We start from the raw sequence: 251,261 nt of genomic DNA on the forward strand, positions 1-251,261 counted from the left end.
CAAAGGAAAACACTTAGCAGATTGCACATAATCACTTGACTATGGATAATGGCAAAACAAAATATGTTGTGAAATGGCCAGGCAATGAACAATCCATTTAATGTTTATTTTCACTCCGAAACACCAAATGTCTTTGGTTTTAGAGAGTTAAATGGTAAGAATTATCAATCGTCAGAGGATCGCAATCCCTCTTCTTCTGCAAGGCTTGTTGTTCTGAAAGTACAAGTCAGACCTCGGTTTGTGACTGCTCCGGTTTCCGACCACCGTGGACCCGGAAGTGTTTACATCTGGGTTCCGCGGCACTCGGATGTGCAGAAGCGATCTGCGCAGCGTGTGTGTGTGCAGAAGCGCTCTATCGGTGCTTCGCGCACGCGCAGAAGCGTACCTTTGGTGAGTGACCGCCTCCGCGGAACGGATTGCGGTCGCAAACCGAGGTACCACTGTATCTATTTATTGGAATAAGCCAGCGGTAGCAAACCTTTTTGGACTAGTAGGCACATTTTGAATTTTGAGAGAGTGCTGGAGTGCTAGTCACAAAATGGCTGCCATAGAGGAGGTTTAACGCAGGATGACTTCAGTCAGGCGTAGCATTACACAAAATGGCTGTCATATGAAAAGTGATATAACACAAAGTTGGAGAGACAACTATCCCTGACAATCTTATGCTCACAATAGGAAGTCAGATATGTCCTGCTAGTCTTAATTATAGAGAGAGATGCTACTGTTGCTGTCTAATAATAGGGAGCATTCCTCAGTACCAATGAAAAATATCTGCCCTGTATTTTGATCTGCTACTCCTATTTTATCCCAACTGTGCAGATTTTGAAACAATTGTATTCAATCTAACTAAACGAGGCCTCCCCAAACTGCGGCCCTCCAGATGTTTTGGCCTACAATTCCCATGATCCCTAGCTAACAGGACCAGTGGTCGGGGAAGATGGGAATTGTAGTCCAAAACATCTTAAGGGCCGAAATCTGGGGATGCCTGAACTAAATTATCTGTTGACATAGTGCATCTTGTGGATAACCCTCTTCTGCCTTCCTGTTGTTCAATATTTGCCAAAAATTGGAAAAACGAGTCAGTATCAACAAAAAAAGAATGACAAGAAAAAAATATTTGATTACCTTGAGTTGGCTAGAATGACAGATGCAATTAGGGGTCAGCCTAAACAAAAAATTCAAAAGGAATGGGGGAAATATAGAGATTATCTTAAAAAGCAGTGCCCTCAAATTAATACCTGGACTTGTTTTGATTAACTTTTGCAAAACAAATTAAGGTGTAAAAGTCTAAAATAGAAAGAAAAGGAGGGGGGAAACGAAATGAGAAGGAACCAGTTTATTAAATATGAAAGTAGACCCACGTTGGGGATGAAGGAAGTCAATTAGAATCGGAGATTAAAAACAAGCAAACAAGCACCTTATTTTGCAATTAAACCAAAGAAGCTGCCGGCAGCAAGGTACGTCGGTTAAGAGAAAGAAATGTGATTCCATGTTATCTGGGGAGACTTAACCTTGCCTGCTTTGGGTAACTTGGCAAATGAACTTCTAAACTGCGAAAGCTTAAAAACCGGATTGGAACTGCCTGGAACCGCTTGAAAGCAGAAGCAGCATGAACAAGCGGAAGCCTCTCAAGGATTGCCTGGCAACAGGGAGGTTGGGAACATACACTTCAGATTTGTGTCCCAGCCCTTTCTGAACAGGTGGCCGTAAATATGACAAGAGAAGAGAGAACTTCTCTCTGCCTGAGGCAAAAGCTCAGCTCATCCACAGGTAAAGTTCAGATTTCAAACAGAGAAGAGAAAAGAAGAGAAGCGGGAAAGAGAAGAGAAAGAAGCAAGAAAAGGAGCAAAACAGGTTCAGGAATGCAAACGCCCCTGGGTTCTTTAGCACAGGGATTCCCAAACAGTGGTCCATGGACCACCAGTGGTCTGTGTGAGCATCATTCAGGTGGTCCGCAGCATCTCTGTGGATTTGTGGTTGAAGCTGGGAGACGACACACCCAGAGCACTGAATTTCCATATTGATTTTTAAGTGTCTTTTATCATTTCTTGTACAGTATTCTATTGCAATACAGTTTGAATCCTGTGGAATTACGACTGACTGGTACAGCAAACAGGAAAACCATTAAGTGGTCTGCTGAGTTGCTTCTAATTAGAGACGTTTAAGCCCCATTTCCTGACTATAATTTTTTTAAGCATGGCAGGTGCAAAGTCTGTTGTCACCAACATCTCCCTCAATCTCTGCCTGCTTCCTTTCTAAGGGCTAGGGAGGAGCACGTCTGCAGGAACTAGCAAGCCAGTTTCTTGGCAGGAACGACCTGCTCATGTGAGCTGATTAAAATGAGAGGGAAAATAATGGCAGTGATAGAAGCAGCTCAGTGGGGCAGCTCAGTCAACCTTGTGCAACCACTGATACCCCAATAGTTGTCCTAAGCATAGCTGCCAAGTCTCCCGTATTCCCCGGGAAACCCCCGTTTTTCCAGCTGTTCCCAGCCGAAAAAACGGATTTTTTTTGTTTTTTCCCGGTTTATTCTGGCGCGGTGGCCATTTTGGAACTGGGCGGAGCATGCTCAGAAGCGACTTTTGATGCTGCTTGGCCCAGTTCCAAAATGGCTGCAGCGCGACTTCTGGTGTGGCGGCCATTTTGGAACAGGGCAGAGCAGCATCAAAAGTAGCTTCTGAGCATGCTCCGCCCAGTTCCAAAATGACGGCAGCGCTACTTCCGGTCTGCTACTTCCAGTCCAGTCCCTTATTTCTCAGGCCGGAACTTGGCAGCTATGGTCCTAAGGGGCAGTGCCGGATTGATGTATAAGCTAAACAAGCTGTACCTTAGGGCCCCACTCTCTTGGCCCCCCCCCAAAAAACTGTTTCTTTCCCACTCTTCATCATGAGGTCACAGGTCAGGTTACAAGAATTTAAAAATATAATATTAAAACAGTTAAAGCAGATTGCACTCCAGAGAATAGAATGGTTCAGGAAATATGTACCTTAGGTGTCAAAGTTCAGAATAAATGGGTGCATATTCAGCATTTGATGAAACTACACCATAAAACAGTTAAATTTGAATAAATGCTGCATATGTGCCATTGGTGCATTGCTGCATATAACCACTGGTCCCATCACCTCCTGGCAAATAGAAGGGGAAGAAATGGAGGCAGTGAGAGATTTTACTTTCTTGGGCTCCTTGATCACGGCAGATGGTGACAGCAGTCACGAAATTAAAAGACGCCTGCTTCTTGGGAGAAAAGCAATGACAAACCTAGACAGCATCTTAAAAAGCAGAGACATCACCTTGCCGACAAAGGTCCGTATAGTTAAAGCTATGGTTTTCCCGGTAGTGATGTATGGAAGTGAGAGCTGGACCATAAAGAAGGCTGATCGCCGAAGAATTGATGCTTTTGAATTATGGTGCTGGAGGAGACTCTTGAGAGTCCCATGGACTGCTAGAAGATCAAACCTATCCATTCTGAAGGAAATCAGCCCTGAGTGCTCACTGGAAGGACAGATCGTGAAGCTGAGACTCCAATACTTTAGCCACCTCATGAGGAGAGAAGAATCCTTGGAAAAGACCCTGATGTTGGGAAAAATTGAGGGCACTAGGAGAAGGGGACGACAGAGGACGAGATGGTTGGACAGTGTTCTCGAAGCTACCAACATGAGTCTGACCAAACTGCGGGAGGCAGTGCAAGACAGGAGTGCCTGGCGTGCTCTGGTCCATGGAGTCACGAAGAGTCGGACACAACTAAACGACTAAACAACAACAACATGTGCCATTGGTGGCCAGAGTCAACAGCTGTGGCTTGGACATCAGTCAGTTCTAGCACACAGGTGAAGCTGAAATACTACCTGTAGCTAGGCGAAAAGGCCTCAGGCAAATAGCTACAATGGACGCCGCCCTACCCAAAAATATGTAAGGTGTGTGATAATGGTAAAACAGGACCTTTGCTGTGAGATTACAGACTATCAGATAACAGAAGATGGAAAACAAAGCAGAATAAAGATAAAAAGAAGCCTCCAGTCATTGGAAGCCTGCAGGCCACCAATTGTGTCAACAGAGAAACGATAACTGTCTGATGGTCCCTCTTACCAGCAGTCTCCGTACACCAGATTCATTGCTTAGTACTGTGATGGGATAACGTTTGGCTCCCAGTGAGTGTCCAGACCAGCAGTGAGTTTTCCATTGTTGGCTGAGTGAGACGCAGCTGCTCAAACCTACTTCCTTGCCTTGGGACAACACTCAGAACTAGTGGTCTTCATCATCCCACCTGATACATTGGGACTTGCTGGTCTACTGTTTACTATATTCCTAATAATACAACTTACCATTTATACAGTGCTTTTTAAGGGTTCAAAGCCTTAAACATACATTATCTCATAATCTGCACAACAGTGCTGCAAAGTAGGTCACTATCATTATTGACGGAGGCAGTGAGGGCGAGAGAGTGACTTGAGTTTAGAGCAGAGGCAATATCTGAAGGAAGAGTTTTCTGGTTTGCAGCTCAGTTTCATAGCTACTACATACCGGTAGTAGTGGCATTCTTCTTCTTCTTCTTCCTCTTCCTCTTCTTCTTCTTCTTCTTCTTCTTCTTCTTCTTCTTCTTCTTCTTCTTCTTCTTCTTCTTCTTCTTCTCCTCCTCCTCCTCCTCCTCCTCCTCCTCCTCCTCCTCCTCCTGTTGGGAGCCACCCAGAGTGGCTGGGAAAACCCAGCCAGATGGGCTGGGTATACCGGTAAATAATTTATTATTATTATTATTATTATTATTATTATTATTATTATTATTATTATCATTATTATCATTATTATCATTATTATCATTATTATCCTCTCAGCTGCCTCATGCTAACCCTCAGTAACCCTCATGGGTAAGCAAGGCCCTTCTGCCCTATTCTGTCTCACTACGACAACTGCACAAAATTTCATTGAAACTCTATATTTCCAGGCTTACTAAAACACACATTCCTCCCTCCTAATTGCTTTTGTTGCAATTATAAAATCAGCCGCAACATTTAAATGAGAAGGCAAAAATTATCTTTAGCCATTTGATTAGCCAAAGAAGTTTTGGTCTTTCTGCTGTGCATCAATAATATCCCTCTAGTGACAGAGTGACGTGCTCTTGCTCTGCTATCCATGTGAATGATGTTACGAAAACTACCTTAGGTCACATTTCTTCAGCTTATGTGAAAACGGAATAGTGCAGATGGAATGTGCTTCTCAAGACCCTTCAGAGGGTCATGTTATAAGAATTTAAGGTCTCAAATATATAAATTAAATGTACAAGGCAAGCATATACATGAATATATACACCACATGTCTGCAACAGTACAGGAAGGCAGTGCTGAAACCATTTTGACTCTCCCAAATTGACCAAAGGTTTCTCTGCAAGGAGGGAGGAAATGAAAAAACCTCCCCATTGTCTCTGTGCTCACAAATCCTGCCTTAAGGGCACATTTAAGATAGGGTGAGCCTGTGACCTGTGACCTGGATTCTGGAATTAAGTAGTTATAATACTTTTGAATTATGGTGCTGGAGGAGACTCTTGAGATTCCCATGGACTGCAAGAAGATCAAACCTATCCATTCTGAAGGAAATCAGCCCTGAGTGCTCACTGGAAGGACAGATCCTGAAGCTGAGGCTCCAATACTTTGGCCATCTCATGAGAAGAGAAGACTCCCTGGAAAAGACCCTGATGTTGGGAAAGATGGAGGGCACAAGGAGAAGGGGACAATAGAGGACGAGATGGTTGGACAGTGTTTTCGAAGCTACCAACATGAGTTTGACCAAACTGCGGGAAGCAGTGGAAGACAGGAGTGTCTGGCGTGCTCTGGTCCATGGGGTCATGAAGAGTCAGACACGACTAAACAACAACAACAACAACAACAACAACAACAACAACAACAGAGTGGCCCAAACCCAGATAATGCAATCAGGTAACCTGGTTACGTGGGTATAGGGTATGGTTATAGGGACGCAGGTGGCGCTGTAGTCTAAACCACTGAGCCTCTTGGGCTTGCTGATCAGAAGGTCAGCAGTCTGAATCCCCACGATGGGATGAGCTCCCGTTGCTCTGTTCCAGGTCCTGCCAACCTAGCAGTTTGAAAGCATGCCAAAAAGTGCAAGTAGATAAATAGGTACTGCTCCGCTGGGATGGTAAACAGTGTTTCCGTGCGCTGCTCTGGTTTCACCAGAAGCAGCTTAGTCATGCTGGCCACAGAAAAACTGTCCGTGGACAAACGCCGGCTCCCTCGGCCTGTAAAGCAAGACAAGCGCTGCAACCCCAGAGTCTGCGACTGGACTTAACTGTCAGGCAGGCCCGGCTCTGGGGTAGTCTCGGTGGTGCGGGGCTGGCAGGAGGGCGTTGTGCGGCGAAGCCACGCGGAAGCCGTGCTGCGCGCTGTGCCCGCCCACCAGGGCGGGGGCGCCGGAGCGATCTCCGTGCCACAGCGCCAGGGCGCCCGACCGGCTTGAGATGGCCCTGCTGTCAGGGGTCCTTTACCTTTACCTTTAACATGGCAGACAGGAGATAAACAACACACTCAGGATTCTGTTTTAGACCGCCCTGTGTGATGTATTTCTGTTGGAGACCACCTCTTTCTGTGATGTATGTATGATGTTTCTGGGGGTGGCCTTGAGTTTGAGGGTGGGCAATTTCAAAAGTCTACATAAGGGCTGGCACACCTTGGTTCTGGGTCCTCCTCCTCTCTCCTGTGTGTGTGGGGAGCACCCTGTTGCAACAGCTCTAATAAAGATCAGGCTTACTAGCTATTTTGCTTCTCAATATTCTCTGGTTCGCCTCTGTTATTTTCTCCTACCGATGGGGAACCCACTTAAGGGACTCTATACGGCTCTTGGATACCCCATAAAGGAAAAAGGGCCGGTTTTGTTTACAACAGTCATCTGATCCAAGCCCCTAAAATGCAGGAATCTTTTTGCCCAATGTGTGACTTGAACCCATGATCCCCTGAAATTGTGTCTCATGCTCTACTATCTGAGCATGTGACTTCACAAAGTGACTATCCTTGCAATAGCTATTGATTGTTCTGCCACCTATACTAGGAAAACAAAGCAACTGCTTCTTCTCTATACAATCTGAATCTCCACCCCCCTGCATGTGGGAAAATGACTGCTGGTGCCTGGTGTGTGTGTTGTATCGTTATTTTAATAAATCCCAGCTCAAGGCTATGATTACAGTGGCACATTCATCATAACATCACACACACACACCCCATTCCAGGAATGATCTCACTTTATTTTCATGAGCTACTAGCACTCACATCCCATGTGAGGAAGGACTGAGAATCTCACTGCTCAACTGCTTCTGCCTGCAGATTTGAAATAGCATATTGCCTTACGCTGAGACTGGGCTTTAGCTAAAATGACAGAGGACTTTGGCTTGTGGTCATATTTGAAAAGAATGGGACGGTAAGACTCAGTTTTGTAACATCCCTTCCTTCCCCCAAGAACATTTTTCTTAAAACATCCCAACACCCTCTTCCCATATAATGTGGCGATTTTGTATTTCAAACTGGCACAGGGCAAAATGAGTAAGATGCAAGTACTGTGGAATCATGAACTGTTGCTATTTGCATTACAGATGCATCTAGATCAGAATGGTATGCAAATATTCAATAGTACAGGTACTAACAAAGTCCCCCCTTTGAATTACAAATGCCCGAGTCGTGTTTTCCAAACACTGCTTCTTTAAGGCATAGAAGAAAAGTGTGATATGCAGATGCAAGCAGTACTAGATGGTTCTGCTTGTTTTGCATGTTGAGACCCAGAACCCCCCCCCCTAAATAAATTCACACGTAACTCAAATTTTGGTTTGGTTTTTGGCAGAATTTAGGCCACAACTTTATTGATTACAGCAAGTGAGTGGTTGCATAGGCTCTGGTTTGACTAGCTCCCTGCACCTAGTACATAATATATAAATACCGGTACATAACTAAGAAAAGGTACAGCAATACTGTACAATTGTTCCTTTCTCCTCTCTTTTAACAATGTGTGTTTGCTTTACAAAACAACAATTTAAACTGACACCGACTCTACAAGTTAGAGTTCTGCTATACCCACAGGTCACAAAATTCATCCAGTGGGTGAGATAAGCACTACGATTGCTGCCTAACTATGGATTCTTTGGCTTGCTAGATCATGCTGCCTCCCCTTCATTCAGAAAGTAATTCCAGGTAATTTTATCATCTACTTTAATATCCTTCTTACCAATGGTTGATTAAATTAAATGCGTCAAGTCACGAGGCCTCTGTTTTCTTGCGACAATACACGTTTCCGTGGCAGCTGGTCACTTCCAGTGACACAAGCCTTATTTCTGTGCAGTAAAACCTCGGATCCTGTTTCGGCTCCCGAATGCCAAAAACCTGGAAGTAAATGCTCCGGTTTTCAGATGTTTTTCAGAAGCTGAACATCCGACACCGCTTCCGCTGAGTGCAGGAAGCTCCTGGAACCAAGCGGAAGCCGTGGCTCGGTTACTGAACATTTCAGAAACTGAACGGGCTTCCAGAACGGATTACGTTTGACAGCCGAGGTCTGACTGTATAGCAAATGCATTATTTGAAGTGCAAGAGTGAATTGTGCCTTGTTTGAATTTGTGCATGGGGAGCAGGCTTCAACTCCATGAAGCTTGGGAAATGTTAGATTAGGACAACGGTGGAAGATAATGAGCGTTCAGTTTTAAAACACTTCTTTCTAAGTGATCTATGGAGTACAATAATTTAGCAAATTTAAGTGCTGTTGGCACCTTGAGTCTATGATTCAGCACAGGACACTAGGATTTTACTTAATTAGAGAGGATCAAGACAGAATTTATTACTGCTGAGTCAGAGGCTATTATGCGCTACAATAAACCGTAATGCAGAATAAACCTAATTCATAAACCCCAGCAGGAGCAATGGATTTGTTTCAGCCGTGCACCTGCACTGCCATGAGCTCACTGCCACTCTTGCTCCATCCTGGTAAATGGCAGTGACACCGCTGCTGCCAGGAGGCTGGGTGCCCCAGGAGCCGCTCGTGCCGTGAGAGCCAGGCTGACAACAATCGTTTTAGAAAAAGGACAAGGGCAATCGTGGCCAGCAGGAGCAGGACACTTGCTGCTCAAGGCAAGAGCAGCTATTGGGGTGCCACTATGAGGCCAGCCTCCTAGAGGTGGCATCACTTCTGCTTACCAGGGCAGGGCAAGAGTTCGCTTCAGGTTAAGTACGCTTCAGGTTAAGTACAGACTTCCAGAACCAATTACAGTGGTGCCTCGCTTAACGAATGCCCTGCTTAACGAAATTTCCGCTTAACGAAAGGATTTTTCGAGCGGAGGTTGCCTCGCTAGACGAATTCGATTTACAAAAAATTCGTCTAGCGAATCGCGGTTTCCCATAGGAATGCATTGAAATTCAATTAATGTGTTCCTATGGGCAAAAAAATTTCAATGCATTCCTATGGGATTCGCTAGGCGAATTCTTCGTTATAAGAAAAGACCTGTGGAACGAATTAAATTCGTCTAGCGAGGCACCACTGTACACTCATACTTCGGGTTAAGTATGCTTCAGGTTGAGTACTCCGCGGACCCGTCTGGAACGGATTAATCCACTTTCCATTACTTTCAATGGGAAAGTTCGCTTCAGGTTAAGTACAGACTTTCGGAACCAATTGTGTACTTAAACCAAGGTACCACTGTATTTTAAAGGTCTAACAGGCTGTATTTCCACACTCAGGGCCGGCTCTAGGTATAGTCCTGGTGGCGCGGGGCCGGTAGGCAGGGCGCTACGCGGCAAAGCCGCGCAGAAGCCGTGCTGCGCACTGCGAGGGCGGGGGCGCCGGAAGCGATCTCCGCGCCTCAGCGCCAGGCCGCTCGACCTGCTCGGGACTGCCCTGTCCACACTTGTGTTTTGTGATTCCACACTACCTGTTTTGTGATTTTAAATCTCTACTGGGTCTCTCACCAAAGAGTCTTTGCCCCGAACCTGGATCTAGGCATCCTGGAAATTCTTCTTTTATTCTTTAACGAAACACTTAAAACAACAACCCCACACTGTTAAAGGTCCAGAAGCAGGAAAGACTGATTTGTGTTTTGTTTGTTTGTTAAGCCAGGTAGCAACTCTTGCTTTCACCTGAGGCAGCTCCAACACTCCTTAAGACCAAGGGACTCCTTAACACCAAGGGCTCGTCCACACTTCTATGTTTGTTTCTGGTCCTGCTTACTTCTTTTTCTGAAATAATTGTAGCCAGCAGGACTCTAATGAAAAAGAGTGGCCCTCTGTCAGGCTCAGGGAAATCAGATCACTCCCACGATGGCAGCCCAGAATCAGAGTAACAATAAAACTTGTTATCAAGCAATTTATTCAATAATTTACAGAGAACAACGAAGGAATACAGCCTTCTGTTTCAGTGTATCTGAAGAAGTGTGCATGCACATGAAAGCTTATACCCAGAACAAACTTAGTGCTCTAAGCACTAACGTGCTACTGGACAATTTTTTTAATTTTTTTTTTCATTTCGACTTAGAAATAGTGGAATGTTATTTCCTGGGACTCAATGCCTGTCTATTTGTATTTACCCACTTCCACTACTGCATATTTCTTTCTTTTGCTTTCCTTGGTGGTTTCACATTGCTTTGAAACAGTATGACAAAATAGTTTCCCTTTAATGGAATCAGAGGCTCCTTTCTTCCGGTGATCTCATTAAAACCACAAAACAAGCCAGCAGAGGGTGTGAGAGCCATAATTAACAGCTGGAAGGTCAATGGCAATCCAGTTACACATAATCACTTTTTTGTTTTCTGTGTCTTCCATAAATAAATTACCCTTTGAGAAACACAAATATTTTTTATTGCCTTTGAACCTAATTCATATAGATTATTCATTGGATCTCATTTCAGCTTCAGAACTGCCTGACTTTGGTGCAACATAGGTTTTTTAATAACAGGAGGTCTTCAAACGAATGGTGAAGCAACAGGAAGGAAACAAAAGTAGTATTTCTGGACTGTACTCATTATTTTTCTAGTTTATTGGGAGCTTCAAACTCTGATGGCCAATGTGACCTAAAAGAACAGACAATAGAGATTGAGGCAATATATGTATATCAGAGTCCCACACACCAGTTAATTTCCTCATCTGATTAACAGATTTCCTTTATTGTCTTCCATGAAGCCTCCTGGTATTTATTTCCTTTTTTATTTCTTCAATATATTTATATTCTGTTTTTCTATATAAAATATTAAAAAGCAGTCTGCTTTTACATATATATTTAACTCTAACAGGTTTTATGCTTTGTACTTAATTTGCTAAATCAACGGCGCTGTGGGTAAACCACTGAGCCTAGGGCTTGCTGATCAGAAGGTCAGCGGTTCAAATCCCTGTGACGGGGTGAGCTCCCGTTGCTTGGTCCCAGCTCCTGCCAACCTAGCAGTTCAAAAGCACGTCAAAGTGCAAGTAGATAAATAGGTACCGCTACAGCGGGAAGGTAAACGGGCATTTCCATGTGCTGCTCTGGTTTGCCAGAAGCGGCTTTGTCATGCTGGCCAAATGACCTGGAAGCTATATGCCGGCTCCCTCGGCCAATAATGCGAGATGAGCGCGCAACCTCAGAGTCGGTCACGACTGGACCTAATGGTCAGGGTCCCTTTACCTTTACTTTACTTGATTTGCTAAATCAACCTGATTTAACAAAACGAGTATAAACATTATTTTGAAAAACATTATCACCATTATTTATTAAATTTATATACCACCCTTCATCTGAAGAGCTGGCAGGGCCGTTCAAAAAACATGCACTGCCCTCCCTGCTTATAATTTGCCCGTGTCTAATCCCTGCCCTGCCATTAGAATCTAGTCCACAAAAAGCTTAAGCCAGAACATATGTCTTAAGTCTTTTAATGTGGCACAAGACTCTTTGTTCTTGCTGCAACCTGGCTACACCTCTGTAAAAAGATTCTTGTGTAGGTTTTTGGAGTAAATAATAATGTCAGGTAGATGTGCCTTGGCATCTCGGTGAGAAAAGGCAACGCCCAAATAGTGGTTATTAAAAGGATGTCCCTTTAAGCCCCGCTGCAGACGACTGTCGTGCCTGGAGACAGGCAGTCAAGTTGTGTATCTACAGCAGTGACCAGAGGAGGAAGGCGCAGGGAGAAGAAACACCATCTGGATCAGCACAACCAGATGCCTGCACCTGCCGCAGCTGCAACAAAACATATCTCAATCCTATTGGTCTCTACAGCCACAGCAGGCGCTGTAATTCCCCAACGGTTTGACTTCACCCCTGAAGGCGCACCCTTCCATTCTTTCCCAAGACAGACAGATGCCAACCAAATTCCAGATAGGGAAGGAAATGCCAAAACCACATATCTACATTCTGTTGCCCACTAACCCTCTTCTGTTTCAGCCTGTTCAGTTTGAAGGTGGTTTCGTCTACCTTAGCTGGGACCTTGGTGTTCTTGGCAGGGATTGGCTGCATCTACAACAGGTAACTCACCTTTCGCGAGATCCACACATCCTGGTACTCAGGCCCAGGGCCAGATTTAGGTTTGATGAGGCCCTAAGCTACTGAAGGTAATGGGGCCCTTTATATGTCCAGCTGCCCTTTGTCAACAACAAATTGTTGCTTTTTTTTGTGTTGGATATATGCTATATGGTAATTTATGGACCAAATAGGTATCTAAAGCCATTTGCACATAACAAAATGTGTATTTTATCAAAGTAATTGTTGAATTGAAATACGTACAATTAAGAATATTAATAGTGAAATACAATTAAGTAGTATATTGATAGTGAAATAATTATTAAGCTCTAACTTAAAATGATTTTTTTATCCATAACAAACTTAATAATGCAAACACATTGGCATTTGGCAATAACAAAAGCTCCTTTAGAAACACAATTGACAAAGACTCATAATCTAGTCTCTAGAAACTTCCTATAACATGAAATAATAATAGCAAACCAGTGATATTTTAGGGAGGAAGCTAGCAGGCAGGGCCTATTACATCATAGGAGCCTACACAACACAAAACACTGTTGCTGTATGCCAGTTTTATTTTATTTGTTTTTTTAATCTTATATTTTGGAAATGTGCATCCAGATTTTTTTCTTTTAAATTTTTTGGGGGCCCCCAAAAGAGTGGGGCCCTAAGCTATAGCTTGTTTAGCTCAGGGGGTCCCCAGACTTACCGGCGTTTGGGCCGGTTCCCACCGCGCTGATTGCGCGGCGGGCCAGAGGGCGGGGGAGTACGCGCCTGTGCGGGCCGGCGGGCGGGGGAGTGCGCGCCCGTGCACATGCGCACGGGCGCTTACTGGCACGGCGGCGCGCTTCCAGGGTGGGAAAAGCGCCGAAAATCCGTTGTGCGCATGCGCGTGGGCCTCCCCCGACCCGGAAGTGCACCAGAAATGACTTCTTCCGGGTCGGGAGAGGCCCATACGCATGCGCACAAAGGATTTTCGGCGCTTTTTTCCCCAACCCGGAAGAGCGCTGCCGTGCTGCGCGCCGTAAGAGCGGGCGGCGGTGGCGGGCGGTGGGGGTCGTCGCGGGCCGGATTGGCAGGCTAATTGGGCCACATCCGGCCCGGGGGCCGTAGTTTGGGGACCCCTGGTTTAGCTTATACGTAAATCTGGCACTGCTCAGGCCACCAGGCCTCTCACAAAATGGGAAGCTATCATTCTGAATATACTGTAGGTTCATTGAGGAAAGGGCTGGTAACAGAAATATAAAGCCAACTGTTGACTACTAATGTGGGACCATTCACAGGGCTGAAATCTGTGTGGGAAGAGCTGCAGGATACCCGGAGGATAAGGAATAGGAAAAATACAGTGAGATAAACAGATGAAATCTATTTCTGCTCATGTCAGGGAAACCACACTAAAAATTTTTTGCCATAGATCATGGGCGTAGCCAGGATTTTTGCAAGGGGAGGCAAGCTTTTGTTGGGGGTGGGGTGGGAGGAGAACCTTGACTTTTATTGATTTAGGGGGGAGCAGCTGCCCCCCTGGCCCCCCTTGGCTATGCCCATGCCATAGATGGAACAGAACAGCAGTTCAAATCTCTTGTATTCATATCTAATGTGAACTCTGATCACTGGCGCAGTTGTGCACATGCCAACAAACACCACTTGCAACAACTTTCAGCAGCTCCCCTTGAAATATGGAACTCTTGATCTGTCTATGACCTAGCTCATGGGTAGGCAAACTAAGGGCCGGGGGCCAGATCTGGCCTAATCGCCTTCTAAATCCGGCCCATGGACGGTCTGGGAATCAGCGTGTTTTTACATGAGTAGAATGTGTCCTTTTATTTAAAATGCATCTCTGGGTTATTTGTGGGGCATGGGAATTCATTCATTATTTCGAAATCTAGTCCGCCCCCCCCCCCCGAAGGTCTGAGGGACAGTGAACCGGCCCCCTGCTGAAAAAGTTTGCTGACCCCTGATCTATTTTGATGTAATCTCTCTTCCCTACTGTTGTGTTTTGATTTCTTTTACCTGTATCACCTGTATTTACCTGTTTTCTCCTTTTTTGTATTTTATTTCTTTATTGCAATTTGATTGGTACAATATTAGAATCTTACTGTCCTCTCTTGAGATTATGATCAATATGCTCCACACTTAGTTCAATACATGTTTATTAAGTTGCTTTCATTGCACCATGATTTCACTTAATGTTCTCCAAACCCTTGGAGTCATAGTAGCGATTTACTCCAGACACCCGCTTGTCTCTCTCCAACAGGTACCACTGATAGGTGTTCCGAGCAATTCTCTTCTCCTTGCCCCCGCTGGTGTACCTGTGGATGTAGGCGGTGCTCACACCAGGGATGACCAAGCACACGTACATGAGGCCCAAGCCAGGCAAGATTTCGTACCACATCCTGACGGCTGCGCGGCTTTTTCTCTCCCCAACCCTGGTGACCTCTCAGTGACCAGAGCTGCCATACGACTTCGCCCTCAAAGCAGAGTTCGCCTGTTTTGATTCTCTGTGTTCTGAAAATCCAGTTTAAAAAATGATATATTTTTTAAAAGAAAAATCTTAAACTGGAGGGGTTGTGATCGTATAATGTATACGGGTTTAGTTTTTAAAGAAAATCTGCCGAATTTCATGATCCATCTCAGGATGGGGGGGTCGGCAGACTACGTCTCACATATTATCTCTGTAACCATTACATCAATGTTTTTTTATTATTATCTTTATCACTTGTCCAATGGTCCAAGTGTAGTGAATATATAATGGAGCCCATTGTTCTTTTTCAAATATTATTCCAGGGGGACAGGCTAAAGATGAGACAGTGTCTTATCAAATCTCTGGAATGTGGCCTATTGTTGTGAGAGACTGCAGGGATCGTAAAACACAAGAGTGCAGATCATCGAACTGAGCCCAAACCACATGCTACTACAACAGAAATCTCCCTCTGCCCCCCTCCCCACAACCCCTCCCCTTTTGTTCACATACATGCATCCTTTCCCAACTTTCATACAGTACCACATGCATACACAACAACACTATTCCAGTTCCACACAGGCAACAACAGCACCCCTCTCATGTACAGACAACCTGCAAACTGATGCTTCCTTTTGGTTTCCACTGATGCAGCCCTGCTCATCCTGGAAATTTACCTGTATCTTTTGCGTAACAGACTCCATTCTGAAAGATTAAATTTGTTTATCAAACCTAGGTAAAGGTAAAGGTAAAGGGACCCCTGACCATTAGGTCCAGTCGTGACCGACTCTGGGGTTGCGCGCTCATCTCGCATTATTGGCCGAGGGAGCCGGCGTATAGCTTCCAGGTCATGTGGCCAGCATGACAAAGCCGCTTCTGGCAAACCAGAGCAGCACATGGAAACGCCATTTACCTTCCCGCTGTAGCGGTTCCTATTTATCTACTTGCATTTTGATGTGCTTTCGAACTGCTAGGTGGGCAGGAGCTGGGACCGAGCAACGGAAGCTCACCCCGTTGCAGGGATTCGAACCGTCGACCTTCTGATCAGCAAGCCCTAGGCTCAGTGGTTTAACCACAGCGCCACCTGGGTCCCTTATCAAACCTAGGGTTGCCCTATTTCAAACAGGGAAAATCTGGACAGAAAACTTGTTGAGCGTTTTTGGGCAAAGTTGTTCAGTTGTATGTGTGTGTTTTTTGTTTTTTGTTTACTTTTGCCCAAAGTTGCTGAGCACACAAAGAGAGTTTTAAAGGAAAGTTGCCAAATACGACACTGCTGATATGTGTTGCCATATACACCTGGATTTTCCTGGACATTTTAGCTATTTCCACCCGGACACTGCTTCCGACTACAGCATTCCGAATATGTTTGGGAAATTCCGGACATATGGCAACCCTAATCAAACCTGTGCTGCATTTGACAGCACTTCTCTCCAAATTTATTCCAAAATACTTTCTTGATATACATTGCATAGCTTTCTCTTTGAACCATTTCCTGCGCGCGCGGGGGGGGGGTGTTAACAAAGTCCAGAGGGATAGGAAGTGGACCATAGCCCCCTGAAAACTTAAGCTATAATAAATTATTTGTCACGGATTATGCGTTTCAGACCTATCTTCTAACAGATTGATTTATTTGTCAATTTAATACTAACAGAAAGATATGCGATACTGTTGACTCTAAACCAAATTTTTAATTCCTAAATTAAAAACATTTAATTTGGGAATTAAAAATGACCGCGGCCAGGGTACTAGTGGCAAGAAAGTGGAAGAGTGAGATCTTACCCACTATATTGGAGTGGCAAACACTTATGCTAGAATACGTACAACTGGCTAAACTCACTGACTCAGTAAGAGAATCATCAACACAAAAAGTATCCAAAGAGTGGAAGGTCTACAAAAAATACCTAAAAATGTATTATCCTAATAATTCCATATTGGCAGATATAGAATAACGTTTGTAATATAAAAATGAGATTAAGGGAAAATAGGGAAGAAAGGAAGAAAGTTATAACGAAGACCCGTAGAAAACAAAGAATTTGAAATTGTAATATTGGAAGGACGGGAAGTTTTTAAGAAGGAAGAAATAGGATTTAACATAAAGATAATATATGGTTCACATTGCGAAGAAGAATTTATTTTGAATTATGTATTTAGTTCTTCTGTATTTATCTATTTTTCTTTTGTATGAGATACGACGAGGAGAAAATCATCGTTGTATTCATATCATGCATATGTTCTACTCTGTATTATTTTAAACAATAAAGTCTTTTTTTTTTTAAAGAATATTAGGGGGTGGGCCGGGGAAAAAAAACACATTTTACACAGAATCTACCTTGGCTGTGGTGAATGCCAGTCATAAGGTCTGAAACCAGTCAGATTTTTTTGTTTTTGTTAATGCTTGTTAAAGATAAATATATTACAAAACAGATCATTCTTTAGACACAAACTGGAGTCTTTCAAAGGTCTTAGCCAAAATGGTCAATACCATTTCCATGGGAAAGGTCTTCAACTTTCCTGTATTGACACTCAGCAAAGAACAGCCCACACTCTGGCCAGTGGCCGAAATAAATTGATTCATTCAACAACAGTCCAAGAAGCGAACTTCACTTGTCCTTGGACATAACCATGTCCTCACTCTGCTCTAAGTGCTCAAGGATCACTCAGGTGTGTTCATTGCAATTTGGAAGGAAAGCGCTGCAAGAATGGCCATTTTAATAACAAGGAATAGTTCAGTTGCATATGTCATAGTGACGGGTGTATTTCTTTGGTATATATATTTTTGCCCACAACTCATACCAAGGAACAGATTCACCCTGTAAATTTTTAGAAACCAACAAATACTGTGATTTTTAAATGGATAGTGTCATTTGTGAGTTTGGACCCATGGCACCAAATACCAGGTGAATTCCTGCCAAAGTCATGTTTTGGTCCTCCATCTTGATCCACAATGGCATCTAGCATGCAAGCGGATGAAACTACACCCCCCTCGATATCCAGGTTTTCCTGCTGTTCAAGTTGTACAGTAAGGGTAGCTGCCTCATTATTTTCTCATGCTTTGCCCCTACCTGTAGCTGGATATTTTCCTTTTCTTTTGAGGCAGGTACATTGCTTGCAGGATGTCTGGTGAAGCAGTTTGTTTTCAGTGTGTGTTTGGGGCTCACTAGCTGTCTTCTGCTTTTTGAAGCAGTCGCAGATGCCCGCAGCTAATCAAAAACAGCTGTGCTTCTTTGTTTTTTCTGTCTAAACAACCTCGTATAGAAAACCCTTGTGCCTTTATTCCAATCTTCAACCAGCCAAGAAAAGGATTTTTGCTGCTCATTTCCTGAGAATCTTGTGAGCAATTTCATCTTCTCTCCTGCAGGTTACTTTGGGTTTCTGTTTTTGCCCAGCAATTCCACCTATCCCCTCAAGAAGCAAGGCCAGTTCCAGCGGCATCCCCAATCTCCTCACCTGATCACTAAAAGGCATCACAAGTGCCATGCTCATATTATCACAGCATTTCTAGGATTAGGGTGTATGGGGTGATTGGGGAGGGACACTACCTCTGATGGAAGAAACGTCATGCTCCATCTGGGGTAGGTTGTCCACCTTTGGTCCCCACCCTGCACTCAGCTCTCACCTGTGGCTCCTAAAAACTGTCCGCATGCAACAGCAGCCACACCCTGGGAAACAGCTTTGACTGACCTGCTAAACCAGATGAGGGTAGTTGATGGGTCTCAAACCCTCGGTGAGTTAGGGACTTCCCCTGCATGTGAAAGCAGGCTCTGGTGGATTGAGCGGCCGAGACCAATAATGGGTTCAACAGTCAATAACATGGGTTTCTGCACGCGCTGTAGAGGGAAATGGGGGACAAATGGGGCTCATCAACCTGGGAAGGTAGCCCATGTAGGAGAAGGAAAACTCTGATCCTGAACCTCTGCTGCCTGGAACCTTTGGGAGAAGAAAAGGTTGAGTAAACCAAACACAAATCTGGAGTGGAGTCCCTAAGACAGTTGGATGGTGCCTTCTATGCTTCCATCTGGCAACTCCTGCAGCCAAGCTGGTGCAAAACATATTGCTGTGCTTTCCTTTGGACCACATCAGTGAGGCCAAGTGGGGCGGGTCTTGTTGTCTGGGCAGCCCAGGGCCTCCATACACACTGCCCATGCTTGGGCATCAGAGAGGTCACTTCGGTGCAGCTAATGCAGAGGTTTGACTTCACCCACAACAATTTATAGGGTTCCTCAATCTTGTAACATTTGTGCGAGCAGAATCATTAGATCAGAACCACCAACATTTTCATCTGAGCTACCTGCTGGCCCAGTTAGGCTCTCTTCCAGAAAAGTGAACTGTCTTTGAGCCTGGCAGCCACTCCCAAACCTCTTTGGGACTGGCTGGATGTGTCTGCGTACATCCAAATAACTACGGTATATTTAGGATTGAGGGCGAGGGAGGTTAAATAACTACAGTATATGTAGGATTGGGGGTGGACCCCCGTCGCACGCGCAATTCAGGAGCAAGTTGCACGAAAGCGCAACAAGATGCCAAGGCAAAATAGCACAATCTGCAGTCAGAAACCGACGGCGGCTGCAGATGAAGAACTGCGGGCACAAAGAAGCCTCTTGCCCACAGGTGAAGGTTCCCCCCCCCCCGCTTAGCCGATTCTGTAGGGAGCTCAGTCCCCGCCCGAAAGAGCGTGCGCAAGCAGCGCCGGCCAGCCCCTCTCTTTCCGCGGTTGCGAGCCGCTCCCCTCCGCCCCTTCCAGGGACGAGGCGGAGCCAGCCTTGCTCGAGGGCGGAGCGGCTGGGGCGACTCGGTTTAGGCAGCGCGAAAGAGGGCCGGGTCGCCCATTCTGACTAAGCTCGGCTGGCGCTCGGGAGAGCTTCGTCGGCGAGCAGAAGGGGCGGCCCCAAAGAGCGCACCGCAGCCGGCCTTTGCGCTTTGCTTGTGAGCGCACACGTGGCAGCCGCTCCGTCGCACAGACCGAGGCCAGCTCCTCCGAGGACCGTGGCACAATGGGCAAGGGGGTAAGGAACCGGTGGGGCGAGAGAGGGAAGCCCCCCCCCCGGCGCGGCCCGCCAGGAGAAGGGGGTCCCCGGCGCCGCCTCCCCGCTTTAGGCTGCCCGCGCTTTGAGCCTACCGGCTGCAGAGCAAAGCTCCTTCCGCCTCCAGCCGCCCCGACGCCGAAGCGTTTCTGCTTTTCTGGGTGGGTCCTTCTCTCCAAAAGCCGACGGGGAGGCGCCTCTGTTAGGGCTCCTTCCTCGGCCACCTGGGAATGGGAAGGGAGCAGCTCCGGGCGCAAGGCGCGCGCCGCTGGAACCTGGACCCGGGCGCTTTGCCTGCCCGCGGGGGAAGGGGAAGTGGCGGAGGCGGAACCAGGGCGCGCCGCGAGGCGGGCAATTTTTTCCCCGCGCGGGTCGCGAGCGCCCTGGGGCAGGAAGCGCCGTCGTCAGTGGGGAGTGGGCGATGATGGCACATGATGGAGGCTTCGCTCGGGTTCGCCAGAGGTAGTTGGCAGAACTGGTGGTCGGATTCAGGATAGCAGACGGGTGCGGGTGTCATTTTTTTTTCAAGCGGAAAAACAAAAACTTAACACCCAGCATGTGATGAAACTAGTACTAAAAGAGGTTTATCGTGGTAGCTCTTTCCCCCAAGCATTCAGAATATGATCCCAAAATAGGAACACTTCAGAATTCTGCTGTCTTGTTTTTTTATTCTTGAATAACTTTTTGTTGGGTTTTTATAAGCAAGGGTCATAAATGATACAAATAAGTGGACCGAATCTTATGTCATTGGTATGTCACAAAAACAGCGCGCTACATTTGCAGTAATACCTGTGGCGTGTGGTTCCTGCTCTCCAGTTTTTTTGTAGGTTAGCTCGGCTTTGGTCATCTGATAATGCTTTGGAGATATTTATCTGGGAATATTCCTCTGAGGTGAGGTAAGCCCTGCCGTGTTTTTAACAGGAAGTCTGCTCGGTCCTCTCCTCAACCCAGTTTACCGGCCTGTGGTTTTGATTTCTGTATTCTGTGCTGGGAAGTGCTGTTTTCAGGAGATTTAGAAGCAGGCATCATAAGTAATGGTTTCAGTCGAAAACCCAACTGTTGCATGCAGACACAGGAGCAAGATTTTTGAATCTGCAGAGTTGGTCACCTGCTTTTCAGAGGGAAGCTTCTCCCCAAAGATAATAAAAGGCCACTTATTTCCACGTACTCCTGTGCTGGCTGCCTTTAGGGAGAAGGGAGCCATTTTCTTAGCAATTGCAGAGTTACAAAATGGGTTATCAGCGCTTAAGGTGAAGACGACTGATATGAGGGCTGGTGCAGACATGATGTTATCTTTATGTTTTCCTGTAGCTTGTACGTGCCTGTTCCTACACCAGCTTAGACTAGATTCTAGAAAGGGAAGGGAATTGCCGGCATGAATTTAAAAATGGTACAGGGCTACAGCTGACTGGGTTTTTAAATATTGGGCAACAACTTCAGGGCATGATGTCCAGTCATGTGAGAGGCTGTCGACATTACAGAAAGTGCTACCAGCAGAATGTGGAAGTTGCCGATAGGTCCCTCCAGCTTGTTGGTTCTCTGCGGCACTCCCCACACTAGGTGGAAATAATGTTTACCTTCCCAGTACAGTACCCACTAACGGCAGTGCCTCCAAGCATATCAGGGCCAGATCTCCACCGGAGCTCATGTCTTTCTTCCATTTGACTTGTTTATCATGAGTCTGGCTGCTTTCTTGAAAGATCACACCTCCATAAGTGCTTGCTAGGCCCAGGGATTCTGTCCCATTGCCCGGCTGCAGGTGAGAGGGGTCCTTCCCAGTATTGTAGTGCTTTCCCGTTAATATCTACTAAAAAGCTTTACAAAGTCTGGGTGGTTTTTCTTTTTAGAGGCCATGCCTAGAAAAACAGCTAGAAATGGAAGATGGGGTGGGGAGTTATCCTATCTTAAAAGTGATGATGAGCCCTGCTCTATTTATGCCTGAAAGTCTCCAGTTTGATTATGTATGTATTATATATAATGCTTATTCTGCCTTTTCTCCAAGGATTTAAGTTCTCCCCTTGTTGCCATTTTTACCCTTGGCCTGCAAGGCAGGTTAGGAAAAAAGGTGGGATTTGCCCCACATCACCCATTTAGCCTTAATGGCTGAATAAGGGTCTTGAACAGGGACCACTCAAGTTGAAATACCTTTCATGTGCTCAGTTTGAAAGCAGAGTAGTTTTCCTTAACTGTACTTCTGTAGTGGCCTCAGGGTCCAAGTTTTGCAGGATGGTTAATTAAAATGGCTAATTAAGCGGGCGGGACAAGTGGAAACAGGAGAGGCTGTTGCCTAATTGTGGAAATATCTGAGTGACAAGATCCTACAGTTTGATGCAGTGGGGCAATAAAGTTTGCATTGCTCTCAGTAGGCTGTAACATTATCACAAAGTGTGTAGTATCTTGTTGCCTTTGGGTAGCTTTAGTTTAGTGCCCCAGACAGCCATGCCATTCATTAAGTTGAACTCTTCCCTAGTAACTTCCCTTTTCTTGCATGATCACATCACTTGGCTTCGCACTGGCCTTTTTTTCGTAGATGGGGAATATTTTTTGTTGCTTTTCATTGAATTGTAGAGTTGGAAAGGGTCCTGAGGGTCATCTTGTGCACGTGCAACCCCCCCCCCCAATGCAGGAATCCTATAACTGCAATTTATAGCCTGTTTGCTTGAGGCTTCAGCCTTCTTGCCCTTTCCAGTACAACCCTGAACAAATTTTAATTCCAGAAGCAAACCTTAGATTTCATTGGGGTGTACTGCCTTGTAAGTGAGATTGCTGCCTCCCCCCCCTTCTGTGCCCTACAGCTGGTACTGCTCTCTTGAAAGTACCATATGTTAACTGCAATGGTTGACGTAGTGAGCACACCTGATGGTTCTCCTGTTTTCTTGCAGCAAAGGTATCTGAAGGTAAACGACTAGGGAGATCACAGTGCAGAGGTTTGTCTGTGAAATTCTTAGCAGAGTCACAAGCTGTTCTGCGGCTCGCTCTACAGTCCTGGATGTATGTTGGCTGTCTCCCAACACAAACTAGTTTTAAGATGGGGGTGCTGGTGGCAAGCTTCGGTCTGAACTGGCTTTTACCAGTAATGACTAGTTCAGCTCAGTGCCATTTGCAGCCATGGAGTTGCAACCTTAATTGCAAAAAAACAGAAAGAAAAAAGCTTTGATTGAGCGCTGTCTGTTTTTTTGCCTTCACTATGTTAAAGCAAACAAAGCTTGAGATTCTGCAGTCTGGGAATTCTCCTTGTTAGCACTGGCTTCATTAAGCAAACCACAGAGGAATCTCAGATTCAGAAGAGTCGCTCTGATCCTGAGGTAAAAAAACAAAACACCCTTCCACACCATTTACAGTGACTCTGATATTTCAACACAAGAAAAATGGAAAATTACTTGAACCTGTTTTGTTACTTTTTTGAGCAGGGTAGACCTTTGGATTTGGTGTTTATGTAACCGGAGATTCTAGTATGGCTTCAAGATTTAACTTGCTTACACTCTAGACTGAGTATTACTGTGGATGTTAACAGGGGCTCTCTATTCCAATTGTAGTTGTGCCTGTACACATTTTATTCTTCTGGACGCCATTTTCAGTTTAAGAACTGCATGAAGTTGGAATGTTTTGACTCCTTCCCAGGTCGGCCGTTGCTTCTCCATTGCTGGATGTATGTAGAGATGAACTATCCATTACCAGGGTAACTGCAGTTGCTTTTACTAATATGTCCCTTTATCCACACCAAACATGGATATCCTGAAGTGATCTGAGTTTTTTTGTTTGTTTGTGTGGCATTTATGCATGAAACAGAAAAAAATATTTTAAAAAAGAGTCTGATAGCATTCACATTTTAAGATCCCGTTTAATCCTTCAAATTTATGTGTATGGAGCAAAATTCAGAGTACAATAGTGATTAAAGAGTTTTGCCAATATCCACAGTGTGTGTTTCCTTTTAATTTCCAGAACTTTAGGGCTCTCCTAAAGCCTTCTGTACTATCCGAGCTACGGATCTAGAAGGGGGAGAGGGCAAATTTTTCCATTGCCCCATCAAGGTCTGCTGACTTCTTCTGAGAATTTTTATTGTCTCAAAAGGCTTTGGACTTGTATTGTTTTTTACCAGTAGTGCTATCTGAGATTAAAGCTGGGGTGTTAAGCAGTCCAGAACGCCCTCCCCCCAAAAAAACCCTGCAGCCCCCGGAGCAATGAGGCTAGTTATCACTTCCATAATTGTGTGGATGTTGCAAGCATTTTTATGGGATTCATGACATGCCAGTGTGGAAAATTACTGTACTGCTACCGTTTTCCTTCCCCACATACCAGGAACTCACAAAATTACTATTTTCCCCTTTCCAATGCTGACCTTCAAAAACTATGCACAGTCTGGCGGTTGGGTTCCCTTCCACAACTGAATGCATTTTGGCTCTAACCAGAGCTGCGATAGCAAAAGAATGGGAGCAATAATTTGAACACCCACAATAATTGATTTCCTTGTGATCCTAGATCATTTTGGATTCTGAGTGTAGGCAGTTGTGGATTTGGAGTTTGTGTTCTCGGCCCATTTCGGACTTGTTTTACTTTCAGGAACCTGAATAGGTAGGAGCAAAATGTGTGTATGTTTATTTAAAAATTTTAATGAAGTGAAAATGCTTGGAATAAGTAAATATAGATTTCATATACTTGCTATAGACTGAGGGATAGTTCAGTAGGTATAGCATGAGGCTCTTAATCTCAAGGTCACGGGTTCAAGGCCCATGGTGGGCAAAAGATTCCTGCATTGCAGGGGGTTGGACTAGATGATCCTCATGGTCCATTCCAACTCTACAATTCTATGACCTTACTCTGAAAGCAGTTAATTGTTCCCTTGTGTAGCAACATGCAGGTTGTTTTCCATTTCTGCACAACAGTTGCTGGGGTGTGCCACCAGTTGCAACGAAAGCTTGCTGTGCACAGAGGCTTATGGCCAGTGACTATGATCTGCTAAATATGCCGTTTCGGCTCCTTTGGGAGGAATGACAGGATAGAAATGTAATAAATAAACATGACTGTGACTCACTCCAGAACCCATCTTGAATTGGCTTTATTAGCCAGTCTGTAAGATGGGCACCGATGACTCCTAACTTCCCCCAAGGGCACTGTGCATGCAAGAGGACAGGAAGAAGATGTCTTTCATCATGCTGAAATTTGGAATAGGCAAAAGCAGCAAGTCTCTTGCACAGCTCCTGTATGCCCCAAAGTTCAGAATGGTAAGACTAGTGAGGAGGGGGGGAGGTTCTCACTCAGGATGGGCTTCTGAGAGCAGGTGAGCTAGTGAGTTGACTTGAGAAAACCTGTGCATGAAAAAGCTTCCAGCTGAAATAAACGGCATGACTGATACATAAGAAATGGTGTGTACAGTCAAACCTCAGTTTACGACTACCTCGGTGAGCAACCGCTTCAGCGAGTGACCGCTGCGGTCCCGGAAGTGTTTACATCCGGGTTCCACGGCGTTGGATGCGCAGACGCGATCTGCGCAGCTCGCGCATGCAGAGAAGCGATCTGCATAGCAGCGCTCTATTGGTGCTTCGCGCGCGCGCAGAAGCGTGCCTTTGGCGAGCAACTGCCTCTGTGGAATGGAAATAACTACTTGAAATATACCAGACTGAAGACTTGGTGGTTTAGTTAGGGATGGAAAATCCCAGGAAAAGGAAAGTAGTCATGCCACGCACATGTGGTTGGCCTCATGCTTTCCAGGGTGAGGGAACAAGCAAGACAGTGGTTGGGGAAGGCACAGATGGTGGTATAGCTGTCAATCAGGGCATAATTATTTTATCCTCATGCCCCAGTATTCCATTCAGATCAAGCCAGCCTCTTGTTAGCTATGTATGCTCCTTGGAGAAGTCCATCCCGTGCCTTGGAAATAGTACATTGGCTTGGTTCATACCAGCAATATTGCCTGTTCTGTGGCCCCATATAAGGAATGCAAGACTTGAAGCGAGAGAGCAGCTTCCTTGACTAGCCAGTCTTTCCCTGAAATGGTCAAGTGAGAGAGGTAGTTGCTGTCCGATTGTTTTTCCGGAATCCAGTTCTGGAACTCCTTGAATGAATTTACAGAAACAAGAGTTGTAGTTCTGCATTTATACTACTGGCCTTGCTGCTGCCAACACCCTCATGCCTGAAAATGCCATAAAGGCAAACACTGCATAGAGATGGGTGCAAACAGAGCAGTATTGGGACCAACTGAAATGTATATATAAATAGGGAGCTATTCTTTGAGTTTCACAGTTTCCAATGGCTGAACGGTAAAAGAGAAAAAAAGGGGTTTGGCTCAAGTCCTGTGTACAGTAAATGGCAGCCCTGAAGTTCAGGAAGCTCATTGTAGACTGACTATGCTTGTGCCTAGCACAATAGATCTTGAGTTTTCCCAAAAGGATATGGAAACAAAGATGGGATGACAGCTCTGTGAAATACAAAAGCCAGCATTTATTCAGATCTATTTCTAGCACTAATGGAGATTATGATCCCCTACAAGGTAGAGATCTAAAGCAAAGCAAAATATGGTTAGTCTTTTTTTAAAAAAGTAAAGTTGGAGATCAATTTTAAGTGTGGACTAGGCATAGTAGCCAAATTGGGTAGGATGGTCTAGTGGTCGGAGGATATACTGCTGCTTCCACAGGTAAATTGTATGTTCATTTAAGGTTTATATTACTGATTTTCAGGGGGGACCTCACAAAGTGGTTAATGTAAGATCATTACACCAATAAGCCCTGTTTAAATAAATAAAAATATGGATAAGAGAACTTGTTGGGGTTTTGTTCTTTTTAGAAGAAGCTGTTTCTGCTGCTTCTCACTCCCCTCAGGGCAATTTGGTCCTTCAGAGGCCCCTGTTGTGGCAGTAGGGAGAAGGGGGGACCACTGGTGAACTTTCCATTGCTGGATGATAATAATAAAATAATAATAATAATAATAATAATATTTTTATTTATACCCCGCCCTCCCCAGTCAAAACCGGGCTCAGGGCGGCTAACACCAATAAAATTACAATAAAACATAAAAAGCAATTAATTAAAATATAGATTAAAATACAATATTAAAATTTAAAATGCAGCCTCATTTTAAGTAGGCCATAAATCCAAGCCATGAGGGAGGAAAACACAGGGGTCAGACTAAGTCCAACCCAAAGGCCAGGCGGAACAGCTCTGTCTTGCAGGCCCTGCGGAAAGATGACAAATCCCGCAGGGCCCTGGCCTCCTGTGAAAGAGCGTTCCACCAGGTTGGCGCCAATACTGAAAAGGCCCTGGCCCTAGTAGAGGCCAATCTAGCCACCTTATGGCTCAGGATCTCCAGAATATTGTTGTTTGTCGACCTTAAGGTCCTCCGCGGGGATACCAGGAGAGGCGGTCCCGTAGGTGCGAGAGTCCTCGTACCTACGGGATAAGGCATCTTGATCCAGTTTGAACGCTCCCTTTGCTGGTTGACTAAAACATTAAGGTGGGTTGACATAGGTTCCTCAGAAGGCAGCTGCTGGCCCGTTCATAGAGTTCTAGCCTCAGTGCAGATGTTCAATCCACTTTCAAACTGATTAAAACAAGTGTGTAGCAACATTGCCTTCATATTGGCCGAACCCTGGCAAATGTTTCTTTGTTTTTCCTTGAATTTTCCCGCCACACTTGCCATCCTCTCCTGCCCACACCCTTTGAGAACCACTTCCTTAAGCTCACTCCTCTCGAAAAAGGCTTTCTAAGTGATAAAAGTAGGTAGCCCTAGAGTGCCATGATGAGAACTGGGTCTCCCTTATGCTGAATAAATACCGTAGCTGTCTCCTTTGACATACCTTGCCTTTATACCTGGGTGGGTAGCAAATACAGTGGTACCTCGGTTTACAAACTTAATCCGTTCCGGAAGTCCGTTCTTAAACCGAAACCGTTCTTAAACCAAGGCACGCTTTCTCTAAAGTGGCCTCCCGCCGCCGGTGCCCTTCCACCGTTCGGATAACCGAGGTAAAGTTCACAAACCGGGACACTACTTCCGGTTTTGCAGCGTTCGTAACCAAATAGTTTGTAAACAGGGCTGTTGTTAAACCGAGGGACCACTGTAATTGTTTGTGTGTCGAGTGGGTGATTTATCTTGATGTTTTTAAAGATACTGAGTGGTACACAGGGTCCCTTTTTCTTCACGGATTCCCAGTATCCAGTTGTTTCTTTGACTCCCTTCAATTGCCACTCTCAAGCAATAAAAGATCAGAAATTGGGGTGCCGGCTGGTTGCCTTAGCCAGTTTTGGCTTTCCAGAGTCAAAACTTCCCTTGTAGGGAAGGGAACATTGATTATCCCAGATGGCGAATGTTGGTGGTTGAGGAGAGTTGCCTTAGGAAGATAACCATTGTTCTGTTACTGCAGCCACAGAAACAGTAGCAAGCTCCGGCTGTCCTTGAGATGCTGTTTTAATGATGTCACTATAATAGCAGAGCAGATTCCCAGGGAATTTGTTTTATGTACTCTGGCTTTTATCTTGTCCAGATTGAAAAGAGCAGCGCTCCTACTTGTCTAATCCTGAGCTTTGTCTTACATTTGGGATATGGCACAAGCAGTTCTAGTTGCACAAGGCTCCGAAATATGGAGAAGCTCTTGGCATTTTTTATAAAAGACAGCCCAGAAGGGAGGGAGGGAGGAGGAGAAATGTTGCTTTCTGAAGGCAGCACCAGTATCCTCGTTTTTCACTGAATAATTCTTCTTGCACCAACCTGCTAAAATAGGTCAGTTTTATCCCTGTACTGCAGATGAGAGACTGAGGCTGAGAACTCTTGGCTTAAGGCATAGCATCTTCACTGTGGTGCTCCTCAAATCTAAGCATAATGTTCTTCATTATATCTTTCATCTTCTGGCCACAGATTTACAATGTAATCCTGTACTCTGAAGTAATCCCATTGAATTAATGGCGGCTTGCAGTCAGCTAAGTACGTATAAGACTGCAACATTTGAACATTGGGCGTTTCGACAATATTTAGCTTTTTAAAGTGCAAACAGTTTAGCATTGCTTTAAACAACACAAGTTATTAGCATAGTCTTTGACAGAGAACTATTTTTACTTTGTGCAGAAAGAATATTTCAGTTGACTTCACAGATCAACTATGACTAAGTGCATCCTTCAGTATCTGTGGGCTTAAATCATCCCTGTTGAAATGCTGATTGTGCCGAGAGACGGGGAATTTTACAATTTTGCTCACTTGATTGTTCACACTGCTTGGAAAGAAGCTTTGGAAAGATGTTCAGGGGTCAGCAAACTTTTTTCAGCAGGGGGCCAGTCCACTGTCCCTCAGACCTTGTGGGGAGCTAGACTATATTTTGGGGAAAAAAATATGAACGAATTCCTATGCCCCACAAATAACCCAGAGATGCATTTTAAATAAAAGGACACATTCTACTAATGCAAGAACTCCAGGCAGGCCCCACAAATAACCCAGAGATGCAGAGGGCACATTCTACTCAGAGTGGCTGGGGGAACCCGGCCAGATGGGCGGGGTATAAATAATAAATTATTATTATTATTCATTTAAAAACATGCCGATTTCTGGACCATCCGCGAGCCGGATTGAGAAGGCGATTGGGCCGCATCCGGCCCCCGAGCCTTAGATACCCTTGCTGTAGTTATTTGCATCATAAATGGAAACATTATTAGCCTTGTGACTTTGTTTTCCCTGTGTATCTGAATAACACCAGTGGATGATACTTGTTTTGTATTGGCTCCATCTCCCTTTCTCACCTGCATTCATAGTTAACTGATCTCATTTTCTCTAGCGCCCATAGGGATGCACAGCCCCTCTGCCTGATGTGTTACAACATCCTGGCCTCTCTTTTCTGCTCAGGTTTGCACTTCTGTATATTTACCAGAACCAAGTGGATTTCTGAGGCCTTAACCTTGTCGATTCATTATATCTCATTGTGCCCAATACTCCGACCTGTTGTGGACCAGAGTGGATGGTGAGAGGAAGCAAGTTGGTGTTGTCCAAATTCTGACATCACCATGCTACACACACACACACACACACACACACACACACCCCACACCAAAAGTAGGAAGTATGTGTTTTCTGCTCTTTCTGATCTCTGCCTCCAGGAGAGGCTGACAGAATGAATTGGCTGGCCCTGGCATGTAATCTGCAGAACACTTAAGTCCACTTCAGCAATTCACAAAGAAATGGGGTGGGTGGACGGGGGATTCCAGAATTTTCCAGGCATGTGAACTGGATTGCAGGGGGGGGGGGCGCAAGCCACTTTTGAAATGAGGGCATGGAAATAATAAAGCCGGGCTTGTGTGTTCAGTACCCTCTTTATGATTTTTATAAGCTGTACTTCCTTTCGAGCTGGAAACGGAAGGGGCAGTGAAAGCCAGCCTGTGTCAAGCAGCCTCTGGTATGGCTTATCTGGTGTTAATCTAAGATTTCTTGCATTTTAATGCTATTTAAAGCAAAGAGACTGGAAGAGCTGAAGTGGGTGTTGTTTTCCCCCCTGACAATGGTACTACAGGTTTTTTTTTCTTCTTCCTTCCTAAGTGACTTCACTGTTTCCACCTCCCCCGTTTTTAAAAAAAGAGAAGGGAAAACATGAAGGCTGTTGAGCATTTTCAGCTCAGCTACATCTTCTGCACAGATAAAGCTCCATTGCATTTATTAAAAACAGCCTGTAGTTTTATAACAGAGCCCTGAGTGCACTGTAAAAGTATGAGGAAAATACTCTTTGATTCTTTAATTACATAGGATTTTAGGTAAAGTACTTTGAGAGAATGAACATGTGGAGCTCATAATTCTCTCAGTAGCCTTATGGCCTCTGCTTGCCTTTAGCTATACAGTGGAACCTCGGTTTATGAACACCTCGGTTTACAAATTTTCGGTTTACGAACACCGCGGACCCATCTGGAACGGATTAATTCACTTTCCATTACTTTCAATGGGAAAGTTTGCTTCAGTTTATGAACGCTTCAGTTTATGAACAGACTTCCAGAACCAATTACACCCATGCTTCAGGTTAAGTACGCTTCAGGTTGAGTATGTGGACCCGTCTGGAATGGATTAATCCACTTTCCATTACTTTCAATGGGAAAGTGCGCTTCAGTTTATGAACGCTTCAGTTTATGAACAGACTTCCGGAACCAATTGTGTTCATAAACCAAGGTACCACTGTATTGCCAATTGTATGAACTCTAAAGGTGCTGTGGTAAAAACATAAAACTTTCACTGTTAACATCAACAGGTAATCATTGTTCATTCTTGTCAGCTTTATTGAAAAGCTTGGCCTAGTTTATCCAGTCAGACAAGACAGCCAGTACAGCATACAGATGTATTTATTTATATTTACCACCTTATAAATGTGCACGGTTAATACAGGGTGGCTTAAAACAATTAAAATTGCAATAGTATTCAAAATTGACATTGCAGGCCTATACATGTATGCTCAGAAGGAAGCCCCATTGAGTTCATAAGGATTTACTCCCAGGCAAATGTTCACAAGAGCACAGCTTGAATCTCTGTTACAAACTTCCAGCTTCTAAGGGTTCCCCTTTGAATTGCTTGCTTAGAACTGGAACCATTAATTGAATCTCTCGTGTTTGTATAATGAGATTCTCCATGTGCACATCCTAGGATCCCAAAGTGGATGGAAGATTTGGGGGGAGGGGTCTTCACTGTCGGACATTAGGCAAAGTAGTTGAAATGACCCTTTGCATCACCAAATTTTCCCCATACATTAAAAAGGTGTTTCTGTGCAAAAGTTCCCCATGCAGGCTTCATTATACTGGTGAGGAATATTTTGAGCACAAAGGCACTGGAGTTGAGGGGAATTGTATTAGCTTCCCACTTAACTAAGTTAAGAAGCCTCCATCCTTTGGGGTTGACATTTAGCATGTTGTCTCTGAACCTAGCCAGTGGCCCTCTTGCGGGACAAAAGCAGAAGGCTGTTTTGTTGTGGTTTTTTCTCTCTCCTTACTTTATCCAGAGTTTGTCAGCTTACAAACCCTGGCTTGATCACTGGAACCATTCCTGTTTCGATTTGCCCTTTGTGTGAAGGAAGGAGTAGTGTGGGAGCAAACAGGCTGTACACACTTGCACACTCCTTGTTCCCGTTATGGTTTAAGCAAGCCATAATTCCTCAAGCAAGGAATCCTGGCTCATTGTTATTTCCAAACATGGTCAGATTGTTTATCCATTCCATAAATCGTTGGAAAAAAAGCTTTCTAAGTGTTCCATGATGTAGCAGCATGAAATGGATGGATTGTGCTAAACTTGTGACAAGTCTTGTATGGGATGTTCTTAGAAACAACCATGCTCTTAACAGAATTAGTCGGGGTGCAGAATGTCGTGTTTCTAAGGAGTGTTTCTGGTTTCCTCTCGGTGTGATTGACAATGCAAGTGCACATATCTTACAGAGGGCTTGCTGCAAAAAGAATCCTGCTCACTTTGGCTCAACTCAGGCACCATATTTAAACTATGGTTTGTACTAACCATAGTTCAGAACATAAATAATGGTTTGAGCTTCCAGACGGACAGCTGCCACCTGAGCTGAAACAAATGGTCTTGGAGGTTGCCTGCTTTTATTTTCCATCCTTGCAACAGTTAACTTTATGAATTCATTCCCATATCAAAGATGCAGCAGCTCCTGGAAGCAGATGGATGGACATAACTATGGCCTTTCAGTTCTGACATAAACCATATCAGGCTTAGTGCAAATCCATTTTGAACCTCTAAAACATGAGCCATTATGCTTTTACTCAGCCTCTGGTAATTTCTAAATGGAAGAGGGTTTTTTTTTAGTTTGCAGTGAGTCCCTGTGAGCGTGATGCATTGACCAGGAGTTCACTCAGTATATTTGTTAAATAATATCTGCCATGAGAGATGTGCTTGTCACACTTTTAAAATTCAGTTAGATTGGGTTTTTATGTGGAACCTTAGGCTTTTATTCATTGCCCATGCCATTTAAAATTTGCACATGGCTTTTTATTGTACCTAATTGTAAACCTCTCAAAGTGCACCACAAACAGCCGGTGCAAATCATCGTTGTAATCCTGGCCCCTCTGATGGTTGCTTTTGTGTTGCCTGCAGCGCAATTTGGTTCACTCAGAAGTAAATCTAGCTATGTTCAATAGGCTTTAGCGCTTGGGAGAATTCAAGTGTCCCCAAAATGATTGCTTCTAATATTCTTACAGACAGGTCTGAATTTGTCTTTGATGGAGATACCTATAACTGAAAGGTAGAGGAAACAAAATAAAAAAATTCCTTCCAGCAGCACCTTAGAGACCAACAAAGTTTGTCATTGGTACGAGCTTTTGTGTGCATGCATACTTCTTCAGATACTGGAAAGCTCATACCAATGAAAAACTTAGTTGGTCTCTAAGGTGCTGCTGGAAGGAATTTTATTTTGTTTTGACTATGTCAGACCATACAGCTACCTACCTGTAACTAGAACTATGAAAGGTAGAGAGCATTTTGTATCTGTCAGGTTCAGGGTGGATTTGATTTAAATCAAATTGATTTAAATCACTATTTAAATCACTAGTCAGTAAGACTTGATTTAAATCGGGGGGGGGGGGGGTTAACAGAAAGACTCATTCTTCCTGGTATAATCTTAATATTTACAACCAGATAAAGGTTTCATTTTTGGAATAATAAATTTTCAGAGTACTTTATACAGTTACATCAAAAATTACTGATTTGGTTATACTATTAGAAATACATTGACCGATAATTATGAAATCATTATGAGGTTTAATGAGTTAACTGTTTATATTTGGGCAACTTTTCTGCTGTACTTTATTGGAAGGAGGAAAATAATCATTTCCTTAATAACCATTTAAACAATTTATTTAATTAAAACAATTTGTACATTATAGCATATGTATCCATGTTTGTTAACTGTTGTGGTTAAAAAAAAACACCTTAGAGTGAGTTTTAGCACACATGAAAAACTTAAAACTAGCCCTTATTTCCTGATGGATAGCCTTTGGACTATAATGTAACTTAAATAGGAAACTATCTTTAGAAACATTTCTTCCTTCAAAAGCATTTTATTTTAAAAATCCAATTTAAATTAAAAAAAATACAATTTAAATTTTTAAAAAATCTGATTTTTTTATTATTATTTTTTAAATCATTGATTTTTTATCCACCCTGGTCAGGTTCTACATTTAATTCCTGCATATTATTTCACCAGTTCAGGTATGCCTTGCAGCAGAGTTGTGAAGTTTGCTCAAGGCACTGGGGAGCAGGTGCGGGTCAGAATTTGAGATGACTAAGCTGGATGGACTGTTTCATTGCAAAGCAAATGATTTCCTTTTTTTTTTACAGACTGGACGTGACAAGTATGAGCCTGCGGCTACATCTGAGCATGGAGCCAAGAAGAAAAAGGGGAAGAAGGAAAGGGATATGGATGAACTGAAAAAGGAAGTTTCACTGGTAAGGACCACTTTTGACATGCAGAGGTGGGGGTGACTCAGCTCATGAAGCAAGAGTTGACCTTTCAGACTTTCCAAAGATTATTTCCTAAATTTCAGTTATGTGCCCTGCTTCCTGCTCTGAACTTATCTATAAGATTCATGCTAGCTTCATTCACGTTCCTGGGCTTTATTGGCTAGCTGTCATATTTTTCTTAGACTGTTTGAATCATTGGGAACAAACTGCGCTTTTCCTAGTTGCTATGGTGCCATAACCTTCTATAAGTTGTCCTCTTGCCTAAAATTTCAGCCTCTCATTCCTCTTACAGTTGCCCTCTTCTTCCCACAACCCTCTTTTAATTTTTTTTTATAAATCTGGTAGTTCTGCTGGAATCAAAATAGCGCCTCTTTCTCTTGTATATTGTAAATTATAATATATATTTTAATATACGCAAGTGGTGCTGTGGTCTAAACCACTGAGCCTATTGGGCTTGCTGATCAAAAGGTCGGCAGTTCGAATCCCCACGACGGGGTGAGCTCCCGTTGTTCTGTCTCAGCTTGTGCCAACCTAGCAGTTCAAAAGCACGCCAGTGCAAGTAGATAAGTAGGTACCGCTGAGGCCAGAAGGTAATCGGTGTCTGTGGACAAACGCCAGCTCCCTCGGCCTGAAAGATGAGTGCCGCAAGCCCATAGTCGCCTTTGACTGAACTTAACTGTCCAGGGGTCCTTTACCTTTTTTTTACCTTTTCAAATACAGTCATACCTCGGTTTAAGTACGCCTCGGTTTGAGTACTTTAAGTACTCCACGGATCCGTCTGTAACGGATTAATCCACTTTCAATTACTTTCAATGGGAAAGTTCGCTTCAGGTTAAGTACGCTTCAGGTTAAGTACAGACTTCCGGAACCAATTGTGTACTTAAACCGAGGTACCACTGTATAAATATAAGGGAAGCACACTCTGGTCTCTGGGAGGCTGCCTCCCTAGAATAACATCATGGCAAGGAAAATATCTCCCTGGCCCCATCCATCTAACCAAGAGGGAGCAGCTGCAGTGAGCTTGCTTTCCCCTCCTATGTGAGTAAGAACATTTGGCAATTGGCATTTGGAGTTCCAGGGCTGCAGAGCTAAAGGGGAAGCACTTTGACCTCATACATCAGCTAGCGTACTAAGGGTTGGTGTGAGTGAGTGAGAGAGAGAGAATGAGTTTGGGGTTCTCTGTATCACAGCGTGTCGCCTTTGAGAATCCTTTGACTGAAATAAACAAATGCAGTTAAGTACTATGGCGAACTTATTTATTTGAGATCTTTCTGTATTGCCCTTTGCCAAAATTGGTCCCAGTACAGTCTAAACAATTAATGTCAAAACAGTAAAAACAAAACAAAAAACACCCCATAATAAAGCAACTGGCGGGGATGAGGGGGGAGGGGGGAGGGGGAGGTCAAACCCAGCCTTATAATGGACCCCTTTGATTCTCAACACCAGCGGGTGCCACTGGTGGCAGAAGTGGACTCGTGGGTGGGGGGTATTTGAAGGGACAGAACATATACTGCATTTTTATTTTTGTTAATTTTTTTCTTTTCTGTAATGTTTCTTTTGTCTTTTGTCTTTTTTGTGCTTTTTTTCCTTTTGTACTTCGGAAAACTTTAATAAAAAATATCTAAAATAAATAAATAAAGCAACTGGCGAATAAAACAACAGCCATCAGGAAAATGGAACCATTTGCATTTTTTCTTATTAAGGTTTCAAAAAAGAAGGCGTTTTCTCCAGGCCCGCGGGGCGGGGCGGGGAATCTCTGGATACTAAACAAGTCGCCCTAGAGAGGGCATTCCATAAACTGGGTGCCACAAGTGAAAAGGTACTTGATTGTCACATGCTTCATGTCTCAGCTGACAATCTAACAGAGCAGGTGGGGTGGTATAGAAGAGAAGAAGAAGAAGGGTTTGGATTTGATATCCCGCTTTATCACTACTCGAAGGAGTCTCAAAGTGGCTAACATTCTCCTTTCCCTTCCTCCCCCACAACAGACACCCTGTGAGGTGGGTGGGGCTGAGAGACTTCAAAGAAGTATGACTAGCCCAAGGTCACCAGATTAGGAGTCTACCACTCTTAACCACTACACCACACTGACTCTTAGTGTGAGAGAAAGTGTTCCTTCACATTCCTTGGTCCCACAGAGGATTAGATTACCGTCTTTCTCCCAACAAAGATCTTGTTAGGAGAACCAAAGAGGTTTCTGTGCCATAACCAAGTCTGGAACCAGACTGAAATGTGGTTTAGTAATATGAGTTGCCCAAGTGATCCCATCTTTGGTACATCTATTCAAGCACCGAGCCCCAAAAGAGGCTATTAGTGACTAGACAACTGTTACCGTAGTTGTCCGAGGCCTAAGAAGGTTTTTTTAAGGAGATGTGCTGCTGTTGCCTCCTTAAAGGCTGCTGGGGCGGCTCCCTTTTTTGTGTAGACATTAATTATCTCCTGGATCCAGAGTCAGTCCTCTTCTCCTAGGTTTAGTCAGCCATAGAAAAGGGCTGAGTACACGAACAGTAAACGACTCCTCCCAAGTAATTTATCCTTAAGCAACAGCAGTTGAAACATATCTCCCCCCCAAAAAAATTAGACACAATGCTTTAATGACATCCCCAGATGCCTGTTAGAAAGTAGGACTTGAGATCTGATCAATAGGAGTGATTTTATCTTTGAAATGTCTGGCAAAGTTGTGCCAGCAGGCCTCCCAAGGGGGCTCGGATTGCTCCCTGTGGGCCTAAGCTGGAGCAAGCGAAGCTACTCAGAAAAGCTTTGTTGGACAGCTTCCTAAAGATTCAGTGGTGGTGAAGTATTGCTTTTTTTGTCACCTTCATCACCACAGATTGGGTCCCTCTTTGTGTTTGATTGTATTCTCCCCTAGCCTTTCACTCTAAGAACGTTTTGGGAAACCAGGATGTTGCATAGCTGGATTCTCAAGTGGATTTAACTGGATAGTCCTATGCAGTCCTTTGCATGCATTCTTGAGAGTATATCTCAACTGAACTCACTGGTACTTACCTCTAAGTAACCGTACAAGGTTTCAGCCTGTAAAACAAATTGGTTGTTAGCAAAGGCGTTTTAAATAGCTGCAATGCAACCTTAGCTTAGCTTGTTATTAGAAAGGCAAACATAAAAGGGGCTGTTTCTTGTTCTGTCCTTCTAAAGCAGTGTTTCCCACCTTTGGGTCCCCAGCTGTTGTTGGACTACAACTCCCATCATCCCTACGTAGCAGGACCCCAGTGGTCAGGGATGATGGGAGTTGTAGTCCAACAACAGCTGGGGACTCAAGTTTGAGAAGCACTGTTCTGATTTTTTTAACCTGCTGTTTTCATTAGGAACCCCAGAGAGAGAGAGAGAGAGAGAGAGAGAGAGAGAGAGAGATCTAGTCACATCTAGTATTACTATTTTGCTTCTCTCTCAGTTTAGACTAGCAGTTTGGAAGCTACAGCCCACCATGACCTCCTTGCCTTCCTCTGCCATTTTTTCCAGCTTGGAATGTCTGCTTGTACTGTTTAGCAAAGACTTAACACTTATAAGCCCCAATCAATATGAAACTAAGCTAGAAACAGTCGCCACCATTTTGGGGGTAATGTGTTTTGCATAAATTAATTGCATTGCATAGAATTTCTTGGGTGAAATGAAATCACCACCTACGCCTTCATGCCTTGCTAATATTTACTTTGCTCTGCAGGATGATCACAAACTCAGCCTAGATGAACTTCATCGGAAATACGGAACAGACCTCAGCCGGGTAAGGTGGCCAACTATGAAGTGCTCCCCCCCCTCTCTCCCCCCCCCATTCTGGTTTGCGATAACAGAGAACCTTCTAAAGAGCCCTCCTGTTGAATAAGAAATTTCTCCATGCTTAATGTTTTAGCCTCAATTTGAATACACCTAGCCTTTCCCCACTGCACTGTCCCACTCAAAAGCTGTTAACTCCCCATTTCCTGATTGGTTTCTGAGATTTAGCAGTTTTTTGCCTCACTGCCATTTACAGTCTGTTATAATTTTTTTACAGAGCCCATGGGCTTTCTTGAATGATGCTAGAAAATTGTGCTGGGGCTGTTGCATGCTTAATGCAGGCTTGATTAAAGGGCTGCAGTCTTTAATCTCTTTAATTTCACTTTTTAAAAAACCACCTTCAATTAAACGGGGCTCATCCTTTCATTTTTTGAAAGTTGTGTCGTATTTTTCTGTGTATAAGACGCCCCTATGTATAAGACACCCCCTATTTTGGGGGACTCCAAATTAAGAAAACACCTCTCAGCACTACCTGTGTATAAGACGAGCCCCAATTTTAAACCTTTTTTGTTTGTTTGTAAAAAGCCTAGTCTTATACACGGGGAAAATACGGTAATAGTGTTAGAATGTATCGGGCTATGTTATACTGGTGACAACCATTTCATGCAGGGGTTGCTTTCCTGGCCCACCCAAGCAGAGCGGCGGAGCACGTGGAAGTGTGCCCCATCTCGTTACACACACCCCATTCCACCTTCTTCCTGGTCCAAAAGAACCCACTTGTCAGCAATAGCGCATCAGTTGGACATGCCAAAAATGGTTGCCACCTGTACTTGTAGTAGGCCATTGAAATCAGTGAACTTAAGGTAGTCATGACTGATTTTAGTCCATTGATAGCAGTGAGTCTACTCTTTGAGTATGATGTAGCTGCATACAACCCTTCTAGGGTCAGTAATTATTGGAAAAACAAAAAACTGCTGGTGACTGGCGCCATCTTGGCAATGGCATTTCCCTTTCACTCCCACAAGAATGTCTGTTTTAAGATGGCACCCGCAGATACCAGGGTTGCCAACACTGCCTTCCAATAGTTGTATTGTCACCAGCTCCAGACAGCATGGCTAATGGTCTGGGTTGTTGGAAGCCATAGTACTTTTGCTGGTCCGTGTTAGCTGCTCATGAAAATATACACAAACCATTTAAAGGCAAACTATGCTCTGCTTCCTTTAGTTGTTTTGTCCTTTGCAAACGTAGGAAGTGTCAATTGATTAGATGACAGCTCTACTTGGAAGCCTCTCAAAGTGGAGCAAATCCATCTCTAATAAGGGAACAAGCTAGCTAGCTTTTTAGGAAAGGCCAGCAAGAGAGAACTCTCCTATTGGCGGCGGTGGTGATTGCATTTCAGAAACAATCAGTACTTGGAATGGAAAGCATGCTTTGATGTTCCTTAGGGGAAATGCTGTAATATGTCTCTTCTTCTTCTTCCACCACCTCTGTGTTTAGGGTCTGACTCCTGCACGGGTCCAAGAGATCTTGGCTCGTGATGGTCCCAACTCTCTCACTCCGCCTCCCACGACCCCAGAATGGGTTAAATTCTGCCGGCAGCTGTTTGGGGGCTTCTCCCTTCTGCTGTGGATTGGAGCTATTCTTTGTTTTCTGGCATATGGTATTCAAGCGGCGACAGAGGAAGAACCAAATAATGACAATGTGAGTTAATAAGAGTGTGTGTGTGAGAGAGAGAGAGAGAGAGAGGGAGGGAGAGAGAAAGAGAAAATGAATTGGGGAGGCTTCGCTATGGCATTAAGCTGCGTGGGAGGTTTGACTTGACTGTGTGATCCAATTCAGACATAACTGGAAGTATTGATTCCCACCATGTGAATGAGCTTAAATTCTTGGTTTGTGTTCATTAGCGTGTTTTCCCATCATGCCTGATCCAGTATCTGCCTTTCATAGTTCCATTGTTTTCTAACAATGTTGTTTCTAACGCCTTAGCTGGTGTTACGGCCTACTTTGTTTCAAACACTTCTGCTAAAGTGATCTACCAGTGGCCATCGGCATCATGTTGCTGGTCTCTTTTTTCCCCCTGTGATCTGGAAAATGCTTTGTTCTTCCTTCCTCATTTTTCCTTTTTCCTTTTTGGTTATTCCTCCACCACCTTATTCTCCAGGTTATGGGGCAGGGGGAGACATACTGCTGGCAAAGTGACTGACTTGCCCCCATGCTGAATGCAACTAATGCTATGACCCCCAGGCCCACTGTTTGGGAATTGAAGAATTTGTCACTCAAAACATTGCTTAAAACTAATGCAATGTGTGTATCTCTTTGCAGTTGTACCTTGGTGTTGTGCTTTCTGCTGTCGTCATCATAACTGGCTGCTTCTCTTACTACCAAGAAGCCAAGAGTTCAAAGATCATGGAGTCCTTCAAAAACATGGTGCCTCAGGTACGCAAGTGCTGCTTGTTGAGCTTTTTGTTGTTGTTCATAGCATCTGTCTCGAGACACAGGTAGGCAAAGGGGCTGGTCCAACACAGGGGTGTTGGCAGGTGTAAAGTTGAACGTTGTGTTTCTTCTTCTTCTCCTTGCAGCAAGCTCTAGTGATCCGAAATGGGGAGAAGATGAGCATCAATGCTGAAGGGGTGGTTGTTGGCGACCTAGTGGAGGTGAAGGGAGGTGACAGAGTCCCAGCTGATCTGAGGATTATTTCAGCTCATGGTTGTAAGGTACGTATGTGCATGCAGTGAGACTTAAGGGACCGAGATGCAGCCTGCAGAGTAACCAGGCCTGCCACAATGGCACAATTTCTCATGCATTTTCCCAACAACATGCTTCCTCGCACAGGTGGACAACTCATCCCTCACAGGTGAATCGGAGCCCCAGACCAGATCTCCAGACTTCACAAATGAGAATCCACTGGAGACTAGGAATATCGCTTTCTTCTCTACCAACTGTGTTGAAGGTACTGACCATTTTGGAATTTATGATCAAATGAACCAGTAGAGCATTGAAGTGTGAGGAGTTCTAGAAGTGATGGGTACTTCAGAGCAAGGGAAGCTCTTGGTTAGCGGCCTTTCCTGTTAGCCCTTGGTGCTGGCAGATGATGATTTGTGCGGCCAAAAACCTCAACACAGTTGCTTGCGTTTGTGTTCTCTCAGAACAGTAATCACATTCAGACAAAGGGAAGCCCGATTCCAGCCATATCTCAGCCAGAATTGGAGAATGATCACATTTCTGCCCAAGCTGCTCCCAATATTTTCGTAGCCACACTTGTTTTGTCATCAGCTTGTCAATGTGCAGCATCTTGCCCTTTGGGGAGTAGGGGGTAGGCGAAGGTGACATGGGTGAGTGTCTGGAGGCGGTTGGAGGATGGATGGCGGCTAACAGAATGAGGTTGAATCCTGATAAGACAGAAGTACTGTTGGGGGGGGCCTCTCTGGTCCTGAGTGGGGTAACTGTGCCCCTGAAGGACCAGGCACGCAGCCTGGGCGTCATTTTGGAGTCACAGCTGTCCATGGAGGCACAGGTCAATTCTGTATCCAGGGCAGCTGTCTACCAGCTCCATCTGATACGCAGGCTGAGACCCTTTCTGCCCACGGACTGTCTCGCCAGAGTGGTGCGTACTCTAGTTTCTCCTGCTTGGACTACTGCAATGCGCTCTACATGGGGCTACCTTTGAAGGTGACTCAGAAACTACAATTAATCCAGAATGCGGCAGCTAAATGGGGACTGGGCGTGGCTGCCGAGACCACATAACACCAGTCCTGAAAGACCTATATTGGCTCCCAGTACATTTCTGAGCACAATTCAAAGTGTTTGTGCTGACTTTTAAAAGTCCTAAACGGCCTTGACCCAGTATACCTGAAGGAGCGTCTCCACCCCCATCGTTCAGCTGGGACACTGAGGTCCAGCTCCAAGGGCCTTCCGGTGGTCCCCTCACTGCAAGAACTGAGGTTACAAGGAACCAGGCAAAGGGCCTTCTCAGTTGTGGCACCTGCCCTGTGGAACACCCTCCCATCAGATGTCAAGGAAATAAACCACTATCTGACTTTTAAAAGACATCTGAAGGCAACCCTGTATCGGAATTTTTTATGTCTAATGTTTTACGATAGTTTATGTGCTGTAAGCCGCCCAGAGTGGCTGGAAAAACCCAGCCAGATGGGCGGGGTAGTAATAATAATATTATTTTTTATTGTGGGTGGTAGCTGCCAGCTGCTTTATGAAGCAGTGTGCAGTAAAGCCTCTCAAACAGGGTCTTTTCTAAGAAAGTTTACTTGGTAAAGTTCCTCTTGTGTAAACCCATATGCCACCATTCTTGATGAGAGTGCGAGTATCTAGTTTGCTTACATCAAACTTACAATGCCACCTTAACATGCAGAACGTGGTTTACACAGAGTGAGCAAATGCATGTTGCTGTTTTTCCCACGCCCGCAGACCTGGCTGCTAAAACTTTGTCACTGTTTTCCAGGCACAGCCCGTGGTGTAGTCATTAACACTGGCGATCGTACGGTCATGGGCCGCATTGCTTCATTGGCTTCCGGACTGGAAGGGGGGCAGACTCCCATTTCTATTGAGATCGAGCACTTCATCCGCCTAATCACTGGTGTGGCCGTCTTCCTTGGCGTTTCCTTCTTCATCCTTTCACTGATCCTTGAGTACACTTGGCTGGAGGCGGTTATCTTTCTCATTGGCATCATAGTGGCTAACGTCCCCGAGGGTCTGCTCGCTACAGTCACAGTAAGTCGGTGCTTATAACCGTATGTGTGAGCTGTTGCAGGGACGGGCGGGCGCATGCCTTCCAGAGCCAGATCGCCCCTATTCCTTGGTACAGTGGTACCTCGCAAGACGAATTTAATTCGTTCCACAAGTCAATTCATTTTGCGAAAAATCGCGGTTTCCCATCGGAATGCATTGAAATTTCTTTTTTTTGCCCATAGGAACGCATTAATTAAATTTCAGTGCATTCCTATGGGAAACCGCGATTCGCAAGACAAATTTTTCACAAAATGAATTCGTCTTGCGAATCACCCATAGAATTGCAAGATGCATTCGTCTTGCGAGTTTGTCGTAGCGTGAGGCATTCGTCTTGCGAGTTACCACTGTAGTTGAATGCAAGCATTTCCCTTTGTCATTCTCCAGGTTTGTCTGACACTAACTGCCAAGCGCATGGCCCGTAAGAATTGTTTGGTGAAAAACCTGGAAGCCGTGGAAACTCTGGGCTCCACCTCGACGATCTGCTCTGACAAAACTGGCACCTTGACTCAGAACCGCATGACGGTTGCTCACATGTGGTTTGATAACCAAATCCATGAGGCAGACACCACAGAAAACCAAAGCGGTAAGCTGGCTGCTCTCTCCATCAAATAAATAAGCACTGTGGTAGGGCTGCCTCTTGCTGATAGTCAAAACACTTAAAATCAGCATCCCCCCCCAAAAAAAAGTGTTAATAAGGCTCCACCGCAAAAGCTTTTACCATTGCATGAAATCGTTTCTGTGTTCCCAGTGTAGCAAAGGATAAACACATTCAAAGCCTGACTGAAGGAGCATTCTTGGCTGTGTAATCACAAGAAAGCTAGATTCTAGATTAATTTACTGTATTTAGAAAGCCCATGCTGCCTTTGAAAATTTTTATAAAAACCAGTCGTTATTAAACACACTCAGTCTATAATATACCCAGAAGTTCTGAGATTAGCGCTTCTGTTAGTGGTATCTGCCAGGCTTGGCCCTAAGCTGCTACTTCAGTACCATCCATAACTTCCAACATGCACAGGAGGTTTGCACAGTTTTTGTGTGCACGAATTCATACTTAGTGACAAATGGGGCTGGGGGAATGGGACAAAGCCCAAGAAATCTGGTTTTGTGCCTGACAACATACCTACGTGGCATTTCCCTGCTGCTTCCCACCTCCACAGGTGCCTCTTTCGACAAGACATCTCCCACTTGGACGGCTTTATCCAAGGTTGCTGGACTCTGCAACCGGGCTGTGTTTCAGGCCGGCCAAGAAAACGTTCCCATTCTGAAGGTGAGTTCATCCCCTGGCTTAACCACAGTGGCTGTTCACTGCTTCGACTTGACCGTCAGTGCGAAAGCATCACAGAAGAGGATGCAGTCTGGGGAGTAACAGGCTTCTGCCAGCGGCAGAGGCAGCACCTCCAGTGCCAGAATGGCAACCTTTCTTCATTCTCAAGTGGACATTTCTGTGGATTCTTCTTTGCTGTAACAAAAAAAAGTAAACTGAAGGAGGCCTACGCTAACTCAGGAATAGAAGAAACGTAAAAGTGCAGAAGTGTGGTTTAAATAATCCTGTACAACCTGTAAACCACAGAGCCTAGGGCTTGCCGATCAGAAGGTCGGCGGTTCGAATCCCCGCGACAGGGTGAGCTCCCGTTGCTCGGTCCCAGCTCCTGCCAACCTAGCAGTTCGAAAGCATGTCAAAGTGCAAGTAGATAAATAGGTACCGCTCCAGCGGGAAGGAAAATGGCATTTCCGTGCGCTGCTCTGGTTCGCCAGAAGCGGCTTTGTCATGCTGGCCACATGACCCGGAAGCTGTCTGCGGAAAAACGCCGGCTCCCTCGGCCTATAGAGCGAGATGAGCGCCGCAACCCCAGAGTCGTCCGCGATTGGACCTAACGGTCAGGGGTACCTTTACCTTTACAACCTGTGCTTGCCATACTGATCACAGTCTGTGAGGCATTTGACAACACCCTCACCTTTTTTCTTCTTCTTTTGCAATTCTGGGCAAGCAGCAAGGCCAGGAAATTATTATTATCATCATTGTCAAGCTGCTGGTCTGTGTTAACCTTGCTTATGCAGGCCTGGATTTTGGTACAGGTGTTCTTTTTACCAGCAGAGCAAATTTAACTTACTTCTGAGTACCTCCAGTTTATTTCCCTGATGGGCAGCAGCTGTGCTCAATATCTTGTGTTGTGTCATCATTTCGGAAGTAGTCCCACTGAAAAAGGTTGTTTCCCTATTGAAGAGAAACCTGGTGAGAGGCCTGTACCTCAGTGGTATAGCGTGTGCTTTGCATACTCCCAAGTTCAATCCCCAGGGCTCGGGAAAGTCTTCTGTCTGACTCCCCAATGCTTTCAATGTAGATAATACTGAGCCAGATGGACCAAAGTGCTGACCATGTGTAAAGCAACTTCCTCTGTTTCGGCCACTGGGTTACCTTAAAGAATGGGGAAATCTGAAAGGAGGGACGTTCATCTTCAAGGGTTTCATCTACTCACTGTGAACCACTGTCTTGTTTCTTAGAGAGCAGTGGCAGGGGATGCCTCTGAATCTGCGCTGCTCAAATGCATTGAACTGTGCTGTGGGTCAGTCAGGGAACTGCGAGAGAAAAACCCCAAGGTGGTGGAGATACCGTTCAACTCGACCAACAAATACCAGGTAAGAACGTGGTATTCACAAAACGCCCACCACATTTCACGTAAACTGTAGCTGTTCTATCAAATGTAGCAACTTTTCACGTTGGGCTAATGTCACGAACTGGTTAGATGCAGAGGAGTGGGGGGAGGGGAGCACCAGCTGGGGAACCCCCAAGGGAAGAAGGCCCCAGGGTATGGGTGGGTGGGATGATGAGTGGTCAGACTGGGAAGGTGTTGGAAGCTGAAGAGGCCACAGAATGTAGTGAGCAGGAAGAGGCTGTGACAGAGAGCAGCCCAGAATCAGAGGCAGAAGCGGCAGAGGAAGGGGGCCAAGAGGCAGAGGTGAGGCAGGCTGAAAAAGCCAGGGGGTCTCCCCCTCCTGCTGTGTCCAAGTCCTCACCTCCCTGGTCTCCCAGAACCCACAGAGGTATGAAGAAGGCAGAGCAGAGACAGACAAGGCATCAGAGTCTCAGATTGCTCGGGAAGGATGTGGGGGGGAGGCCTGAGTTGTTTTGTTTCTTTGAATGAAGAGTTAACTTCACTCCTGCCTTGTGAGTTACTGCTCCCAACACCTGTCCTGACAGCTAGGTTAGTTCTGTATTTAACACCGGTGCGGTTTCGTTCCATGCCCGTCAGATTGCTGCTTTGTTCAGAGCTTTGTAGATATTTGAGGCTGCGTACAACTTTGTAGTGAGTGCATTCCAAGCCACTCTCATGGATGAAATGCTACCCCCAAAATATAATTTCTAACGCTGTTCAAAAATGCAGCTGTCGATCCACAATAATGCGAACACATCAGAATCGAGGTACCTGCTTGTGATGAAAGGAGCCCCAGAGCGAATCCTGGACCGTTGCAGCACCATCCTGATCCATGGGAAAGAGCAGCCCTTGGATGAAGAAGCCAAGGATGCGTTTCAGAATGCCTACCTTGAGTTAGGAGGCCTGGGGGAGAGAGTGCTAGGTAAGGTGTTTTTTCCAGGTCTGCCTTAGAATAATGTACTTGCTTTACTACAGTCAAGAAATCACTCTTGCAAATCGTTTGAGCGAAACAGAGCAATGCATGCTGGGCTCTGTAGCTTTGTATAGATTGTAACTTGAAACGTCGGTCAGGTTTTGTTTCTTGTAAGCTTGCAATGCTTGCTGCAGCCTCGCATAGAAGGAGAGAATCCGGTTCTCTCTGAATAATACTTTCCACTTGCTTCCCCAAGAGCCCAAACGCCAGATTCCACAAGGGTTTCTCAAATGTTGTTGGGCATCTTAGCAATCAAAATAGCCAGGCTCGGCACCTGCTCCCTAATAAGCTGGCATGTGAAATCGTTTCAATTGGATTTGTTGGCAGGCTTTTGCCACCTGGCTCTTCCCGATGAGCAGTTCCCAGAAGGCTTCCAGTTCGACACGGATGAAGTCAACTTCCCCGTAGAGAATCTCTGCTTTGTAGGGTTGATTTCGATGATCGACCCTCCTCGTGCTGCTGTGCCTGATGCTGTGGGCAAATGCAGAAGTGCTGGAATAAAGGTAAGCAACTTCTCCCCATCACTCTAAAAGAGTAAATCCACAACACCCAAGAACACAGAAAAGGGGGTTTATTTGGGTGCAGAAAAGCTGTCAACTGCTTTTCCATCTCAAAAGCAAGTGTGAAAACACGGTTGCTGGTGGTGATCCTACCTCTTGAATAAACTGCTGCAACACTAGCCTCTCTGCTCAGGGGCAAGTGGCATTTTTGATGAGATGGGTTTCCATCTAGTTTCTAGCTGCCACAGACTGATGTTGCCCTGTTTTGCCTTCCAGGTTATTATGGTGACAGGAGACCATCCAATCACAGCTAAAGCTATTGCCAAGGGTGTTGGCATAATCTCCGAAGGCAATGAGACTGTGGAAGATATTGCTCTCCGCCTCAACATCCCAGTCAGCCAGGTCAACCCCAGGTATTGAGAAGCGGTCTGGCCGGAAATGAACCATAGAGCTTGTCTCAGGGAGGGTGCGGGGTGCCTGCCAGTTGCCTTGTAAATTCCAGAATTTTAACAGCAAGTATCTGTGTTAAGAGATTGGTGAAGAAAACTGGTAAACAGTATGTTGGGTAAGCTGGGTTGCTGCTTCATCTCTCAATTGAGCTGACTTCATCCTTTTATTTTAAATAAAATAATAATTATATACTACTCAGCTACAGTCGTCTCGCAAGTGGTGTGTAAGAAATACAATACAGAAAACATAAAATTCAGTTAAAATTGTAAAATCAAGCTTTGGTTAAAATGCCTTCTGGAACAGTGTTTCCCAACCTTGGGTCGCCAGCTGTTTTTGGACTACAACTCCCATCCTCCCTAGCTAGCAAGACGAGTGGTCAGGAATGATGGGAACTGTAGTCCAAAAACAGCTGGAGACCCAAGGTTGGGAAACACTGTTCTGGAAGAATACAGTCGTACCTCGGCTCCCGAACGATCGAAAACTGGAAGTGATTGTTCAGGTTTTCGAACATTCTTTTGGAAGTTGAACGTCCTGCTGGGCTTCTGTGGCTTCCGATGGGCTGCAAGAGCTTCCTGCAGCCCATCGGAAGCCATGCCTTGGAAGTTGAATGGACTTCCAAGGTACATCTGTAATAATAAGTCTTCAGAAGGCACTGGAAGTTCAACAGGGAGGAGCCCTGCTGAAGTCAGCCAAAAGTTGAGCCCATAATACTGAACACGTAGTTCCTGGTGGATGTGAATCTCAGCCATGGAGGACTACCAACATTGACTCTCCTGAAGACTTCAATGTTCAGGCAGGGATATACAAGGGATTAGGCAGTCCTTGAGGTATAATGCGCCCAGAGTGTTAAGGCACCTTGTAGGTTTATACTAGAATATTATATTTTGCCACTTTGGTCTTCCAATTGGACTCTTCACTAAAACCATGAACATTATCAGCATCCCAATCTGGTTGAGAGTCTGTCTGGAAGTAAAGCAGGCCCACATTGGAGAGGGAAGGGGCAGGATTTGGAGTAAAATTTAGGAGTTCTCAACATGTCTTCTTTTAAATCCCAGGGATGCCAAAGCCTGTGTCATTCATGGCACTGATTTGAAGGACATGACCAGTGAGCAGCTGGATGATATCCTGAGACACCATACAGAAATAGTCTTTGCCAGAACTTCTCCTCAACAGAAGCTTATCATTGTGGAAGGCTGCCAGCGCCAGGTAAGCAGAGGGGGGGGGACCCCTAATTTCTGGAGGTGGACATAACCATTCAAGCTAATGGTGGTAAACTGGGGTGGGGCGTGAAGCCTATTGGGGGAAGAAGCTATTCCAGCTGAATCTAATGTGCGCAGGTTAGATCTGGGAACTGAAGGTCCTTTTTCTTCCTCTCTTCTCCTTCCAGGGTGCCATTGTAGCTGTCACAGGAGACGGTGTGAATGACTCCCCTGCTTTGAAGAAGGCAGACATTGGTGTCGCTATGGGTATCGCCGGGTCTGATGTCTCTAAGCAAGCAGCTGACATGATTCTGCTTGATGACAACTTTGCCTCCATTGTTACTGGGGTCGAAGAAGGTGAGTTCCTCATTCCTATGGGTGCTTTGGTGTTCTGAATGCCAGGAGCAGAACACTTCTGTAGAATAGTGGGTAAGAAGGATGAAGACACAGCTCTCAAAACAACCAGCTCTTTATCCTAGCTCTGAGTCCAGACTGAACAGCAGCTCAGCCAACTGGCTTATATAGTACTCAATAATAACTTGCAACAGTAACAAACTTCCCCTAGCTACCCAATCCGTGAACAGCACTCTCAATCCTTCATTTGCATGTTGTGGACCTGAATGAGAACTGCAGCCACAGTGGGCAGGGTAAGAACTGCAGCCATGGGGGCCAGAAGGAATACTGCAGTTAACTTAATACAATAACAACTTCCATTTCCTTCCTCCCATCCCGTGTAAAATTCCAGGTGTCCAGGTGCTCCATCCCGTGTAAAATTCCAGGTGTCCAATAACTTTCAGTGGGGCTCCGCATTTGTGTGTGTGCGCGCGCGCATGTGGAAGCTTCCTTGGACTTGAATGCTGGCCAGCAAAGTGGAACCAGCTCCTGCTTCTCAGCACTAGATTATTTTTTGCTTTCAGTTAAGTTTGGTCTGCCAAGGTGATTTCTTTCCTATCTACATCAGTGTGGAATGAAACCTGTTGTCTATGTGGCTTGTGTGGAAGTTCGTCCTGGGTACCTTGTGCAGGCAGTCCTTTTATTCCCCTTTCCTTTGTCTCAGGCCGCCTGATTTTTGATAACCTGAAGAAGTCAATTGCTTACACCTTGACCAGTAACATCCCTGAAATTACGCCTTTCCTCATCTTCATCATTGCAAACATTCCCCTGCCTCTGGGTACAGTCACCATCCTGTGTATTGACTTGGGTACTGATATGGTTAGTAAATCATCTTTTTATTTATTTCTGACATAAATAAGGTTTTGGTTCTGACCTGTAAAGCCCTAAACAACTTGAAGCCAAGTTACTTGAAGGAACATACTCCTCCCTATTGCTCTAGTTGATCATTACTATCAACTAACCACAGAACTGTAGAGTTGGAAAGGACCATGACAATCTTCTAGTCCAACCCCCTGCAATGCAGATTTTTTTTTCACCCAACGTGGGACTTGAACCCATGGCCCTGACATTAACAGCCTCATATCCTGCCTGTCCCAGATGAGGCTGTCTTAGTGCTGCAGCCTGTGGAGATTTGGCAGTGCAGAGCAGGGGCCTTAGCTGTACTGAGTCTAATGTGGATGTTCTATTTCTAAAATGCATTGTTCACTGCCTTGAGACGGACATGGCAGGCGGTGTAGTTTATTACTTGTTAAAACTTTTGTAGCACATGCACCCAATAGCCTAGATCCTTCCTGAGGCATTTATTCATATTGCACAGGTCTTCTAAAATGCTTGCTTAGTTAGGAAGACTGGGTTTTCCCCTCTCCCCAAACCCCTTGTAGTTTTATCATTATTTTGGCATGGGCAATACAGGTTCATGCAGGAAATGAAACTTGTGTGAAGTTATATCTAATACTCTCTCTCTCCAAAGGTTCCTGCCATCTCTCTGGCATATGAGCAGGCAGAAAGTGACATCATGAAGAGACAACCCAGAAACCCCAAGACAGACAAACTGGTGAATGAAAGGTTGATCAGCATGGCTTACGGTCAGATCGGTAAGGAAGCTTGCAGTTGGCTGGAGCAGAAGTTGACTAATTGCAGTGCACATACTGTGGAATTTTGGCCCTTCCGTATTGTTGGAAGTTTGGGTTTTTTTGGAGGGTCTGTATAGTAGAGGCACATGAAGTGTTCCTACATGTGGGAGATGTGCAAGACCCAACTTTTGGCACGGTACAATGGAGGGCTTTGGATGTGGACCCGCAGTGTGTGCCGTTTCTGGCAGTGTGTGGACGATCGCTGTATCCTGAGCAAGGGAGGAAAGGGGACAGAGGAGGGCATAGTCAAAACTGGAAAGAGGTTGTTTCAGTGGGGAGGGACCTTCACACACGGCCTGCTACTGTTAGGTGGATGCTTTGTGTAATCTTACTTTAGCCAATTAGGAGCTTAAAATATAGTCGTGCCTTGGTTGTCAAACAGAATCTGTTCTGGAAGTCCGTTCGACTTCCGAAAACATTCAGCAACCAAGGCGGGGCTTCCGATTGGCTGCACACAATCGGAAGCAGCATCAGACGTTCAGCTTCCAAAGAATGTTCACAAACTCCCGGGTTTGCGACATTCGGGAGCCAAAGCATTTGACTCCCAAGGCGTTTGGCTTCTGAAGTATGACTGTACAATGTGTGGGGTGGGAGGAGGGAGGGTGGAATGACAGAGCTTCAAACTTCCTGGTAGTCTTATCTTACACAGTTCAGAAGTGTTCATTTAGAAGCAGCTGGTTCCTCTACAGCAGGTCCTGAAGTGCAGTGGATGATGAAAGTAGGCATGGGCCAGGCACAGTGAAGCCTCAGTTCAGAATGGGGGGTAGCTGACGTGCCCTTCGTGTGCTCTGCTTACAAGGAGATCCTCAGAACAGTAGCTCAGTGCAAATGCAACTGGAGCTTTTGTAGCACAGGCCATGGCTTCGCCCTCTTACCTTGAAGATTGGCTGAAAGGAGGCCTCTTGCATCTGTGTCCCAGGTGTTTCTTAATTCATAGAGTTGTTTTCTAGCCGTTGCCCATGGTGAACTAATTCCCCTTCTTCCTGCTACCCTTGCATAGGAATGATCCAGGCCTTGGGAGGCTTCTTCACCTACTTCGTGATCCTTGCAGAGAACGGCTTCTTGCCGTCCACCTTGCTGGGGATTAGAGTGTCGTGGGATGATCGATGGATTAATGATGTGGAGGATAGTTACGGTCAGCAGTGGGTGAGTTTTCAGAGAGCTTAAGAGGACTGTTAAAAAGTTATGTTAGCTGCATTATGGATGGCCACGAGTAGGGAGGACGAAGTTTGAAAACAGTCTCTCTTCTGTTTTAATCCCTCAGACTTACGAGCAAAGGAAAATTGTGGAATTCACTTGCCACACGGCTTTCTTCGTTAGCATCGTGGTGGTGCAGTGGGCAGACTTGGTTATCTGCAAGACCAGAAGGAATTCTGTTTTCCAGCAAGGAATGAAGTAAGTCGTGGGTTGCCAACCCCACTTCCTCAGCAGCTGGTTTTTGTGTGTTGGCTTTTGAGCCTTTCGGGAGAGACAAAAATAGATTGAAATTAAAATGGGAATAGCTCTGTGCTGCCGATGCTGAATGCAATGTGTGCCAGATTTCATGTGAAATGGAAACCTGCTTGCCAAACAGAGCCAGTGTTGTAGTGGTTGGTCTAGGACCTGAGAGACCAGGGTTCAAATCCCTGTGCAGCTATGTTTCCCTGGGTAACATTGGGTCAGAGTCACTGACTTTCAGCCTTATCAGGTAGTACACCTGGTTCTGCCCTTCTTTTTTTCCAATCACAACAAATCCCGCAGGGCAGGCTTACCTTAGAGCAGTGTTTCCCAAACTTTGATCGCCAGCTGGTTTTGGACTACAATTCCCATCATCCCTGACCACTGGGTCAGGGATGATGGGAATTGTAGTCCCAAAAGAAGAAGAAGAAGAAAGCTGGAGACCAAACACTGAGAGGAAAGGGTGAAAAAGTAAGCGTAAAGTGTAAATCTAAAAAAGAAATAATAAAACCACCAAGGGGGGAAACTGTTTAAAAACTTGAGCCCTGTAGTTTGTGCTCATTTCCACTCAGAAACCAGGGTTGTGAAGAAAGGTTACCTCTTCGAGGGCTAACTTTCCTTAAAACTTCCACAGGAACAAGATCTTGATATTTGGTCTATTTGAAGAAACTGCCCTGGCTGCTTTCCTCTCTTACTGCCCTGGAATGGATGTTGCTTTGAGGATGTATCCTCTCAAGTAAGTAGTAAATGGCCTGAAGCTGATAATTATTGAAGCTTTCCCTCCGTTGCTGTGGTTGGTCTTGCCATAATTTCTACCACTCTTAATTCTTTAACTGAGTCATCTTTGTTTTTAAAAGGCCTGGGATTATCCTAAATTGTACGTTAGCGCTTGTTTTTGAAGACTTCATCTAAACGTCATACAAGTATGTATTAAAACTGGAATTCTTATATTGCAGACCAACGTGGTGGTTCTGTGCCTTCCCCTACTCTCTCCTCATCTTTGTGTATGATGAAGTGAGAAAACTCATCATCAGACGCAGCCCTGGAGGTAAGAGTCTGCATGGTGTGCATACATTGCGTATGGTGGTGGTCTGGCAACATGAGGGGGGCTGTTACATGAGGCAGTTGAAGTAATTTAGCATTAACCAGTAAGAAGTACAGTGGTACCTCGACTTACGAAGATGATCCGTTCCGCGGCCGTCTTCGTAAGTCGAAGTCTTCGGTTGTCGAAGCTCCGCTTGTGCAACCGCGCCGACCGTGCGTGCGGCGAAAAGACTTCTGGGGTTGTCGACTTCAGAAGTCGAAACCTTCAGAGGTTGAAGCGTTCGGTTGTCGAGGTACCACTGTACAGTCCATGAATGGATGCTGCAAGCATTTTTACAATTTTAGAGGGGTTCGTTGGGTGGATTAAATGTGGATTCTGCTGCCTTATTTCATAGCTCTGCCAAGATGGAGAAAAAGCGCTCAAGGTGATGTTCTGGGGCTTGGATTGTAGTCATAATAGTTCACAACTATTAACATCAGCCAGAGGCATTATACAGAAGAATAGGTTAACTTGTTGCATCTGATGTTGAGGACTTGCAGCTAACTTAAGAAAAAACCCAACCTGATGTGTATTTTCCCCTCCCCTTCTTTCTCTGTAGGCTGGGTGGAAAAGGAAAGCTACTACTAGAATACTACTGGGCCAGATTTGGTTGCACTCTGACATTTCTCCACGGTGTGAGCTTCTGGAATGCAGGAAGATGGAACCCTTGTAGAGGATGGAAGCAATTGGCCGAGGGCTAGAAGAAGCATGGAATGGGGGAGGGATGGGAGTGCCCACCATAGTCCAGGGGTGAGAGTGGAAGGCGGGAGTAGTTTTTAAATGTGCCTTTTTGTTTTTGTAAGAAACAATGGGATTTTATATCTGGACTTTTACAAATAAAGATGGATCACAAGAGGAGGTTCGTGTCTTTGCTCCTGGTAATTGTGCAAGTGTGCAAAACGGGGGCTGCGGCAGCCAACATGGGGACACATTTGTTAAGCAGCTGAGGCTTCGGGCAGTAGTGTGCAAAACCACTGAAAGGGGTGGCCCCAAACTGTGGAACACATTGCCTGCTTTGGTGCCGTCATCTGCATAACAGTACGTGCATTTTGGAAACAAGTGACCCTGACCATATTCAGTCGGACCTTGATTGTCGAACGTAATCGGTTCCAGAAGCCCTGTTCGGCTTCCAAAATGTTCGACAACCGAGGCACGGCTTCCAAGTGGTTGCAGAAGATTCCTGCACTCAAGCGGAAGCCGTGTCGGACATTCGGCTTCCAAAAAGGGTTCCAAAACCGGAACGTTCACTTCTGGGTTTTCGGCGTTCGGGAGTTTAAACGTTCCAAAACTGAGGCGTTCGGGAGCCAAGGTTTGACTGTAATCAAATTCATGCCTGTCTAGGTACAGTCTGTCACCTGTTTAGCCATTCTTTTTGCCTGGAGGTGTTCCTTGAGCTGCTGCTGCTGCTGCCGCTGCCATCGCCATCCTGTTCTCTTGAAAATCCTGGTGAGGTTAGCTCTTCTGCCTTCCATGTCCCCTGTTCCTCATTGACAGGGCACATCAAAATGATCCAGGAGAAAAAGCAGGGATTGGGAAGAATGTAAACTGATGGGAAGAGTGCAGATTGGCCCACGAACATGAGATTTCCCTTACTCACCTGCTCAGATAGGGATCAGTGGCTCACTCGTGCCAAACTTGGGTGCTGGTTTGGAATGAAACCAGGGCACTCAAAAAAGAAGACAGTGGGAAACTGTCTAGCATAGCTGGGAAACTGGGCAGCAGTAGATTAGTTTGTAAAATTAAAGCAGAAAAGAGTACTGCAAAATGGCCCAACAGATCTGTGAGTTCACAGGACATTGGAAAGGGGGGAAACAGTTGTGCTGCAATTCCTAATGGATTAATTAGGGGAGGTTTGGTGTGGCAGGGGGAAGAATGAGTGCCACGAAGTTGCACCTCTTCTTCCTCCGGTGTAGAGCATTTGGAAGTTTTATTTCCATGTATGGCATGGGTAAAGAAAATCTCTTCATCCTGAGAACCGCAATGCACGCTGATTGTGAGAGGGCCAGAGCCAAAAGAAGCAGGCGGTGCAATGGATTTGACTTTCCCCTTTTTACAGTAGGCTGCATTCTATCTGGGCAAACTTCCAGAGATTCCTCCAGCCCCTTCATCCTTATCTCTCCATCGTGCATCCTGGCCAGCGAGAGGTATTATCACAGTTCAGTCAGGGAAAGGCACTTGAAGAGGGCGCAGCCTAGCTGGAGTGCAAAGGTCCCCTGAGTATGAGGTTTCCATCCCAGCTGTGTGGGGTTTTTTTGGGGGGGGGAAGGTATGCGGCTCTCAAGGAAGGGTCTCCCAGGCTGCTACATGGCTCTTACTGCAGGCTGGTTAGAGCCTTAAACAGGAGTTCCTGAACCGTGTGTTCCTCAAAGCATAGACAATCATATCTTGGAAGTCAAGCGGAATCCGTTCTGGAAGTCCGCTCGACTTCCAAAACGTTTGGAAACCAAAGCATAGTTTCTGATTGGCTGCAGGAAATTGGAAACCCCGGGAGTCCCGTTGGACGTTCGGCTTCCAAAACTAGTTCACAAACCGGAACAGCCACTTCCGGGTTTGCGGCGTTTGGGAGCCAAAATGTTTGAGAACTAAGCTGATTGAAAACCAAGGCTGTATGTTTTTAACTGATTGTCAAGTATAACAAAACCAAGAAATCAACAATAACAATATTTCCAACCCACTGCTCTCCCCAAAGTACGGAAACAGGAGGGGGAAAAAAAACATTGGAATCGAGGCTTTGAAAGCAACGTCATGCAACGAAAATAGAGCAGAGTTGTTCCACAGGGTCCTGTGAGAAGCTGGTGGATGGAAGCAGTGTGCAGTAGATGCATATTCAGTAAAGCTGGACCATGCAGTAGAACGTTTCATAGAATTGTAGAGTTGGAAGGGACCTTAAGGATCATCTAGTCCAACCCCCCTGCAATGCAGGAATATGAAACTGTCCCATATGGGGATCGAACCTGCAACCTTGGCGTTATAAGCACTGCACTCTAACCAGCTGAGCTTTCCATTTTCTGGTTCAGTCGTCTTACTGCGCAGGAGGGTTAGTATCAGCAAGAGTTCCTCCACCTTTAGAACGCAAAGCATCGCAGCCGGGCAGAAAAGAGCAGGCAGAAAAAGTGTGTAGGGTTTGGGTGGTTTTGTCCCCAAGAACAGCCTTTCATCTGCCCCTGGGGGAAAAGGGGAGGCAATGCCAGGACCAGCCAAAGACACTCTGGCAAGTGAGGCAAAGTGCAAAATGGCACCCGCCCCAGCCAGAGAAGGAAGGGGTGAGTGGGAACAAGCAGGAATGGGGGGGGGAATCGAATCAACTTTACCTGGTGGTTCAAGTGGGAATCAAAGGTCATTTGGGGGGTGGGGGGGATAGCCCTGCTCTGAATCGCATCAGGTGGCTGCAGAGCTTAGGAGACCCCAGAGGGCAGCCCCAGCCATTTCATCCCTGGAGATGGGAGGCAACTGGCAGTGCCTTCTATTTGCCAAGAGGCTGCTGCAGAGGTGGCATGGAAGCAGCAGATATGCCACAGCAGTTGTTTGTCACCACAGCAACAGCCTCTTGGAGGCTGGAACTGCTGCCCCTGCAGATCCTGCTGCCTGAGGCAGTTTCCTCACCTTGCCTCCTGGGTGGGCCGGCCCTGGCCAGTGAAGGTAGCAGCATGCTGATGTAAGGAAGCTCATCAGCAGGAGGTGGGCTTCTCCATTCTACATCACACCACTTTCCATGTCTCGGCACACATTTGGCCCCTTGGCAGGTGACAACTGCTATAGATGAATTCCTCCTACACAGACCGAAGGGTCCTTTTTTTTTCCTTTTTTCAAAATAAAAAATAAAAAAATTATTAAAGTTTTCTTGGTTTACAAAGGTATGTGCAATGTCTCTTTTTTCAAGTTGCATTTTCCATAGGTCAGTTTCATTTGTTGAGACATTAGGGTTACATTAGGAAGAAAAGGGGGAAGAGGTGGAGGGGGCCATGGGGGGGTGGCGGGGCGATGTTTCTATTTTGCTTAATGTATGTGTGTGTGGGGGGTCCGAACGGTCCTTTGAGGTAAGGAGGGGTGAGCTCAGGCAGGCCCTGCTATTAGCAAAGTGCTATCTAATTCAAGGTTAAGTGCAAACAAACCTTCCTGTCCTTTTGGACTTTATAAGGTAGTTGCCTGCTTACAGTAGGCCGATCTCTCTCCCCCCTCCCCCCCCCCACATCTTGGAATCTGACCCCTTCTGTTGCATCCAATAGCTATCTTGAATTACTAAGCAATTTAGGGCTGGATTTCGAAGCTGTCGAGTTCTCTTCCACCTTCCTTTCGCAGATTTTTAAAAGGTTATGTTTTATGCCTGTTTTTATATGAAATTGTGCTTTTGAAATTGTTTATTGCCCTGAATAGCATGTAAATCAGAAGGGTGAGTCAGAAACCTCTAAATAAATGGTGAGGGGGTTTTTCTTTTGCGAGCACCAATACCTTTCAATGGCTATATTCGCTTGCTAACTGGTTAGAGCAGGCATCCCCAGACTTCGGCCCTCCAGATGTTTTGGACTACAATTCCCATCATCCCTGACCACTGGTCCTGTTAGCTAGGGATCATGGGAGTTGCAGGCCAAAACATCTGGAGGGCGGCAGTTTGGGGATGCCTGGGTTAGAGAGTTACGACTGACCGGGGGGGGGGAGTGGTGTGGGCCTCATTTTGCCTCCATGTGCATGGCATTTACATACATATAGCATCTACAGATCTATGGGAGAAGCTGTAACTTAGAAGAAACCTAGGGATGACTGTCAAAAGAAATTTTCCAAATAGCATTCCCAATATCTTCCCAAAGGCTATAAATTAAGATGTGGGAAAAAGTGAGGAGAAGCTCAAAGGAATCACAGAATCACGAGAAGACACTTTCTGTATACAGTGGTACCTTGGTTCTCAAACGAAATCCGTTCTGGAAGCCCGTTCGGGTTCCAAAACGTTCGAAAACCGAGGCGTGGCTTCCCATTGGTTGCAAGAGCTTCTTCCACCCAGCGGAAGCTGCGTCGCATGTTCGGGTTCCGGAAAACGTTTGAAAACGGAAGCATTTACTTCCGGGTCTTTGGCGTTTGAGAACTGAAACGTACGACAACGGAGGCTTTCGGAAACCAAGGGAAATCTGCCGATGCATCTCTGAGACCCTCGGCTGCCACATCCCCGGAGCATTTTGGAATCCTTCCGTCCTTTTGCCTTGAATAATTGCAAAGCAGGAAGCCAAGGCCAGCTGATCTCTGCTGGGTCAGACTCCCGCCCACCAGCTCATAGGCAGCCCTTTGTTCCTGCTAGGTGGACAAAGGGCTCTGTTCTCTCCTTACCTCCGTCAAGCTGTTCATTGACATGCCGCAAGAGTACATTTTGGAAGAATAAATCAATTATGGATCAGATGACTTGGCCTCCTGCTCCACGCCACCTCCTTCCTGCATGCTCTCCCCCGCCCAACCCCAGCTTGGCCCTGGATGTGCACTGAGCTGGCAAGTAACGGATACCATGACTGACCTCCGCAGAGGAACACAAAGCCCAAGGCCTATCTAGGCTTGTTATCATCCAGCAGGCTGCTGCTGCCGCCTGCTCAAAGCTGCAACCGGAGGCAGGTGACAAGCGCTGAGCTGATACTAGATTCAAGGTATCGCGGTTCCTTCCAGGGGATCGTGTGCCGAACTCCGAGCACTTGAAATGTTAATCCGAGCAAAGGAAACTGCTTAACTTCGGTATTGAGTTTCTTCCCAATCTCAGCAGACAAACAGGGAACCCGAGTGCACAGTATCTGGGCAATTGATGTCTCATTGCTTTATATGTATTGTATAAGGCGGCTGCAGGCTGAAATGAATGTGGAGACATCCCCGAGTCCTAGTGATTTCTACACAGCACCAGCGCGAGATTTCAGGTTTGCTCACACCGTAGATTCATGCGAACGCATTATGATACCCACAGTTTTATTTTCCTTTCCTAAGAGGGAATTCAACTTCTGCCATAGCTGCTCACAGGATCAAGATCAATCACTATGACCCCAAGGTCTCATTTCTGGTCACTCACTGCCAGTTCAGACCCCCATTAGGGCAGTGTTTCTCAACCAGTGTGCCTCCAGATGTTTTGGGACTACAACTCCCATCATTCCTGACCACTGGTCTTGCTAGCTAGGGATGATGGGAGTTGTAGTCCCAAAACATCTGGAGGCACACTGGTTGAGAAACACTGCATTAGGGTAAAGGTAAAGGGGCCCCTGACCATCAGGTCCAGTCGTGTCTGACTCTGGGGTTGCGGCGCTCATCTCGCTCTATAGGCCGAGGGAGCCGGCGTTTGTCCGCAGACAGCTTCCGGGTCATGTGGTCAGCATGACAAAGCTGCTTCTGGCGAACCAGAGCAGCGCACGGAAACACCGTTTACCTTCCCGCCGGAGCGGTCCCTATTTATCTACTTGCACTTTGATGTGCTTTCGAACTGCTAGGTGGGCAGGAGCTGGGACCGAGCAACGGGAGCTCACCCCGTTGCAGGGATTCGAACCGCCGATCTTCTGATCAGCAAGCCCAAGGCTCTGTGGTTTAACTCACAGCGCCACCTGGGTTGCCAATAGGGTTGCCATATTCCCCAAAGTGAAAATCAGGACAAAGTTGTTGAGCTAATGTTTGGGGGGAACATCTCCCCCACCCACCCCAAAAAACCCTGTTTTTGGACCAGACCCTAGCATAGGTGAAATTGACGATTTTATGTATATATATATAAAGTGGTACCTTTGTTGTTGAAAGGCTTGGTTGTCGAAAGGCTTGACTCCCGAACAAATTGGCTCCCGAACGCTGCAAACCCGGAAGTGAGTGTTCCGGTTTGCGGATGTTTTTTGGCAGCAGAACAGCGGTTCCAGTGGTTGAACAGACTCCCAGAATGGATTAAATTTGAGAACCAAGGTCTCTCTCTCTCTCTCTCTCTCTCTCTCTCTCTCTCTCTCTCTCTCTCTCTCTGTGTGTGTGTGTGTGTGTGTCCTGATGTGCATCACTTTACACTTGTTTACGTTGAATTGCATTCATTCATTCCCTATATGTTTACAAAGGTGTGTCTATACTTCTAAATCGCAAAACATCAAAGCAATTTACAACATTAAAAAATGAAGCCATACAAGGAGAGCACAAAAATAATAATTAATAAAAAAAACAAGCACCACTAAACCGTTGTGGGAGATATGCTCTTAATTCCCTGCACAGGCCTGGTTTTCAGCAGGCATTTAAAAGTTAGCGCAGAAGGCGCTAACTCTGGACCTCTGTTAGCAGAGTATTTCACAGGAATGGGCTGATGACACTAAAGCAGAATTTCCCAAACTTTGGGTCTCCAGCTGTTTTTTGGACTACAGTTCCCATCATCCCTGACCACTGACCCTGCTAGCTAGGGATGATGGGAGTTGTAGTCTGGAAAACAGCTGAAGACACAAGTTTGGGAAACGCTGCATTAAAGGAGGCTCAATTTCTCGCTTTTACATAAGACAGCGATGGTTACCAACCTAGGTGGCTTTAAAAGAGTATTGGACAATTTCATGAAGGAAAGGGCTATTGATGTCTCCTAGCCGTGATGGCTATGCTTTGCCTTCGCAGTCAGAGGCAGCAATGCTTTTGAACATCAGTTGCTGGAAATCACAAGGGGGGAGGGTGCTCTTGTGCTCTGATCTTGCTTGTGGGTCTCCCACAGACATCTGGTTGGCCGCTGTGAAAGCAGGATGCCGGATTAGATGGGCCATTGGCCTGATCCAGCAGGCGCTTCTTAGGTTCTTATGTGATTATGCCTCTTGCTTAACTGAATGGAAGATGGGGGGGGGTGCAGACTCCTCTGACTTTTGCATGCCGAAAATGTAGCCAACTGTACAAAGATATCTTGCTCCAACCCACCATCGGTATGACCCCCCTGTAAGATTTCCTATGAAGGAATGTGGTCTTAAAAAAAAAAGTTCCTCACCCTGATCTAATCACTTACAACATAATTCAAGTGAGCAGATAATTGTAAACTCAATCCCAGAATCCTGTCCTTAATTGACTTTAAAATTGTATTTCTAATCCTTCTGAAATCAGTGGTGGAAGTCTCACTGAAGCTCATGATTCACACACACACACACACACACACACACACACACAGCAAAAAGGGCTTCCCAAACACCATAGATATTCTCCACACTGTCCTCTTTGCTTTCTTGCAAGGCAGACACTTTCCAACCTGCTGGGCAGAGAAAGTATCCGTAACCAAGCAGAGATGAGAAGGAAGGGGAGGTGTTGTACAAGTTAGCCTTGGAAATCCAAAGGCTTCCTCATAAACAGTCAGTAATATACCTGTTGATAAGTAAATTGCTCTATACCCAGAATCGCATCCACTTGGTTTCCCCAGTCGGTTGCTCTTTATGAGAGTCTAATCTGGTTACTCAATCAAGCAGAAGGAGTGGCAAAAGTACAAAGAGTCCCAGAGCAAATAAAATGCTGAGCAGAGATGGAAAAAATGATGGTTCTCACATCCTCCTGAACACATTTTCCCCAGTGCTACCCGATGACCAAATATGAAGGAGATAATGAGTGCCGTAATTGAGCTTCCCTGTCAATGATTGCCGCTAGAAAACTTCATTCAGAGGGGCTCTGGTTCGCCAGAAGTGGCTTTGTCATGCTGGCCACATGACCTGGAAGTTGTACGCTGCCTCCCTCGGCCAATAACGCGAGATGAGAGCGCAAGCCCAGAGTCGGTCACAACTGGACCTAATGGTCAGGGGTCCCTTTACCTTTACCTTTTATTTTATATTTGGGACCTTAGAATTCTTGTAACATTTCAGTGAATGAATGAATGTGTGCCTGCCCAGATAAACAAACGCCTGCCCGCCTGCCCACAACCCACCTCACGTTTCCTGAGTTGGGGTAATTCACACATTAATTATTATTATTTTTACTGCAGTTTTGTGCAAATCTGAGATATCTGGAAACTCATATGTAATAAACAAACAAACAAACAAACAAATAAAATGCACCCTTTCATAAAACACTTTACTGATAACACTGAAGAATGGCAACTACCGAAATCACAGATTGGACTTGGGCAAACTTAACTCGATTGATCCGTCCTGGTGTGGGGAAGGGGGGACGAGTTGGGATTTTGTTTTTGTATCTTTGTCTCCTTTTTGTAATTGTTATATCTTGGAAATCAATAAAACCATTTAAAAGAAAACAGAAAAGGTGTGCGCGCGCACACTGCAAACAAATACCTATGCTCATACTCACAAAAGACCTTGGGTTCCCCTAAATTATGGTGGGTGGGGAGGTATTCCTTGAGGGGAGGGGACAACAGGACACAACATGAATACATCCCCATCAAGCACGATGCCACGCTGAGATAGATTTCAGTGGTATAAAATCGAAAGCACTCCGGTTTGGGCAATGCACACACAGGAACACATAGACACAGCCCCAGGAAGGAATAAACCCAGACTCTGCCAAAGGGAGGGACCCGGGTGGCGCTGTGGTCTAAACCACTGAGCCTCTTGGGCTTGCTGATCGGAAGGTCGGTGGTTCGAATCCCCGCAACAGGGTGAGCTCCCGTTGCTCGGTCCCAGCTCCTGCCAACCTAGCAGTTCAAAAGCACGTCAAAGTGCAAGTAGATAAATAGGTACCGCTGCGGCAGGAAGGTAAACAGCGTTTCTGTGCGCTGCTCTGGTTTTGTCTGCGGACAAATGTCGGCTCCCTCGGATAGTAAAGCGAGATGAGCGCCGCAACCCCAGAGTCGTTCGCAACTGGACTTAATTGTCAGGGGTCCTTTACCTTTTTACCTGCCAAAGGGCTTCTTCTTGTTTTTAGTTGTGCTACTCAGTTCTGGCCATTACGATGAAACTTCATTTGTTCACCAGGAGCAAAGACAGCCTGCGAAAGAGGACTCTGGGAAGGCATTACAGTTTTGTTGCTAAAAGGACTCCAAATCCTGGATTAGGCCCATGTTTCCCCTGCTAGCAACCCAACCCGTGAGTGACCTCTTTGTCAGCCAAAGCCCACTTTCATTCCAACCGCCCTCCCCCAGTTAGTCACCGTTCCCCTTTCTTTTGTTTCCGTGTGTGTGATAAAGTCTGTGAAATCTCTGTCGCCCTGGAAGGAATGCGTGGCTGCAACCTCCACCTCCTGGGTGATGACAGGCTATTTTCTTCCTCAGCGTCATGGAATTTTGATGCTGTTGCAAATGCTGAAATGTTCCACAGATATCAGGGCAACAGAAGCACCAAGAATTCGCCTCCTAACACATTGAAGCAACTCAGCTGCTGCAAACTCTGTCTTTTATGTACAGCATAGTTGCTGTTCCATCTTTCTGTTTAAAACCATTGTCTCCATTGTTTTGGCATTCCTCTTCCCCTCCCCAAAATCACATTCAAACTGCTTTCCTAAACCTTCCGCCTCATTCCAGTAAGTGTCTGACTCTTAACACACCACAATCACAGGGCTCATGAGTTACAGATATGCCAGCACAATTCTTTATATTTATCCATTTCCAAATCCACTTTATTCAATTGATTTATTGCTTTTATTGATGACACCAAAGTCTGTGAGAAGCTTTGGCTTTCTGCAGGCTAAGGCCTGGTCAGTGTTCCAAGGGACCGACAGCATCAAAGCAGGCTAAGCAAACCACTCTGGTTTGGGTTTTCTCAGAATCATAGCATTGTTGAGTTGGAAGGGACCCAAAGGGTAATCTAGTCTAAACCCCTTATTTCAGTATGCCTCTTAATGCAAACATTCTCAGGCCCTTCAACTGTCCCTATTTTCCAGGGACGGTCCTGGATTTACGGTTTCTGATTTGATCCTGGAATGTCCCGCTTTCCCTTAGGCCAGGGAATCCCAATTTTCATCAGAGAAATGTTGGAGAGTATAGAATTTTCTGACCCCTGAGCCACCTGAAAGCAGCCCTGTCTAGGGAATTTTTTTAAGTTTTAATGTTTTATTACCTTTCCTATATAATAAAGTGCAAGTGTCTCTGCGTTCAGATTCCCTGTGTCCCTGTGTCCATGCTACTGCGCATATGCCCCACGGACACAGGGATTGGATGCAGAGACTGCACACACACACACACACACACTCTCCCCACCCCCCCACCTACCGTTTCCCTGCGGCTGCCAACCGCTGCTCCCAGCCAGACTGAGCGTTGGCGGCGGGGGGGGGGGAGAGAGCTTGCGTGTGTGCGTCCAGCAAGGACAGGTCCCTGGGTTCGGAGAAGCGCTGCGCAAGCGCTTCTCCGAACCCCGGGAAGTCTCCTTCCTATCGGCGGCTGGGGGAGAGGAAGGAAGGAGGAGAAAGGGCTGCTTTCTCCTCCTTCGTTCCTGTCCCCCTGCTGCCGACAACAAGGACAGGTCCCGGGGTTCAGAGAAGCGCTGCGCAAGCGCTTCTCCGAACCCCGGGATGTTCAAGCGCCCGTTTACTCAACGGGCTGAATTACACTAGTGTTTTATATATGTTGGAAGCCACCCAGAATGGTTGGGACAACCCAGTTAGATGGGTGTGGTACAGATAGATGATGATGATGATGATGATTATTATTATTATTATTATACCCCCCCAGCTGCAGCTCCCAACAGAATATTAAAACACGATAAAACATCAAACATTAAAAACTTCCCTAAACAGGGCTGCCTTCAGATGTCTTCTAAAAGTCAGACAGTTGTTTATTTCCTTGGCATCTGACGGGAGGCATTTCACAGGGCAGGCGCCACCTCCGAGAAGGCCCTCTGCCTGGTTCCCTATAACCTCACTTCTCACAGTGAGGGAACCGCCAGAAGGCCCTCGGAGCTGGACTTCAGTGTCCGGGCTGAACAATGGGGGTGGAGACACTCCTTCAGGTATACTGGGCCAAGGCCGTTTAGGGCTTCAAAGGTCAGCACTTTGAATTGTGCTTGGAAACGTACTTATTATTATTTAATACAAAGTCCAAATTTTCACTGAAGAAATGTTGGAAGGCATGCATTCTGCATGTTTCACTGCTTGTCATCTGCAGGTTTTCACTACTGGTCCTTAAAAGGCTTAAACAGAGTTGCTACGGATGCAGCAGCTACACACTTCCTTGGAATCCTAAAGTATTGTAGAGAGAGTTCTCTACACACAGATTCTTCTGAAGCTAGGAATAGCTGCCAATGTGGAATGCAGCACTTTCTGTTCCTTCACAGTGTACTTTGGCCTTGTGAGCGGCAGGGTTTGACTTCTCACCCAACAAGGCAGGCAAGAGTTACGAGTCAGCTAGTGGGATCCTAGGGCAATGCAGACAATAGTCTATAGGGCTATTTTTACTTTTCAGCAAGAAAGGGGAAAGTTCATTTCAAACAGGGAGGTTACACACCTCTCTGAACTTTTTGTTCTCCGTGTCGCATCATCAGGTGGGTAAATGTTTAACTGCTGCAGGAACATTACCTTTCAGAGGCTGAAGCGGCCAGGTTAATCAGTTTCCAGAAGTCATTAAAAAAAAGTCACAGGTGCCAGGAAGTGCCATAAAGCTTTGAACCTTTGGAGGCACCCAGAGCCTCTCTTAGCTTTGGAAAGGGGCAATGGCTCCTCAGCTGAGTCGTTAGGAGAAGTTACTTGATTACCATTTAATTGATTACGATTTACAGTATCTGTTTCAAGTCATGATTTCCAAACTGGAAAGGAGGAGCTAGGCAGGCTATTGTACATAACAGTAGTAAAGGTAAAGGTAAAGGGACCCCTGACCATTAGGTCCAGTCATGACCGACTCTGGGGTTGCGCGCTCATCTCACATTATTGGCCGAGGGAGCCGGCGTATAGCTTCCAGGTCATGTGGCCAGCATGACAAAGCCGCTTCTGGCAAACCAGAGCAGCACATGGAAACGCCGTTTACCTTCCCGCTGTAGCGGTTCCTATTGATCTACTTCCATTTTGACGTGCTTTCGAACTGCTAGGTTGGCAGGAGCTGGGACCAAGCAACGGGAGCTCACCCCGTCACAGGGATTCGAACCGCTGACCTTCTGATCAGCAAGCCCTAGGCTCAGTGGTTTAACCACAGCGCCACCCGGGTCCCTTACATAACAGTAGTACTGCGCTGAAATTCTTCAGTAGCCAGTGTTCAGTAGGGTCTTTTGAAAGCATCTTTGATTATATCCTTTTGCTTGTTTTAAAGTTCGAAAACATTTCTCCAGTGAAAATAGGGGCGTCCTAAGGGGATCATTCCGGGATCAAATCAGAAACTGGGATGACTTCTGTAAATCCAGGACTGTCCCTGGGAAATAGGGACATAGGGAGGGTCTGCACTCAGAAGCATATTGGCGCCTGAGGCAAACCCCAAAATGGTGCTCCCCGCACCAGGAAAGAAACGCTGAGTGAAAATCTACATCAGAAATAAGCGGGGAATAAAGGTTGACATCTGCTACCAATATAGATCCTGCCCCCTAGTGATCTCCTCACCCAAAATAATAAATGAAGTTGATCCAAAATAATAAATGAAGAGAGCCTGTCCCTTCAAAAAACATGCACAGTGATGTGAAAAATTTGGGCCCCTCCTGACATGCCTTTTGAAATAGTGGGGGAAGGAGAGCTGAAAAATATTTCACATCTGTCAACCAATGCCCCCCTTTGGTTTCAGACAGCACATGGGTAGATGAGTCTCAAAAGCCCGGGACGTAAATATTCATGTCCCTCTAGCGGCTATGGTGGCGCGTTTACCAGAAGTAATGTATTTAGTGTTAACTCTGGAAGTGGATACTCGATTCGGACCAAATGAGGCCTTCTGATGTGTTCTAGGAGGCTTAGTTTGGTCAGAACAAAATGTGCAAGGGCCAATCACTACAGGGCCTTTAGTTTGAGGATGTGAGATAGGTCATATCCACACCGCACATTTATAGCACATTTAAAACGCATGGCTCCCTCCGTGAATTATCTTGGGAGCTGTACTTTGTTAAGAATGCTGGGAATGGCTGCTCTGGGAGGAGTAACTTAAAGTTCCCAGGATTCTTGGGGAAAGCCATGTGCTTTAAATCTGGGTTAAAAGTGCTTTCAACGTGTGGTGTGGATGTGACGCTAGTATAAAGGCCCAGCACTTGTGGTCCACATTCTGTGGTGTGTCTCCATAAAGGAGGGGCAGGAAAACAGATACATCCTGCATCAATAGGCAGGGCCATGATAGGGCTGGCAGGAGGATGGCATTCCAGAGAGTGCCTACCTGTATGATATATTTTCTCTTGCACAGGTGAAACCAGCATCACCGGTCTTTGCTTGTCATAGCCACTACAGTTCCGAGGGCCTTCTGGCGGTTCCCTCCCTGCGAGATGTGACATTACAGGGAACCAGGCAGAGGGCCTGGTAGTGGCACCTGCCCTGTGGAACGCCCTCCCATCAGATGTCAAGGAAATAAACAACTATCTGACTTTTAGAAGACATCTGAAGGCAGCCCTGTTTAGGGAAGTTTTTAACGTTTCATGTTTTACCATGTTTTTAAAATTCTGTTGGGAGCCGCCCAGAGTGGCTGGGGAAACCCAGTCAGATGGGTGGGGTAAAAATAATAAATTATAATAATAATATTATTATTACTACAGTCGTACCTTGGAAGTCGAAGGGAATCCATTCCGGAAGTCCATTCGACTTCAAAAACCAAATTATGGCTTCCAATTGGCTGCAGGAAGCTCCTGCAGCCAATCGGAAGCCGCGGAAGCCCCGTCGGACATTCGGGTTCCAAAAGAACATTTGCAAACCAGAACAATCACTTCCGGGTTTGCAGCGTTCGGGAGCCAAAATGTTTGAGTTCCAGGGTGTTTGGGATCCAAGGTATGACTGTATTCTTTCAACTATGAGTAAATCAGCTCTTAGTGCGTGTTCCCTTCTGCTTTCTGCTAGTGTGTAGTTTGTCCACCTTTGGTCCAAATCCTGCACTCAGCTCCCACCTGTGGTTCCTAGAAGCTGCCAGCATGTGGCTGCGGCCATACCCTGGGAAACAGCTTTGACTGGCTTGCTAAGCCAGGCAAGGGAGTTAGGAACATCCCCTGCATGTGAAGACAGACTCCAGTGGATTGAGCCGACAAGACCAATTGTGGGTCCAATGGTCTAGAACAGGGGTCGGCAAAGTTTTTGTGGCTTGTGCCAGTTCACGGTCCCACAGATGCCGCAGTGGGCCAGAGTGTGCGCGTGCGCGTGCAAGCACGCATGTGCAAACACTATTTCCAGCGCTCCTTCTGGCGCGGAGGAGGCGTGCACAGCTTCCCATTGGCTGCAGGCCGCTTGTGGCCCATGGGCCTTAGGTTGCCGACCCCTGGTCTAGAAAGTGGTTTCTGCACGTGCTGTAGAGGGAAGTGATGGGGCTCATCAACCTGGGAAGGTAGCCCATCTAGGAGAAGGGAAACTCTGATCTCTGCTGCCTTGAGGGACATCTTTGGGAGAAGTAAAGGCTAAGGAGTAAATCCCACACAAATCTGGAGTGGAGTTCTTAAGACGGTTGGATGGTGTCTTGTACGCCTCCTTCTGACAACTCCTGCAGCCAAGCTGGTGCCAAATGTATCACTCTGCTTTCCTTTGGTCTGCATCAGAGAGGCTGGGGGGTGGGTCTTGTCGTTTGGGCAGCCCAGGACCTCCATACACACTGCCCAGGCTTGCACCCCAGGGAGGTCACTTCAGTGCAGCGGTTTGACTTCACCCCTGGAGGTGCACTCCATTTTCTCTTGAGGCAGATGGATGCTGTCAGGGATGTAGTGACTACTCTTGAGTAACGACCTTCCACATGCTTGTCTTTCAGACGTTTTTATTAGTGCACATTATTTACAGTGTAACGAACTACTGATTCCATGTCTACCCGCTCGAGTCAGATTCCTGCACTGCCCCCCTCCGCGTTCTGGACCAACATAAAAGCCTCGGAGCTGAGAAGCGCCTTCCTTTCCTCCTCCGCCTCCTCCTCAATTCCGGCGTCGGGGGGACGGGTCTTCTGTCTGACCGATTCCTGTCCTCTCTGTCCGCCTCCCTTTCTCCCTGCCTATGGAGCAGGGGCTCTTGGATGCTGCCAGAGCCCTGGCCCTCCCTCTCCGTTCCCTGACTCCCTCCATCAGACCCCTCGCTCTCATGACTGCTGGGAGACGGGCTGCTTCGGATGAAGGGGGGGTTCTCTATAAGCCCTCCCCCTTACAGATGCCAACCACAATATGAACAGGATTGTGCATATGAATTTCAGGGGGGAAGGGCTGATGCAAGCAACAGGGGCAGAAGAAGGATCTGGTAGGGAAACTTCTGGTGTCTCCTGGCCTTGGTTCAAACCCTATCAGCAGACCTCACCTTGAGCCTTACATCCTCCCTCACCCGTCTAATAATACAAGTCTAAGCCACAGATGGTGAACTTCAAGAAGATTAAACCTTGTTGGCAAATACACAATGGCAGCAACAACTAGGGAAGCGGGGGAGAGAGGCAGCCACTCTTTTTGTGCACACTGCGGCTCGGAGCAAAGGGCACGTGACTGGAGCCGGGCTCCGGCTCAGCTGCTAATCTGGGAGGACAGAGGAGGCATTGTTGCTGTTCAAAGACTTTGACATGATTAGGCTGGTTGATGTCTGACTGCAGCAAAGGGCTCCTCCCCAATTTGGGTTGGAAACGTCACACAAAGGCGAGGAGTCCAGCTGCAGTGACACTGGATATTTAAGGCCTATGGTTCATAGCATCATCCAGAGGAGTAGCCACCTATTGCTGAAGAACATCAAAGAGTCTTGGGGCACATTAGAGACTGAACAGATTTATTGTGGCATAACTTCTGTGACCTAGAGCCCACTTCATCAAATGCATGCAGTGTTATCCATAGCTGGCAGATATATACGAATTAGAATGGATCCTTAAGATTGATTCCAATCATTTGTACCTCAAGGCAAGAAGAAGAAGAAGAAGAAGAAGAAGAAGAAGAAGAAGAAGAAGAAGAAGAAGAAGAAGAAGAAGAAGAAGTGGTGTGCCCTGCTGCCGCAGCTTCCAACATATACAAAAACATAATAAAACATAACACATTAAAAGGCTTCCTATAAAGGGTTGCCTTCAGATGTCTTCTAAAGGTTGCATAGTTACTTATCTCCTTGACATCTGACGGGAGGGCATTCCACAGGGTGGGTGCCACTTGTCGGGTCAGCCGGGGGCAGGAATGATCCACAGGCATATTGCAGGAACGAATCCAGCCCGTCTCTCCCATCAGCGTGCAGCGTGCAGCTCTAGGGAGTTCCGACAGCCCTTCCCGACGATTTATTATGACCCATGTCTTGGAGACACTGAGCACATATTCAGAGTCCAGCAGAGATAAAATGCAGACGGAGGCAGGCTGAGGTTGTGTACTAAAAGCTACATTATTAAGCGTAAGTCAGAACAAAAGAAAAACATGTCTCCTCTCGCTGAGAGAAGTCCGAAGAAGGAAAAAACACAAACGGAAACAGAATACAGCAAACATCCGCTCCCGTGATTCCAACGATCTTTGCTGGAATACATAACACAGTGTTATAAGAATTTTGAGGTCATATCTATATATATATAATAATTGTTCATAAAACATGTACATGAATGTACAGGCACATGTCTGAAGCAGCACAGGAAGACAGGCCTTTCTGACACCATTTTGACTCTCTCTCTGACCAGGTGTTCCTCTGCAAGGAAGAAGTGGGGTGGGGGGAACCTTCTCATTGTCTCAGGAATTAAAGTGATAATCCCTGGCATCCTGATACCTGACTGCCAGACAAAAGGGTGTGATTAACTTGGCTGGGAAACAGGGAAATGTAAATATCTCTCAATTTTGTTGATTAGGTTTTGGGGGGCAGGGGGCAGGGTCCAGACTGCTCAGATTACTGCCACCAGACCTCCCCTTTCATGATGTACCTATGATGAATCTAGGGAGGGGGGTCTTGGGCTACACCCCTTCTGTGACATATGGATGATGCTTCTGGGGGGTGGGCTGAAACCAATTTCAAATTTCTTTTTAAGGGCAAGACATCTTTGTTTGGGGTTCCTTCCTTGTTCTCCTGTGTGAGAGGAAGGACCCTGTTGCAACAGCAAAAATAAAAGTGCCTTGCTTCGCACGTCCTGGTTTGGTCTCTGTTATTTGGTGGGCAGGAGACGCTTAAACTTTGTCTGCTTGCCAGGATACCTGGACTCTTCCTGGGTCAAGGATCCACTTAATTCTAGGGCCGTGTAGCTCTGCAAAAATTTTACAACAGTTTGGCGACCACTTCGGGGACCCAGTTTTGCCTTGAGCTCCGGGTTCACTGAGGAAGGGGAGCCCAGCGCGCCCTTGCCTCTTTTGCAGGGGGGTAAACCAACCTCAGGACCCGAGGCACTTGGTAGTAATTGAGAGTCCAAGCGGGACCCCCAGGACGAAGCAACGTTTAAAGGGACAAGGCTGTTTTTTTTTCAGGAACCAGTTGGAAGCTGGAGACAACGGGATTCGACTGAAAGGATCGGTCGTGAGTATTAAAAGGGGACACCTTGGGTGAGCTAAGAACCACAGCAACTAAAAATCTATTTCTCCACTTGGACTATCCTTTTCTACTCTCCTCTTTGGACCTTAGTTGCAGCAAGGCTGCCAGGCACAGTTACAAGGTAGAACTGAGGTCCAGGGCAACAGTCTTTACGTTAAACGCAGAGCTCAGAAAGACTGTCCCAGCTCCCTTCTGCCAAACTGAGCAGAAGTCTGAGCAAACTGTCGCTTTTCTACCAATCTGGGAATCTGGCTATCCCAGCTCTGTTTCCTATTCCTCTGCTCTTAATCTTCGGGTGAAGACGCCCCCCTGCCATGGCGACCTTTGTTAGGTATGACCCATGACCAGAGATTGCAAGTGCGCCCGTTCCTTTCCTACTACTCTGTATCTCTGTATTCCTCAGTTCCGACCTGACATTGCGTAGGCAAGCGTTCAGTAGGATATGAGTCTAGTGTGTAAGAGGCAGGGAAGTTGCTGTGGAACCCTCAGGCAATTGATGACCAGTGGGAGGGTTCCAATAGGGTTTTAGCTGCACCAGGCCGCCTAGTAGTTAGTGCACGCGAACGGCAGGCAGGAACACCACTAGGACGTGGGGGTGAGTCATAGACTCGGGAAGTTAAGAGTGTCCAGGAACAGGGTCGGGGACCCGAACTGCAGTATAAAAAGGCTTAAGTAAAATGGGTGCAACCCACTCTAAGGAATTCCTTTCCCAGACTCCCAACCGAGGCAAAGCACAACTGAGGCTTGGCTCCGGTAAGGACTTTGAGGATGAAAGTCCACTCCAATTCGTTCTCTTAAATTGGCACGAAATCCCCGGGGCGGACAAGCTTGAAGGGAACCAATTGCAAAAACTTTGTAAGAAAAAAACACTGGGTCCGCTTTACTATGGACCACCCAGATGAGGGGAAATGGCTACCAGGAGGTTCCTTTAACATACAGTGAATCTCCGCTTTAAAATTAACCCTGGTGAACTCTGAATGAGAAAAGTTTTGTGAGGAATCCTACAAAGTATGTTATGGTATAAAATTATATATGTTTGCATGTTACATGTTGTCTGTGTTGTCTGTGAAGTGTATGTGCGTCTGATCCTTGTGTCTGCTATAGTTCATTGTTCCCCTTAAAGTAAATGAGAGATATAATCCAGGTTTAGGAAATTAGGGGTTTGTGTAAAATTTGGCCATGACACCCACAGACTGCCTTTTTTAAAGCATGCATAGTTTAAAATAATATAATAATAAGGCAAGCTTGCTTAAATAATCTTATGTAAGGGCTTGATCAACCCAAAAACATGGCAAATATTTAAAAGAGTGGAGGTAGTGTGTAAAGGTTTGTTTTAAAGAGGCTGTAGAAGGCCATTGTTTCCTCTCCAAAAGTAAAAAGAGGGGGCAGGATGAAGGAAAATAACGAGCTGTAAGTTTAAAAATGCTTGCTCAATGCTTTGAAAATATTTTAAACTTGAAAATGTTCATAAACTCCAGCTATAAGTGGATAAGAGATGTACTCAAGGTTTAGAATGTTATGGGGTGTGTTTAAATTGGCTACAACATCCATAGACTGCCTTCTTAAGTGTGCATAGTTAAAACTGCCAACTTGTTTAAATTTCTAGTATAGAAACAATGTTGAACCGATCAATCTTAAACATTATAAATATGAGAATGAGGTGTGCAAATGTTTGTTATTGAGAGAGGCTCCAAAGGGGAGTCTTTCTCCAAGTGACTAGATGAATATTGACTAAAGGAAAATTGAACAGCTATTCCTATAAAGGTGAATTGTTTGTCAAAAGTAGAGCTTCCTTAGCCAGGAATTGTCTATCTGAGTCTAGTTTTAACTTCAATTGTGTTGGGCTCCTGATATCACCTCTTAAGGAAAAAAAACTCATCTGCTAAAGGGTTCTGTATAAAGTTGGTATTTTCATTCAAATCTTGTGAATCCTGTATCTTAGAGGGTTAGACTAAATGACCTCAGGGTCCCTTCTAACCCCCATTTTAGAGCTATGTGAAAGGCAATGTGTCTGATGTGGTGATGGGTTGAAATTCAGCCCAGCTCTGCTTTCTGGCAAGGAAAGATTATTGGTTTTCAGAGTTGGAACAAGAGTGTAATTGTTGTTTTTATGGAGTGATTATATAAGTTTTTATCACTTTCTCTATTAAGGTTTAAAGTTTAAGCACATATGAAAGTCTTCAACATTTCCCAATCTGTTTGTGAACTCACAATATTTAAGGTCTGTGTCACAAGGGAGCCATGTGCTCTGTATGTAATGTTTCACCATGTGACTATGGAATATGGTGTTCCTTCTAGGGAAATGTTATTAAAAGTAGAGGCTCCATAGCCAGCAAATGTCTATCTGAGTCACTTTAACCTTGATTCAAATGGACAGAATGGTTTTAGTAAGGAAGTAAATTCCCTCTTAAACTGTTTATCCAATCTTAAGGTTTGCTAAAGGCTTCTATATAACGTTGGTACTTTTAATCTTCCCCTTCCTTATTTTTCCCTTAGTACACACATGTGCTTCCGTGATAGGGCATAGCCTGTGTTTCCTTCCCAGTCAGGCGTCTGTACTCAAATGTATGTGTATCCTAAGGGCAGTGATAGTGTTGAGATCCCCATATTTCAGAAGGGGTGGACTAGATTACTCAAGATCCCTTCCAACCCTTTCCAAACTTGCAAAAAGGAGGGAGAGAAAATGTGTTTGTAAGCACTGAAAAGTGAGTTTCTGTGTAAAATCTAACCCTATTTTAAAATCTACTCTTTCCCCTTCCCTTCCTTTATTCAGATGGTAATTTTGTCAAGAGGTGCAGCACTTTAAAAAATGGTACAATAGTCTGCCGAATCATGAACTCTGTACATGCACAGAGGCTATGTCAGCTTGAAGAGGAAAATAGAGGAGAAAAATGAGGTTTTAACTAAGGGGCGAAAAGGTTATAATCTGCTCATGAAATATTATTCAAATTTCTTAATGTAAAGCTTTGAACCACTGAGGGAAAACAACCTCATGTGTGTTACTGGTCCATCAAGGTTAAGTGGTTGCCAAGTTCCAAAAATCTTAACATGCCAGATTCTTTCCACAGGTATAAATACCGTGTTTCCCCCTTTTTAAGACGTAGCCATAATATAAGACATAGCAGGATTTCTAAGCAGTTGCGCGATATAAGCCATAACCCGAAAATAATACATAGTGATAGACCCTTCCCCCCTCCCGCCAGCCAACTCTCCCCCATAAAAATCTCTCCCCATTTTACTGTTGCTCCAAAGACACGTATTTCTTTTAAAAGCTTGTAAAAATGCACCGTAGAGCCGTTCCTGCAGCCTCGTGATTCCCCCTCCTGTTTCTGTAAGCATTTTTTAAAATACCTGTAAAAGGATTCCAAAATATTTTTTTTTTAGCTAGGCTGTGTGAGCTCTGCTTGCTTGGTGAAGAGGAGAAAAGTGGCATTTGCGGTGGGGAGAAGATGAAAGCACGAGGGAAAAAAGAGGGGCGATTGAAGACGCTGCCTTCCCCTTTAGGGAGAGACTCTGTGTGCGCGTCTCTCTCTCCCCCCCCCTCTCTCTCTCACACACACACAGCCCACCTCTCGCTTCCCCCCACCTTTCCCCCTTTTAATAGCCTTTTAAAAAGTGAGGATTCTTTTTTCTTTCCATTGCTTGTCTGTAGAGCTTCCCCTTTAAGGATTTGTACCGGTACCGGGATCGCTGCCGGTGGCGCAGTCCTTGCCTTGGGGATTAAGGACTTTCCCCTTCTCGATGTTTAGGAGCTGCTAAACACTGCCCTACACCCTACACAAAAGTTAACATTTTGTGGGTAAGAGAAACACGGACGGGTTGTTAGGACCAGCAGATTATCTCACCCCGCTTTCTGCTGGCTCAATTGCTACTTAATTGCTACCATTTACCATCTTAATTGCTGCTCAGCTGGCTTCTTTGTTTTGTACAGTATCTCAGCCGGTAGCCTCTTTGCTATCAGTGCTACAAAGTGCTACATTGTTGGAACTTTCGCTCTTAAGTCTTGGGCAGTTGGCTGGCTGGTAGAGATCCTTATTTGCTTTAGTATAGGCTACTGCTACGACTGCATCACACAGATAGATTCCATTATACAGTACTGGTTTAAATTTAAGAAGCTCCAGTGTAGCAGATTGCTATTAAGTGAGTCCCCACCTGGGAGGGGAGAGAGAGAGAGCAGCCCTTCGGAGGAGCTCCTTCCCTCCCTCACGAACATCCCAGGGCCGGGGAGAGAGGGCTGGGCCAGCGATGCACACACCTCCCTTCCCTCAGACTCCCTCTCATGGAGCTTGGTGGTGGCTGTTGCCCGTCATTTTCTTTCAGTCAAGAGTCCTGCCCCGCAGGGAGACAGGGAGAAAGAGGGACACTGCTCCTGATGTAATAAAAATACCGGTAAGACATTCCCTGAAAATAAGCCACCCAGTGTTTTTTTGAGGAAAAAAAGTGATAAGACGGTGTCTTAAAATGTGGGAAAGACGGTAGCAGAGTACTACTATAAGTCTGTCTCTTGAGTAGTTTATAAATTAATTAAGAGGTTCAAGGTTATGCTTTGCACATGAAACTTAAATTTAAATTTCCTTATGTAAAAATAAATAGATAAAGAACCATTGAGAACCATCAACTGTTTAGAAGCTGCCAATTCCAGTTCAACATGCAAAACTCTGTACATTTTAGGAACATTTCCTGACTGATTTTCACATGAAATAATTTTCCCTTTCCAGCAGAATACTGAGATTCAGGGTGTGGAGAAATTCTTTCAGAACCTTAATGCAAAATTATCTCCCAATGGGGGGGGGGACGCCACCTAAACAAGCCCCTCCACACTTGGAAATTCATAGAAAATTGCTGTCTACCAGTTGACAGACTATGCAAACAAAAGGCTCCATTTCTTTCCTAGCAGGTACTCAGGATGGATACTTATCTCTCATTTGCATTTCACCCCGAAGCATTACCCTATGTTAATATAACCCTCCCTTTTCTAATGTAGCAATGATTGAGTGTTTTGCCAATTCTTTTCTTCCACAGCAAAAAAAAAAAAAAAAAAAAGTGAGGAGTGAGGAGATACAAACAGTAATTTCATTTCTCTTTGGCGCTTCTCTTTAGCTTATAAATAATCTGCTTCCATTTATTATATCAGTTTTTCCATTATGTCTATGAAATTATTCTAACAATAACCAGGTAAAAATTGTTGTGTGAGTGGTAATCTAAATTTTATTTTGTTTTATTTTTGTATCTTTTTTTTTTGTATTTCTACTTTTTCTTTCTGTACATACAAATGTAGCATCTAAGTCATTCTTTCCTGTAAATAATAATAATAATAATCCCTTTCAAACAAGATACATGAACCTCAAAGAGAATTCAGAACCACATAAGGAAAATGTTAATAACTTATCGATTGTGTCCTAATTAACAAAATTTTTGTCCTTTGTTTCCTCCACAGCCAAACTAGGTGAAGTAAATTAAACTGACTGAGTAGACAATAACAGCAGTAATTAAATAACTATGATCTTATATTATTTGCAGCTCCCCAAGAAGAAATTTCTAGAATATTCTCCCCTTTCTTGACTATTTATCACTATTATTTTTTAACTAATTATATCTTCAGGCCCCAACCCCCTGCAGGCCTATTTTCAAAAGGATGTTTTACAGGAAACCAAATTGACATTTTATCTCTTTGATCACAACCTAAGAAGGAGGACCTAGAAAGCTATAACGTTTCAGCAAGGTTTAGAAGTGCTGTTATAGAAGTACTGTTAACTTCCTCCCAGTGACTCGAAGGCAGACAAGAAAACCCCCTTGTTGGAGATACATGCAAAAGCAGCAAGAATTATCTCAAGTTCACCTGATTGCCTCAAGATATACAAATGGCGTATAATTAATAATTTGAAGGTTTTGTGCATTATGTGTTATATAGGAATACTGAAATGTGTCAAATGACTTTGGGACAAAGGGGGAAAGTGAATTGCAAGGACATTCTCTCTCCTTGACCTCAAGACTCTGTGCCCTAGGATTTAAAAGCAGCCGGAATTGTCTCAAGATCATGATGGCCTCAAGACATACAACTGATATATAATTATTAGGTCTTATGTTGCGTGATATTCGACAGAAACATTGAACTATGTCTGACAGTATGTTATTTCCACAAGGAGGGGGAGGTGAACCAATTTTGTGTTTAATTGTTGGGTTTTTTTTTTTTAAAAAAAAATGTATAGTGTCCCAATGTTTTTTTTTTGTATTATTGCCATGCATTGTATGCCTTTTAAAGGATCAGGATATTGCATAGTTCAGTATTTAGATTAGATCAACTTATGACCACATTTTCTTGTCCCACCTGGCACTCTGCAGTGTGCCAACCTTCTCTACACATTTTTTAAATTTGTTTTTACTCATTTTACCAAGAATAAGCTCCAAGATCCATGAAACACCAGATAAATGAAGGTATTTATGTCTTGATTTAACAGGAATGATCCCTTTTAGAGTTAAATTTGACTAATTTGGACATGTTTTATGGGGCTGTATAAATTTTAATTTGGCTTCAGTTCTAATTGGGCAAGTGTATCCAAGGTGCAAGTAGCTTTCTTCCTTTAAGAGCAACTGGGCAACTCCCTACAGTGCAAGGCCAGAGCCTATAATAAAGGCCCATAGAAAGCCCAAGGCAAAGGCATCTCTCTCATGACATGTCCAAACCTGTGGCAGCTATGGTGAGTGCCAGGCGACATGGTCAATATGAAAGCCCTAAGGGGATTCACCAGGGATTGTTGCTGTTGTGCCACGTTGGAGGTGTGCAACCAGAGGAGAGCTAGCTTTTGACACCTGAGAACACACAAAAGGGTAAACAAGCAAACTGCACTTTCCAGTCAATATTGGTGGACCATCCTGTTAAGTGTAATACATAGACCATTTTTGAGAAATGCTTCTCCCAAAGTACTAAAACAACACATCTGGTTATTCTTTTGTGGGGCAACAATTTTTAAGAAAAATTATAGCCCCAAATGGGGAATTGTTATAAGAATTTTGAGGTCATATCTATATATATATAATAATTGTTCATAAAACATGTACATGAATGTACAGGCACATGTCTGAAGCAGCACAGGAAGACAGGCCTTTCTGACACCATTTTGACTCTCTCTCTGACCAGGTGTTCCTCTGCAAGGAAGAAGTGGGGTGGGGGGAACCTTCTCATTGTCTCAGGAATTAAAGTGATAATCCCTGGCATCCTGATACCTGACTGCCAGACAAAAGGGTGTGATTAACTTGGCTGGGAAACAGGGAAATGTAAATATCTCTCAATTTTGTTGATTAGGTTTTGGGGGGCAGGGGGCAGGGTCCAGACTGCTCAGATTACTGCCACCAGACCTCCCCTTTCATGATGTACCTATGATGAATCTAGGGAGGGGGGTCTTGGGCTACACCCCTTCTGTGACATATGGATGATGCTTCTGGGGGGTGGGCTGAAACCAATTTCAAATTTCTTTTTAAGGGCAAGACATCTTTGTTTGGGGTTCCTTCCTTGTTCTCCTGTGTGAGAGGAAGGACCCTGTTGCAACAGCAAAAATAAAAGTGCCTTGCTTCGCACGTCCTGGTTTGGTCTCTGTTATTTGGTGGGCAGGAGACGCTTAAACTTTGTCTGCTTGCCAGGATACCTGGACTCTTCCTGGGTCAAGGATCCACTTAATTCTAGGGCCGTGTAGCTCTGCAAAAATTTTACAACAACAGGCATGTGACCTGCACAGTGAGAGGAATAGAAACCGCTAGCGAGAAGGCCCTCTGCCTGGTTCCCTGTAGCTTCACTTCTCCCAGTGAAGGAACCACCAGAAGGCCCTGGTTACTAGAACTCAGATTCTGGGCGGAACAATGGGGGTGCCATTACATGTGCTAGATTAATATAGGTAAAAAGGTAAAGGCAAGAGACCCCTGGATGGTTAAGTCCAGTCAAAGGCGACTATGGGGTGCTGTGCTCACATCACTTTCAGGCCAAAGGAACTGGCATTGGTCCACAGACAGCTTTCCAGGTCATGTGGCCAACGTGAGTAAACCACCACAACAGAACACTGTGATGGAAACCAGAGCACACAGAAACGCCATTTACCTTCCCGCCGCAGCAGTACCTATTTATCTACTTGCACCGGTGTGCTTTTGAACTGCTAGGTTGGCAGGAGCTAGGACAGAGCAACAGGAGCTCACCCTGTCGCACGGATTTGAACAGCGACCTTCTGATCGGCAAACCCAAGAGGCTCAGTGGTTTAGACCACAGTGCCACCTGCGTAAAGAAAGACTGTTTCATCATATTGTGCACGGCATCTGTACTTACAAAGTATACCTTGTAAGTATCCATTAACACGGAGTGTAATAGGCTGGGCATCCCATGAAGCCAAATGTTGTTAAGTTTCAGGAAAGAGAAAATAGATTCCTTCTTCATGCTGCACATTGTTAAACTACGGAACTCGCTTCCACGAGAGGCAGTGATGGTCACCCACCTAGATGGCTTTAAAAGAGGATTAGGCAACTTCATGGAAGAAAGGGCTATCAATGGCTACTAGCCATGTTGGCTATTGTCTGCCTTCACAGTTAGAGGCTGCAATGTGTCTGGATACTAGTTGCTGGACCATAGCTGTCAACTTTCGGATTTAAAAATAAGGGATCACTTGCCGAGTGCTGCCGGAAATCGCTCTGCCCATGTCAGGGGCACTGGAAATCGGTTCCGCGCATGTCCAGACATGCGCAGAAGCGACTTCCGGTGCCAGGCTGCCCGGGTCGACATGTCTGGGCACCGGAAATTGCTTCTGCGCATGCCCAGACATGGGCAGAAGTGATTTTCGGTGCCCAGACATGGGCAGAGCAGCACCGAAAATCGGTTCTGCGCATGCCCGGGCATGCGCAGAGGTGATTTCCGGCAGCACTCGGCAAGTGAGCGAGCAGCCAGCCGCCGAGCGAGGCATTTTACCGGCTGACGGCTAACTGCTCGCTCGCGCGGGGGGGGGGGGAGTGGAGCCTCCCTGGCCGGCAGGGAGGGAAAGGAGCTGCTTCCTTTAAAATCCAGGATATTTATGGGATATTTTACAATCCGGGGTAACAGCGGAAAATGGATTTAAATAAGCGAGTTTCCCCGCAAAAAAACAGGAGGGATGAGAGCTATGTGCTGGACAATGTGGGGTGGGGTTACTGGGCTCAAATCCTGCTTGCTGGTTTCCCAGAGGCCACTGGGAGAACAGGATGCTGAACTAGATGGGCCACTGGCCTGATCCAGCAGGTCCTACTTATGTTATTAAGATGGGATGCATGCAGCAAAGTGTACCAAAGGAAGTCTCATCTACAAAGAAAGCAAGGTTAATAATGGGCTATTTATAGATGCTGACCCAGTCATCCCGGTTGAAAGCTCTGGCTCAGACTGGCCTCTTAGGGACAATTATTATTATTATTAAAAGAAAAGAATAAGGCAGGCAAGTACGAGGGCAAACAATTCACTGCTGGAGGTAATATATCTTTGGAGCCAGGACTAACCGGAGTCAGCAGTAACTGCATTATAGAAGAGATTGAAAGGTTAATAAGCAACCAGCTGACACTGAAAAAGAACAATTAGAAAGGTTACGGGGCTTAATATTAGATTAATGGCTGCCTGGAGCAGAAAAGCAGATTCCAGGAAAAATCAACACGGCACAGAATCTCTGCCGTCTGGTCTCACAACCTTCTCTCTCTCTCTCTCTCTCTCTCTCTCTCTCTCTCTCTCTCTCTCTCTCTCTCTCTCTCTCTCTCTCACACACACACACACACACACACACACACACACACACAAAATTCTGCCCTGAAGGCTCCCGTGGTTCTGTCACATAGTTCTGTTCATGACCCGGATTACGGCCATAGTTGTATCTGATCACCCAGTGATCTGTTGAGTTTAGGGCTTTCCTGTTCACATGTTGACTGGGATGCCGTAAAGAGAGGAGAGATCTCCCATGTTGTTCTGGCCAAGGTCCCACTCCTTGGCCAAACATATGCACTCCGGCAGAAGAACTTGGGAATTTGAGGCCTGTGGAACTTCCCCATGCCTGAAACCTTTCGGTGTTAGGTGGGGCACTGAGTAGGGTTTCACTGAGCCCTTGAAGCCAAGTGTCCGATGCAGGCCAGCACAAGGCACCAAAGTCCCCCACAGTTCTGCAAAGGAAGCTGAAATACCCTCCTAGTCCTCCCACCCCATTTGTAGTCTGCAAAGAGAAACCGCCTCAGCAATTCTTGGAGGGGGGGGGTAGGAAAAACGTTTTTTGCCCCTCTTAGGTCACACCTGCACAATGCATTCCAAGTGTACGTATTCCCCCCGAATCATCCTGGGAATGGCATTTTGTCAAGGGTGCTGGGAATTATAGCTCTGAGGGGTGAGTTACAGTTCCCAGGATTCTTTGGAGGAAGCCGTGACTTGCTAACGTGCTATAAATGTGCTTTAAATGTATGACGTGGGCAGAGGTGCACTGTCCTAAGGGTTGGTGAAAAAATCCTCCAGGAACATTCCTCAGTTCCTCAGTTATTTATCAGATTTTTTTCCTGGTAGGGGTCCTTTGTGCCCATGGCAAGGAGCTGTATTGGCACCCCTACCTGGGCATGGGCATGACCAGGGGTAGGCAACCTAAGGTCCGTGGGCCGGATGCAGCCCAATCGCCTTCTAAATCCAGCCCGCGGATGGTCCGGGAATCAGCGTGTTTTTACATATGTAGAATGTGTCCTTTTATTTAAAATGCATCCCTGGGTTATTTGTGGGGCCTGCCTGGTGTTTTTACATGAGTAGAATGTGAGCTTTTATTTAAAATGCATCTCTGGGTTATTTGTGGGGCATAGGAATTTGTTCCACCACCCCCCCAAAAAATATAATCCGGCCCACCACATGGTCTGAGGGACAGTGGACGGCTGAAAAAGGTTGCTGACCCCTGGGCATGACCATATTCTGTGACTGCTTGCCTTCATTTTTCCTCTTCAATTGCACCACACTAGTGTGAGGACGGGAAGCATTCCCCTTGCTCTCAGTTGGCTCTGCAAGGATGCCATGAGAGTAGTGTGGCCGAATGCAAGAGAGAACAGGGCTGCTCCTGTCCCTTTAAGGCTTGTGTAGTAGAGGAAAATGTGCAGCTTGCTTGCATGCGAGTACTCCTACGATTTGGAGTAGTTATTTGTGTCTGTGCTTCTAACCCCTCCTTCTGTGGCTACCTCCTCCTGCCGTCTGGTTTTAAGAATGCAGGTTCCTTGAAACAGAGGCCTATCATAGTGTTTGCTTTACTCTGCAAACATTGTAGCATTGTATCAACAGTGAATACTAACATACTGTGTTGGTATATTTGAGGGCTGGTGCAATGTTAGGGTTGGAGCAGAAAATTTTGCCATGTATTACAAGAGATGTAAGAAGGCAGCAATTTCCATCCTATCTCGTATTCGTTGCAAGCAGCACCGTTTCCATTCCGCTACAATTTGACTTCTACTGAAACCTACATTATTTACCTCACTATCTGCTAATATACTTATTCTTTTCTCTTCTCTTCGAGACCCACACCCCATACATTATGAAAACCTAGATTCCAGTACATGCCCCCAAAATTCCCACTCAGCCATGAACTCCCTCGGGTGATCTTTCCCCCCAACGTGGGCCTTGAACCCCTGAGTCTCCTGCTCAACTGTCCAAGCTCAGAACTTTTAGACCGGACTAGTCTTCATCAAACAGCACCAGCAAACCAAAATAGATTTGTCCTTAGGTTACAAGTTGCTTAGAATTGCTCCTCATGAGCAGGAAGCCTGTCTTGGCAAGATTCTGGCTCATGAGGATTCCAGGTGTGTTAGACTCTCCAACATACAGCAGCTAAGTATTGGGGTGGGCAGGGCTGGATTTAGATAAAGAGAGGCCCTAGGCTACTCCACTTGTGAGGCCCCTCCGCATCCCTCACCCTCATAACTAGAAGAAAATGGAAGAGTGTTATAAACTAAATTGAGTGAACCCAAGGATGATGATGGGTATTTAAAATTCTACAATTCATAATTTCTCCTCAAAAGGACATAAGATATTATTGTTAAATACCATGGTTATTTTTAAAAATGCATAAAATTAACACCGAAAAACTTTTGCAATAACTGAACTTTGTAAAGCTTTTGTGGAGTTGTGACCTGGGCAGGCCTAGAACTAGTTCCCATGTCAAGTTCAGCCTTCATGGCATTTAACCATGGCTCAGCATCCTCTGAGGTTAAACTTTGGACCTTTTGGAAGCTTGAAGGTTCCCAAACCTTCTCTGAGTTACCGGTACTAACAACAGCTGTATCTGCTATGACTGTTTTAGCAAACTCTTCAGCATACCTTTCAGGTGATTTACCCTTTGTAGCCCTTTCAAATCTGCGTACTATACACAAGTCTTCCATGCTAGGCTTCTCCTCTTTAGGAGAATGATGGGCAGGCCGCAGGCCGGGTCGTCCTCTTATAAAGCTGCTGGGATTGACAAGGCACCTGACCCTCACCCAAATCTCATAGCTCTCCTGTAGCTGCCTCTGATTAGTTATCATTTAACTCTTGGGGGAAATAATTAGCATCACATGTCACGTGCATGGAAGTTGCCAAACCAATTAACCAACTAGAAGTATTACTGTTAATAGCACCAGTTTTCCTATAACTTGATATTGCTGGATAGTTTTGATGAACTGCAAAAGCATTTTAAGTTTGCTTTCTGTTGCCACCCTGGAACCTGGTTTTTTTGGGGGGGGGAGAGGTGGCAAAACTGATTTCCAGTGCCCCTCCCCTTTATTTCCATAACAAGTCCTTGAGTCTGTACTGTGAATGGCGACACCAGGGACCTAGAGAAGGTGCAGGGCTTGGCAGTCCAACCCCTGCACAAGTCTCATCAGGGCTGAGCTTAAGGCAATTGGAGCAATTGGGCCAAATTGGGCCCTGCTGGACACTCCTAAGGGGGGCCCCTGCACCAGGGCAATCTAGGTGGATTTTATTTATACAGTGCTGCCTCACAAGACGAAATTAATTCGTTCCGCGAGTCGTTTTGTATTGTGAAAATTTCGTCTTGTGGTTTTCCAATGCAAACAAAGCAAAGCCAAAAAAATGCATCAAAATTCGTCTTGCGAAGCATGGCCATAGAAAAATTCGTCTTGAGAGTCAACAAAAAGATCGCAAAACGCTTTCATCTTGCGAGTTTTTCGTTGTGCGAGGCATTCATCTTGCGAGGTACCACTGTATCTATAAGATTTTGCAGACTTTGGCTGTGAAATGGGGCCCTTCAAAAAAAAAATTCAAGTTGGGCCCCACTGGCTAGCCCCGAATCTAATAGTTGCTGGGCCTCAGTTGCCCTGCCCTTGCATGAAGTCTTGGGTTTACAATTTTTGGAGAGGGGAGACTGCCCGCTGGGGAGTGGGAGGGCTGGCGAGGCCCCCTAGATTTAGAGGCCCTAGGCTTCAGCCTACTTAGCCTATACATAAATCCGGCACGGGGTGGGGGGTGGGAATTGCGGGCCTGCCTCTGCCCACTCCCCACTTTTAGCCAACAGGCATTTAAGCAGATTCTCAAATAAGGCACTTGTGAGTGTTGCAATTGAGTGGATGGATGGCTGAGGGCAGTTAAGCCATGGAATGCCAACAATGTCAGTTTACTGATGAAAGATAGAGGGAGATAGAAAGTGAATTGGTGTGCTTGATCCCCCAACAGCTTGGGGGCAAGTATCCTGCAAGTGGGTTCAGGGGGATGCATGCCAGGAGATTAAGAATCTCTCCAGCTATGTAGTAATAAAGTGAGAATATTCAGCCCAAAACCCAAGCCCTTTAGCACTGCGTGACAGCGAGAAAGGGGGAGGAATTGTCTTATGCAAGCACCAAACGCTACAAAACTCACAATTCGGGTTAGCCCAAGTCCTGAAATGACCAGGTAAATACTACAATATTTTGTTCTGAGTTCCCAGTTTCTCCTTCTAATAGAACCTCATCAGTTCCAAAGTTAAGCAGAACCACCAAAAGCACATTGTGAGTTCTACATTCTCAAGGGAATACCTACATAAATAGAAATATATTCATAACAAAAAGAAATGTAAGGTTTTTAAAAACTACCTGTGTGGGTTTTTTATAATATAGAGAATATTGAGAGCAGCTGAGCAGATAGAATAAATGAAAGCTTATTTATTAAGGAAAAATATAATTATTTAAGGCAAGCAGCAAGAAGGCTTCTCTCCTTATATGTGCCAGAGCTCTATTGCTTCTAAAAAGGACACCTGTTGATTTAATAACTTGGCATACATGAGCTACCTGATAAGGTCTATAAATATGCCTGCAGCACAATAAGAATTGCCACCCATACACCCTTTTACGCCCTTTTGTTAATTTGCGTATTTCTTTCCAATTTTGGTGAAAACTACTGATGTACTTCATTCAGGCTTGGCAAAGAAGGCATGATACCCTCAGCTTGGTGAAATTCCGAGCAGCAGTTTCAAAGGTCTTAAGGTTTCCCTGCCCCATTGAAGCTGGCAGTTATGCGTTGTGTGAGAATGGCGCCAGTGCTGCAATTCTTTGCAGAGGGAGCCACCTGGTGAATGCTATGTGCCGTGCCTGTTCCCTTGGAGACCTTTCCTTCCATGAGTTCTGGACCTACAGAAGGTTGAGGGCAGTTGAGCATTGTCTAAAAAGTGGGGCGTGGGACCTTCCCGGTGGCTGCTTCCAGACTTCAGAACTTATTCCCTAGAGAAGCTAGACTAGCTTCCTCCTTGCTGGGCAGGCAAAGACCTTCTTGTTCCAAAAGGCTTTTGGGAACTGATTACTCTGAATTCTTCTTTGGCGATCCCATGTAATCGAGTAAGATCGCCTTCCATAAACATTGGTTTTAAAAGTGAGTCTGTGATTGTGGAGGCCAATTCTGGATACAAACGTCCTTCCACAGTGGGGAACATAGGTTTCTGGGCGGGAGTTGATCATGGTGAGGGTTTGCCAAGCATGCCTTCCTCTTAGCGCGTTTCTCCCTTTTGTCCTGAGTTCGAGCATCTTCAAAACCCATGATAAGTAAAGGCTGTTCTCTCAGGCCAGTGTTTCCCAGTTGTCAGTGTTTATACTACATTTTTAAAGATTTCCCTTGAGAGGGTATAATAAAAGGGCTAGCGCTGTGCTGTTTTCGGTGTGATTGTATGTATAATATTATCAATAATAATTTGGTTTTTAATATATAATAGATGCAGTTTTAATTCTATTACTGCTTTTAAACAATTCTTTTTATCCTGTTGTTGTTATTTATATGTTGCCCATCTAACTGGGTTGCCCCAGCCACTCTGGGTGAGTTCCAACAAATTATGAAACCAGTGTTTTATTTTTACCTGGAAGCTGCTTTGAGTCCCCATCGGGGGGAAAGGCAGTGGTATAAATAAATATAGAATAATTACTATAATAGTGCCAAATGACACTTGTTTTTGTGGCAGGCTGACAAATATTTGTCCAGTTACATTAGACGTATCATAGCCTAATGCCACTTTTCTACTGTGTGTCCTCAGTACTGTAATGGGAAAATAGCATTGGTTTCCAAGCAATGAGGAAACACTGACACCAGCTGGCCAAGGTTAGGCCTTGTCTGGTTTAAAGTTTTGGGTCTGTTGTGCCACTCCTTGTATCATGGTATATACTAACTAGAGGGACCCCTGACCATTAGGTCCAGTCGTGACCGACTCTGGAGTTGCGGCGCTCATCTCGCGTTATTGGCCAAGGGAGCTGGCGTACAGCTTCCAGGTCATGTGGCCAGCATGACAAAGCCGCTTCTGGCAAACAAGAGCAGCACACGGAAACGCTGTTTACCTTCCCACTGTAGCGGTTCCTATTTATCTACTTGCACTTTGATGTGCTTTTGAACTGCTAGGTTGGCAGGAGCTGGGACCGAGCAACGGGAGCTCACCCCGTCACAGGGATTCGAACCGCTGACCTTCTGATCGGCAAGCCCTAGGCTCAGTGGTTTAACCCACAGCACCACCTGTGTCCCAGAGGGACCCCTAGTGAGCTATTAAATTATAGACATCATTCAAAATTAAGATTTCACATCTGGTATAACCAAGTGAGGATTTTGCTCAACCTCTGCAGGCGTGTTTCTGGCTCCTGCCTGCCATGTAAACACAAAACGAAACTAGATAATGGTAAAATAAAAAAATTCCTTCAGTAGCACCTTAAAGACCAACTAAGTTTTTATTTCGGTATGAGCTTTCGTGTGCATGCACACTTCTTCTTTAGTGTATCTGAAGAAGTGTGCATGCATATGAAAGCTGATACCAAAATAAAAACTTAGTTGGTCTTTAAGGTGCTACTGAAGGAATTTTTTTATTTTGCTTCGACTCAGACCAACACGGCTACCTACCTGTAACTAGATAACGGTAGTTTTCTTCCCCCACTAAGGATTGTCTCAGAGTTCCTACGCTTTTTAATAAGCAGCATCCTGCAAGCTCCTGGCCTGCACAGCACTGGGAAACAGTGTAGAGACATCAGACGATTTCTATCCTGCATTTCTCTTGCCATGTCCTATGATAGGGCTGCCATACATCCAGAATTTCCCGAACATAGCCAGGATCCGGCCATTGGAAACAGCGCCTGGGCGTAAATCGCTTAACTGTTCGGTTTTTGTTGTTTTTTTTGGATTTTCGCTTTTTGAAATATGGCAACACTGTTTTATGAAATGCTGTATTTTGATACACTCCCCCCCACACACACACACACCAACAGCTTCACTCTGAATTGAGAAAAGGAACAACCAGAGCTATTTTTCCTAGAAAAAGAGGTGTTGGAAATGAGTTCCGGCAAGTTCCGGCTGGAAAAAAAAAGAAAACGATGGGAATAACCGAGCTGAGTTTTAAGCTTGTAATTATGATGCCCAAGTCATGGAACATTTAAAGTTTTGCTTTTAAAAGAGGACACTGAACAGGGGGAGGAAATGACCTATTGAGGCCTATAATATAATAGCTTATTGTCTCGTGGAGCATTTGAGTGGGTGGCATCTTGTGCTGTGAGATTAAAAATCCCGCTATGTCATGCCACATTCTTTTTCCTTTCTTTTCTTTGAAGAAAAACTTCATTTCCGCCACAGGAATGTTCGTGTTAGGGGCTGGAGATATGCTGCAACATTTTGTTTCGGGTCCCTCTTGCGCATATTCCGTTCTTAAATGTTTTTCAAAAATGAAGGGTACCTGCTCCCTCTTCGTCAAGTTTTGAGATTAAAGAGCAACCCTATTGTTGGCCTGGCGCATTCTTATCGTGATATCTTGTCCTGCCAGCAGTCCTGTGGTTTCTGAGCGTTGCTCTTTGGTTTCATCTCCCAGAATGAAGCGTTGTTGCTAAAAGAACAAGTGTGAGTAAGATAACTACTTCGAAAATGACTGTAGGAGTTTATTCTCGCGTTTGGTACAAAACAGCTTTTGATTAAAATTCAAGAAGATGAAAACAAACAAACTAAACCAACCCCAAACTTTGTGCAGTAATACCTTGGTTCTCGAACGGCTTAGCTGCCAAACAAATCGAAGTGTTCTGGTTTGTGAACGTTTTTTGGAAGCTGAATGCCTGACGCAGCTTCCGCTGGAGTGCAGGAAGCTCCTTCAGCCATTCGGAAGCAGCGCCTTGGTTTTCGAACCAAGGTTTCAGGAGTCAAACGGACTTCTGGAACGGATTAAGTTCGAGAACCAAGGTATTACTGTACATTTTAGATTTTAGTTGCACCTCGAGTGTTCAAAGCATTTACATACATTATGTTGTTGCATACCTTAAAAACATAAGGCATTTTATGTTTCAGGCTTACATCTTGCCCTTCATCTCCTGCGCAGGTGACAAGAAGTATAAATACGAATTAAATCAGCTTTTCAAAACTTAAACACATCTCAGGAGTCAGGTGCCTGCAGTGGAGCTGGAATGGGGCTAAAACAGAGAGAAAGGCCTTATTCTAAGCCAGAGAAAGAGATGTTTTGAATATATCTAAGCCATACCAGCACTCCAGCTTTAATTTAAAACATTAAGAACTGGTATATCTAAGAAACATAAAGCATTTCACCTCTTTGACCAGTAGGCTTACATAAGAATTCTGCACATTTCCTGGATACATAGATACAGTAGAATCATGAACTTAAAGTTGGAAGGGGCCCTGAGGGTCATCTAGTCCAACCCCCTGCAATGCAGGAACCTCAACTAAAGCATCCATGTTGAGTACATATCTTGACATTTTGTATGCTCTTCAGCCAGTAGGCATAACCACCAAATGTGCCTATCACAGCTTTGTACAGGGCATTAAGCACGTTCTCTGATTGGTATGTATTGAAAACATGCCGTTGTTTTCAATTTCTAATTCAGAACTGGGAGGTCTATTGCCTCCTGGCCACTTCTGGCTCAATGCCTAATCTCATGTGGCAAAATAGTATTTCGCCCCCCTGCAGTCTGTACTCCTTTTCTCCATTCAGCTGAGCAGCAGAGAGGTGATCGTAGGCAAAAGACTTTTAAACCTTCCACGGTCCCCATGAAAATTGTCCCCTAAAGTGGATTTTCCCCCCACATGAGATAGAAGTGTAGGAAGGCTTAAGCATACTGGCAAACGGCGTCGGCAATAATGATCGTTAAGGAAATGCTATGTGAAAATCAGAATATATCAAATGCAAATATTGTATACATTAAGTACAGCAAATCTTTGGACCAGGGCCAGCTTCTAAGAGAGCAAGAATTAAGAAAGAGAACAGCTGGGAGTTGTAACATTAACTTGGGATGATACACCCATATAAAAAGATTAGGGAGGAAATGAATCAATAGAATCCAACAGTCTTATATATATATATATGTTTAATAATAATTTTTAAAAACTTAGGTATGACAGAGTAGATGCCAGAAGATCGCTTGCTGCTCTAAAGGAAACAAATTTATACATTTTCATAAGCAAAAGGTCTTATTTGGTATTGAGATCTCAGAGAGAATGCCGATATTTAAGAAAAACAGACTGATATTTAACATATGTTTTTCAAAAGATGATGACATACAACCGATGAAATGCAACTGTGGTGTGAAAGGTCTGGTGTTAAAGATATTGTAGGAATATCTAATAATACAACGATATTTTTTACTAATACTTGTATTATATTTTAGAGTATGCATAGTACACGGTAATGCCTGTAGTCGTTAAATAAAGTATATACATTTAAAAATGTAAATAAATAAAATGTTTGCACCTGCACCAAGAAAACAAATCTTTATCTGGAGATCCACCCTTTCTTCCTGTGCTCAGTGGCTGTGATCGATGCAGGATTAGGCAGTCAGAAGCAGCCCGAGGGATGACAGTCTGCACACTTCTGAATTAGATATTTAAAAAGCCAAGCAAGCAGAATGTACAAAGGTCACCTGAGCTATTCCCCTAGACCTGCTGGATATTATGGGTATCGGCTGGGAAATGTGCAGATTACCCCTAACATATATTTTGCTATCTCTAAATAGCATTCTGTACATCTGACAAAGTCCACCAAAGGCTATGCCACAATAAATGTGTTGCCCTTTAAGGTCCTGCAAGACTCGCTCAGTGCTTTTTGGTGCAAACAGTTCTATTCCAATGTGCTTTGACAAATCTTGAAGAAACTTTATCACCTAAGACCCTGGAGAGGGATGCTGCCAAGTCATGCAGGAGAGGATAAAATATACGCCATTAAGAAGGCATATTTTGTACATATTTATGGAAATTTAGGAAATTCAGGAGCATGCACCGGCACACGTCTAATTCTCCTTAAACCACAGCTAATTGTAATTGTAAGAATCTCAACAGCGCTAGCTTGCTCTAGTCCTGCTTACCAATTTCTCGCAACTTTGTTAAAAGTAAATGTTGGCAATAAAATAAAATAAAAACCCAGCTCACGGCATCAAATATGAACAGCCACTTGACAAAATGTCTTCTCATCTTTGAAATTTCACTGCAAAAAAAATAAAATTGAACACATCTGGGAAGAGGTGAAAATAGATCCCGCTGGATCAATAATAATCCATACAATGGATTCATGAAATAATTATTCCAGATGTGAGTCAAAAGCAGAGAACAGGAGCCAAATAAATCAGCTGTGCTGTCAAATTCCTTATTCTACACACTGGTTCTTCCCCTTTGCTCCAATGAGGGTTGTTTTCATCTTTCTGCAGCAACAGCTGAAATAGAGAGCAACGCAGTAATGCATTTTTATGAAACTATGCTGAAGGCCATGCTGGTGTTACAGAACAGATTAATGAAAAGCAGTCTCAAGAGACTGCAAATTTGATTGGAGCAGCAGCAGAGGAGCCTTTCCCTTTCGGGGTCATTTCCCCCACTCAACATCACCCACCACCACTGCCTGACATATATTTCCTGCTGCGGAGGGGGGGGGGGACGACATTTGGGAGAGGGGATGGTTCCAGAAAGAGAGGTGTACAACTGCACATTTAGGATGTGCAACTGCCTTTTTTCTGGGACCTGGCCCATGCACACGGGCCACTAACACACTAAGAACCGAGTCAAACCTCGGTTCCCAAACGCCTCCGCTTTGGAACGTTTCGGCTCCCAAACGCCAAAAACCCGGAAGTAACTGCTCCTGTTTTCAAACGATTTTGGGAAGCCAAAAATGCTATGCGGCTTCCATTTTGAGTTTCCCTATTGTAATGCGTGGGTTATGTCTGTGCCAAACTGGGACTCTGACATGGGCGAAATAAAGCCTAGTTTCAAGCATTCTTTGATTTTTAACCTCTCAGGGAACGTTTGAGTCTCCTGCTTTAAAACAGAGGCGAATAAACTGTGGCCCTCCAGATAATGTTGGATTTCAACTCCCTTCGTTCCTTGGGCGGATCTACATTCATGGTTTATAACGTTAGGAAAGGGTTAAGAAAATGTTTCAAAATGTAAGGGTCATATTATATTTAGCTTAGAACATTAACAATGCGTTATTAAAATGTGACACTAGAGGGCACTGCAGAGCAACTAGCTATTATAAACAGGGTAGAAGTTGTGGAAAGGAAAACAAGTGAAACCAAATGGGACTGATATTTAATAATGTTTAAAAGGCGAGTCTAGATCCAGTCCTTGACTACTCTCCATGTTGACTGGGGCTGATGGGAGTTGACATCAACATCTGCAGGATCATAGATTCACAACCCAAGTTTTACAAACGAAAACCAAGCTCAAAGCAGCCAAGCTCAGAAGCACTGCATGCTGCAACATTATGTAGCCAGGGCCCCGTTTGGTTTATTTTTGTTCTGAGCTAGCTAGCTAGATGGATGGATTGATGGAATATTATATTCTCTTTTAATTGTCACCCATCCTGAGTTTTCATGCTGTGGAAAGCAATGACTAAATGGATACGGTGGTACCTTGGTTCTCAAACGCCTTTGGTACTCAAACAACTTGGAACCCAAACACTGCAAACCCGGAAGTGTTCCGGTTTGCGAACTTTTTCCGGAAGTCAAACATGCTCCGTTTTGAGTGTTCCACTTCTGATTTGAGTGCCACACTTCCGTTTTGAGTGCTACCCAGACAATTTGAGTGTTACCCTGAGGTCTGTCCGTTTTTGCTATTTATTTTGCATTTTTGTTTTTGCGTCTCTTTTGTTTTTGTGGAACCCAGTTCAGCTACTGATTGATTGACTGTGTGGCTGCAGTACATTGTTTATTGCTTTCATTTTATGGATCAATGGTCTTGTTAGATAGTAAAATTCATGTTAAATTGCTGTTTGAGGGGTTGTCTAGAATGGATTAATCCATTTTGCATTACTTTCTATGGGAAAGCATGCCTTGGTTTTGGAATGCTATGGTTTTGGAACGGACTTCCAGAACAGATTAAGTTTGAGAACCAAGCTACCACGGTATATTAACAGGCAACTACAAACTATTTTGCCTTGCCAGGGGAAGTAGAATCTGTCACCTTTTAAAACATAGCTGCCAAGTTTTCCCTTTTCTCACGAGGAAGCCTATTCAGCATAAGGGAATTTCCCTTAAAAAAAAGGGATAACTTGGCAGCTATGTTTTAAAATCAAGGCAACAGAAAATGAAAACAAAGCAGGGGATAAAATGACTGCTAATAAAAAAGGACTATAAAGAGTACATTCAGCTCGCAACTTGGGTGTGTTTAACCTATGCAATTTCAACTTCGATGGCTGGCAGGCTGAACTCACACAAATTAAATGCATGGAAGCCGGAAGCTTAAAAGTGCTTTTTTGTGTGCAGGGTCTTCCCAACGGAGAAATGGCTTTTAAGCTCTTGGTCTTGCTTGGGGTGGTGGGTAAGGCCAGTTCAGTGCGCTGGCTCCGGAAGGTAAAATGGAATGCCCGCAGGGGCATTCCAAGGGGTTGTTTTGACTATATGTGATTTTGGCTTTATGCACTCCCTGGAACGTAAGCCCCATGTAAGATGGGGTATCTAGTTGGCCACTGTGAGAACAGGATGCTGGACTAGATGGGCCATTGGCCTGATCCAGCAGGACTCCTCTTGTGTTCCTGTATACACTAAAGAAGGGAAATTATGTGCAAATCAAAAGCTCTCTGCCAGGATGCTTAACGCTGGCCATTCTAATAAATACATTGCCTCATATATATATATTGTAGGCGTTTCATTCCATGGCCTTCAAACAGAACTTTTTAAAAGGAGTGTTGTATAGCATGTAGAAGTTAGTCCATAAAAGAATAGACGTACATTTTCTATACAGGAGAAACCAGATTAATACTACCATCAGGGTGATAAATATTATGAACAGCACTCGGGTGATGCGTCTATTTCTTATAGAAGTAGAAAGTCCTTAAAAAGAAAATTTGAAAACAATAGGTTAAAAAAGAGCCATCTCAAATCAATACTTTTGGATTGACTTCATGGATCAGATCAATGTTTTTGGATGCAGAGGGGAACAAACCCCAAACACTCGACACCTTCAATGCAAAAAGGTTCAGCTGAACTTTCTTGCCGAACATTGGTATAAAGGTAGAAGACCAAGAACCCACCTTTAATCCCTACATGCAAAAGGCAACCTAGTTTTATTTTATTTTTTTACTGCATATGTACTTCTTTCTCATTCTGTCTCATACACACTCTGTTTTGCTCCTTTCCCCTCTCTCTTGGGATATATCTTCTTCCCAACGAACCCCTGGAAAGCTTGATGGTTGAGTGATGGGTAGCAATATCTAACAGAATTAATAATGCAGGTAAAGGTAAAGGGACCCCTGACCGGTAGGTCCAGTCGTGGACAACTCTGGTGTTACGGCGCTCATCTCGCTTTACTGGCCAAGGGAGCTCTGGTTCGTACAGCTTCCAGGTCATGTGGCCGGCATGACTAAGCCGCTTCTGGCGAACCAGAGCAACGCACGGAAACGTCCTGCACCTTCCTGCCGGAGTGGTACCTACCGTATTTATCTACTTGCACTTTGACGTGCTTTCACACTGCTAGGTTGGCAGGAGCTGGGACAGAGCAATGGGAGCTCACCCCGTCACGGGGATTCGAACCGCCAACCTTCTGATCGGCAAGCCCTAGGCTGTGTGGTTTAGACCACAGCGCCAGCCACGTGGTCTAATGCAGGTACCAAATTATAATTCCCAGGAATTTGAGGGAGAAACCATTACATTTATGGGCTTTCCCCTCAACTTTCTTACTTAAAAAATAAAATGTTGCACTACTGGTGTAACCCATCTTGGGTTAGGCTGCAATCTGGGGGTTCTGACCCACCAGCACAGACTATTGTTGGATATTTTTTAGTGTTTTGATTTTATATTGTTATTTAAGGCCACTTCTATACACACACACACACACACACAACCTGAAGCAGTATGTGAAAAAGACCTTACAAATTGCAGTAAACATGCAATAAAGCATTGTAAAATACAAAAAGACTGGGTCCATCTTAATGACCAGGGAAAGCCTAGAGATATCTGAAGCAGGTAACTGATGGTGCTTCCCTGTTTTGTTGCTGTCATTGTTGTTGTTGTTGTTGTCGGTGGTGGTGGTGGTGGTGGTGTGTGTGTGTGTGTAACATGTATCTTTACATATCTTGCTGAATAACAACCTGTAATTACTAAGTAACGAAGGGAAGTTTAAGAGTTTCATAAAGAGCCAGTGTTGTGTAGCAGTGTCAGACTAGGACCTGGGAGACCCGGGTTCAAATCCCCATCTGGCCATGACCTTGGACCAGTCACGACCTCTCAGCCCAATCTACCTCACAGGTTTGTTGTGGGAATTAAATTTGGAGGGGAAGAATCATAAGCACCACCAGGCCAGAGCAGTGGAGGCCGCCAGGGGGGGCCAAATGGCATGGGCCTACGATTTTGAGGGTGGCCAACTCCAAGTCCCTATGGTAGCGGCAAAGGGGGACCCTTTGGTAAAGATGAATGAAATGGGCCCTACATTTTATATCTAGCCTGGGCCAGCTTTGCACAGCCCTGCGGGCCACCTTATGCACCCTGAAGGAAAATGGTGGGAAACAAACAATGATAAAGGCCAACGGGATAAACACTTACCTGGCGGGTAACACTCTTCCAAACTGATGGATGTGCTGGCATTTGAACTGGCGGTGATTATGGTACATGTGACTTGCTCAGAATGGTTTAGGCTTCCCTCAATGCTGACCACAGGCTGGTCAGAAAGAAATGTATTTTTTAATTTCCAGTGGTAGGTCACAGGTGGATCCTGGAAGACTGGCGTGCAGGACACCTGGATGCTGTCGTTGTTAACACGGCACTTTAAACGAGGTGACTGTAGCTCTCCTGCAGAGAGGAAGTACGGTATGCTGATGACACTCAGCTCGATTTCTCCTTTACACTTGCAGGTGAAGTGCTGGACCAGTGCCTTGCCTCGGTAATGGACTGGATGAGAGCCAACAAACTGAAGCTCAATCCAGATAAAAGAAGGCCTGTTCTCATGTTGCCACCCTCCAGACCTCTCGAGGAGGAGGTACACGAAGAAGGGCCTTAGAAGATGATCTCAGGGTCTGGGTAGGTTCATATGGAACGAGGGCGGTCCTTGATGTATTGCGGTCCTGAGCCGTTTAAGGCTTTATAGGTCAAAGCCAGCACTTTGAATTGGGCCAGGAAACTAACTGGTAGCCAGTGCAGTCTGACCAGGATCAGTGTAATATGCTCAAACCGATCCGGTGAGCAACCTGGCTGCTGAATTCTGCACTAGCTGAAGTTTCCCAACTGTCTTCAGAGGCAGCCCTTCCTATAAGGCATTGCAGTAATCTAAACGGAGCATAGACAACAGTAGTTTAGGCTTTCCCTGTCCAGATAGGGGCGTAGCTGAAGCTAATGGAGGCTACTGGGGCCACCTGAGCCTTGAGCGACAGCAAAGGATCCAGGAGGACCCCCAAGCTACGAACCTGCTCCTTCAGAGGAAGAGCAGGCAACCTCCCACCCCTATGGTCTAGGGCAGGCATCCCCAAACTTTGGCCCTCCAGATGTTTTGGACCACAATTCCCATCATCCCTGACCACTGGTCCTGTTAGCTAGGGATCGTGGGAGTTGTAGGCCAAAACATCTGGAGGGCCGCAGTTTGGGGATGCCTGCCCTAGACCATAGGGGTGGGAGGGAACCAGCCACTAACAGCGCCTCTGTCTTATCTGGATTGAGCTTCAGTTTTTTCCACCCCGGGGTTGAGAAACAATTTAGTGCTCAACCGGAGCAAGCGGCAATTTGGGTTTCCCGCAGATTGACATTTGTTCCAGCCTATCGCTAAATAGTGGGTTTTGCCTTGGAAAGGAGCGGGGCAGAGGGAAGACCACCTGGACCCGTGTTTTCTATGCAGGCCAATAAGGAGAAGTGTGAACAAGCCCCGAGTGTGCATCTCAACAGCAGCACAAGAAGAGGGGCAGAGATCAGCTCCCCCCACCCTCCACCAAGGCGAAAAGTAGGCTCCGTGCCCTGCTTTACTCGAGAGCAGGGCACATGTGCGGCGAGGGAATCGACGTGGCCGCTGCGGTTGGGTCTCTCCGCGAAAGCGGGGAGGAGAGGGCGGAGCAGGCTGCTTACCCGACGCGGCGGCGGCGGAGCAGAGGGAGCCTCTCGCCCGAAGCAGCAGCGCCAGAAACAGCACTGCCAGCGGCGGCCTCCAACTCTGGGGCTCCGGCATGACCGCGCTGAGAGGCGGCCGCCACCGCTTCGCCCGGAGCAGAGCCGCGAGGGAATGAGAGTGAAACGGGGACCGCCCTTGGCAACCGCCCGCAAGGCCCGGGGCGGCGCCACTCGTTGCCGGCCCTCTGCGGGCTCGAGGCGGCTCTCTGCTGCTTCTCCTCTCGGGAAGGTTCTGGGCCGGGGAAAGGAGGCTTCCTCACGCAGCGCCTGGTCGGACTGTGGAACTCTCTGCCTCAGGAGGCAGGGGTGGCCAGGCCCAAGTAGGGAGAACTTGGGGCCTCTCCTGCTGGGCCAGGCTGGCTGAGGCATAGGAATCATGTCCTAGGGGCCAGGGTCCCTTTGACCCCAAATAAAATACTGCATTGCCATTCATATTGGGGTGTGTGTGTGATCTACACCTTGTGATCAGTTATGTGGAGCGGGGCTTACCCGCCCCCAATATTTTATTCAATTTGGCACACCTGGGCACAGTCCGAACTCTGATCCAGTTTTATTTCAGAGATAGAGAGGGTGAAGGGAGGACCCTCCTTGGTATTGGGACCTTGCAGATTGAATAATTGAAAATCCCATCCCACTTCTTGCACTCCGATCCCGCCCTGCTCTCGCTTGTTCACATTCGCGAAGAAAATTGTGTTTGACGCAGCTGTTTTGCACAGTTCTCCCCAAGAAAGCTGTTGTAAACAGATTAAATGCTTTTTTGTGAATGCTGTCTCTTTTTCCCTTTGAGACAATGGAAGCAAAATGGGAGTAGGGTGTGTGTGTGTGGTGATAGGTGGCACCTGTGAAACATCGCCACACACATTAAAAGAAACTGAAGCACAATGTGCTTCAGTTAACATGGGATTTTATATTGGATTTACTTCCCTTAGCAGATTCTCCCCATACTGGGAAACTCCCTAATTTAATGGAGGTGATGGGAGTGCTGGCAACCTAATGGATGATAATGATTTCATGTGTATGGTTCAAGGTCAGTACCTGACAGTATGAGGCGAAGAAAACTGAAGCACGTGAAGTACTGACATGCTCTAATACACACCAGGGAAATTCTGGTGGGTCCAGGATCGCTTTTTGCAGGGATGAACCCTATGCCCATATGCCAGTATGCTCATGGTATCCCTTCAACCAGCCACCAGACATGCTATCGGCAGAGGGTTTGTTAAGCATGTGCATGCTGGGGCATAGAATCATAGACCAGTAGAGCTGGAAGGATCTGTGCCCCCTGGCAGCATGGGTGTGATATAAGCAAAAATCTGCCCTTATTCCCTTATGGGGTACACGAGCCCTTATTGGGTTCTCCATTGGTCAGAGAATATAACAGAGGCTAACCAGAGAATTTTGAGAAGCAAAGCCTTTATTTTTGCTGTTGCAACAGGGTCCTTCCCCTCATGCAGGAGAACAAGGAAGGAACCCCAAACAAAGGTGTCTTGCCCTTAAAAAGAAATTTGAAATTGGTTTCAGCCCAACCCCCAGAAGCATCACCCATACGTCACAGAAGGGGTGTAGCCCAAGACCGCCCTCCCTAAATTCATCATAGGTACATCATGAAAGGGGAGGTCTGGTGGCAGTAATCTGAGCATCCTGGACCCTGCCCCCTGCCCCCAAAACCTAATCAAGTAAAAAAAATGTATATTTACATTTTCCTGTTTACCAGCCAAGTTAATCACACCCTTTTGTCTGGCACTCAGTTATCAGGATGCCAGGGATTATCACTTTAATTCCTGAGACAATGAGAAGGTTTTCCCCACCCTCCTTCTTCCTTGCAGAGGAACACCTGGTCAGAGAGAGTCAAAATGGTGTCAGTCAGGCCTGTCTTCCTGTGCTGCTTCAGACATGTGCCTGTACTGTACATTCATGTATAATAATAATAATAATAATAATAATAATTTATTATTTATACCCCGCCCATCTGGCCGGGTTCCCCCAGCCACTCTGGGCGGCTTCCAACAAAACAGAAATTCTAAAATACAGAAATCCATCAAACATTAAAATACAGAAATCCATCACACATTAAAAGCTTCCCTAAACAGGGCTGCCTTGAGATGTACATGTTTATGAACAATTATTTTATATATAAAAAACCTTAACATTCTTACAACAGGTGCTTAACTCTTTCTCCAATTATTGATGCTCCTTGCAACTCCCTCTCCCAGCTGGGTTTTCCCACTTCCCCTGCCAGCCTGCTCGGAGAGCAGTGCACCAGAAAACTGCTTGAAATGAACTGAAAGGAAGGATGGCATGGGAAGAATGATAGAGAGCAGATAAGTACAGGGAGTCAGCAGCTAGCCAAGTTTATTTGTTAGAAACCATTGGTCATCACAAAAACGCTAAAAATGCAAACAGTATAGAAGTGCATCTTGATATAAGGTGGTCCCCAATACACAGAATCCCACGTTGTGCAATGAAATTTTGAGCTGCTAAGGCAAACAAAAACTCCTTATACCTAGCAGGGGTGCCAACTTGAATAAAATATTGTGGGTGTCCCCACATAATTGATCACATGGTGCAGTGCACACACACACCATTTGAATGGAAATGCACATCAACTTTGTGGGGGCCTGGCCCCCTCAAATATTTCATTGAGGGGGCCAAAGCCCCCACGGCCCCTAGGAGTTGGCTCCTATGATACCTATTTATTTATCCCCATCCACCAATAAATAACACAGGCAGACATGAGGGGACAGACGTGATAGCTATCAAAAGGTTCAAAATATTAATATTTCATCAGGTGCAGTCCTTCACACATTCCAGGCAATCGTAATTGACTGACACAATCCTAGCAGGGCAAATTCTGGTGGTGTACCTTCAGGGCAATCCATCCTTTGCCTAAATTGGACCTTTGTTACTTTCACATGTAAGACAGAGCAGCAGCTTGGGAAATTAATTCATTGGGTACAAAGTGCCCTTGGAGACAGACTTTCTCCTGTCTTGTTTGCAGCATCTTTTGCACAGCCTATTGCCATTGATCTGAGGCCGCCAGTCAACAGCTTCATTCCATCCCTATCTTTTGAAACAGAGTTAGTAAACAGTGCTTTGACTCTTTGCCAGATGGTTGTGTGGCTTTGATTCACCAGTGTTTGTCCAGCGGTCTGAACAGAGGGGTCATTGAAATGCATAGAAAGCAGCACTTAGAACTCCTCCTACTAAGCTGATTCCCGAATTCAATTGATTGTTGCAAAGGGGAAATGAGCCTGCTCAGTTCCCCAAGCCTCAGTGCTTGTTGACCATTAACCAAGACCCCAAACTGATCCGCTGGGCTTTAGTTCACACACCCATTCTCTACTATAAGAATGAAGGACCCAACAGGGAAGATGGTTACTGACCCAAGGAGATATCCTGTCTTAGCGATCATGGTACAACTGCTTTTCATCTTTGTTGGTGCAGGTAAGGAAGATACTGGCAGCAGTTTGAATGGCAGAAGTGGAGAGAGCCAGGATGCCTCTGGCCATGGTGCATTTTGACAGTGAGCTCAACAAATCGTAATGCAAACGAAGGCATGCAGAACATGCAGGTGGGTTGAGATAAAGGAGGTGTGCACAACTGGTGATCTCTCAAGCTGAGCTCTCAACCATATGCTCAGTACTCCTCTTTTTTGCAGGCCCAAGTAGTGCAGGTTAAAGGAGATGGGCTACAGTAAAGCAAAGGGAGGCAACCTCGCCCCCTCAGGATTTGTTCTGCTGCACGGCCGGAAACATTTTGTGCAATGGGAAAATATGTGCACTGGGAACTAAGCTGTGTGCAGTTGGGCAAGCAGAGTTTGAAAAGGAGATGGATTATTTACTTAAGAAGAAATGGATGGGGGAAAGGTAAAAATACAGAGAAATTGAAGATTAATATTATTTCTTTTGTCAGTTACTTTTACCTTATACCAGTGTTTTTCAACCACTGTTCCGCGGCACACTAGTGTGCTGCGAGATGTTGCCTGGTGTGCCGTGGGAGAATTACTTTATATATAGTCAATATAGGCACAGAGTTAATTTTTTTAACATTTTCTAATGGTGGTGTGCCTCCTGATTTTTTTCATGAAACAAGTGTGCCTTTGCCCAAAAAAGGTTGAAAAACACTGCCTTATACTAACAGTAGATCATCATCATCTTCTAAAACCAAATCTGGGTGGCCCTTGCACCTCTCAGTTTGAAAGTAAAAAAAATAAGATTTATTAAAAATAAGATTTATTCAAAACACCAACAGGGTCCTGCATGCAGTAGCTTTTCATACCTGTGCGGAGGAAAGCTGAGCCATGGAATGTTGAGGTTGTGATGGGGGGGTAGCCTATTTGATCCCCTGACATATTATTGTATCCTTGAGGAGAGAGTAGCATTGGCCAACACCCCAGTGTTGGCCAAATAAGATCAGAATCCAGGCTGAAAGAGTCCAGGCAAAAAACGATTTCTCCAAAGTTGTCTGAGACCTTCAACAACTTCTCTTGTGCATAGTTAAAGAGATGGGATGTAGGAAGCTTCAGAGAAGCTATGCAAACACTGGAAACGGATCCTTGGTCTTTGAAGGACCGTTTAATAATGCCACAGAAGTTTTATTTGGTGCTTTTGTTACGTAACAGCTGATTGTGCGTACTTTGCTTACATCTCCTTTCAGGGTCTGGAAATTTTACAAGAAGCCAAGCATGCACCGATTTCCAGTCTGCAAGCTTATTACGCGGCAGCAGCCTCAAAGTTCAGTTTCTCCTGTTCTCCTCTTCCAACCCCAGCTGTGGACAGCTGCTTTCCACACGTGAGGACCTGCAAAACTCCAGTTTCGATGCCACCTTGGGAACCAAAATAATCATCCATGGTTTCAGGTACAAACATACAAAAATGGACGGTCAAGCTAAAGTTGAATTAAGTGGCAGCCATTTTTCTTGTTTACAGCTTTTCCATTTATGTGGGGACTTTAGATGGCCCAAGGTGAAGATGAATGCAATAAAAATAGATTGCAGTGGGGAAGAATCACTACTAAGGAAAAACACAAGACCAGCCATCGAAAGCTTAACAGTCCGGCTTTTCAAATGAACCCCTTTGTATGTTATAAGCATGCATAAGGGGCCTGCAGGGGCTACCTTCTGGCCAATGTGGTCCCCCATTGTATTCTGCTGGCTGCATCTTCAAGAAGCATGTGCAGCAACTAGGGATGCGGGAGGAGTTTGGTTCGGTTCACATTTTAATAGCATGTGAAACTCCCTAATTTGTACTCCCTCAAACAATATGCAAAACGAAACACAGTTATCCGTTGGAATTTACGCTTCTCCAAATTTGGGGGTGCAGTGCTCCAGCCCCCAAAGTGCAAAAGCAAGCGTGCATGAGCTCATGCATTCATTTGCTTCTGTCTTCCCAGGGTCCTCGGTACGAAGCCCTCCTGGATAGATGGGCTGATTAAGGCCTTGCTCCAGGCAGCCCAAGCCAATGTGATTGCTGTCGACTGGGTCCATGGAAGCACAGCAGCCTATTATGCCGCAGTGGAAAATGTGATGAAGTTGGCACTAGAAATAGCCAGTTTTATTCGCAAATTGCTGGTAGGTGGAAATGTGTTTCTGAGTTTGGGTGTTTCACAGAAATGGGCCAAGCAGCTACAAAATGGTAGTGTAGAGAGGAACATAGTCAACTGGCAATTACAGACATAATTTTCTCTATATATCTAATCCCTCCCTGAAAGTTGCTAAATTCTTTGCCACCTCAGGGAGTTCCACACTTCAGCATTCCCCAAGCTGGGTAAAGACTTTGTCTCAGACTCCCTACTATAGAAAGAACCTGCAGGTCCAGAGACTCTGAGTTCTGAAAAGATTTTATTTTATATTTTCCCTCCCCCTCCATGCTTCTAAAAAAAAGAAAGAAAAAGCTTTTTACTCATGTCCTGTCATTTCTTCTCTTCTAACACTAAAATTGTGTCCTATTCCCACCTGTAAACTGACGGTTTCCATTTCTGCTCCATACTCCTTTCACATTCATTTCTTCCTCCTGTAACAGCTTCCCCAGTTATCCCTTCCTCTCTGTTCCCAGTTAATTGTTATGACTTTTTAAAATATTGACCCTTTTATTCACTCTTTCTAACTTTCTTTAAAGCCCAAAACGGGCTTTAAAGCCCTATTCCCACAGAGGAGGGATGAGAGACTTCTGGGTTCAGCTGGAGACTTGATAGGAAGGAAAGGGGAGGAGTGTGTGTGTGTGTGTGTGTGTGTGTGTGTGTGTGTGTGTGTATGAGTGTGAAGCAGAGGGGCTAGAAAGCTCAACAGAAGCCCCAAGGGGACTTCTCCTTTTCCTCTCTCTCAGTGTGTCCATTTCCTCTCCTCCTTCCTCTTCCTTTCTTCCTCTTCAACTTTTCATTCTATAGCCTCCACTGGCATAGCATGGTGGGGCAAGGGGGCCCCGGGGACTGAATTCTGACAGGGCACAACCCAGCGCCCTCACGACAGGCTCCCTCGTGTGGCTGCTGCCTTCCGGAGCCATTGGGAGGCAAGTCACACACGGGCTGGATCTTTAGGGCTGCAACGGTACCACCTCCTCCTCATGGCCAGCGAAGGGACGCCTGCCCCGGGCAGAACTGCTGCCGGCCAGAAAAGCATCCACCCCGTGGTGGGAGCACAGAGAGGAGAGCTGCCCACTCGGCTGGGATCAGCTGGGTACCTGCCCTCGTGCTGTGTGGCTGAAATATACTCAGAGTCGAGAGTGAATTTCATTCTCTTTATTCGGCTTGTAGTAGCAATAGAAGAAGAGAAGAATCACCCTTTCCCCAAAACGTCTGCTTATATACATTATTTACACAATGGGCCTTGCGTGATTGGCTACTTTCAGGGCCGCACCTGTGGGCCAATCAGGCTGCTGATTCACTTCCACCTGGAGCTGGATTGGGTGGCTCCTGCGGACCAATCAGCAGTACATAACAGTGGCCAAGGGATGATGATATTTATTATTATGGCCATTGGCCCATCACATAAAACACATTTCAAGTGGCCAAGGAGAGATGGCCAGGGAAGGCTGTGCTTGGTGCCTTGGCCAGCTCTCCGCCACCCTCCTCCTAGGCCAGCTGGGATGCCACCAAGCCTGCCCAAGAGCACCAGCTGATGCTCCCAGCAGGAGCTCGCTGAGCGTGTGAATGCAGCAACTGGCAAGCGGGCTCCATGAGGAGCAACCACTGCTGGGGCACAGCAAAGTCCCCTTATTGCCTCCTGCACAAGGCCTGCAAGGAGGTTAGGGGGAGCAATCCTTGCCTTGCCCGGGGTGCCAGCAACGCATGCTATGCCACTGATAGCTTTGCTTTCTAACCAACCCCTGTTCTGATGTGCCTATGCACTGTGCATGTGGGGAGCTGTTGCTAGTGACCATCCAACCAAAAGGCTTGCAAGACAAAGGGAAAGGCAGCAGTGATGAGACCCACCGGAAGGGCTTTAGGGAAGACAAAATGCTGAAATTGCATCAATTAATCCTGTTCATCTTAACTTTTCAGGACTTGGGAGTGCCTGAGAAGTCCATCCACCTTATTGGGGTGAGCCTTGGAGCCCATGCCGGGGGTTTGGTAGGCCATTTCTTTGAAGGCCGACTGGGAAGGATTACTGGTAAGGAGAATAAAAAGGGAAAACTTCTATATTAGCCCATGAAAAAACCCCTGAAATGAAGGATTCTTGGCCACTTTGCCAGGCCATTACACCTATCGAGGTGACTTCTAGCAATCCTATTGGTCTGACTAGTTTGACATATCCACAATCAAACATCAAGGGCTGGATAACCTTTTAAACCTTTTTTGAGGTTATTTATGTATGTTCCCACTGTAGCCCATGTTTGTTAGCCCAAAAACAGAAAACAAGTGAGGTCCCAACTAAAGAAGAATGGCAACTTAAGTTGACAGAATATGCACAACTCACAGACTTAACATATAGAATAAGAGAACAAGAAGAACGTATGTTTAAAAATGTTTATTGAATATATGGGAAATAATTGTATACAGCTGAAAACGCTGGCAGAATTAATATAAATTAAACAGTGTAAACAAGTTTTGATGGATGTAATAATGGAATACTGAATGGTATAGTTTTTGTAAAATATGCAGGGATTTATGATATGTAAAATGAACCATGGAAAGAGAAGAGAAGTCACTGATATCTTAAGGATGTAAAACGAGTATTTTAAATTGCAAAACAGAAAATTTAATAAAACTTACACACACACACACACACACACACACACACACACAAATCAAGGGCTGGTAGGGATCAATATTTATAGAATTAATTGGAATAGCTAAACTATTTGGCACAATGTATTAAGAAAAAAGTTGATGGTGAGAGAAATGTAGGATGCAGACAGATGTTTAATAGTCACTACAAAATGTTGAGGATTACAGCACAAGCCAAATCCAGGATCCACTGCCATAAAAGAGTTTGGATCTTGGGCTAAACTGCTGCAAGCCCACTTTGGCTGAGCTAGAGACCTGCTGAGCTGGGGCTCAGTCCATAGAACTTAAAGCAGCAATGTGTAGGCCTGTTTTAAGTCCTTCCCCCCAAAGGGGTGTTCTGAGGGGCAAGATTTACACCCACCCCAAACCTTTACATATTTGCAAAGAGCATCAGTGTACCTCTCCTGAGACATTTTCTTGTCTGCTTTTGCCTTTCTTGCAGTACATCTTCCTGCAGAGGAAGGAACTGCAATTACACACTTTGCACAACATCAAAACCTTTTCCACCTCCGAACGCCAAAGCTGCTGAACCCAGAGTGCTAGATGAAATCTGACTCTAGGCATATTTCAGCCGGGACTCTCCAGTCACAATTTTTATAATTTCTCTCACCAGTGCCACATCTGGAGGGGGACGTAAAAGGGGGCCCACTCCTCAGGTGGCGTTTTAGTAGGGCAGCAAAATTATGTGGTTACTCCTGGAAGGTGGCCCAGCGGGAGGCAAGCAAAATGGAGGTTGGGCTGAGGGGGCGCCATTGTTCCTGTTCCTCTCGCAGCCTGTTATTCAGGTTTGGCCAACATGGGGGCATCTTTTGGCTCTTCTGTCCCAACCACTGAAACCTCAAGGTTGCCCTCTGCTCTCATCTAGTGATCATCCCTGGGCCGAGAGCAAGGCCTATTGCATTGGATGGGAAACTACTGAGGGCGTCTGGGCTACTCCAGCAATGAGGGGGTGCAGCAAACAGAGCCAGAAAGTTTCCAAAGTTGGGGAACTTTGTAGCTAAGACCTCTGAGAACTTGCAAAGTCTCTTCCCCCGCATCACTGAGTCATCACAATCTGTACCCCCACCCCCATAAGATGGAGCTAGATATGTTGACTGGCTGAAAGCAGGGTAGGGAGTGGGCAGGCATATCTGAAAGGGAGGTCAGGAGGAAGTGGAGAGATCATGGCTGGGAGAGGGGGCGGTTGTGCAGATTCTTGCCAACAAATTTTTGTCAATCTGGCAGTGGCTATCACTGTCTTCTTTCCCTTCAGTGGTGCTTTGAATATGATTTTTTATTTAAAAAAATAGTCCCTTGATATTCCCGAGCATTTTGGTGTAAGAAATGCTTTTGCTGCAATTTGGTTTGAGGCTAAGCTGTCCCCGGAGCCAGATTGTCTCATCTACCAGGGCTGCAGCCCAAGCAAAAGAACCAGTAGTTCTTGGCTAGATAGGTAAAGAAAAAATGCTTTACATGTACAGTATATGCATTGTATATGCAATATACCACTGCGACACTAGATGGCGCTGTGGAGTCCCATCTTTCCCTACCAGATTTCCCTGTATGAGTTTGCCACGCGTTGAACTAAATCACCTCTTTGATGTGTCTAGATCCAGCCCTAGCCACAGACTTCCCAGAGACCCAGATACTGTTTTTCATCCATATTCCAGGTCTGGATCCTGCAGGGCCCAAGTATACCAAGGCCAGCCGCGAAGAGCGCCTAGATCCTGGAGATGCTGTCTTTGTGGAAGCCATTCACACAGATGCAGACAGTACGTTGGTTGCATTTGCCAATCCCATGATGCTTCCCAAGCCCTTTGTTTGCCCCTCCTTCTGCAACGTGGAGAGCTGGAGCTGAGTTTTATGAAGATACCAACAAAAACAGCCTGCTTCCTGCGGTGGTGAATGTGCAGGAGATCCAAGCTCTCTAATCAAGGTGGCCACTTTGTGAATGTTGTCCCTACCACTCTATATTCCTGGCCAGGAGAAGATACAAGATAATTTGCACAAAGACACACACAAAGGTTTTGTGAATTAGGTTAATCGATTTTCCATTTGTGGTCAACCCTTCTAACTGGGACTTTGCCCTGAATATCCAGATGGAATATTTTGAATGTGAGATAGAAGTGCAATCCTAACTCAAGTCTTCTTTCAGATTTTGGTATCCGGATACCTGTTGGCCACATTGATTACTATGTCAATGGTGGCAGAGATCAGCCTGGATGTCCCCGTTTTATATCATCTGGTGAGCTTACTAATAGAAGCTGCTTTTCATTGCCATTCATCACTCCTAACCATTTATCACTGCAAGTTTTCAATGAAATGGAGTTAGACTATATCAGGAGGTCCCTCTATTCAACTCCTGCTTTTGCCACTCCTTCTCATTCCAGTAAGTGCTGTCAAAGTAATAGCAGGTTTGCCAGCTGACCCGGTCCACCCCCAAGGCAAGGTGAGGTGCATAGCTGCCAAGTCTCCCGTATTCCCTGGGAAACCCCCGTTTTTCCGGCTGTTCCCAGCCGAAAAAAACGGATTTTTTTGTTTTCCCCCGGTTTATTCTGGCACGGCGGCCATTCTGGAACTGGGCGGAGCATGCTCAGAAGCGACTTTTGATGCTGCTCTGCCCAGTTCCAAAATGGCTGCAGCGCGACTTCTGGTGCGGTGGCCATTTTGGAACAGGGCAGAGCAGCATCAAAAGTCGCTTCTGAGCATGCTCCGCCCAGGTCCAAAATGGCGGCAGCGCTACTTCCGGTCTGCTACTTCCGGTCCGATCCCTTATTTATCAGGCAGGAACTTGACAGGTATGGTGAGGTGACTGTCTCGGGCAGCAGGATCCACAAGGGCAGAAATCTTTGCACTGATGTCCACGTTCACTTAGCACTGAATACAACCCATGGCAGCAAGTTCCTCAATTTATTATTTTATTTTTATTAAATTTGTCAGTCACTTTATCTTGTTGCCCAGGGCAAACAAATAGATAATAAACCCCACATCGATACATTGAAACTAAGCGGAAAGAGAAATACATCTTAAAATCTCTAAAAAGCCACAGGTAGCTTAATTGTTGTAGACACTCTCCACAACATGTGGAATTGAGTTTCATAGCTTAACTGGTGTGTTATATGTGCACTAGTTTTATTGAATTTTCTCTGATATTTATTTAGAGAAACGTAACTAAAAAAAGCCTAAGTGGTAAAATAATATGGGCTGATATAGCCTTAAAATATATTTTACCCCATATGGTGCTCCCATGTATTTATGGTGATGTTTACATTGAGATCAGATTCCTATAAATATTTTTGACACTTTCTGTTGCAACAACAACAACAACAACAACTCTACTCTACTGTCGGTGGATTCCAACATAATAAAAACACAGCATCTATGTGCAATTCTACTAATATTTTATCGAATTACGATATTTCTCCTTTAGATGAATTTGTTTCTAAAACAATCTACCGCTGCCATATAACATCAGAGCAAATAGTAGCTTGCATCCACAAGCTTACATGCTTATTTGTTAATCCAGAATAAGGTTGCCATATCTTGAAGAGCAAAAAAAGAGGATAGCCCAAGCCACTGCTAGCCCAAGCTGGCGAAAGAGGGCCCGCACGCCTGTTTCCCCGGCTCAGGCTGGCAGTGGCTGCAGTTGCGGCGTGCAGAGCAGCTCAAGCCTAAGCCCCCCCAAAATCCAAAAAAACCTGGACATTTCCTTTAAAATGTAAAAATCCACCTTGATGGGCGTGTTGGCTCCCAAAAAGATGGCATGTCCGATTTCCCCCGGACATATGGCAACCCAATGCTTCTGGATTCTTTGCCAAAGGTGAGAAATGCTATTCCATCCGCTGAGTTGATAATTAGGAGTGGTTGCCTCATTTTATATGCTGTTTTTCTCCTCTTCAGGCTATAACTACCTGATCTGCGACCATATGAGATCGGTGCATTTCTACATTAGCGCCTTGACTGACCCCTGCCCCATGATGGCGTTCCCTTGCTCGAGTTACCAGGATTTCTTAACTGGCCACTGCTTGGACTGTTTTAACCCTTTCCCCCTCTCCTGTCCAACAATAGGTACGTTGCTCAGCTTGCCACTTAGATGAGTTAGAAGCAGCACCAGGCATGAAGAGGGATTCAGGAATCTAGAATTTGGCTGGAAATTTTGAATGTAGGTGAGGTGTCGGGGATCCAGTCTTCATGGGGAAATAGAAAAAGCTTGACAGTCAGGAGTGGAGCTGAAGTCTTACTGTCCTTAACAATCATATTGTAATTCTGATCAGAAAGTCGGCGGTTCCAATTCCTGCGACGGGGTGAGCTCCCATTGCTTGGTCCCAGCTCCTGCCAACCTAGCAGTTCGAAAGCATGTCAAAATGCAAGTAGATAAATAGGAACCGCTACAGCGGGAAGGTAAACGGCGTTTCCATGTGCTGCTCTGGTTTGCAAGAAGCGGCTTTGTCATGCTGGCCACATGACCTGGAAGCTGTACAATAATGCGAGATGAGCGTGCAACCCCAGAGTCGGTCACGACTGGACCTAATGGTCAGGGGTCCCTTTACCTTTAGGAAATAGACGGAATTGCAGACATAAACTCTGAATGGCAGAATGTAAGATTAAATAGCCAGAATCGACGCAAGCACCCCTGCCAATGGTTTCGTGAGTTGCTTTGCCTTTAAACTGTGGTTTGACACTATATGAATCAGCCTCGGCAAAGCAGCACCAGACTCACGCCCTTCTGCATCCTGTGTGGGCAGGAGAAAGAGGTCTGCTGAGAATCCTTTCAGATTTAAATATTCTCTGCAGTACGTGCAAATCAGAAATTCTGGTTTAAATGGCTGGTTGCTAAACAAGCCAGCCTCAAAGCATGGGTTATGAAGCGGGCTTATTTGACCCCATGCAGAGTGAGAAAGGCAAGCCAATGGCCCACCTTGGTGGCCATCCTCTCAAGCAGCAGCAGGAGGGGAAGCATGAGACAGGTAACCCAGTCAGGTGATCTCCTACTCCTGAGCTGCGACACAGATTAACCGAAATGAGTGTAGATCCAGGTACGTAGCTGTGTTGGTCTGACGCAGTCGAAATAAATTAAAAAATTGTCCAGTAACACCTTGGAGACCAACTAAGGTGGTTCTGGGTATAAGCTTTCGTGTGCATGCACACTTCTTCAGAAATGAGTGTGTTTGGTACCCATGAAACACCTGCCAGGGCACATGGGATAATTTGAAGTGACCAATAATCAGATCTAGAACTGCAGTCCAGGTCTGGAGATCCAATTTGTGTGCCTTTATCTGTACCATATGCATTCATATATAAAAGAGACTGATAATGAAGTACAGTCGTACCTCGGCCCCTGAACACCTTGAGAGTTCCTGCTCCTGAATGATCGGAAACCGGAAGTGAGTGTTCGGGTTTTCGAATTTTCTTTTGGAAGCCAAACGTCTGACGGGGCTTCCGCGGCTTCCGATTGGCTGCAGGAGCTTCCTGCAGCCAATCGGAAGCCGCGCTTTGGTTTCCAAATGTTTCAGAAGTTGAACGGACTTCTGGAATGGATTCCGTTCAACTTCCGAGGTACATCTGTCTTTGTCTTCCTGATACACCCTCAAGTAAACAGCCACTTGCCTTGCTTTGTACTCTATACTCAGCTCAGGCCAGAGTTTCTGTGGTTTTTACTACCACTTGGCTTTCCCACACTCTGGTCGCTCCTACCACAGAGATATCACAGGGATGGGTTATTTCCTACCATTTCCTACTACATCCCTTCCGACTAAGACTGGGCAGGTGTGGGAATGGAAAATACCTGAGAAGGGATTCTCTGGTTAAAGGCTTGGAGAGAACCAGACCTCCCACCCCACCCCCAGCTGTTCTTAGGTCTGTAAGGAAAGGGGGAAACGCAGATATACAGGTGCTGTTCTTGGGGTGTTTTTGTTTTTCTTCGCAGAGCTACCAGCTTGTCTCTTTGTGTGAGAGATTGGTTGCTTCACATTGCGGGAAAGTAGTTCGGAGGAAAGAGTTAACCACTTCCTCATCTTCAAAGAAGCAGCCAGGCCTTAGGCCAGGGTTCCCCAAACCTACCCAGCTTTGGGCCGGATGCCCGCCGCGCCAATTGTGTGGTGGGCCGGAGGGTGGGGGAGCGCACCCATGCGCATGCACAAACGCTATTTCTGGCACACTCCCAACCTGGAAAGTGCCGTAAATAGCTTGTGTGCATGTGCAGAAGCCTCCTCTGACCTGGAAGTACACCGGAAATGACGCTTGTGCATAAGCACAAGCTTTTTCCGTCGCTTTTCTGGGTCAGAAGTCGGCAGCGACGCCGCACCGTGCCGGTAAGAGCGGGCGGCGGGGGTCCCCGGGGGCTGCATAAAAGAGCCTCGGGGGCCGTATGTGGCCCCCAGGCCGTAGTCTGGGGACCCCTGCCTTAGGCTCTGTGGTGGTTTTTGCTTTACTAATCACAGACCTTTCCTTGTTTGGACCGGGAGGCAACCCTTGGTAAGGTACGAGGTGTCAACTCAAGCAAACAGTCTCTTACTTGTGGTGACAGCTAACACCAAAGAAGAGGAGTAGCAAAACACCTCCCCTGCTCCCAATTGATATTTTCACTTTCAAAATTATGAAGCTTTTACATATACGTGCTCTGTGAGCCAGTCTTGTGCTATGCTGAGTAGACTTGGCCACAATTCCCAGCATATCCATGAAGCTCAGAGGGCTGTTGTGAGGCTAAAATGAGAGTAAATTCATGTGTGCTGCCCTGAGCTGCAAATGTGACCATAAACAGTCTCTTAGTAACAAAACTGCTTTGTTCTCATTCCCTCTCTTTGCTCAGACAATAGAAAATAAAATCACCAAAGAAGGGATGTATGAGAAACGAGCCTAGAGATGGTCTTGTTTTGTGATCTAGATTCTGATCTTGCTTATGCTTAACACAAAGTTACAGAAATATATTCAGTGGTGGTGATAATAATAATAATAATAATAATAATAATAATAATAATAATAATAATAATTTATACCCCGCCCATTGTGACACATACATAGATACAGCGCACATGTCTGCAAAGGCTCTGTTTTCTTCTCTAAAACCAAATATCCTCAACCCGAGTTATTCTAAAAGATTTGTTTGGCAGTTTGTATACCCCATGCACAATAAGCAAAAAAGAGATGTATTTTCTCATTTCACATATATTCTACATCTGCTACCGTAGCTGTGCTATGCTATGCTGAGGACTGAAGGCCTCCCCCTTGACTGCTGGGTATCTTATCCAGCCTTCCTCTCACATACTGAATTTCACCAGGTCACATACTTCACAGACATAAGGACTGGAAACTTTATTCTTGTTTTAGGACTGCTAGACAATGGAGGAGTCCACATGGGAAAACTACCGACAGAGGTAAAGGTTTACTTGGCCACAGCTACGTCAGCACCATACTGTGGTGAGTACATCCAGAGGTCTGAGATTTTCTTGGTATTTCAAGGCAACAGCAGAGAATATCAAAATCCCACAGAGCGCCCCTTATACATGTAGTGTAGGAAATGGGCTCTCATGCACTGTTCTCGCACATTTGACTTGTGCACATTTGTTTGAAGGCCTGCATAGAGCCTGCACAATGCACATCTCTCTCCATGTGATTGGGAACTGTGTTTTTTCACAATCACATGGGAGACCTCTAGACACACAGAGCACATACAGTATCTAGGCTTTATGTAGACTATCAAATAAACTTGTAGGGCATGGATGGAGCACAATGCCATGATCTACTACCAATCTTTTGGGGGCCAGTGAGCACATTTGGATTTTTGAGGAAAGTGCATTGGGTGTTAGTTGCACAAAATGGCTGCCGCAGTGCCATGGCCTAGCACAAAATGGCTGGAGAGGGTGTGTAGCATAAAAGAAAATGGCTTCCACATCTTTAAAAAGAAAAAGAAAAATAGATGGGGCCACAAAATGTGGGGGCATCCCCTTCCCATTGGTCCCCAGAGGAAAAATCCCTACACCAGCCACTGCCATACTTACAGTTATTGTTGTTGTTGTTGTTGTTGTTGTTGTTGTTGTTTAGTCATGTCCGACCCATGGAACTCCTGTCTTCCACTGCCTCCCGCAGTTTGGTCAAACTCATGGCCATACTTACAGGTAGATGCTATATCAGGCATCCCCAAACTGCGGCCCTCCAGATGTTTTGGCCTACAACTCCCATGTTCCCTAGCTAACAGGACCAGTGGTCAGGGATGATGGGAATTGTAGTCCAAAACATCTGGAGGGCCGAAGTTTGGGGATGCCTGTGCTATGCACCTCTTTTCTGTTCAGAATAGAAATTAAAACAGGTGTCCAGTCCTAGAACCCAATGAACTGTGGGTAGGTTTAAGGAGGCATGCTCGCTGTAGGAGAGGCTGAGCCAATGCAAACAGGAATTTAGCAAGAGGAGCAAACAGTCTAATGCATTATGGATTTTAAAGGTATATTTACTGAGACCATTCGCAGGCCCCATAAGAGGTATATTCAGGCGTGCTGGTTCCATGCTGGCAACCCCTGATCTGTGCAGATCTTCAGATAAATGTGTAGGTCAGGAGTGGGAACAGCTGCTACGACCCTGCTCCCGCCTGCACACGTAGCATGTACGATTTAAAGATCTGAAAGGGGCTTGTGGGGGCTACTGCTTCACGAATGCTGGTTGCGTGACTCGATTTCTCTACACTTGATGGCTGGAATTGAATGTGTGAATTGGCTCCAGTAAAAAGCATTCATGCTCAGAGATAGAAAAGTTCAGTCTGTAGTGTTAAGGTCTCTGGTGCCCCCCTGCAAGGCACCACTTGACGCTGAGGAACCAGCTCTGAAAAATCTGTAAAATGCTTCCAGAGCTGTGGATTATGTCAGTTCCTAACCTTAACCCTAACTCTAACCTTTAACAAAGGAGCAGTTAAATGGTTTGATGAGGGGTAAATTATGGGTGGCTTTGCAAAAGACATAGCGGCCATCTTCTGTTAAAGCCGGAGACTAAAGATATTCAGTGCTTTTTGCCCAAAATATGATCTCTGTTGCCTAGTGTACCATAGCCTGGTAGAATTTCGCATGCAGACGACGAGGACTTCGGACACCAACATTGAGGTAGCCTTTCTCAGCACCAACTCCTCATTCAGCACCAGCATTATCATGTAAGTAACAACGGACAATTTTGGTGTGCTTCTCATGATTCTCTCTGTCCCCTTTTCCTTTCAAGATTTGCTTAGTTGAGCGTGCAATACTACGCATGGTAGTTCAAAAGTAAGGCCCGTTAAGTCCAATGTGACTTACTCCAAGGTGAGTGTGTACAGGATTGCAGCCTACGTATCTTCACGAGAGACTCCGCAACAGTCACATTTGTGGAATATAACAGCAGCACAAACTTCCACCCAAGAGTAGACATTTCCCCTCCCCCTTCCCCAAAATAACAGAGGATTATTACTTTGGACCTTCACCAATTTCCTGGAGAAGATCCACCCCACCGAGATCATTCACCTAGAAGCACATTATTGTATTATGAACCACTTCCCTTAATCAGGCCACTCCTCCCATATTTCCACCAAACTCGGCCAAGGAACACACAATTGACCAAAGACACGTCTTTTTTATTCATTAGTTTAGCAGGTGAAAGCGAGCGGCAACTCATGCGATTCCTTACCATGGACTGCAACCATTGTACTTGAAAGTGTTCCTTGCAAGCTAGTAGCATTCTGCTTGGAGAATGCCTGACTGGGAAGGATAAGGGGGCACATGGGGACATTGAGCACCACAGAGCCAGAGAAGTGGGTGTCAGCCTCCAGCTTTTCAGCACAAGGAATGGGCCAGTCTGAAGATGGTTGTTCTGTCTCAAAACACTGGCAACTGGCATGCACGTCCCTGAAACAGCCCATGGCATCCACATCTGCTTGCAGAACCACGTTGTTGTAGAACTATGGCCCCCTTCAGAGCCAAAATTTCAATGTGGGATGAATCCAAGGTGTTAGGGGGAGAGATTATAGAGAACCTCCCCCTCTCATCAGGAGCAGTTCATCCCCGAGCAGCCATGAAAGTGCGGGGTCTGAAGGGGCTAGTCAGGAAACGGAGAGAGAGTGCCAGGTCTCTGGCAGCATGGGAGAGCCCCTGCTCCACAGACAGGAAGAGAAAGAGGCGGAAAGGGGGGACAGGGAAAAAACAGATCGTAGACCCTTTCCCCCGGCACCGGAATTAAGGAGGAGGAGAAAGGGGAGGAGATTCACTGTCCCGCGGCTTTTATGTTGGTCAAAGTCGCGTAAAGGGGCAGTGTCAGATTCTGGATCGGAATGAGCAGACATGCATCCAACAGCTCATTACACTGTAAATAGAGTGCACCAATAAAGACTGTTAAAAGACAAGCATGTGGAAAGTCGTTACTCTAGAGTAGTCGCAACAACCCTGACACAAGGTGACCTAGCTCATGGAAGCCTTTGAAAGCTTCCACGCAGGCATAGACTCTGGGGCTGTGTGTGTGCAGCCCATCAGGGGAAGGTACATAAACTGATAGAGGGGAGTGGTCCCCTGTTGCTGCAACTGCTCCAAAGGGCGTGGACCGGGAAATAGCTGTTTAGACACTAGACTGGTGTGCGTGGGTATTCGGAGCTGCAGAAATGACTGTGTCAGCTTTGACAATAAAGATTTAACTATCTCCCATGTGCATTCCTTCGGATGGAGAGGGCCCTTGACAGTCAGGGCCAGGCACTTAACTCATCAGTTCTCTGAGACACGCTTTCAGTTTATGTTAATAACAAATGTGTGAGCCAGGAAATTGCATTTTCTTTGAAATAAAGAAAAACACTACCATTGGCATGCAGTAGGAAAGAATCTGTCCCCAGGACAACTTGGACTATGAGCAGCACTGGATAGGGGTAGTTGCAATATTGCTTAAGTACAAATTGAACAGTAGGGGGCACCAACAGGTAAAAAAAAGGTGAAAGTAAAGGACCCCTGGAGGGTTAAGTCCAGTCAACAGCGACTATGGGGTTGTGGCACTCACCTCGCTTTCAGGGCAAGGGAGCCGGCGTTTGTCCAGAGACAGCTTTCCAGGTCATGGGGCCAGCATGACTAAACCGCTTCTGGTGCAACGGGAAACCATGATGGAAACCAGAGCTCACGGAAACGCCGTTTACCTTCCTGCCACAGTGTTACCTATTTATCTACTTGCACTGGCGTGCTTTCGAACTGTTAGGTTGGCAAGAGCTGAGACAGAGCAACAAGAGCTCACTCCGTTGTGGGCATTCGAACTGCCCACCTTCCGATTGGCAAGCCCAGGAGGCTCAGTGGTTTAGAGCACAGCGCCACCTACGTGTCCCAGCAAACCACCTAGTTGTCCACCCCTAGAGGGTTGAATAGTTTTGCACGTCAAAGTGCAAGTAGATAATTAGGTACTGCTCCGGCGGGAAGTTAAACGGCGTTTCCGTGTGCTGCTCTCGTTCGCCAGAAGCAGCTTAAGTCATGCTGGCCACATGACCCGGAAAACTCTCTGCGGACGAACATCGGCTCCCTCGGCCAGTAAAGTGATATGAGCGCCGCAACCACAGAGTTGTTTGCGACTGAACTTAACTGTCAATGGTCCTTTACCTTTTTATCAGAACATTTTACCGTTTGCTCATTGCTGAGAATAGGGAGATTAGTTTAAACTTTGCTGGGTCAGTCTTGTTATCTTTCTTGGTTATTGGGGCCACTGTTCTTTCATTCCACCCCTTGGATAATTGGCCTCTCTTGTTTAGAACTGTAAATATGGGACTGTAAATTGTTGTTGTTAATGTGTGCAATATATATATAAAGATTGTTGAGGGAAGACAAGCTACATCCCTCTTTTCTGCAAGAGGCTTGTCATCTGACTCCTTTGTTCTTTCTGCCACAAGAGAACAGCTCTTCAGCTGCCAGCTGGCATCCTTGCATGCTTTGTTTACTATGCTAAACCTGACAGAGCAAAAAGATTGTGGAGCAACTTCTCTCTTTTTACCAAACGGGAAGGTGATGGGACTTCCCAAACATGTTAGGAAATCATCTTGGGCAATTTCACCCCCTTTTTGCACCCTGGAGGAAACCTTGCTCCCCCCCCCCCGTTTTAACTCTTCCCTTTTGTAAAGCTTAGGAAACTAAACAATGAAAGAAAGAGGAAGGGACACACACACACACACACACAAACAGGTGTTGAGGGAAATGTAATGGTGAAGGTGCACCTAGGAAGGAAGTGAAAAGGTGCAGGGATTAACCTCCCAGAATCGCATTGCACGTGTAAAAGACTACACATCCATCAAAGGACTGGAAAGTAGAAATATAGGGCATACACACTGGTAGAGTTTGTGCTACTATTTCCTAGTGGGCTCGGGGTGGGGGTAAATCAGGCATGTCCAAAGCCCGACCACAGGGGCTGGATTGAACCTGCCGGTGGGCCGGATTAGGCCCACCGGTGAGTTCAATCTGGCCCCTGTGGTCGGCCCTCACTTATGTTCACTTCATCAAATCTGGCCCTCTTTGAAAAAAGTTTGGGCACCCCTGGGGTAAATGGAATAGGGGGGCAACATGGAACAATTGGGGACATGGGTGGTGCTGTGGGTTAAACCACGGAGCCTAGGGCTTGCCGATCAGAAGGTCGGCGGATTGAATCCCTGTGACGGGGTGAGCTCCCGTTGCTCGGTCCCAGCTCCTGCCAACTTAGCAGTTCGAAAGCATGTCAAAGTGCAAGTAGATAAAGTGCTACAGCGGGAAGGTAAACGGCATTTCCGTGTGCTGCTCTGGTTCACCAGAAGCGGCTTTGTCATGCTGGCCACATGACCTGGAAGCTGTACACCGGCTCCCTCGGCCAATAACGAGAATTGAGTGCCGCAACCCCAGAGTCGGTCACGACTGGACCTAATGGTCAGGGGTCCCCTTACCTTTACCTTTATGGAACAACAGCTGGGGGAACACGAGCTATTTACAGAAAGCTGGTGATATTGTGTGGACACTGAGGTCCAGCCAGCTCCGAGGGCCTTTTGGCGGTTCCCTCAGTGCAAGAAGTGAAGCTACAGGGAACCAGGCGGAAGGCCTTCTCGGTAGTGGTGCCCGCCCTCTGGAATGCCCTCCCGTCAGATGTTAAATAAACAACCACCTGACGTTTATAAGACATCTGAAGGCAACCCTGTTTAGGGAAGTTTTTAAAGTTTGATCTTTTATCGTGTTTTTATTATTCTGTTGGGAGCAGCCCAGAGTGGCTGGGGAAACCCAGCCAGATGGGTGGGGTATAAATATATTATTATTATTATTATTATTATTATTATTATTATTATTCCCAAAATATGTGAACGGGGCATGTAAAGGATTGTCTAAAAACACCTTAAAGTTCGGGTGAGCAAACAAAACCCACACATTTATCCTGCATGCACAAAAAGTCCCTGTTGTTCCCTCGCATCCCCTTGTTGTGTTTCGCAGACCCAAGCAGCAGACCTTAGGCAAGGGCCTCCTGACACACTCTGCCCCGCTGTGCCAGATGAAAAACATGATGCTGCAGTACCGTCACAAGACCTGGAGAAGGAATAAAGATGAGACTCCTGTTTTGGGCCAGTTCTGTACTGCTCCCCTGCCTGTCGACACCAGGTAACCAAGATGCATCGTTTCTAAGGACTCAACCGGCAAGGGAATTTTACCGAGTGAGGAATGGAAAGCCTTTTTTCGGTCTTTATTTTATGGTCTTTGGGGTCCACACAGATAATCAAGAGGTTAACGTGAGGGATTTCTTCCCTTTAGGGGTTGCTCTCAAAGGCCAAACAATGCCCACCTGTGTGGGAGAAACTGGTAATATAAAACAAGCCATTGCCTCCCAAACCTAGACCTATATCACTGTAGTTGCCTTGCATGTCCCATCCTTTTACATGGTTTTGTATGTTTTGTGGCCTTCCATTGCATTGTGACCTTCCATTATTTTTATTGATTATAGTTTAGTAATTTTTTATTGTAATCAAGTGTAAACTGTTCATTATTTGCTGACCTATAATTCTACTGTTTACTATTACAGTCCAATTGAATATTGCTTTATTTGATACAAGTTGTATATTTTAAAGTTAGGTTTGCATTATGACTTTTTGGTATTGGATCAGGTTGTTATAAAGTGCGCGATCTTTGCTGTATGTTTTGTTGTTTCTTCAGCTTGTAAACCGACTTTTCTATAGTAATATAGAAATATAGTAATACTAGCTGGCCCTGCACGCGTTGCTGTGCGTTAGTCTGTGAAATGGAGAGTAATAGCCCCCCTTCAGATACCCCTGAGCCTCTGAGGCGAGATACTGTGGAGAGGGCAGGTTTCATCCGTGTGTTCCCCCCCCCCGTTCTGACCCATTACTTATCCCTGCCCTCTATTCACACACACCCCACCTCCACTTGGCCTAGTCTGGAAAGCGGCCTAGTCTGCAAAGCCGAGGTGAGATATTGTGGAGAGGGCAGGTTTCATCCCTGTGTCTCCCCCCCCCCTGTTCTGACCCATTACTTATCCCTGCCCTCTATTCGTCCCCCCCTACCTCCACTTGGCCTAGTCTGGAAAGCGGCCTAGTCTGTCTGATAATGGCCGCCTCGGTGGTTTCAGTTGCTTGGTTGATGATGTCATTTGGTTTGTGGGTGTGGCTTAGATTTCACAGGAAGGGAGGGGGTGGAGGAGGGTACTACGCCACCTGCCCAGGTGTGTGATTTGAGGGATTTTTGCCCCCAACAATGCTCAGGGAGTGGCCTGGATCGTTGTGTCAAAATTTCAGGACGATCGGTCAAGCGGTTACGGAGAAAAGTGTAGAACGCAGTTTCACGATTTTTACATTTTTATATATATAGATAAAATATAGTAATATAGAAAAGATGTATACAAATTAAAAGTGAAATGAAATGAAAATGAAGGCTGGCAGGCTGACAAAACAGCCTGAACAATCCTTGCCTCGTGTGGGCCGGCCCTAGGCCTGAGGCACTATGGCTCTGGACTTGTGCAGGACAGATGTAACCAACTTGATGTGCTGCAGATGTTGGACTGCAATTTTCAAAAGGACCAATAGAAATTGCATGATGAGAGCTGTTGTCTAATCTTCTAGTCGCCATGTTGGCTGATTTAATATGATACCTTTACCCAAAACACCTCCCCACCTCCCAAACCTATCGCTGGCTTTGTTAGCATCCTTTAACTTCAGTCTTTTTCTTTTACAGTAAGGAGATGTTCTGTCTACCTCAGCTGCTGACTCTTACACGAAACAACCCACTTCTACATGGCCTCACCGTTGCCTGCGATTAGCACAATTGAGCAAAGAGATAACAACAAGAGTCCTAAGGGTGAAGGCATATATTCTAAAATACAAAATGTGATAGAAGCCCAGTTGTCGGGGAACTAAGCAGATGCAGATACAGAAATTCTCTCAGTTCACGTGTTCTCTCAGTGTTTAGGAATGGAGTTCTTTGAAGCAAATGTGAGCTGCATTTGTCCACAGCACATTCTTGTCCGTAGATTAGACATATTTAATGTTGTATTCTTTACATGTTGCTTTGCTTGATGTTTCATAATGCTGTTATCCTGAAACTCCCTGCGAGAGGAAGATTTTATTATTCCCTCCCTCTTCTACATCACCTCAATATACTAGCTGACAGTCAGCAGACTGAGAGACTGGGAACATTTCCATTCCCAAGTCAATCCAGGAAGAGTTTGCCCATTTCTAATGTTACCTGTAGGGGTCGTATTGTTTCCGATTGTTGTTGTTTAGTCGTTTAGTCGTGTCCGACTCTTCGTGACCCCATGGACCATAGCACGCCAGGCACTCCTGTCTTCCACTGCCTCCCGTAGTTTGGTCAAACTCATGTTCGTAGCTTCGAGAACACTGTCCAACCATCTTGTCCTCTGTCGTCCCCTTCTCCTAGTGCCCTCAATCTTTCCCAACATCAGGGTCTTTTCCAAGGATTCTTCTCTTCTCATGAGGTGGCCAAAGTATTGGAGCCTCAGCTTCACGATCTGTCCTTCCAGGGAGCACTCAGGGCTGATTTCCTTAAGAATGGATATTGTTTCCGATAGCAGCTGCTAAAACTCAACCATTTGTAAAACAAACGCAGTCATCACTAAGGAGTGTCTGGTATCATGATTTTGACTCAAGTATTCAATGATGTTAATAGTCTCCTTTGATACTCTGTTTGTAGGTTCTGCTGCAGCTGTTATGCTTTCCTAACATGTCAAACTAAGTAGCACGTAAACTATGTTTTATGACATCAGATTGTTCAAAGTGGTAAGAAAGGAAAAGGATTGCATGCTTTAAAAAAAAAAAAAAGTCGCCACAACTACCAATAAAGAAATATAGGATACAGCTAGTGCTTTTCTTGTAGAAAAAAAATATGCCAGTACTGCGTACCCTCGAGTAGCCTCAGAAAAACAGCACTGAATACAACTACATGATTTAAAACATAACAAGAGGAAGAGGATTGTGTGGTTTATAATTATATATTATATATTCTGTACTGTGGCATACCATCAGGGGGAGAAGCACTGCATTTAGGGTGCCTAAATTGGCAAGGAAAGAAATATTAGGGGTTGTGATAGATAGTCAACAAAAATGTGGTGTCATTGTGTGGTAGCTGTGAAACAAGGCGAATTCTGTGACGCAGTCATTGAAATAAAATTGCCAATATCATAATGCCATTATAAAAATATATGATGTAATCGCACCTGGAATACTGTGTCTAGTTATGGTTGTCTCACCTGGAAAAGGATATAGATCTGGGAAAAGGTTCAAACAAGGGTAACCAAAATGATCGAGGGGCTGGAGCAACTCCCCTATGAGGAGAGGTTGCAATTTGGGGGCCTTTTTAATTTAGAGACATGTAAAGTGGGACATTATGCATGGTGTGGGGAAAGTGGATAGAGAGAGGTTCTTCCCCCTTACTCATAATATTTGGCCTTGGCACCATCCAATGAAGCTGGATGTTGGACAAAATAAAATACTTATTTATGCAGTGCATAGTAAATTTGCTCCCACAAGATGCAATAATGGCTACCACCATGGATGGCCTTAAAAGAGGACTAGGCAGATCCATGCAGGCTAGAGCTATCCATGGCTCCTAGGCATGATGGCTATGTTCTGCCTCCAGTGTTGGAGCCAGCATCCTCCTGAATATCATTTACTGGGAATCACAAGTGGGGATTCCCAGGTCCTGTTTGTGAGCTTCCGAACCCCTATAAGCATCTGTTTAGCCACCATGAGAACAGGATGTTGGACTAAATGTGCTTTTGGCCTGATCCAGTTGAGCAGTTCTTATGTTTACAGCTGCCATAATCCCTGGCCTTTGGCCATGTGAGATCATGTTTCCGGATGCAGCATCTAGAGAGCAGCTTAACTCTCCAATTCTAACTTTATCCTAACAGTTTTCCTCAATGTTCTTGAACTGCCCTGGAGTCACCCTTTTGCTCACATCTGCATTCTGTTCTACACCGAGCCATCTAGTGCCAAACTACCAATTTGTACCCACTGGCAGAGGAAGGGGTGGATGGTGTGTGCGGCCCACCCTGGGTGTCATCCCTGATGGGGAGTGTGTGTGTGACATCACTGCCCCTCCCCCAGGGGACACTTGCTGTGGGCGGAAGCCCCCTGGGACACTTGCTGCTCCCTGTGGGTGGCTAGCCCCACCCCCGGGTGCTAGAGCAGCTAGCTCCGTCTCTGTTTGTACCCCCAGTTGAGGTAAAAGCCACTCTCCTGAAAGAAAGGTCAGTCAGGTATGTAGGTTATGACTTCCTCCTTCCAACCAACGCCGCTTAAATTTCGGTTCCAGCTAGGCAGCATCAACCAGATTGGAAGACATGAAGAAAAGAATAATTCCCTCCTACCATGTTTTGCAATAGAAGACTACTCAACAGCCCCTCAACAGAGAGCAAATTCCATTCACTAGCTGTAGATAGCATTTCCAAGGTGTTTAATGCACCTAACAGCAGAACCATACGGCAAGTGCTCAAGAACACAGACAATCGGAAATAGCCTGGTGCCACTGCAGGTCAACAATCTGTGGGAAGTGTTCCAACATCACACTTCATTCTCATGCATGCACTTCCAAGTGCGCCATGCTGGTGCTGATGCAATACACGTGTCAACACACAAGTAATGAGCACCATTATGATCAACCATGAGTGACCATATGGTGACGTGCGGGTCTTTGAGAGTCCAAACTCTTTCTCTAGAGTTCTGGGGTCTGCGTAGGAGCCAGAGGGGCTCGTCTTTCTGCAGAGGCCTGGCGATTACTCCTCAGGAGGCTTCCAGAAGCTGCAGGACAAAAAGCATATTGTCATTCTCATTAGAAATGTTTATTCACACTGTTACAAGTTTGTGGGTCCCAGAGTTTATGGGTGCAAAACACCCATAATTCCTGGATCTACTAAACGTCGGAGTTTAATCAATGTTTGGAGTATTGAAATGGGCTGCCAGATGCTGGTCAGAATCACTACACGATCTGCAAGTGATCAAATGATCTAAACGCTCTCCTTGGTTCCCCCTTTTAAAAACGATCCTTTTTGGAGCCAGTTTCCTGCCGGATTTCCGGCCAGCCTCTCTAAGATTTGCTTTGACTGAGCTGTGTTTCCGAGCTATGCCCTCTGCCGTCCTAGACGGACGATAAAACAGGATACTGTACAAAGACAGACTCTGTATATGTGGGCAACCACAGATGGAAGACATTTTGCACTTTACTATATTGCCCACTATACATTGGACCCAGGGGGCAACTTCTCACCTTACCGTCTACACAGGAAAGATGTCTCTCCCCAGCAGAGAAGGTCCAATAATAATAATAATAATAATAATAATAATAATAATAATAATAATAATAATATATTATTTATACCCCGCCCATCTGGCTGAGCTTCCCCTGCCACTCTGGGCGGCTTCCAACAAACATTAAAATAAATCAAATATCACAGATTAAAAACTTCCCTAAACAGGGCTGCCTTTAGGTATTTTCTAAATGTCAGGTAGTTGTTTATCTCTCTGACTCTCTGACCTCTCAATGTTTGGAGTATTGAAATGGGCTGCCAGATGCTGGATTGAGCTAAAATACAGGCCAAACCTGTGCTCAGGAAATTGCCTGGGAGAAGAACCATCAAGGAGAACCAAGGAAGGTGATGGTTGAGAGACTCTCTGCCAACCAGCAAATGGGTGAAGCCGCACCCTGAGCTGTGGATAGAGTTGTGATCTGGGGTGTGAAGAAGATGGGAGTATGTTTAACACAGCAAGCTGGAGGGGAGATCAGAGCACAATGTGGGCTAACAGGAGGCTGCAGTAATGGGCAAGATGAGATCCTCTTGGAGTGTAAAGCCAGATGGGTAGGGTATAAATAAAATTGTTGTTGTTGTTGTTGTTGTTGAACCTCTCCATCGTAGGCTCAGGTTGTATATACAGTGGTACCTCGATTTTCGAATGTCTCCATTGATTAACATTTTGGTTTATAAATGCAGAAGTCGCTTCTACGCATGTCCGGAAGTGTGTAGAAGCGACTTCTGGCGCCGCTCTGCCCATTTCCAAAATGTCCGCAGCGCCAGAAGTCACTTCTACGCATGTCCGGAAGTGCGTAGAAGCGACTTCTGGCGCTGCGAACATTTTTGAAATGGGCACAGCGGCATCAGAAGTCGCTTCTATGCATGTCCGGAAGTGCGTAGAAGTGACTTCTGGTGCCACGGCGCTGCTGATCCCGGATTTTTCAATCCAGAACTTGGCACCTATGCTCAGAAGTCGAACATGCCATGCGGCTTCCGCTCAGTGCAAGATCTGGAGGCCTAGCTGTCAGCTGTTGAGTCCTTGCTTTTCAAACGTTTCAGAACTCAAATGGTCTTCCGGAATGGATTGCATTTGAAAACCGAGGTACCACTGTATATGTAAATAAACTATATATCATAAAGACACCACAGTCTCTGCTTGACCCTGGACTCTTGCACCACTCAGAGATTAGGGTGGCATGAAACAGTACCTATGTGTCCAGTTATTATCAAGGAAACCAACAGTTCTGCCAGAACCATGTCTCAAACTACTGGTTCAGAAGGTTTCAATCATTTATGTCGCTGATAATATACCACCCTTTCCCTTCACAAACAGCCCATGTACCTACAGTGAAAGTTTATCATTTTATTGGTACTTTGGAGGTTACTAGAGCTAGGACAAAAGGTGTTAGCGGTTTTGCACCTCTGGTAAAAAACTTCCTAAAGGGGAATCCTATGGCGTATATCCCCATTTGCAAAGATTTGAAGAAGGATTGGCTGTGAAGAGAAGGAGAAACCCTGGGTTGCCTGAAGAAACACACACTAGGAATCTGCACTTGTCTTTCCTTCAACCTCACCCCAAGTGCTGTCTTTGCAGCTGCTGGCTGTTTTAGAGTGTTTAGCAAAGGAGAGTGTGCAATAAATGGCTCACCGGGGGGGTGAAGCCCCAAAGTAATGTTCTGCATGGGCAATGCAATGGGATGCACAAGATGGCTTCTGATGCTATCTTAAAAACCAATATTAGAACAGTAGTATAAAGCAACCAACAGTCAGCACAGAACGAAAAAGCCACAAAAATATTAATAATAACCGACGAAAGCCAGAGTGTAAAACACCGTTAATCAATTGACGCCAAAGACCTCGATAACATCGCAGCAAGACAAACAATTCTGAAAGATAATGTAATTAATGGCACCGGGAGAGAGTGCCATCACATGCATTTAAGAATATATGAAAACTCCTACTGGCCTTCCAAGTCCAGCATCCTATTCTCACAGTGGCCAGCCAGGTGCCTCTAGGACAGCGTTTCTCAACCGCTGTTCTGCGGCACACTAGTGTGCCGTGAGACGCTGGCTGATGTGCCGCGACGTGCAGCGACGAGAAGGGCGATTTGCATTGTCACGTGCCTGGCGGCCGCCAATAACCAGCGCTAACCCGCTGGAAAGGAAGCCGGCCGGGTCACGACGCAGGGCGAGCGCAGCTCTCAACAGCCACCACCACCGGAGGGTGGTTTTAGACAAACTTAAAGAAGCTGGCTGGATGAGCTCAACCTGAAACTTGCTGAGCAAAGGATTGTGCTGGCAGAGAAATCAGCGGCTTGTGAAGCCTTATTACAGGAGATTGTAACCAACACAGCAATTGGCAAGTGTTTCTTACAGTCATAATTATATAGTCAATATAGGGCGGCACAGAGTTAAATTTTTTAACTTTTTTAATGGTGGTGTGCCTCGTGATTTTTTTCATGGATCAAGTGTGCCTTGGCCCAAAAAAGGTTGAGAAACACTGCTCTAGGAAGCCTATAAGCCGAACTTGACTGCAACTGCGGAAACTTGCATTTGGAGGCATACTGCTTTGACAGTGGAAGGTTGCACGAGAGAGCAACCAAGACAATCTTTCTACTAGAACTAGCCTGGAAAGGATCTAAATAAGTGGTATTATTAGGGTCGCCATATCCCCCAAAATGAAAATCCTGACAAAGTTGTTGTCTTCTGGGGCGGCCGGGGCGGGGGGGGGGAGCTTGCCATATGTCTGGGTTTCCCAAGACATTTTGCCAATTTGGATGCCATTCTGCTGCCCAAATCCCAGTCGTATCTGGGAAAATGTATGGCATTCCTAGGTATCATCCAACTGCCCCCCTTGAATGGCCACTTTGTCCAACTATGATGTAAGAGGTCTTAGATGTGTTAAAAATTGGTGGCATCGAATGTGGGCTTCTTTACAAGGGTGACCTTCCTCAATGTTCTATGGTCTCTCTGCTCCCTCTTTCTGTCCATTTTCTGATTGGCTTCATTCCAGGAACATAGCTCTTTTCCTCTTTCAAGAGTTGGTAGCCATCCGGCATCCTTAGGCCCCGCCCATTACGCCAGACTCCCACAACACCTTACAAAACTTTCGCAGCTCACAAGAGCCTTAAAGTGAAACCACCAGGACCTGACAGCTTCCAACTTCTTATTTGATCCATAATATGATGGTTTCAACTCTTTCCAATACACAGATCTTCATCTCATCCTGGAATAGCCACTAGTCAGCCTGAAAATTTGTGTTCTACCCTTAAAAGTCCAGCTCATGAAACTGGCCTGGAAGATCTTTGTATAACTACCCCCTGGAGGCAGGGCTACTCTCTGGAGACTGTCTCAGAGCTTTTCCCGATTCCTTTTTCAGAGACCATTGTCAGACCCTCCAAGCGCCCCTATTTTCCAGGGGTGTCCCTGATTTTGAGAAGCCGTGCCGATTTCTGATTTGATCCTGGAATGTCCCAGTTTTCCTTAGGATGTCCCTATTTTCATTGGAGAAATGTTGGAAGGTATGGAGTTATCCGACCCCCCAAGCCATCTGAAGACAATACTGTATAGGGAGGTTTTAAAAAAACAAAACAAAACATTTTTAAAATGTTTTTATATATGTTAGGAGCTGCCCAGAGTTGCTGGGGCAACCCAGTAAGATATGTAGGGTATAAATAGTAAAATTATCATTATGGAATGGGATGTCCCTATTTTCATCAGATAAATGTTGGAGGATATGCATTGTTATGGTAGGAAATTGAGGAAGGTAGAATATAGAATTTACCCCTCTGACAGGTTAGTCCAGTTAGGGTTATGTGGCTGGGTTATTTATCACCAAAAGCTTCAGGTCCTAATCTGCAGCTTCTTTAACTGGCTTCGAAAGCTAATGCTGAACCCACATATCTACCCTAGCAAGTATAACATCCAGGCAGGCCTGAGGCTCAAACCTCACATTTAAGCTGCTTGGATCGGGGCTACTTGTCAGGGAGGAGGGCTGCACTGAGGAGGAATGGTGGGAGCCTCCCCCTCCCCCTGCTCCTGAATCTTCCTAGAAGCAGGAGGACAGTATAGATTTGGAATAGTGGTTTGCAGAGGGGCATAGTTCAGAAGGCAGAAGCTGGGAAATACTGGATGGGGAACAGCTAGCAGAAGAAACACTAGAAGAGAGAGAGTTAACAGATTCACAGTCTCTGGACAGCATTCACCCCCCTTCTCCAAGGACATGGAGAGCTCAGAAAATGTTAGAACCAAAAAAGCAGAGGTTACAAGCTCAGGTTACAAGACGTAGGAGTGGCTTAGATTAGTAGGGTCAAAGGGGGGGGGAGTAACCCTTAATTGGTAGCACCGCCATTTCTAGGAGCCATGTTCTTTGTTCTCTCACTGTGATTATTAACGATTCTAACTGGTAAGATGCTCCTTTCGTTTGATCTTTTGTTACTGTCATGGGGGAGGAAGCCAATTCCCCAAAGCCTAACTACTTCATGCTGTAAGGAGGACTCAGACTAGCCTTTTGGAGCAAATGAACTATGAGTCTAGATGTGCGTCCTTCACATCCTGCAAGGAAAACCAGCACAATGGTGTGCACAGCATGCTGGACATATCAAACACCACCTCCCAGCACACACAGTTGTGTTTCTTCCTAACGTCACAAAGAGTACTTACTTACACAGGGTGATGTGTGCCCATGTTAGAAGTGCCCTCACTTCATATATTCCCCTTCGCTCAAATAGTCCATAAAGGACCCTGTCAACTCAGCAAAATCTTCCACTACAAGACTGGTAGAATCCTCACCAGACAGGTCACTGTCAGGCCGAGGTCTCCTGAGATGGGCAGGAGGGGCAGGAGGAGACACAGTGCAAGGGGCCGCAGGAGCTGTCTGGACAAAAGTGGGCGAATGGCCCAAAGGCGCTGCTGGACCCTCGCTTTCCTCTGGTTCTTTCTCCACCTCCATGTCGGAAGAGGCAGGTCCCAGGACATGGTAGAGGCTGGGAAGGCGGATGTCAAACCGCAAGCCGAATTTAGCAAAAAACTTTTCATTCAGGGCATATAGTTTCTCTGAGATGTCAAAGCCGAGGAGAACTGAGAAGAGGCGGGCAATATAGCGGTCCTTTGCCAGGAGCAAGTAGAGATCCTTCCTTTGCCAAGTGATGAAGCTACAGTCAGTCTCTGCTGTCAGTGTTACCTGCAGAGGGAAGGAGAGAGGAGAGATGGCTAGCTCAGGCCTTTGTATCTAGTGTAAAAAAAAGTCACCATGCTGTCCGAATTTCTGCTGCAATACTGTCCCCAGCACAAAAATATGTATGAGGGCTCCAGATTAATGAGAGGATGTTTATACTGCTTTTAAATTCAAATATCTTTGGAAAGGAGATTTTGCAGTAAATATGCCTGGGAAAGTTTGTACTGTACTCAGGGGCGTAGCAAGGGGGGGTGATGGGAGCGGTGCGCCCCAGGTTCCACTCTGGGGGGGCGACACTCGGCGCCCCCCCCCATAAGTGAGCATCCATGCCCGTTAAAACGCCTCGCTCGGCAGCTGGCTGCTCGCTCACTTGCTCGGCCGGCACACACTTTGCTTCTTCCTGCTGGGGCGGAGGCAAGGGGCGGGCCAGAGAGGGGCGCCTGCCCCTCACCTCTGCCCCAGCAGGAAAAAGCAAAGCACGTGCCGAGCAGATGAGTGAACAAGCTGCAGAGCGAGGCTATTTAAAAAAACCTCGCTCCACAGCTTGCTCGCGGTTTGCCGGCGGCATGATCCCGCCGGTGCTGGAGCAGCGCCGCCAGCAACCCGCTCCGTAGCACGCTTTGCTTCTTCCTGCTGGGGCGGAGGCTAGGGGCGGGCCAGAGAGGGGCGTCAGTGTGCTGCGTGGCAACGCCCCGCCCCCCGATACACACCCTCGGTGCCGCCCCGGGTGCCGGAGCGGCTTCCTTCGCGCCTGACTGTACTGTAGGAGTGGTTTTGACTATAAAACGCCTTAGTACCTGAAGGATAACCTCGTCTCATATGTATCTACCTGTGCCCCATGATTATCAGCTGAGGCTCTTCTTCAAGTATCCTAACAATCAGATATAAGGGAGATGTTGACACAGAAGAGGACCTTTTTAACAGTGACACACAAATGCACACTACTGTGGAATGTTCTCCCCGAAGAGGCTTACCTGTCATCGACCGTAATGTATTTTTGGTGCCAGGTGAAGTTCTTTTTATTTTCAGAGTCTTTAAAAATTACTTAAAATTATGAAATAGTGGATATTAACATTTTAATCTCTGAATCTCACCGTGATTTTAGGAGATGTTTTGACATCACAAAGATGCTCCCTGCTGCTCTGCAAATAGCTACACAAAAATCCTAAAACCCATAACAAATTATGTTCGAGCAGAGTTCATACATGCAAGTTTCAACCACAGCTTGGTAATTTGTGGCTGAACTGTATGTACAAACTCTGCTCGGACATAATTTCTTACGGTTTTTAGGGTTTTGGGTAGGCGTTTTCTTAGATTCGCAATTATAAGTTGTTTAATTTGTTTATTGGCAATAGAAGTTTGGTGATGAGGCCTCCAATAAATGCAATAAATAACATTTGCCTCCACTGTGTGTGTTATGCTTGCACAGGCGTAAATAAAGCAAATATCGCAAACCACCATAAGGTGCCAATTCTGTCTGATACCCAACAACACTGTTCCTGTATTTACCTGAAATCATTTAAACGAGAGCTGCTTCTTTTGTTTTTACAGGTTTGGGAAAATGTAAAACTCTGGCAAGAGAGAAAAGGTGTCTGTTTCCCCAGACTTTTAAAATGTACACAGGATTTCATTCACTGGAGTGGGTAAATGAGACGCTGGCATGTGGACGATGGCAAGAACTCAGCCACATTACCCTAGAGGCCTCCCTAGGTCCAGGAATCTCCTTGGCCAAGGCCCAAGGAATGGTGGCTTGGGAAGTAGAACATGGACAGGCGACACGGCATGTCCTTGAGTCTCATATTTAATGCTGCTGCCAAGCAAGCAGTTGTTTAGGCCTCCTCACTGAGGGGAGCCAGAATAGGATAGCTTTCCTAAGGGAGGTCTGAAAGACTTCAGGGGATGAGAAACCCATTTTACGAGCAGCATTTTCCAGCCCATTAGAAAACTTGGTGAGTTTATATTGAAGTCATACAATGTTATTCCAATGAAATAAAAATCAGGTTTTTGCTGTTTACTACAAGAAACGCAGTTTCTTGTACAGTAGTAGGGAAAAAGGATGCACTTTTAAGGGAAGCAAGAGGAATGCTACCATGCTTATTTCCTTGATATAGCCTCAGGCTTTAAAAATAATCTAATACTTCAAGGAAATTTCAGGCAGTTTACAAGCTCGAGGGCAAAATTAGAGCTGTGACAAGCTGCCAAACTGTCTCCCCGTTTTTTAAACACACACACACACACACACGTTCATTATGAGCATTAAAATATCCAGACGGGAATGGGTTAAATTGTGTGTGTGTGTGTGTGTGTGTGTGTGTGTGTGTGTGTGTGTGTGTGTGTAGGGCAGTTTTAAGCATATGCAGCGCCAGGGTGCAAAGATCCGCCCAGCGCCCCACCCCCAGGTTGCCCAGTTGTTGACCTTTTTTTAGTGGGGAGGGACCCCAAAGTTATTGACCTTTTTTAGGGTGGGCCAGAAAGGCATGCACGGCAGAGCCGGAGGGGGTGGGCAAGCAGAGCCCAGTGCAACAACAGTCGAGCCCAAGGTGGTGGCAGTGACTGAGTGAAGCTGGGCGCATCATGTGAGTAGCGTGCGCTGGGCGGGCCTCTCAACAGCCTGCCAATCCTGGCCAGCTGCCTCAGCGCCTCGCTCGCCTGCAGCAGAAGACCTGCAGCATCCCGACAAGCTCTGCTCCGCTCAGCAGCGGTTGTTGGCTCTTCCCAATCCCCGGACTCCAAATCTCGGCCCCGGACTCTTGGCTTGGCGCCCCTGAGAGGCTGGCGCCCGGGTCCCCTGCACCCCTAGCACCTATGGGTCGGATGACCGTGTGTGTGTGTGTGTGTGTGTGTGTGTGTGTGTGTGACACAACTAAACAAGTTCTTCAGAGCCTCCTGCGACGGACCTCCCCTCGAACTCTCAAATTCCCCCTGTTGTCTTTTATTTCTCTGTGGTGAAGAGCGGGACTCTCTTAAACTCCCTTCTATACCAGACTCTTGAGGTCCGCCTAAAATAGGAATCTCCCCTTTCTCTAGGGGTCTTTCAACAACAAGGGTACACCTATCCAGCTAACGTGGCCAGTTTCAGGCTGGGCTCTGGGTTACTAGGAATAAAGCTCCTTTTGCCTCACGTCCAGGGCTTCCTTTGCCTAGGGGTCCCCCTGTTACTGTTACCTCAGCACACAGGGCAACAATATGGCACTCCTGAGCTTTTTCGTCCCTGCACCCCTCTTTTGGCTGACTCCAGGACCTGACTTATCACCCTGTAAGTCTTAGTGTCCCTTTCTTCGAGTTCACCACCTTTTGAGCCTGCCCGCCTTGCTGGATCAAACAGACGACGATATTTCTTAGCACAATAAGACCTAAGCTTTATTTATTATATAACATAACCTTTTCAGTATTTCATTTGTTTACAGCTTACCTTCCAAGTCCCGGACTGCAGAATCCGGGACCGGCAGCCGTGTGACACTGGAAGTTGCATCGACGTAACTTCCGGTGTCGCTTTGCCCTTCTATGGGCACCAAAAATGGCCGCTGCCGGCTTCGAAAGTCGCTTGTACGCATGTCAGGAAGTGCGTCGGCGCAACTTCCGGTGTTGCTCCGCCCATCTATGGGCACCAAAAATGGCCGCCGCCGACACCGGAAGTCGCGTCTATGCACTTCCGGACATGCATAGATGCGACTTTTGAAGCCGGCGGTGGCCATTTTGGTGCCCATAGAAGGGCAAATCGGAAAGAAACAAATAGCCGCCGGCAGGAGATAATAATGGAGAAAAACGGGAGACGAAGTGATACGGGGGACCACCGGGAAAAGGTAAGTAAAAACGGGGGTTTCCCGGGGAAAATGGGGTACTTGGCAGCTATGGTTTACAGTATGCTTTCTTCATTCAGATGTATAACTGTAATTCCTACTTGTCCCTACCTAACCACCACTATCCTGGCCCCACACCCTCTGCTTCCAGTCACTACTCTCCCCCGCCCTCTCCTCCTGACCAACTGCGGCTGCTGCCTCCTTTTAAAGAGCGGAATGTCCCGCCTCTCTGCAGCCAACTGTCACTCTAACGGAGTGAGTGTAACTTAACTCTTAACATCCTGGAGAACTTCCTAAACCAGACCAATCCGTCACACCTCCCATGCATGGCTGTTTTTTAAATTTAAAAAGGAAAAAGGAAATTGAGGAAATATAACGTATGCCACTTTTTAGTTTCGGCGGCAATAAAACAGTACAGAACGTACGAAAGAAGTATGATATCTGCGATGTTGAGCCAATGAATTTGGAAAAAGGCAAGCATCAAAGAACATTGCAGTCTATGCCTTCACAGACAGCTAAGACTTGAAGCATCCTGGACAGGGCCCAAATTTGCCACCTCCTCTCTTCCTAAAACTGTGCACCATATCTTATCTATATTCCCCCTTAACTTTTGTAGCACAGCTATTCCATGAAGACATTCGCCTCTGAGGCAGCTGCTGGGCACTCCATACAGGAATGGATATTTGAGATTTTTCCACAGCTTGTCACTGTGCGTTCTATTTTAAAGCTTCCTCTGCAGGGCATCGCAGTCCCATTGAGTATAGTGAACAATCCATTTATCAGCCCAGACGACAAAACTTTTACCGTGTCACAGATCCTGACTCTGAATTCTTAAAAGGATCTCAGACACAGTGCGGCACCATTCATTCCAAACATTTATGCAGGAATTGTACTTGGGCGATTTGGAGAGAGGTTACGGAGTGTTTTACAATCATTTTTTGATAGAGCAATCTTATGGTGTGTGGAGTTGTCTAGTGTTAAAAATACTGTGACATGGATGTCCCATAATAATGAAGACCTTGATCCCAAAGTCAGCTTTCCTCTGGAATGTCACGGCCATTTCAAACATATACAGCTAGTCTTAAGAGAATTTAAAGGCAAGTTGAACCCAGGAGACCTCAGCTTTGAATCCCGACACTTGGGCTTCACCTATCTCCAGTTGCTTTTGGTGAGATCCAAACAGCTATTTTAAGCATCCCCAGTTTGGATTTTCACCTTTCTTTTGTTTAACGGCAGATCTCCATATATCATCACAGACACTGCTTTTGAAAGTCTCCTTGCTTTCAAAGTACAGTCGTACCTCAGCTCCTGAATGCGTTGGGAGTCCAACATTCCAGCTCCCGAATGATCGAAAACTGGAAGTGAGTGTTCCAGTTTTCGAATGTTATTTTGGAAACCGAACGTCTAACGGGGATTCCGTGGCATCCGATTGGCTGCAGGAGCTTTCTGCAGCCAATCAGAAGCAGCGCTTTGGTTTCCAAACGTTTCAGAAGTCGAACAGACCTCCGGAATGGATTCTGTTCGATTTCCGAGGTACGACTTGTATGCAGCTTGCTATGTGGCATCAGTGGAGGAGAGGTTGGATTACTAAGAAACATAAGCGCAAAGGTTTATTGAGTGCATGAAATGACTAGAGCAGTTCTTTGGACCCCAGCCTCTATTATTACCTCAAGGAACTAAACAACTACGGTCAAACCTCAGCTCCTGAACAGCTCCATTTTCGAACGATTCGGCTCCCGAATGCTGAAAACCCGAATGCTGAAAACATTTCTTGGAAGCCGAACATCCGACACGGCTTCTGCTGAGTGCAGGAAGATTTTGCAACCAATCAGAAGCTGTGATTCAGTTGTCAAACGTTTCGGAAGCCGAACGGGCTTCTGGGACGGATTACGTTTGACAACCGAGGTTTGACTGTATCTGACTTTTATATGGCATCTGAAGGCAGCCCTGAATAGGGAAGTTTTTAATGTTTGATGTCTTACTGTGTTTTAATTTGTTGAAGTTGCCCAGAGTGGCTGAGGCAATCCAGTCAGATGGGGGGCATGTAAATAAGTTGTTCTTGTTGTTATATGATTCTGACCAAGAAAGTAAACAAACAATCAAACACCACCACACACAACACACACAATCTCAAAAAACCCCAAAGATGCACAAAACTACCAGGCAATTGTGTTCTGTGAGGTTACCTGAAATGTTCCCTCTTCAGAAGGGGGCAGTGATTCCCACTCAGGGGAATCCAGGAATTGATATGGGAAGACATAATGTAGAAATTGTCCATCCTGGCTTACTATAACCCTAATTGGGGCAGGGGGAAGGAAAAAGACATATTTTAAAGCAGATTAATTTTTTAAAAAAATTATTCCCAGAGTTTATACAATGCATTATAATACCTGCCCCCACCCCAAGGTGGATCACAACAGAAATTACTCTTACGCCACTGGCCTCGCATCTGACGGTAGGGGCACCTGGAAAACGGTCTGGCAGGTATATGTGGGAGCAGCTAGGTGGTCCTCATGCTGTTGTGCAAACATTCTTTAAAAATATGTATTTATTTATTGCATTCACATCCCACCTTTCCATTAAGGCAGTCAAGGCAGTTTAGAATATAAAATATTAACCTATCATAACAAATGCATACCCTCCAACACTTCTCCAATGAAAATAGGGACATCCTATGCAATAATAATAATAATAGTAATAATAATAATAATAATAATAATAATAATAATAATAATAATAATTTTACTATTTATACCCCACCCATCTGACTGGGTTGCTCCAGCCACTTTGGGCGGCTTCCAACGTATATAAAAACATAACAAAACATTAAACATTATATTAAAAAAAACTTCCCTATACAGGGTTGCCTTCAGATGTCTTCTAAAGTTTGCATAGTTACATATCTCCTTGGCTCAGGGGCCGGAAAACTCCATACCCTCCAACATTTCTCCAATGGAAATAGGGACGTCCTGGTACAAGATATTATCAGGCCAACTTCAGGAGCTGATAGGCATTTGGTTCATGGCCTGAGTTTCTCTGGCCATTTAAGACCATACGCGTCTTAAATAGCTCCGGAGTGGCTCAGTGGGATGAGGGTGCCCCGACATGTCTCTCAGGGTTGTAAAAGCAGAAAGAGATGGCAAAGAGCTTCAAAAGAACCACTCCAAACGGAGCGAATGCTTTTCGACATGAGTTGCGCAGCAAAATATCACTTGATAAAGAAAGGAATTGAAATCTGGTTTGCATAAAACTCCAAAAAAGGCCAAAAGAAACCCCAGGAGGCCTATTATAAGCAGCACATGTCTACAGCACAGGATAGACAGCGATATTTTGCATCAGCGAACAGGCAGAGGAGAGCCTCTGTTGCAGTAGCTCAAGTTCCGCTAGGCAATTGCATCATTATCACCATCATTATTTAATACAGTATCGTCTATATACAGGACATTTTACAAGATTAAAGGCTGCATTGAGAATTGTGTGATAATGGCAATTACTATTCTATACAGGTAAAACTCGGAAAATTAGAACATCGTCGAAAAGTGCATTTATTTCAGTAATGCAACTTATTTTTTTTATTTTTATTTTTATTTTTACAAATGCTTTCTTTTGGAAATTCCACAGTAAGAAAACAAATAGTTACAATAATACAAAAATAAACATCACTTTACATTTCATTAATTACATTCCATTTATAACGACAAATAATTACAATGACACCAAATAAAGGCTTGACATATCTTGCTTTGCATGTCATGCATCTATCTCATATCTTGGTTTCACCTTTCAAGTTGCATTACTGAAATAAATGCACTTTTCAACGATATTCTAATTTTCCAAGTTTCACCTGTATTATTCTATATTTATACACCCCCTTTCCCTCCTGATGGGACAGTATGGTCTTTGGTGCAAAAACTGGCTATGGACTCTTCATTTCTGATTATCTAAGCAAGTTTCAGGCTCTATACCAAGAAACATGTCTCTATTTTGTTTTTGTTGTTGTTGGGAGCTTTTGATGGGATACAAAAGCAGGAAGAGAATGGAACTATAGCTCAGTGGCCAGTACAGATTGCAAATCCCCTTCCCACCCATTGTACGGCCATCTTTAATTCCTCCAGGTTGTGACAACTGCAAAAGAGTCTCCAAATTCTGCATCACAGCATAAACTAAAAAAAAGTCAACAAGTCAAGCAAACCAGGTAAAACCTGGCCCACGGTAGAAATATTTTTTTCTTTTTTTAATGTAAAATTCCAGACCCCTTGACTGTGGAACACTTCAGACTTAACCAACATATGACAATGAAGAAAAGAACGAAATAGTTACAACCTAGTTAACTGTTCCCCACCATACAAACAAACCCTGAACCAACCTTCAGCTGCCACATTTAAAGCTTGTATTATTATTTTTTAGCCCTTTCGGAAGGGGAAGCATCATTGTTGTTTGCCAGCTGCTTTATCTGCTTTGTCAGGTAACCTTACCTGAAAACGAGGATTCACTTCCGAGGAGCCATGACTTTAATTTTACAGTACACCTATCTCCCTAAATGCTGAGGGCCAAATTACATTACTGCAGAGCCATGTGCAACTTTAGCTCAACAGCCACTTCTCTACTGCAACGCATCCTCAGGAGGAGACAATTTGCAACAGAAAAGCATCGTGGATTGGGTTCTTAAGCCCTCGCTCTCCTTCCCCTTTTCCCATGGATGTCCATGTTTAGAAGGTAAAAAAAAGGTAAAGCTGGGATGCACAACTTCAGCATAAAAGCTGGGACTTCAGACCCTCCAAGTGTCCCTATTTTCCAGGGACAGTCCCGGATTTAGAGAAGCTGTCCCTGTTTCTGATTTGATCCCAGAATGTCCTGCTTTTCCTTAGAATGTCCCTATTTCCATCGGAGAAATGCTGGAGGGTACGGAGTTATGTGACCCTCCCTGAGCCAAGGAGATAAGTAACTATACAACCTTTAGAAGACATCTGAAGGCATAGGGAAGTTTTTAAGTGTTTACTTTTTTATTGCGTTTTTTACATATGTTGGAATCTGCCCAGAGTGGCTGGGGCAACCCAATCAGAAAGGCAGAGTATGAATAATAAAATTATTATTATGGAATAAAGGTAAAGGTAAAGGGGCCCCTGACCATCAGGTCCAGTCGTGTCCGACTCTGGGGTTGCGGCGCTCATCTCGCTCTATAGGCCGAGGAAGCCGTGTTTGTCATGTGGCCAGGTCATGTGGCCAGCATGACAAAGCTGCTTCTGGCGAACCAGAGCAGCGCACAGAAACGCTGTTTACCTTCCCGCCGGAGTGGTCCCTATTTATCTACTTGCACCTTAATGTGCTTTCGAACTGCTAGGTGGGCAGGAGCTGGGACCGAGCAACGGGAGCTCACCCCGATGCAGGGATTCGAACCGCCGACCTTCTGATCAGCAAGCCCTAGACTCTGTGGTTTAACCCACAGCGCCACCTGGCTCCCGTATTATTATGGAATAGGACGTCCCTATTTTCTTTGGATAAATGTTGGAGGGTATGGGATGGAATGCTTCTTCATACAAACACACAAAAGGAGCCCTCCATAAAGAAAACTAAACGTCAGAGAGGAAGTTATAACCTAGTCTTCTCAATGTGATACAAGGTCTTTTTGAAAAAAATGACAAAAACTCCATCACATGAGTTGAGTTCTCAAATGCAGAGTAAAGTGATACAGCCGAGACAAAGGTTTTACCATCTGTGTGAGAACTCAGCCAGAAGAAACTCAGAGTATGCATGGGTTTGTTTCCTTTTCATGCCACTCCATCTATTTTTCAAAAGCACCAGTTGGGTCAATTTTCTAATGCCAAGAAAAAAATATTGTCAGGGTAAGTTGAGGCCTACCTGCCAGACAACAAGAATGACAGACGATCAATTGACGTCTTGCCCTCCACAGCATAGGTCTGGTCTTTGGCCAGTGGCAAAACCTGTTCCTCGCAACACTTGACAATTTCTTTGTAGACCTGAGGTGGCACTTGCAGAGGCTGGCACACTTGCTTGTAGAGCATGTCGAATTCTTCAGGGAGGGCGTGTTGACGGAGTTGGTAAACTAGGTGAGCCAACTGAAGCAAACAGGTCAGAACTAAGAGCATGTTCCAAGTGAAGATGTCTAGTCCACAAGCATCTAGCCAGCCCCAGAGCACATCACAGAAGAAGCCAATGGCCAATAAGGCAAAGATGAAGATGGAGCCAACCGTTCCACTTCCTCCCATGAATCCCAGGAGGAGGAAGAAACCAGCAAGGTGATACATTGGTCCTTCCATAGAGTGCTTCCATCCCTCACATAAAATTGGGTAGAAAACAATCCGATCCAAGAGGGTGCTGTTTGAACTCATTTTCTTTGTCTCCTAACCTCTGCACCAATATGTCTTGAAAAATTATACTGGAGAACTTGTAAAACCAGTTCCTAGAACTGGAGCTGAACAGTACCGGTAGTGATGTCTTAGAGGAACATTGTCAAAATTATTAATGTGTTTGCACCAAAAAAACCCCAGCAACCCCTTCCCACGAAGTGGAAGACCCAAATGTGGTTTGCAGGAGTCCAGTATCATACCAATCGGCTGCACCAACTTGCAAAAGCACCAGAAATTCAATCTCGAAGGAAGCGACGCCTTTCAGTTTGATAACTCCTTGGAAAAAGAGCTGGGGAGAGTTGCCTGCGGCTTCCTCCCTTGCCGGCCGTGTGAGAAAATGAAAATAGACTCGGTGAAAGAGCAGCAGCCAGGGCAAAAGGGGCGGGGAAGGGAGAAGCAGAGGGTACTTGTGTTTAATTTGGAATGTATAGCACCCTGCCATGGAAGGAAGAGCAACCCCGAATAGATAACCATGTTTGGAATTGAAATCCAAGAAGCAAAGGCTGAGAGGCGAAGAGAGGCCAGCCAGGCGTTTGCCACTTAACATAACCCAGAGAACTAGATTACACATAGTATTGTCTGTTCCCAGAGGTTGCTTGGAGGAACAAATTCCGTCTCATATCACAAGGTGGGGGGAGAGATTTCCTCTATCATGAATTGCAAGCCACAGAAAACAAGATAAGGTAGGATTTTAGGAAGGGGTGTGTGTGTTGGCTGTAGACCACAGTATCCAAAGGAAGTGGCGACAGCTGGGATTTTATAAAATTAGACAGAAGCTGTGGATCAGAGTCTGGTTGAACAAGCTGCAATATTCTGAGGCTGCAAATTTTATAAATGATTCAGACAGAAGACTAGAGTGGTCAACGAAGGAAGTTTGCTTGACCTTTAACAGTGATCTATCAAAAGAACAGCTGCTTTGTGTTCCCATTTCTTGCTTGGTGTTCCCTAGAACTACTTCCCTCCAGTGGTGGAACGCTTTGATTCCTATTTTTCAGCCACTAGAATGACACAACAGACATTCCAGGCAGTGGAGCAGACTGTCCACTTTTAAAATTATGCTACTGATCTTAAAGCCACCATTGTGCTGGGTCTGACTGCAGAGAAAGGGAGTACGGCAGAGCTTTCCAAATTTGTGTTGTGACATTTTAGTGTGTCGGCTTTAGTGTGTCGCGAGAATGCTCCCGGCGCTCCTCCCGGGGCTGGAAATGGGTATTTTAACCAACTGAAACATGTCTAATAAGTGTGTCGCTGACATAAAAAGTTTGGAAAACTCTGGGAGTACAGGGGGTCTGAGGGGCACAAGCGTTCCTGTCTTTCTCAGTGAGATAGGAAGACCATGTTGACAGCTGAGCTGCTATCACAAAGCAATGTCAGACAAGCCTTACCTTACATTATCAATATACCAGTAGTTTTTCTGAGCAGGAATGTGAGCAGATTTACTGTGTTTCTCCGAAAATAAGACACCGTCTTATATTTATTTTTCCTCCAAAAAACACACTATGGCTTATTTTCAGGGGATGTCTTATTTTTGCCGTGGCCGGCATTGCTGCTGCGCCTATCACTATGTCTTATTTTTGGGGTATGGCTGATATTCCTTGAATGCTTAAAAATCCTGCTACGTCTTATTTTGGAGAAACAGGGTATGTGTAAATACTGCATTGGGCAGGCAGGGGGGGGGAACTGAAGGAGATGGAATTTATTCCATTCAAAATGGAGTAAAATATAGTCTTTTCCCTTTGTTTCAGAATAGAGTGATCCCCAAGAAAACAGAAGCTAGCCGTCGTACTATAAGGCATTTTCATTTAGGATTTTATGTGAAGTGGAAAGAACTATCAGGCAACAAGGAACCCAAGATTAAGATGGTATTCAGACTTCAAATCACCCTATAAAACTCGCAGAGTAAAACTTATCTCACACATCTGAGCAGATTAACAGTGTGGTATACTTCACATTTTTCTTGGCTTCCTTGAAAAAAATTGGCAGTATGCAATGATTGGAGTTTTAAGAGTTTGAAATGCAAAACAATGTCCTAAAGAAATTATGGTTGGAGCACACCTTAAAAGATAATCGTTGTGTGTCACCGAATAGAACACCATATAGAACATATCAGTTTGACCCTTTCATCAAGAGGGACAAGAGACACCTTACACCAGGCATCCCCAAACTGCGGCCCTCCAGATGTTTTGGCCTACAACTCCCATGATCCCTAGCTAACAGGACCAGTGGTCGGGGAAGATGGGAATTGTAGTCCAAAACATCTGGAGGGCCAAAGTTTGGGGATGCCTGCCTTATACACTGCAATATAACATGTCCTTGCAGATTAAGTTATCCAAAGGTTTGGGTGCAAAGATCTCAATCTTCTCAGAACATCTGAAGTGTGTTTAATCTTGCATGGCCTCCTTGGGAACAGGTATGTAGGGCCCAATTCAAAGTGCTAGTGCTGACCAATGAAGCCTGACATGACTCAAGACAATACCTGAAGGACAAACCTCTTCCCACACGAACCGACCCAGACCCTGCACTTCTCATCCGAGGCTCTTCTCTGTGTCCCCCTCCCTGACATAGCTGTCAAGTTTTCTCTTTTCTTGCGATGAAGCCTATTCAGCATAAGGGAATTTCCCTTCAAAAAGGGGAGAACTTGACAGCTATGCCCCCCGAGAGATTTGGAGGGTGACATGAGAACAGGCCTTTTTTGTGGTGGCTCTCTCTAGAGAGGCTCGTCTGGTGCCATCATTACATGTCTTTAGGCTCCAGGCAAACATTTGTCCTTATCCAAGCCTTCAGCCATTAAATATTCTATGGCCTGTTAAATGTGTGGGGTGGGTGGATGGAACTGTTGTTTTGTTATTATGGCGTGTATTACGTTGTCATTTTTATGATGCATAAATTAGGTTTTTAATGTTGTACACCATCCCGGGATCTTTGGACAAAGGGAAGCATCAAACAAATAGGGTCAAATCGGAGTCCTGAACTTGAAACACAGAATGGGGTCCTGAATGTGCACACCAACGAACAGAATGCCAGGCAAAAAAGTTAAACCAAAAAAATTACTTGCTCACTCAATCCTTAATAAATATAAACTTAAAATAAATATAAGATGGTCCTAATAATTTATTCTAATTTCAGAATTTAGGATTTCCATACATAAGGCCTTTGTGTAAGAGTTAGAAATTCTAATCTATTACCATCCTTCAAGGTAAAATACTAGTGGAGAATACAGAAAACACATCAGAATGCAGAAGTCAACAGTTGTATCTAGTGCTTTTTTCTGGGGGGGATGCAGGGGTATGCATACCCCTAAATTTTTTGTGAATCTTTGCACTTTTGTCCATTTACTGCATTATTTACACTGGTTGTATCCAGTCTGAGCAAAAAACAGTTTTCCTCCTACAGGTTGGGTACCAGATTTTTAGTGAAACACTCCCTACTGATTTTTAACGCCCATGCACAATCCCAAAAGTTGTTGTTCCTGAGGGACCCTCTAGAATACAGTAATAGGATAGGACAAGGACACTGCAAAGGGGAGGGGAGGTGGGGAGAGAGAGCAATAAAAATCTGGCGCCTCAACTTGTAGGAGCACATTTTGCTAAAGCAACACTGCCAGCGGATGTGACTCCACAGACAACTGGACTCCCATCGTGTAGCTGCTCTCAGTTAAGGAGAAAAAACAAGGGTTACAGTGAGCTAATCCCGATTCAGTAATATTGAGTAGACTAGTATTCTCTGAAATTTACAAGAACTGGGATGTCTTCAAGCATCTTTTTTCTGTTTTACATGCATCAGAGTCTGAAGGTGTCAGAGGCAGCTTTCATATTTTTTTATTTATTAACAAAATAATTCCATCTACAAACTTTACACAGGCCAGGACCTGTCCTGCACTTGAATATAAGGTCACTTGGAAAGCTTTGCATGTTACTCTGGAAGCCCTGAGAGAAAGATTAAATACAAATCTAACAAATAAAAGAAAAACAAACAAACCCAGCTTCCCCGCCCAACTACTTGGTTGACATTTGTGCAGCTTTGCTATGGATTTACTACAGCAGCCCCTTCTCAAGAGAGGTAAGTTACACAATGCTGGAAGCCATGAATTGTTATTTTTCACACACAAAATATTATTGTGTCCATCTACCAAGCTGGGTAGCCATGCAGCCTACATACAGCAAATCTACAAATTGATTTTGACCTCTACTGAAAAAGGAGCTTGGCAGATTGCAATGGAAACTCGAGTGCGTGCACACATACTTGCCCAATCCAACAGGATCTCTGAATTCAGCCAACTTTTGTTTTTATTGATTTAGCATATTTAATTCCAGTGAATACACGGGAGGGTGGGGACATAGCTTTCCAGATACAACTGCATCATACAGGAGCCAGTTTTGTTGTGCTCAAATGAGAATGTTAAAACGTTTGAGAATCTCTCGTATCACTTAGCCAGGATCCAGCAGGGGAAGAAGACTAACTCAACACACTCCTCTGATTTTAGAATCCATTGCATTTCCCCCCCAATAAATTAATCTTCTGACACATAACTTTTTTTAAAAAACACACACCCGTGTTCAAGCAGCCATGAAGAGTAAAGTCCCCAAACTAGTATTTCAACAGCAAATCACCTAGAGGGAAAAGAGAGAGAAAATCCAATAAGAAGCAGTTTTAGCTATATAGCTCATCTATTAGCAATGATGTTCCTCTAACACTTATGTTGGAAAGTTAGCTGTGAAAGCACTACCTGCAAGTAAAACATACCAAGGATTATGCCTTATTTGTAGTTATTTTATGTCTACCATCATCACCACTAGCCACCACCACAGAACTAGTGGTTTTACTTAATTAACCAAAGTGACTTTGAAAACTTACTGCATTTGGAAGGTTAACACAATGGACTATATACTACAAACTTTCGACAGAATGTTTGTACCCAAAGCATACCTAGCAGAAGCCTATCCAAGGAAGGAGATTCTGCAACCTGTTCCAGTGCTAAATTTCTCTTACATTTAACAAAACCTACCTCCTGGCAAGTTACAAAACTAAAAATATCAGTCATCCAACACTTGCTTTTGTCAGGCATACAAAGTAGACACATTGGCATTTTTGCCCAACAATTTTTAAGGGTGTTTGGTAAAGTATATTCACAGTACTTATGAAAGGCTCTCTCATCATGTTTTGATGTTCAAACAATAATCTTAACACACACACAGTTTATTTACTCTAAACTTCCCGTTTTTAATTCTTTACAAGCCTAAATCTGCAAGGGCAAGTTTACTATGTTAAAAGGTATTATCATGGTAATGACCACTTGTTTGTTTTATTATTACACTAGCTGGCCCTGCCACGCATTGCTGTGAGTCAGTATGCTAAATGGAGCCTCAGAGTCCCCCTTCAGACCCCCCTCACCTTCAGAGCCCCCCTGTTTTACACGTGTTATGTTTAAACAGGCGTATCCCTGTGACTCTCTCCCCCCCCCCGTTTCGACCCATTACCTACCCGCCCCCTCTGCTCCCCCCCCCCCGACTCATCCCTGTGATTGGGCTCACCCTGTACTGACACCATGACCTATCCGGCCCCATCCCCCCAGCCCCCACCCAGGCAAGCCCTCCCCTCCCCTCGGCCTAGTCTTGAAAGCGGCCTAGTCTGCATAGCCGAGCTGAGATAAAGTGGACAGTAAAGCTTTTCTACCTTAGGTGTAGTACCAGCGTAGCTGTTGCTAGAGGGCACTGTTGCGGAATCTCTCTGCCCTCTATTTCCCAGCTTCCCCGGCTGTGTGATTTGAGGGTTCCAAATGACCAAGTTTTGGGGGTTTTATGTTGTGGAGGTGTCACATCTATCTTCCCAATGGGCATGGTGTTACTCAGACAAGCGGTTTTGGCGAAAGGTAAACGCACATGCGCAGGCCGCTTTTACATTTTTATATATATAGATTCATATACCAAACCCAAAGAGCTGAAGGTGACACAAACACTTCTTCCCCCTCTCCATTTTATCCTCACAAGTCGGATAGTTGTTTATTTCCTTTACATCTGGTGAGAGGGTGTTCCACAGGGCAGGTGCCACTATCGAGAAGGCCCTCTGCCTGGTTCCCTGTAACCTCACTTCTCACAGTGAGGGAACCGCCAGAAGGCCCTCAGGGCTGGACCTCAGTGTCCAGGCTGAACAATGGGGGTGGAGACGCTCCTTCAGGTATACTGGACCCTGTATCATTGCCAGTAGTCAGAGCAACTTGTTCTAAGTTTATTTAATTGTATATATTATCACAATTCATTCCTGAGTGTAGTATATATAATCTTTTCCTGAACCCTAAATAGCACGGCAGACAAAACAGTATTTATATGGCATTCCTACATTGACAATATTACATGTTGTTACAGAGTTGCTCCAGAGAAGTGGGAAGTTATATTCATGATCTTTTTAATGTTTTTACACGATGGACATATGGCACTGTTAGAAAATGTGGGGACAGAGGAAAGCAATGAAAATGGTAGCTGTGCACTCCTGCTGCAGTCGCAGAACAAAGTTCTGAGACTCCATAAAACTTTTTTAAAAAAGCAGTGTCACAATACATTACAAAATTTAAAGGGGGAGTAGACCTACAGACAGGAGAAGACAGGAGTTCCTGGCGTGCTCTGGTCCATTGGGTCACGAAGAGTCAGACATGACTAAACGACTAAACAATGACAGACCTACAGAAGTGTTCTAGATATCACAAGCTCTAACCAACTGATGTCCTTGACATCACACAACATGTACGTTTGCGAGCAAAGTTCAAAGTGTTGGTGCTGACCTTGAAAGCCCTAAATGGCCTCGGCCCAGTATACCTGAAGGAGCATCTCCACCCCCAACATTCTGCCGGACACTGAGGTCCAGTGCCAAGGGCCTTCGGGCAGTTCCCTCAGTGCAAGAAGCAAAATTACAGGGAACGAGGCAGAGGGCCTTCTCGGTAGTGGCACCCACCCTGTGGAACAGCCTCCCACCAGATGTCAAAGAGAAAATCAACTACCAGACTTTTAGAAGACATCTGAAGGCAGCCCTGTTTAGGGAAGCTTTTAATGTTTAACAGACTATTGTATTTTAATATTTTGTTGGAAGCCGCCCAGAGTGGCTGGAGAAACCCAGCCAGATGGGTGGGGTATAAATAATAAATTATTATTATTATAACAACCTCTATCTTCCACACAACAGTCACAATGTAGTGGTAATGTTTTCTGGGAAAGAACGGCAAATCCACAAACCAAGGTTGAATTAAGTAGGTTGAGTTCTGGAGAGTTGCAATTCACCCCACAGGGGTTAATGTAGCAGTGTTACCTTGACAGCTACCAGCATGCATTTCCCCCTGAAAAAAGGCACTGTTGCAAGAGGACATCAGTTTTACCTTCCAAACATTCAGATATATGCTTCATCTTGTTCATATCTTAAAACCCAAGGCTCTCATGCACTCCTTGTGGGCCTCAATAAGAGCACCACAGTGTTCTTCTCCTTTTTCGATGATGCTGCAAGACAAAATTTCACAATCAAGCAATTTCACAAATTAGGTAGCTGACTTGATCAGTGCAGCCTGTAGGTGTGTCATGTGAATGCTCCCCGCGCTCCACCCAGGGCTGGAAAGGTTAGTTTTGTCAGTTTCCATTTCTTAGCGCAGAAAGTATTGATTTGATGTGTCGAGATCTTTCCTATTCTACTTAATTCAAGAGGGTTCTGGAAGCTTCTCTGTGTGAAAGAAACAAGCAGAAGATTCATAATTGGATTATTCCTTCAGAAAAGCTGAGTACAGCTGGCTTAAAGTGATTCTGTTACCTCTTCTGTCAAGGCCATGCTTACTATAAAAGTACAGTAGGACCAGAAGGAGCCTGGGTTTCACTTTCTCTATCTGTTTTCCTTCTGGTGTGGTATTCTGTACATAGTATGCTTAGTGTTAAGGTTTAGACTTGTTACAAGTTATTGTAAGTTTAAGTTAAGTCTGCCGCAACTGGATTTCTTATGGACAGTGCCAATCCTGAATGCATTGGATTTGTGACCATGATGCTCATTTGCCTTAAGTAGCAGTAAAGCTCTGCTGGATGAAATATTAATTGCCTCTGGCCTATTTTTTGGGAATCCTGCAACGTGTTTTAAGTTTTTACTCTGCTAACTATACATTGGAATCTGCTCTGGATCAATACCGAGTAGAATTTTGCTAGTAAAGTTTGCTAGTGAAACCGAATTACCGTGTCGTGAAACGAAGCGTGTCTAGAAAAGTGTTTCACCGACATGAAAAGTTTGGAAAGCTCTGCGCCCTCTGGGTCCCTTCCAACTCTGCAATTCTACGATTCTAACACCAACGCACTAACGCACAGGGCAAGTCCACACAACAGAAAAGGAGGAAGTTGATAGGAGGCTGCCATTTTCAGCAGTGGCTCAGCTTGCTTCTGCTAACTTAGCACACCACGTGTGTTATTATCCAGAAGCCCAAACGCATTTTTGGAGGATGAGAGCTACAGATCTCCTATGTGGTGCACGGTCACCCGTTGCCCCAGAAGCAGGAGTGCACTGATGGTAAAGGATTCTTTTCAGCAACAGAATCCAAGATTATTCTTCCAAGGGCCAGGTTTAAGAGATTTAAGTGAAGACCCCTTCCGGCCCCAATTACCCACCAGGCATCGCGCTCCCGCTTCGTCTCCGGGCAGGCACAGCACGGCTTGAGGGAAGGCGGCGGCTTCTGCTCGGCCGCCGCCGCGGGGGATTTGAGACCCGGGGTGTCGCGGGACGCCAGGGTCGACATGGCTTCCGAGTCGCGCATGCGCAAAAATACGCACGCACGCACGCACCTGCGCCTGGTGTCCTTCCCACAGAAGAGGAACTTCCCTTCTCGGCGTTCTCCGCCTCTTCCGCCACACTTTGCTCGCCATTTGACGCCGAGCGATGGGGGCGGGGTGTGTATGTGGTGTCGGTGGGTGTGCGCGTGCGCGCCCGCAACAGAGCGGACAAAAACTGTCCTGAAATGGTAGGGGTGGAAAGACATAGCTTCTTTAACTGCACGAGGGTCTATTTCAGCAAAAAAACAAAACAAAAAACAAAAAAACACGACAGCACAATCGTACATCACCGCCTTGGTTTGCAGTTTGGCCAAAGGCGGGGTGGCGAGGAGATAGAAATAGGCTGAGCCAGGCAGCCATTAGTCTTCAACCTTTTCAGGATCACATCCCGCATTTAATATTGCAACTGCAATAAGGGTTTTATTTTTTTACCCACCCGCCGCGTTTATGCCAACTTTTACTTTTTTTAAAGAGTGGCCATGTCACGCAGGAATAAAAAAGTATCACGCTCAAAAAAATAAAAATAAAAAATAAGGATAAAAGAAGGCAGTTGAAGGGGCAACAATTTCAGCGACAAGCGGAGTTTGTTTTGAATGGAATAATAAAGCGCAATATTTAGCAGACCCCAAAAAAGAAAGAAAAAAAGAGAGAGAAGTATCACGCTCCAAAATGCTTTCTGACAGAGTTACTGTATTTGGGACTGCAAGCTCTTCAGAACAAGCGGCCTGCCCTCTTGTCTTCATAGATTCATAGAGTTGTGGAGGTGGAAGGGACGACGAGGGTCATCTAGTCCAACCCCGTGCAATACAAGATTCTTCTGTAAAGTCCTATGATCGCTGACGATAATATGCGAACAAATGCAAATTTAAAACCTAAGGGAATTCTGAACTCCTTTCCCTCCCTCTCCTCTCCTAAAAGAAAAAGGGAAAAAACCGAAAGAGAAATTAGCGGCGGTGTCTCTGATATGATGATCAAGACCTGACCCACTATTGGAAGACAAATGCCCTAAGTAACACATGGATACGAGCATTATATCCGATGTCCTAAACATCGCTTTACCTGCCTTGTAAAAAAGAGGGGGGAGGGGGAAATGATAATCCCTAATGATAATCCCATAGCTGAGCAGGGGGGGGGGAGAAACCCCGCAAACCCCTGATACAAACTAGCGTTGAGTTGCAGAAAGGCCCGTATGGTCAATCTGCCCACCGCCACAACTCCGTGCAGAAGCTTTGCATGCAGCAAAGCATCGCATCAGCATCCCAAATTACCGAGAAGACGGGCAGGGCGCGCACACATCCTTCCTAGAAGAGCATCCTTTCTTAAAACTTGGGGTCCCAGTACGTTGTTGGACTACAACTCCCATCATCCCTGACCACTGGTCTTTCTAGCTAGGGATCATGGGAGTTGTAGGCCAAAAACATCTGGAGGGCCGAGGTTGAGGAAGCCTGAGATAGGCTACTCCACACTTCAGAAGAATCTTTATTTGCATCAGCCACTAGCCATAGCAATAAAACAAAATAAAATGTACTGAAGACAGAGGAAAAAACTTATACATTTGGGGGGGGGTTTACATCAATAATCAAATAATTGCCCTCACTAAGCATCTTGTAGTTTTTGCTGTCACCAGATCATCTTGATCTGCTAAAAAAAAAAGGACACAGCAGCAATGGTTGAGCGATCCAGCATGGACAAAAATAGAAGGGTAATAAAATAACCTCACTACTCAATACTTGATAAAGCGTGCAAGCTACTCTACACCATTTCCTATCTCTACGGCTTCAGGTGTGCGAGCGAGGCCGCGCCCCCTCCCAGCTGGGTCCCTGCGTTGCTATGGAAACGGCTTCGGCCTAGGAGCCTCTGGTGGCAGCGGCGGAGAGGCGCCAAGATGAGCCGCTCGGTGACGGTGGGGCGGGGGGCCGCGGTGGCGCACCCTGGGTCTCGCTACCGGAGGATCGTGGCTCCCAACCGGGCCTTCGACTTCATCTACGGTGATTCGCGGGAGCTGGGGAGGGCTGGGCTGCGCGGGGAGCCGGTCCGTCGGCGGGGAATGGGCACAAGGCCAAGCGCAGGGGTGGCAGTCTCAAAGGCAGACGCGCTTTTCGTGGATTACGCTGCCTGCAAGCGCTGGAAATCGACGGCAATGACTGTTGTCGTGCATTTATCTATACCCCGCCTTTTTCCCTCACAGGGACTCAAGGCGGCTTACAGACAAAAATAAGAACAGCTGAAAACAGAGGAGGGAAGGACGCAATCGTGTTTAGCACACAATTATACACGGAGATGCATTAAAAACCACAGATAATTACTACGGTATAAATAGAGCACAGGAAGTGGCATTGTTATAATTATTAATAATATTTTTTATGCCTTGCTTTCCCCCCAGACACAGGGACTCACAAGCAGTTTACAGATAAAAATGTTGTTTAGTCGTGTCCGACTCTTTGTGACCCCATGGACCATAGCACGCCAGGCACTCCTGTCTTCCACTGCCTCCCGCAGTTTGGTCAGACTCATAAGAACAGCTAAAAACAGCATGGGGAGGAGGGAGGGACGCAATCGTTTAAAAAACAACCACCACAATTAAACATGGAAATACTGTACATTAAAAAGCACAGGTATTTACAATAAAGACAGTACAGGAAGTGGCATTGTTATTCTTTTTATACCCTGCTTTGTCCCCTGACAGGGACTCATAAAACATGGGGGAGGGGAATAATCATTTGAATATACAATTAAACATGAATAGAATTAAGACTAAAGCGCACCCATAAAGATATTCAAAGTTGTGCTTCATGGGAGCAGCGCCCTACAACAGGCACACAAAACCACAACATGCCATAATAAAGGTGGATTATACCTTCCCTTCCAGTGGAGTGCAGAAGACAGGAGATCATATTCATTTCCAGCTTTAAAAAAGTTACCAATGATATTTCAGTCAATAGTTGTAACTCATGTTAGATCACATTGGTCTTTACCACCACCACCACCCGCTGCCCTTTGTGAGTGTTGCAAAGTGGAATTTGTCCCCCCCCCCTTGCTACCTTAACACCTCCACCCCAATGTGTTGGCTGCAGGTACCTGTTTCACTATGTTTAGGCATTTCACTCCACATCCCCAATGTGATTCCTGGAAATGCAAATTGGCATGAGATTTTATTTTCCCTATAGTTAACCTGTCATGCCCCCCCCCCCGCCGATTTTGCTGTACAGTCATTTAGGAAGCTATTATTTCCACCAGTTTTTCTGACGCTTTGACACATAAATAAATAATCAATATTATTTACCTGTTTTCTGGTTTTTGTATCGCAGCCTTTTAACAGCGCTCCTCATCCAAAAAAGCAAGAAAATTATGATATTTCCTTTCCACCTTTTTTATTGTGGTAGCACATCTGATTTGATTGATTGATTTAATTTCTATACTGCTTAATATATTAGAAATTTCTCTAATTGGTGTACAAAAAAACTGAAGCAACAGAAAACTTAAGCAAACTATTACATTTTTAAATGTTACGTTAATACCAAGTTACTCATACGTTATATTTAAAAAAATCAATTCATTTTCCTTCTGACACACCTTCTCTCTCAACCTCCGGGTTCTCACCCAGAGTCCAAACAAATTCTCAGCTCACCCATAAAAGTCTCTCAACAAGAAGGGTTTGTGGAAATAGCGGACATCACCCTAGTCTCTCTAGAGGGTGGTTGGTACTTCCTCAGGCTGCCCACAGCTGTGCCCCATTCAGCTGCACACTCCACAACCAGCTTCAGGTATAGCAGGTTTGTTGATTTTTCCAAGGGGCCCAAAGAATGGGAAAAGGTACTCCCCACATTCACAGCTCCTTCTTGAACTGCACATACACATCCCAACATGAGGGCTGTAAACAGCATACTCACCTTTTTATTGTGGCATCCGCATCTGATCCTCTCCCTCTGCCCATGTGGTTGCTGGAAAAAGGAACTTAAACCAACTATATTCCCCAATCTTCCTTTATTTTGTTTAGATGTGTAGTTCCCACCCTTCCCAACCCTTAAACACCATAGTGCTTAAACAGCAAGTGACATGCAAAGTGCACCTCTCTAAAAATAGGAAAACAGTGGGAAGTGAAGCAAAAATTTAATCAGAAGTGCCAGATAAAACACAGTGCTTAACCTGGTTCAACTATTATAAACAACATTCCCACCACCAGCCAGGTGTGCCACAAGGGAACTAGGAGGGGCTAAAAGGTACACACCCTTTTAATTTTCCATGGCAGACATGACACGGAAAGGGTAAAGAAAATAGGCTGCCATGAAGTGTGCAGGGCAAATCATGGGTCAGCACTTTTCTCTCCAGACTCCAGGTGAGCACTACCATTGCCAAGGCTAGCTTGAGTCAGTCTTGGTGTCTGCAGTGAGGCACTGGAAGCACTCGTTGGTAGCAATGTTTCTACTGAGTCACCAGTTTCAAAATGGAAGAATAGCTGGGAGGAAGGGTAAAGGTCCTATACGTTTTCACTCAGCCTAATATTCATAAGTTTAATGAAAATGTTTCTTTTTTTATATATGTGTTTTAGATCCATTATATACACTTTCAAGTGAGAGAGACCATGCACAAGCAACTGTCCAGTCTCATCTGCTTCACGATGAAATGGTAGGTGATTACAGTTCTTTAATAAGTAGGTGATTTAAACAGTTCTTACAGAACTGTACTCTCATATTTCTATATATTAAAAAATACATTTGCTGAATAGCTTTTAAATTTAATGGACGATGCAGAGATGGAGAACCTGGCAGCAAAAATAAGAGTTTCAAAAAGATGAAATCTTTGTTGAAGAGTAGAGGTTCTTTTTGGACTGTTAGAGAAAAAACTACAGCCAAATGAAATTGTTAGCAGAATTTGAATAATAGGCAAGGGAAGCAGAATAAATTAGTGATAAATATAAGTTATAATACAGTAGTATATCAATGGCAGTTATGGCAGCAGATAAAGAAGCACAACAGGAACATAGAGGTAAGGATGGGAAGTCAAAATGTAAGAAATTATATTGAAAGTGAATTGAATTATGTCAAATTCTGTGTAAACTAGTAAAATTATTTTTTGAAAATTAAAAAATACATTTGCTGAGGGCTGAAATTTGAAATATACTTCATAAGCAGAGAAATAGCTTTAAAGACGGGGCATTATCTATATATGACACCAGTAATGATGTGTATCATTTTGCCCACCCACATATTTTTTATCAATGCTGGCAGGAGGTAATTGAACCAGAAAAAGGCTGCCAACCTGCTAACACTGAGGGACACTGGAAATATATACTGTAACTCTTTATATAAAATTGTTACAGAAAGATTTTGAAATTATTACATGGACTTTAAATAAAGGCAGTGACTGTCCATGGCTACTGTGAAACATTTCTTTTCAGATTCCTTTGTAATTTATAGTGTAAACTTAAAAATGGCAGTTGATTCTCTGTGGATACACATTGGTAAGGTTTCAGTTACATGTGTTAAGGCTTGGCGGTGAACGTGTTTATTTGTCTACTATACATTACTAGGGAGAGAATTTCCAGAAACAATTTTTGTACAGTGTTACCTCTGGTTAAGAACTTAATTCGTTCCAGAGGTCCGTTCTTAACCTGAAACTGTTCTAAACCTGAGGTACCACTTTAGCTAATGGGGCCTCCTGCTGCCGGTGCGCTGCCACCACGCGGTTTCTGTTCTCACCCTGAAGTAAAGTTCTTAACCCGAGGTACTACTTCCGGGTTAGCTGAGTCTGTAACCTGAAGCGTTTGTAACCCAAAGCGTTTGTAACCTGAGGTACCACTGTATCCTGGAAAGTCCTCTCTCGTCAGTGCAGCCTTGTGTCTGTAAGATGTTAGGCATAGGAAAGCTATGACTAAAAGGAAGAAGAAAAGGCACTACCTGTAATTAAAAAAGCAAAAAACTTTTTGATGCAAAAGGTTTTGCAGCTCTGACCAGGCCTGGGATGCAAAGGAACATTTTTCCTTTGCAGCCACTGCTTGATTTCAAGCCAGACTGCTTGATTCAAGCCCATTTGCAAAGGGACTTTTTTGTTCAAGGCAAAGGAGGAATTGGAAGCACAGTTAGAGGGTTTTCAAATCTTTCCATTAAACTGGCATCCAGTGGTTGACAAGTAGACAGCCCTGCCCATCTGTCAAGTGGTCAGCAGTAGTGGAGGAGCTCAAGATCCTGGTTATTTCCCAATATTTATGTTTCCACACAAATACTAGCTCTTGTGATGTTATTCTCCATATATTTACCTACAATATTTGCCTTTTCTATCTTTTCTCCATATAAAAAAGAGGAAAGTGCCAGCATTTAAAACCATGTTCAGTAACCTGATCCACTATCCACCGTACTCTATGCAATTAGAAGAAATAAATCCTGTTCCCCCATTCATTGACCGAAGATGGAGAGGAAGGGCAGAACGGCGCATTGAGGCTCTTCAGAAGCTTGCTAGGTAAGTGTCCTCCTGAGTTGTAAATGTTTTTTTAAAACAACTGTTTAGCCTTAGTTACATTTCCCCATAAAGTAGGTAGACTCTTGGCATTAATGTAGCTTAGCCTTAATTCTAGTTTAAATATGGCTGCAAAAACAAAGAACCATTTTTTACTTTAATTTATTTTATTTATTGGTGTGGCTCATTCACTTCAGTGCTGATGGTGATCAGACTACCCATCTCTTTGCCATGATCACAAACTTCACGTACAGCAAAACTTTTCAGATGGTGGCTTTAGGAAATGGCCAAATGAAGGTATAACCAAATGGCATAATTTCAAAGCTGAGGTCATATAGTGTGAGGACATAATACAGTGGTGCCTCGCTTAACGAATGCCCTGTAAGACAAATTTCTCGCTAGATGAATGGATTTTGCGATCGGAGGTTGCCTCATAAGACGATAGAAAAATGAACCTCCGACTGCAAAGTCTGCTGTGTAGTGAGAAATTGCCAGGGCTTTTTGCCGCCTGCCTTCCCCTTGGCTTGGGGAAGGCAGGCGGCAAAACGGCCCCACACCGCCACACTTTGGCTCCGGGGACGGAGCCGAAGTGCGACAGTGCGGGGGCTGCGAAGGCAAGCAGCTCTGTGCCAGGCAGCGGGGAGAAGCAGCTTTTCGCTTTCACACTGCACCGCTTCGGCTCCAGGGGACGGATCCGAAGCGCGGCAGTGCGAAAGCCCCTGCACAGCAGCAAGCTTTTTGCCACCTGCCTTCCCCTTCGCTTGGGGAAGGCAGGCGGTGAAATGCCCCCGCACCGCCGCACTTCGCCTCTGTCGGGCGGGGGGAGGGAGAAGCGAAGGACCAATCCGATCCTCACTTCTCCCTCCGCCCGCCCAACAGAGCCAAATGCCTCAAGCCCCCTACAATCCCCGCTGTGTGACAGGCGGGATGGGGGGGGGATGCGCAGGAAAGATCCTGCGCTTCCCCCCCATCCCGCCTGTCACACAGCGGGGATCGTAGGGGGCTGCTTGGGGAAGGCAGACAGGTAGGCGGCAACAGCCCGGGGAAGCTCCGGGGCTGTTGGCATCTCCCTGCCTGCTTCCCCGAGCCGTAGCGCATCGGGGGACAGAGCCGAAGATCGGCGGGCGCTGTTTGCCGGGGTTGACAAGCCCCGGCAAGCAGTGCCCGCTGATCTTCGTGTGACAGGCGGTGGGGAAGGCAGCCAGGCAAGAGAGCAAGCGCCTGCCTGCCTTTCCCGCCGCCAGTCCCCTGGAGCCCATAGGAACGCATTGATTAAGTTTCAATGCATTCCTATGGGAAACCGGGACTCGCTAGACGAAAAATTCGTTACACGAATTGACCCGTGGAACGAATTAATTTCGTCTAGCACTGCACCACTGTACAGTTTCAAAGACCTGACAGCCCTTGTTAAGTATTCTGCTTCATTTTTATCCTGCCTCATCTGGACAGAAAACCCAAGAAAGCTAGATATACAATATTTAAAGCAACAGAAACATAGGAATCTGCCTAATACCAAGACAGACCAATCATTGGTTTGTCTAGCCCAAAACTGATGACATTGACTTGTAGTGTAACAACTTCAGACCAAAGGGAATATGTCAGTGGTTGAGGTTTCTGACTGATTTCAAGGGCAGCCCCAAATAGAATGCATTATAGTAATCAAACCTGGAGGTACTGGTAACAAGAGTGAGAATGACTATGGTGATGGTGAGGTCTGGCCAATTTCGGAAAGGGTATAGCTAGCAGACCTGCTGAAGCCGATAAAAGGTACTGCTTGTTACTGCTGCCACCTGAGCTTCTATAATTAGTGCCAATTCAAGGGCACACACCTTACCTTTTAGGGCAGGTGTGGGGAAACTATGGAACCGGCAGATGCTGTTGGGCTCCAAGTCCCATCAGCTCCAGCAAATAGTCAGGGATGATAGGAGTTGTAGTCCAACATTGGGTAAACCACAGGTTCTCCATCCCTATTTAACAGGCAGTCAAACCCCACCCATAACATGCTGCACACCTAATTTCAAGACTGAAGGACACTAAATACCAACACTTTTGTCTTGCCTGGATTGATTTCCATTTCAGCCACAAGTGACAAAGTTTAGTGTTTCTGCTGCTTCTCTGAATATGATGTAAGTGTGAGAGGGCACTAGGTGTCACTAGCATAATGTTGGTTCCATAGCTTCAATCTCTGTGCATCTTTACCCAAGAATTTCAGCTAGAATAGATGGTGAAAAGATAGAACTCTGTGGGTCCCCATAGGGGCTGTGCATTAATCTCCCAGCCCTGCTTTCTGAGGTCTACCCTCTAGAAAGAAGTAGAAAAAAGAAAAAGGTAAAGGACCCATGACAGTTAAGTGCAGTCGCGAACGACTGTGGGGTTGCAGCACTCATCTCGCTTTACTAGCCGAGGGCAGCCGACGTTTGTCTGCAGACAGTTTGTCCGGGTCATGTGGCCAGCGTGACTAAGCCACTTCTGGTAAAACCAGAGCAGGGCACGGAAACACCGTTTACCTTCCCGCCGGAGTGGTTTAGACCACAGCGCCACCCACGTCCCTCTAGAAAGAAGTAGTGCCATTTAAAAAGTGTTTCGCACACCCAGAGAAGTCCAGGACAATCAAGAGGGTCATACTTCCTCTGTGCATCTTGTGACACATCTCTGACCATCTTTGGGTGACCAGGGCAGTTTCCACCCCACCTTTGAGCCAAAAGTCCCATTGAAAATGATCTACATAATAACCAAGGGAGTCTGGAACAACTGTCCGTCCAGGAGATTCTTAGACTGGTTCCCTAATTTATATATTGTATTCTAGCAGGAGATTAAAATCAGTTTCTTACCACACCTTCTTCTTTAAAAAATAGATCTCAACCCTCACTTCAGATTCCAAGAATTGAATATGAAGATCCTGATGTTAGTGGAAGGAATCGCTGGAAGTATTTTGAACGGTGGGAACTGAACAGAGCAAATCATACTCTGTTGCAATACATGTTTTTATCATGACCAAATAAATGAGTACAGTACTGCACCAAAATATGTGGAAAGGACATTTCTGTCTTTCAGATTCCCAAGGCACTCCTAGACTTGGGAGTGTCTTGCTCATATTGTTTGATTTCATGTGTGTGTGTTAAGGCTGTCAATCACAAGAAGCACCTCCTGTAATCTATACCATGTTAGACATACGCTTAAGTAAGCTTCTAGCTTTTCAGACTGTGTTCAGAGTCTGTTCTCAGACATTTAGTAGAAATGCTCATGGAGAAGTTCAGTGATAGGCGTCGGACGTTTGGGTTCCAAAGAAAGTTTGCAAACCGGAACATTCACTTCCAGGTTTGTGGCGTTCGGGAGCCAAAACGTTTGAGTTGCAAGGCGTTCGACAACCAAGGTACTCTGTTATAATTCACATTGAGATGTCTCATGGGAAGCAATTTGTAAATGAAATAAATAATTACTGGTGTTATTATTGTTAATGCTAGTAAATAATACCATGCCAGCCATGCAAGATTCAGGGGTGTTTGTGCAGACACCCACATGTCTCCATCCAGGCAAGGAAGAGGCATCACCAGAGTTTGAGGACATGTTGCAGCCAGGAGGACACAGAGCCAGACTTGTTAAGGGTGTAGACTGAGCGGGGGGGGGGGGCATGGCTGGGAGAGTCTCATGGGCGAGATAGAAAGGCCTGAAGGACCACAAATTGGCACTCTTAAGCAATATCTTAACTCTAAATATGAGAACAGTGACTGAAAAGTGTCCCTTACAACTGAAAGGTAGCTAAATAATAAGCTTGTTAACAGACCAGGCAGCCTGGGAGAGCTGTGCTAACTGAGGAAATGTTCTGCTTGTTTGCTTCACTGAGCTAGCCTAAACTCACTTTTCTCTCTTTTCAGACCTTTCCTCCCATTTCATAAGCCGATGCCACTAAATGTTGTTTATGCAATGTCAAAGTAAGTAATGATCTGCTGGCCTAGGTTTGTTCTCACATTGTGCTCCCGTTGTTTTTCAAGAAGCTGATGTTTCTAGTATTGAAAAGTCAAAAAAAGAAAGAAAGGAAGACACTTTTGTCCGTAGGAGAGAGTTGGCTGTTCTTAGTTATCTGATGATTGGTTGGTTGACTGACTGAATGATTGGCGAAGATAAGGAGGGAAACACAGACTTCCCAATCCCTATAATGACCCTGTGGGATGCATGCAGACGCCACCCCAATTTGCAGGTCCAGTTACACCTTGACAAATTAGGAAGCAAATTTATGTGGGGTGGGGACTTCAAGTAATTTTTTTGCGGGGGTGGGAGGGAGTTGTGCTTACTTTATTAACTGCTGATGGGGTCTTTTTTGCTATCATAGTTTCAGGTAGCACTTCCTGGAAAAGCCACAGTGGCACATCCAGAGAGTTTCATGCTATATTATGACTGTAAAAGTTTTATAGTAAACAAAAATAACCAGATTGTCTGTGATGCAATGCTGAGAGTGTGGGACTGTGACCATAGAGACCTGGGTTCAAATCTCTGCTTAGCTGTCAAGCAACCTGGGTACTCTCATGCCAGCTTTCCCCAACCTGATACTCACCAGATGTTTGGGGCTACAATGCCCATCTTCTCTAGCCATTGGCCGTGCTGACTGTGACTGAAGAAGAGTTGTAGCCCCCCCAAAACGCATCTGGAGGGTAAGAGGTTGTGGAAAGCTGTCTCACTCAGACAAACTACCTCACAAGATTGTTTTGAGGACATTGTAAAGTGGTACCTCAGTTTTTGGAAGTAATCCGTTCCAGAAGACCGAGTTCTGAAACGTTCGAAAACCGAAGCTTCAATATGGAAAAATCAATACGGAAGCTGCGTGACATGTTTGACTTTCAAGGCGTGTTCAAAAACCAAAGCATTTACTTCTGGGTTTACGGCATTCGAAAACCAAAATGTTTGTCAACGGAGACATTTGAAAACTGAGATATATTACATTATATTACATTGGTAATATAAACATGCAGTAAACAAGGCAATTTCAATAACTGTGGTCTAATTTTTAAAAATAAAATTAAAAAGTTTTTTTAAAAACAACAACAATGACCTAAAATGGGTGGAAACATTTTGAAATGTATTGTTTTGCTCTCATTTGCTTTTTAGGCCAGAGTCATACATTGACAAGCTGAAAGCCAGGGACAAGCCATCTTATCTCATTTCACGAACTGTGGGTACACAGACAGATTATCGGGATGGTGAAGCTCAGACAGATCCCTACAGCCCTGAATATGTGGTGCCTCCAGGTTCAATACCTGAACTCCTGACCCTTGTCACACTGACTTGGGGTGAGTTGAGCAAAGTACTGATGGTCATATGAGGGTTCTTTCTGACTTGCATGAAGCAAAGACACAATTTTCTCAATGTTAGAAGATGGGCTTGCTCCCACATTCCACAGACGAAATGGACCCAGTTCCCTGATCTATTACCAGAGCATTTGAGTTGGTTATAAGTTCCTCAGTTAGGCTCAGCAGATTTTTAGCAGTTCTAGTAATGCAGATAAAGCTAAATCTTTTGCATTGTACATTGATTTTAATTCGTCAATAGTTTCGGCTTTCTTATTCCTGCCTGTGCTGGTGGCTAAATGAAGATTCATTCTTTGTCCCACTGATTTCAGTGGAACTTAAGTGCTATTAATTTTAACTGGATGTGAACCATAGTATTGTGCCACAATGGAAAGTTCCTCCCAATGTTTTTGTTATTACTATTTTGTTATTACATTATTATGTTTATTTGTATGCTGCTTTCTCAGTTTACAGAAACAGTAAATGAAACAACAATATATAGAAAGACATTCATCAATAAGAACATTTAGAAAAAAATACACATCTAGCTTACAAATCTTTCACTAACAAAACCAAATCCCAAAAATATCAGTAGCAGAAATTGTTGTTGGCATCCATCTGTCTAGAGAGACAATGGAGTGTGCCTCCAGGGATGAAGTCAAACTGCTGTGTTAGCAGCACCAAAGTTATCTCACTGGGGTGTAAGTCTGGGCAGTATGTCTGGAGGTTCTGGGCTGCCCAGAGGACAATATCTTGGCCTTGCTGATGTGGTCCAAAGGAAAGCAGAACAATATGTTTGGCACCAGCTTGGCTGCAGGAGTTGCTGATAGGAAGCCTATAAGGTGCCATCCAGTGCTTTTTTTCTAGAAAAAAAATTGTTTAGGGGTACTTTCATTTTGATTCAAGAAAATCACCATTTTATACAGTGAGGGGGGAAAGTATTCGCTACACTTGATCTTAGCCAAATGGCCGATATCTTTTATCTTAGCCAAAAGGCATGTCAAAGGCTTCGAGGGGGGAAAGTATTTGATCCCCTCCTAAATTTTCCCGTGTGCCCTCTGACGAAGAAATGACCAGTCCATAATTTGAATGGCAGGTTTATTGTAGCTGTGAGAGACAGAATAACAACAGGAAACCCCCCAGAAATCCAGAAGACAAAAGTCAGAGATTGATGTGCATTATAATGAGTGAAATAAGTATTTGATCCCCTATCAACCAGCCAGATGTCAGGCTACCTGGTATCTTCACTGTATGTAACAAGCTGAGATTAGAAGCACCTGCTGTAAGGGAGAGGCCTTACCAGTAATCCCAGCTCATTACAGTACCTGTACAAAAGACACCTGTCGACAGAAGCAATCAATCCAGCAGATTACGAACTAGCCACCAAGACCAAGAGCAAAGAGCTGTCCAAGGATGTCAGGGACAAGATTGTAGACCTGCACAAGGCAGGACTGGGCTACAAGACTATTGCCAAGCAGCTTGGTGAGAAGGTGACAACAGTTGGTGCAATAATTCGCAAATGGAAGAAACACAAAATAACTGTCAACCTCCTTCGGTCTGGGGCTCCATGCAAGATCTCATCTCGTGGAGTTGCAATAAACAGGAGAACGGTGATGAAGCAGCCCAGAACTACACGGGGGGAACTTGTCAATGATCTTAGGGCAGCTGGGACCATAGTCACCATGAAAACAGTTGGTAACACACGATGCCGTGAAGGACTGAGATCTTGCAGAGCCCGCAAGGTCCCCTTGCTCAAGACAGCACAAGTACAGGCCCGTCTGCAGTTTGCCAATGCACATCTGAATGACCCAGAGGAGAGGTGGGTGAAAGTGTTGTGGTCAGATGAGACCAAAATCGAGCTCTTTGGCATCAACTCAACTCACTGTGTTTGGAGGAGGAGGAATGCTGCCTACGACACCAAGAACACCACCCCCACCATCAAACATAGAGGGGGACATATTACGCTTTGGGGGTGTTTTTCTGCTAAGGGGACAGGACACCTTCACCGCATCGAAGGGACGGTGGACAGGGCCATGTATTGTCAAATCTTGGGTGAGCACCTCCTTCCCTCAACCAGGGCTTTGAAAATGGGTTGACAATTGGTATTCCAGCATGACAATGACACAAAACACATGGCCAAGGCAACATAAGGAGTGGCTCAAGAAGAAGCACATTAAGGTCCCGGAGTAGCCTAGCCAGTCTCCAGACGTTAATCCCATCGAAAATCTGTGGAGGGAGCTGAAGGTTCGAGTAGGTACACATCAGCCTCGAAATCTTACTGACTTGGAGAGGATCTGCAAAGAGGAGTGGGACAAAATACCTCCTGAGATGTGTGCAAACCTGGTGGCCACCTCCAAGAAACGTCTGACCTCTGTAATTGCCAACAAGGGTTTTGCCACCAAGTACTAAGTCATCTTTTGCAAAGGGATCAAATACTTATTTCACTCATTATAATGCGCATCAATCTCTGGCTTTAGTCTTCTGGGTTTCTGGGGTTTTTCCTGTTGTTATTCTGTCTCTCACAGCTACAATAAACCTACCATTAAAATTATGGACTGGCCATTTCTTCGTCAGAGGGCAAACGGGCAAATTTAGCAGGGGATCAAATACCGTACTTTCCCCCTTCACTGTCGGGAAAAATAAATACAGTAAATGGACAAAAGTACAAAGAATATGCATTACCTCATATTACACAGCAGCTGACAGCTCACAGTAACTTCCATTACTTCCAAATCTCCCGTTAGATTCACAAAATGTTTAGGGGTATGTGTACCCCTGGGTCTCCCCAGAAAAAAAAGCTCTGGAACTGTCTTAGGGACTCTGCTCTTGATTTGTGGAGGGTTTACTCCTTAGCATTTTTCTGAAGGTATCTTGCAAGGCAGTGGGGATTTAGGAGCAGAGATTTCTGCTCCTTTAGAACAGCTGTTTGTTCCAGGTTGACAAGCACATTTATATTTATATTTATATTTATATTTAATTTCCAGGGCACCTTACAACAAAACACTATTAAAATACAGTGTATAATAATTAATAACAATAAAAGACAGTCATGGAACAACAACGTTCTTAGCATTAAACAATTTACAACCCAGAGTTAAAGCCTAATTAAAAAGCCTGACTGAATAAAATGTTTTCATCTGGTGCCAGATTCAAAGTCTATCAAAGCAGCAGTACAGTACAGAAAGGCAGCAGAAAGTGCAAGTTGCATTTGTCTTAATTAACATTACAGCAGCAGAAAATATGCTCACATCTTCTGTTATCTCAACTACCTACAAGCGATGAACAAGCAGGCTCTCTATTTTATTGGCCAGGTTCTGCAGGAGAAATCTGAGTCTTATCATGAGTACTGTAATGAGAGCATCTGCATTTAGTCACTTTTAAAAAAACACCGGCTTTTGGCCACCTCAGAAGTGTATGTGTTTTTCATACTTCTGTTGAGGCAGGTTTTTGCATTGTGCTTTATGAATTATAGCACATTCATAAAAAAATAAGCTATACACTCTTATTGTTTCCTGCCCTTTGAAGGTCGGGGCCTTCCAGCAACCCAGGCAGAAGTGGAAGTGATTGAACGAGCCAGAGAAAAACGTGCCTGGGAGCTAACACTCCCACCCCTCAGCGATGCTACACAGATTGCAAAGAGGCGGAGGATGATGGAGGAAATGGAGAGGAAAGAGTGGGCCTTCCGGGAAGTAGAAATAGAGGAGTAAGTGTTTAATTTTTACCTTCCTGTTTTCGTAGCCCATGGTCCCAAAACAAGCAACCAAAACAGGTTCTGAACAGAAACAGTAACTTAAGGAGGACCATCGCTTTAACCACGATTCAAAGTGTTGGTGCTGACCTTTAAAGCCCTAAATGGCCTTGACCTAGTATACCTGAAGGAGCATCTCCACCCCCATCATTCAGCCCGGACACTGAGGTCCAGCTCCGAGGGCCTTCTGGCAGTTCCCTCTCTGCAAGAAGTGAAGTTACAGGGAACCAGGCAGAGGGCCTTCTCTGTAGTGGCACCCACCCTGTGGAACGCCCTCCCATCAGATGTTGAGGAAATAAACAACTACCGGTATCTGACTTTTAGAAGACATCTGAAGGCAGCCCTGTTTAGGGAAGTTTTTAATTGTGCTTTAAATATTCTGTTGGCAGCTGCCCAGAGTGGCTGGGAAAACCCAGCCAGATGGGTGGGGTATAAATAATAAATTATTAGTATCATCATCATCATCATCATCATCATCATCATCGTATCCATGATGGATAAGTTAATGATCCTCCATGTGCAGGTGTCCCTAGAGATTAGTTTCCAAACTGGGCCATGGTTAGTGGTATATAGTTGATTTAGATTCTTTGTCACCATGAATCCTAGATACCTAAGTTTGGTATGGTGTAGGGACCCAGGTGGCGCTGTGGTTAAACCACTGAGCCTAGGGCTTGCTGATCAGAAGGTCGGCGGTTCGAATCCCTGTGATGGGGTGAGCTCCCGTTGCTCGGTCCCAGCTCCTGCCAACCTAGCAGTTCGAAAGCATGTCAAAATGCAAGTAGATAAATAGGAACCGCTACAGCGGGAAGGTAAACGGCGTTTCCATGTGCTGCTCTGGTTTGCCAGAAGCGGCTTTGCCATGCTGGCCACATGACCTGGAAGCTATACGCCGGCTCCCTCGGCCAATAATGCGAGATGAGCGCGCAACCCCAGAGTCGGTCACGACTGGACCTAATGGTCAGGGGTCCCTTTACCTTTACCTTTACCTTTACCAGGATTTGAAAACCCTCATTATCCTAGACTGTCCCCCCCAGTGGGATGTTTAAAAAAAATATCTGATTTGCCAAAATTAAATTTCAGCCCAGCCACCTCTTGAACAGACCTCATAGGTTCTTGACAACCAGGTGCTTCTTTTTAATTAGCGGGAAATGTTTGTGGAAGTGGCCACCATACATAGCTGGCGAGCTGCATTTATTTTATTGGGTCATTGGTTCTGCAAGCCATTATAAGAGGTGCATGATAAAAATGTGCACTGGATATTTGAAACAAAAAAGGAGAAACATTTGTTATAGGTAAATCATCTAAATAAGGGTGGCAGTAGTGTTTGAGATCTGTTGAACCCTCTTCTTTTTTGAAGATTGCAAGAAGTTAGACTAGAACTCTTAAAGGCTTTGCTGAGGAAAAGGGAAGAGAACCGCAATGAACTGATGGTCACTCGCTTGGATGCTCACTGGTTTAACCTCATGCACGAAAAAGAAGAAAAAATTAAAAAAATTCAGCATGAACATATAAAAGGTAACGGAAATGGGAATGGAGTAGAAAGTCTACACCGCTGTCTGCTTTCCCAAGCTACGGAAAGCTGATACAGATTTTCATTTAGATGTGCATCTTGTCTGAAATTCCTTCTCAGCAATCAGAAGACTGATAGCCAAGGGGAAAAATGTGGAAGGAAAACTGGATAAAAGAAATGTCATCCGAGACTACACTGAATTTGATTCACAGCCTTACGCTCCTCTATCAAGAATTGGCTACTTTCCAGACAATAGTGCCGACCGTTTCATAGTGAAGAACCCCTTTCTCAACACCTATCAAGGTCAGTCATGCTAAGGAAATCTTCTAGTCCATTTTCCCTCCTAGACACGTGTAAGCTACAAAGGACATGCAGACTTAATCTCCTTTCTGTTCAGGGGAAGGTCAGTTTCATGTGCTCTGTAATATCTGTGCCTGATAAGGCCATATTGGATCAAAGTGAGTCATTCTCTTTCATCACAATTCCAGTTTCTCTTTTCTTCTTCTTCCCCCACTTCCGCTTCCCTCCCACCCCAATGCTTGCATTCTATCTTTCCTAGGATTACTTGAGCTGGAGGCATCTCTTCCTGACTCTGTCACTCAGCCCCGAACTGAAGCTCCCAAAAGGAACACCACCACTAAGGATGGGTTTATTAAACGGTCGGCTAGACTAGAATTGGAACTGGCACAGGTTTACCAGGTACAATGCTTTATGTGAGGCCATTGCAACTCTTCCTATCTGAAATCTGTCTCTTACTTGGCTTCCTGAATACCAGCTTTAGGCCATTCTAGGCAAGAAAACTGTGTGTCAAGACGGTGGGAATGTTGTGGAAAGTAGGAGAGGATATATTGATTAAATATTATCCCTCCTCACTCATGCTAGTGAGCAAGTAGCAGAACACATTTCCTTGTACATTGCAGGAAGCTAGTTGATGGATTCGTGAGAATCATTTAAATTAAGCAATCCAGTCTGGCTTGTCCAGACTGGATTGTTCCTGGTGAATTTCCCCTTTATTTCCCTCTTAATAATAGTAACACAACAGTCTTCTTTAAAAGTAATGGTAAAGTTTACTTACTACATTCAGTTCATAGTAGTATCCCGAAGGCAGGCTTTATCTTGTGGTTTCAGTTACATTTGTAGAGAAAAGAAGTCATGAGCTAGGCCTCAGACTTTCTACCTTGTGGCTTCCATCCTCTGTAAGGATGAGACATGTGCTGCTGGCTAGGAGCCAGCAGAGGAGTCTGAAAGGAGAAAAGGAGTCTGAAAGGAAGATGGCTGTGTCACTAGCCCTTTTGTAGGGTCTGCTAGGGTCACACCCATCTATCTGGTCACACATAGGGGTAGTAGGCTCCAGAGCAGGTATGACAGGAAGTCCTCCCTATCTGGAGCAACATTCCCCTGTGTGTCCACTCTATGCAACAGGAAATGTATTTGACTGCTTCAGTGATGATACATCCCACAAAGGCACCCACAATTTTTTTACTGTGAGTGCCTGGTCGGGCGACCGAACATGTTGTGTGCTGCAACAGGGCTCTCCATCTGCCCTCCCACTGCGGCAGCAACATGTGACATCATGCAGGTGCATGACATCACACACACACACACACACACACACACACACACACACACTGGGCCCCCACAATGCTGGGTGGAACCTGGTGTGCCTGTGCTGAGGAGAAACCGTGCCATCTATTTTTAGAGGTTGCAGGCTGCTATTCAACTTCTGTTGTTCCTTTTACATTCATGCCATCCTTCTTCGTTCTCTTCTCCTTCCCAGCCTTCCCTTATTATCCCATTACTTTCTAGCAGATTGGGAAAATAGGTGAAATGAATAGTGCCAATGTAAAACATGGACCAGGTGTTTTAAATGTTTTGCACCACTGCAACAGTTTTTTGGGTGAATTAAGAAAAGTGAAATGGTGACGCGATGCTCTTTAGGTCACTTAGGCCTAGTTCCTCCAATGCTACTAATTTCTTTTCCAGATATTGCAAGACAGGAAGAAAAAAGTTAAGGAGCCACGTAAACCACTTCGTTTCCTTGAGAAGGTATCAAAGATCCCCCCTCGTCCTCCCACTCCAACACTGGAAGTGCCTTCACTGGTAGGTGGAATATTTCTGACACTCTGAGGGGCCTTGACCTATCTCCAAGGTGGGCTGCAGTTTTGGTGTGGGTGGTTGAAGATCAGAAAGGCAACAAGTAGAAATAATGACTGACAGGCAGACAAGAGTCAGAGACAAGTGCGGAATCAGACCAGGCAGAAGATCAGTTTCCAAGGCACAATAGAGGGTTGGAGAGCTCAGAATCAAGTGGTAGGTCAAAGGCAGGCAAGGGCACAATCTGACATTATGATGGTGGTCCAGGAATGAATGAGAGAAAGTGGGAAGCGTCCGCATTCTTCAGATAAGTTCCTTATACTCAATAAAGGTTGCTAGGTTCCAAGAGCTTTATGGGGGTCTGGTGTATCACAATTGTTTTGGAAAATCAGCTGACAGCATTCAAGCTGGAATGGGGGCCTAGAGGTCTCCCTTTCCCATAAGGCCTAGAGCCTACCCTCCAACATTCCTCTGGTGAAAATTCCTCCCGTGTCTTTCAGTGCAGTGAGTCAGCAGCACCAAAAGACATGCATCTTTTGGTGACGCAGTTTTACAGAAGCCAGATAACTTGCACGAGAGTGTTCGCCACTGCAAGCGCTTGCTCACTGTCCTCCCTGAGCTGGGCAGCGGCACTGGAGTGGAAAAATGGGACATTCTGGGATCAAATCAGAAGCCGGGATGACTTCTGTAAGTTCGGGATGTCCCAGGAAAGTCGAGACACTTGAATGATAGGCTAGAGTCTTCCTGATCTCCTGTGGGCCTGTAGCACAGGAGGAAAGGTACAGTGGAGACTAGCTGCTGGAGGCTCTGGATTTAGAAGTGCACCCCTTAACACCTTATATTGTTATTGCCACAAGCATACCATTGTTCATTAAACTATATAAACTTGGATTAGAAAAAACAGGAGTATTTACAGTTATTTGGTGTATAACACTTTGCCTTTTACAAACCAGTTTTTAAAAGTTGGCAGGCTGCATTCTCTTATGCTATTACGCTGCCTCCCCTTCTCAGGATTTGAAACCTTCCTCTGTTGGTTAAAATGTATTTATTTATATTTGCTTAATGTGTATATTTTAGCATACATTTAAAATAATTCATACTTTAAAACATTCCTGCAATTAATTTGCTTTCCCCCATAACAATTGAATGGATTTCTGTAAAATTTTAGGCTAATGGTGTAGCAGAGACTGTTTTATATTAAGTCAGCTGAAACTATCTCCTATTTAGTATTTTATACAGATTCAGGGTACATCAGGGCAGGAATTTATTGTGGAAGCAGTGTTGCTTAGGCATGCAGGTTTTGCAGTACCCACATGACATCATCATCTTCAAAATGACAGTCCATTCTTTTTTCTTTTTAACATTTGTTCCACCTTTCCCATTACTGGGGGGAAACTAACTAAATAAGAATAGCCTGTTCTACATCTGCAGTCACTTCTGGTTTGGAATCTCATTAGCACTTTCCCCCTCTTTTTATGGTTGCCACATGTCCAGTAATGTTTCAGTGACTGGCCTCTAGTGCCATGCCCCTACTTGATGGAAGAGTGAAGGAAGAGGGATTGTGGGGTGAGACAGAGAAACACAGCCCAGATACATTCTGTGAAGCATGGCCCCCTGGGTGTGGATGGCAAGCAGTGGAATAGCAATGAATAGCCGTGACTAAAAGAATGGGAATGTATGGAAGCTAACTTGCCGAACACGCACACAGAATTTTCAGATCCTAAGCATCCTTAGAGTAGATTTATGCTTTAAAAAAAACTGAATGCCCCAATCTTTCCATTGCTATGCTTCCCTTCTCCCCCCCCCATCTGTAAACCAACTAGGCTGTTATACAGGGATTAAAGTCAATAAATTAAATGTGAGCCATACTCTTAGAAATCTAGGTAATATTATACAGATCATTTAGCGGTGTCCTTTCCTGAGTGTCTTCCTGCAACAAAGCAGTTGGCAATGGCAAATTATTCTTGTCTTTTACAGATTGAAGAAGAAAGAGAACTAGCTGTGATTACACTGCAGAGCTTAATCCGAGGCAGAGCTATCCAGAATATGGTATTCTGGTCTTGGTTTTTCTTTTCTTTTCTTCAGCATCTAGTGGCAGATTAAAAACAAAATGAGAGAAAGGTGCTGATAGGCCAGCACAAGAAGCTTGGGAGAAAGGAAAAATGTGTGTGTGTGTGTGTGAGATAGGTGGCTGTACTTGGAACAGATTTTGGGCGGACCTTTAATAAATATGTAAAAAAGCCTGCAGTCCAGGGAGGAGGAGAAATAAGAAGACAGCTCAACCATCCTCCTTTATTTTGTCTTAGAACAATGATATTTCTTCCCCCAAGCAAGATGTACCTTCTTTGGGCTAGATTCAAGTGGGTTTTTAAGTTATTCAGCTGTTTGCCTTGCTGGGCTTTAGAGAAAATGAATCCCTTGACCTCACATATCTATTTAGGACACCCTTGAGTCAGTTACTAGGGAGAAATTCATTATGAATAGAAGAAGAGCCTGGTTGGATCAGGCTAATGGCACATCTAGCCCAGCATCCTGTTCTTACAGTGGTCAGCCAACGCCTTTGAGAAGCCTGTAAGCGGGAGTTGAGTGCAATGGCACTTTTCCTGCTTGCGGTTCTGGGAATATTTCACATAGCTGTATTGATAAAGCCCACCAATGTGCTTTTGCATAGTGTAAGACCTGGTCACCCCTTGTCTGCACACCAGGATCTCCTTTCCTTGTTTATTTCTCACAGTCAAGATCAGGTTCCCCACCCTACTTCTCTGGAGGGGATAATCAAAGTGTGGAGATTAATGGTTCTGCAAAAATTAACTTGTCATACATGAGAAGCAAGTGTGATTCCTTTCCCAATATATTGTTTCCTTTCTTTAAAGACATTGTGACGCTGAAGGGGAAACAGAACACTCCCCATAAATTTGTTTCCCGGTGTTGACAAGCGTAGCCTGGTTCTTTAACATAGGCTGTTTCCCTACCTTGAGAAATTATTCTCTTATGAGGCAGAAGGCGGCTATATTTATGTTTTATTTATATTTTACTTGTTCTGTTTGTTTATAAAACCATATTGAAAACTAGGGTAGTTTATATTTTAAAAAATGAGATGACAACAATAAAGTTTGGTGGAAGAGAACATTCAGCGAAGCTGCATCTTCATTCATTCATTCATTCCCTCTGACTTCCTGACAGATGTTTGAAGGGAAGGAAAAGCGACTGGAACTGATCCGTGAGTTGCGCACCATTCATGCACTTCAGGAGGATGGGCAACTGTTGAAGAAGGCTGAGAAGCAAGTGACGTTGGCCTTGCAGAGGCAGCGGGATCTGCATGAACACAAGGTTTGGCTATAAACATAGAGGCAGTTCACCAGTATCTTGTTTAAAGTCTCTCCCTTCTGTCTCCTACAACAATGTATGCAACAGAAGCTTATGATGGAAGATGGCATTTGGTCATCTGAGGGAGGAATATAATCTCATAGTGAGTGCTTTGTTGAAGGTAGGGCTCACTAGGAGTTTCGTATGCTAGTGTTACACAGAGGAACAAGATGGCTGGGTTAGCCAGTCATTGGAGTCATTACTTTAGGCAACTCGTGCCAACCAAGGAGGTATCTCTTAGGTGGCTTTGCAGCTAGTTGACTGACCAAACCCAAAGAGTGCTCATTAAAGGTTCTTCATCATCCTGGGGAAAAGTGACAAGAGGTTCGCTGCAGGGTTCTCTCCTGGGCCCATTGTTGTTCAACATCTTTCTAAACAACTTGGATGAAGGAATTGAGGGGGTGCTCATCAAATTTGCTGTTGACACCAAACTGGGAGGGGTAGCTTATGCTGTAGAAGGCAGAACCGGGATTCAAAATGACCTTAACAGATTTGGAGAACAGGGCCCAAGCTAACAAAATGAATTTCACTGGGGACAAATGTCAGGTTCTGCACTTAGGCAGAAATAACTAGTTGCACAAATATAAGATGGGGGGACACCTGGCTCACCAGTAGTACATGTGAAATGGATCCCTTCTTCCTTTGGGGGTTCTCCAGCTGTTTGTTCCCACCATTCCTGTATCCAACCAGTCCATGACACCAGCCCTTCAGGTGTAGTTAGACTCCCAACTCCCATCAGCTAGTGTGGGAATTGTAGCCCTGCAACATCTGGAGAGCACCATGCTGCCTATCTCAGTGCAGCAGCAACAGCACATTATTCCAGATTACTTTCACATCTCCAGAAATGGCATGCATAATCTTTTCAAGGCTGGGTTCTGATGCTCAGGCCTGGAGCTCATTTCCTGGGGAAAAAGTAGCTCGTTTTATATAACAGAGAATAATTCTTCCGTGTTGCCTTTAGGTGTCTCTCATGGAAAAGCACTTGGCTCGGGTGGAAGGGAGAGCCCTCTCCAACATGCTGGACTTCCTCTCCAAAGAGCTGATTCGGCTCCAAGACGAACGGAGGATCCATGCTTTTGCTATGCTCGCTGAAAGGCAACGCCGAATTCGGGAAGCCGAGGAGAGCGGCCGCCGGCAAGTGGAGGAGCGGCGCAGGCGTGAAGAAGATGAGATCTTTAGACAGGCATGTGGGGGGGACTACAGCCGCAGGGCTCAAAGGGGCCTTTCCCAGTCATGGGGGTTTAACTTTGTCCTGATACCTGCACAGTAAACTGAGCCAAGTGTGCTAGCCCTGCATGAATTACTTGTAGAGGACTGTTTCTGCAGGGTAAGAGTGAGCTAGACTGCTGTGGGGATGTGCAGGGCTCTCACAGTCAAGGGAGCATAGATAACATACTTTTTATCATCCTGTTTCGTCCCAGTATTCGACATGCACCCATCAACCTACCTGGACCCTGAGATCACCTTCTTCTTGTGCCTCCTCCTTGAGAGGTCCAGAGAATGGGCCTTTGCAGTGGCTCCCTGTCTGTGGAATGCTCTCCCCAAGGAAATTCACCTGGCACCTTCATTATACTCCTTTAAGCGCCAGGCAAAAATGTTCCTTTTAAACCAGGCCTATGGTTGACCTGATTGACATCCTTTTAAAATGTGGCTCTTTTGGGGGGGGGCGCGTTATTTGGTTATTGTTTTTATTTTATATCCAGTATTGTGATCTTTTCTGTGAATCGCCCTGAGACCTCCGGGTATAGGGCGGTATATAAATTCAATAAATAATCATAATAATAATGTCTAGATTCTGTCACACATTCCATACTTTGGAGTAAACGCTGACCATTCTGCGTACCTGAAAGCTGATCCTTTGGCTGAACATATATGTGCTAAACTAAATCTGCAGGTAGATCACTTAGCCACAAAAATGCAAAAGCAAGCTTCGTGTTATTTATTCTTATATCTTACCCTTCCTCCCAAAGGAGCTTGGGTTGGCTGGCAATGACCATTAGGCCGAGTGAGGCAAATTCTTCAGGTGGGGAGCAGCAGTGGCAGCTCCCAGCTAACTCCTTCCGAGCCTTCCCCCCCTCAACATTTTCCTCTGTTGAAGGGCAGAACTAGGTAAGCTATACAGCCTGTCCGAAGGCCCCTAAACTAGTCTGCCACCTCGTGTGCAGAGAAGGAGCCTATCCCATTGCGTATGTTGAAGTGAGCTTGTGTGTGTTAGAAATGAAGGACCGCCACCATCTTGGCCTCAGGTAGCAAACATATTGGACTGGCTATAGGAAAATGATAGTTGGAATCGCGTCAATCCCTTCCACAATAGAGCCCTTTAGTGCTGCAGAGGCTTTTCCACAATAAATTGGAATTGGGATTAAAACTGTGATTCTACACAGCATTTAATCTAGTGCTATTTTAACTAGAAATGCCTCCCCCCCCCCCGCTGGCCAAGATCTTCTGCAATGTCTACTCAGAAGAATGTTCCATTCAGCAGTTATTGGCAACTTAAAAGTATATTGCTTGCCAGTCAGCTGTTCTTGTTGCTTCCAGTTGACCCTGGGGCTGGCAGATTTTTGAGAAATTTATTTTTGAGAACAGCCCGTGAATTGACACATGACAATTTCTTTGCGGTGCGGGACTGGTCTTTTATCACCAGCTAAAAAGGGGAAGAGATCAGTAGCTAAAGAATCTCTCCCTCGCCCCTCCAAGAAATAAACTGAAGGTTATTTAATGGGAAATTATACACTAATCCATCAGCCAGAATCAATAAAACAGGTGCAACCAGCAAAGTGAATGTGTTTCATTTAAAGGTACGAGATGTGAAAAGCCTTAATAGCACCCTCCACACCTTTGGACAGGCACCTAATACAATTGCATTGTATGATTTAAAAGTCACTACAAAATGTGTGTGTTTTTAGGGGGGTTGCAGAATAGGGGGCATGAAATGCAGAAAATACTGGAAGTGTACAATTTGGAAACCATCATTTGCACGCACTGTAAAAGGGTATACAAAGGTATACAAAGGTATACAAAGGGTATACAAAGGTCCTAGTGTGGAAGCACCAAATCTATATAAATGATCTATATAAATGATCTATATAAATGATTTGTGCGCACTCATCATATGAGATGGTGCTAAGAAGGAAATTCTGCTCGGGGCTATTTCCAGGTTGTTACGGTGCACCAGAGTACAGTTGACTCCTACCTCGAAGATGTCATCCTGGAGAGCATGGAGACTACAGCTGACGAACAAGCTAGAGAAGAGATTCAAAGAGTGGCTGTGGAAGTCAACGACATCGCTTATGAAATGGAAACACGGTATGGTATAGATTCTCAAGGGAACAGCAGCATGTATCGCAATATAAAGTATTGTGGCACCTTAAAGTCTTAACCATTTTTGTGCAGGTTCGTATCCTGCCGACTGCATGCAAAGTGTAATATTTTGGTCCCCTGCGGATTGCTCAGTTGGTAGATTTTATTGTGGCATAAAGGTTTGTGGACTAGAGCCCATTTTGCCAATAAAGTGCACTCTTACACTTCATAAAAGTATATGTCACAGTAAATCTGTTTGTTCTTTGAGGTGCCACAAGACACTCTCCTGATGTTGCAACAGACTAATTCAGCTATCTGCGTGAGAGATGCTGTGACACTTAAAGCCTAGCAGATGCTTAAAAAACAGATTTGAAAGGGCCATCTAACCTAGGAAGAAGCTAGATTCAAAAAGTATTTCACTGTGAGTGTGATGTGAACAGCAGTTCTCCGCGCCCACCTGTGCTTTTTGTGCCATATTGCAAACTTTTAAAGTTTGTGTATATTCATTCCTACAGAGTTGTTCAAACTCGGGCATGTAGCTACTATATATTTTATTATATATATATTTTTTTCACACCAGCGAGATGACTCTCCTTCCTCCATTTGCCCTAGATCCTGCATTGCTCCTGTATTCTGAAAGATAGCAAACACAGGTCCTTCCATTCCCCTGGAGTAGCACCCACCCTGATCATTGTGTGGAAGTGAGGTATTACCCTGCTCCTGTTGCATATGGTCTTATGCCCCCTTCCCATCATGTAGGAGGTGTCCTCACTGACAAAACGTGCACAAATAATACTGTTTCTCTTAAAAAAACAAAAACCTCCTGATGTGAAACAAAAAAGAGCAGAGGAATTGGGAGGAGAGAGGGAATGAAGATAATGACAAAAATATAACCTTTTGTACAAATGATCTCCTCTTTAGTCGAACACACCTTCAGTCCGAAGAAATTGTGGCTGAGCTGGTTTATAGTTTCCTCATCCCTGAAGTGAGGAGAATGGCCATCAAGGAGAAAGGTAGGAAGTGTGGACAGCTTGTTTATCTCCTGAGATTACTTATGTCTTAAAAAGGGATGTGGGTGGCGCTGTGGTCTAAACCACTGAGCCTCTTGGGCTTATCGATCAGAAGGTTGGCGATTCAAATCCTCGCAACAGAGTGAGCTCCTGTTGCTCTGTCTCAGCTCCTGCCAACCTAGGAGTTCGAAAGCACACCAGTGCAAGTAGATAAATAGGTACCACTGCGGTGGGAAGGTAAATGGCATTTCCGTGCACTCTGGTTTCTGTCACGGTGTCCCGTTGTGCCAGAAGCAGTTTAGTCATGCTGGCCACGTGTCCCAGAAAGCTGTCTGCGGACAAACGCCGGCTCCCTCGGCCTGAAAGTGAGATGAGCGCCACAAGCCCATAGTCACCTTTGACTGGACTTAACCGTCCAGGGGCCCTTTACCTTTACCTTTGTGTCTTACCATAAATTTTGGATATGGTTTTTTTCTTCTTTTAAAATAAAAGGCTCGCTCATGCTATAGCAGGGGCCAGCAAACTTTTCCAGCAGGGGGCCGGTCCACTGTCCTTCAGACCTTGTGGTGGCCGGACTATATTTTGAAGGGGGAAAAAATGAACGAATTCCTATGCCCCACAAATAACCCAGAGATGCATTTTAAATAAAAGGACACATTCTACTCATGTAAAAACATGCTTATTCCCGGACCATCCGCGGGCCGGATTTAGAAGATGATAGGGCCGCATTCAGCCCCCGGGCCTTAGTTTGGGGACTCCTGTGCTATAGTGTGAGCCTTTCCATGATTGCCCCCTTCCTCCACTACCTAGAGGGTAGTGGGGAATTCCTGTATATGAGCGTCCTCTGCCTTTGTCATTTTTAATTATTTTCCTCTTATTCCTTTGAGATCTCCTTTGCATAGCTCTCTGCCGCCTTTAGAAGGCCCTCCCCTGGAGGCCTCTGTTTCTTCAAATTTAATCCAGGGTGCATCTTCCCATCCTTGTGCTGAAATGAGTGTGGGAGCCAGGTCTGGAAGAATTTTATTTCTGTGTCACAGGAGTCTCTCAAAGGGTGGACTTGGTGAGCCATCTGAGTCTCTGCTGGTGATGTTAGCAGCTCTTGCTTTCCAGAGTTTTCCTATGTTTTGGAAGACTATGGCTGACTTAGCTGAGCGGAGGCTGGCCCCTTGGTCAGGAAGTTTCTCTTACACACCTGTCTCCTGCCCAATTCACCATTCTCATCGTTGGCCTCCCTTGGATCTACCACTTTCTCCCGCACAGTGAGGCAGTCCCAGAGAAAGCACATTAACGCAGCTCATCAGATCATTCATGGGACTACAGAGGCCGCTGTGGGACAGCTCTTTGAGCTCCAACTGGCAACTGGTGTCGAACTTTCTCAGCTAGCAATCCCAAGTGCTGAAGAACCGCCTTCGGCAACAGCTGAGGAACAAGGAGCTCCCGAGCCCCATGAGCCGCGTGAGCCACAGATTCCAGACAGTCAAACAGAGCCTGAAATGCCACCTGAAGGTGATGGTACAGACCCCTCAGGCAGTGAAGAAACGGAAAAGAAATAAGGTATGCTTAGAATTGTGTTCCTTTCCAGTCCTGCTCATTAGGCATTATGGCCCCCCCTATGCACAACAAGCCCCCATCCTGGGGCTTTGGGGGGGGGTTGGTTTCAGGGAAGCTTTGGCCTTTGTTTGTAGCCATCACTTGAATTGTTTGCTTTTCTCTGTTCCATCAGGCATTATGAGAGATGCCGCAATGGGGGGTGGGGGGTGGGGCCTTTTCTCGGTGGTTGCCAGTACAGTACTTGCCTGGCAATTTTTTTCTTGCCCATTTTCAGAGTGATACCCCCACCTCATTTGGTCAAAGAACTTTTTAGTTTCTTACCCAGGGGTAAGAAAGCTTGCCCTGGACTCCAGTGAAGTCTCAAAAATTCTGAAATAGTGTGGAAAACGGTTGTCCTTTGAATGGATATGTAGCCTGTTTCTATGCCTGTTGGCTCAGTCCTACTGTGGTCAATGGAGCTTACTTGCAGGAAAGAATGTAAAGGATTAGTTGTCATTACGTAGTTAATATGAAGCTCACCCTTGGGTTGGATTTTTAACAGATTTTGTGAGAACTATTTGATCAGGGTTGCAGATGTTTCCAAGAGAATTCAGCTGTTGCAGGTTGAGAACTGTATATTCCTGTGTATAAGACTACTTTTTAACCCAGGAAAATCTTCTCAAAAGTTGGGGGTCGTCCTATACGCCGGGTTGTATTTCTTATACGGCAAGTATATCCCAAACTCTATATTTTAACTGGAAAAGTTGGGGGTCGTCTTATACACCGGAATATACTGTATTTTTTATTAAGTTTGCGTTTGTGTGTCTCTGTGTATCGGTACAGTCTAATTGGGCCATAAATCTGATATTTATAGTATTACAGTGGACCCTCCGGATACTAACTTAATTTGTTCCGGGGGTCCGTTCACACCCCAAAAATTACGTAGAGGTGTGCTTCTGCGCATGCACACGTGGCAAAAACCCGGAAGTATACACTTGCGGGTTTGCCGTGGCCGTAACCTTAAGATTCCATATATGACTGTATAGGGCAGGCATAGGCAACCTTGGCTCTCCAGATGTTTTGGAACTACAACTCCCATGATCCCTAGCTAACAGGGCCAGTGGACAGGGATCATGGAAGTTGTAGTTCCAAAACATCTGGAGAGCCAAGGTTGCCTATGCCTGGTATAGGGATTCTTTAGGAGAAATAGGATGAAGTTTCATTGATGAGGTGTTTTCATGTTTAAGACCCATTATGCAAACTTTTGCACATTATTTCATAATGAAGTGTATTTTTTACAATGTGTTTTACAATTCTCATTATTCATTGCTGATGGTTTGTATATATTGCTTTTCTAGTTGCCTGAGGAACCACCAAAAGAAGCACCTCAGTCTAATATGCACCTCTGAGGTCTCCCCCCCTTTTGCATTGGTGCCCTTTCTAAAATCTCTTTGTATTTACCATATCAAACAAATCGAGAGCAACAGCAGAATAATTTTTTCAATCTTTTCATAGACTGCAGAGGTAAAATCTTGAAATCGAATTGGCAGCAAGAAAAATAAAAGTTTTGCAAGAAAAGCAGAACAATTAAAGAAAAAACATACATTTGCCAGCACGAAGCTTAGGGTTAGGGGTTTTTTTGTTTTTGTTTTTTGCAGCTATGGGGGAAAGACAGCACACAAGAGAGTTTGGAAGTCTGGTATCTTCTCGTCATAGAATAAATCACACCCAACCACCAAAACTCTGGAACTGGAGGGAAGGTCTTGCAGAGAAGCCCTACAACCTCTCTTTGTCTCCTCTTCAAGCTCCAGCAGCCTTGGAAAGACTTGGGCAAAGGAAACGAGAGAGAGAGAGGCAAGCAAGAAAGGAATCTGCAGAAGGAGGGATGCTCTTGTGAAAGACAGAACAAGAATAGGGCACACAAGAAGAGACCAAGTAAAGCAAGTCAGGGCTGGAACATATTGCTGTCCTGTCATCTTCCAGCTTTGGTCCAAGGAATGACTGGGTTGACACTGGGACAGTTGCTCATAGAGGACAGGGGCCATTTCCTGAAGATAGGGCATAGGAAGGTAAGACTAGTCCAAGCTCCTAGGCATGACCAGCTCAGGGTAGCAGGGCACAAGGCACAGCAAAAAGGCTGCTTGTCAACACCCTGGAAAGCTCACAATGGCTTGCCATGACACACTCAGGGACAACTGCTGAAGCTTTGAGGCTCCCTAAAGGTAGGCTGGCAGGCACCTTTAACCTCCCACACCATGGGAGTTTCTGTTCTTTCGAAGGACCATCGCCCTGTTCTTATAACCATGGGCTGCTGTGCTGTGCATTGAGGGATGAAATGGTTGAGTGTCCTTTGAGTTGGAGGAGTCCACACCTTTTGCCCTAGATGGTCTACGAACAAGGAGTAACACCTCCTCCTAATGCATCCGTTCTCCAAATCTGCCTGTGAGCCAGATGGAGGATATGGGCAAAGAATGCAACAGTTGTGGGAGAGCCAGGGCAAACAGAAGGGGGGCAGGGCTGGGAAGGTTAAGCAATAGGGAGAAAATCAGAAGCAATCAGAGGCTGCCACCTCCCTCCCCCAACACAGACTCTTGTTACTGGCTATCTAGGAACTGAAAACGGGAAGTGCCAGCCTCCCAGGAGGACTTCGACCATCTTCCCACAACTTCTGCTCTGCCCTACCCCAACCTGGCTGTCGCTTGTATGATTAATAAAAATGAAGAGGAGTCTTTTTTGCAATATATTTTTTTAATTTATTGAAGCAGTAGTCACATGACCTTGCATCTAGCCTTTTAGTATAGTAACAGAATAGATCTGACCAGTCATTCGGCTTGAAAAAGAAATTTTCTTTTGCGCAAACAGACATCACATTGAATACATACATTATCCAGGACTGAAACCCAGCTGAGATAGCAACGTGCCGATTCGTTGGAGGAACAGCCCCACAAGACATGGTTATTATAAACTCTTCACACCGTCACCAGATTTACTCAGGGGCTCAAATAAAGGAAGTGCATTATATGTCCTAGCACATCTTGCAGATAAAGTAGGGTCATCTATGATGATAACTGTAAAAGGGTTCCTCTTCCTTTCCATCAAATCAAATGGTTTGGTGGAAGACAGAAGCTGTTATCTCTTGCAAAAGTATCACAGATTAATACAGACCATTTAAGAAAACATGCTAGCTCCCTGTGTTTATATAAAGAGTCAAACCCACCTTTTGGGCAGGGTGAGGAACAGTTCTGGAAAAAGGTGAATAGGAGCAGAAGAAGAGACTTTTAATGGAAGTGGTATACAGAAAAGTTCAAGAGTTTTGAAATAAAGACCACACACTTTGTATTTTTAAATTTCATGTCCAGGCTAACCTACTTTTTATTTAATGCAAATTACAGTACCAGTTAACTATTTCCGAACCAAGTCACACAGAACAAAATGTATTTACAAAGGAGCAGAAGGGAGAAGGCAAAATAATAAAACATTAAGCATACTCTCCACAAAAAAGTTTATATTTAAAATGAAAAAATTAATCAGTCACAGAGGCATTCAAGTAGTAATAATGTTATACATGTTTTGCTTCTTCTTTGAATCAAGACAGCTTTGTACGTGTATGCAATAGTTTGTATACAACCCACAGTCCATTATATATAGATTTTAGATTTTCTGTTTTTAAGATGGAAGTGATCACGGTAATTGTGTGCACAAGCCCAAGTGATGTATCAGCAACATAGTAACAAACGCAAATTTTACAGGCAAGCATATTATTTATATATATAAATGCTCATTTATATATATAAATTGTTTTTTTCCAAAAAAAACCCCAAGAACAAACAACACAAGGAAGGAAAATATGTATCTCAAGCTAACCCTTTAGGTACAAGTCTTTATTACGCCTTTTCATTTTGCTTTTATTGCCTTGTCACAAATGAAGCAAGAAATTAGCCTCTATAGAAATATTGGTAATTCAAAGGCTTTCTGATGTATACACCTGGCAAATGTAGGTCCTGGGCTACATACTAAACTGTGCTTTTCATTACTGGCTTTAACCTCTAGTGGCTGGGATTTACAATAGGTAATAGTTTATTGGTAGCATTTCTTAAGAAGCATTACTAATCTGGGAACATTTCAAATTAACACTAATTACGGACATTCACCATCACTTGGCTTATTTATAAAAGGAAGTATATGCTTAAATATCAGTTAGTTGACTTCAGAGTAATCTTTATTGATTTCACACACCCCTTTGTTTAAATGAAGGTACTTCAAAATTAAGATAGTGTCTTGATTGACTTTCAGCTGGGGGACACAGAATATTGTTAATGCCATCTCAGGGACATGCACAGTTGCAATGCAGACAAAGGATAGATCAAGAGACCATTAAGGTACTTCATTTAAAAACAAGCCACACAAACAGACTTCTGAGTGGACTGTCAGAAACAAAATGCTATCACTGACCTTTGTGTCACCAGAAAAAGTGCAGCCTCTGCCTTACTGGAATGAACACAAGATGATTACAAAAAGACAAAAAGCCAAAAACAAAACAGCAACCTTTGGTTTGATAAAAAGTTCAGCATTTTGCCATCAAAGAGAATCTCACGTGGAATACTAACAAGGTCAAACACACAAGTGAGCAAAGTTTTCAAAGCAAGGCCTTTGTGCTGGGCACAGAAATTAAGGTCAACTTCAAAATGACTTTCATAAGAAAATAAAACTTCAGGGTGAGAGGGAGGGCAAGTGATAATCTACAACTACAGACTCTCAATACCACAGATAAATCTACGGCCAAAAAAAGCAGAAAGGATGTGTGAGTGAGATCCCAATTCTTCCACCCCACTGCTGCCCCCACCCCCATTCCATGACAGCTTCTTTGCAAAGCCCTATTTTGCCTCTACAGAAACAAAGACTAAACTAAAGCTTCTAGAAGCTGTTGCCTACAAGTAGCTCTTGACAAACGTGCTGGGAAAAGACGAGCAAAATGTAAACTTGCCACTTAGATGCCAAGATAGCAAACATAAAATGAAACCGGTCACTGCTATTGTGGGGTAAGGGAGAGAAACTTTTAAACACCTACAAACAAAGCCATGGTTTGAAGTAAAAAAAAAATCGAATGAATTTTCTTTTTAATTATACTACTGACATGAAATAACTCAAAGAAGGGAAACAAAGATTTCCATGTGTGAGACATCTGGTACAAAAAAAGGAATAAAATAAAATAAAAAGATTATGGAAGCAAAGGCACTCCAAACTATATAGATATACTATACATCGCTAGAGTTATTGTTACAATAATACAGGCCGGTTATCTACTGTACAGAGTTAGAACTATATGGCTTTAAAAAGCTCGTCTACATTTTGTCTGATTATTAAAACAGATTTAACTGCCCTGAATGGTAACGTTTTGCTCATTAACAGCAGTTCCTGGGTCCACATATTTACATACAAAGCAATACAACTCAAAATTTTAAGAACAACTAATGTACAAACTTGAATTTGGTGAGGAGCTTTTGTCTTGTTTATTTACAAAAATGGTATTGAAACACCTGGATCTAGATTTGTATAAAATTTTGTCTGCAGTCCCGCCATGATCCTTGAGAAAATAAAACCATCAGGATCTCAGTTTACACATACTGACACACACACATACACACACACACAATTTTTTAAAAAAATTATTAACGCTTTTCATTCTTCTTCCCTGCTAGCATCAAACTAACAGAAAGTAATGCAAATCCTAAGACACCATCTCTCTTCTGAGCCTGGACTGTCCTGCTCTCATGACTGCAAATCGAGTTTTCTCTATGTCATCCTCCTGCTTGTTCAAGTGTCTCAAGAGCTCTGATCGTGAGGGCCGTAAATCAACATGGAAGACACCTATAGGCTCCTTTCCTGCAGCAAGATCCCCTTCCAGGATTCTCATTTATAGAAAACTGGGGTATTTAAATATGGGTTCCATACCCATTCCCCTTGAAGCTATTTTAATAACAATGTATCTGAACTTTCTATTCATCCTTTTTTAAGACAGCCAAACAGCTCCCTCCTTTGACAAGCACCTTTAATCAGATTAGACTTTGTATCCCTCTCATACCCAGCTTCATAAACATGGGAACAAAGAGGAAAGAGGAGGCCCTGAGCCCTGTTGCCTTCGAGTGGCTGCATTTGCATAATGCTGAGTTTCCCCAGGGCCAAATCAGCAAATCACGTTTCAAAAGATTCAACAATGAAATAAACCCACACAAGCACCAAGATGACTGAGATTCATTTGAATGAGTGTAAGGCTAGGTGAGCACATCTCTCAATCCAAGTAGAAAGCTAGAACGTAAAGAGCCTGTCTCGGTTACTACGGCAGCAATGGCATTCCTTCTCGCAACTTCCCTAACACCTTTCAAGAAGTATTGCTTTCACTTCAAAAACAGAGAGACTTGACTTTTTGCCACTACAAAATAACCCAGAACACAGACACTAGAAACAGGCATTTCTGCTTCAGTCAGACCAATTATAGATTAAAAAATAAAAAGCAGCACTGTATCTATGTATATATTTATAATATATATATATGTATATGTATATGTGCATATATACACACACACTTAGCTTTCTATAAGTCAGCAAGAGCAAGTAAACTGATTTGTCTACTTATTAATATACTACCATTGTGAAAGCATCACAACAGCAACTGTGGAAGATCAATAAATAAAGATTAGAAAGAAGGGAGCTTTAAAAAAAAAGAGAGAGGTGAAATTAAATACAAATTCTAGATTTGGATTTTAGAATCACCTAAAAATAATGTGTTGATTTGAAAGCTCCAATTGCAATGGAAGTTTACGTCCATTCACGTTACAACCCCTGGCATTGTTTTCCTGTTTGCTTCTTTGAGAAAGAAGCCAGTTTAGAGTTTAAAAAAGAAGGTGGGCAAGGTGCAGAAGTACCTCTCCACTGGTTTCCTGTCTGTTTTCTGCACCTGGAGGGATAGGTACACTTGCTCCCACCTGTTGAAGAATGCAAGTGACTGACTATGGCCTCTTTTGTGCTTTACAGAACCTGTAATGTTCAGGGATCTTTAAGGTAGGTGAATGAGCATTTTTCATTCAAGCCGATAGTCTGTGTGTGTATATGTAACATACATATCTGCAGAATTCTCCAATGCTAGAACAGAATTTAAGATCAAGATTTGCCCTTAAGCTTTATCCATACAGCAATTGCCCCACCCCACCCCATCCCCGGCTTTGGCAATTCAGTGTATTTTAGACCTCACATTTTGCTTCCTCCTCATCCCAACTCAAAGATAGTTAAGGTCTCCTGTGTATGTTATTCATGGTGAGCAACTCCTGCTAAGCTCCCAACCAAATTCAAGTTGTGCACTACACCAAAAGTTGAAACTTCACTTAAAAATACAAGGCTTAAAAAAAGGAGCTTCAGCAGAATGAGGGTTCTCCTTTCTGTTGTGGGAGGGCATGAGATAAGATTCCTGATTCTAAAGTACACAACAGCAATTGTTTGAAATTAGAAGATTGTCATGGGAAGAGACTGGTGTGTTCTATTGCTCCACTTCCCCTCTTCCCACCCCACCTATTCCCCTGCCCCAAAGGGCCCGCAGAGTGAGCACACAATGAAACTGGTTTGAATTTCTATTTTACAAGGTTAAATAAGAACAACAATAATAAAAAAAAAATCGAACACTATAATGAACAGGGTTTTTTCCTCTTTTTAAATTTTCTTTCCAAATGTGACCAGCGTTGCTGAGCAAGACTCAAAATTACTGGCGATTGTTCCTGTACAGGTTGCTGCTTGTGACCAGTTCAGGTGGAGTTGGAGGCTGATGCTGAAGCTACATTATTGGTCTGAACTCGATCTCCTGCATTGGCATCTGCAAACACCGCAAAAGAAAGCAAAGACATGGGTTAAATATTGGAAACTTGCTGCTTGCGGGCAAGCCTCTTAAGCCAGTTGTGGCAAGGGGAGAGACACCTGAATGTCAGCTAGAAATTGGGTACTTTTTAAAAGGACCTGTTTGGTACCTGAAAAACAATAGAGACCTCTTCTGGCAGGAGAGTTACAAGTGTGTAGAGGAGCAGACATAAGCCTCACCTCAACCCCCAATGTTTGCTGGCTCCTTTTCGATATGAAGTCCCTGAACAAGGCTTCCGCTTCCATATTATCAGGAATCCTGGTAAGGTAGGGATCCTGATCCTGTGGAGGCTTCTACAGTGGTGCCTCGCTTAACGAATGCCCTGCTTAATGAAATTTCCGCTTAACGAAAGGATTTTTCGAGCGGAGCTTGCCTCGCTAGACGAATGCATTTTACGAAAAATTCGTCTAGCGAATCATGGTTTCCCATAGGAATGCATTGAAATTCAATTAACGCGTTCCTATGGGCAAAAAAAATTTCAAAAAAATTTCAATGCATTCCTATGGGATTCGCTAGACGAATTTTTTCGCTATAAGAAAAGACCCGTGGAACGAATTAATTTCGTCTAGCGAGGCACCACTGTAATTGTATTTGGTAGAACATGTGCAACAGCTCAGCAAAGGTCTGAGAGAAGCTTGTGCTATTGGGATATTGGGAGGGTTGTTTGCACTTTTAATCCTTGTGAGTTCCAGCAAACACGCAAAGAGGGCTAAGGCATAGATCAGACTATTTGGTTCAACTACAGCTGGACATGCCCCCAAAGTCATGGCTCTGGGAAAGCAATAGCAGGGCCTGATGCCAAGAACAGGTTTCACATGTCATACACTGAAGGGTTCGGAAAGCAGGGGGAAAAAAATCTCTGCCCCTTTTCTCATGAACACAGCTAGCAAATTGTGAGGTACTGATAAATCAAGAGGAACCAAGCAATATAGGAAGGCAACGGTGGCAGTATGTTACAAGCCATGATCTCTGGCTATTATTTGGGGCAGTTCCTCGCATAAAACCCATTCGACTAATAAACCTTCGCCAACCATGGTTTTTTACCAAATAGCTGAGGTTTAGGCCTCATATACACAACATCTTTTTATTGATGGAACAGGTCTTAAAACGCTTGATTGATAAACAGAAACAAATAAACAGGATGCTAAGAGGTGACACTATTCAATTCTACGGAGTTAGAAAAGTATTGGGAGCTCGCTATGCTCGTTTTCCTCAACTCCTTTCTCTCCTGAATTCAGTAGACAATAAAAACAGGGTTCGGAAAAAAGAAATAAAAAGATTTAGTTATCGAAAAAGGCTGTCACAATTCCTATTCAAAAGTATAGGATACAGCTGTGTGAGTCCATAATGAAACACAGCAAGAGGAAAAGGATGTGTGGTCTATAATTAAGAAGGGTTTCATGGTGCAAATGAAAACAATTACAAAAAAAAATCAAAAAGAAAAATGTTGGACTGCAATAAATTGAGACACTCGCATAGAACTGTAGTACCTGATGAGCTGCTCTGTTTGGTAGCTATTGCTATCTAAAAAAAGTGGGAGAGGTAGCAATGCTGTGAAGTTTACTGTGATAGGGACTTGGTGAGCCATCTTTACAGAAGACAATAGCTCTGTCGGTACCCAAATTCTCATTCTCATTCTCTGATTGGTGCTACTAAAAAGAAAGAAGCACTCCAGAGGAGTGGGGAATTCACTGTCTGCTGGATGGTGTAGTTCTCCTAAAGTCTACAATGGGAAAGCTTTATTTTGCTTGAAACATACCCTGTTTCTCATATTTTAAGACATACCCATAAAATAAGCCATAGCAGGATCTTTAAGCATTCAAGGAATATAAGCCATACCCCGAAAATAAGACATAGTGATAGGCGTAGCAGCAATGCCGGCCACGGCAGGAGGAGGAGGAAAAAAATAAGACATCCCTTGAAAATAAGCCATAGTGTGTTTTTTTGAGGAAAAAATAAATATAAGACATGTCTTATAATATGAGAAACACGGTATGCATTATGTGCTGTTGGGGCTCTGCTTTTGTTCTGCTAAATTGCAGTTGCAGAGGAGCGCTGCTCCCCCACTATTTAGCAAAGAAAAACCAAGCACTTATGTACATCGCAAGTTCTGCTTGGCATTCACAAAACCTGCTGTCATTGCAGGAGTATTTGGGAGAACTTCATTACCAACAGACATCACCTTCTTTTCCTCTTCTAGCAACAAGGACAGCTGTTGCTGCCCTCTGGTCACGAAGAGTCGGACATGACTAAACGACTAAACAACAACAAAAACAACAAAATGCCCTTTTATGCATCAAATCAATGACACTGCAAGATTGGGAATCCTGTATGTAGTTCTGGTTACTCACTCATTTTTATTTCTAACTTGGGTTTTGAGTTGGCTGGTATCCATTTTATTTTCCCTCTCTTATTCATCTGACCTAGGTATAGATTGGACGACACAATCTAGGAATGTGGTATTCATCACATTTGCCCTGTTCTGAAGTTAGTGCTGCTTAATCTAGCTCTGCTGCTGGACACTGAAGTAGCATTCAGGAACTTGCAGTATTTTTTACCAGCTGTTTTCCTTCTTCATGAGAGATGACCTGGCACATCTCAGTCCAAGCAGGGTCATGTAAGGAGATGAGGTCCTTCAGGTACCCTGGACTCAAGCTGTATAGGGCTTTATAGATCATAACCAGTAACGGACTGGTACCCAGTGGAGCTGCTGTGACAGTGTTTCTATTCTCCCTGTAATTAGCTCCAGTGAGCAAACTGGCTGCAGCATCTTGGATCAGCTGAAGTTTCCAAACACTTTTCAAAGGCCGCCCCACACACAGCTCACTGCATGAATCCAAACAGGATGTAACTAAGGCATCATGGCCAGGGCAGACATCTCCAGCAACAGGAACAGTGCACTAGTTTTAAATGTGCTCCTGGCCACTGCCTAAACCTGGCCACCTGGGGTTAAGGGCTCAATCCATGAGTACTCCCAAGCTGCAAACCTGAATCCCTATTCCCTGATCTGCCTTTCAACTGACCATGACCGTCAAATTGTTCACCCTCCTCCAGTATGTTACTAACACCAAACACCAAAACAGCTTCGCCATATTTAGATGGAAAGGAGAGATGGAATGGTGGCAGCAGCCCCCCAGAAACTCTGGACCTCTCCTAGCGGCATCCTGCAAATGTTAAATAACATTGGGGCAGGACAGACCCTGAGGGGCACCTCAGGTTAACAGCCGGGGCATCAAACAGAAGATCCACAGCACCACCTTCCCTAGGATTAAAAGGCTCAGGAGTAGCATACCTCAAGGACTGCCTCTCTCCTTATGTACCTACCAGGGCCCTATCATCCTCTGAGGCCCTTCTTCGTGCACCTCCTCAAGAGGCTCCAGAGGGTGGCAACACGAGAACAGGCCTTTTCTGCAATGGCTCCCCCTTTGCGGAATTCTCTCCCCAGGGAGGTTTGGCTGGCACCTTCTTTATACACCTTTAGGTGCCAGGCGACAATGTTCCTCTTTAACCAGGCCTTTGGCTGATTGACATCTGATACCCTTTTAAATGTGTTGTGGAAGGGGGGGATTATTAGGTTGTCTTTGCTCTTATTTTTGTTATGTATTTTGTGTTTTTTACATTGTGATTTTATGTTGTGAACCGCCCTGAGATCTACGGATATAGGGAGGTATACATGTACAATAAATAAATAAATAAATAAATAATCACAGTAAGATTATACGGCCACCGTAAAACAGTGCCTCCAAATTCCACCCCAGTGAGGTGTCCCACAGAGAAACCATGGTCAATGGTATCAAAAGCCACTGAGAAGTCCAGGAGAACCAATTCCTGCTGTAGGTCATCCACTAACACAGCCAATGCTGTTTCTGTCCCATAATCATGGCTGGAGCCAGTATTAAACGGATATAGATGATCTGTCTCATTCAGAAACGCTTGGAGCCAAGAAGCTGCCACACACTCCAGCACCTTGCCCAAGAATAGAATATTGGAGACTGGCCAGTCGTTATCCAAAACAGTGGGGTTCAGGGAGGGCTTTTTCAGCAGAGGTCTTATCACTGCCTCTTTTAAGGCAGGTTGCAACCCTCCTTGCTGAAACATGTTCAATCGCCACCCTTACCCACTTGAGTTAGTCTTCCTCAGCTGCTTTCATGAACCAGGAAGGGCAAGGGTCTTGCACACATGTGGTAGCCCTCACCTCTCTGAGAAACCTGTCCCCATCCTCAGGCTGCACTATCCCAGTATCTGATTCTGCCCAACTTGCGGTTTTTTAAGTATGGGTGTTGCAGAATGCTGATGAAATTGGAAATCTGGAGTGGAAATGACTGGTGTTCCCTTATTCACCCCATGTCTGAAATGGAAATCAATCTAGCAAACAAAATTGGTATTGGCCTCCCCCCCCCCCAGTTCGCAAACAAGATATGATCTGTAACTGATGACACACAGTGTTTGGTGGGGTGGGGTGGGGGAATAGTTTAGCAAGGAAAAAACGTGGCAGGCATGAAGAAAGTCTCACCTGAGGCTGCTGGAACATTTGTCGGGGTTGAAGCAGCTGCTTGATTCCGAGCATGAGCAGGTATGAGGGTCGAAGCCAGAGATGGATTACTTGACAGTTCTAAAAGGAAGTTGGAGAAAAGTATTTACAGCCAGCCCATAGGGAACCTCTGCCAGCAGGTTCACAGTGTTTCCTATCACACATCAGCCACATGGCAATGTGTCGCTAAGAATCTATGATTCTAACGTGCTTTCCCAGACTTGGAAACTGCTCAGACAACTTCATTGGGGAAAGACTGTCATCCTTTGCATGTCCTTTTCCGTTGAAAAGGTATTTCTTTGCCATGATGTCTGCCAAATCGCCTATATTGCATTTCTTTTAATTTAAATTTCCCCCTTGTTGTTTTTGTACGGACTCTGTATTTGTGCATTTCTACACCCACACATCCTGCTCTTGGAACTGTGAGCTATTTAAAACAAGCAAGCAAAATGATTAGTACGATTACACCACCACATCACACCAATAATGCTGAAGGGAAGTGAGTATGAACTATATTGAAGCAGCTGGTATTATATTGCAATCACTCTACCTTCCGAAAAGAAACTGTCGTTATTAGTACTATTTCAGCTAGAGTACAAAAATGAACTGCTACAGACATGCCCTTGGAATATGAGTTTCAAAAAGAGTATTATAGTTGCTTAGTGACTTCTTGCGACTGCATTCTTAACATCCTCCACTGTGGCTAGGACTGCCTATTGCCAGCTATGTCTGGTACCCCAACTATAGGTTTAGATGTTTGTTGGTAGAAAAGGGTCTGCCCTGGAGAAGGGCGCTTTGGTTTCTTTCTAATGGCAGCCTCTTGCACATTGTGCAGTGTTGCTCTGGAGAGCTCCTTGTCAATGGAGACACTTGGTTGGGGAGAGTGCTGCTACTTCAGAGGGGAAGCTAAGATATACCATGTATGAGGAGGATACCCATGTGTGTGCTGATCTGAATCCTGGCCATAAAACTGCCCTGTTCTTGAAAGGAAGTGCAGGCTTGTCTAAATGAGGGTTGATTTAGACATGCTGTTGTATCTACATGGGTTTTCACAGAGGGTTGAAAATGGTGAGGAAAGTGTACAGATGACACTCATACGTTTTTATTTATGCAGGCAGTTTGGTTAGATGGCCCTTGTGGTCCCTTCCAACTGTACAATTCTATGAGATCACCCAGAAGAGTGCTGCTAGTTGTCACCTGTGTTACAGAGGCCTGGCTGGCTTCAACTAAAAGTGCTTAATATTACCAGCCCCATGCTGTGGAACATTGCTCCAAAAGAAATTTGGCAGCTGCCCTCACTTTTCACTTTCAGGTGTCTCTTGAATACCTTTTTATACTGACAGGCCTTTACAAAAAGTAAAAATATAGCAAAAATGTAATTTAAAACTTAGTAATTTGCATTTTCATATCAATATATTTTTCCAAGAATTTATAAAATATTAAAAATGAACTCATAAAGTTATCATGATCAAATGCTGCAGCATATTACTATGCTTCACAATTTAGCTCTATATCACCTATATTTCTTCTCATTTTGTTTTATAATACATAAAGGTAAAGGGACCCCTGACCATTAGGTCCAGTCGTGACCGACTCTGGGGTTGCGCGCTCATCTCGCATTATTGGCCGAGGGAGCCAGCGTACAGCTTCCAGGTCATGTGGCCAGCATGACAAAGCCGTTTCTGGCAAACCAGAGCAGCACATGGAAACGCCGTTTACCTTCCCGCTATAGTGGTTCCTATTTATCTACAGTGGTACCTCTACTTACGAATTTAATGCGCTCCGAACACATATTTGTAAGTCGAAGAAATTTTTAAGTCGAATCCCATAGGAATGCATTGGGAGAAAAAATTCGTAAGTCGAAGCAACCCTATCTAAAAATTCGTAAGTAGAAAAAATCCTATCTAAACCGCATCCAAGATGGCGGACGGACCTCCATTTGTAAGTAGAAAAATTTGTAAGTAGAGGTACCACTGTACTTGCATTTTGATGTGCTTTCGAACTGCTAGGTTGGCAGGAGCTGGGACCAAGCAACGGGAGCTCACCCCGTCATAGGGATTCGAACCGCCGACCTTCTGATCAGCAAGCCCTAGGCTCAGTGGTTTAGCCCACAGCGCCACCTGGGTCCCTCTACATATTTTCTCTTAATAAAGTATTTTTCAAAAATCATTCAAAGTATTAAAAGGGGGGGGGCAATAAATCAGGACCGCAAATCAGATTTTATGTCTATTTATATTGGTCAAAATGTAACAGATTGAATTGTAGAATACTAATGTGTTGCTGTTTATTTGATACTGTACTGCCCTAGATGGAGGTGGAGGGTGAATTAGCTGGCTACAAATTATGTTTAATGCTGCCAGTGATTTTTTTGTAGACCCAATGTTCATTTGGTGAAAAATGATTTATTACTTATACCCCGCCCATCTGGCCAGGCCTCCCCGGCCACTCTGTCCAGAGATGGCCTCTGTAACCATCAACTTAAGCAGCATTCAGAGTGGCAATGGCAATTTTTTTGAGAGCTGAATATGTTCTTGCTAAAGCACCTCCAGATAAAACTGAGCCACAACAAAAGGTTGTCCTGCCTGCTTGCCTGGGCCATAGCCAACTAATGCATCCGATTTGTGCAAGGATGTCCATTTGCACAACAGGTCTTTTCAGCCCCTCTCTCCAAATCTCAGGAAAGTGGGGGAACCCCAAGAATAGATTTAAGTGGCACATGGGGGGGGGAGAGGCAAGGAGCCCCTTTGCATAAGTGGAAATACTACCTCTAATGGCAGGCTTACACTATGTTGAATACAACCCTTAATTTTCCCTCCAGCCTGCCATTTACAGAACACCAGAAATAATCCAAGACATACCAGTGATTTTGACAATATTAGTTTGAACTGCCTCAAGTAATTTGCTGAGATGAGGCAAATTAAAGATCCAATGTAGTTAACAAGATGTTCAGAGCAGTGTTGTGGTTACTTTCATATGTGCAGAAATGGAAGTTGGCATGGTGGGTCTCGGGTCAAGAGGAACTGGCAGCATTTACTGTTACCAACGCAACCAGGAAAGGAAGTACCATAACTCAAGAGTAGAGCAAATTCTTTAAAGGCAGAAAAGGTGCATCTCAACAGCAGCAGCATTTGTGAGATTAGAAAATACTATCCCAGCACTCTCAGTACCCTTTCGAAACCTGAGAAGCGGTCATGGCCCTTTCTCTGACTTTAACATAGAAAAGAGTATCTTCAAATAGGGCTGCAATATTATTAACTGGCTAGATATTTTTTTTTAAAAAAAAAGCTTTAAATTAATTAATCAATTAAAAATAAATGTAAAAAGTACTGCTGATTAAGCAGGTAACATTTTATTTTTTAATTATTTTTTAATATAAATGCCTATAAATACAGAAAGTGGCAAACACTATCACATGCAAGCAGAAATGCCTCTTCCAATGCCTGCTTTGACACATAAAGGTAAAGGGGCCCCTGACCATCAGGTCCAGTCGTGTCCGACTCTGGGGTTGTGGCGCTCATCTCGCTCTATAGGCCAAGGGAGCCGGCGTTTGTCCGCAGACAGCTTCCAGGTCATGTGGCCAACATGACAAAGCTGCTTCTGGCGAACCAGAGCAGCGCACAGAAACGCAGTCTACCTTCCCGCCGGAGCGGTCCCTATTTATCTACTTGCACTTTGATGTGCTTTTGAACTGCTAGGTGGGCAGGACCTGGGACCGAACAACAGGAGCTCACCCCGTTGCAGGGATTCGAACCGCCGACCTTCTGATCAGCAAGCCCTAGACTCTGTGGTTTAACCCACAGCGCCACCTGGGTCCCTAGCATCCTATAAAAGAAAATATGCTTCTTGCTTCAGATATTTTTTTAACCATGTGCAAATTAAATTGATATGTTAACTACAGTTGCCATAAATTGTTGAGCTCCCCCCCCCTTTTTTTTTTTGCAAAGCTGTTTGGCAAAATTGCAAGAAGAAAAATGCTGTTTTTGAGCTATTTTTATGGGAAAACAGCACTGCCAACATGGGCAAATCCAGACGTATGGCAACCCTATGCTAACCGAAATGCATGTGAGTAATTGTAATTGGGTTGCAGCCATCTTTCCAAAGAATCTGAACAATACAGGCCACAAATTATGCGTCTGTTTTACAACCCCTAACAATTGTACAGTTCTTGAAAACATGTGCAAGGCAACTGCAAAAACATACTTCCCTTAGCCTGCATTTCAGCTGATCCCCTAAATCTGGACTCCTGGATGTTCTAAGTTACATACTCAAGTTACATACTCAATTAGCTTATTAAATACGATTCCTGGTAAAAATGTGAACATGAGCAGTAGTCTCTATTCTTCCAAGGATATTTCAATCTTCTATCTAACAAGCAATTTCATCTATGACTAACTAGGAATTGAATGTCCCAATAATAATGGCAATCATGACACAGAAGCACCAGCCCGTTGAGATTCGAACAGCCTTTCTTCGATCAAGCCAGATTAACTGAGGAGTAAAGAAGTCTCTCTCTCTCTCTCTGGCCTTTTTTAACCCTTTCTCTACACCTTCTCGACACAGTTCACGCTTTGAAATATTTCCACTCTTTCCAGCTGCCCAATCCATCCCTTCTAACCACTATTTGAGATGATGCCATCTTTGTGCCATAAGAAACTGTGGACACACAATCTTCCTTCATGCTCCCAGACTACCTTGAGTGGTGAAGTTAAAGAGTGCAGGTTTCTCTCGCCCACTCGGTAATTTGATGTTTGGGTCCCGTAATTCATCAAAGAAAGAGTGTGCACACGCTTCCAGCGGAGTCAGGCGTGCAGTGGGGGTATATTCCAGCAGACGGCTACATAGCGCTATTGCTTCTGGTGGAGTGCGGGGCCGGAAGACCTACGGCAGAACAAGAGGGACAGTCCATCAATACTCTTCTTTGCTCTTGTCGTTGAAGGGCTGAGAATCTGAGGAACTAAACCGCTCAGAGTAGGAATTATACATTAGCTTATAAAGTACTGAAGCTTAATCAAGCTTCTAGGGTTGAATGGGTTAAGTGCAAGGAAAGTTGTTGTACTAAGGTGAAGTTACAAGGTCACATGGTGGGGGGACACACACAAGACACAGCTGAGAAGAACTTTTAGGAAGAGAGAAATAATCCATTCCAAACATAACAGGAATGCAGTCAGCCATGCATATGGGTTGGAGGAGAGAGAAAAGCAAATGAGCAGGATTTTCTGAAGACCACGTTCTGAAGCATTTACTGAAAGCAAAACTTTTAAAGATTTCCACCTTTTAAGCAACCAACTGATTTTATACTGGGTGTGGATTCATGCTGATAGGGACACTGATCAGGTCTCACAGTTTTGGTTTATCCTTTAATAATACACAGCAAGTAATTAATTAGGATAACTTCCAAATTTTAGGTGTTTGGGAGTATTGTTGAAAGGTACTCAGCCACTAGTTTTTCTCTCAGACATTTGCCATTGGAGGTTAGGTCAAACAACATATATTTCCAGTATTCACAATCAGTCTTTTGTCACCAATGTTGCACTCCATCTACCTTCTCCTCTCTCACACACATAAACATTAAATAACCACACATTCATAGGTTCCTTAAGCATTTTCTTTCACCTATGCTACAGGTGCAATACAGGTCATGAGCAAATAGTATATGTAAAATCTTGAGACAAGGGTGGGACAAAAACTGGCAAATCCAACTCACAAAACACAAAGGATGAGATTCAGTTGTGGCAGCTCACTTGCACAGTGGAAACCTGCTTTTGCAATGAGACTTTTGGTTCCACTTCTCCCCTATCTAGCCCCCTGCACACACCCAAAATCTGCCCCAGAAGGATACTCAATCCTCTGGAGCAGATTTCTGGGTGCATGGAAGGCTGCTAGTGGGAAGAGAGGAAGGAGAAACCCTACTGAGGGAACGGATTCCCATGCATGTAAAGTTGGCTCAAACCCCAAAGCAATAGCATATACCACATGTAAAATCAACTGCAAATCTGCTGAAGAATTAAAAGACAAGAATTAAGTTAAGGCAGGCAAACGGTGGCATAAGCAAAACTTCTGCAGTGCCCAGATGTTGCAAGAACTATTAAAATGAACCAGGCTGCTGCTTACTTTCACGCCTGGGGCAACTGTGGGAGGGAGTAAGTAGTAATAACATAGTCTGAAAGGAATCCTGTAGACCTCTAAAACAGACAATGAAATTAGCCCCTCTCCGGCTCTAGCTTGCTCAGGCCAAGAGATAAGCCAAAGCAAGCCCTCTCCCCACGTGCATCGAATGCAGGGGTGCTCTTTTCAACCCAGGAAGAAATTACCATGTTGCACAGCCATAGGGAAGATTTGTATGAGAGAATCAACAGGTGAAGGAATGTTTGACTATTCCCTCTTGCAAATGTCATGAACACAAGCTCACCTGTCTCTCTCCCCCTCCCCCCCCCCGGCCACTAAACTGGATTTGTGCTTAGTTCTAGTCTCAGAATCCAGCTGCAGAGGGAGAAAAGGAAAGGGCTAAGCAACCTCACAAAACACCTCTGAAAACTCAGCACTTCTCCTACTCTTGCTGGGTTAGGAGAGGTAATGAGAAGCTACTGCAGCTGGCTCCCCTAGTACTACTCTGGTAGCAACTCCTGAATAGGAGACGGTTGCCTCTGTGCCCTGACATACTTCTTGGAGCTACTGTTAACATGGGTGTGACATGGGTTTATCTTATATATTTTTACCAGGTGTCCCCTTCACTTACAACAGGGATGGGGAATTTGTGGCCCAGGTGATGTGGGACTACAGCTCACACTATCCCTGCTCACCGGCTGTTCTAGTTGGAACTGATGAGTCCAACAACAAAATAACTGGAGGGCCTCAGGTTACCCATCCTAGAAACAATTTCACTGCCATAAGTAAGAGAAAATGGCTGTGCTGTCCATCTATGATTGTGGCGAGACCAAGTTCTGGGGTCATGACTGAGTTGTTGAAGCACAATAAATTAAAAAAAAACCATGTTTCATCTCATAAATTTTGGGGAAATTATCTCCATTAAAGAAGTTCAAATTCTTTTTCCAGATACATAATCCATCAAGGTACTGAAAATCCTACATTCAAATTTGAATATACACTAAACCAAAACTTTCCCCAAATTTTATGAACCCCAAATATTGTCCTAGAACTTGTCAAATAAAACCACCATAGGAAATCAGGTGGAAATTCAATCTAAGGTTGAAATACTTTAGGTATACGTGCCTCCTTTAAAATAAAATGGTGCTTTGTATTTTTCTTCATTACTATCTTTAGATGAACTGCTAACTGTGGAACATTTCTTTCTTTTTTTTACTTGTCTAGCAGAACTCAGGCTGACTGTATCTTTCACTCCTTCCATGACTAAGCAAAAGCTATTCACACTTAATATGTCTTGTAATGTACTGCAGCATGTATTCTAGCTTCCACTATAACTGCAGGCCTCATGAAGATCAGGTTGCCCTTTCTCTGCTGGGACTTGGAAAAAGTAATTTGATACAGAATGTACTACATTAACAATGCCAGAAAATTGAAAGCCCAACCCCCACAAGAAACTAGCAGCTAAAAACTGAAAAATGTTTAGAGAGAGAGAACATTTGGCTCAGTGACCTGAAGTATGGCTGCTTGGTGTCAACTCTTCCATCCTCATTTTTGCCTCTCCTCCTCCAACAATAAACCTGATGATATGAAAAAATATTTATGTACATACCCGTACTCCTGAGGTGAAATGTCCTGTTCCTGACGAGTCCTAAAGATGATAATGCAGTGAAATAATCCAAACAGGGGGAGTCAATCCAAAAGAATAGTCCAGCAAGGAAAAATATATCCAATATTATCAGAAATCCATGGTGATGGGGAAATATTAAATGTTTAATACAATTAGAACCTTTAAACATCAGTCTCCATAGCAGCAAGTCCAACTTTTTTTAAAAAATGATTTTGCAAGGGTGAGGCATAGAATAGAAACATTTTATTTTAAATGCATGTTCCAATGCCAGTGACTTTAGTAAAAAGTAACAAAAAGATGAAATAAAATGTCTATGTAGAAGTAAAATTATACTGAATTTTCAATATTAAACTGCAGTCTTCTTCCCAGTCTTGGAGATAGATTTCCAGAGACATGGGAAAAAACATGAGACATGCTCTCATGTACAGACTACTCTTTTTTTCTCCACTTTGTCCCAAAAGCACAACATGAGAAGTGTTTTTGAAACCACACATGTAATAGATAAAGATCTTTAAGATTCAGTACTAAAAATAACTATTTTAAATTTCTATAAGCTATGTGTGTATCAGGCCGCCGCGGATTATTCTTCATTTTGGATTGACTTCCCCGCCAATGGATTGTTAGTGTTTAGCTTTTTTTTTGGCAGATATCTCTTTAGGATGCTTCAGGAACTGGACATGACATTTCAGAAGTGCTGGTAAGATCTTAACTCTCCCCTGCCCCTTTATTGTGGCTTCCTTCCTTATTCCCTCATGGCCATTTAAAAGGGGGGAGGATTTGGTTTATTTCTTTTCTTTTACAAGCACACACTGATAATGAAAGAAACACACTACCATTGTTTAACTCTTCTTACTTTACTGCAACCTGTTCTACTGCTTTATTCACCCACCAAGAACTACACAAAAGCATACAAACAACAAACATTAAAAGCAAGGGACTGTCACAGTTACAGGTTAAGTGGTCAATAATACAGCTTGCCAACACTTAAGCACAATGGGCCGCATTACAAGCTGGGGATGTTTTCGGCGTTCTATTGTGCCTAGGTGCAAAAGGGCAGGTGGCAAAGTACGCTGTTAGCTGTGAACCGTCCCCACTATTATGTTTTAAGCATAATGGTTACTGTGTTTAATGTAGTTTTCAGTGAGGGAATTTCTGGGGCAAATAATCCGCGGATTATATTTTAGTCTGCGGACTAAAATTTAGCACTCGGTCTAAAAACCGGCCCGTCACAGTGAAATCTATTGAAATCTAAAGTAAGTCTTGCTGAAGGAAAGGAAAAGCTAAGAGCACAAAAGAGAATGCAATTGGGCAGACTAACCTTTAGTATGCAGACTAAATACGGCCAGATAAAATGCACAGGAAAGCCACACGCAGAAAACAAAAACTAAAATAAAACGTGGACACTGATAGGAACTTTTCAAGTAACTTTTAAATATTATTTCACTTGTTCATTAACATATGTTATCATGGTCACAGACAATTTACTATTTTAGGTAGACTTGCTTGATTAGTTAAATAATTTTCACAGAGGAAACCACACTGAAAAATGCATATACTGTATACTGTGTTTCTCCGAAAATAAGACACCGTCTTATATTTATTTTTCCTCAAAAAAGCACACTATGGCTTATTTTCAGGGGATGTCTTATATTTTTCCTCCTCCTCCTCCTGCTGCGGCCGGTATTGCTGCTGTGCCTATCACTATGTCTTATTTTCGGGGTATGGCTTATATTCCTTGAATGCTTAAATATCCTGCTATGGCTTATTTTATGACTACATCTTAAAATAGGAGAAACAGGGTATATATATATATATGGGCCCTGCAACAAAATGTTCCGTTTCAGCCCTGTTCAGCACTCAAGCCAACCATAGTCTCAATTCCAGGATATTCCACTTCCATTTCCCTTCCCTTTTCATTACTGGAATGAAAAGTTAAGCATGAAGAGATGCTATTATCACCATGTAAGTTGTTTTGGACTATTTTATAAAGTAACAAATATAATTCAACTAATCTCAAATGAATTGGTTGGTCAGAAAGTAGAGACGACAAGTTTTTAAATTGCTTTGAAACAGTGGATCACAATAATTTAGAAAGTACTTAACTTACACTTGAAAAGCGGGGGAACAACTCAAAACATTCAGTTATGAAAAAAGGTGACCCCCCCTTCCCCTATTATTTGTACAAGAGCTCTACCTGTCAATATATCATCAGGGCTGCATCAGGGCCATGATGGGTCCTGAGATGTAGCAAACTCCTCCAGCTCCAAACTCATGTAACTGACAGTTATGTACACATGTGCATTATTGCACACACATGAAGAGTAGAAGAAAACTACATCATGCACAACAAAATGCAGGAGAGAAAACTGCTACACCTTTTCCATGCTTCCTGAAAGCAAAAAAAAATTCCACCCCCTCCCCACCGATATGCATAAATTTTGCAAAGGGGTAAAGGGAAATGTGGCTGCTGGTCCTGTTTTTTACTTCATGCAACTTCTGTGGCCCAACCGATTCTGAGGATGGAGCGAAGGGACACTCTTGAAGCTCTCCACTACCCTCAGAAGCTTGGAGAGTTGACACCCAGAGGAGGGCATTTTCATATAAGCAATCACGAAGCTTATAAACCAAAGTCTGTTTTTCTTTAAAAGGAACTGACTATGTACTCAGAACAGTATGGAATGCTACTCAGCCCATCTTGGGGCAGTGGGCTGTAAGTAGAAAGCGTGGGGTGACTCCTCGCCCAGAAATGATCTACATGTGACCCTGCCTGTCCAATTAGAGGAGAGGAGCCATTCCCACCATAAGGGCTGTCCTCCAGGAGCTTGTAGATACCTCCCCCCTTCCTCCTTCTCCCCCCTCCCTCTCTCTCTCATACACACACACCAGTAAATCTGGAGAAGTGGGAGCATGTAGTAAGACATGGCTGAAACAAAATACTGTGCTGTGGAATCAATGTATGCAGGGCTGGACCAAGACATTTTGCCAAGGTGGACCACCAACCATGTTATTTTGGCACCTGAGACAGAAAATCCCTCTCCTGCTTCCAAGAAGCAAAAACAATAATATAACTAACAATGAATTAATATAACTAACAATCATTACACCCCCAAAATCAGCTGCCAGAGGTGGCCTTCTCCTAGTGGCAGGACTGCCCCTTTATGGGAGGAAAATGAAGTTCTAAGGATACCCAAATGAAACTTTTGCATCTCTCCTGCAGAGATATGAACTTTTGTTCTGCAGATGGCAGAAACAAATAGGAAAAAAGAACATGCTTTCTGCTTTAAATAATAATAATAATAATAATAATAATAATAATAATAATAATAATAATTTATTATTTATACCCCGCCCATCTGGCTGGGTTCCCCCAGCCACTCTGGGCGGCTTCCAACAAAACATTAAAATACAGAAATCCATCAAACAGTAAAAGCTTCCCTAAGATGCCTTCTAAAGGTCTGGTAATTGTTGTTCTCTTTGTCCTCTAGTGGGAGTACGTTCCATAGGGTGGGTGCCACTACCGAGAAGGCCCTCTGCCTGGTTCCCTGTAACTTGGCTTCTCATAGCGAGGGGACCGCCAGAAGGCCCTCGGCGCTGGACATACAGCCTTTGAGACTGCATGAATGGGGCAAATGAATTTTGACCCGATACAATGAAGGTTTGTCACTTGCTTTGAGGAAGGCAAGGTCTCCACAAATGCATATGATGGGAAGTAGCAACTGTCTATTTTCAGAGGAATCCCAAGCAGCAAAGAATGAAGTAGCAGGTGAATGCAGATTGTTGAAACTTTGCAGGGAGAGACACCATGATGTAAAGAAGTGAGTCCTGAAGAGGAATGCAAGGGTGCTAAGGCACCTAATTTGCTTTCTCTCTCGGGTAGTGGGACAACCTAAAGGAAGTGCCTGTTATATGACTAGACAATAATAGCTATTAAGAAGAGTGAGGAAGGCACCCTGCAGCTAAAAATCTATAGTGGCAGTAGTCTTGCACACTTTGTTTTCTAAAGAACACAAAGGTTATCCAACCTACAAAACTACAGAGGCTGGTGTGTAATCTATTTATTTATTTAAAACATTTCTACCCCACCTTTTCAGTAAGATACCCAAGGTTGTGAATAATAACTAAACAGTCAACAAAACAGTCATTGCAACAATAAGATCAAGGAACAGAACAGCAAATAAAATGACCAATAAGTAGCTGAAAGGCCAAACATTTTGGTGAAAACAAAACATGCCAGGAAAAATGTAAATAATTACCTTCCATGAACTACACTAAATACTCAAACAGGATCTAAAACACTTCCTAGGGGTAGCCAATAATTACTTACCTGGAACCTAAACCCTGTGGACTGGGATTTTTTGTTGTTGTTTTATCAAGAGTCTTAATTAATAATTAAATCTGTTTTCAACAATACAGGCTCTAGGAACACATAGTTATCAGAGGGCCATAGGACCTCAATTTCCCTAACCTAAAACTAGGGGTGGGGAAGAGGAAGCAGGGGTAACCCTGCAACTTGTCAGAGAGACCTTTCTGATGAGAAGAACTCTGGACTCATGGTCATCTGAAGGAATACTTTGGTCCTGACCCTACCGGTTCAACCAGCGTTCAGATTTTCCTGGATGAACTCCAATTTCCACCAAGTAAGGCATACTTCTTATCGGTCTAGCACAGGGGTCCCCCCAAACTAAGGCCCGGGGGCCGGATGCGGCCCGATCGCCTTCTAAATCCGGCCCACGGACGGTCCGGGAATCAGCATGTTTTTACATGAGTAGAATGTGTCCTTTTATTTAAAATGCATCTCTGGGTTATTTGTGGGACATAGGAATTTGTTCATATTTTTTTCCAAAATATAGTCCGGCCCCCCACAAGGTCTGAGGGACAGTGGACCGGCCCCCTGCTGAAAAAGTTTGCTGACCCCTGGAGCAGGTGGGATTGTTCTAATTGTGCCTCCCTTTGCTACTGTCTTCCCCTATCTTATGCCAGGCTGGTGTAAGCCCTCCTAGACTGCGGATTTATCCATTCATTTACTTCATTGGCTCCCTCTGTGACCCAGTAAGATTCCTATGTGTAGAATGTCTTTTCAGTTACACTTTGATCCATATGTTCATTCTACATTAACTTTATGGGGTAATTTGGATGTGAAAATAAAGAGGAAGTCCTTTGTGAAAGAATTGAGTTGACAGCCAGATATCAGTTAAAAGCATCAGATTGAGAACGTGTGCCATTTTCAATTTTGCTGTCTAGCTGCCACTTACCACTAGAGCTGAATCACGGTATTTACAACTACAGCTCCTTTTAGTGTCTATTTAGGAAATGTCAGCTTTGAGTGCCTTAATGTCTCCTATTTTTGCTGGAAGAAATAACTGGATCTTCACTGAAAACTAATAGAGTGTTCTATTCATTCTATTAATGAAACACTGCTTCATCATCTATTTGGGCTGTTTCTTTAATTTTTAGCCAAAATTGAGTCAACAGAACATGATGTTTCTGGTATGCTGGACTCCACCATGCCTTTATAGGAAGAAATGATGTAACACTGAAAATGTTTTGAGGCATACAATGTGGTCATGGTGCTATGGTGTCTTCTTTCTGGCTAGAAACTATTGTTCATATTAATGTTGTCTGGAATATTTGCAGATGCTCACAGACTCTTAAATTATATCCTTGAGGTGTGGTGACTAACAGGTGGACAACAAAAGTGAATTATGTGAGCCTTTTGGTGGCCAAAAGACTTATATTGCAAGGTTAGAAGGCCAAACATCCACTATGTACCACTCAGTGGTCTGAAGATCTCTGCCCTTTCTTTATCTGAGCACATGGCTTATAACTATTTGGACATAGGAACTGCTTATATTAATCTATACATTTAAATTAGGATTGATGTAATATTTGTATTATCAATGTCAACTGCCTTTGTTTGCTTTTTCTCCTTTCTCTCTATTATATTTGCAAGTTTGTTTTTAAAATTGCCCTGTGCAACAAAAATTACCAGAAATCTACAAAGGCGGCTTCTAAATTGTTATTGCAGCAATTATAGCAATGAACTCTCACTATTCTAGCCACAGTAACAGAGGAAACATGGAGTAAGACTCCACCTACTGACCTGAAGGTAAAATTAACAGGGCCATTAAGGGCTTCAAAAGTAAAATTGTAGTGCCTTAACTGAACCTGCTACATGTTTCCTATACCCATGTTGAGCCTCACAAACTATCTACCCAGGATGGCTCCATACACAATGTGTTAGATAATTGTCATTAAATCATTTTTAGTGAGGACAGGGTGTAAGGAGCTCTTTCATGGAGAAAATAATCCCACTGAAAGCACAGAACCTGTTTGTCCCCAAATGAGCTGACCTCTTAAGCATCAACATTTCTATCTTGCCTGAATTTAATTTAATTGTCCCCATCCAGCCAATAAAAGGCATTTGAGAAACCCTCACTATCTGGATTAGATGAAAATGAAAAACAGAGTTGGGCGTCTTCAGCATACAGTACTTATAATGCCACATCCCAAAACGTGCTTGTCTCTTCCAGCAGCCACAAATTTCAAAAGAACTAAACACTATTGGGTAGAACAACAGCCACTCAATATTACCCTCAATGTTGCTCAGATAGGAATGGAACTATCAGAGTGCGATTCCTGAATACTGACAGCTTCTAGCAACCATATAGCGTACAATCCCTAGAAACTTTGTTGCAGATGGTAAACCACCATAACAAAAGTAGTTTCTATTCTGTATTCTGCCCTAATTCTGGATTGATTTGGATCATGGAGATAAATATAATCCAAGGGTCATTGGAATTACAACCCTGCTGCCTACCCATCATCTCTTCCTCCAATTTTGTTCTCAAAATTGATTTCAGCAAGACCTCAGTTAAGAGGAAATGTCTACGCTCAAGTTGTCCGAGGACTAAATATCTGCAGGAAAACACACTCTGTCCCCAGGGCCGTCTCAAGCAAGTCGGGCGCCCTGGTGCTGAGGCACGGAGATCGCTCCGGCGCCCCCGCCCTCGCAGCGCGGCTTCGCCGTGCAGCGCCCCCCCCTTGCCGGCTTGGCGCCCTGGCGCCCCCGGGACTATACCTAGAGCAGGGCCTGTCTGTCCCATTCACAGCTGCAACCCTTCCCTCCAGAAGAATAATGTGGCAAGGGGGAGAAAAGCTTGCCCTGGCATCCACAACAGAGATGAGGCAACTGCAGAGCTTGCTTCTCCCCACCCTGCTCTTAGTGAGCTGAAGGGAAGCTCACATTGGTCTCTGCCACTTTACAGAGAACCAAGTACTAAGAGGTGTGTGGATGTATGTTTTTTGCTTGTTTATAACTGCATTGTGATACTCCCCTGTGAGGCAGGAAATTATTCTATTTTAATTCTCTCTTTCACCTAAAGAAAAATCATTTAGGTTCGGAATACATCAGGCCCTGCTTGTCTCCTTATTGGTGTGGACAACAGCTATAAACATGAACAATAAGGATCTCTATTCATTTTTCTTTTTTGTTAATAGCTGGAACATTCATGACGAATATGATATAATAACATCACCAAATTTTGTATAGTGAAGTGCTACTGTTGAGGAATCCAGTGAATACTTCATTCCTTTCTCTCCCTACACACCTCGGTTTTCTTTCACCCCTTCCAAAAAATACACTCAGCTTTCCATAGCCACAATGAGCACTCTTAACCTTCAATGGGCTTGGCGGGGGGGGGGGGGGCTTTAAAAAATCATTCCTAAAAATATTTCGTACTTCTACAAGCCTTGGGGTTAACCTGAGCATACTGCAGCCTCCCTCTTGTTTCTCAGTTACTTTGTTTCAGCTAAAATCCTATCAATATTCACCAGGTGAATCTCCTGTTAAATGGGGTGAAGCTAATCTAGTAATAAGACACCCTGAAACCTCCATATTTACACAAGACACCACACACACACACACACACACACACACACACACACACACACGAGAGTTGGCTATGAAGAATAAAGGGTTGGATTCCCACTACATAAGTAGGAAGGGTGGGGTGTAAAGGAAGGTGCAGTTGAAAAGAGAAATATGTGTTTCGCCCCATCTGACTGGAAGTGCCTTCCAGTTACAGTAACAAAAATACTATTCTGAACATGGTTAAAATACACGCATTAACATTTATAGGACCACTGAGTAATATAGTGCCTTGGTTCTGCCCATTACCGTAACTTGTAAAGATTAATGTATAGACCTCAGTGTATCCTCTCCAGGCACCCACCACTATTTCAAACAGGCTCTCACCTTAGTCCATGGATGTGCCTTAATCTGGGGAAATTTAAATTCAGTGTAGTTTGGATTCATTTCTCTAATCTGTTCTCTTGTAGGAGTTCCAAGGACCTAGAAAATATAAAACGTGGTCTATTAGCACCTTGAAACAATATAGCTATTGCAGCCAACATCTGTAGCATGTAGCACTTATAGTAAAAGGAATGGATGCAAACAGGAACGGCACATCTAGTGATCTCTCCAACTGCGGCCAAGTTTACATTTTAATCACTGGCTGTGTTTCTTACTATGCCCTGGAGTACTGATCACATAATTAATTCAAATGTGTGTAGGACTATGCACCATAATTAACATTATGCAGACCATCTCTGAAGCACTTAGATAATTTTGTACAAAATGCACTTTAGATAAGCCAAGTGCTACTGTAAACATACTTTATTTTACTACCAAGAAAAAGAAGAACCTGCATATGAGTACATTCCATATAAGAAATGCCCTTTTTTTTCTCCTCATGGATGATTTGTGTCCAGCTCCGTTAAAAAACATTGCCTTTGATGGGATACAACCCCTATCTGCAGCATCTGATCACAGCAACTCAATCACAGATCCTATAGTCTACGAGACCTATTCAGACCTGCATTTGCAAGCACAAAAGCTGTATAAGGAGCCAAAGCACACAGCATTTTCTACAACGTGGACATGTTAAGAAAGACTTAAAATTTTGCTGCCAAGAGAGAAGATGAACACTAAAAGGACAACAGCTATAGCAGAAACTCCTACAGAATGAATTTCATTGGATATACATCAAGAGGTCTAAATGAAGAACTAAACTGAATATGACGAACTGAACAAAATCTATTATTTTGTCTGCATAAGAACTATATATCTGTGTGCATTTATATAGGTTTGACCATTGAATTTTGTGGAGAACTATTTTGGGTTCTGTCAATCACAGATTGAAAACCACCCCTTGATGCTGATATAAGCCGACCTAGTTTCACAACTTATTCTCTATGTTCCTCAATTCCAGGCATGCAATTCCTTTTGACAACTTCTCTGGCCCTGATATCTATCACATATAAGTTATAGGGCTCAGTTCTTTTTTTGAAGTTGGGATTGCAGGGATACACAACCAACTTAGAATTGGGTCAAAATACATTGAAGGAAACTTCTGAGTCGCAGCAAATACCCCTGCTCCACAAATAGTGATGAGATTTTCATAGCTAGGGAAGACTACTTGCTACTGGATCATGCCACAATTAATGAGCAATGGACATTGTGAGGGGTGTGGGGAGCAGGAATCATTATGTCTGACCATTTGGTAGTGATTCCAATACATATTTTTGCACTTTTAGATACGTTTTCTGTTTTATATTTATTACTGATTTAGGTTATTCATATCCTGCTTTTCATGGTAGAAAGATTCACAAAGTGGGCTTCTTGCATTTCTAATGTAGTGAAGCGACTCTGAGTGCCCTATGTGCAGAAGGGGTAAAAGTTACTTATTTACTTACCTGGAAAAGAAAAGCCAGTATTACATTTATTTTTAAATATAAGGAGCATTTTATATAAACCAAAGTCACATTAAAATTATTATTATTTCATTTCCAATTTAAAATGATGCCCAAATTAAAAAAAAAATCCCATACCTTGATTATTTCCACCAACTGATCTACACCACTGTCGCCTGGAAAAATTGGTTGTCCTAGCAACAGCTCTGCCAATACACAGCCTGCAGACCAAACATCTGGGGGAGGGGGGAAGAAACATAGGAAGATATTGTGGGTTACATATATCCATTTTCTCTCTATATATATATGTGTGTGCGCACACGCACACGCACGCACGCACGCACACACACACACACACACACACACACACAGTGTATAAATAGACATAGAAACAGAACAGTAAGGCTTACTTTACCAGGTAAGCATTTAGGCCACTGCAGAGAAGCACCAACAATGTTCATACAAATGGTACCTTATATGAATCTGTACCAGGTCAAAACTTGCAAAGCAAAATTATATACAAAATTAACTCAGTAAGATGGTGCCGGTGTTCTTTTCAGATTGTGCCAATTTCCACACACACCCCTCCTCTAATATGAAGTTCATTCTATTCAATAGATATTTCCATTTGTATCTCCATACTGCTGCTCACATTCCCACTCACTCTCATTTCAGACCTTGATGCCTTGGCTCACCACCTTCCTCTCTAACAACATCTCTGGTAATTTCAATGTGTGTCATTTTTTAAAAATGTGTTTTCAGTAAATGTGTTTTAAAATGTGTTTACAGAGCCATTATTGTGTTGGACTAGGACAGGCATCCTCAAACTTCAGCCCTCCAGATGTTTTGGACTACAATTCCCATCGTGCCTGACCACTGGTCCTGTTAGCTAGGAATCATGGAAGTTGTAGGCCAAAGCATCTGGAGGGCCGCAGTTTGGGGATGCCTGGACTAGGACCTGGAAAACCACAGTTCAAATGCCCACACAATCATGAAGCTCACTGGGTTACCTTGGGACAGGTACACACTCAGCCTAACCTACCTTGCAGGATTATTGTGAGAACAAAATCAGGGAGGAGATCTATGTATGTCACTTTGAGCTCCTTGGAGGAAAAGTGGAATATAAATGTAATATAAATAAAATGTTTATATATACAGTGTAAAACTAAAATCTCAAAAGAGGAGGAAGGCATTGTGCATTCTGACTTCTAGTTTACAAGGAAGGAAAAAGCAGCACAGCTCGAAGAAGACAACTGAACACTACTGTCTACAATATGGTATTGTGGTAAAGAAAACCAAAGTCACTTTTCAGGCTGCAAGAAAAGAAGCCTAGTTTCCAGTATTTTAGAAATAACAGTGCTCCTCTACCAATACTGACAAGATGCATGTAGAGTACTCTGCTTCAGTCTCAGGTATACGTTAGAAAAGCCGTCCCCAATCTGGTGCCTTCCAGATGTTTTGGACAACTCCCATCAGCCTCAGCTAGCAGGCTGCACTAGAAGAATGATCCTGCTATGCTGGAAAGGATTCAGGGAATGCTTGATGTGGCATGCTGAAAATGATTCAGGAAACAGCAATGATAAGGCAATGGACTCATTAACTGGAACTATGCATTTTCAGGTGACTGCATAAGCTAACCATATCAGCTAGAAAACTGAAGATTTCACTTATTTAAATGCAACATGGTGGCAAACTGGATTTATACTGGGAGACCCAGATTCAAATCCTCAAGCATCCATGAAGGTCACTGGATAATTATGGGCCAGCATCGCTATTTCTCAGTCTAATTACCTAACAGGGTTGTTGCAAGGATAAGAACTGAGGGAGAAAGGCCATGTACATTGTCCTCAGCTCACTGGAGGACTGGCAGGATTTGTAAAATATGCAATTAATTAATTCAATAATCTCTATGCCAGTCCAGGGTCTGATGCCATAAACTTCCTTGCAGCCCACTTTGGGTAACCTTTATGCCTTTTATAGTTGGGCTGTCTCACTAAAAAGCATAGCTTGCATCCTGCAGAAATAAACAAAGGTGGCATTGTTGATATGGCAAAAAAGGACCAGAAAATGCCACGATGTCACACAGAAATAGAGGTGGAAGGTCCTGAATACTAGAATTTGCCTCAGCACCATTTAACAGGATTCTGAAAACATAGCAGATGAGAATCTTTTATCTTGATTTTCAGTTTGGTGTTATAATGGAACAGCAAGGGTCACCTACAATTCATTGCAAATACTGGATATCCATGTGAACTGTAGCTTTGCGGTGTGTGTGTGTGTGTGGAAGTGCAGTGTTCCATAATAGCTCCTCAACAGGGGTTTGATGTTGTTGTTGCATTTCAGCATAGTTGTGATTGTGTAGTCTACCATTCTGATCACATAAAACATAAATATTTTAAAAATAAATACACACATACCTATACTGGAGGTATAATCTGTAGCTCCAAAGATCAACTCTGGTGCCCTATAGTACCGAGAGCAGATATAAGAGACGTTAGGCTCTCCACGAACTAGCTGTTTTGCACTAGACATGAAGAAAGAAAAAGGAAGATGTTATTTTTTAAAACAAGAACAAAAACATGCAGTGCAATTAAACAAACAAATGTTATTTTGCTTTAAGATGAAGCTTCATTTGCAGCTTTTCACTACATAGATCTCCTGTTGCATAATACCTTTTCACTTTTCCCAAGCTGGGAGAAGGCACAGATGTTTAGGCTCAAGAGAACCACAGGATCCGAACTACAGAAAAGGCCCAACATCTTTAAAAACAGCATGGCAGCTGTGTTATCAAAATATTCTGTCTCATTATGAATCTAATTCAGAAAAGGATACCACTGCTATCATATTCAACAGAGAGAGGGAGTTAAGACACCATGAAACACATTAACTGTGTTTTAGCTTCCTGGTCTTTGCAATACAATGTAACACAAGGTACAATCTTGTCCCCAATGCTGTTTAAAGCTATACAGTATAAGGTCTATGGATGCAGTCCTTAGGAATTGGGGGCAAAGTGTCATCACTGCTCTACTTCGCCATAACATCTGAGTCACAAGGGGTTTTACATGATCTGGGCCATTCTCTGGGTGCGCTGCTGGACTGGATGAGGGTCAATAAACTGAGGTTAAACCTTGGAAATAAAGAGACACTGTGGGTTGGTAGTTCCCATGCCCACAAGACACACCACAGCTAGGCTACTGATGGGGACAGACCATCGCCAGCGCATAACTGCAGCGCTCAGAAGTCTGGACTGGCTGCCCGTACATTACCAGGTCAGGTTCAAGGTTTTTGTATTGATTTTAAAAACCCTTAAAATGCTTAGAGACTATTGTAGTTAAGCAGTATAGAAATTGTTCAAATAAAATAAAATAATGAATTCCCCAGACACTTAAATCATTCATTCCTGTATTGGACTAGAAATATCCTTATACTGTCAAGTCTTACAAATTTCAACTACTCCATTAGGCACTAAAGTCCTTCTAACGACCTGCTGGGGTCAAGAGGAGGAGGAGTCAAATGTTGCACTCCCAGCCGTGCCAATGAAGTGGTGCTGCATAACTACTCTTCCATCCTCTCCTGCAGCCTGATGAATGGCTGCTGCCAAGTGACAGCCGCTGGCGAAAGAAGACTGGCATCTGAGCAAAGCAGATATTGTATCCCTTCACTTCTATGTTGTAACGATAATGCCATTGTGTAGTTTGCCTGTCTTTAAAATATTTACTTTCAGACAGATTTTCTTTGACCATATTTGCCACAAGGCTAATGCATTTATTGCAATGAGACTTAATGTGTGGTGCAAAATGGCCTAGTTGTTGCTTCGCCATAAACTTCAATATACATACCTATCCAACATGCATCAACCATGAAAAATTTACCACAAAGGCAATCACGCACACTTTGTTCATTTCCAAAATTAAGTGTAATACAGTTATAAATGGCAGTGGCATTGTCATGCAAGCCAGAATAACCACAACTACTGAAATGGAGCTCAGGATAAACACCACTGTCCCCCAACTATGTTCAACTGGACTAATTTTTGCCAGAGACACTTACCTTCCAAAATCACAAAGTTTTAGGACAGCTGTGTCGGGGTCCAGCAAAAGATTTTGTGGTTTTATATCCCGATGGCATATTCCAAAGGAATGGATATAGGCTAAACTTCGGAATAGTTGATACATGTATAACTGGAACATAAATAAGAGATTTTAAAATAAATATTATCTCCCATACTAAAACATGGCAGGAAGTTTAACATACTAACTTTTCTACAATGCTTGACAACTAAAAATATGGTTAAAATCAGCACTTTGATGTAATGTCCAGTGTCCTTTTTTAAAATAATAAATGTATTCTGTGTTTTATTTTTTTTCTTTCACACTTGTCTTCCACTTCAGAATTCAAAGCAGCTTAATAATAGAAACAATCAAAACAGTATCAATAAAAAATAGAAGTATAAAATTATTAGAAAGATACAATAGCAAATTCTAGTTCATCAGTTATTTTATCAATTAAACTAATTAACACCACTTGGTATTCAAACCCAAAGAGGTTTAACACTTCCTCCTCATTTATAAAAATAGAGAAAAGCTGAATACTACCGGTATTTCAAATTTTATGGAAACAAGTACTGTGGAAAGCTGAGAAAATATTTACATGCAAGAAAAAAGAATGAAAATCGAAGGGAACAGGAAATACAAAAATATTTTTTAAGAAAGGCCCAACTGACAATAAGAGACAATTTAGAACAATTTGCTTACAATCTATTATGAACAAGTTATATTTCAGATTCTATGGCAGGATTTGATTTGCTCCCCAGAGACAAGCTCTGACTGAAACTGAGTACTGTAATGTCATTGTTGATAAAAGACTGCTCCATCTTAGTCTCTGAAAAGAAGTCTACACAAAAGAGTCAGTTACTGGATGGTCAAACTCCAGAACAGGTAAAGAGTATTAAATACCTTGGGTTACTGTTCAATATAGTATTTCTTGGACCACATATAGACTCCATGATGTCCAGAAAGTGAATACAAGTGAGAGAGGCATAATGAAGGGTGAGATCTCTCTCACAATTAAGTTACAGAGCTCAGCTCTTTTATGGAGTTCTACTGTGGTGATAGTCATCTGAGAATTGGGTTAAAATACATTTTAAAAAACTTATTGGTGTCCCTACAAATACCCTGCCTCATTAATAGGAGCGGTCTTTCACTCTCTTCCAAAGCTATGGGACATTATTTATTATCAATTAGACTTATTAGTTGTTTGTTACCTGTGGAGACACAGGAAAGAAAACCCATTTGGCTCAAGCCACACCAAGAGTATCCAAAGATCTCCAAGGAGAGATGCATACTCTATTTTTGCAGTCAGCAAATGGGAAGCAGACTAGTGACTAAACCAGGCACCTAGAATGATCTAAATCCACCCCCTTTTCAAATTCCTATTCACTGCATTTACTGCATTAAAACTATTTGATTTTTATTTTATTTGTCCTAAATGTGAAACAGGGGTGCAAGATCTGCTATCATTAAAATATAAGAGAGAAATGAAAGGGGTAGATACACAATAAGCTTGTTTAAGTTTTACTCAAATCCGTACTCTGAACTCTATGGAACCATTCCATCCTGATACTTAAATTTATATTTTATTTGTATTTATATTATATTTATATTGTATTTAAATCCTGATATTTGAATTTAAATTTCACCTACTAATGGGTGGCTTCAATTATCCTCACACAGAGGATAATTCCAGGCATGTATTCCAGGCATGATGAGGAGGTAAAATGTCTAAATATCCTTAAAAACTGTGCCATAGTTTAGTTGGTCATGGAACCAACCAGAGGGAAGTCAGCCCTGAACTTAATTTTAAGTGGCACGCAGACACACAGAAGCTAGTGCAAGCTGTGCTTTTGAACCGGCTGGGAAAAGTGACCACAGTACAAACAAATTCAACATATATGTAAGTGGACAACTGCCAAGAAAATCAAACACAGTCACGTTTAACTCCAGAAATGGAAACTTACTCTTTTAGCGAAAGAAATTTAAGCAGACAACAAAGGATACATAAAATAAAAGACTGATCAGCACGTTGCTAAAAATAGAATAAACAACGACAAAAAACTTTAAATACATTAGTAGCAGGAGACTAGCCAGGGAGCTGGTTGAATCACTGGATGAAGAGTCAAAGTTGTGCAAAAGGAGGAAAAGCAGACTGAGAAGAAACTGAGTGACTTATCTGCATCTGTCTTCACAATGGAAGATAAAGGGTGAATCCACGCACCTGAACTTTAAAAAAAAACTGAGAAACTGGGGCAAATTGTAGGGACAAGAGACAAAGTTCTTGTACTTCTGGCCAATGAGCCAAGCCATTTCCTCCAAACCATGCATACCTGTTAAAACAGCTGATGCCACTGGGTGATGGGCAGGGTTCAATTCTGCTGCATGCTGCTTTGCCAGCATGTTCCCTGTGGGCAATATGTTGGCAAAGAAGAGCCTTTGCCCCACACCCGTGGGTCAACCTGAGTGACAGTTGGGTGGTACCAAACATCTGTCAAAGTTAGCCGGGATGGGGGAAAGATAACTATCTGGCCTACTGAGCCAAAAGGGTTCCCCATCCCTGTTCTAGGCCTTACTGACAAAGTAAAAACTAACATAACATATTGTCTTGTCAAATCTTGTGCTGAAGTCTTGCCTGTGGGTTTCCCACAGGCCGCTGGTTGGCCACTATGAGAAGAGGATACTGGACTAGATGAGCCATTGGCTTGATCCAGCATGCTCTTCTTATATCACCAAGTCCAGATGGCATCTACCTGAGAGCATTTAAGAACTCAAATGTGGAATCGCTTATCATCTTGCTTTACTTTTTTTTATTAACATAAAATAAAAATGCAAACAAACAAGAGGTGGGTCCTTCTGCATCTATCATTATATTACATCACATTTCTAATATAACAGCTTTGTTTTACTACTGGAATGGCTCATAAGAAGGGGACAGTCAAACAGAGTATGTTACAATAAAAACATCTATGGATTTTGCTGGTTTTTAATCGAATTCCTTCTGTTCTACAATCTATACATAATCCATACTCTTTAAACACACTGAGGATCGGGGGTGGGGGTGGCAGCACTGTCTTTCTCTAGTTTGTTCACCTCTATTAGACCACTTACTAAATTTGAAAAAAAATTATTACATCTGGGTCACTGGGGCAGAGGACTGGAACCTGCTCTTTATAAGCAACAGCCCAGGGAAAAGGTGAAAGCTATGAAGCCTCAGTCATAGCAGACAGGAAGGCAATAGTGAGGAGTATGCTACATTAATCCAGCTTCTGAATTAAGAACAGTGTACTCCCAAGAGTTACAGGTAACAGTAAAGCTAATGGTGTGCTATTAAAAACACAAGTGGTAAAGATATTTCAATTAATTTATTGTCCAAACACATGCCAGGACATGTCAAGCAGAAGCTATTCATCAGAACAGAATCAACGAAGCTATTCCTAATCAGTATCTAAAATAGGCCGTGTCGTTTTTGTTTTTTTAATCAGTACTTTCAAGATATTGCAAGAATCAGCCTTTCTAGTTTTTTGGCACTTTGCTATATAAGATGGAAACCCATTGCATATGGCAAATGGAAGCTATTTTGGCATATGGGTTGTATAACCTATACAGTATAAGTAATAAAATTGTAAGAATGTCATCATGCTTCTGTTCATGGGGCCACCACTGGGTAGTGCTGCGAACTACAGCATGATGACCAACTAGACCAGGCATCCCCAAACTTTGGCCCTCCAGATGTTTTGGACTACAATTCCCATCCTCCCTGACCACTGGTCCTGTTAGCTAGGGATCATGGGAGTTGTAGGCCAAAACTTCTGGCGGGCCGCAGTTTGGGGATGCCTGAACTAGACTCTCAAAGCTATTGGACCATCACAGCAGCTCAGAGGTAAAGGAGGAGGAAGATAAAGGCAGGGCATCCCTGGCCCAGGCCAATGAGTGTGTGGGCATCCCAGACAGGCAGACTGGCTAAGCCAGCCTTCAGCTTCACAACTGCAGTAGACCAAGATGGAAAAGGGAAAGCAGCCATGCACAGCTCCTTTCAGATTGGAGTTTGAAAGAATCAGCAGTGGGCTAAATTTTCAAACCTTCCCATACACCCTTTGTTGCTGCCACTGCTTACAAAATTAAGGGGAACATGGCTGCCGCCACCACAGCTGTTGCTGTGATAAAGAGAAGTTTGTATTTTAAAATTCAGCAAGGGGGGGCATTGCATAAAAGTTGGTAAGGTGTACAGGGAGGGGGGAAAGGGTTGGCAGGTAGGAGATGGGCTGGAAAGCAGGGGTAGTAGCCCCTAGCAACCTAACAGAATCATAGAATTGTAGAGTTGGAAGGGACCACAAGGATCATCTAGCCCAATCCTCTGCATAAATAAAAACATACGAGTGTCATCTGTACACTTCCCTCACCATATGCAACCATCTATGAAAACTCATTGTAGACATGACAGCATGTCTAAATCAACCCTCATTTAGACAAGCCGGCATTTCCTTTCAAGAACAGGGCGATCTTATGGTATATCTTAGCTTCCCCTTTGCAGTAGCAGCACTCTCCCCAACCAAGTGTCTCCATTGTCAAGGAACTCTCCAGAGCAAAACTGCATAATGTTCAAGAGGCTGCCATTAGAAAGAAACAAAGGGCATTAGCAGACCCATTTCTACCAACGAACATCTAAACCTGATTGCTGCCCTACGTCTGATGTAACAACCAAGCAACCAACCATCTAGGTTATCATTTCCTTTTACCTACCTTCACAAATATCATCGGGAGTGTCTGCTTGGCCCGACTATAATGCCTGGCAACTCTGTATACTGTTTCAGGAACATAGTCCAGAACCAAATTAAGGTATACCTCATCTTTCTGGAAATGCGGAAAAGACAGAGATGAAGAAGAAAGATTATATGAAACCAGAAGTATGGTATTTTTCATGGTGCTTTTTACAGGAGGGAAACCATATTTTTTTAACAAAATCTTGTTTACATCCATAGACCATAGACCAGTAAATGCATTAACTTTTGTAGCACCAAGACAACCCATGCCTGTAAATGCCATATCACGCTGATTACATTTTTTTCAGTGCAAATGAGGCCAGGCAAATAATAGGATTACTTTGACCCATATTTCAACCCCTTGAAAAAGGTATTGCACATTTGAGATTTTACAGTGTACAGTTAAAATACTGCCTCTGTAGGCATGTGCGTTCCAAATGATCAGCATGTAGTAGCAGATGGCAGGGTGGGGCAGTGGCGTTCTAGCCTCTGATGTCACTGTTGCATACTGGGAGGGTGAGAGGGAGGGGACAGGCAGCAGCAAGGTTGGCATGGAGCAAAATCACTGGCAGAAGTGGTGGGGTGCCTTTGCTGGGCAACTGCTGCCTCCCCCCCCCCGGCATCCCATTATGCAGCAATGATGTGGGCAACCAAAGATCAGGTGAGCACTACTGCCCCGCCCTGCCACATGCTACAGCTCCTTACCAGAGTCTCTCTAACCAATTAATCATCTGATTTAGCTTTTCTCTTTCTTTTCTTTCTTTCTTTCTTTCTTTCTTTCTTTCTTTCTTTCTTTCTTTCTTTCTTTCTTTCTTAAACAGGGATTAATTTGGTCTCCCTGTCCAGAAGAGGGAGCTGATGATGCCAGCTCAACTGAGCGCCACAGCCAAAAGCTAGCAAGTTCTCATGCATCCCATTCCCCCCCCCCCTGCAAAGTTCTCCTTAAATTACTTCTCCTTGCCACTGTTTGTTCACTTATCCACCTTCCGACTTTGAGGGCTACTTTTGTAGGATGGTGACAAGAATGAGGAGGAGGGTGCACATCTGCCTGAAGTTTGCCAGCTGCTGCAAACCCAATTATTTGCTTCCTGCATGCCTCTCAAAACGTACCTTCTCTCCACTGGAGTAAAAGAAATAGCGCAATCTGACAATGTTACAATGATCGAGCTTTCTCATGATTTGAAGCTCTCGATTCTGAAAAAGAGAGTAATATTTGGCAGGTATTACAAAGGCACACAAACTATTATTAATCTTTGCATTAATTTATTTATATACTGTTCACTTGTCAAAATGGCTTCTAAATGGTTTGCAAGTATAAAGCCAAGTATAAAAATACATTAACAGTAATATAATTTTATCAAAACATTCAGAATGATACATTTTAAGACAATTAAACAGTTTAAACAGTTAAAACAGCAATTACAACAAATAGATCAAGCTAGGAATTGAGGGTAATGCTTCTCTAAACAGGTGCGTCTTCACGAGTCAGCAGTATGCCTGTGAAGCTCCTCATATTTCAGCAGGGAGATTAATTTCATATGTAAGAGTTTAAACTCATTTGTTTTGTTAGAAATTATCTCTCATTACAAACACAACCATTTACTTCCCAACAACCAAGTTTTTTCTGGACAGTTTACTATAAAAACTGAAAACTTTAAGAAGTAAAATATAAAATATAAAAATGAAAAATGAGACAGAACCAAACAGAATATTACATTAGGGCAGAGAATTTTAAACACACTAAGATAATTAAGACTAAATGGTCTGGGAAACTAAAATGGTATTTCTCTGGCACTGAACAGACCCCCAAGTAAGTGTCAAGTGATGGTATCTGATGAAGGCATTCCACAACTGGGGTGTGACTACTAAAAAGGAATTCTTTCTAGTAGCTGCCCACTGCACTCCATTTGTCAAACTACATTAGTATGTGGAAGGCATGAGGACAGGATTCAAGAACATTTCAGCATAGCTAAGCTAGATTTTGCTTTTCAGAAAGCTTATAAATCTTAGAAAGTGTGACACACCATTGTGCATAATTCATCTAATTTTGCACTTTAATTCACTACACAAGTAAGGCTACACCTAAAACCAGCATTGACTTTGGGATAGTAAAACTCAGTCTACAATCTCTGTCATTCTCTAGTTCAGGGCTTTACCACTGTGGGAGGCCTGAGGGCACATTTGAAAATCTAAGGAAAGTTCACAACAGTCAAGCACCAATTTTACAGAAAAAACTGGTGTACTCAGGGACCCCCACCACCATCACAGAAAAAAATACAACAGGCCAAAACCATAGAACAAGCAAACAACCCCAACCAAAACACACAAATAAAATTTAAAAACTGAAGGGGCACAAGGCCTTGGTGGGCACCATGGTACCTTTGAGTATCTATCTAGGGACCCCAGATTTATTTTGGGGGCAGATAGGCAAGTTAAAGCTACTCCTAAAGCCTTAAAGCCCAGCATTGGAGAACTCTCTCCTGTTCCAAAGCAATATCCTTACTTCCAAATTCAAAAGCAAAAAGGTGTCTCTTGATTACTTGTTACTTATTTTTCAGGCTGTTTCTCTGCACCAGCTCATCCTTAAATTTCAGAGACCTATTACTCTCTCTCAGCCCATTTAAACTAGTTATAGCTAATTAACATTTCAGATGGTAAAAAAAGAAGTACCTTCTATCCACAAAGCCCACTTCCAGGAAGAAACCTGGACATGAGCAAAAGTATCAACCAGCTGAACATTCCACGCTACCTCCATTTCTATAAAATATTCATATGTGTTTGGTAGACAATCAAATGGACACAACTAGGTAAATTCTAACTAAAACAAGCTGGTTCCTCAATATCTTCTTGGTGCTCCATGCAACAACACATTTACTTGAGTCTGCATGTACAATGGTCATTAGATGAAACTTTCTGACCCCATATTAGAGAGCCAGAATAGTAAAATAGCTATTAGAATGTTCATTTGGGCCTCAGGGGGACCTAGGTTCAAATCCCTGCTTAACTATGAAGGTAGCTCAGTAGCTTTGAACAAGTCATTATCATGCAGATTAGCCTACTTCATATGGCTGTACAAGGATAAAATGAGAATAATTCCATGTATCCCACTTCCCTGATCTCTTTCAACAAATAATCTTCAAATCCGCTTCAGGGCCAAATTACATGTAACATTAAATGCATCTTTCTATCTAGCCTACAGAATTGTTTTTTTAAACGCAAACTTCAAAGCCAAGGAGGGCTGATAATTAACAGGATCAGAGCAGAAACAAAGAAGGGATTTCCTCCTCTGCTGCAGTTCCAAAGAAAATATCTCTCCTGAACCTGGTATTTGCTTTGGAGGTTGTTGGGTCAACCAGGGAGAGGAGGCGGACCTTAAAACCCTCCACCCTCCACAATAAAACCCTACACCACCACCCCACAATAAAATACAAAACAGTCTCTTCTTGCTTGGAGTTAATTTTAATTTTGATTGCTCGTATTATATCACAGAGCCTGATTCCCTCCCAATGAATCTTTTTGTCCCTCCTTTACTTCAGGAAGTGACCAAGACTCTTCCAGATCACACACACACCAATGAAGCTTATTTTCTAACAAGTGAAGGGTTAAGGACATAGTGAATCCCAAACTTTGGTCTCCTGTTTGTAGGTGTATGAGTTGTCTTCTGCCACTCAGGGTGCCTGGGGAAAGCACCGAGTTGTAAGCTAAAGCCCAGGTTTCTCTTTGTCCCTTCAAACTCTTTTGGCCAGTTAATAGCTGGTTCCGATCCCTTTCTAAGGATCAGTTGAGCTATAAGGGGTCAGGAACTTTGACTAAAACCACCATCTTTTTCTTGTCCCTTCCCTGTGCAGCAGTATCACTAGAAATTTAAATGCTTCCATGTTGCTTCACTCTGCCTCATAGGGTTCATCCCAGTTACTGACTTGGATGGAGGCTGATCAGCTCAGCAGAGGTGTACTGCACCAGCTGTGTGGTTCATAAGTAGTTGTGTGACTCAGCTGCTTCTATGTAAAGCCAGATCCTCATCTATCCCTGGGAAGCAGTGACAGGGGTAAATCTCCCACTGGCTCAATGTATTATTACTTGGTAGTTGGTCTGAAGGCTGGCATGAGGAGCTGGCATAGTTAGGGAGCTATTGAGTCCTTTAGCCACTGCTGATCAGAGATGCTGGAGCAATCTCCAATTTCTCAATGGAAAAAGTGTCTGGTGGCAACAGATAAAAAGACTGGGCACAAAAGAATCACACTCTGCTGGTTCGTCCAGACACTCTCCCAGCAAGAAATAGACTGCCCCAGGGGAAATCTCCAACTACCCATGGGGGAGCATGCCTAAAGGAAGCAGTGCAACCTTAATATATCACAATATTTGAAGTTTTAAAAATGAAATGACTAAGAAAGGAGTTTTCTTTCCATCTGATTATTGAGATGCCATCACATCACTACAAGGTCAAAAGAAATGCATTACAGTTCAAAGCTAGAATTTCCAGCTTCCTTCCTATATATCCTGCACAAAAATACAATCATAAGACTACAGTGTCAATGCTCACAATATACTCCCTAGGGAAACATCATTCATCAAAGACTGGCACATAAGAACAGAAAAATAGTATCATGAATGTTCTTAACTTTTCTTACTTCTTACCTTAAACCTCTTGTCTTGCAGAACTTTCTTAATAGCAACCAGTTCTCCTGAATCACAGAGTTTGGCTTGATATACAACACCAAAAGATCCATTTCCAATCACTTTGGTGTCTGTGTAACTAACTTCTTGAGGCCTGTCTGGACCCTGCCCAGGAGTTGCTACCACTGTGGTCACTTTGCTGCCATCTTTGTCTCCTGGAACATACAAAAAGTGAGACAGTTAATATGGAAAAATCTATTACAGAAGAAAATATCACACTGTGTATGTCCATATAGAAAACTGTGTTATGAGAGATAGTTTTTTAGTATGCATTATAAAAAAAGAGTATTCCAACTACTTATTTGTTCCACAATATATATATTTTATTTTTGCAGTTTCCCATGTTCATAAGATGGAGAAATATAAGCTGACATATTTATTATTGCTTATACTGTTCCAATGAATATTGATCTACTGATTTTACTGAAACTGCTTCAATAATCTTGACAATCTAGCTAAAACCTATAAAGTGCTATTCAGGTGAGACTGCCAGTGAACTTCCTGATACAAAAAGGACATTGCTGTGCAAAGTCAGAGATCTGGGACACATGATGCCCATGCAGATAAAATCATATCCAGTTCTCCTTTTAGCTTCTTCTCTCTGCTAGACTTTGAAGATTTGGCATTCAGGTTATCAGTAGCATCAGGGTTAAGAACACAAAAAGGTAAAAGTTCTTACATTATACTTGCAAAATATCAGTAAGATTTGGGCTCCCTTATTGTTTTTCAGTGTTAGTACAAGAGAGTAAATTGGCCAACTATAAAAATAACCTGAACTCAACTGGGTTACTTCTTTGAGAAACATATTCTTTTAAATATGTAAAGCACTGAAAAATACTATAATAAAATCAATACTGAAAGGTTAACATTCAAACAGAAACTCTGTGCTGGAAAGAACTGATCCTTTTTTGTTTTCAGTTTTACAATTACACAATTTTCCATTCTTATACAGTAGTTCTTTTCGACTTCCCACTCAGCGTTCCATGACAATTCTTTTAAATTTTTGCTTAGTTGCATATGCATCAATTCTTTCATCTTATTTTCCACACTTTAGTATATTTTATATTGTCTACTGGTGGTCACAAAGCATCCCCTACCTGGAATTTATATTTGAGGTTAATTTTTTGTAAATATTCCCCTAGACATTCCCACTCACTCCTCATCCGGTTGTCATCTTGATTTCTTATTTTGGATGTCATACTGGCAAGTGCTGCATATTCAGTTAATTTATTTAACCACTGTTCTTTCTCTGGGGTCTCTCTTTGTTTCCAATATCTTGCATATATTATCCTCACAGCCGTTGCTGCATATAGAAATAGGTTGTGAGCTTTCTTTGGTAACTCATTCCCAAGCATGCCTAGAAGGAACACTTCCAGTTTCTTGGGAAATGTGAATTATTATTTTTTTAACTCATTGTACACCATCTCCCAAAATTCCTTTGCTCATTTACATTTCCACCATAAATGAATAAATGTATCCTCTACTTCTAGACATTTCCAGCATAGTTTTGAGCCTCTTTTATACATTTTAGTCAGTTTGATTGGTGTCAAATACCATCTATATTGCATTTTTTGGGCATATTTTCTTTTATATGATCATGCAGAGTTCACTGTTGAATTCCATATTTTCCCCACTCAGCAATTTCAATAATAGGCCTAATATCAATAGCCCATTTTGTCAATACCTCCTTTATAAATTCATCTTTCGGCTTCCATTCTAGCAATAGTTTACATATTTTAGAGATTTTTGTTGTTGTTAGACCCCAAAAATCACTTTTTCAAATTCTGATTCTTCTTGTACAAATCCTCTTTAAATCACTTTTTCAAATTCTGATGTACAAATCCTCTTTATCTTTTTTAAACATCTGCTTTGTTTGGAAGTATTGAAACCAGTCAGGTATCCAATTTGACAACTCTTCCCTATCTCTTAGTTTTATGTTGCCATCTTTATATTCAGGGTGGTCTTTTCCCCAGATCCTATCCATATTTATCCTTTTTTACTGCGACCGCTTTCACCAACCAGGAGTGTTACTTTCTAAAATATATTTATGCCTCATCCAGACCTTAGACAGACTCCTTCTAATCACATGATTTAAAAATCCCTTGTGAACCCTAGTTTTCTTATACCAGAGATATGCACATGCCACCCATAGATCAGATCAGCACCTTCTAAATCCAGTATATTTACATCCTTCAATTTGATCCACTCTTTCATCCATCTTAAACAGGTTGCTTCATAATATAATTTCAAATCTGGGAAAGCAAACGCCCCTCAATATTTTTCATCTGTTAGTATTTTATATTTTATCTTTGTTTTTCTCGTTTGCCATCGAAAGTTTAGTATGTCTTTTTCCACTGTGTAAAGCAATTGGAGTTGGATATTACTGGTAATGATTGAAATAAAAATATCATTTTGGGGAGACATTCATTTTAATTACAGATATCCTACCCAAAAACGACAGATTCATTTGCTCCCATTTTTTAAAGTATTTTTTAATTTCGGTCCACACACTTTTATAGTTATCTTGAAATAAGTTCAGATTTTTAGATGCAATCCAAACTGCTAAATATTTAATTTTCTTTTCCACTTTAATTCCCAAGTCATTTCCCAATTTTCTCTTTATTTGGTTATTTATATTCTGAGTTAGCATTTTCATTTTATCTTTATTAATACAGTATAAAGCTGCGGTTCACTAGAAATAAAGTTCATCCGCCTGGTAAATAAGGAATATCCATGTTAATTGTGTTTTTAGTTTTAAGGACTTGTTATAATTTCTATTGTATCAAAAGTCTGGAATGTATTACTGGTCTCTGGCCACTTTTTTGTCTCTTGACCTGTTTTCTATGATAATCTTGTTCTATGCTTGATTTACATTTTAAAAACAGACCAAGATGGTGGACATGTTGCCACCTAATAAAGCATAAAATCAACACTATACATACAGTATAGGTACAAAAAAACCCATTCCTCATACATTCAAATAAAAATGTTTATAATTCACTAATCACTCATCTCTGCCCCCCGCTCCGTCCAGACCTGCTGGTTCTGGAAACAAGGAGAAACTGTACAGTGGGACCCCTGGTTAAGAACTCAATTCGTTCCAGAGGTCCGTTCTTAACCTGAAACTGTTCTTAACCTGAAGCACCACTTTGTGTAATGGGGCCTCCTGCTGCCACTGCGCCACTGGAGCACTATTTCTGTTCTCATCCTGTAGCAAAGTTCTTAACCTGAGGTACTATTTCTGGGTTAGCGGAGTCTGTAACCTGAAGCGTTTGTAACCCGAGGTACCACTGTATTGTGAAAGAGACCTGAGTATCTGTTTCTTAAAAGACACTTAATGCAACATCCAGATCAAGTTTTGACTGAGGAAGGAGCATATTATTGTTTGGTGTGGTGCAAAAATAGCAAAAAACCGATCTAGAGCTTCCTTGCTCCCAACTACTCATAATTGATGTGTTCGTTTGTCCACAATGGCTACATCCCATACATTGTGATACAACAGTGACAAGTCCAGGCATTCCATATTCTTTTGTTTTTGAACTATCGCTAAGCTGCTATCAGAAATATTAGTGTGTGTGTATATATATATATATATATATATATATATATATATATATATATATATATATACTTAATAGACATAATTGAGGGGTAAGCTCAATGTTTTATTTCAATATCTGAACTATTTTATGAGAAACCTCAAAGAGAAAGCATGCCACCAACAAGCATTCCTAATCCTACCACAGTATGCACCTTCGTGACTACAATTTCTCCAACATATTTGAGTTACGCCTACTAAAACCACTGGGGCATGTAAAGTTGCAGCTGTGTCAAAAGGATTTGCAGAGCACTTCGAAGCCTCAACTATCAGCTTGTCAGTGCTTCAAAGACCCTCTGCAGGCACCAAGGATCAGCTGATAGTCGGAGCCTGAAAAGAACCTTGCACAGCTGAAATCCCAACAATCATCTGAGATCAGCTGCACAGAAAGCAGTTTGTATTCAAAGTGCTTCCTCCAATGCTTTGAATACAAACAGCTTCCCCTGGAAAGAAAGGAAAAATGAGGGTTTTCTTTTCTTTCCAGAGGAAGCTATATGAAGTTTTTTCCACAGGCAAAAATGCTCCATTTTAGGAACATTCTCCCCCCTGCAGATACTTTAAGGCGCCTCCTGTCCTGACTCCACTCATCAGATTCAGAACTTGAGCTTTCACCACAACCAGGTTTTATTCAGGAATTCAGTACAGTGCCCAAACATAGGTCTACAGGTGACGAAATAAGGCACAACAGAGCTTTAAATCATATGACTAGGTATTGCTAAGCTGCTGATTCCACAAGCCACATACACTCCACACTGTGCCGGGTAGGCACTCCTACTGAGTTGGCCAAACATGCAGTGTCAGCTTGCGCCACCAATGGCATCACTGTGTCCTTTGCGACTGAGATGCTGAAACTAGCTAGCTAGCTAGGTACCTCTACCAAAGGGGAAGGCTTCTCTCTGAATGGAAAGGGCACTTTAGCCAGTTCTCTTGCAAGTACAGAAGCACCCAGAAGACCCAAACCTTTCCCCCCCATTCAATGCTAGTAGGACCTTCCCCTACATCATCCACTTCTTGGTGTCCATAACCATCAACCCCAACCCACTTGAGCCCTCGCCAGATCGGACTCCCCCAAAACCATCCCATTCCTCCTTTGCATCAGGCCACCACCTCCAGGAAGTCTCCCTTTAACCAAGGATGAGCTAACTGACATTTACAGGGACCCTCTTTGAAAGTGCACTACCAGCTGGGTGGTATCTGGTTTTCAACACTGTGATATATCATCAGCTAAACATCATGATATACTGATATATCACAATGTCCAAAATAAGGATGTAGAGGCATTAACTGACTTCAGGGTTTTTCCTGCACTGTGATTTTGGCCAGCACTTGCTCTTGTGATCCACTGTCCCCTGCATGAGGCAGGGGAGAGCTGAGTCGGCAGAGTTAACAGGGGCTGCAGGAATCAAGAGAAGCTTTGGCTGGCTTCATCGTTTTTCCCATTGTAATTTTTGCATGGCACACACACACACCATGATCCGTGATATATTGCCAGGTCAAAAATTATGAAACAGATATCACGAAATGGACTTCAAACCGGTTTTGGACAATATATCGATATTTTGCCCAGCCCTACAGATGACTGGTGAAAGCACAGCTTCAAAGGGGGTTGCTATAACCACCAAACAACAGATTGACAATTGTACAAAACTCCTTTGAACTTTTAACAGATTATGCAATAATGTCAAGTGATTTACAGGTGGCCTGTGTGTGAAAGGAGAGGTAAGCATCTCGCTCACTGGCCAGATCATGTTTCCTAACCTTGTTCTAAATCAAAATTTTCTTTTTCCTCTTTCATGCACGTTGACTACACAGTATCATTGAGATTCTTGGGCTTCCCAAGTATTGCATAGCACACACACCCGAACAAGCATCGTGACAACATATTTAAAAGTATTTGTGCATAGGTTTTCAGCAACCAAGGGCTTTCCAGGCTTTTTAGGTATTCTTGGCAGATCCCAAAGCAATTACCGGTATTTTCAGTTCACAAAAAAGTATTATCAAGATACAGACAGTACTTAGCATGTGGACATGCAGGTTTATGTTTATGCAGCACACAGGCATACTGCATAATTAGTAACACAACCACTTTTCAGTAGCTATGATTATCTACACACATGCCTTCTCATTCCATTTAAGAAAGACAGTTCTAATAGAACTGGCTACAAACCTGGGACATTATCAAGCTAAAGTTAAGCATGTTTAAGACCTGTTGATATCAGTGCCAGAAATGTATGAGCATGTGCCTAATCCAACATGGTTAATTGGGCACATGCTCAGCTCCATGAAGAATTAAGCATCTACGTATTTTAAAATTATGGTGCCAAGGGAGATGTTTATGGATAGTGCAGTTTCTGCTGCCATTGTGGTGGGGACTCCAGGTCTAGTGCATGCTGGTTGCTGGGACACTTACAAAACAATGTATAAGCACCACATTCCTTCCTACTTGCAGTTGTTATTGTCATATGCTGACAGTGAACTGCTTTTCCTTTGCTTCAAAAGTTGGGAGGCAGAATACTACAGGGCTCAACAAACCTCCCCCACATTTCCATTTCAGAGTTGGAAGGAAGAAGAGGCTCATGATGAACAGAATGTGTTTCTAGCCCCATGATAGCTTCAAAAAAATTACTTTTCCTTACTAAATATGCCTACCAATGGCTATGAATAGCAATAATAGCCCCAAATGGAACCTCAATAGCAGACACCAAACATAATAAATAATTATTAGTATTAGTATTATTTATTTATACCCTGCCCATCTGGCTGGGTTTCCCCAGCCACCCTGGGCGGCTTCCAACCGAATATTAAAAACAACACAGCATCAGACATTAAAAACTTTTCTAAACTGGGCCGCCTTCAGTTGTTTTTTAAAAGTAAAATAGTTGCTTATTGCCTTGACATCTGCTGGGAGGACGTTCCACTGGGCAGGCGCCACTACCAAGAAGGCCCTCTGCCTGGTTCCCTGTAACCTCACTTCTCGCAGTGGGGGAACTGCCAGAAGGCCCTCGGCACTGGACCTCAGTGTCCAGGCTGGACGATGGAGGTGGAGAAGTTCCTTCAGGTATACAGGACCGAGGCCATTTAGGTCTTCAAAGCTCAGCACCAACACCCTAAAATTGTAGGGTCAGCCTATTCCTGCCATTCAGGCCACACTCAAGCAATTTCACTATTCAAAATTAACCACTTTAGTGAAGGCAGTTGGTTTTACAATTCCTCAGATTCGAAGCTACCGTATATAAATCAGTTATTATCAGATCCTACTTTATGAGGTGTTCTAACATCTTTTACAGGCTAAATATAGAACAAAATCCCTAAACAAAAAACTCACTTCTATATGTGAAATAAACTGTTGCACACAGTATAGATTATAAAATGACTATGGCTTCATTCAGACAACCATATCTTAGTAAGCCACAAGATGAACAAGGCTTTTGCTCTTCAGGCAAACTATGATTAAACCAGGAATATTCTAATTATTAATAATTCTATGCTTGTCTAACCATGGGGAAATGTGGCTACAGCAGTGTTAGAAATTAGCCAGGCGGATTGTGCATCCACTGGCGGAGGAAGAGGAGTGGGGGGGAGCGCACTGCCCCTGGCAGCGCAATTCCAGTGAGGTGTCATCATGGCTGCCCCCCCCCCCGCCCATGCTGGGTGCCACACCCCTGCGGGTGGCATGCCATGCCCCCAGGACGCGTGCCACACCCCTGCGGATATCAAATGAAAAAGTTCCAAGCGCTCTGGCCAGGTAGTAGATTAATTTTTAGAAAGTTTTAAGTTGTTCCAGTAGCAATCCAGTTTTTAGAAATCCAGGACAAGGCCCTGTTTCGGTTTATTCTTCATCAGCTCTAGTTTCATAGTTTCAAGGTCAAAGCATGAATGGTACCATGAATGTGGGAGCACCTTAAAAAGCAGAGACATCACATTGCCGACAAAGGTCCGTATAGTTAAAGCTATGGTTTTCCCAGTAGTGATGTATGGAAGTGAGAGCTGGACCATTAAAAAGGCTGGTCGCCGAAGGATTGATGCTTTTGAATTATGGTGCTGGAGGAGACTCTTGAGAGTCCTATGGACTGCAAGATGATCAAACCTATCCATTCTGAAGGAAATCAGCCCTAAGTGCTCACTGGAAGGACAGATCCTGAAGCTGAGGCTCCAATACTTTGGCCACCTCATGAGAAGAAAAGACTCCCTGGAAAAGACCCTGATATTGGGAAAGATTGAGGGCACAAGGAGAAGGGGATGAGAGGACAAGATGGTTGGACAGTGTTCTCAAAGCTACCAATATGCAAACTGCGGGAGGCAGTGGAAGACAGGAGTGCCTGGTGTGCTCTGATCCATGGGGTCACAAAGAGTCGTACACGACTAAACGACTAAACAACAACAACATGTGGGAGAATTGAGGGCAGAAAAAAGGAAATACTTCTTCACACAGAGCCTATTATAGAACTCACTAGCACAGCATGCAATGATAGCCACCAAATTAGACAGCTTTAAAACAGGTTATACAAATCCATGGAGAATAAAGCTATCATCAGTGACTACCGCTATGAGAGACTATATGGCTCTGTATATCAATGGCTGGAGTGGAGCTTATGAGTGGAAGAATGCTTGTGCACACATGTCTTACCTCCAGGCTTTCCACACAGATCTGGTTGGCCACTGCAGAATCAAAATGTTGGACTAAATGGACCTTTGTTCATATATTCCTTTTTAGACCCCCATGGCTCCAGGCATGAGTGAGTTAACATTCAACTTCCTCCTCCAGGCACACCTCCCATAGGAAATGGGAAAGTGCCCCAATGACCCTTGCAATCCCCCATTTCATTATTTTTGGGGAATGTTGCCTGGCTACAGTACCTCACCTCAAAAAGCATCATCAATGAAGGACTGAGAGCATCAATGTTTTTAACAATTGGGTCAGGAACTTTCACTAATCATTTTGATTCATCAATTAAAGCTGCAGCCCTAATTTTAAAATAAAGGGTGGAATTCAACATAACACTAAATGCATGCACATAACGAGGTCTACTCATGCAATAAGACACCCCCCCCGTAAGGCTGCAAGTCCCCTAAACCTTTTCTGAGGGTTCCCCCAGCCTTCCAGAGCAAGGCTGCCACAGGGGGCAGATAGAGGGATGAGAGGAAAGAAGTCCCAGGTGTGCAAGCAAACATCATTCCATGCATGTAACAACTTAGTTGAATTTCACCTTTCATTTCCATCAATGAATAACCTTGAAGTCATCAGGAACTGTAAAAGTTTCTGATATAAGCATGTTTATATTGAAAGTATTAATAATTATGTAGCAACCCTGCATAGAGTAATATAAGCAAACAGTGACCTCTTCCAAGCTCAGGAAAATACAATCTAAAATGTTAACAATGAAGGTGAAAATTGTAACAAGTAATGAATATAAACAAAAACTGTCCTAAACCTGTATAAACAGTTGGTAGCTGGATGATGTGACAGTCTGTAGTGATGAAATGGCACTCCATACAAACTAAATACAAATAAATTATTTCAAAACACAAATTTCATCATAATTTGGGAATATATTGTTTCCCTGGAGACAAATCCCATTTGATGGCTTCTGTTGTGACCATGTTAACCTAATAATCCAAACAGCTATCACATTATTTCTCACTTTCTCTCCCACCCACCCCATATATGAAGCTGCCTTTTATCAAGTCTGACCAGCAACCCATCTGCTCAATACTGCCTATTCCAGTGATGTCCACGGCATCTGGAGGTATCATGTTGGCTTACAACCATTATCCATGATCACTGGCCATGGTGGGTAGAGCCAATGGGTTGTAATCCAAAACACCTGGGGGGGGGCATGTTGGCTTTCCCTGGCCTACTTTGTCTGGCAGTGATTTTTAATGGCCACAGGCAGAAATCTTTCCTATCACCTGCTGTCTAATCTTTTTAACCAAAGACGTCAAGGACCAAAACTGAGAAGCATGCAGTGTATGCACTCTCTAACACTGAGCGTCCCCATTCTTCCAACCCTTATTGTATTGATTTAAAAAAATTGTTCTTAACATGATCTTATGCATGTTTGCTCCAAAGTAATTATTACAGACTTCAGTGGTACTTATGCCCAAGGAAGTGGAGAGAATGGAATATCAAAGTTGACTCAACTGCATCTTCCAAGTGCTGTTCGCCCACGTGCACAATGAAGAAGCAAGAGTGAGGCCAGGAATATGCATTGCACAGCATGTCTTAAAACACATCTAAACAACAAAAAGTGAGTACTCTGCTGGAAAGAGTCTACTTTTTCATACCTCAAATACAAAATTAGAGTAAGCAGAGAGATGTCACCATAAAATCAGAACTTTTGCAGTCAACTATTCCAAGGGAAAACCAAGTACCGTGTTTCTCATATTATAAGACACGTCTTATATTTATTTTTTCCTCAAAAAAACACACTATGGCTTATTTTCAAGGGATGTCTTATTTTTTTCCTCCTCCTCCTGCCGCGACCGGCATTGCTGCTGCGCCTATCACTATGTCTTATTTTCGGGGTATGGCTTATATTCCTTGAATGCTTAAAAATCCTGCTATGGCTTATTTTATGGGTATGTCTTAAAATATGAGAAACAGGGTATTCAACAGCTAAGTGAGCATCCTCAGGGGCATTTCACCTACTTTTGTATTTTCTTTCTGTCAATCTGGCCTTGAGGTAAGGGAGAAATTGAGACTGCCTGGCCAAGGGTTCTCGGGGAAGACAGCAAGAGTTAAAGCGAGCCACCCCTTCTAGAAACAATAATCCCAGAATCTGTTTCTCTCCTGTGACTCAACTGATTTAGAATGAAATACTGTAATTCACATCCCTGCAACCACCATTTAAGACAAAAGGAAACTTGCAGGCAGTTGCAGGTGGCAGAAATGCAGGAGTAACTGTCACAAGGAGATAACAGGAAATAGAAATAGAATAGAGTAGAATTATGGTTGGATGGGCAAATAAAGAGATTTTTAAAAGGTTTCTTTGAGAGACATGACTGATTTTGGAAGCAGAAGGTAAGACCTATGGTAGCTGTATCAATGAAAAGTCCAAGAGAATAGAGGCCGCCTTCTTATGTAGCCTTAGGTGGCAGTTAAGCCCAAAAAAACATGACAGGACTTTCTTCTAAGTAAACATTCATAAGTTTGGGCTGAAAACAAGAGACCAACAGTTTGCTTACTTTGCCTGCAGAAATACAGATCACACACAGATAGGAGAAAACACTTTTAAGACCTCGAGATAGCACACTTTCAGGGACTGCCTCATTGGTCATCAAGACCAGACCCTACATGGCTATTTATCTTAATGACTTGAAGGATTTAAGAGTCATGAGACAATCAAGAGGAGGCAACCAGGCTAGTGACAATTGGGCAGAGATGTGTGGCACTCCTTGCAATGTCTCCTAATGTGAGAACAATAATCTAAAAGTGACCGGTTTAAAAGCGGAAACAGTAATGTCTATCTCAAGTTAAGACACAGGAGAAAAATCTATTTTCACACACATTCAGTGTGAAAAAGAGTGCAAAGAAATCTTGAATTATTATTATTATTATTATTATTATTATTATTATTATTAATTGAATTTATATACTGCCCTATACCTGGAGGTCTCAGGGCAGTTAACAGAAAATATCAACATAAAATGAATGATAGTATTATAATACTGTATATAAAACAGGTATGAGTAAGAAAATACTGGTAATTTAATGTAGAGTGTATGAAGACTCAGAGATTCAATTGGATCAACATGGAAATTACATTACTGAAGAGACATTATGACTTTATGCATTGAAAACTGCTCATCCCTACCAATTACATGAACATGTTGAATAGTGACATTTCATGTGGTTTTCATTCCTCTTTTTGTAACAATGAGTGTAGTGGCAGCATTTACAGGCCACAAGGCTTATTACACAGTCCTAGTTGTAACCTCCACTGAACACAATGGCCAGAATTGGATTATTTCTATCATATATTGCTGAAATATGAATGAGAATTCTGGACATGCATGCAACCACTTTACCATTCCATTTGTGGAAGACAACAAACAAATTAGGACGTTTCCAGTTAACTATGGTTTCCTATTTTGCCAAAGTCGGGGCTGCCTTTGAAGACTGTTCAGAAACTGCAATGGGCGCAGAATCTGGCTCTGACCAGACAGCCTGAATATGTAACACCAGTTCTAGCACAACTGCACGGGCTTCTAATTAGTTTCCAGGATCAATACAAGATGCTAGTATTGACCTGCTAACACTTATGCAGCACAGGACCCCAATACCTCAAGGCCACCTCTCCTCACATGAACTAACACAGACTCTACGCCAGGGTTTCCAAAACTAAGGCGTGCGAGGCTCACTTATGCGCCCCCCCAGTGACCCCCGCCGCTGCGTCATTTCTGGTGCACTTCTGGGTTGGATGAGTGCTGGAAATAGTTTGTGCGCATGCGCAAGCGTTGTTTCCGGCGCACTTCTGAGTCGGAGGCGCGTGCACATGTTCACAAGCTACTTTCGGCGCTCCTCCAACCCGGAAGTGCGCTGGAAACAGCGTGTGCACATGCGTATGGGCGCATGCTCCCCGCCCTCTGTGCAATTGGTGCTGCGGGCACCGGCCCAAAGCCGGGTAAGTTCGGGGACCCCTGCTCTACGCTCATATTCTACGGCCCTTCTCCCTGTGTCTTGTCCGAGGGAAGTGAAGAGGGTAGCAACATGGGAACTGGGCTTCTTAACAGTTGCTTCCCATTTACAGAACACTCTCCCCAGGGAAGCATACCTCGTGCTATCATTACCCATATTTAGGCATCGGGCAAAAAAACTCTTTTCCATTGGGCTTTTGACTTTTAATTATCTGTGCCCCCCCTTCAGTGGATTGGATGTCTTACTCCTTAGCTTTTACAGTGGTACCTCTGTTTATGAACACAATTGGTTCCGGAAGTCTGTTCATAAACTGAAGCGTTCATAAACTGAAGCGAACTTTCCCATTGAAAGTAATGGAAAGTGGATTAATCCGTTCCAGATGGTCCGCGGAGTACTTAAACTGAAGCGTTCATAAACTGAAGCGAACTTTCCCATTGAAAGTAATGGAAAGTAGATTAATCCGTTCCAGGTGGGTCCGCGGCGTTCGTAAACCAAAAATTCATAAACCGAAGTGTTCATAAACCGAGGTTCCACTGTACTCCATTTCAGTTGTACGTTGCTTTTAATTTATGCTTTAAGTTGCTTTGAGTTACCGGTACTTTTTGTTTTTTAAAAAGTGACCCATAAGTTCAAATCAAAATAACAGGCTTTCTAACAAGGTGGATGGATGCACAACCATAAGGCTCCTTCATATGCATTCATAAGCAGAGATGTGAGACTATCCAAACATAGCCATTGGATGTTGCTTTCAAGTAAACATGCATAGGATTGCTCTGCATTGCCTTTGTGGTAAGCTGCACTCCCACATTTATGAATAGCTTTTCTGCTACAGAAAAGAACATCATCCACAATATAAAATAATATACTATCAGTACATACAGTATTTTTAAGACAATCCATTTTATGCCAAATCATTATCAGAAATTGCAAAAACAGCTAATTAAATGCATATTGCACATAGGAGAAATGGATCTAATTCCCTTGGTTTATTGACAGACAAAAGGACACTTTTAATTTATTAACAGAATATATGCTGATTTGTTTCTGCAAACTTAATTTTAAAACATTTAAGCCTTTCTGTTACCAAATATTTATCTAAAAAAAAATAGTGGCACCAAATCAGATTTAGACTGACTCGAGTTCTTTTGAGATTGCTTCCTTTGATTGACTCCTTGTTTGTAAGATTTTAAAACTACAAGCACTTTATATTTGTTCAGATTTTTTGTATGTAGATTGGCTTTTACTTCATAATGTGGGGACTCATATAGACTGCTCAGGATTCACTTAAAACTTTATGCCAGACATAGAATCTTAGCCACAGAATTTGGATAGTTGATTCTGGATATGTGAATTATGCAAACTTTCAGATCTATCATTTGGTAGGAATTAACAGTAGTTTTGTATGTATTTTGTGACTTGGTATTACTATTATTCTTAATGATCCTGGGTATTAGGGCCATGTGAATTCTAAATATCAGAACCATCTTAAATACACAATTGCATTGTTTGGTCTGACATTAATTTGAGGTTCAAATCAACACACACAACTGCCACTCACCTTAGGAAACATGCTTCCAACTAAAACCTAAGTGATCTGGTTGAAGACTCAAAAAGGAAACTTATTTTGATTCAGTCATACAGTGACTACAAAGAAATCTTGAATGGTAATCCACATTTTATGTCTTGTATTGCTGAGAACATAAACTGATATCTTGCTGACTGTTTGTATAAAGCCTAAGAGGTAATAAGAATTTTACAGAGAAGATCCATGGTACATGGAAAGTCATTACCTGCTATACTGTATAAATCTCATCAAGGAAAACTGAGAACAACTAACTGATGAAGTGGTAAAGAAGAATATGTAGGAACCAGATATATCAAAAATAAGGACCAAGGCAGATCTGCCTCAGGGTGGCTAGGGAAGGATTGCCTATGCATTGACACCAGTAAAGTCCTGCAACAAAAATGCTGCAGTGTTGAGTGCTTCTGTTCAGCCATTCCATTCTGCCACTCCATCATGTCCCACAGCCAGTTCACATTCTGCACTCAATTATTTGAGGGCTTTTCCCCACTTCATGGGAGGGGTTGGAAGGGACTAGACACACAGATGTCCGATCCCAACTAAAAGCTTGGATTTCTAGATTGATATCTATGGGCAGTTCTCCCATAGACATTTAAAAATAGCTTCTTATTGTGAACCAGGAAATGACCTACCCAAACAATGAGACTGTTTTCTATAGCCGTTATTTATTTAGAACCATCGAACTAGAAGAGACCTCAAAGGTCATCTGGTCCAAATCCCTGCTGGTGCAGGAAAACCCGTTGGTACAGCATACATCTTTGTGTTTCTTCCTTGATCCTCCTTTTCCAGTCATTCCATTCCCCTTCCCACCCATGTTTTCCTTCTCTATGGTCAGTCAGCATTCCATGGGCACTGAGCAAGCACAACTCACTGGGCTGTTTTTTTGAGGGGGGATACACAAGTACTCAATCTCAGCTAATGCATTGGATTTCTTCATTTAATTTATCTCTGCACAGCTCTCAAATCCAGTTTTCAAATTTCCCTCACTCCTCAAGTCAGCCAGCAATTCCATAGACATTGAGCATCTTCAGTCTTCATTAGACTGTTTTGAGAGGGGCAGAAGGGATAAGGCTTTTTCCTAAAGATTTGTTTATACTTCTGCAAACCTTCGTTTCCCCAAATCTTCTGTGTTGTCATTTTGGCTATGTAAGCAGCAGCAGTCAAAGAACAGAATTGTAACTAAAATATAGGATTATGGCACAAATGAAAGTTAATTTCCTCATTCTTAAACAAGAACTGAAATATAAAGGCACAGGTCAAACCATGCTATGCTTTGATCAGCCTAGTAGGTGACTGAGTAAGTGGATGTTCCCCTCTTTAGAACTAAATGCAAATATCAAAAGGCGGAGTAGTCAAATTTCACCTGAAGACAGAGCTAGATATATCCAGGGCCCCCTTATTATCTGGTGTCAAAAGTGATATAAAGTGGTACTCTTTTCTACCTCAAAAACCACTGATTTCTGCATGGGGTGAAATCAATTAGTAACAGCCAGATCCACTAAATCTGTTAGCCAATAGGTTTAAGCAGATTAAGACCCTCCAATGCCACCTCAATGTGAGTGTGCTCCCAAGTCTCTAGGTGCTTCCAAGTTCTTCTAGATAAAAGGCACTAAAATATAATAGAGAAATAACCTTAAACTCAGAGAGTAAAGTCAGACTCACTAGGAAACTCAACAATACACAAATCCCATTCTACTTTAAATTAAAATACCACTAAAATTTGTGGTGTCCACTAATAACTGAATTACTTGATTAAACATTACAGTCCAGGTTATCACTTCGATTAATCTTTTTTGAAAAAACAACTTTGAAAAATGTGTCATAGATGAATCACATAGCAATTTTTTTAAAAAATTATATTAAAACAAGTGCTTATAAAATTCCATGTGGCAATTTAAAGAGGCATCCATCACAATCTGGGCCGCTCAAATAGTTTAAAATTCTTTCTTATTAATAGAACTATTCATTTGTTGATATGCTTACTAAGTATCATTATTTTGGGGGGGGGGCATCAATGGATGGCATCTCTTTACCACAAGGATGGGGAACCACTCCAGACTGCTGAACCAGATTGTTATTCTCCCCGCCTCACCCCCTCTGCACAGGCCAGGTTTAGCATGTGGCTCACCTGTCAATTACCTGACATCGTAATAAAATGAAGTGACCTTTTTTTGCCTGCTATTTTGCACACCACTTTGAGCAGGGCTTCTGAAAATATGACAATTGGCTGATTGTTGGATCTTCCAAAACCCAGTTCAAAGCACCACAGAAAATAGCACTTTAGAAGTCTTCAGAAGCCACACTGAAACTGCTAGCTTGCCCTGCACTGTGAAAGAGCCTTGGCAAGCACTGCCAATTAGCTAATCAGTAATGCCTGCAAGCACCCCTTCTGCCAAGCCCTGCCCTTACCTGCCCCAGACCTGACATCATACATGACATCAGGTTAGGGCAGGTGGACATGGCTTAGTTGAAATAGCCTGATGGGCCAAATGGGAAGACCTGGCAGGCATTATTAGACCCACAGACCAAAGGTTTCCCACTACTGCTCTATCACAGTCTCTTCTCCCAACCTACCAGAATTGCAGAACACACAACCAGGACAAGAATTATGGCAAGGAAGGTTATACACCCCGATCCTGATTTACTGTGATGAGATATACAGGGAACCTCATGTTTGCCTTATGTATAGTTTTACCCAGAGAATTTTAATACAGCACTGTGAAATTTAAAACAATATTGAAAATCAATATGTAACTTACGATGCAATCTAGGAGTTGGAAACCTGTGACCTTCCAGATGTTGTTGGATTTTGTAAACCACTTAGAGGTTTTATTTATAACCAAGCAGTATATAAATTCTGTTAAATACATTCCGATTCAAATCAGCCGCAGCCATCATGGCTGTTGCCAGGGATGATGGGAGGTGTAGTTCAGTAACATTATGTAGGGCCACAAGTTCTCCATCTCTCTTAGATGTGTCTAACTCAAATAGGGTTTACTTCTGAATAGACACATACAGTTCAGGATTGACTGTTACTGTCATGTTGTTCTAGGATTCCAAATAAATAATATAGCAACTCTAAAATACCAACATCACAGCTCTCTGCAAACTGATTAATAATAGTTTTAAAAATATGTGCAATTCTAAAATTAGTGGTCAACTAACATTTCTTCCAACAATACATCAAAACCGATCAAAGAATCGCCCACAGAATTATAAATGAACACTTCCAAGTCTCAATATGCTGTGTTGTCACAGATAAAAGTTATGTGGTCAACAAAGCTTAGATGAATGGGCTGCAAACTCTCAATGCTTTTTACATGAGAATAAGTAAAACACTGGCAATGTGTCTAGTATTTCTGAAATAAAGAGGTTTTGTAACACCAAAAGTATATTATCTAAAGCACCCAACATATGCCAATTATATTCTACATTTTTACAAGTACTACTGACACTCTAGGCATTAAATTAAGACTGTTTACAACCTGAACCCGTGGCCCAGGTCTTCATAACTCATAACCAATCAAACAAACAAAAAAACAAGAGCTTGATAAACATGTTGAGCTTGTTGCATGGTCCTTCAAGAACTGCAGGGCTGTCATGCACCTGGCAGCCCTGGTGAGCTTTTTTTGGCCTGGTTCTGAAGGCCTCCTCCTCCTCCTCAACATTCTTAAACATTTAATTGCTGTGACAAACATTTCAGAAATTAATGGATAAATATTCCATAAAATTTCTGCCAAACAATAATCCTTAATACAAGGCCATATTATTGCATAGTCAGATAAAATCCCAAGCAAGTGTTTTTAGGACTGCAGCCTTGGAGGTGGGGGGGAGAGACTTTTTCAGGTCCATAAAAAGGTAGCCAGATTAGAGTCTTGTTATAAAATCTATGTCCTACAATGGAGCTAACCACAAAGTCCTTTTAAATACGAGCTATATCCATAAATACAAGTTCTTTGAAAGCAGCTGGATTAAAACAAATTTGAAGCTCTATTTGTATTAAGTTTTACAATACCACACCCATTTTTATTTAAACGATTTGAGAACTGATTTTCACCAGGAATTTCCATTAGCTATATGCATAAAGAAATCAATCATTGTTCAGGTGTATGAAACAGTGGTGTATAAGATCAAATGGAACCACGGCCCTCACCATTAGAAGGCACCCCTCATAAAAAAGGCCTCATACTGCAAAAAATATATAATAAAACCTGAAATAGTATGAACAGAGTCGATCAACATCCAATCACTTCTTAAAGGTTGCGTGAACAAAGTAGATTCATCCTTGACAAAAGCCACTATGCAGATCCAAAGTATAATTACACAGATGTTTCTAGCAGAAGCATCAAGTACTGTAATACTTTAGGAGGAAATGCAGAGAATAAAAAGCTCGGTTTTTATTCTAAATGGAAGCCATAGGGTGGGCCTATTCAAAGTGTGTGTGGAGTGGGGGTGGGGAGAGGAGGGAGCAGAGAGAAAAGAAAGGAAGCTGCCTCATAAAGAGCCAGCCACAAGGCCTCATGGGTCTGACACTTCTTAAAAGGCAGCGCTATAATGGACCAAAAAGAATCAAAGGCATCCACTGAGAGATGCGATGTTTAATGAAGAGAGAGAACCACGTATAAGGGGTGTGGGGTGGTGGTGGCGATTTGTACAAATCAATACTTACGGCTAACTTTCATGCTGCCAAACGCCGAAGGCTGCTGCACCGGCTTGCAGCTTTCTGCAAAGGAGGTGGTTCTCGGCCGCCCTGACATGGTTCCTCGCCTTTCCACCCCCCGCTCTCGCCGGATCAACTCCCCTTCGCTCCTCTTCGCTCCGTTTCTTCCTCCTCAGGTGCCGAAAGGGAAGGATAAAGGCGGAGGGCGTACAGATCCAGGCTCTCCCTTCCACCAAAAAAAACCCACCCTTAAAAAATAAAGGGGGGCTCCCCCTCAAAGACTGTCTCTTCCCCCCCAAAGCCCTTTTTCGCCTTATCCTGAGAGGGCCGCCATCCTCTTCCTTTCCTGCAGCGGCGGCGCCGGGGCCCGCGGCGGCCCAACCCTGCACAATCCAGTCGCCGCCCCCCCGCCCACCGACGGCCCCTTTCCCGATGCGAGGGAAGAAGAGGAGCCGGGCTTTTTCCGGGGCGCTGCTCCTCCCGTCCTTCCTTAGTGGAAAATCAGTCACATGAGAAGGAGGCGGCGGCGGCGGCAGCAGAGAGAAAAAAGAGGTGCCCCCCCTTTTCTCCCTCTTCTTTTCCTCCCCCCACCCCGGGGTGGGGGCGCTGGGGAGACACGGTAAAAAGGGCGGACTATTCCTCGCCCCCCTCCGACTGGCGGAGGAATACGAGATGCGAGGCGCCTAAGAGGCGGGAGATGTGGAGCCTGGTTCCGAAAAGGATCCGGCGCCAGCAAAATTCGGCGGGGCCGTGTGAGGAGAGGCGGTGGCGGCGTGTGAGGTGATGGCCTGACGACGAAGGGGCTCCTTCCTCCCTTTCCCTCAGTCGTTCTTTTTCTCCTCAGCGCGGGGACAAGCCAGGCCTGGCGCTTCTCCTCATAGCGCCCACAAGGCGGGCAAGTGGCGTCCGGAGGGGCGGCTCAGGCGGAGGGCGCTGCAGTGCGGTTGGCGGACAACGAGGGCGGCAGGGCTGTCCATGGCGCCGCTGCTGCTGCTACTGCTGCTGCTGGCGGCGGCGGCGGCGGCTCCTCCCGGCCCGGCCGGCTGAAGCGTTGGGTCGCGCTTGGCGCCGCCTTTTCGCCCGAGCTCCTTTGTCCGCTGCGCGCTCTGGGGCCGTTGCAGTTCCTCCTTCGCTATTTGTTCCGGCGGCGGCTTCCGTACTCTCTCTCTGGGCTGCTAGGGATAGCCGCGCTTACGCACCCTTACTAAGTGCCCTTCGAGAATGCTGAAACGAGCGTCCCGTTCCGTCGGACTCGAAAGGCGCCGCTGCGCTTTCTTCCATACTACACCAAAAAAGGGGGAGGAGGGAGGGGAAGAAGGAGCAGCAGCCTGCTAACGCTTACGCAACCCGGCTAAGTGTTCTCCGTGAATGCCAAACCGAATGGCCGAAGCTGTCTAGACCCGAAAGGAATCGGGGCTCCAATCAGCGAGAGCTGCGGCGGAAAGCCCTCCCTCCTGGCACTACATCGCCACCAATGAGCGATGGTGAAAGGAAACGTCCTCCGCTCCGCGAGTGCGGCCAATCACATACAAGCTATGAAAAGAACCAAAGGGTGTACCCGTCCCTTCACTTTCAGGATCCAATGGGAAGCCGCTGTCCCTAAATTGTCGCTGCAGCAGAGCCAATGAGACGAAATGATGTTTCCCACGACAGTGGGACGGGCCCGGAGACCGTCTGATGCAAAATGGGTGGGACCTAAGGCAAAGAGTTGCTACACCCTGCCCAGCTCGCTTCAGCGCAGAAGGGAAAGGAAAAAGCCTCGCCTAGTGAGCACGTCGCGCGGGGAGGGGGTTTGGGCGGAGACTTAATTTGGCTTGATTCAGATTGGTTCGCGCCTGAAGTACTGTTTTGTGATTGGGCGGCCGTGCTGAGGCGGCCTGGGAACACCAACCAGCTTCCTTTCCGGCCCGATGTTCGCCCAGATCTAGCATCTGACGCGTGCTTCCATTGGAGGAAGCTTCTTTCCTATAATGGGCGAGGGCGCGGCTTCACCTTTCTTTCTCGCCTAGCTCAGTTCTGAGATTGGGGGGGGGGGGCAGTAGTTTCTTTTTTATGCGAAATGTCTTGGCGCCGCCCTTGAAACAGGCCGCAAATCGCAGCCGCATCCCAGGCGCTATGCAGTTTGAGGGCTTGGCAGGAGGAGAGAGGAGGGGCGACTGCGAGCTTCCGTCACCCTATACTCCTCAAAGCGACCAGGGAAATGCTTCCGAAAAAAAGATAATTATCATTAATAATAGAATTTGTATACCACCTTTCATCCGAAGATCAGCTCACAGCAAAATAAAAACACAGAATAAGAACAAAAAATAAACCCAGAACCACCTTTCCCACACAAGCACATTTAAAAGGACATACTGTATTATGTTAATCAGGGCTGGCCCTACCATGAGGCAGAGTGAGGCAATTGTCTCCAGCAGGTGCTGAGGGAGTGGAAGTGGCCAGAGCAACCAGCAGCATGTGACCTGCCCTGTATCCCCTATGCTAGCCTGCTGCCCTCACATGTGGAAAATGCTGTCCTTTCACCAGGCTTGTATATGTGCCTGGACGATTAAGTCTAGTCAAAGGTGACTGGTTGCGGCACTCATCTCACTTTCAGGCTGAGGGAGGAGGCGTTTGTCCACAGACAGCTTTCTGGGTCATGTGGCCAGCATGACTAAATGCTTCTGGCGCAACGGACACCATGATTGAAACCAGAGTGCATGGAAACACCATTTACCTTCCCGCCACAGCAGTACCTATTTATCTACTTGCACTGGCGTACTTTGGAACTGCTAGGTTGGCAGGAGCTGGGACAGAGCAACGGGAGCTCAATCCACGCGGATTCGAACCACCAACCTTCAAATCGGCAAGCCCAAGAGGCTCAGTGGTTTAGAGAACACAGTGCCACCCACGTATACAGTATATACCATAAGTACAGTAATGTGGAATCTGATGTAATGCAAGCTTAAAAGGTAAAGGGACCCCTGACCATTAGGTCCAGTCGCAGATGACTCTGGGGTTGCAGCGCTCATCTCGCGTTATTGGCCGAGGGAGCCGGTGTACAGCTTCCAGATCATGTGGCCAGCATGGCAAAGCCACTTCTGGCAAACCAGAGCAGCACACGGAAACACCGTTTACCTTCCCGCTTGGAGCGGTACCTCTTTATCTACTTGCACTTTGACATGCTTTCGAACTGCTAGGTTGGCAGGAGCTGGGACCGAGCAGCGGAAGCGCACCCCGTCACGGGGATTCTAACTGCCAACCTTCTGATCAGCAAGCCCTAGGCTCTGTGGTTTAACCCACAGTGCCACCTGTGTGGGTTAAACAGCGCCACAAGCTTACTCTAAAGCAAATCCCACTGATTAGAACTTACTCCCAAGTAACGTGGCTAGGATTGCAGTCTTATTCCTCCATAATGTAGTGTTTACATTCTTTGCTTATGCCATTCATCTGGGTTACAAGTTTGGAACTATCCTTGTACACTTTACTGTGAAAAAGCTGAAGGCATTACTCAGTGTTTTTATAATATCCCTGATGGAGCTCTTGTAAACTAGCCATTCACTTTATGGATAACTGGTGGCTGTACAGTCTCTAAACTCCAGAGGCGAAGTTTAAACAGAGGTGAAACTAAGCTTTATTTCACCTGGGTCAAAGACCCAGTATGGCACCCTCCCACCACACACACATTTGCATAATCACAAGCTGGGAGCCTCAATGGCACCCCTCTGCAAGTTTCACCCAGGGCAAAAAACCTGGCTGGACACCCCCTCCCCATAGCTACGACTCTGGGTTTAAACAATCTTACTGAAAAAAGTAGACTTACTAGCATGCAGCTAAAAGAAATATTAGGCTTCCTTAGGGAGCATGAAATACTTCTAAAATATTCTCACATTCATACAGTTAAATATTGGGGCCAGATTCAACTAATGAGTCCTTCTAGCGGAATTTCTAGCACAATGATTTCTGCTAAGGCAACAGAAATTCTGGACGTATGGCAGCCCTAAACAGGAGAGACCCCCTGGAGCAAAATTGGAATATGGAGAGAAAGAGTGGCAGATGGAGGGAAAGGAAGTCCCTTTGAGCCATTGGAGATCCACTCATATGATGTTGGATGTCACTCTTAGAATACAACCAATTATTGTGAATAAAAAACCATGTCATGCTATTCTGTCACTTGATGCAGAGAGGGCATATGAGTACATTAAAGAAGCCTGCCTTTTAAAAATATTCAAAGTATAAAAAATTACCTGTGGCTTCTTCCAGTGTGCTTCACCAACTGCTCAAGTTATAGTCTGCAGTTGGATATGAATTCCTGATTTGGAAAGGAATCTGCCAGGGATTTTGTTTTTCTCCCCTTTTATCCACACTGTTAATTGATTCTGTTTGCAGAAACAAGGCCACAAAGGTTAAAGGCAGGGCTGGCCTGAGACATTTTGGCCCCTAAGATGGACCACAAAATGGCTTTCCCCCCTCCCTGCCAGGGAAGAAGGGGTGAGTGACAATCAACATTGGGAACAGGCAAGTAATAAAGACCTGCATCGGAATCTGCTGCTCTGAGGATCCTGCCACCTGAGGCGGTTGCCTCACCTTGTCTCATGAGTGGGTTGGTCTTGGTTAAAGGCCTTTTAATTACCGTAATCATACCTTTTATAAGCCATCTCCTTTCCAGTACAAAGAAGCACTTGGGAGCAAATATGACAACAACTTTAAGTTTCTTTCCATAAATAATTATGATAAACTCCATGTTTGAGGCTTTCAGGAATGGCTTAAGCTGAAGCCGTTGTTACTAATGAAAGTTAATGCTGTAGCATTCCCCGATCTGCCCCCTTCCCCCTTTGTTAACTGTGCATTTATGTTTCACAGGGTGCAAAAGAAGGGCTTTGCACCTTTATACAATATGCATGTGTGCTTGGGCCCAGGGTCTTTTGCCTCACCATCCCCACTACTCACTCCCTATTGCTACTCCACTTCAACAACAACAACAAAAGTGTCCCTGGATTCATTGAAAAAAATCTGGTAACCATACGCTAGTAATGTTGAGAGAATGCCAACAATTTAGCAAACTGGACATTTCCCATGTTTCTCAGGTATTGAATAGTTGCCGTTTTTCACCAAACTTGTCAGAACCTTGGGTACATCTAGGGATATTGAATCAGCATCATTGGTTCCTTCCAAAGTTTTCAGCACTCTTAGAATCTTTGTAACACCTGCTAAGAAAATGAGTTTTTTGTCACCTGGGAGACAGGCAAGAAGAAGCCTTCCAGTGCTTCATCCTATAGAAGACTGTCTGTCACTTAACATGAATCCTAAGGAGGATTTGCAATGCACTAAATAAATCAGAACAGGGCTATTAGATGGGAAAAGAGAGTCTAGATACTGAAATGTCACCAGTCATGGGCGTACCCAGGATCAAAACTAGGGGGGCACACCAGCCACGCCCCCACCCCCAGCCACTCGATTGGCTGGCTGGCAATGATGTGGCCAGGATCCCCCCAGGAGGCGTGGTCAATGTCCACATCCCCCAGAGGGAAAGGGGTCATTTTCCAGCCATTGCCGAGGTGGCACGCTTGTGCTTCTGCCTCGCCCACTCCTTTACCGGCAGCGGTGACTAAAGCGAGGCAGCAGCAGTGAAGCTGCCTCCGTCGAGAGAAACCTGGACCTGGACCTGGGCTAACTTCAGCCCACACTCCTTCAAGTCACAGCGAGCACAGCACAGAAAGTGCTGCCCCACAATGCTCTGCAGCACTTCATTTGTGCTGTGCTCACTGTGACTTGAAGTAGTGTGGGCTGAAGTTAGCCCAGGTCCAGGTTTCCCTCGGCAGAGGCAGCTTCGCTGCCGCTGCTGCCATTTTGCTTCAGCCGCACAGGCTGAGGCAGCGCACAGCTGGCAGCGTCCCTGTCTGTCGTGCTGTGCTCTCCCTTTTTTGCTTCTAGGGGGGCAGCTGCCCCCCTGCCCCATGCTGGTTACGCCCATGTCACCAGTATCTATGGAAAACATTTCACTATTGTAACAGAACCATTAGTTGGACTATTTAAGGGAACTAATGCACTGAAAACCATGATAGCAACTCAGCTACAGCATTAGACTTTAGCAGCTTACAAGATCATTTACCAACTGGGCTGTCGGCATGGGAATGCTGAATGATCTACCAGTCTCAGACTTAGCCCCTACTGAAGAAAGTAGTTGTCTGGTTGTTGGAACATCTGGAACATACCCCAGTGAATGCTTCCAGAATAGGAGTGCAGAGCAGGAATTCCTCCTGTCTAGGGTAATGCATTGTTTCTTAGGAGATACTGGGCTTTTTTAGACCAGACATATCAAATTAAGGATAGAGGATAGCTGTATTTTGTGAGGCATGTAAGTGGTTGTCCCTCCTTAGAAATTTCTGATGGAATTACATGACACACAACCTAGGATTTCCCAAAAGAAAACGTTTTTCAGTTCAATAGTTAATTAAGGTGGCCTTATCTGGAAAAGGTGGTCAAGCACTGCCCCTAACATATATCAGCAGTCTCCAGCAGAGCACACACACTTTTGAATCGGGACAGCTTCAGTCTTTTCCAGCCCCTATTTGGGGAAAAAAAGGTTCGTTCCTAATAGATGCTCATTCAAAAGTATACAGGCCTACAAAAAGTGAGTTGATCCTGTTAAGTGAGGAACTTAACAGCTGGTGTGTAGAAAACCCAAAGATCTATGGCAGTGGTGAGCAATTTCCTACTTCCTGATGGCCTGTCAGGACTCGGAGGTTGACCCACTGACCTATTTTTGGCAAGCCACACCCACATTTTCTACACCCAGTGTCCTATATATTGCAGCAGCTGCAAAAAAAAGTTCAAGCCATGGCTGCAAAGGAAGTCTCGGGAGCACTGGTTTGGCTTTTTTGGTCTTACCTGCTCTCCAAAACTGGAATTTAATATAGGTTTCTGGTTCGCATTAGCCCCTCAAAGACCTCCCTGCTAGGGTAGAGCTAAAAAAATTGGTTTCTGCAGGCTTATCACCCCCTAGAATTTAGCTCATGTATTATAAGTTTGCGGGACTTAGTTCCTAATGCACAGCGCCCTTACTTTAGTGTTAATAAAAGGGGGCTTGTGAAGAAGGTGCAGCAGAGACTGTACTTTTTGAGAATTCTAAGGAAAAAACCATCTTCCACAAAAGCTGCTGCTTGCCTTCTATCACTGTGCCATACAGAGCGTGCTCACGTATGGTTTATGTGTGTGGTACAGAAGCTGTACTTCTCAGAATAGAGCAGGGCTGTGCAGAATTATTAAAACAGCAGAGAGCATTATTGGCTGCTCACTCTCCACCTTAGAACAAACCTGCACCACCAGGTGCCATAGAAAAGCACTAGACATATCAAGAGATCCAGCGCACCCTGGTCACTGTTTCTTCGAGCTCCTGCCATCAGGACGGAGATACAGAACAATGCAGGCAAGAATGAGGCATTCTCAAGAATAGTTTCTTCTCTAGAGCGATTTTGGCCTTAAATGCAAAGTCTGGACTTTGAAGTCCTCTTATTTCACTTGTTATATTGTATCGTATTGCATTGTTTTAATTAGTGTTTTGTAGTAATTTTGGATTATGTGGAATATCTGAGCTTTATCCGAGTGGATGTGGTAACCGAGTAATTTCGTTGTTCCCGCAAGGGGACAATGACAATAAAGATTATCTTATCTAATGCATTTAATGAATGAATGAATGGTGTTTACCTTCTAGTCTCTCAGATGTTTGTTACCTTGGCTCGCTGCTTCTTCACTAGGAATGAGATGTTTCAATAGCTGGGGCTCCGCTTATGGAATGAGCTTCTTCGCTAGGTTGTTCTAAATTTATAGAACTGGCTAGCTTCCCCCAAGTTGCTGCAGACAATTAGATCAGGAGGTTCTCATTTGGAAAAAATATCATCATGTACTAATGAAAGGAATGAGAAGCAAAGCCACTTTTGTTGGTAAACATGGAGAACTCAACCTGTTGCCTCATGACTCATTTTTTAATTGTAAGATCAAAGCCAAGGCACACAAAACAGAACAGTCTGTCACTAGAGAAAGAATACGTTCTTTACTCTCAGTGATGTGTAGGTCAAGCAATAGGTATCTATACCAGCAATGGCCATTTGGAAACCTATCTGAAGGCTGTCATCTAGTCGACCCTTACTGGGCTCCTGGGCTTTCTCCAGAGTGCTTTGTAGACAAACATAACAGCTGCCGCCAAATAGCAGCCAGCTTCTCGGGGGCTGATGTCCCTTTGGCACCCCCAATAAAATATTTGAGGGGGCTGCCCCCCCCCAAGCTGATGGACATTGCCATTCAAATGGTGTGTGTGCCTTGCACCATGTGATGTGGGTGATTGGGAAAGTTGTGTTACTTCTCTGTCAGCTGTGAAAGGCACAGGGGGATCTACAAAAATGAAAAGTTGCCAGCCCCATCCCCCTATGTTGCTGTCAGAGCTTGCTTCACAAATGATGCTATCCAATAAACACTGCAGCTAGGATCACAGTTACATTATGTCAGTGTTAGTTCCTCCACGTTAGCCAATTACATAGCAGGGCCATAGGATGTACCTATCCAGCAAGTTTTCTTATGTAACATGGTTAATAAAATGCCACACAGAAAACTGTATTTGGATAGGCATGGATTTAAGTTCAGTTAGCCCAAAATTATGCCCACAATTGCCTTCCATTTTCATACAAAGCTGTTTCTCTTGATTTATTGCCGCTAGATGGCAACACAGACAACCATTTTTAAAGTCCTTTAAAAACAAACAAACCACAACTCCACTTCTCTCTGGGGCGCAAGCCTGGGGCAGTGTGTATGGAGGTTCTGGGCTGCCCAGATGACAAGAGCGCGCGCGCACACACACACACACACACACACACACACCCTTGGTCTTGCTGATGCGGTCCAAAGGAAAACGGGGCAATACATTTGGCACCAGCTTGGCTGCAGAAGTCTCTGTCCTCGATGAGGGAGCTTGTTGGGAGGCAGCTCCTTAAAACCCCTAAAAAAATGCACCTGGGACCACACCCTTCCCCCCCCCCACAGCATGCCACTCCCCTCCCTGCCAGACCTCCACGGCTGACCTGGTCTCAAGGTTTGCCTGACCCCCTCAAGGTAGCAGGGGGAGGCTTGCACACCACGATACCACCAGGGGCCACCCCTAGGTCTCAGGTTTCCACCCTGAAATATCAGGGTCTTGGGGGGGCGGGCTCTTGACTTGACAACCCCTACACATAGGTGGGCTCCAAATCCTCAATGAAGTTCACAACTGCCTGAGGCTTGCCATAAAGCTTTGCACAGTAGTCCAGGGCCACACCAAGCTCGGGGCCTGTATCAGTGATGCAGCTATCACTAGAGGAAGACAGGCTGTAGTGGCAAACGTCACAGTGCTGCCTGTGGTGGCAATGGGTTACCCTCCCAGAGGAGCTGCTGCCAGAATCGGAATCGGGGTAAAAGTGCTGAGAAGGGACGAGGCCGAGCACTGCGTGAGTCGGAAAATTCTGATGGCGGCGGAGATCCCTGGATCTGCTAAGATAAAGAGTGGACACGCAATTCTTCCCTTGGCCCTTGTCTAACAGCCAGCCACACCCTTCGTTGCTCGAATGCTTGGACCAGTTTTCAGCCTTGTAGTTAAGTGTTTTCTTAACCACTGGTGATGATGAAGAGGGTGGCTGATGCAGGCAACATCCGTCCTCAGTGTCTCCTGCTGCAGCCTGATGAAATTCTGTTAATCCACTGAAACTTCTTTGCCTTCCTCTGGTTGCCTTGTCCACAATACGCCAAGTATCAGGAGCCATGGGGCTGGGGGTTTCCCACCCCTGTCTTGACTTACAAGGACTAAGCCTCATAGGCTCTCCTGCCTGGGTCTCCTCTGGCTCCCATAATGTGCACATGTTGCCATCGACACTTTGCTCGGGTGCCCTGGGAGACACCTGGGTAATAGCAACGTGGTTCATACTTAGCTCTTGTAATATTTCCTGAAGCTTTTCACTGCTCACATGGCTCATCCCTGGGAGCTGCCTCTGAGGCATACATGGCTGCTTTGCTTCCTCCCTCGGTGTGGAAAAACTCTGCCCGAGTGGGTCCTGCAAGGTACCCATACTAAGTGTGGTGGTATATTGGGGGAACCATTGATCTTGGTCACTTGAATGACCAGCGACGTTCTTGCATCCATTCAGAGGTCTGTACCCAGCAGCAATTTCTGGCAGTATATCCTGCTGGTGTTGATTTGTGCGTTCCAGATCGTCAGTGGAATCTTTTTTACTAAGCAATCCTGGTTTGCACTGTGAATGTGAGAGCCTAGGATGCTGCCTTGAGTTCAGCCCCTGACCAGGTGAAAAAGGATAACTCATTGGGTTTTCAACTGCTGCATAAGAACAATTGGCTGCAGAGTAGGAAGAAGGAGGAAATGGAGAGTCAATTGTATTGTATTTGTCCTCTGCAGTCACAAGTCTCACCAGCTTCTTCTTAGCATTATTCACTTGCTCTTGAAGAGTTGCAATTGCTGTATCTTTCTGTATTGAATAAACCAAGGTAAAATTTGTCAGAAAAGCAAGGGCGTGCAGGTAAAAAACAGAAGAATGAGGTAGAATAATTCAGAAAGAATGAATAGATATGCAGTTATTTAACATATACTTCCCAAATAAATTATCTATGCCGTTTACAAGTACAGTCGTACCTTGGTTGTCGAACAGAATCCATTCCGGAAGTCCATTCGACTTCCAAAAATGTTCGACAACCAAGGCACGGGCTCCGATTGGCTGCAGGAGTTTCCTGCATTCAACTGGAAGCTGTGGAAGCCACGTTGGATGTTTGGCTTCCAAAGAACGTTTGCAAACCAGAACACTCAATTCCGGGTTTGCGGCGTTCAGGAGCCAAAACGGACGAGCACCAAGGCGTTCGGGATCCAAGGTATGACTGTACAAGTTACAAGCACATAGTCATAAAAAATAAGCAGCATAAAACCAGAATATCCAACTCAATACTGAAATCTCATTAGATATTAAAAGCCTAGATTATTTTATTTTATTTTTTAAAAAGGTTGTCTGGCAAGAAAAAATTATTCATGTATTTATTAAATTCAGTTAACGGCATAAGAATACAAGATAAAACACAAAACATAATTTAAAAAAATAAGAAGGAAAACAAAACAATGGCTCTCCCACTCACAACCTAACAACAAATAAACAACAATGGTGAGGCGAGCCTCTTAGGGAATAGAGTTCTATAGCTGGGGTGCAACCATGGAGGAGAAGTTGCATCCAAAGAATCTTAAAGACCGTCTGATTCCTTATGCTCCACGTGGATCACCGAGGTCCTCTGAAGGGACACTCTTGGTGGTTCCCCACAGCCTGAGGTTCACAAGGGACCAAGCCTTTACTCTCGCAGGTCCTGCCCTGTGAAACTGCCTACCAGCAGAAATGGAATCATCCCTCCCTTTCTTCATTTTAACCAATCAGTACTTACTGATGTTTTAAATGATGGTTTTATGTTGTTGTTGTTTTTGCTGATTTTATTCTGATGACTTGTATACCGTCTTTATATATATATATTTTATGGAAGTGTGTAATTAAATAAATCAGCTTTCCATTTTGCCACTCGCCTTACTTCATTTGGTGAACAAACTTCTTGGGGCATAAAGTTAAGGGTAAACACATATTCATAATGGCTACAACCTTCGAAACCTCTCCGTTTTATGTGTAGGAATGCACAAAAGTGCTGGACATGCATGTGGGTTCAGACACACACAGCACCTGCGATATTCATTTATGGTTTCTTCTCCAAGATAGGATAGTTTTCTGACAGAATGCTGTGAGCATCTCTTCATTTAAACAAAATGATATTATCTCATAGAAACTGCTCCACTGAATCAAGCTACCTGCCTGTCAAATCCAACATTCAGTGAAATGAATGCTTCTGGAAAGCTCACAAACAGGGCAAGGTTTTTAAGTTGTTTGTTCTTGTGACATTACGTCACCCTAGGTCAGGGGTCAGCAAACTTTTTCAGCAGGGGGCCGGTCCACTGTCCCTCAGACCTTGTGGGTGGCTGGACTGTATTTTGAAAAAAAAATGAACGAATTCCTATGCCCCACAAATAACCCAGAGATGCATTTTAAATAAAAGGACACATTCTACTCATGTAAAAACATGCTGATTCCTGGACCGTCTGGGGGCCGGATTTAGAAGGCGATTGGGCCGCATCTGGCCCCCGGGCCTTAGGGGACCCCTGCCCTAGGTCCTAAGAACCATTTTCGTACCTCACAATGTCTGGACAGTTTTATCCTAAAGTATCTCCTAATATAAGGGACCCAGGTGGCGCTGTGGTTAAACCACTGAGCCTAGGGCTTGCTGATCAGAAGGTCGGCGGTTCGAATCCCTGTGACGGGGTGAGCTCCCGTTGCTTGGTCCCAGCTCCTGCCAACCTAGCAGTTCGAAAGCATGTCAAAATGCAAGTAGATAAATAGGAACCGCTACAGCGGGAAGGTAAACGGCGTTTCCATGTGCTGCTC

At 44.2% G+C, this 251,261-nt stretch overlaps 9 protein-coding genes and 1 long non-coding RNA gene across 25 annotated transcripts in view; 4 read left to right on the forward strand and 6 right to left on the reverse strand.

Moving 5' to 3' along the window:
• Positions 1–14,589: 14,589 nt before the first annotated feature.
• Positions 14,590–14,848, reverse strand: LOC148683381 (NADH dehydrogenase [ubiquinone] 1 alpha subcomplex subunit 1-like). The gene has a single exon (XM_088658662.1). The coding sequence runs from the start codon at positions 14,846–14,848 to the stop codon at positions 14,636–14,638; it is 213 nt and encodes a 70-aa protein (XP_088514788.1). The 3' UTR covers positions 14,590–14,635.
• Positions 14,849–19,751: 4,903 nt separating this feature from the next.
• On the forward strand, positions 19,752–54,001 carry ATP1A1 (ATPase Na+/K+ transporting subunit alpha 1). 4 transcript variants are annotated; one of them, XM_035140493.3, is made up of 23 exons: positions 19,752–19,917; positions 34,225–34,332; positions 38,027–38,086; positions 39,574–39,777; positions 40,399–40,512; positions 40,656–40,790; positions 40,909–41,026; positions 42,533–42,801; positions 43,204–43,402; positions 43,977–44,086; positions 45,322–45,456; positions 46,203–46,395; positions 46,774–46,949; positions 47,223–47,359; positions 48,452–48,602; positions 48,784–48,952; positions 49,653–49,807; positions 50,460–50,583; positions 51,623–51,768; positions 51,887–52,017; positions 52,694–52,795; positions 53,016–53,107; positions 53,703–54,001. In XM_035140493.3, exons 1-23 carry the CDS (start codon positions 19,906–19,908, stop codon positions 53,729–53,731), a joined length of 3,069 nt encoding a protein of 1,022 aa, XP_034996384.1. In that variant the 5' UTR covers positions 19,752–19,905; the 3' UTR covers positions 53,732–54,001. The 4 variants fall into 4 exon arrangements, with proteins under 4 accessions (XP_034996384.1, XP_088514784.1, XP_088514783.1 ...); XM_088658658.1 differs by lacking the exon at positions 19,752–19,917 and adding an exon at positions 20,239–20,397; XM_088658657.1 differs by lacking the exon at positions 19,752–19,917 and adding an exon at positions 21,088–21,694.
• Positions 54,002–90,328: 36,327 nt separating this feature from the next.
• On the reverse strand, positions 90,329–97,769 carry LOC148683382 (uncharacterized). Of its 3 annotated transcripts, none has more exons than XM_088658302.1 (4): positions 97,508–97,769; positions 96,002–96,247; positions 94,193–94,294; positions 90,329–91,684 (listed from the first exon to the last, which is right to left on the reverse strand). In XM_088658302.1, the coding sequence occupies exons 1-4, from the start codon at positions 97,605–97,607 to the stop codon at positions 91,665–91,667; spliced, it is 468 nt and encodes a 155-aa protein (XP_088514428.1). In that variant the 5' UTR covers positions 97,608–97,769; the 3' UTR covers positions 90,329–91,664. The 3 variants fall into 3 exon arrangements, with proteins under 3 accessions (XP_088514428.1, XP_088514427.1, XP_088514429.1); XM_088658301.1 differs by having other exon boundaries at positions 94,227–94,294; positions 97,508–97,762; XM_088658303.1 differs by lacking the exon at positions 94,193–94,294 and having other exon boundaries at positions 97,508–97,762.
• Positions 97,770–100,699: 2,930 nt separating this feature from the next.
• Positions 100,700–122,413, forward strand: PLA1A (phospholipase A1 member A). 2 transcript variants are annotated; one of them, XM_035140980.3, is made up of 11 exons: positions 100,700–100,990; positions 102,203–102,404; positions 102,938–103,115; positions 105,044–105,152; positions 107,419–107,520; positions 107,904–107,993; positions 109,649–109,816; positions 113,075–113,164; positions 114,773–114,881; positions 119,161–119,325; positions 120,910–122,413. In XM_035140980.3, exons 1-11 carry the CDS (start codon positions 100,897–100,899, stop codon positions 120,992–120,994), a joined length of 1,392 nt encoding a protein of 463 aa, XP_034996871.1. In that variant the 5' UTR covers positions 100,700–100,896; the 3' UTR covers positions 120,995–122,413. The 2 variants fall into 2 exon arrangements, with proteins under 2 accessions (XP_034996871.1, XP_088514430.1); XM_088658304.1 differs by lacking the exon at positions 100,700–100,990 and adding an exon at positions 101,205–101,412.
• POPDC2 (popeye domain cAMP effector 2) lies at positions 121,028–140,206 on the reverse strand. 6 transcript variants are annotated; one of them, XM_088658307.1, is made up of 4 exons: positions 139,315–140,206; positions 135,637–135,750; positions 129,271–129,656; positions 121,028–123,992 (listed from the first exon to the last, which is right to left on the reverse strand). In XM_088658307.1, the coding sequence occupies exons 1-4, from the start codon at positions 139,803–139,805 to the stop codon at positions 123,907–123,909; spliced, it is 1,077 nt and encodes a 358-aa protein (XP_088514433.1). In that variant the 5' UTR covers positions 139,806–140,206; the 3' UTR covers positions 121,028–123,906. The 6 variants fall into 6 exon arrangements, with proteins under 6 accessions (XP_088514433.1, XP_034997055.1, XP_034997054.1 ...); XM_035141164.3 differs by having other exon boundaries at positions 123,632–123,992; positions 129,271–129,661; positions 135,642–135,750; XM_035141163.3 differs by having other exon boundaries at positions 123,632–123,992; positions 129,146–129,661; positions 135,642–135,750.
• Positions 140,207–140,377: 171 nt separating this feature from the next.
• LOC148683383 (uncharacterized) lies at positions 140,378–141,739 on the forward strand. The gene is made up of 2 exons (XR_015947152.1): positions 140,378–140,506; positions 141,569–141,739. It is a non-coding gene; the product is annotated as an uncharacterized LOC148683383 (long non-coding RNA).
• Positions 141,740–143,625: 1,886 nt separating this feature from the next.
• COX17 (cytochrome c oxidase copper chaperone COX17) lies at positions 143,626–148,590 on the reverse strand. The gene is made up of 3 exons (XM_035141165.3): positions 148,445–148,590; positions 147,187–147,304; positions 143,626–144,433 (listed from the first exon to the last, which is right to left on the reverse strand). The coding sequence occupies exons 1-2, from the start codon at positions 148,588–148,590 to the stop codon at positions 147,220–147,222; spliced, it is 231 nt and encodes a 76-aa protein (XP_034997056.1). The 3' UTR covers positions 143,626–144,433; positions 147,187–147,219.
• Positions 148,591–150,425: 1,835 nt separating this feature from the next.
• Positions 150,426–179,640, forward strand: CFAP91 (cilia and flagella associated protein 91). 2 transcript variants are annotated; one of them, XM_035140435.3, is made up of 18 exons: positions 150,426–150,594; positions 153,156–153,232; positions 154,905–155,062; positions 157,915–157,998; positions 158,935–158,991; positions 160,163–160,344; positions 163,867–164,044; positions 165,447–165,604; positions 165,720–165,902; positions 166,159–166,298; positions 167,583–167,699; positions 169,671–169,742; positions 170,877–171,023; positions 172,021–172,242; positions 174,217–174,365; positions 175,281–175,372; positions 176,630–176,923; positions 178,558–179,640. In XM_035140435.3, the coding sequence occupies exons 1-17, from the start codon at positions 150,492–150,494 to the stop codon at positions 176,920–176,922; spliced, it is 2,412 nt and encodes an 803-aa protein (XP_034996326.1). In that variant the 5' UTR covers positions 150,426–150,491; the 3' UTR covers position 176,923; positions 178,558–179,640. The 2 variants fall into 2 exon arrangements, with proteins under 2 accessions (XP_034996326.1, XP_034996324.1); XM_035140433.3 differs by having other exon boundaries at positions 150,427–150,594; positions 178,258–179,640.
• On the reverse strand, positions 179,629–240,178 carry GSK3B (glycogen synthase kinase 3 beta). Of its 2 annotated transcripts, XM_035140437.3 has the most exons (12): positions 238,792–240,178; positions 220,266–220,459; positions 216,738–216,821; positions 215,608–215,718; positions 210,866–210,996; positions 209,233–209,339; positions 206,954–207,051; positions 205,320–205,415; positions 197,048–197,086; positions 194,025–194,211; positions 189,316–189,414; positions 184,509–184,760 (listed from the first exon to the last, which is right to left on the reverse strand). In XM_035140437.3, exons 1-12 carry the CDS (start codon positions 238,877–238,879, stop codon positions 184,693–184,695), a joined length of 1,302 nt encoding a protein of 433 aa, XP_034996328.1. In that variant the 5' UTR covers positions 238,880–240,178; the 3' UTR covers positions 184,509–184,692. The 2 variants fall into 2 exon arrangements, with proteins under 2 accessions (XP_034996330.1, XP_034996328.1); XM_035140439.3 differs by lacking the exon at positions 197,048–197,086 and having other exon boundaries at positions 179,629–184,760.
• A 7,254-nt stretch (positions 240,179–247,432) lies between these two features.
• Positions 247,433–251,261, reverse strand: part of GPR156 (G protein-coupled receptor 156) — a 16,061-nt gene continuing 12,232 nt past the window's right edge. For all 3 annotated transcript variants that reach the window (XM_088658309.1, XM_035097462.3, XM_088658308.1), the window contains exon 9: positions 247,433–249,266. In XM_088658309.1, coding sequence (XP_088514435.1) covers positions 247,980–249,266 — 1,287 coding nt within the window. In that variant the 3' untranslated portion in view covers positions 247,433–247,979. The remainder of the gene's footprint in view (positions 249,267–251,261) is intronic.

This window comes from Zootoca vivipara, chromosome 15 (genome assembly GCF_965207765.1).
Source record: "Zootoca vivipara chromosome 15, rZooViv2.hap1.1, whole genome shotgun sequence".
NCBI classification, from domain to species: Eukaryota; Metazoa; Chordata; class Lepidosauria; order Squamata; family Lacertidae; genus Zootoca; species Zootoca vivipara.

Coding starts and splice junctions, on each gene's coding strand:
- ATP1A1 (XM_035140493.3), top strand. Junction 41,027..42,532: donor CTCTACCAACTGTGTTGAAG/GTACTGACCATT, acceptor ACTGTTTTCCAG/GCACAGCCCGTGGTGTAGTC. Junction 45,457..46,202: donor ACTCGACCAACAAATACCAG/GTAAGAACGTGG, acceptor TCAAAAATGCAG/CTGTCGATCCACAATAATGC.
- LOC148683381 (XM_088658662.1), bottom strand. CDS start 14,848: ATGTGGTACGAAATCTTGCCTGGCTTGGGCCTCATGTACGTGTGCTTG.
- LOC148683382 (XM_088658301.1), bottom strand. CDS start 97,607: ATGCCGGAGCCCCAGAGTTGGAGGCCGCCGCTGGCAGTGCTGTTTCTG. Junction 96,248..97,507: donor CTCCGCCGCCGCCGCGTCGG/GTAAGCAGCCTG, acceptor TCCTCTCTGCAG/GAGAGCTACAGTCACCTCGT. Junction 91,685..94,226: donor TAATATTTATCACCCTGATG/GTAGTATTAATC, acceptor TCTCTATTTCAG/CTGTTGCTGCAGAAAGATGA.
- GSK3B (XM_035140437.3), bottom strand. CDS start 238,879: ATGTCAGGGCGGCCGAGAACCACCTCCTTTGCAGAAAGCTGCAAGCCG. Junction 215,719..216,737: donor TTTACTCCAGTGGAGAGAAG/GTACGTTTTGAG, acceptor CCGCATTTCCAG/AAAGATGAGGTATACCTTAA. Junction 205,416..206,953: donor AGTTGGTGGAAATAATCAAG/GTATGGGATTTT, acceptor TATATTTTCTAG/GTCCTTGGAACTCCTACAAG.
- CFAP91 (XM_035140435.3), top strand. CDS start 150,492: ATGAGCCGCTCGGTGACGGTGGGGCGGGGGGCCGCGGTGGCGCACCCT. Junction 150,595..153,155: donor GGCCTTCGACTTCATCTACG/GTGATTCGCGGG, acceptor TATGTGTTTTAG/ATCCATTATATACACTTTCA. Junction 155,063..157,914: donor GCTCTTCAGAAGCTTGCTAG/GTAAGTGTCCTC, acceptor TTTAAAAAATAG/ATCTCAACCCTCACTTCAGA.
- POPDC2 (XM_035141163.3), bottom strand. CDS start 139,805: ATGAGTTCAAACAGCACCCTCTTGGATCGGATTGTTTTCTACCCAATT. Junction 135,751..139,314: donor TCATTCTTGTTGTCTGGCAG/GTAGGCCTCAAC, acceptor TGCCCCAATTAG/GGTTATAGTAAGCCAGGATG. Junction 129,662..135,641: donor CTGAAGAGGGAACATTTCAG/GTAACCTCACAG, acceptor TTCCCTCTGCAG/GTAACACTGACAGCAGAGAC.
- PLA1A (XM_088658304.1), top strand. CDS start 101,310: ATGGGAAAATATGTGCACTGGGAACTAAGCTGTGTGCAGTTGGGCAAG. Junction 107,521..107,903: donor CATTCACACAGATGCAGACA/GTACGTTGGTTG, acceptor GTCTTCTTTCAG/ATTTTGGTATCCGGATACCT. Junction 119,326..120,909: donor CCCCTGCCTGTCGACACCAG/GTAACCAAGATG, acceptor TTTCTTTTACAG/TAAGGAGATGTTCTGTCTAC.
- COX17 (XM_035141165.3), bottom strand. CDS start 148,590: ATGCGCGACTCGGAAGCCATGTCGACCCTGGCGTCCCGCGACACCCCG. Junction 147,305..148,444: donor AAGCGGGAGCGCGATGCCTG/GTGGGTAATTGG, acceptor TTTGTCTTGCAG/CATCATCGAAAAAGGAGAAG.